At 40.1% G+C, this 285,313-nt stretch overlaps 3 protein-coding genes across 3 annotated transcripts in view; 1 reads left to right on the top strand and 2 right to left on the bottom strand.

The window, feature by feature from the left end:
- Positions 1-1,655, bottom strand: part of SOX21 (SRY-box transcription factor 21) — a 2,378-nt gene extending 723 nt beyond the window's left edge. Inside the window, exon 1 of the mRNA XM_005516442.3 lies at positions 1-1,655. This exon is cut by the window's left edge and continues 723 nt beyond it. Within this exon, the coding sequence (XP_005516499.2) occupies positions 759-1,601 (843 nt within the window). The 5' untranslated portion in view covers positions 1,602-1,655 and the 3' untranslated portion in view covers positions 1-758.
- On the top strand, positions 1,600-74,448 carry LOC148184838 (uncharacterized). The gene is made up of 4 exons (XM_088051283.1): positions 1,600-1,667; positions 1,741-2,088; positions 4,167-4,287; positions 74,312-74,448. The coding sequence occupies exons 1-4, from the start codon at positions 1,600-1,602 to the stop codon at positions 74,369-74,371; spliced, it is 597 nt and encodes a 198-aa protein (XP_087907409.1). The 3' UTR covers positions 74,372-74,448.
- A 68,108-nt stretch (positions 74,449-142,556) lies between these two features.
- ABCC4 (ATP binding cassette subfamily C member 4 (PEL blood group)) lies at positions 142,557-284,791 on the bottom strand. Its single transcript, XM_005516443.3, has 31 exons — positions 284,631-284,791; positions 271,971-272,081; positions 269,703-269,823; positions 268,854-269,072; positions 264,584-264,673; positions 264,087-264,250; positions 259,943-260,068; positions 256,955-257,204; positions 255,236-255,340; positions 250,981-251,070; positions 250,433-250,624; positions 248,822-248,916; positions 248,629-248,715; positions 242,266-242,362; positions 240,935-241,153; positions 238,957-239,097; positions 237,532-237,569; positions 237,127-237,227; positions 233,990-234,136; positions 208,094-208,173; positions 189,721-189,871; positions 188,960-189,079; positions 185,478-185,588; positions 183,914-184,014; positions 181,669-181,860; positions 177,384-177,539; positions 173,392-173,481; positions 172,738-172,910; positions 166,180-166,285; positions 151,729-151,863; positions 142,557-146,906 (listed from the first exon to the last, which is right to left on the bottom strand). Exons 1-31 carry the CDS (start codon positions 284,702-284,704, stop codon positions 146,799-146,801), a joined length of 3,990 nt encoding a protein of 1,329 aa, XP_005516500.2. The 5' UTR covers positions 284,705-284,791; the 3' UTR covers positions 142,557-146,798.
- Between the last annotated feature and the right edge of the window lie 522 nt (positions 284,792-285,313).

Here is a 285,313-nt window from a genome sequence, read left to right as displayed (position 1 = left end):
GACTTAATTAGTGGAGGGGAGGGGGGAGACACACGGGGTCCGAGTCATGCGTCTTATCCTATGGAAATCGTGACCCGCGCTTCTCAGCATCCCGTAGCAGCGGAGGGCAGAAACCCACGCGGGACAGGGCAGGGAGCGGGACGGGCAGCATCCCGCACCGCCGACATCCTTCTTTGCGTGGACTCCACGGGGGGCTACGAACCAAGGACAGAGCTACCCTGTCCTTTCCCGGGGCTGCACCTGGCCCTGCCGTGCCTAGCCGGTGCCTCACTACCCCCCAGCCAGCCCCGTTTCTCCTCTCGATGGCGGGGGTGCTGCAGAGGGACTGTTCTGAGCGAGCACCGCGCGGCTGCGTGAGGAGCCAGGGAGGGGAAAGCCGGAGCCGGTGGACGGGAGTTAACCCCTGTGTCTGTCCCGAGCACACACTTTAGGGGGCAGGACGGATAGGTCCTTTTCTATTATTTTTTTTTCTTCTTTTTTTTTTCTTTTTTTTTTGTTTTTTTCTTTCCTCTTTTTTTTCTCTTCTGTTTCAGCTGGGCTATCTGCACAGACCGCATGCAACACACACAAGCTCTACCCGAGGCAGCGGGCGGGGGACACGCAACAGGTCGGCCACCGCCCCGGCGCTCCCCCATAGCCTGTCCCGGTCACCCTCCGTGGCCCCGGCGGCGGCTCGCCCCGCTCCCCGTCCGCACGAATGTGCCAGCAGCCATCCAAGCGGGCACCGGAGCTCTGCGCGGGCATCCTCCGGCCGCGGGTCATAGGGCCGCGGCGTAGGCTGCGGGATAAGGGTCCAGCTGGGGCTTGCCCATGCCCGGCAGGAGGATGTAGGCCAGGGGCGGCTGCAGCCCCGGGCCGGGCCAGGCGCTGCAGTTGCAGGGGATCATGTAGCCCGGGTTACCGGGCGACGGGTGCGAGTGCGTGTGCCCCCCGGCGGCGGCGGCGGCGGCCGCGGCAGCGGCGGCCCCATGGAAGGCGCCCGCCCCGCCAGCGCCGGGGTAGCCCAACGAGGAGGCGTAGGGCAACCCGGAGCCCGAGGAAGAGGAGGATGATGAGATCTCGGCCATTTTGGAGCCCAGGTCCAGCAGAGAGTAGGGGCTGCTGGGGGCGGCCGCGGCGGCGGCGGCGGCAGCGGCGGCGGCCGACTGGGGGAAGAAGACGCGGGCGGCGGCAGCGGCGGCGGCTGCTGCCGCCTCCTCGGGGTTGGCCAGGAGCGACTCGGGCACCAGCCCGCCGGCCGCTCCGGCATGCAGCCCGCCCGCCTTCAGCCCGTGAGGGTGCTCGTGGTCCGCCACGCCGCCCAGCCCGTAGGGCACGGGGAAGGCGAACTTGTCCTTCTTGAGCAGCGTCTTGGGCTTCCGCCGCGGCCGGTACTTGTAGTCGGGGTGCTCCTTCATGTGCATGGCCCGCAGCCGCTTGGCCTCGTCGATGAAGGGCCGCTTCTCCGACTCGGTCAGCAGCTTCCACTCGGCGCCCAGGCGCTTGCTTATCTCCGAGTTGTGCATCTTGGGGTTCTCCTGGGCCATCTTCCGTCGCTGCGCCCGCGACCACACCATAAAGGCGTTCATCGGCCTCTTGACGTGATCCACCGGCTTGGACATGGTGTCCCCCCGCCGCCCCGGCGAGCCGCCGCCCGCCCCGCACTGGCGGCCGCCTCCTCCGGGATTGTCTCCCGCCTCCTCCTCCTCCTCGCCCCCGCCGCGGTCCGCTCCTCCAAAAGCAATCTCGGCGGGTGCCTAGGCGCGGCGGCACCGACTCCCGCGGGTGCGGGGCGGCGGCACCCGGTGGCCCCGCTCGGGGCGCGGGGCGCTGCCGAGCGGCGGCGGCGCCTCCCCGTCAGGGCGCTGCAGCGGGCGGCTCGGGCGGGACGGCCTCCGTTCCCCGCCTGGGCCTCGGATCCTCTCTCCGCGCCGCCGATGTCCGGGCCAGGGCTCTTCCACGGAACACCCCACTGGAGACAGCGGCCGGAGTCCAGACGGGACCGCAGAGAAGTCTCGACGGCGAGGGCAGGATCCGGCGGCAGGCGAGCTGCGCGGGGTGTGAGGGTCCTCGCTTCGCTGCGGACGCGATGCTGCTCGGCAGTCTCCGGTGCGGCGGCAAGTCCTGGACGGGGCGGCGGTCAGAGCTCGCCCGGTGCCATCGCCGGCCGCGGAGCTCGGAGGGCAGCCCGCCGCGGCGCGTCGCGGGGCCGGGCGGGACGGGGCCCGCGGCGGCTCGGGCGCTGCAGCTCGGGCCCCAGGGGGCGCGGGCCGCCCCGCTCACAGCCGCCCCACTCCGCCCGGGGGGGCGCGGCGAGCAGCCCGCTCCTCGCACATACTCGCCGGGCGCCGTTCGCAAGCGGCCGCTGGGCGCCGCGGGCCTCCTGCTTCGCGCCGCCGGACAAACTTTGCCAAGTTTCGGCGGGATACGGGGCGCTCCGCCTGCCGCGCTGCTCCCCCTTCTCCGGCAGCCGCCAGGTCTCTCTGGGTTTTCTTGGCCGCCGACTCGGAGGGGCGGCGGGGCGGGCGGGAGGGGGGAGGGGGGGGGGGGGGGGGAGGAGGCGGCGGAGGCGGGGAGGGGGGGGGGGGGGAAACACACCTAATTAAAATCCTCGGCGGTCCGCACCCGGCGGGCCGCCGGCGGGGCTGTGAGGCGGGCGGCGGGGGCTCGCAGCCGGCGCGGCCGCCCCCTCCTCTCGCCCCGTCGGCGCGGCCCCAGGCAGCGCGCGCCCCGCGTGCCCCCGCGCCGCGCGCCGCCCTATATGCCCGCACGCGGCCTGCGCGCCGCCGGCGGGGCGGGGGGCGGGGCCCCCGCCGGGAGGGGCGGGACCGCGGGTGACCACGCCCCCGTGGCGGGCCCGGCAGCGCGGGGAGGGGACGGGCGCCGCGCATGCGGAGTGTTTTGGGTTGTTTGGGGTTTTCCCTGCTCGGGGCCGGTGCTGCCGGAGGCGAGAGGCTGCCGCCCGGGAGAGCATCCCTGGGTGCGGGCAGCGGATATCCCCCCCAAAAAATTACGCGTCTTTTCCTGGCCGTTCGGGACGCCGCTTCACAGTGCCCCCAGCCCGAGTTGTCCGACCGTGTTCTTCACCTCCTGTCAGTCAGGGTGAACTTGCTCGCCTTGTTTGTGCTTCGGCGGGTCGGTTTTGACTTACCCCTGTGGTATGTGGAAGCGCCGACTCCAATAAACCATTAACTCTTCCCGTGCTGGCATCAGGCTAGGCTTTGCCCGGACGGCTCCGCCGTCCTTTTAAGGAAAAGTCGGAACCGGGCTTCTCGAGTGCGGTGCACACCTGGGGTCGCAGCCCCTCCGGGAGCAGCACCGCATCCCTGCCGGACGCGCCTCAGGGTCCGGCCTCCGTCTGGGACATCGCGCGGGGTGGCGGGGGGAGTGATGTCCGCCCGCCTCCGGGATTCCTTTGTCACGCCGCCCGCTGCCTTCTCGTCCGGGTTCCTCTCTGCGGAGCCTGTTCCATCCTCCGGCCGGTCTCTGTCCCCCGCTCCAGCCGCGCTCCAGCCGCTGGGCTTTGCACCTTCCTTGCCGCCGCACAGCTCCTCTGCCCGCCACCATCACCCGCAGCTGCTTCGCTGGCGGGATGTTTGGAGAGAGCCCGAGCGCCGACCTTCCACCGGGAGGGTGGTTCCCGGCGCTTTCCCCGACGGTGAGACCGCCCGGTCCCGCGGCAGCCTGTTACGGCCACAGTGCCCTGTAAAATACCGAGAAGGTCCTCTGTAAAATGCGTCTTCTCTCGTTTCGTGTTTTACGACCCATGTACTACTACTTAAACGTAATTCTCTGAATCTCCGAAGCCACCTTGCCAACGCTTGACCTCCTACAATCCAATTAGCCGTGAAAAAAAAAAAAAAAGTACCCGTCGGTTGTCAAAACGGAGAGATTAAGATATCTGCCGGCGCTGGCTGTTGTACAGGGTTGGCGGGGAAATGGGGTTTCTCGAAAGTGGGTCCCCACCAAGAGGGGCTAATCCCGGCGCAGGTAACTCTGCCCTGGAGATCAGGTTATCACCACATCGGCCAGCGCGTTCCCCTTTTGGGATGAACAGACAGTATTTTCAACCGCGTAAACCACCCCCCTCCGTTTGTCTAGGGGAACTCTTTCCTACATCTCTCGATCACATGTAGCGTTGTTGTGTTTGACATTTAAGGACTCATCCCCTGTCTCTCTCCGCACAGATCGGATGCCGGCTTGATCCATTCCCTTCGCACCGTGCCGGCGGGATTGCGCCCGGATAAAGTCAGCTCGGGGGAAGGCAAGAGCACGGTTCATACACTCCCGGCCGCAGCCATGAGCAGGGTGAGAATCAGTAACATCTACTGGAGTGTAATCGGGGAGAGGGAGAGCGGGGAGGGACAAGCAGCAGCGACTCACTGATGCCACCACCAGTGGCACCCCCGGCTCCCGAAGGCTCCCGGCCCCGCTCCCGCCAGCGGCCCTGGGGAGCAGAGGGGGCTCGGTTCCAGCGAGGCTCCTTCCCCGCTCTTCCTTCCCACGCTGCTTTTCTCACGACCGCACTCCCTCTCCCTGTGACCCGAACCCGTCGGTGCGAGAGCAGGGTGCGGTGTAGAGGATGGCGATGGCTCGGTGTCGCGACAGAACCGCGTGAAGCACTCAAGGCGGGCACATGGGTGAACCCCTGTGTGACAGCTCCTACACAGATGACTGTCCCCACCACGACCCCTGGTCACTCCGTGGGTACTGCCGCACCAGGGCTGCTGCTCTGGCTCTGCGAATGGCAAAGCAGGGTGCAGGGAGCGGGCTCCACGGAAACCACGCGGGAAAGGGCCACGGGTGTCGGCACGGGGCTCGGGGAGGTTCCTAGGGTCACCATTTGTCTGAGAACAGCACAACCACCAGCTCGCAGGTTGTCCTAACAGAGTCCTGTACAGGTAAATTTGTCTTAAAAAGAAGCATTTGCATAACTCTCAGCAGAGAAGATGCCTCAACTCATGGACTGCATTCCAAAAATGTCATAATTTGCAAACTCATTACGTCATCTGCACGTGTTTCTGATTGCGTTCAGTCCACCAAATAATGCAAACCGTAATAGAATTTATTGGTCATAAATTATTGTACACGACTCGTTCACAGGCTGAAATCTATGAATGGCGCAGTACTGGCTCAAGCCTGTTTTTCTAATCGCAAATTAAATACTTTATTCGAAGGTCTCCTTTTCAAAAGAGCTTTCCCCCTCCCCTCACCTAAGGTTTGCGGCAACCACTGACTACTAAAACAACCACCCGTGGTTATTTCAGCGATGCTGGTAGTTACAGGGGGCCTGCCTTTCCCTGGTAATCTGCTTTGAAGACAGTTCCAAGTGATGGAAACTCTTATCAGTTCCGCTTGGAGCAAGGTTGGACTGGTGTTAGGAACGACCGGAGGGTCCCAGGTCTGCCCGGGTTCGAGGCGGGCGCGGCGCGGGGGAGGAGGCTGCTCTCCCCGCGGGCATTTCCGCGGCCGCGGTGCGGAGCGGCTGCCTGCACATCCCTCGCACACTCACACACACACAGACACACACAAACGCAGAGGCACAGGCACTCTCTCGGAGAGCCTTCAAATCCCCAAACACAAAAAGGGAAGGCTTTATCGGAGTTTAGTTACTTATCTGGATTTTTGTTAAACGGCTGCTGTGATCTCCGCGTAGTTGTGCGAGTGTGCTAATTGTTCTGATAATGTGTTGTTATCGATACAATAACAATACAGTCGTGTATAATGTGATTTACTTGCTTTTGACCTGTCAATTCCTGACGCATGCAAATTCAAGGGCGCGATCTTTCCTTCTGCTACCGGAGGGAGGTAGAGAGGGGAGGGGTGATTGTGGGGGGAAGCAAAAACCCGAGCAGATGAATTATCATGCGGAGGCCAAACAAGGCTTTCCAGAATGCAGTGCCACGCTCCATCCAACAAGATGAGAGCGCTTTAAAAAATACTAAAGGGGGGGTTAGACTATCTTCTCGATAACTGTGTGTTAATTCTGTCAGCTTGCTTACAGTAACTACACCCCACTCCAAATACTGTCCGATTTTTCATATTCTTACCAAACATCTAATCTCTCGTATTTTTTAAAGCTGAGTTTGAAGTGAGTTTCAAGGAAGCAAGCTCATTTCCTCTTAATTTTTATTTGAGCCTAACAATCAGGTAGCGAATCAAAGAGATAAAAAGAAGTTGAAGAACAGCGGTTATCCCGATAGCGATCTCCGCCTCGCCGTGCCTCCCCATTGAAAAGCTGATTCTCCGGCTCGGCAGCCCCAGCACTCCCCTGCATTAGCAGAGCCACATCGCGTTTTCACGGCTCCCTTTGTGCACCGAAGCGTTTCCATCCAAAAACTTTGAAAGCTGACATTTTTCTTCGTGTAGGGTATCAGTCACAGATTCCACCTCACTCGCAGCTGTCCGAAGTTGCTGGGCTGGCTGGAATCTTAAGCACGCCAACAGGTTGGCAGGCTGATCATTCTGCTTGTATGAAGCTTGGCAGGTTTGTGAGCACTCCTAAGTATTTTTCCTCTTGTGAAATCCAGTACACCTGTAGCAAGAAAGGGAGTTTTACCCCGTGAGCTCTTTATAATACGCTAAACTCATTCATTTGCTTTTACAGAGTGCTTCCAAATGCTCGGTATTATTATTTTTCAATAACATTCGCTTATTATTAGAGCAGCTGGTAGCCCAAGCTCTAGTGAAGTGCCTGGCAAAGGATTCTATCATAAAACACTGGTTTCTAAGTTTATAGTTTCTAATTTGGCTGTGAAAGTGTGATTCTGGATGGAACTTGGCACTCAATTGCTCAGCTGGAGAGTAAACTTTTTATAATAAAAACATCGGTTCATTGGGTTTGCTATTTTAAGTTAGAAGAGAATTAACAAAGTTTTTACTCGTTTGGGAAGCGTAGAGAGGTCCTGTACTTTTTTGAAAACTAAATGTTATGATTTCAGTAAGGGTTGTGACTTAACGTGTATTATTTTAAAAGCAAAGCCCAATCTATGTCTCTGCTTCTGGACACTGGGGTTGCTCTTGCAGAATACCAGACCTAGATCTCACACAACCATTGATAGCAGTTCTGATCAGAAGGTGGTGACGGGATCCTTACTACTCTTAGACATAAAGAAAACTTTAAAATTCAGCCTATCCGAACTTGCTAAGAGACCTACATAATGTTAATCTAATCTGTATGCACTCCATTTGTAAGGCAAGCTATTTTAATGTACTTTAATGAGTCAATTTTTTGCTGTTTCTTAATCCTGTTAGCTGCCTGGGAAGAATGATCAGAACCACAGCCAAGGAAGTCTTGGCTTCCTTCGGAAAAAAAGAAAAAAAGAAAAAAATGAAAAAAGAAAAAAAAGAAAAAAGAAAAAAAGGAAAAAAAAAAAAATGATGTTGTGTGGTTACATGCTAGTCCCTGTCTGGGGAAGTGAAGGTGAGAATTAGTCTCCCAGCAGAGTTCCTGGACAGGCTTAGATGTTCCAGAAAAGGCAGCTAAATACCTTTCCAGCAAGAGGAACTACTGAAAGCTCATCAAGTACTACTGATGTGTAAACTTCCCCTGCTTCATATGATGAAATCAGAGCTCATATGGATAGAAACTGCTGTTCCTAGAGTCCAGGTTTCCATGTTTAGGCAGTTGCCTATAAATTTTCTTCAAAGGCTGAGCAGTGCTCATGCTTTCTTTTTCCAAATAAATGGACCTTATCATTGTGGTGTCACTGCCTTGTATAATTTTATAGCTCCCTTTTAGGAGAGGCAAGCCTTGATTTTTGGTGTTTTCTACTACAAGCTTCTTTACATATATAACCTCTGAATACTTTTACATTTAAATTCCATCAAAATTTTACAGTGACAACAATAATCTTGTTTCACTTCTTAGGGTGTCCAGCAGATTGATTCATAACTGTAAAACACAAAAGGTTGTTTTGCTCGTCATAGGTGCTAGACAGATCACAAAAACATCTATGCAATTTTGAAGACAAGGTCTTGTATGTCACTGGATAAGATTGTTTGGAAACCTTTGATAGGCATTTCAAGATTTGTAAGTGTACCCAAGGAGGCTAGAAAGAAGATCAGAATTTGGTCCATTCCCCTCTGAAGAAGTGTTGAGCATAAATCTTTGCTGTTTGCTTCTGATTATAATGACTTTTTAATTAACTACAAACAACTAGGAGATGGAGGCCCATAATGGAAAGAATCTATATCTCCTTGGGTTTAAACTCATGGCCTTTATTTCTTTATGGTCAGTGTCTTGTTTATTGGTTTGTAAGAATGGGCAGTTTCTGCATTCCATTTGTTAGGAGGGATCAGAATGTCACTCAGGAAAGTCCAAAGTTACTGGTCCCAAGCCAGTTCTAATGATCAGAAAAGTTAAACACAGAGGATGCCTACCCCTACACACCACCTACATTAGTACCTGCACCTGCATTCTTAGCTCAGATCAATGGTGCCACAGCTTTCCAAGCAAATCTCTTCACTGTGTTCACTCATCATGCTTTGGTTTCCATTGAGGAGCAGTTTCGAGTGAGACTTAGTCAACAGGTTCTCTTCATCTGCTCTCATTCATTTGCAGAGTGTGGTCTGCAAAGATTCCAGCTCAACCTAAATCAGCTAGACACCAGTAGCACAAAATAGATTCTGTTTAGTGTTCTTGATTCAGACAGGTGACCATTGACCATTCCACTTTTTGCATCTACTTATTTTAGGTGCTTCAGAATGATTTTTTCTGGTGGAGGATAGAAAAGGCACTTCTGCCTCTGCATGTGTGTTCCACTGGAAAGGAGTAGCTCCACTTTGTGGGTGTTCTGCCACCATAGGCATAGATAGTCAAAACCCAAGGACCAGTGAGTTTGTGGTTGCCTGGCCGGCATCCTTAACACAGCTTTTGGGATTTTGCTAGGCATTACATTGTCCTCACAAAAATGGACATTGAATGGAAACTATTCTAATTTTCCAAAGTCAGTTGAATAGTTGAATCTTATAGTGGTAAACATTGCCTCAATATTTACTTTTTTTATGATTTTCCTCATTGAAGTGTGCAGTTTCAATAATAATAATTGTTAGACTATTTTTTTATCTCCAAATTTAGATTTTTCTCTCATTTTAAAAAGTAATCTATTATTTTTTAATAACTTGTCTCTATAAACACTTGTCAGATGTGTATAATCATCTGCTACTAAGCAAATACACTACTACTGCTACTACTGATCTGAAAGACTCAGATCTCTTATTTTGTCAGCATCATGAAGGCTTCTGATGGAGTATAGTATGCAGTGCTAGACTTAAAAAAAATGTGGAGTCAGTGGACAGAATGCAGCAAGTCTGATAAAGGTCTAAAAATGTGCTACATGCACTGATACACAAGTGAAGATTGAAAGTAACGTTCTTACTTAAGCTGGAGAGGAGAAGGAACTGGTCTTTAAGGGTATAAAAGTTAAATGCAAAAATGAGAGGATTAAATCGTGTTTGTGGAGATAAACAAGAGGTAATGAGCTTAAGATGTGAATTCCAGTTAAATCCTGGAAAAAAAAACAAGCTTCAAATAGTGAGTATAGTATATGCAGAGCCTGTCTCTGCCTGGAGAAGGATGAGGGATGTTAAAACAGGTGAGAATAATTCATCAAGAGTGACAAAGCCCTAAGAAAGGAGTTTTCTTCTGCCTCTCTTTGTATGGATATTTGACATGGGAAGAATCAGTCTTAACTTAGTTCTTCATGTAGTTTTTCCACTCTTCAGAGCCCACACATCCTGCTGGTTCACAGCCTGCAAACTCGCTGTTCCTCTCCTACCCACACGTGTGATGAGCAGCACTGCTCCTCCCCTAAATGAGCATTGCCAAAATGATCATATGTGAGCATGTCTCCCACTGACACACTGAAGAAATGTTCTGTTTTACTATGTGGTTTAGCAGGTTCTGGCCTTCTCTTTCTTAGCACAGTTTTACACTGTCAGTGGGAAGTCCTGTTTCAGCTTTGCTGTTTCCCTCCCCCACTTTATCACCTTTCCATTGTGTTTCAAATCTCCGCTGAAAATAAATTTTCTGCATCATTTCTGTATGAGTTTCCCCTCCAACTGCATTCTCTAGATCCATAATTAGAATATTTTATAATAGTTTTATCATTTATTATCCTTTATATGAAATGTCAATGCAATGTCAATGTCATTTGGATCTCACGAAAAAGGAAAGGTCATCACTGATCGATAGCATTGGCAAAAAGTTGCCAATGGTGTGCCAAATCAGTGACAAATTTGACTCCTGGTGTATAAAACTTGTTTAGAGTATCTTTGCTGATAATATGCAGGGAAGTTTGTAATCCTTTACAGACATTTTAATTTCTTACATAATATTCTCCCATGTGAGGATGCTTATTATCAGTGATATAAAAGAGAAAGGTGGTTTTTGTTAGTGTTGCTGAAGAATCTGACTTTTTTTACTGATTCTGTAGAAAGAATAAGAGAGCAGAACATACAAAAAGCAATGGACTTTAAAAGAGCAAAAAGTTTTGCAGCCTTTCTGGAGTTGCATTTTCATTTCAGTGGGTAAAATAAAATCAAAATTTTCAGAAGAAGTTCTTTCGGTTTTCAATTTTCTTGTCAGCTTTCTCTTACATATTATCAGATGTTGTTTATAGAGTATGAAGAAGGTCATGCCAAAAAGTACTCATTTGCCCAGAAAGTAAATAATTCAGACGCGGAACTTCTAAAAGACACAAGAAGAATTAAGTGCAGATCTTTCTAAGTACAAGAGTGCCTAAGTTCCATTGATTTTAATTCCCTCAAGGAGATTCAATGGGATTTTATGCCCCAAATTCCTTGAAAATATCTGTACACTCTGAATGGAATCAGCCCAAAGCACATTTATTCCTTATGATAGAAACAGATTGTTGTATTGTTTCTTGTTCACCCCCTCCAGTTTCTTAATGCTTCAACTGTTTTCCAAGTAGGATGGTTAAACAATGGTTAGAACAAAGACTATATAAAGTTCAATTTTCTTGGATTCATCTGTGTCTTTACTCCATTTTCCAAACGAAGCCCAGTCCTGCTGCACTAGGAGTTACCTGAACAAGTTCCCGTGAAGTAAGCTGGTGTGTGACCATACTCAGTGCTAACTGCCTATGTTCATGGCAGCCTAGGGATAAAAGAAGGAAAGTAACTGAAAAATGTCCTTCAGGGGAAAAAAATGTATGAACCATGTCAGAAGCACTGTAATAATATGGGATGATTGGCAGTTCCAGTGGCATAGATGATGTGCTGTGGTGTATCCTACCTCGCAAGGACTTGCTCCTGAGATGATGAGACCTAAAATGAGATCTTGTGGATGGCCTTGCCATGGTCTTTTGTTGAATTGCGTCAGGAGTGCCGTATCTTTCTTTTGCCATATCATAGAGACACCAGAAGCGTGTCTTTGGGGCCCTGACCTAGTGGGTGGCATTCTTGCTCATGGCAGTGGAATTAGAACTAGATCTGCTTTAAGCCCCCTTCCAACACAAACCATTCTATAGTTCAATATCTTAACCACAAGATATTCTACCTCTTCTTTTCACCTAAAGAACTTTTCTTAAAGCATGTGTTAAGCCCTTATTTTGCAAAGTAATTTAACAAAGTTGTTAAATGCCAGGAAAAAAAAAAGAATTAATGAATAATCTTCTCTCGCTGTGATCCTATAGAAATGTTGCAGGTGTACCTGTTAGAATTGATAATATTGCTGTCCAACAAAACAATAGCAGTACTTGTATTTGAGCAACAAACACTGTATGCTTTCTCTTGCTTCATTTGAAATAATGACCCTGTTAAAAATATCAATAAAGCTGCTATAGTTCAGAAGAGCCATACTTTAAAACATAGTTCATAAAATCACAAACACAAGGTGTGACCCCAGCCAGCTAAGAAGAAGAGAATTGTTCCTGTTGTCTCATGGAAAAAGAGAAACTGCTCTCCTTTTTTTCTCCTGGTTATCATGGACAGGTAGAACCTAAAACACATTCATACAATCCATCAGTATTAATACTGGGATTTTCTAGAATAAGATTACTGCAATTTTTTCCCCCAAGTGCTATGTGTGTGAGAGGTAGACAGAAAAGAAGAAATAGTTTACTTGTTTGCTGTAAAAAACCCCCAGTGATCTTGGACATAGTAAATACAAAAACTGAAGGCCTGCTCAAGTTCATGGGCCACCCTGAACTGCCTCCCAGGTTCACTGGAGGCAGGCAGTAAATTGCCCAAACTGAGTCTTTCATGACTTCACTGTTAAATTCAAGCCTTCCCAGGTAAAAATCCGGTTCATTAAACTACTTTGTTGCCAGCCCCGTTTCCTCTCTCCCTGCACAATGGCATGACTGCTTACCTTAATGACAAGGAGACTGTTGAACATTCAGTTCCTACCATTGCTGGAAAGACTGAAAATATAATATCCTTTGCCTTCAGAAAAGTGTAACCCTTCCTGCCTCCCTGCCGTATGTATGTTTCCCTCAGACAGAGCTGTGCTTATGGATGTTTTGATCTTATAGGCAGAGATGAGTTTAACAGGAGAGTTTCACCTCAAAGTGTAGGTGCAATGAGTTTATTTTGGCTCACAGCACAGAGTTTAAAACAAAACAATAAATTAAAACTGGGAGGAATCCTTCAGGCACTCTGACATTTTTCTTTTTCTTTTGTTCTTTCTTTTTCTTTTTGTGTTTAACAGGAGGTGGCAGTTGTAGCATTTGCAAAATAATAAGTATGATAATTTGACATTGTGATATGATTACTTATGTAAGTGCTTAGACATACAAATACCTAAGCACTAATGTCATCATTGAGAGTCATGGCAGTTATTTCAGCCAAGTTAATAAAAGATCATTACTATAACTATCTACACAGGACTGAACATGATGGGGAATCTGGGATATGAAAAGTCTAACGATAAAAAACACACTCAAAGTTTATTCTTAGTGTATTTGTACTCATTGTGATTATTCCAACATCAAATCAGAAATAATTCAGTGGGTACTTGATCTTTAGGGTTATTTAGAGATAACATTATACAAGAAAGTTTCACTTTTCTTGTCTGTGTATCTTACTCCCTGTTTTCTCTGGTAAGAAATCTAAGCACAGTTAATTTCAACATGATTTCTCTCTAGTTTACATGCTCCTGGATCCTAACATAGAGATGTAAATAGCTGGGTGTGAACTTGCAGGTATTATATTCAGCTGACACAAACAACCCAACCAGATAGTTCTGTGTAGATAACAAACTCATTTCTACATCAGTTGGGAATCAGAGCTCAGGTGATTGTTGTTCTTTTAATGATTATTTATTTAAATTGGTCTAATTCAAATACAGAGTTGGTCCCAGTCTATGACTGGCTGGACAAAATTCACAGGTTAGACAAAACTTTGGGACAGGAGTTAGTCCCATTTCCCTGTCTCATCTCAAACCTCACAGCCAGGACTTTTCCATGGCACTCTACTATTGCTTCTTCTTTTCATCCAGAAAAAACCTGCAAAAACAAGCCTTGCTGAGTTATGCAGGGGCCAACAAATCTCAGTCCTGGCAGATAGAAGAGGAGGTAAATAACAAAGTGAATTTCAAAGTGATATCAGCAGGAATGCCTCACTGAATGGGCCTGCCTCCAACCTACCTATAGAAATTTTAGACGATATCTCTCCAGGCTCTTGGGTTCAAAGAGAGCAGCTGTCCCTGAGTTAACCAGGAACAATTGCACTCAACACACCTGCTAAAATTAGTATTTCCTACTGAGGCCTAGAACTCATAGAACTCAGTCCAATACTGATCTGAACATAAGCCCTCCAGACAAGCCCCTCACTGAACTTGACAGCAAAACTCTGCACCAGTGAGGTCTCTGATGGAATGTAGGGATAGCTCATACAAGACACACTGCAATGCCATGAAATGTCACTGCCAGTGTTTCCAAGCTCCTTCCAAAGGGAAGGCCAGTGTCTAGACAGAGCAGCGCCAAGACCAAAACTGGACGCCCGTTTTTAAAACAAACACCACTGCTAGAAAAGGATCTAGTACATTCCAGAAGGATATCCATGCTATAGTTTGAAGACACATACTCCTGGAGCCTTCCTTCCAGAACCCCTCTCCTCCACTGCACCAGCACCCAAAGCTGTGGTCTGATGTGGACTGATCCAGCCAAAAAACAACCGTCACAGAAAAAAACCACTAGCTTTCACCAGTCACACAAACACACATCTGATTGCTGACACTGATAAATGAGTGGCAGTGGAAGAGTGAATGCAGAGAGAAACATGGGGTCTTCCATAGCAGCAGCAGCAGAGTCTGAGATCAGCATAACTTACTTGTGAAACCTCATCCTATGTGCCGGTTGCTGAAATTCACACAAGGAAAGCACCACATTTACTCTCTTAGAGAGGGTAATTCTGGTCTGAAATAAAAATTACTATGAAGTTAAGTTCTCCTTTGAGATAGAAACACCATTGCCACCAGCTCTCGAAGCTGCTTGCCACCCTCAGCAGCCCTGGTGATCACAGTTTCAGAGCTGCCACGGTGGGAGGAAGAGAGCCATTCTTCTTTTGCTCTGCAGCCAACAAATTGTATTTAAAAATCAGGACTTGGCATAGATCTGTCTCTACTGGCAGTTTGTTTGTATACTATGTTTACTTATGACAATGAAGAACCGAAGAAAGACGTATGAAGCTGATTTATCAGTAATTATCAATGTCTAAGGCCATTACAGAGCAGCCTCTAACAGGCTTTGTCAGTCAGCGGGATCTGGCCTGGAGCATCAACAAGGTATAAATGGAGCCTAAAGCTTTCCTTTTACCTCTGGAAACAAAGAAGGAAAATCCATTTATGACTTCTTCAGCCATCCCAGTCCTAACCAGAGTTTCTCTCACCCAGCTGACTGTCAGGAGAGGTTCCACTGCAGTAGGATCACTAGCCAGCAGAGGCAGTGGTAGCACAGGTAAAAGGTCCAGGGAGACTCCTTTCCCTCACTGCTCGCACTTGACAACTCATAAGTCTCTGGCTGGTTCGTTTTGACACTAGATATGCAGGAACAGCTGGGAGCATGGGGGGTTGCAGCTCCCCTAATGTGATTCTTCACCTTCCTCACAAACACGTCTCCAAAGCTCCGAGTCACATTGTAGTCACACCCAAACTCGTGACATGCAGCTTACCACACCTCCCTCCCCATGAGCTCCTCAACGCCCTTCAAAGTCATCTGACCCGTGAGCATTTCTGAGCTTCTGGCTCCTTCTGAATCTCTCTCCTAAACACTTTCCAGAATTAAAGAAGCACAGCAGAGAGGAACACACATCCACAGGACTGAAACCTGTTGCAGGAAAATTGCTATAACTTCATATATCTTAATGATTGAGTTTCATTAATAGCCTGTGTGTCCGACGAATTCGACCAGATCCTGGCTGAGCTGGGAAATTTCTGTGGAGAAATCCCTGGCACCACATTTGTTTATCTTTGTCAACAATTTGTCTCATTGTCTCTGTCATTGATGAAACCACAAATAGTGTGCCAAGATCATTTGCCTCAATAAAAATGACAACAATTTTAAGAAGCATAGATACGTAAGCTGCACTACAATCTTTATCAGCGACACCCAAAAACTGAACTGGAACCATTAGCTTTCAAGGACAGACTATTAAAATAAGTTCTCCACCTCAACAAGATAAACCTGTCCATAATGCATATTTGTGTCCATGAAGAAATTGCTTTGATCTTGAATACAATCTTTAAAAGAATTAGAAAAATAGGAAAAACCCTGGTACAAAGGTACAAAGTTGAGGTTTTTGAAACTTGCACACATGTGTTCAAGTGTAATGACTTTATTTCATTGATGTTTAATCCTTCACCTTCAGTGTGAAACTCCACAGGAGTTACTTCTAGAAAATGAAAGAGGGCATGCACATGAGGGGTTAATGCAAAGTAGTTTATGTACATTCATCTTATAGCCTCAAATAATTCAAGATGCTTTTCTCACTTGTCCCCAGTTAGACAAAGCTCAGATATTTACTCCTGATTGAAGTTACAGCTGTCCTTCCTGGCTCTCCCAGGTGTGGCTCAACACAGTAATTGTCCCAGGGCCTCTTTCTTGCACCAGCCATGGAGCAATGGCTGGTGCAAGGGCCTGAGCTAGAGCACCTGATCAGCCACTCCAGAGAGACAGAGCACAGTCAGTAACATTCCCATCAATGATCTCTCCAGAGCTGTTTGCAGATGATGGCCTTCACTTAACACTGAATCATGTTTAGTTCTCCAAATTGTCATATATTATGTCAGTTATGTAAAAATACTTGTAATACATCTCTGATGGCACTCGTCTCTGGCATCTTAGGCTATACCCTATTCTGAGTTACATTCCTTGTGTTGTGGGTTGGGTGAAATGTCATTGAAGCTATGGGCATACCCACTGCCTTCCTTTAATGCAGCTGTAAGGAACAGTTATCTGCTTTATGAAGTAAGAGCAACCTCCTCCCCAAAGAAGAGCATATGTCACCGTTCTAACCCCTGGTACCCACATGGGCTGCTCAGGTTGAAGGGTGTAGCAGAGGGGTTTAGCTGACTGGTGTTTTTCTAATGGAACAGAATGTGTATGCGTGTCTGTGTGTGTGTGGAAGAGGGAAGGAAAAGCACTACAAGAATAAATACAGAAAAATTAGGTAGAGCATATACAAAATATATATATGGACTGTGGCCAATAGAAAAACGAAGAAAGGAAGTCTTTGAGCTGAATGCTTGAATCTTCCTGATCTCAGTGAACTGATTCATAAAGACTTTGTAAATAAATAGTATTTATCAGAGAGATCTGAATAGGAAATTTCTCTTTCTAAAGGAAAAAAAATATCACAAGACGCTGAACTTAAATTAAGTGTTCAGGTCAAAAGATATGAGACGAATCCCTACTGAAATCAGGAGAATTGCACAAGATATAAGCCAGACTGGAATTTGCCTCCCATGTTCAATATTCATTTTTCCCTGCCTCTAACATGAATGCATAAACATACAGAGAAAAAAATAGAAGGGATAAGAAGGGAGGAGAAAGGGAGAGTAGAAAGGGAGCATGTAAATCTTATCATTCCTCATATGTGCTCAGTACAAAATTATAATTTAATAATGCTTATTTCTTGACATAGTCATTAGATTTTTTTCCTTTATTAAAATGAAATAGCAATGATAAGCAATAATTCAAGGTTTTTGATTTGATGACATAGGCTATACAATTTTGGCTATATGGATTTTTGTGCTATTCATAAGCCTGTTTAGCTTTGCACTTGTGTTGCAGAAGGATTGAATTATAGCTTTGCAGTAGATTAGATTTCTTTGTATTATTCTATTTATATCTATCTGGTAGCTCTATTACACATTTTCTTCATACTATCTTATAAACTGATTGGGACATGTCTCCTTTTCTATTGTGTGCGTAAGTGCCCACCACAGTATGGATTTAAAAGCAAAATTAAATACCCAGTATCCCAGGCTTAGAAAATCATTGGTGCTCTGTTGCTGCGTTATGATTCTGCCTACAGTTCTACCTACCTACTTTCAGCTTATACAGAAAATGCAATTAGAGACATGGATTGTTGAGAAATGGGAATTATTTTCCATGAATCATAATGATGAAAATTTGTCCATTTCTGGCCCCATTTGCCATATTTGAGCTTAGCTGAGGAGAGCTTTTGATGGCACTCTTACATTCTTAATACAATATACTGTGTAATATCTAAATATGTTCTCAGCTCAGTTGGCATCTTTGTTTGCTTTGGAGTGCTGTGTCTTTGTGTCCTAAAATATAAGATGTATAATCCTTGCATTTGCTCTGTGACTTGAAATAACTAACATGCTGTTATTTCCTGTGAGAGACCTAATAGTTAGGGAAAATGCTGAGTATTTTACTCAGCAATAAAATGTTCTTCAAGTGATAATACTGAATACTTTAGCATAAAGCAGATTCTAATAACGGTCTTTTCTTACACTGTAGTTGTTGAATTTGGTATTCATGAAAGTAGGACTCAAGAAATGGACTAAATCCAAGTACAGTGTGGGCAGGTGCTGTACAAGCTTTCCCTCTCAGCTTCTCCAAGTCCCCCTTCATCTCAGACTGTTGATGTTTTCACGCTGTACCTCCTTATGGCAGAAATGCAGTGTTTTATTGTGTGGACAAATATTTGCTGGATTCTGAGATGAAACCTCCTCAGTTTTTTTTTCCCTGTGCCAGACCTGAGCTGGGGTTTTTACAGGTGGGAAGCTGGTGTTCTGATATAGCTGCACAGAGGATGAAGAAGCAAAGCTTCAGACCTTGTTGTTGATTTTTACTCTCCTCTGCACCCAGAAAATATACATTTCAGCCCATTTCTAAAAAATCTGGCAAAAGGCATTTGATAATAGTGATAATGTTTAAACAAAGGCTCAGCAGAGATATTGCCTGTTTTCGGGACCTCAGTTAAATGAGGATACCTTTTTGCAGTTATCTAACTGTAAATTAAATGTGGATCCCATGATGTCTGAATTAATGTGCCCCAACTATATTCCTCCAAACAGCCCTTTAAACTCATTTTGCACATTTTCTATATATGTGTGATAAAAATGGAAATTAAAGAATCAAAACCTGGTAGCTTTACTTTATAATACTTCACATGAAGCGTACAGGCAGAGTAAACATTGGAGGAAAAAAAAAGTATTAGTAGCTCTGGGAAGCATAGAGTGTTTAATATCCAGATTAAATATTGGTGGAGCTTGAGCTCCTTTTCTGTCAGTCTATCACCTGCTGTTGTAAAAGACTCCTGTCACATGTCTCCTGACCAATTATGTCTGCAGTAGCTTGGGAAGAATCCCCTATCCGTCTGCTCACGGTGCTGTGGGCTATGAACAGGAGACTGCCCTGAATTATTCTCAGGATAAACCCTTTATGGGTTTTAGAAACAATTAACTTATCTATTTTCTACTAGTCCAAAAGCTTTATGGGTAGCACAAATGTAAATTTATTTTAACCTCAAATCCAATGTATAATTTTTGTGGAACTGGAAGTAGGGAACCAGTGTGATTGGAAGATACATTTCAATTAATTCTTCCTCCGACGCTTTATCTCCTCGGCATCAGAACCTTTTATAGTGTTAAAATTAACAATTATGCAGCTGATGGCTGGCTGAAACCACAGGGGATCTGGAAAGGGCTTCAGATAACACAACATGTATAAATCATTCAGGAGAACAATTCATGAAAGAAAAGTTATCTGTGTTTTGGATGACATTGGAAGAACTAAATAGGAGTCAATTTGAGGAAGAGACATTTTGCTCCATTGTCCAGCCTGGCTTTTTTTTTCTTTTTTTTTTATTGTGTTGTAATATACATTTTCAAAATTAATTAACCATTAACAGCAAGATAAATGTTTCTTCTTGTGTTAGGGAAATGCTGGCCTCGGTGGTGAAAGATTATTTCACATGAGCAGCACTCTTCGGGAAAGCTGTTGCCAGATAAGGTGGCGACCGTACTTTGAAGAGGAACAATGAGAAGTGACAGACAAGACCGTGTTTACCAAACTGAATAGAGGACTCGCAGGTTTCCACTCACTGCTCGGTTACCTAAGCCCAGGGAATCAAGGCTGGAGTGCTGTTTCACCAACCCGGATCAGTAACAAAGTGGTAACTACTTCAGAATATAATAACACGCCGTGAAATCTTACTCCAGGGGGTAACGAATAACATTTTCTTAATTTAATTTTTATGAAATGTTTAAAAAATTACTTTGTTGGAACAGCTCTTGTGTTTATGAATTTGGCAGCTGTGGAGGATTTTTGTCCTATGCCTTTTTTTACAACGTTCAGACTTTTGATTACAGGTCGGGGTGTGAACACAGCACGACTCAAATGTGAAATCCTTTTATTTCAACCAGGCCAGAAATGTAGAAATAAGAAGAAGATGTTCTTGTTCTGCAAGATCTAAAGAAAGATCTAAATTTGGCAGCCACACTGCACACAGAATGGCATGGGACTCACGTGTGTGTAGTGCTCCGAGACACAGTCCTGAAAATAACTAACTCCAGGAGAATCTTACAACCCACCTCATCCAGAAAAGGCCACTGGAAATAGGAATCTTTTCCCATTTTTGTCTCTATCACTGCAGACCTGGCAGAGCTGGTACCTTGAGTATAGGGAAATTGCTTGTGGCCTTTGATAAAGTGCTCCACTTTTATTATTTTTATGCTGTGTTTGTGATTCTACAGTCCTGAACCCAAATATTTGTAGAGCTGAACTCTAGAACAATCTCACTGTGTGTTTACAGCATCTGCAGTTTCTTTGTTGATGTGAACAGTGCAGATCAGCACTGCCAGATGAGTGTCCAAACAAGTTCAGCAGGAAAGAGGAATAGAATTAGAACATGCATTATATATATATATATTTATATATGTGTGTATGTGTGTGTACAATGGGATTGTTTCTTCATTCTGTCACAAATATATCAAGGGGATTTATGTTAGAGGACAACATTAAAGAAAGTTCGTGACGCACAACTGACAAACAGTCAGACTGTATTTACATATGTAAATGTATATATGGAATGCAAACACTGTATGAAAAGGGCTACTAGATACAATGTTTACTTTAACTTAGCTGTCTGAAATTGGGAGTGGCAGTTTTTGGTATGTGCATCATCAGCTGTTATCTACTTATTAATAGTTTTTATAATGTATATGATTTTTATTTTTTTCATCCACAGTTATTTTTACATTTGAGCTCTTAGCATCTTCAGGTTCTGGCTACAGTATTATTGGACAAGGGTACATAACATATTTCTAATTTTTATTACATGGAACTTTGTATCCCTGAATATGTTTTACAAGAACATATAAACATCTTTTTTTCCCATTCAAATTCAAATCCCATTCAAATACAAATTTACTGAACACAGGGGCAGAAAATATTTGATTCAAATCACATTTTTTTTTTACTGTCAAGAAAACTTTCTTTTATTATGTGAGGGGATAAACTTTTCTGCTTAATTTTGAAATACATGTGTTGGCTGCAGAGTATATTTTCTCTTGATGACAATCAGCAGATTAGATTAATCTAGTAGCATTAAAGAAGTAATACAGATCTTTGTTATTTATGTTATCCAGAAGATCTTTAGAGAGGTCTTGGAAAATGGACCTTATAAGTTAAATTAAGTAATGATGTAATTATATTAAGTAATGATAAGTAATAGTGCCAAAATGTTTGGCTAAGTCCCTTTTTCTGCTAGTGGACTACAGAAGTGGAAGGCTGAGATTCTTGTATCTACCTGTGCCAGAAATGTAGTGCAGATCAGGGCCAGCTCACAGAGTTTTGCTTGAGGAAAAATTTCTGTGTTTGGGAAAGTTTTTTGCTACCTGATTTATTTTGCTCTGTTCAGGATATCTGGGTGTAATTTTTTTTTTTTTACCTTTTAAACTTCAGGAAACTGAAATTTGAAAGAGCGTTCCTTGGCTTTGATTGACATCATTACATTTCACAAGTGGTGAAATTAGTTTTGCTTCTTGTTTTGTTTTGTTTTTGTTTGGTTTTTTTGTCTCAGCAGTCCCGGAAAAGGTAATGTAGTGCTTGATCACGTAGAGATAAAGAAGTGGGGTTTGACAGACGAGGGTACTGGCAATAGATTTCTTGCTGAGGCATTTAAACCAGTAACCTTCCAACCTTATGATTTTCCTTCGCTAGGAGGTAGCACATATGGAACAGGGATGGCTGAAGGAAACATGTCAGCTTCTCACCTCTGACAGTTTTAAGACTGCTGTCTTAACATGAAGTCTAACTGGTGGTTATTCATCACACTAGGTCAAGCTGAAGTTGCTATCATTGCTTCCAGTGTCCTTTTGGTAGATGGACACCACAAGCAGAAGTATGGGCTAACTGCTGGCACCATTGCTGGACACCAGACAAACTGTCCATCAAGCCCTAACCTTTCCTGAAGTGCAATCTTTGCCCTAAAACTGTCCTCTCTTCAGCAACAAACACTGCTTAGATCTCTCTGCCTAGTTTCCTTACTCTAAACTGTGATGATAAAGGGTATTCATCTGGGTCTCTAAGGAATGATTAATAAACAGGCGAAAATCCATTCCCCATAAGGCTCATAGCCACAAAACCACAGGGACATACTGTGTTTGGGGTTTCTTTGCATGAATCTTGTCGTGTTCTTGGTGCTGGTTGTGTTCTACACAGGGGAGGGAAAGTGTGAAACTAGCCCACAGTTTTTGCCAACTATCAGAATAAACCATATCTGTAGAGAGTATCTTTAGAAAGCAGAGTACATATCCAGAGCACTCAGAGCAAGAATTGTTAGTCTGCTTGCTAGTATTCCCACCCACTACCGTGACACTTGTATTCCTGCTGGAGAGTGGCCCAGCTTCAGAAGGAAGGACTGCGCTTAAATAATGTGGGGCACGTCACTCTAAATAGCATTGGAGACAAACACATGATGTGTTACTGAGCAACTTAAATTTCTACATGTGTTTTCTTTTGGATTATGTTCACAAAGAAATGGTGAGATTTAATTTAATCAAAATTATTTCTTCCAGCACTTTCAAACACCTGCCCCAAATTCTCAAAGACGCTTCCTTAAAATAGGTTAAATTTTCATGAGCTGGCATTTTCCAGCAAAAGCAAGAAAAATCCTGACCATTTCTGGTGATAAAATTTCCTTTTTTAACACCTATGTGAGGCTCTGTCCTCAGGACACTGCAATGATGAAATGGTGGGCACAAACTGCCTCTGCCTGGTCACACAGAATGTGCCATTCTGCACTTGGTTCACTAATCTGGTGGAGGAGACAGGTGTGTTCACTGGTGTCTGTTCTGTATTAGTTGCACAGTGTTTAAGCTGTAAAATCCTGTAAGAAGAAAAGGCATTTGCACAATGTCTTCTTAGAGATAGCACTGTTATAAATCATCACATAAAGAGAAGAAAAACCTTCTAATTGCATGCTTTATCTTCAAAAGTTATGAATTTCAGAACAATCTGCATATCAGGTACCTTGTTGGTTTTAGTGCTAAAAGGCTTCTGTTGATGTATATCCAGCTTCTATTACCTATCTTTGACACACCACATAGTTATTTTCTTTTTAATCTCTGAAAAGCAGAAATATTGTGAGCTCTTTGCTGGTGCCAGTATGGATAGGAGCCATCCCTAAAGACACATATATTGCAATTGGCAAGATATAAATCACATACTGTATAAATATAGAGGTGTTTGTGTGTCAGGATGTTGGCAAGTGGTTTGTGGGAAAAACTACTCTGTTGGATGCTGAAAGCATCTTTCAGATCTGCTATTTACAACTCCTCTTTTCTTGCTGCTTTTGTGCCAGTCTTGGGATTATCATTAGGGGTATATGTGATTGCTTGTCCAGATGTTGTACAGAAGTGCCTTGAAAGAGAAAGAGGAATTCCTGCCCCATTCCTAGTGAGAATGATGCTGTTAGGAATTTGTTTCAGGGTTTGTTTGCTTTGTTTTTGGGTTTGTGTTTTGTTTTTTTGTTACTATTTTTTCTTTTTTTACAATCACGTCTTCATTCAGTAATGTCAGCACTTGTTTATTTGTATGGGAGCTTTGTTCTCTACCAAAACTGGTGCTTGCAACTGCCTTGCTTTGAAGCATAGTTATTAACCCCTTCCAAACCTCACCTGCAAAGTTTATTTCCTTTCACCTTGTTTCTTTTATTTTTTTTTCTTGCTTTGATGAACTTACTTCAACTCATCTGCAAGTTCACAGGTCTCAAACTGTGTCTTAGTGCAGCTACCTTGCTTTAAATCCTATGGCATGAGTATTGCTCCTGCAGTGCAATCCACATTGGTCCTATGGAAAGCTCCAGACAGCTTTACCTTCTTCAAGAATCCTTCATTTTCCCTTACCTGACAGGGCAGCTTACAGAAGCAGCCAACAGGAACTGCACTTTGGGCACTCCCTTGTGAAGAAGGGTGCAGGAAACAGGACCAGAAATGATGCCTGGCAGTAGTGGTACCTCAGGGCATGGTCCCCAGCACCACCTTGATTTACCAGGGACCTTAACACAGACTGAGCTCCCGAAGGAGGACTCAGCTGCCTGAGTCTGGGGCTGACAGGGTGCCTGGGACTCCTCACTGAGTCCTGGTGGTCATTAAGGGTATTATCTGCCAGCAATAATGACAAAGCAGACCACCAGCATCTTATGCATTATCCTGGCAGGAATTCATCACCAGCAAGTTGAAGGAAGTGATCCTTCCTAAACTCAGCATAGGTGAGACACATCTGCAGTCCTGTGTCCAGCTTTAGGCTCCTCAGTCCAGCAAAGAACCACAAGGATGATTAGGAGCCTGATTAAGAATATGATGAAGCATCCATCCTATGGGCAAAGGTTGAGAGAGCTGGGACTGTTCAGCCTGGAGAAGAAAGGCTCAGGAGAAATCTTGTGAACGTACATAAATACCTGAAGGGAGGGTGCCAGGCGAGAGGACAAGGGTCAATGGGCACATTCTAAAACACAGGAAATGGCATTTCAACATAAGAAAACTTTTGCACCGTGAAGGTGGTCAGATACTGGAACAGGTTTCCCAGAGAGGTTTGTTCTCCAACTTTGGAGATACTTAAGCCCCATTTAAATAGTGAACAAACTGCTGTAAGTGACCCTATATAATCAGTTGAGCTGGATTAGACAGTCTCCAAAGGTGTCTTCCCACCTCAGTTGTACTGTGATTCTCTCATACATCCTCTTGCTCTTCTTTGTTCTTCACACTGGAAAAAAAGGCTGACCAGATAGAAAGTAGAAAGACAAAATGGTGCTTTGATCAAGATCCTGCTCTTTCAGAAAAGAAGTGTTTATATATATATATATATATATAGTGTAGATTTTATGCACAGTACCTGCCCGAATCAACACAAAATTTGAAATAAATAGAGGAGATATCCAGGGGAAGCCATGTGTCTCTCATATCTCAAGCAAGTGATGCCAGTAGCTTTGACAGAGTAGTTAAATATCCAGCCAACACAATCTGCGCTGGTAAATCAATAGCAGTTCTCTGTTTGTGACATAATTTCCTTTTTTTTTTTTTTAAAAAAAGGCAGTATTTTATGACTAGATCTTCACTACATGCAGGGTCAATGGATCTGTTTCCCATAACAGGCAGCTGGGAGTCCCCAGCTGGAGAGGTGAAGACTTCCAGCCTATATCTGCCAGATTTGGGGAGGAAATGACTACAAACACAGTAGGCTGGAGTCAATTGCCAGCCACTGTTGGGATCTGATACCTTGCAAATCCATTGGCAGCTCCACAAGGACTAGACTGTCTTGAGGAACAGCTCAAGGATTAGGGAGGATGAAAGAGCTCATGTGTGTGAGAATCTTGATGCAAGGGACTGTCTGGCCATATATATTTAAAATAATCATGCTAAAGAGTGAGAGACTTTCTAATCACATGTTATCTCAGATCAAATTTTGAGAGAATTGATTTGTTCTGAAGCTACAGCATATACAATAATTCATGATGGTGAAGTATTGAATAAACACTACACTGTCACCTTTTTTATTATTTAAGTGTCTCAAACTGTACTAAAATCAGTCATAATTCATGAAAATGAATTCCTGCTATTAGTTATCTGACCTGGATGAGAATCAGTAACCTACAGCTGCAAAGCCATGCATATAGTTATACCACTTCCCCACCGAACTTGCATTATTATTATAACTGTAACCAGCCTTTGTAGAAAAACTGCTTCTACACTGCATCTATAGCCTGTTCTAAAATAATGACATGTACCATTTCCAGAGAAGAATTACTGATTAAACATATTCCTTTTAATATTTCATCCATTGTCCTCAAAAATATGACAATTTCCACTCTTTAATGTATTTTTTCTACACCATTTGGAGTTTAGGATCCATTCCTTAAGAATGAAAGTACAATGCTATCTTGCAGAACTGAGTTGTCATGACAAAAATTGATATCAGTCTAAATTATCTATGCAACAACATGATAGAAACCCAGAAATAGGATAAAGTAGCAAAGCAGTTCAACTTCCATTAAAAATAAAAGCTCTGTTAATAAGCTGCTGGCATGATGTCATTTGATATAACCATTTTAGGGTTAATGGTGGTTTGCTATCATGAAGGATTTTGCAAGTGTTGAAGTTATCAGTGTCCCCATATATGCCTTAGCTCAGCAAAGCAGTTAAGCATGTTCTTAAGTCTCATTCTGTAATCTCTTTCTCTAACCATAAATCCTGCTTCATTGACTTCTGCACTTTTTATACTTTGCTGAGGGAAATTCATACTACCTGTTTGGCAACATAACAGTGGCATGACAGACTAGTGCATGCTTGCAGCATGTTTAGGATTTTGTTAGAGAACACTTCTGGAAATGTGAGGAAGATGTAATAACAGAGAACATCACTTTGTTCTTTTAATTTTACTTTATGTAGATCTTTTAAGATGCAAATGGTGTGTTGCTAATTGCAGTGTCTATTGAGATACTGATACTAATTCTTCAATTATATTCATTATTATTTAGCCTTTATTTATTGACCCTTCAGGATTCAGAGAGCTACATATGAGCCCTAAATTCTTGCAGTCTAAAATGCAGGTCCAGAAAAATGTGGATGTCCTATGGAATTCAAAGTTAGGGGATAAAAAGAGAGAACAAGAAAAATCCCATATTGATTTGGTGAGCACAGTTGTTCCAGGTTTCTTTCCTTTTTTCTATGTCTATTAACCAGCCCAGTGACTATACATTTTTGTATGTTTCCACCTTTTGTACACTGATGTCCATTGCTTTTGTATTTCAACCATGTGCAAGTAGATAAAGCAAGCACTTTTGTCTGACAGAAAGGTTACTCATTCTTATGTACTTTATACCTCAAAATAATTCACAGCACTCTGCAGGTACTGGTGCTATAAATAGGAGATGCAGGTCCTTATTCCAAGCCCTTTACAAGTTTTCACACCATACAGGCCTGGGTGATTTAAAGATGTTCAAAACCACTGGGCAATGCCCTGAGCAACTCAGTATCCAGCTTTGAAGTTAGCCCTGCATTGAGCAGGCCTAGGTGGACCAGATGACTTTGTAATGATGCTTTAATATAAAACAAAAGGAATAGAGGGTGAATCAGATTCTCCAATAAGACATCACTGGTTGTTTCATTATATCCAGCATAATAATGGTAATTATTAAGTCAATATGCGTACACCAACATGTTAAAAAAATGTAATGAAGAGAGAAAAATAAAAGTCTTCATGGAGGTATTAATGCTATCTTTTAGGGAGGTTAATGAGAAAATCCTGTTAGACAAGAACAGCTGAGATATGGAATATCATTTTTGTAAGAAGTGCTGACATCTGAGAATTTGTTATTGTTTCAATTCAGGGTGAAATCAAATGTTTCTGATATGCCATGCAAATATTGCTTTAGAAAAAAGACTTAATTTCTTCAATATTTAATTTCATAATTCTACCATTGTGTTTCAGACTTCACTCTCTGTTTTCAACCAGAGAATATGTGGGTGCTATGTATTTATGAAGTGCTGGGCTGATTCCTGTGAGAGGGTGTGCAGTGTCCCTTTTCCTTTGCCAGGCAGACCAGAGAACATTTGCCAATACTGCAGGAGAACTGGGCTGCACATCCACTGTACCCAGACTTGTTTTAGAGTGAGCACTTTCAGTATCACAACATAATTTCCAGGGCAGCAGCTGGCAGCAGCATCATTATTAATTACCCTCAAGGACACAGTGTGCAGACTAGACTGGGACTAACTTCTGGGGCTTCACTTAGGATGCAGGTTGACTGAATGAGAGATTTTGAAGAAATTAACCTTAGCAAAGATGCAAAAGGAGAAGAAAGGCGATGGTAAAGTCCGAAGTGGTATTATTCTAGAGACAAAAAGAGACTTCAAAATTTTTGAAGACTGTTTTGAAATAATTTTACCCACTAATGCTATAATAAAGCAGCCAGAGATGCAATGGTACCATAGCTCTAGCTATGGTAATTAACAATACCTGAGCATTCAAAACTAATCTAGAAGTAAATGAGAGGAGAGAGAATATAACCAGAATACGTTCCATCTAAATGCAAGTAAGCATAACAAAAATAAAAGGAAGAGTCCTAAGAAGTCTTTTATTGAGAGAAAACTGCAACAGTAATATTTGAAAGAAATTTCTCTCTATATAAATCAAATACAACAGAGAAAAGAAGGTGCTGTCTGCTGAAAAACCACTTTAGTGCTCTGCTGCAAGTTCTTCTAAAGGATAAAGAACCTGTCTTGGAAGATGATCCAGACAATGTTAAAGAAAGAGAAAGCAATAATCTTAGGTTTGCTGTTGGAGAAGTATGTGTTTTTTCTGAGCAAAGGCTGAGCCAAAGAACCAGACAGAGACCTGCTCCTCTCAATGTCTGAGTTTAGTTTGGTCAACATTACACAATGCGAAGCACCGAAGAACATAACACCCTGCTTCAGCTAGCTCCTACTCTGCCTTCCTGGAGATAAAGTTTACTCATCTTCCTTTCACAGTTAAGCATATGACCATCAAAAACTAACAATAAACATCAGAATCCAAAATACTTATGACAAGTCTATTAAATAGCTCATAATGGGAGTCTTTTGACATTCTTGTGTGGACTACTTGTGTTACAGAGCCCTGGAAAGGTCATATGTCCCAAACCTTTTATGTCTGGGAATCAGAAATCTCAAAATTATGCAACTGTTTTCAGTTTTAGACTTGTCTGAGAAAATGGGTAATTCAGTATCCCAGAATGTCTCTGCATTCTGCCAGCACTGAGGTACCTGATTTGACCTCAGGGCTCAACATACTGTGCTTGGGTATAAATAATTCCACTGTCATTCTAATCAAGAGGCCCAGGACCATGAACTTGACTGACTGTGTTGTTTCATTTTTCCCCCTCTATATAAGCAGTCAGATGTGTATTCTAATGTTGCTCTCTAAACATGCTCATGCTTTATTTTAGGTTTTGTACTAATTTAAGGTGTTTCCAGAAGATAGTGATATCTTTTATTGGAGCTGTCCTGGTGCCTAATAGTTCAAAATGAAGATCAGAGTATGATCAGAGCATGCTTTTAATTCTTTAATGAGATGTGCTGTTGCTAGGTGTTTGTCATGTTTGAGACATGTGGTGCTAGCAGCTGCATGTCTAAACCTGAATTTCTCTGAAAATTACCTGTGCTCATGATCAATAAATTCTGACAGTTCTTAGAGATCATTCTTAAACTGATAAGAAGAGCTGTATCTGTGTGCCTGGTCTTAATGAATGTAATTAATTAGGATTAATTAATTTATTTCCAATTTAAACAAAAAACATTCTGAGCTACCCTCTGTAACTGTTTAAGTTTTCAAGCACTTAATGTAAAATAGACTTCCCTTTCCCACCTTTTTGTCAGATGACAAAGATTATGGCTGAACAATCAAATACTCCTCATTCATATTTAATTTGCAAATGATACACTTGTACCTGGAAAACTAATCCATGCTCTAATGCATGAAAATGGGAAAATTGACAGCTCCTTTTTGGCAATGGCAAGAAGTGGTTTATGGTAATTTAGGCTAACCTTGACCTCCCATATATAAAAACATGAAACTCTTTAACACCCAGAATCTGCCTAGTTCTCCTCCTGCTCTTCTTGAGTAAATTAACACTCATTAGAAAGTGGGATATGTAAAACCCAATCTTGGATGCAATGGTGTAGGAGATCTGTGTCCTGACCTTCCTAAAAGCATCTGGACACTACTTAATTTAAGCTCACCCTCAGAATTCTTTACTCCAGAACATAGATTCATTTAACATTTTTGTTTTTTCTTTATCACAACTTGCATTCTATGTCCTTTGCCCATCTTTTAACACCACTGCTCCTAGGGTGCCAGTCATGCACCCACTCCCAACACCAACAGTCCTGTGAAGGACTCTTCCTTCGGAGTCCAGTCCTTGTGTCCCTCTCTCTCCTGCCAGAGGCAATTGACAGCTTGTACCATAGTCTGACCAGCAGCAGTAGGTAATTTCCCTTCCACAGTGTCAACGTTTTGCTGAAGTTTAGCACAAAAAAACGGATTTTTCTCCAAAGCTTCTCAGAGTACCAAAGCTGTATTCTCTGTTTTTGGTGGGTTGTGGGTTTTTTCTTTTTGGTGATTTTTTTAAAATTTATTTTCATTTGCTTGGTTTTGGTTTTTTGTTTGTTTTGTGTGTGTGTGTGTGGGTTTTTTTTGTTTTTTTTGATTGGTTGGTTTTTTGTTTGGTTTTTTTTGGGGGGTGTGGGGTGGGGGGCTGTACTTCAGGACCTTAAATCGGTAAATCTCAGGGGTTTACCTGTTTTGAAAAAAGTTTTATTTTCTAGTAAAAATGCACCATGTGCTTCACACAGTCTGAGAAAACAGCATTTCCCAAGGGGGTATTGAACATGCTCAGACGAGTGCTCTGTTTTCCTAAGGACACCTGCCAGAACCTTGCTGACTTATCAAGTGATGAAATGTGCTTGGCATCAGCCATCTCTCACAGAGTTTCTCTCTTTGTTGACAGTAGGAAACAGCCGTGTTATGCATATTTCTTTAATTCTCTTGGCTGCCTACATAGCAAAGTGTCTCTTATATTTTCTTCTACAGCCACTGATTCACAAAGAGAAAAGAATATCCAGCTCTTCTTTTGGTCTGGGTTTTAAGGGAGTGGGAACTGACCATGAGCAGTTCAGACTAGGAACTGAACAAAGACAGAATTGTCTTTCTTGCCTTGGCCTCTGATGGAAACTTCTATGTCTGCTGGAAAATACTTTCCACAAAATATTTATTGTCTTGGTCCCTTGTCCCTCCAATCACGTTGTGTTAGTGCCTTCATGATCAGACTGAGGATATCATGTTTTTTTTTAATTTTAGGTTTTGGTATACTTCCTTGAGTGTTTTTCTGACTTCTCTCTTTCCCACTCTGTCCTGTATTCACAGTTTATTTCACATTTTACCTTAAGGAGAAGTTGTTCACACACATAAATTCCCATTTGCCTTCTGATGACCACAGGGTAAAAGCTCCCTAAGGCACAACTGTTTTGCATGAAAATATCAATCTCTGTCAGAGTCTGTCTTTAGTGTCTCCATTCAGTCTCTCATTTTTCTCTTTGTGTTGCATAGGAGAAAAATCCCCCAGTAAGGGAAAAGCTCTTTTTTATTTGGTAGGGAATTAATAGTCAGAGCTCCACATTTCTGTGTGCAAATTTTTCACTCATGTACAATTTTTGCATTTTGACTATTTGTGCCTCAACAAGATCCTCTGGCCAATTGCTTCCTGTAGTAGTCAGACTACCTTCTGCCAAACGAAACATTATGCACAGCTATCAGGCATTATTATCAACACCTATCCTGCAGCAGAACTTTTGTTTGTGATGAGTAATTTAACACTCAACACCCTGAAACCTAAAGCTAATATTGTGAAGTACTCCAAGGAGACAAATTGCATGTATCTTAAACTTTTGATAATCATCTGGTAGTTTGGGGACACTGTTACACTGTGGGTTTTCAGAAAACAAAACAACTAAAAGTTCTGTTCCTCAAGCAGCCAGGGAACTTGCTTTACCTCTGCTGGAGCTGAGTATCAGCAGCTTGTGGTGCCCTCCTGGCACAAGGAGCAGAAGCTGGGGTGTAGGTGCTCCCTCTCCAGCAGGCTTTAGCCTGCTTTGGAGACCATTGATCCAAAATGAAACTTTCTGCATTCATTCAACTTGCAGCTGATGAGCCAGTCCATTCTCTAATCTGCTTAACATCTGATTCCTGGCAGTAGACCAGTATTACAAGGTTTTGTGAACTTATAAATGTTACCACTTTGTTGAATGAGGTTCTCTTATCACAGGGACCTACTGTCTTTGACAGTGGTTTTTTGCTTTCACCATCTTTCACTCTCAATGCTGTAACGTAATTGCTTGCCTACACTGAGCAGTGCAAGAGTAAAATATTGACCTCCTTCTCTGGTTAATGGCTACGTAAGCAGTACGGTACCCATTCTTCAAAGGAACCCCAGTGATCAGTTAAGAAAAATATACTTTGTTGTCAAATATGATATTTCTGTGGTGAACCTCACCTATTTGCCTCAAGTTCTCCTTAAAACTTAGTTTAGAATTATATGAGGGGTGAGTACAGCTCTGACTGGCTGACTGGCATCAGCCACCAATTAAAATAACTTCCCAATGTAAAATACCTTGAGATGGCTGCTACTTTTTGCTTAGTGGATCTTAGGCCTGATACTACAGCAAATTTCCTATCTGAACCATAGGTGGGCTCAGAGATAGATGTAGAATTTTCTGAATTGTGGGAGGTATAAACTCTTTCTCCCTAAGGATTCACTGCTGTAAGCTGAGAACAGTGGGAACCGTCCGTACAGCCAGACTGTTGTCTCTGTTCCCAGCCTCTACTGCTGGCAGTCTTCATGTGTCTACGTTCCCCCTCCTCAGAACACATATAATTCTTCCCTTCAGCATCTCTCATGTCTCCCCTTGCCTGACGGAGACCTCTGCTCCTCAAATGATTCTTCTCTGGCTTGTCAATAGCTTGTTACCCCTAGCTGCCAACTTCTACTTCTGGCATTTTCTCTTTGCTGACTTGTAAGCCTCAGATAATTCAATGCCATATTCACTCTTCCATCTTACTCTTGAATCCTTTCTCTCCTCACTGTCAATTCCAAGCCTGGTTATTGGTTTTATTGCTTTCTTTAAAAAGGCTTATGTCATCTTGAAACTTACTGCTTTCTAACTTAAATGTGTTGGGACCACCTGGACAGACAACAGCTATCTTTGCCTTCTGATGTACACAGCTTGTTCTTCAGGATCATGGTCTGGCACAGACTCAGCTTAGGTGCATGCAGGGGTGTTCCAGCCAGGACAGCTCTTCTCTTGGCCTAGAAACCAGAGGGATGGCAGTAGAAGGGTATTGGTATGTGTGCAGACTCACATGACATAGAGTCAGGGTGTCTCCAGGAGAAACAGCCAAGCCTGAGAAGTGGGGAGCTCTCCACAGAAGAGCTTTTTAGCACCTGGAAATGGCATTAATGATGAAAATCCAAACAACTGTATTGTGTTGTATTGTACTGTATGTATTGAGTGGCAGTGCAGGACAGTGTGGCTCTAAGAAATCCCAAGACAACCTGTAGGAAGACTGCGGAAGCAGAACACTCGGAACAAGAAAGCAAACAGCTCAGGAGAAGGAGCTGCTTCTTTTGCTTTGCCAAACAAAAAAACCCCCAAATAGCTGATAGTAAACTACAAAGTGTGGTATTTGCTGACTAGGAACTCAACAGCCCCTCCCAATGCAATTCTGTGCATGAGGGACACAAGCTGGCTGTACAAACATTCAAGTAATTAATGGGAATAGAAGGGTGGCAGCACTTGCAGATGTTGCTCTGCCAAGACAACAGCTAGGAAAGGGGTTCTGTTTTGGTATTTTTTTAAAAACCATTAAAAACATGGAGAAAGTGCTGAAAAAATGCAGTAAGTGATTTAAGAACTGGAAATGCTCTTTTTTTTCTTTTTTTCTTCTTTTTTTTCTTAAAAGTCTTATCAGAAAGAAAATTGAGAAGGGATTTGATTAGAGTACATAAATCCCTTTCCTGAGAGAAAACATGAGCACTGAAGTGATCTTGAATTTAGTAGAGAATGAAATGGTGGTTGAAATTGGAAGTTAAGTCAATCCAGGACAGAAGTTAGATACCTCTTTTTTTAGGAATGAGTGGGATTAACTATTCAAAATAACTACCATGCAATAGATTTCCTGTCTCCTGCTATTGTGAGATCAAGACTAGATATTCTCTAGAAGTTATGCATTAGTCAAACACGAATTATCCTTTCATCAAACAGAAGTTACTGGGTTGTGTACAGATTTAATTGGGTGATGAAGCAATAGGTCTAACATACTGAAGATCAAATTTTATGATCTAATGGTATGCTTTTGTAGTAGAACATAAATGTGGATGTGTGGATGTGTATCTGAGAGATATAGTTCTTAGGATTACTGAGTATGTTGGTTTCAATTAGAGGGTTCTCCATCACCTCTAAATTCCCATCTCTTATATCAGGTCATATCTGTGCAGATTCTTCCCATGCATCCTCCTAATTAACGGCACAAACACTCTTCAAATTCCTTATACACTATGCTATAAATGTCATAATTTATGTAAATACTATGTGTGTTGTAGCACTTCACCAATTTTTAACCAATCACCAGAACACACCTGGTCCCTCTAAGGAAGTTCTTGATTCTGTTGAATAAAATGGGACGGACACTGAAACATTCAGAGGTTCTGATTTTGAACAAACTGCTCATGCAGGATTATTTGCTCACAAAGCCTGGTGCTGAAGGAGATTTTGCTTCTGTTCATCCATGCAAATTCATGTCTACATATTAATTTCATATTTCAGCTGCTTATCTGTCTCATCTTGCACTCTGCACAGCTCATCTGAAAGCAGTGATGATACAGACGATCTTTTAAAAATGCTTACTATTTATATAAATAAATACATTTATATATCTGGATACTTCTTGCATAGTAACTCTTGGTAAGGTTTTGATGGCTTAAGGTTTATGACTAAGGAGGTTTTGCTTGGGAACATCTACATATTTAAGAGATCAGCTAATGTATTGTAGAACTGTGGACATATCTGACTTCAGTAAAGAGCAAGATGAATACTCAAGCTGCTTTCAAGCTGACCAAGCATATGGTTCAAGACTTCTTTCTCCATCCAGATCTGCATGTGAGAAAGTCTTGGGGATATCTCACTCTACTGACCCCAGCTGGAGCCTATTTACAGATTACTTGTTATGATTACATCTGCAGAAGGAAAAGATGCAATCTGGGCTACTCTGTTCACACAACACATGCACCAGGACCACAGTGATAGGAAATGGAGAAGATAGATGATAGATAGATAGATAGATAGATAGATAGATAGATAGATAGATAGATAGATAGATAGATAGATAGATGATAGATAGATAGATAGATGTGCAATGTATTAATAAAACGTTCCTACTGCAATACATTCACTGCAGAGTGGGGAGGTTCACTTGGCGATGCTGTTGTGAACATGAAACATTTTCAGGTCATAGAGTAGCAGAGGTATTTCTCAGGATAAGCTCATGACAGAGCTGGAAGGTTAATCTACAAGCTGATTGGCAGGTAAATGAACTTTCCCCCAGAGAACACTAACAGAGATTTTCTACTTCGTAATTAGACATGTGATTGAAACACATACTAATATATCTGAATCATATTATTGACTTCAGTAACTGTAGCTGAGGCCCAAGGCTCAGTGCCTGCTGTAAGGAGATGAGTGGCCGATGCCTTTTTCTGCAGTACCTCAAATTTCTCATGCTTTGGGCTTGGAGACCTCTCCAAAGTCAACGTAATAAAGAAACTAAACAACTTAGAAAATTCCTGGTTAATTTACTAATGAGTGTGAGGCAGAGTGTTTGAAACTCTTTCTGAGCTCCCATGGATGGGTGGCCACTAATCTGAGAATACTGAGCAGGCCAATATGGAGCTTGAGAGCAGCTCCTCAGTTTCATCAGTTATATTTGCGTTTGGCCCCCTTGAGTCCAACTTGCACAAGAAATTATAAATACCCACAATGGCAAGGAATCAAGTCTGGAGGCATTTGAATTTTCTTGACAGGGTCCTACAGTGGTTGAATTAATTCCCCAGGAGAAATGTTTAAAAATGGATGGAGTGAAAGGTATCCTGATGTTATAGTCTTTCCTAACTGTCAACTCCTACACAGGGAAATATTTAAATCAAAAGGATTAAATTCAAGTCAGCTGGAGGGGAAAACACAATCAGAGATTCAATAAAATACTTTCAAACTGGTTGCCTTTGTTTTGAGAACAAATTCCTGAGAAAGGAAAAGTAAAATTCAATAGACAGCTAACATGATAAAATAACACAACCAGAAAATTAATACTTTATATCAAATCAATAAATGTATCACTGAAGTGCAGTGTCCTCTTCCTGAAATAATTTAGTTCAGTTAAATTATCTGTGGAATGTTTTCCTGTTCCAGGCCATTTACCATGGGCTGTCACAAATCCCAGTTCCAAAGGACAGTGGGTGATATTCTGATGATCAGAAAGCCTGAAGCATCTTCAAAGCAGCCACCAGAATGAAGGACTGCTTAATACCTTTAAATAAGGAGAAGATTGACTTCTTAAAATGACAGATACCTGACTGAATTTCTTTACAAAACAAGAAAATAGATTAATGGCGGAATTTTTGTTTGGATGTCAGCTAAAAGAACAGCTTTATATTATTGGCAGATTGTGCTATTCTACACAAACACCTTCAATGTGCAATTAATGCAAAGTGGAAAGTGATGGCATTTATTCCTGTTACAGAATGATAGGCTCTAGTTGAGGCCATACTACAGGCACCCCTGTGCATACGTGGAATAGGGAAAAGCCCTCCAAAAGGAGCCTTTGCAGCTGCTCTAGACAAGATGTCACTGCAGACAGGGTGCAGGGCCAGCCCATGTAGTCCACAATCAACCTGTGGAAGTTGCTTCAAGGGGAGGAATTAGCCATCCACAAGAAGCAGACAGGCAGAAGGTTGCTGCCTGTAAAGATCTCATGTCAGGTTTTGTGCGTGGACTTAAACCTGACCCATGAGGTTTTTGGATTGGAAATGTCTTTGGCATTCTCAGAATTGTCAGTGCTCGTGACTGGCGCAGGCTGAAGCTGGGAAGAAGCAAGGCTGATTTTTTTCATCTTGTAGACAGGAAACTGGAGCACATAAAAATCAAGGGTGTAATTCACAAGCCGAAATGTAAGAAGGATCTACTGTCATTGTAAACATCTGATGGTATCCAAAACATCTGCATAGGGCTGGCAGGCAGGAGCTGCGGGAGGTCAGCTGGGGCAGAGGTGGAGGCTGGGCAGTATACCCAGGGCACTAAACATGGCTTTATGTTTAGAAACCTGAATTGCTCTCTGAAGGATTGTTCAGGGACTGAATATCTATTGCAGGACAGGAGTTTGGAAGTAGCTATTTTGAGAGATGGTTCATTTGCTTTCACATTTACAATTCCAAAATATGTATAATTAATGTACCCTTTACATTATCATCTCATGGACACCTCTTTTCCTTTCTGTCCAACACAGAGCAACATTTTGGAGAAAATTAGAATCTGAGTCATTCCTCTGACTTGTACCATAATATAATAATGGAGATCCATTTGTACACAGCAATTACTGAAGCTCAATATATTTGTAATTGTGTGCAATGTATTCATGGCAAAAACAACCAATACTATGTGATTTAAGCTCAAGATTTCAAATCTAGAAAAAAAAAATTGCAAATTTGGTCCTTCTAAAGCCAACTCATTTCCTTTCCATAATGTCCTTTATGTGAGAATTTCTTGAGCTTGAGAAATCTCATCAGCAACAGTTCAGCTTAAATATTTCCTCTCCAACCTATTCAAACTGCTGTCTATTAAATGACTTTGTGGCTTTCTGACACTGTAGGCAGCTCAGTTGAAAATCTGATTAAGCAAAATAATTGCCTGTTGTACAGCAAGAATGTAAGTTTTTATGGGAGAATCGGGGTTTTTTGTCGTTCATCTCTATCAGACCTCTGCATTTTGATGCACATTTGAATTGATGTCACTGCTGACAAATATGTCCCTGCCCATCCTTTGCTATTATCATGTTTTCCATTGACATTTCTGAGAAAATAAAGAAGACCTTAAAGTTTCTTAAGGACAAGATCCACAGTCCCAGTATCAGCTCTGGGTGATCTCTAACTACATATCACTAGTGAGGATTTAGCCAATTGAGTTGTTATAGCTTAACTAAAATAGCTTCAGCAAAGTTGGAGGGTATATCAGCTTTCAAACAAGATAGCAGATATCTCTCAGAGATGTGGAGTGCAGCTCTCCTCCTTGAGTCCTACCCTATCACACAGCATAGCATAACCAGAAGTTTTGGCTCAGGAGAAGCCCTTGAATTCAGTAAGGTGTCAGAGCTGGACACAGAAGGAGGATGGTGGCTTTTGGCTAACTGCTCCATTAGTGCTGTGTGGGACAGAAGCTCTGTAGTGCCATGTAGCTCCAGCACAGGGCTGCATTCTCAACAGGCACATTCGGGCAGATTTTGTTGTCCCCCAAGCCAGACTGCTGTCGAGTTCATGGGCATGAACTCATGTGTTACTGAAGGTAAAACCAAACAGTCCATCAGGGAATAGTAACCCAGAAGGAAATAGGAAGGAGGGAGAAATAAGCAGGAAGTACCCTCTTGCATCAATACATAGAAATGGATCAAAGGAGACCACTGTATTTTGGCACAATGTCAAAGTACAAAACCAAGCACATTTTGTTTTGTTTATAGTGTTTCAGGTGTTTGTGTTTCTAATGAGCATTCTTCTGTCTGGAGTGCAATGTTAGTGTGATTTTCTTGGGTGTAAAAAAGTCATGTCACTCAGTACATGCAATTATTTAAAAGGAAAATATGTCCTTATATTTAAAGTCTGTTAGTTTTAGAGATCCACTGGCTGAAAAAGTACTTCTATAGACTGAAAGGAAGGTTTCAAAATTTGGTGGTATAAATAACCCAGTTGGTCTTATAAGTGTTATAAAATAGGTTTTTCGTATTGACAAACATTTGAAATCCAGAACAATATGCCAGATTTACAAATACAAATGAGACTTTATTAGGAGAATTTGGAATAAGACAGAATGTGATGGACAGTGTTCCAGCCAAAGCCAGCAGATCCCTACCAGAGTCTGCACTAGTGTCAAGCATCAATGGATAACAAGACACAATACTTCTGAGTGATCTGTAGTCTTAGAGGATTAGAATCTTTCAAATCTCTGTCTTGGAAAAACATTGTATTAGAAATACTGAGGTGCACTGATATGGATAGATAAAACATTCAGAATACCTTGGAAGATCACAGGAAAAAGAGGCTGGAAGTGGCTTTGAGAGGTCATCTACTACCTCCACCCCCTCCAGGAAACGTAAACCACAGCTCTGATGTTCCTGACAGACACTTGTCTAACCTGTTCTTGAAAAAACATCAGTGATAGAGATCCTTCATCCTCCCAAGGCAATCTATTCCAAGGTTTAACAAGAAAGTTTTTCCTAATGACTATCCTAAATCCCCTTTGCAGAAATTTAAGCTCATCAATTCTTTCCCTATCTACCAGGGACATGAAGAACAGATTATTCCCTGCCTGTATGAATACACTTAAAAATTGTGAAAATTTTTTACTTCATTTCCCTGATATAGGCCTTGCAATTTCAGGAGGTAAAAGGAGACTGGTAAGAAAAGAAGAAATCAGGAATCGGTAGAGAGCAAGTGTATATGTGTAGGATTTCATGTCTATAAACTGTTATATAATATATAATGAATGTAAATTTTATGGACTAAGGTGCTAGAAATCAATCCCCAAGAGTACAGTCTAAGACTGCAAACAGCCAGGGGAAGACTCCTGATTTTTGAATCAGGACCACCAAGCTAAAGCCTGTTAGTGGGTCTTGGTCATCTTCCTCAAAGGCTGCTTCTGATTTCAGTTTCATTTTGCAAAGAGACAATTGCCTTCTGACTTTATTTTAAGGTCTTGGGTGGAGGGTAAATATGAAACAGAAAGAAATTAGTTTTATCACATTGGATAATATATAGGATGCATCTCCATTGGTAAAGGACTTTGGAGCAGTAGGAGCAGACTGACAGGGTGGTGCTGAGGACCTCATATCCACACCCTGTGCATTTCAGAGAGGGTGAACCTGGACTAGCTGCAGCACAAGCCCAGGGTCTGAATGCCTTTAAGCAGTGGGAGCACTGGATGTGCATTTTGGAGAATGACCTCTTGGTTCTTCTGTAGCAATTTTCTGCTTCCCCCAAACTGAGTAGATCGTGTAAAGAGGGAATAGGGTGAGGAAGACCACCCTAAGGACTGGTTATTCTGGATGGACAGGACAGAATGAGCAGTGTGGGTGATGAGTTGAGAATTACAGGGTGAAGCCTTGATAAGTATTTTAGTTTAGTGTTGACTCAAGAAAAATGGATGACAGAAAGGAAAGGCATATAATGGAGGCTGTCTGGAAGCAGTCTCCATCCCTAATGCAGCTTTTCTGGTATTTCTTTCATTTTTCAAGCATGGTTGTTTGTATGGTCATTTGATCCAGAGCAGGCAACATTTTATTTTTTTCTCCCCTACTCAGTTTCCAGCAAGGTCAGTGTGCTGGCCTGCTTCACTGTGTGACCCCACAAATGATCAGTGGAGGATGGGCTTTAGGAGAAGGAGCAGAGGTCTGCCTGAGCCATCATGGCCACCTGAAAACCTCTGTGTAAGCTCTGCATAGCCAAAGATGAGTTAAATCCAAGTCAGGCTGACTGAGATGAACGACAATAAGGTTATTCACCCCCGCGGTTTGGAAAGCACTTAGCATGATTCAAAATGAAAGAAATGTCCAAATATAGAGACCTGTCTCGATCTCACTGAACACAAATCTCCTTTAAAGGCAGGATGAAATTCATTTTACCTGTCTTCAGTTATCTAGAAGTTAAATGTCTAAGCCAGTCACCCTGAGCTCCCTCTGTATTCCATCAGGAGTAATAGGTATTTCCTGAGGGTAATTGATCCCTCCTTATGTTGGATGTCTGACACAGGACACATAATTTTCTTTCTGAAGGTGCCAGTTTCTCCTCATTGACTGAAAAAAGAAGCAGGGAGGGTAACTCAAACTTCGATGATGAACTTTTGTGTGTGTAAAGGTAGGAGGGTTGAATCCCATCCTAAGGAACCTCACCATTTGGGTACCAGTGAGGAGTCATATGGTCACAGCTGTATTTCACATTTGCGGCCAAAGCTCTAAGTGGCCTGCACATAAGTAAGGCCTCATAGGTCAATGAGTTTTGTCATTACAAAACTCTGTTATTCCAGGAGTCAGTCAATAATGAGAAACTACATTTCCTGGCTGAGATGGCCTAATAATTCTTCACACCATGAACTCCTGATTTGTACTCTGTTTTTGTACCAAGATCTTTATCTTAAATCAGAGGAAGGGTTGGACTTGGTGTGAGTCATCTCAGTGTCCAAATAAACTTAGTAATAATTTGAAATTTTAAAAATTTGATACAGACATTGATTTAATAATATAGTAAAAATAATTGCAATAAGGTATATACATTTAAAACCCTTTTCTTTCATGTATGTGAATTTCCTTGTTTATTCAATTGTGGTATTTAAGCCTATAAACAACCATTCTATTCAACTGTAAGTATTTTATTATATGCCCTTTATTTCTGTGATGCTTAAATGCTTTTGTCATACTCCAGTCAGGTTCTGTCAGGATGAGAACAGGAGCTCTGCTCATTTTTTTCCCCCTAAAACTGAGTATGATTTTCTCAGTTTTACCAACAATCTGCAAGTCTCCCAAATCCAGGCACTAATTAAGATTTCCCTTTTTTCCACTACTGGCCTCACTACTGTTTAAACACCACAGTTTGCTAAACCAAAAAAGTCTCACTTAGAATCTTTCTGCTCCTGAGAGACTCACTCTGCGTCCTGCTAATGTGCTGACAAAACATCATCTTCTGTGTTGTTCCACTGGAGTAATTACTACAATGTATACTTTTTAAATGTAATTAATTTAATTTAATTAAATACATACCATCTGTGGTAATGCAGAGTCCATGTCCTAAGAAGGAAAAAGACATGAACATACATGAATGGTGCACAATACACTTTTTACCTATTTAGCTAAGCTTCTAAAAAAGGGGCAAAACAATTTTTGTCTTATCTTTAGGCGGCAGATATTTTACGTGGAGTTCCCTCATGTATAAATGCACCCACACTATATCACATCCAGTGTAAGTGCCATTTAGGTAGCAGACTCCTAAGTGAAAGAAGTGCCAGGAAACTATTGTCTTACTCAGGGGAATAAAAAAAATTACCAAGAGTTACATAGATAACTGGCAAATTGTGCCAAGCTCACCAGGAACTATAGTAGGTATTATTATCTGTGGGAAAAAAATAAAAAGGAACAAACTGGGATAAGCAGTGACCAGCTCCAAGGTATTTTATTCTCCTGTGGGCTTGTTGTTTTGGAGGTTTTTTTAAGCTACAAAAGCCAATCTTCATCTTAGGAAATAGCGTTTTTTGGTTTCATGAGTTTGTCTTTTGACAGTTTTTCTCTTTAATCAGAGTTTGACTCCATCACAACAAATGACATTTGTGTTCTTCTGAGCAAAGAGCTAGACAAGATATAATTAGAAATACTTTAGCTGACCTTTCATAAAGCATGATCCCCAACAAAACTGTTTGGAATCACATTAAAAAATCGTCTTGCATCTTTTGTGGTTACAGACAAGATTACAGGATACTTTTATTTTAGAATAATTACACAGTGACCTTCAGTGTTATTTGCAAAGGTCATATTCTCTTCACATACCCTTGATTTCCTTTCAGTTTTCCCTTTTGTCCCACCAGACATAAATTTAGCAAAGGAAGAAGAAAGAGAGAGTATTTTTTCTGTGGTTGAAAACTGAGGAAGATAGTTCAAAGTCCCCATAGGCACTCAGAGGGCTCTGGGCTATGATAGGCTATTTTCTACCATTTAGCTCCTGTATTATCACTACTCCTTTTCCTTCATTATTCTCCACTTATCACATGCAGCATCACTACAGAGCCCAAATAGAGAGTTGTAATTACCCAGCTGCCACCTGATAGTACCCCTTCTATCATCTTTATCTCACAAGGCCTTGCTGTTTCATCATTGGATAAAACTTGCCCATGGCAATGCCTGTGATAGCACATCTCAGAGATACATTTAAAGTTTACTCATTTATCGCAGAAAAATGCTGAACCCATGCAATTATTAGATACACTTGCCAATTTATTTGTTCAGTAAGGCTACTTTAACTCCTTTTTCTATCAGCTATTTGTTCTGTTCTTCTTGAAAACACTGAGGTCACCTTTGGGCACTGGGGTGAAATAGGAAATTTCCAAGCCATCCAGGCAGAAGGAAGCCCAGACACTCATTGATAAAAACAGACCTATGTTTTTCCTGGCTATATAGTTTGAAATGTGTGTATTTTGTGCACATTTTTTCCTTATATCACCCCATGAGGCTAACTTGTGGGTCATATGGCTTGTGCATCCCATGCTCCCAAAGCAGATTTCCTGCACTGTGCCACCACTGTCAGGTCCAATCCAGAAATACCACATTTGGGAAATAAGTAATCTGCTGACAAGCGTAAAAACTGAGCTTAAAAATGTGAGGACATAATATTAAATATATCCAGATGCAATTGCTCTATGAGTAGTCAGCATCTGCTCTGGCCTGCATGTCTGACTCTGATATTTTAAATTGCTATTTTGCTCTAGGATCAATGCACACTTCCTGTCCTCCAAAGAGAGAGAAAAAAAAAAAAAAAAAAAGAGAACAGAGAATGAGAGTTAATAATATTTTTTTTCCCCTAAAATTTTCAAATCATATTTACTGTATAGCAGCAGTAACAACAAACTTCCAGTTGAATCCTGTGCCAATGTCCACTATGGGGAGCCCCACAGAACTCTCAGTGTGTGAGATTCTCACCCACTTAACATGGGCTGTGGGACAGATGTCCTGAATTTGGGCTGAGCCACTGAATTGCTCTGCAGCCTTGGTCAAGCCATGCAGGAATTGCAAATGTAGGTGCTGAAGGTGTAGGTGCATGGTGAACAAAATCAGCACAGGCACAACAAAAAGCGCTGAGGTCCCAGCACTCACTCAGTAAATCCTCAGGAATTCTCTTGGGTCAGCCAGCCTCAGAGAAGCTCAGTTCCATGATCCTGAGTCCATGCAGGAGGGTCTGTGTATCTCTCTGGTTGCATCCCCCGTGTCCACAGGGCAGGGAATGCAAAGCAGGGTGAGCCCATCTGGCTCTCTGCAAGTCCAGGTGCCTTAGGCTGGTCTCATCCTGGTACAGAGGTGACTGCTCCTTTCCTGAATCACAGCTGCCCCAAGCAGCAGCTGAGCAACACTACACAGGAGTTAACAAGCTTGGCTGGATCTGAGCTGGCTCTGGATCCCAACATCCATGGTTTAACAGACACCTGGATAAACCACCCACGGGTACTTGGGAGTTGACTGTGTAATACCTAGGGAGAACAAGGAAACTCTGAACAGGAGTCAGAGAAGCCAGAGAACTGAGAAGAGTGCTGCCAGAGCTAGTCAATGGCAAATTTTGGGAAGGAAGGTATGACAAAGCTGCTGCTCTGGTAGGGCACTTCTTCCCAGCCACAAAGGGACCTCTGGCTCCCCCATAGGCTTCTGCTGTGGGATATTATTTTTGAAGCTGAGGACTTCAGAACAATCTTCTCTGGAAGCAAACCTGGTGGGAACTTTCCTCCTCTGTCTCCTGTTCCTGCCATCACCAGCCCTGTGCATAGGAAAGACCCTCCATCACACTGTCACTGCAGATGATTTGGAGAGGTCTGAAAGCAGTCAACCTAACTACTGAATTTTTATTTAATATTTCCATATTTTTTTTAAAAAATGACCTGTCTGTATCTCAGTTCCTGATATATAGATGGCAAAATCACAAAATTTCCTTGTTCTGGGGTAAACTGCTTGGAGAGCAGCTCTCATTTCCAGGATCACTTAGACTAACCACACTGCTCTGGCACTGCCAAGGGAAAGGAGATCTGGGAGACATTCAGGAGGAGCTGATTGCCTGAGATGCCCTCTTGTGAGATAAACATGAGGATCCCACTGGGTCTTCTATTCACCTTCCAAATACTACACACATACCACACCCTTTGGAGAAATTCAGGTAGCTTCAAACGTAGGCTGTTCACCAACATGAGAGAAGCCTGAGAAAGTTTCACAAAGCTCCCACCCACTTGAAAAAAAGAGAATACCAGCTAATTAATGGAAATTGGCATTGAGTATTGGTTCCACAAAGTATATTAGATTTATTTTCTCCCAGCCCCCCCTGAATACCTCTGAACAGTGTTTGTGTGCATCCTGACACAAAATGAGCATACCATGTCATAAATTTTTAACTAATATTTTATTGAGTTTGCATGCATTTCATAGATTTTTATTACTTCTTAGCACTAAGTATTTTAGTACAGAAGTTACTATGGCAGTAACTAACAAAAAAGCAAACCAAAACCTATTGCTCTCCTAAAAGCAGTACTTTTAATTAAGCAGTGAATGTGTAGCTAAAACCACGTGCCAGGCAGTGAATAGCTGGCTTGAATGACTGTGTAAGCGAGAGAGAGACTGAGCAGCTCATAAGCCCTAAAAGCCCTTTATTGCAGGTACAGAAGTCATTTCACCATATACCATAGTTAATATTCAGGAAATAAAATTATTAATATTATTTAAATATTTGGCTCCATTTAAGAAACTTTAACTTTGAAACAGAGCTGAACCAGATGCCGGCTTTCTTCAGCGAGCCAAAACCAGCACATGGCCTTCCAGATCTGGCTGCTCCCCCGACTAGCACCGCATATATTTCTTTTTGAGGAAGGCAGGCCCAAGAGGTAGCATGTTCACCCTCCCAAGGCAAAGCTCTTCAGGTTTTCAGCAGTAGGACATTTGTACTTTTCTGCTTGCTGACTACTGCAAAAGACCATGAGAAGTTTGTCATTCAGGCTGCCAAACTATGTTTATCAGGGCTCACTAATGGTGAGGAAAAAATTGATACTTCCCCCACCTCTTCCCATACATGAAGATCAGGATGGTGATTTTCCAGATGGAAAGATGTCAGATTTGTTCCCTCCTTGCCAAGCACGGATTTGGTTATGTGGGATCAGAAAAGTGCTGTGTGGAAACAGAGAAGCTGGTTTATGCTCAGTCTCCATATCTGTGGAGGAGAGAGGAAGGGATCATCATTTTCTGGTTCCCCCAGACATGCTTTGCAGGTGGGACTTGTATTTTTATGGCTTAACCCTTGCAAAATTAACCCTAGAAGAGCTCTACTTTCCAGCTGCACATCTGCCTCCATCAGCACCCTAAACGCCCTGATGGGACACTTGCAGTTGGGTCCTTTTTCCCCCTTGGACTGAGACTGATGAGAGAGAGGCAGTTTTCTCTTGTTTGGACTTGGTTGTTTATTTTTCTCTTATTTATATTACATGTATACAGGGTACAAGGAGTTATGTGCACTAAGATAGAAAGGTGCAAAATGGCTAACAAAGAACTTTTTCAAGGTCTTTTATATGTCCATTTATCCAATTAAAAAATGCCAAGTAAATTATTTTTCTTAATGACCCAGTGACCCAACACCTGTGTGCTGTACTGCAGCATTTTCTATCCAGTCATTTACTACTACCCAAAAACCTCTAGAAGAAGAACATGAAGAAGAAAGAAGAGGGAAAAGAGACAACACCCTAAATCCTCCATCTTGTCTTCTGTTCTCTAACCTAGTTTAAACTCCAGACTTTAACTTTTTCACCCAGTGACTTAAGAAAAATCTCTAATTTACACACTCACACTCTTAGTTTTTCTATTTAACTTTAACAGTTGTTATAATGGTGTTATATGAAATTCAGTGCTTTCTTGGATGTCAGAGCCAGGTATCAGAGATAAGGGCACACACTCTGTGCCTCTGACTCCAACACCTAAAGACCCACCAAGGACTCACACATGAGGCCTTGGAGGTCAGTCCCTTTCTTGCTGCCAACTGGGGGTGTCACTAACAGTGGAGTCACCAGACCCAGAGCTACTTAAAAGATGTGTAGGTGTGGCACTTAGGGACATGGTGGACTAGTGGTGGACTTGGTATCCTGGGTCAGTGGTTGGACTCAATGATCTTAAAGGTTTTTTTCCAACCAAAAAGGTACTACGATTCCAAGATCAAGTAGTAGGTAAATCATAGCACAAAGCTGGTACTTGCTGTTTGTGCTGCTGCAGCACCAGATTATCCGTTCTCGTACATAGCCAAGTCTGGTGCTACACTACCCCAAATAGTTAAGAGGACAATGTAAGTATGTCCCAAAGAGATGGAGCTGAGATATAAAACAAATAACAAATGCCAACATCCTTCTCCCTGCCTCCCCACTCCCCTCCCCCCAGAAGAAACCCAAAAAACAACAACAAAAAAAACCAAACAAAAAACCCAAACCAAAACCAAAGGAGGCTTTGGAGAAAAGACTGTAGAAATTATGAGTATTCCCAACTGTACTCTTACGGTATGCTCATACTGAGTTGAGGCCAAGTCACAAACATGCTGGTTCCACACTTAGCCAGCTCCATGTATGTGAGTTTTGATCTTATGAGGGCCCAAGACCAGGGAGCAGTGCCCAGGGCAGTGACACTACTGTGTGCTTAGTGCCATGGGCACATGTTACACAGGCTCTCATTAGCTTTGCTTTTTATTATGGTGAAACAGATCTTGTTCTTACCTAGATAGTCATGGCTTTTTTGAGATCTTTGGGAGAAAGGACCAGGGATGAATGTTGATGAACGCCTCCGTTGTTTTTATTGCTTTCATCTGAAGGTTCCACTAAATAGATGGGATCAAGCCCTTGAATCAGGAGTAAGCACGTTCTCAGGCAAAGCCTTATTCAGCAAAGCACTTATATATATATATATATATATATATATATATATATATATATATATATGCTGAAAGTTAAGTACAAACCTTGTATTCACTTCTGGACCTTATATAAGGGACATCCATTTCCATACACCAAGCTGTAAGGTCTTAGAATAATTGAATTGTGTAAGATATGTTCAACCTGGGTCAAGTCCAGAGCAGAGACAGATCAACAGCTGAAGTTTAATATAGATCTTCTTGAACTTTGTTTTTGGCATTATTTCTGAACAGCAGAAGAGAGGAAATCCAGACTGCCTTAAAGTTGCTCCAGAAAGGATAAATCAGTGTCTCCATCTGTGTAATATTCCTTGCATTTCTGAATTCATGGCAGAAAGTGCTCTTTTACATATTCATACAGCATGTCTGTATGTATTGAGATATGTGTAAAATAAATATAAATATATAAAAATATAGAAATATATATGAATATGTATATAAATAAATATATAGAGACATATATGAGCTCTGAAACACCTTTCTTTGTATTGTAGCCAAACTCAGTTTTCAACCCAGTTATTTGAAGCAGATTCATTTAATAATTTCTATTATGAAATTTTACAATGAGAAGTACAGGTGTAGCATCATATACAGAACTAGGTCTTTGTAAACAGGACTGTGATAAAAATCTGCAGTTAAATTTTGCTAAAGCACCACATTTTCCAGGCAGAAACTTGGACAATCAATGTCCAGGAAAGAAGTCTATAGTATTAAATTACCTTATGCCACAGAGACAGCTCTGCCCTGATGATGGGTAGTTAAATTTGTTGGTCCAAAATACATAAAGTATGGGACAGTAATTGCATCTTTTTTCCTAGCAGTGAAAAGTTATCACTATTATTACAAGGATGCCCTAAGAGTGTAGTCCTAAGAACTGAGGGTGTGCTCTAGAAGAGGAGAGTTCTGATTCTACAGTTTATAAAAAGGAGATTAATTATTTTTAGAATATCTAGTGCATTTCTCTCTCCTCAAAATCACATGTCAAAAAACCTACCACAGTTCTCTTTATTATTTGCTGTTGCTGGGAGTATCCAGAGTGGTCTACCCCAGCACCAAGCCCTGTACAACCACAGAGAGATGTAATCAGTGCCCCCATGGCACACATATCCTAGAGAAAGAAAACAGGAGCAACATGAGCAGAGGGCAGAGAAAGATGTACAGACAGACAATGTAATGCTGAGGCTAAATCAGCAATGAAGATCTGTCACCCAGGCAGGTCTCCCACATCTCCTGGGCCTCATACAAGCACCATAAACAAAAGGCTTGGTTTCTTTCCTTGGCCCTCTTAGACCTTCTGCTCATGCTTTGCAGATGCCTGTAGGCTGGTTCAGCAGCTGCTGCACTGATCCAGTTGAAAGCACTCTATGCACCAGTGCAGAGCTTCACCAGCTACACAGGGAAATGGTCGGTGTTCTTCTGCCCACCTCTTTCCCAGGAAAAAAAATCACCCAGACAAACAGAAGAAAATGTCAGCACAGTGTGGAAGACTGAAATAATGGCAGCACTGACACTATACTGGCCTTTGTCATATCTTCATGATGTCTGCTTCATATCAGCCTGAAATGTAGCCTGTGGTGCATCAAAAAGGTGATCCTTCCAACAGGACCATTGCTCTTTTCTAAAGCAGGACATTGAGCTGCTCCTTCCTGGCACTGGGAGGAGAAAGGTTCATGTTACATCAGGGAGGGCCCACTTGGCCAAAGGAAGTTTCTTAAAATTGTGTCTTGAAAGAGGCCGTATTCTGCACTGTGGATTAGGGCCCGAGGCGAGCTCAGCAATCTGGCCAGGAACCAGCTCCTCAGAAAGAAACACAAACACCACCTACACCTGTGGAAGAATAAGCTAGGAAACTTCCCCTCAAATGAGATAACGAAAACCCAGCAGGTTAGTCTCACGTCTCCCATATGAGATAAGAATTGTTTAAAGACACGCTTCACAGCTCTTGGATTTATCAAGGCTAGATACAGAAATGGCCTTTCACATAATATTTTACCTGGAATCAGAAATTACAAGAACTTTATGGATGCCAGACATTCAGGTAGGTATTTTTTTTGGAACTTTGCAGATGTTGGCTTCAGGCACTGGTAGTCTTTCAAGCTAGTTAGAAATTTTATTTACTGGGTATTTACTGGTCTCTATTGATAACCCTAAATCAGTGGGTCATACTATATTCTGGTATAAAGGCCTTTTTTCCTCAATGGCTTCTGATCTGGTTTCTTCCTTCAACATCATGGGAATCACTTTGGTTTATGTATTATTTCAGTTAATTATCGTGTTAGTAATGCTAACTGTTCCATAAATCCCAGGATCATCTGGAGTGGCTAAGGTATTTATAGTGCAGGCTCTCCAGTACAGTATTTGATTTTAACGCTAAATTACAAATTTTTGTAAGCAGCTTTCCCTTCAGCTCTCACCCACTGTAAGGAGTGTTAGATGAATACCATTCAGTTTTGCTTTCAGACAATAAAGCCCGGTCTTACAGGCTCTGCCTTCACTACAATTTTAGCTATGTCAGTCAGAAGCAAATAGTAGGGAAAGATGTAGGGGGAAAATGTTAGCCAGGACTGATCCTATTAACTGCAATATTTCTTGCTTGTTGTGAGTAGTAAACTGCCTATAGACTCTAAGTAAGATATAAGTGAATCTCATCCTTGCCTGCTTATACAATGTTGATTTTTTTTTTTAACTCAGTTTATCCATATATTCACTTAACAGAAACTGTTATTTTCCAGAGAAAACTGTTTTCATGCTTACCCCTTAAAGTAGATAGTGGTGGATGCATTTTTTCTTTCTCTCTATGTTGGACAGACAGATCCCCTTTCAAACTCATGAAACTGTACAGTCTCAAGTTCCTTCCTCAATCACACACCCCTCTAGCAGTCCAAAGGACAGCATTTCAAGGGTTTCACTTGCCTCTCCCCTCAGCCTCAGCAGAAGTTTGCAAAATCATTTTGAAAGCATTTGTCTTTACAACAGTTCTAAAGATGCCCGATGCTTCAGTAATCTGGTAAATAGCAAACAAAACTCTCGGGCATACTCCCTTGATACTTCCACTACTTTGAAAGACAAAGGCAAATTGACTGCCAGATGAGAGTTCTCCAGTACATAAATCCTTGTCTGCAAAGCCACAGAAACTTTGCACAATGCCTTTATCTTTCCTCTCTTTGACTGCGGTGATATAATGGGGACACTGTGTTCAAACAGCTATTTGCTGGAAAAACTGCAAACACTCAAAAAATTAAACCTAGCACAATTGCATTCAGGCTAATGAAAGCTGGGAATGTTACAGAGGTGACGCTCTCCATCTTCGCCATGAGGGTGCATTATGGGACCTGTCATTCCCCAGCACTCCTGGCTGCCAATCTACTGTAGGGAACAGTGCTAACAATACCCAGCGCCTTCCCGGCCGTGGGGTTCGTGTCACCAAAGGGCAGCAGGCTGACTGACGGGGAGGCCGGCCAGGGGAGAGCAAGCGGGAGCACACAATGCCACTTGAGCAGGGCTGATGGCTTGAGGCTCTCTGTCTTGGGGCTACTTTAAGGCATGTCCTCAGGCAGGACAGTTGACACCCAGGGAGGCCCTGTTAAAAGATGAAATGGAACTGGTGTTTTTGTCTGTATTCTTGACTGAAGCCGCAACAAGCTGTTATACAAATCCCTAAATTACCTACTTCTCCCACCTCTAAGAGAGATGGGCCAGAGGCACCAGCTGGCTGCGTTCAGAACTCTTTTTCTATGTATAACCATAAAAACAACCTCTTCTCCGGCATTTATGTGAAAACCAGTAAAAGCAAAGCTAACTGTGACAAATACGCCCAAGAAGTGTTATTATTCACAGAAGATACTTCGAGGGAAATCGCTATCTAGCTGCAATTTGCTTACTTGCTGAGCCCTTGACTCTTACTGAAGGTGTCCAGTGTCAGGTGTCAGAGTTCAAGAGGGTATCAACTACAAGGCATTGTTCAGCACATCATTAATCTCCTGAGGAACTCCATCTGAGGCACACAGCCCTGCACACCGGCTGCAAACAATAGGGCAGAGGAGCTGATAGTCAGCGCTCCCACATGAGACAACTGCAACCCTGGAACAAACAAAATTAAGCAGTGCCTGGACAAGGCTGGGCTGAAACAGCATTCAGCTCTAGGCTAGGTCATGTGGCACAAGCTAATTAGAGCCAGCTTTGGGAGTAGGGAGCGAGACTTCTGTACCAGGGGAGGGACAACTGTCTCAGCCACCAGTGATGGTGGGAAGACTTGCTGATCTTTGAATTTGGCCCTGCATGAGTTATCCAGTTTTACATTTTCAAAGCCCTTCAAAACTGTTTTTGGAAATGATGCAGATACTCAGCAACTGAAGTCATGCAGGAAGTCAGCGTGAGCCCCAGGGAATGACCCCAGAGAATGGGAGTTATCAACCACCGTGACAGACCTGGTATCTTGGAGGGCTCAAGGCTGAGGCAGCGCATGTTTCCAGTGTGGTATGTTAATAACAACCAGCACTTGAGCTCCCCTGTTTTTGATACACTCACCCAAACAAGCTTCTTCCTCCTGCTTTACAAAAAGCCAGGGTCGTAGGGGGGTGATGCATCTGCCTGACAGCTCAAGCATATGGATTTAACAACGTGTGCTAGAGACTCCTGGGACGAGCAGCCCGGAGAGGAGAGTTGTGCACGGCTGCCGGTGTGCATCAGATGGCTTTTGTGGGTGCACTCACAAGGTTGTCTTGCCACAGACACAGCGTGGTCAGCCTACAGAGTAGCAGTCATCCAGAGTCATAGAGGATTAGGAACAATCTCACTTCTTCAGCCCATGAACTTGTTGACTCTTCATAAAATTTGTGGCTATTTCTCTGTGATTCTGCGTAACAGTCTCAAGGCAGGCAGCCTTTTCTGATAAACCTTGTAGTGGAGTGTTTAGCATAGCGCCTGGGCCTCTTACATCATCCTAATTCAAAAGCTAAAGAATAGTGAGGCCTCTGCCAACTAGGCAAAATAAAAACAGCAGCAACAACTCTAGTTACCATTCATTCCCATACATACCACAGCGATGTGCCGAGCATCCCGCGGCTGCTGCTGCCTGCGGCGCCAGTGCCCTGCACAGGCAGCTGTCAGGTAGCGGCAGGGAGGATGCTTTGGTGGACCTCCATTCAGCTTGATGCTAAAGGCAGGACAATGCACCACTGTGCTTGCTGGGTTTGCAGGGTCAGACGAACATAAAATCCAGTGGTAGGCAGTCCTCTACATTCCAGCATTGCAACAAGATCCTAATTAAGTCTGTACAAGTTATTGATTTTTTCATTCCCAGATCCCCACTAATTTATCCGTCATAGAGTCCTCCTTACTCACACACTTGAGGACTGCTTAAGTATTTTTCCAGCTGAGGAACTGTGGTTACTGGACCATGCCCAGAGAGCCTCCTAACTCAAATGAAGACCACCAGGGTTCACATCTTGCCCCATTTGTCATATATTTATTTAAATTATTTTGAAGAAGGAATCCATGGGGTAGAGTAAGAAACCTACTCTGCATTTCATAACTTGAAGTATCATGGTATCTTTGTGAAAGGTGTTTTCTCAAATCTTTAAGCAGGAAAGAAAATTGTATTTGGGTCCTCTAGATCCTGAAAGAGTTAAAAATTATCAGCTACAGACTAAAGCCACCATGGGCCATTCGGCTTACAATTCCTATTTTTCTTGCAAAGAAAGTGGGAAAAACATCTCCCACTCTTCTCAAATAATTTCCTTTAACAGAGTTATTTCCTTGGGTAATTTTCTTGTAATGAAATATTGTACCTTGTTTTGGAAAAGTTATGTATCACTATGCTATCTCCCGCATTTACATTAAGAATAAGGAAATGTATTTGGCTTTCTGCTTCCTCTTATAAGAAAATGGTTAGCTTGTTGACAATTTTTCAAGGAGCAAAATCTTATGGAACAAAATTAAATGGAAATGAAGGCTTCCATTAGTGCTTCCAGAAAGGAAAAAGTGTGTCTTTCCATAATCTATATTACAAGCACATAGTAATACCATAATTTAAAATAATTAAGCAAAACACATATAATCCATCATTGATCACACTGGCAATTACATTTATTTGTAAGTTTGTAGCACAAAAGTTGCTCAATACTGATGGAGGTTATCTGAATTTACCACAGTAGAAACGTTGGAGAGTAGTTATTACGACGATGGCCTTATGTGCAAAGGAAGAAACATCTTCTACCAGAAGGAGGTTACTAATCATAACAAAGCAGACAGCAAGAAACTTAAGGATAATTTGTACCCTTCTTCCTTCCTTACTGGAAAAAGCCATGTTTAGTAACAGCAAGGACTTGTTAGCTTTGTAGCAGTAATCTTTACAGGAGGGACTACATTTGTCTGTGAGGTTAGACTTAGTTTCAAGTATTCAAATGGTGGGCTAACACCTTCATCCTAAATGACGTGTGGTGGACTGCTCCATCTCCTAAGTTGCAGTAGAGGTCAACATCAGAGGAAAAAAAGGAAAAAACCTGTGTAGAAGCATCAGCTTATTACCAAGTCACAAGTTCTGAGGCTCCTGAAACTGTTAATCCACAAGAGTCCTTGCCATTTTGAAGAGGTGAATACTATGAGTCTCTTTCCATTCTCAGATATTCAACTTACTGAGTTTTGCAGTCAGCACCCAGTAGACTTGGGGGACAGCAGATCTTTAAGAAGAAAAGGATGTTGTCCATGAACTGGACAGTATTACATCCAGTAACCATCATGTGACAACATCAATCACCTCATCTTGTGGATTTGGGCAAGCTGTAAACCACAACTGGAGGGAGGAAAAAAAACCAAAAAAACAAAAGGAAGAAAGAAAAGAGAAGGAAAAAGGAAAACATCATATTTGGCAGGCAACCTTTGATGAAGATGGAAACACTTGAATACTAGATTCTCAAAGAAAGCAAGTCAGCAAAGTTGCATTGAGGTGGTACAAAGCCATGTAAGTTCAGTAAGACAGCTCCTCACTGGGTGTAACTTCTTATAAAAATGGCTCAACAAGAGTGTGTTGTTTTTCTAAAGCTCTCTATCTTACCATGATTTGCTCTTGTTTTACTTAATCCCTACAGACATTCCAGATTCTATTTTTTCCTCCTTTGTTATGTTTTTGAAGGAAAGAAAGAAAATATACTGTTTATCTACACAGCTATCAAGACAGATTGCCAGGCAATTATCTGTTGGAATCAATCAGTCTCATTACGAAAGTGCAAGCTTCTACAATAGTTGACACATTCTCCAAAAGAAACACTCATTGTCCGATCACCTTCTAGGTCATCGTTGCTGGGCTCATGGATGGCACCATGTACACAGCAACAAAAGCCAGTCTACACTTTGGCCAAATGTGCAGCCAGCACTTTTGTATGACTGAGTCTTTCCAGTTCCTTCCTGCAGCTCTGGAAAAAAAAGCAGGCATTGTGCAGGCAGGGAGAGAAATCCCTAGTGCCCAGCACCTGTGCAAGAGCTCAGAGTGCATTATACTTATCCAAGTTTGCAAATAAGGGCTGCTACTGTGATTCCTGAACAAAAGGAGCTATTAAGATAAGCAAAACTCTTGCTCCCTTTCCTGCCAACTGAGTAGCATCCTGATCCCCTGGGTACCTCAGGACCCTCCCTGTTCCCAGCTGGCTCTGTCCACTGCTGAGGCAGGGGCAAGCTGCTTGGCAGCCAGAGGTTGGGGTTCAACATTTCCTCCCTTCCTGATCTCATTAGCATGAGACTCAGACAGAGCTGCTCCATTCAGAGCTCTGGCCTCCATTTGGTTTGGGGGTCTCTAATTCTTGTTTCTGGCCACTGTGCAACCAAAGAGAAAGCAGAGGGTGAAATTATCTGACACTGCTCCTTTCTGAGGGGAACAATGATTGCTGGTAATCAAGCAAAATGCCATCAGCTAACAAAGCTCTTATGAAAAGTACACATTGGTATTTCGGTAAAGCTACATCCTGAGAAGTTAGCATTTATCCTTCCAGAACAACTTATGGGGCACTGGAGGTAAATTGCAGCCATCCCAGAGTTTCTGTTTCTTCCTAACAAGTTGCAAATAGGTAGAAATGGAGAGAAGAGTCACATAGTGATTACAGTACTTTAAAATCCAGTCCCTTAAAATGCACAACTGCCTTTTCCACACAGAAATGAAAAATCATATGAGGCATCACATATATTTCAAAAATATATACATTACTATAGTATACATATATTTTTAAAGGGGTTTAAAAGCATCATCTAGTAATATCTCCTGAAGATTAATACATGATAGCTTTTCCCTTTGGAGAAAGAAATGAGGAAATAGAAACCTTTGTGAAGGTGTGACTCCCCTTGCACCCTAGCTGTAAATGAAGTCAGCATCTGGCTTGGATAACCTTACGTTCTTGTTCTACTTCCAAGATAAGAAAATAGGTGATAAAACAGTTATGTGACTGATATGCAATCTCCTACCCATCACTGTTTAGTTCTTGGGAGGTACCTGAGCTAAATGCTGGAAAGCCCAGGTGTTCTGTGCCCAGCAAGACAAGGTGTTTTGCCTGAGTTTGTCTCTCTTGCCTATTTGGACTGCAGGTCTGCTTGGGAACGGACTGAGCACATGCACTGCCTGGCATAAAGGGTGCAACAAGCCCATGCACCATCATTCTCCATTACATCGCACTGTATGCTGTTAACACACAATGTTAATTCACTCTGTGTACTCTGCTAAAAGACTAATGTACCATACTGTGTTATGCAAGACCTAATTTCTGGTTTTACTTAGATATATGTCACTTAATAAGATCAATATCTTGACATGCTCACCAGGACAGATCTCAGCATGACAAGTGATTAACATTGCTCAACCATTTGACCTTTTTCTTCCTAGAGCCATCAGAGATTGATTTATTTTGCTTAGTTGCCCAAACTTTGCCAGAACCAAGGATTTAATGATTTGATGATCCTTAAATCAAATACAATCACCTTTCTTTACCTATGTAGGCACGTCAGTCTTTGCACCTCCTGTAGGTTTCCCTCACTTTTTCAGTCCTGGTCATCTTTGGAATGCTGGGATTGGCTTGGAAAAAAGTTGGCAGCTTCAAATAGAAGCAAATCACTGGCCATCTGACCATGTCCCCTAGATGGAGCATACAAAACTAAAATGCATTTGTTCCTTAAAATCATGCTATCTTTGCTGCTGCCGGTAAACCAACCACCAGTTAGGGCTTTTGACTGCCCTTCTTTGTAGGAAGAATGCTTAAAGGCTCCTTGAGACCACAAAACAGTTAAAAGAAAGTTGCCACACTTTAAAATGTTTGTTTCTATTGGTATAAAGTCCACCCCTTTGCAGAGGAACTGAACCACTCCATTAATAACATCTGCAGGTGTGAGTGACCATACCTCTGCCACAGCCCCTCTTTCCACTCTACTGCTCCTTCTCACATTAAGGTGCAGATTTTTGCTATTTTAATACGCTCCATGAGGAACAAGGCAGCTTTAAACAGAAAAGCAATCTTCAAAGCAGCCCAGAACCTGCTTCAGGTAGGAACGTGAAGAGATGGAATAAAGAGCGTGGGAGGCATGGTATTATTTTGGAAACAGGGAAATCCCAATTTTATTAGCATCTCTGAAGAATCCAAATCTTTCTGCACCTGGGATTTTCCCCTGGTGGGATGGGGAAGTGCATTTTTCCATTTGATAAAAACCTGGATATAGGGCCAAACTGAAAAATTCAGGTAAACCAGAGTATTTCCAGTCCAAAAACTAACTGCTTATGAAATAGCTGTGCTTCCTTTGGGAATTGGTTGCCCTTCATCACTGCAGTTTCAGATTTGCTTTGTCTTTCCTGCGAAAGTGTCACACTTTTTTGTTGCAGGGCTTGCTAACAAAAAATATTACAAAAATAGTTTGTTGCTTGATATTGACTTACACAAAACCCATGAAGTCTGGTGCCTGATGAGGGCCAAAGGAATACCTAAGAGCCTCCCACAGTCGCGGTGGAGAGCTCTGAGTGTGACCTAGAAACTTCTGTCCCTTGTTGGTCCCTTTGCACAACTACGTGTGACAGATGCACCCACACCAGCTGGCATGGAGCTCGCACACGGCCTTAGGTGTGGCCACTGGAAATGGTGGTTCTCTGTTTGGCTGCTGCTCCTCAGCATGCAATGAGAGCTCAGGCAAAAATGATTGTATGTTCACAATATCTAGTAGTGTAGCTCCTTAAAGCCCATCTTTCCTCTCAGGAAAGGGAATGTTGGCTGAATTGCTTGACTTGCCTCGCAGCCTGGGGTAGCCCCACCTGGTCCTTTGTGTAGGATTAAATTAATAAAAAATTCGAGGTCAAAGAGTACAGACTTCCAGGAGCAAAGCTGCAGGAGAGACATGATCTGGTACCCCTGCACTTATACCTCATGCCTATGGGTGTATGAGACACCATGCACTCACATGGCTGGGCAAAAGAAATAAGGCAATAATAACAAATCCATGTATTTCAATTACTAAAATGTTCCCATACACCAGGCCACAAGCTTGAAAACTCCATCTGTTTATTTAATTGCAGTTTACCAGGATCATGGTAATTAGAGATAAAATAGATCTGTTAGATTATCCAGTTTATTTTACTGCAAGAGCGGTAACTTAATAAGACATATTAACATATTAAATTCATCCTGCCCTAGATCTCAGCCAAAATGCAGAAGAGATAAGAGACGTTAATGCAGTTTGCCTTCATAATAAAATGGTTGATATCTGCTTTATTTTGGCTTGCAGTGCTACTGTGAGTCATGCTAAGAAAAGGCTTTTTTTGTCCTTGTTTTACCTGTAATCTGAACCTCGCTGCATTGTTCAGAGCACCTCCTGACCATATTGCTCTGGTTGTAATTAACCACAGCACCGGGCTTTGGATTCCTGATGCAAATAATATCCCAGAAAGTTACTCTGGATCGAAGTGATGTTTCCCAGAGCACTTGCAATAGTATTTCATTCTGAGCTACAGGTTGCAGCTGGTCTGTCTCTCACTGTGTGCTGCTAAGTGCTTAGACTGGCACTTTATTATCAGAATAGAACAAATCTAGGCTAATGTGTGTAGTATAAAGAGTCCCAGGGAGCCAGGGCTCCTCATTCTCCAACCATTCTTTCCAGTTTTTCTGCTGTTGCACTCCGGATAATTGCAGTTTAATTGGGTGACATGAAATGAAAACTGTGTCCACATTATCCAGGATTATCTCTTTTTCCTGAAGCCTGCCACCAATTGAAAGGAGCCCATTTATCAGTCCAAAGAGCTGTGCTCAGTTGCTTTTATGAGCTGGGAAGACTGTGAGAACAGGCTGGAAATGGGAGAAAAGGACTTGACAGCTAAGAAAAATTATTTCAGTTGTTTATCACAAGGAAAGTTTATCTGATTCTTTACAAAATGATATGGAGGCTCAGAGTGTCAAGCCATGAGTAATGAACATTGACCAAGTTTGCTTCCTCAACTTGATGTGCTCAAACACTGCCTCCCTTTTGTGTGGGCACAGATCAACTTTAAAAGCTTCTTTCAGGCAGCATGAATACACTTCATTTTACCAAAAAGAACTTTGTATTGATAGCTAGGAAAAAGGGAGGTTGTTTAAAAAGGAAGGGTAGACAATCAGGACAAAATGAAGAGCTTTCAGTTTCCATTATGAGCATGTCGCTCTATTCTTCTCAGCTGTTTATACATTCCCAGCACAATAATGCCTCTTTGCAGTACTATGTTTCCCCTTTTACACTATTCATATTGAAAAAAGCCCTCACATCATGACCACAGTAATAAATACTATAGAAATGTGGGTATAATGTCAATTTGCATTCTGTGAGAAGATCAAGGTAAACCTAAAGGCCAAAAGAATATTCCACTAATGCTCATTCATCATTCTACAGTCCAGGTAACAGAAGGACCTTGTCACTACACTGCACACCCTTTCAATTGCTAGTGCATCTGTGCGAATATTTTAGCCTAATGCACTGATTGTTAAATAGAAAGAGCAGTCTTTGAAATTGTCTACTGCACTCAAATCCCTTGCTGCACAAGGTCTGGGCAGGAGTGGTTTCTATTCAGAAGGAAATATAATGCATTAGTTCAGTAAGCACACTGTGAAAGTGACTGAAGATATTAGGAGTTATTAAATTAAAGTTTGTGAAGAAAAAAACCTCATGAACTACAAGTGGCTACTGTAAATATATCATAAATACCTCACACAGACGAATGAAAACACCTTCTCCCATAGTTGTCCAAGCACTTTTGATTATAAATCCAACAGAGAGGAGGGATTTGAATATGTACATACTAATAAATTTCCCTTTTCCATCACTTACGGTTCCTTAAATCATTGGTCAGCTGCACTAATGAACATTTACACCACACCTCTGAGGTGTTTCACAGACACACACAGAAGCAGAGCATTGCTGGCACTAAACCCCCCTTGCTTGTGCAGTGTCCTAGGTATGCTTTACATATCCAAAACATTAGTGTCAAACCTGGTCCTGAGCCCATGGACAGCAAATGGAAAGACTTGTGCTTGTATGAGTGGCTCTGGGATCAGCCCACTCCATGTGTCTGTGTGCGGGGTGTTCTACAAGACATAAAAATAATATTCAGAGCTTGCACTTCCACTTTTTGTTTAATACTTAATTGACTTAAATGTCATGCTTTGGGTCTTAAGCCAATCTCTAACTATTAAGGAGGCAACAACACAATGCAAGAGACTTTATTCTGTATTTGCCCACTGGGAACTTTTTGACACATCTCTGGAGTTTTGAATGCCTGCTGCTGTCAGAGATGTTCTGCTGGACAGGGTGAAGCTTGGAGCAGGTCCAGCGTGACAGTTTTGGTTTGCCTGTTGTGCAAACACCATGCTGTGAGATGGTGTTTTAAATATTTGGAAAGGGAGGAATAGGAATAGGAGTACTTTAGGATGCCACAGTCAAGGGTTTGTAAAACTAACAAAAACTGGTGAGATGTCATCTAACCTTAATGTAGTCAATTGTACCATGAAATCTGTGCCTGAATGGTGGCTATTCATTTCATGGAAGTCAAATTGCTCCATATTCATCCATCATCCAGCTGAATTCCTCTATCCCTCTCCTTCTTTCCTCTATCTTAAACCATTATTAGAAATGAAACCTATAGGAAACATAACTTATTCTGGTTTTTGAGAAGTGAGCTGTGTAGACAAACCACAAAGGAGCTGGAATTTCATACAGTATATGGACATGTTGAGATATTTACTAGCAAAGTCTCACAGGGCAAACATTTTGACAATTAGGAACATGAAATGCATACTCCTGGAAGAATGTATTTTTATGATCATGTATTACAGTTTGACAGCTTTTGTCATATAGAATCTATTTCTGTATTCTCTTGTGCAAATTTACCAGAAAGCATTAAAATAAAATACACAGAGAAGCCAAGCACTTGTCATCATAGCATATAGCCAGGTCCAGAGAGATGAAACTTGTCTTAACCCATGAAAATTAACAGCTCCCCATGTAGGAAGAGTGGTGAACACTTATAAAGGCTGGTTAATGTGCATGTCCCAGGTAGCATTCTCCTCTTGTGAACAACAGATTTTAAAAGTTACTCTCTCCTCCTGGTCTATGAATGACAACTTTTTTTGGTTTGTTGTATTGCCAATCCATATATTCGCAAGTGAAGAAATGTTTGTCTGTTGATATAAGGAAAAAAACCCCACCTTAGCATATTTTACCCGGTCTTTAATTTTGAATGATCAATGTCTGTAAGATGTGTTTTATTAGAAAAGGTAGTTGCAGTACCCTCTGTTTTTCTCAGCTATCTATATTTTTTAGATGGCCTATCTCTCCCTTTTAGTTCAAGAGGTTGCTACTGAGAAAGAGGAAAAGACATGACTTGCCTCTTATATAAAGAATTTCTGTAATTTTGCTTTGAATGTTCCTCAAATCAATGGCCTGTCTCTCTCTCTCTATATATATACTCAGGCTTTTCATTAGAGTTTTGTCACCCACTGAGGAGTGGGTCACTCACTGAGGAGGTGTGAAATGACAGGACTGCACTTAAGAAAAGAGACACAATTCTAATTTCTATTTAAATGAAGGGCTGCCTCCATTTTTAAACCAATGAATAAGAATTCATAATTAATGAATAATTAATAACAATAACTAATGAATAATAATTTTTAAACTACTGAATAAGAGGAGTCAAGTGTGGAGTAAGTAAGGCCTATATAAACATATATAGGTCTTTAATAAGACACCAGCTTGTAAGGTATTGTGACTTTCACGTAGTGTAAAGCAGATGGCTCTTCAGCTTCAGAAACATTTGCTGATGATACAGCAGGTGTGACATGTTCCATAACATGTCTCACTTGCCTTCACATGTTGGCTCTTCACTGGAATGAATGCAAACTCCCTTCAGCTAAATTATGGATGTTTCATGGGACCTGATAAGGAGGCATGTCCTGGAGGAAGACAAGGCAAAACAAGGCAAAAAAAGAGCTTGTACAGGACCCATTTTGTTGGAGAACCCCGTACAAGAAAGACTTGCAGATGATTTAAGCTACAGGTTTTCTAGATCTTTAGCTCCAGATTCTGAAACCAGCTTGCCTGCTAGCAGTGTGGAATAAGCCACAGTATTTCCAGAAGTGGGGAAAAAAATGTATTTGTACCACTGTAGAGGACTCTAGTTAAACACCTTATTTTGAATGTACAGTTTTAGGCATAGCAATCATGAAAATTCAATCCTACACATTCAGAGAATCTTTAGGAAAAGTGAGTCTGTTCTCACATAAGAATCTAGAAGCTACTGGCTTCATTTGTTGCTTACAATCAGATGTACTCACATCTGACCACTAATGATGTTTACTCCTCTGACATACTTAGAGACCAGAGATGTTAGTCTAAGAAGTATGTTGGCAAAAGAACCAATAAACATGAACTGGTAATGGATAAACTTTTCCTGGGAAAGGGGGTTCCCTGCTGTCAGAAGGTAGAAGGTATGGATCAACATTTTATTGGGAAAGAGCAAAATGCTAACAGCACTTAAGAGAGAGCTCTGTGATATTACTACATACATCATTTGGCCAGTGTGCTTGTAATAACAGATGACTGAGCTGAATGATAGGTCCCTGCCAGTCCTATGTTCCTGGGGGTATTTTGTCATCTTCCTTGTTCCTGGTTTCCTAGATTTATTTCCTTCTTTCCTTTTTGTTCACTCTTGCTTTTAAGAAAATGAGGGCTTTAGAGGAGAAACAAAGAAATGCTCATAAACGATATATGGTTTGTCAGAGCCCAGGGATCGGTCTAAGCAGACTTCTGACTAAGCGGTGTTCTGCAGGAAGCCATGGCATTGCAAATAGCTAGACACTGTATTTGGTCAGTGGAAGGTACTTTAGGTGCCCCCTTTTTCTGTCACTTGTAAGGGCACAGAGTGTGGAAGATATGTCCCTATCTAGATTCAGTCAGCTTCATTCATTATAGACAGTGAAGGCTCACCTGAGCCAGTTCACCAGGAGAGATAAAACAATCAAGTTGCCACTTAACATTTATGCTCTAGTCACCTCTCAAATAGGAATTGCACCGATATCAACAATCCTCAAATAGCCCCACAAACTGCAAATCCTACAGTATCTCATTTATGTGTACATGCCAGAGTTGTCATACTTGCTTCAAACCGTGAAATTCATAAATCAGGATTTGAAAAGGCATACATTATAGTTGGTTTCAGATAACAATATTATGAGTTAGAGATGAAAGGGAACAGGTTGGCCAAACATCAATCCAATTCCAAACTGGTCTCTGTTTTTCTAAAAAAATAAATAAAAAAATTGAACACACTTATCCTTTTTCATCCAATTTCACATTTTTAAAGAAGATTTTAAAGCAATCATCTTTGCAATTCTACATGAGGAAGGTAGCTTTACTCAATCCATGCATGTCAATTAACTACAACTATGTAAAGTGAAAATCAACTCCAGATTCATGGGCATTCAAATTTAAAAGTGTAGATGCCTAATGTGAGTGTTTCAGGTCTCAGCTGAGGTTGAGGAGATGATGACTGAGATGTCACTGCAGACACATAAATGTCTACTGTTCTTTGAACCTGTCCTAAGGTGTCCAAGATACCTTCATGGTGCTGGCAGATCTGACTAGGATTACTGGGTACTGGAAGAGGAGCTGGATGGAGGCTGCTCTGGTTACCTAATTTTATGCAGCTGAATCCACCACTACTCAGTACAGCCAATGGTATCTACCAGATCCTTTGTTGCATGCCGGACACACCATGCTGAGGAGTGCCTTCCACTTCCATGGATTCAGACACCACTGAGGACACAAGAACCTTGCCTCTTTTCAATCCACTGCTTCCCCACTGCACTGAAACACTAACCCTGCATTGCACAGCAGTTCACAGCTAACAGGACTGGTCCCCACTTGTATTCTTTTTTCCTACTACAGTACTAGCTCCCTTCTTATTGAAAATGCCCCCCTTATGTTTCTTTATTTGGACACAGACCCATGGAGATATCCTTAATTTTCCCTTTCTGCCTCCTGATATACCTGCTCTGTCTCCTTGTTTGATTGTTTTTCATTTTAATAATGCACTTAGGATTGTTTCAAGTAGCCAAGGTATATATACAGTTTTTAAATCCCTCATAATGCCTGCACTGTTCTTTGACACCCACATTATATTTGTTCTATCTGAGCTCTGTTGCTGTAAAAACAAGGACAGATAATTTCATGCCTCTCACCAAATTTTTATTTGATCCAGGCTTCTAACAAAACCAAGTAGAAAATTTTCATGCTGACCCTACTGAATCATTGGCATTTTTTTCCCTACCATGTTCCTCTTTATGCCCTTCACCCCAGCAGTACCAGCCTTGCTAGTCCCTTTATTGTTTTCTCCCACACACATCAGTGTCTTTCTTTCCAGCTAATGTTTGTAGTGCCTTTCTATCCCTCTCCTCTGTCAAGTGTGTCCTGAAAATCCATTCTTATGAAACAGCCACAAGCATTACACCACACTGGAAATGTTAACTGTCCATGTGCTGCATCCTGGACTTTGAAGGATGAGATGAGCTCTTGCCATGCACAAGACTGAGGTGGCCATTAGGAATGAGAGCTCTGATAGGAGTCAGGTTTAGTTTGAGAAAGTAGAGTAATAGTATGGACAACTCCAATGATTTCTGGTGAAGTGTTTGCGTAGAGAAAGCTGATGCAAGATAGTCTTCTGCTGGTACTGGCTTGTTGAAAACCACCTTGGTGCTCAGAGGTCATCCTTTGCTTGGAGTGGGTATGATATTCCATGTCTTTTCCACCTTGAAGCTATTTCAGTGTTCTGATGGGGAAAACATATGATGATGGTTATTGAAACCATTTTAAGAGCACATTAAGAACCATTTAAAACTGGACTTGGGATGGAGTCTTTATGGATTTGCAATGACAATTATCTCTGAGGGCAACAGGTTAGAGATCAAACAATATGCATTAATGCTACTGAGAAATTTGCTTGTTACATTCACAATAATTAACTGTTTTTAACAGCAGTTTCTTAAACTGTAACCTCACCTGAACTGGGACTGCTTTAGTCTCTATAAACTTGCCTGGCTGAGGCTAGAAGATGCTTTTTTTTTTTTTTTTTGAGTGTCAGAGTAAAATGATTTATCTAGCACTTAAAACCTCAAATGGGCTGGGCAATAATTTAGCATTGTAGCTACTACAAATTAATCTTCTGCTCCACCTTTTCTCATTTTTATTATTTATGACAGTACTACCTTTCACTCTGGGCTCATTAACACTGTGTCATCCAGGGAAATGCCTCCAGATTGCTGCCTACCACTTGGAAGCATTGGGAGAACAGGTAGTTCCCAGTCCATACTTCCCCAGTTATGTCCCTGTTCCCCACACATGCTGGGACAGGACTCTGGCAGCTCAGGAGAATGGTGAGGTGATGGACACATCCATAAGGCTGCAGTTTGTGTCTGCCTCAGCTACAAGGTTTTTCTCCAGCACTCTGAAGCATAACTGTTGTTAGTTGTTCCTCTTTAACTTGCAGCATGGAAATCCATATTATTGCACTCTTGAGCCTCCACATGGCAGTTACTGCCTAGAAACCACCTTGCTGAACAACACACGAAGAAAACCAGCCAGGCTGAGAAACCCCATTCTCCTTTAGAGACTTTGCTTCCAGCTGGAGGATACTGAGCCTCGTCTGTCTCCTGCCAGGCATCTGCCTGGGCAATGCTCCTCAGGGGCTTACCAGAGTGTGTTTGGGGTCACACACTGCAAGGAGGGAAAGAAAGGGGCTGCCAAACCCCCAGCTCTGAGTGTCAGGGTCCCTTAGATACACAGAATGGGGATACCTTGGAAAATGAGGGGCACAGGAATTTCCTCTTCCCTAAGCATCACTTAACATATCACAAAACTATTCAGCTCCTTCTTAAGACGGGACTAATTTCCCCATATCTGATTGCTTTTCCAGAACTTCATGACTCAAAATATTTTGACTTTCAGCTGAAACATATCAAGGATAACCTTATCACTTTTAATTATTGTCCTTCCAGTCACTCTTCTCCTGCCCTGCACATTCTCATGCCCTTCTGCGTGCCACCTCAGCTTTGTTTTGCTGAGCCAAGCATCACAAGCACTTGTAATATCTTCTTTTAAAAGAGGATCTCCGTCATCCCAGTCATCTGAGGAGCCCTCCTCTGTACTCATTCCAGAATGTGGTGCTCCCTCCTTCCTAGACCCTCTGATCACTGTGCAGGTAACCAGCAGGCCCACTGCCTGCACATCAATGATGGCAGCAGCTGCAGCCTCATAGGCTTATTTGTCCCAACTTGGCACTTCTTTCCTTACTCTGTAACTGTTCTGGCACTAGTATTTCCCTGCATTTATTTCCAATACCTTGGCTGGTTTTGAGCTTTTTTCTTGGTGTTGTGTTGTTTGGTTTTTGGGGTTTTTTTGTGATTTTTTTTTAAATTTTATTTTATTTTTTCCATGTGTAGCTCTTGGTGGCTTCACAACTGGCAACTCAGACAGGAGCTCTGACCAACAAACATACCCAAGTCTTTCTACTCTGCACTTTCCTCCAAGCAGGCATTTCCAACCTGTCAGCAGAAATTCCTCTGAGCAATCCCTCCAGCTCCCTCCATGGCATTTTGTATTGCATTCTTCATCAGCATTCTATGCCAGGATGCCCATTTTGTTTTGCAGGATATCCCATTCATCTCTGAGTGTTAATGATGTTGTCTAATGAGGCCAACAATTAGCTTCTGATGGTGTTGAGCTGATGTCATCTCTTCAATAATTTATCTCCCTCAAGATTAATATTATCTGTGTTTTGTATTGCTGGCTGCATGTAGCAGTCTGGATCTGCCCTAGAAAGGAGAAAGGTGAGGAAGAAGTATGTCAGCCTTCCTTGAAGGTCTGTCTGCTCCTCAGGGCAGGTGTTTTCTCTTCCTCTAGGTCCCAGGGTTCACAGAGCTGGAAAGCTCAGACCTGGATTTAAAAGAAAGCAAAATCAAGCAACTTGCCAGAACTACTGCTGCATTCCCTCCAATTCCAAAGGAGGGTGGGAGAGGTGGGAGAGAGTACATAAAGCTATGGGCAGATGCAGAGGGCTTGGTTCTCTGTGTTAGCAGTGAATTATAAGGCAGCTTTTCATTCTTTCGATGCTTCTGTTGGATTTTGCAGGGAGACATAACCTCTGCAGATATCTCTGCAATTAACCTATAGCAGGCTACAACTCCAAATACTTTATTAGCAATGATAACCATCTCTCAGCCAGCCCTTGGACTCAAGCTGGCTTGCAGTAATGAAGTGGGCTGCTACAAAACTGCTTGTTTATATGAGTTGAGTGACACAGAGGGATTGCAGCATCTGAGTTCTCAGCAGCTGTGACATTGCCATCACACTGGACTAAAGTGCTTTAATTTTTGTCATGGGATGAGGAGACTACTCATCACCCATGGCCATTTGTAGCCATTATTATCCAAAATGCTGGCTGTGAGAGGGAAGTACAAAAGTTAGAATAGCCAGTGACCTTCTCAGTCAAATGCATTGATCTTAATGCATGTAAGACACAGAGCATGTTTCCACTATAAGTGATGTTAAATTTAATACTATTTTGAAATCTCTGGCCATCGTATTCAAATCTTGGCTTAAACAAGAATCAAAAATTAAATTGGCAGTGCCCTTCTCCTGTTTTCATATCACGAGAACTGCTCTGTGTGTTGTACATGCCAAAGTGTACAGCAAGTTTGGGACTCAATGAGGACTACCTTGGGGAGGCACAGCCAGTTTGAACACATTGGAAAAGCACAGCCAGTTTGGAAAAGCAGGTGTTTTTTTGGCAAGTCTGCACATGTGAGCCAATACTATTTTGTCCTTAGCTGGACTTCCTAACCATCCACAGACACCAAAATCTAACAGAAGATGTGAAATCCTCTTATGGTGGAAGTTTCTGCCAGCAGAAGTGCTGTGTGAGGTGTTGGTGTTGTCGGGGCTCTGAGAGCACCCATGGTTTGGAGGTCCCCTGAGTCACCCACCTACCCACCCATGGGTGCCTGAACACACTGCCAGGACACAGGAGGAGCAGAACTGCCCCACAAAGTGGGGACAAGGTGTAGGGGTGCTGCAGGGACCCCATGTCACCCCTGAGGATGGGGGCTTGGGGATCCTATCAGGGCAAATAAACTTTAGTGGTGCTCATGGTAACCTAACTAGTACTGACTGTTAATTTCTGAAAGTCAAATTTTATTTGATCTGCCAAAACTAGTTTCAAAGTGCCTGATGTGAATAGCTTCACATAGGACCAATTTTTGGAAGATAGAAGGCTAGCATATCACCAGACCAGGTTTAGATCTCTTCAACCTCCAGGTACATGAAAACCCTCACGTGGACATTTGTCTTCATTTATCTGAAGTACTTAAATACCTCATTGTTTGCAGCATGATCCACTGTAAACACAGGAGAGCCTCCTATTAGCTTGGAAAAAGCAGAGGCAATGAAAAAACAGCCACCACAGTCATTAACAATAGCTGGTATACAAATAACCATCCTTTTAAACATACAACTTGGTGTATCCTACTTGCTCCTGAAGAAACAGACTGTGGTTTTATGTGAAATCATTGCAGAAGCTGTTGCACTGTCTCTTCCCTTTCCACCCTTGCTGGCTGCTGGAGTAAGCAAGAGGGTAATGGAAGAGGCAGTTCCCTTTTCCCCTGGGAAAAGCAGTTCCCTCTCCCTGACACAACCTCCAGAGCCTTTCCAGAGCCCTCTCAGAAGTGTAGAAGCCTTTCCTCAGCAGTAACCAGGCCCTGGGGATTGTTGTTGGCACTGCAAAGTCTCTTGCAGGCTTTAAATAAAGACAAAGCACACAGAAAATGACTGCAGGAGTGGGATGTTGGAAGACAGTTGGTACAACATGGGAAAAAACACAATGGGAAAATGCAACATGGCAGTCTGGACTGCCGTGCTACTTAAGCACAAGACCTTTTCCATTTCAAATTTACGGAAAACTAACATTCCTGAAGTTAGCCTGCCTTCTCCTTTTCTTACTTAAAGAAATTAGTTTGCCAGAATCAGGGACAATTTCTGAGATTTATTCTCACCAAAACAGAAGTTCCATTTTCTGTGAGTGAAGGCTGCCAGGTCCAGGTGCTTGGGCTCTTGTCTTCCGTCCCCACATAGACACACAAATACTTAGTGACACCAAACAGCTTTCAGCATGATCATTTTTGAATCTTGTCCAAACTTCCCATCAGTATTGACTCAAAACATTGTGTGCATCATAGTAAAAAAAAAAAAAAAAAGTGATATTGTTTTATTGACCAAAATAAAAGTTCAGAGAAAGAATTACGATAAAGAAACAGCAAGAGCAGAAAATTTATCACCCATGCTTAGGAAGTCACTCAACCTACGAATGACTTCCACAGAAGTCTCTTGAAATACATTTTTTGAATCTACATGGGCTACAAGAACTTGTATGCTACACAGCTCTGCATTGTTGTTGCAGGCACTTACACACCAAGCCATCTTCTGCTTCCTCTGACACTGGACCTACTGTGCTGCTCTGCATAAGAGCCCCATCACCTCAGCCCTGCTTTCCATATGGATAAGCTTTTCTTTCCCTGCCCATTCAGTAAGACTCAAGGAATCAGGATGTCACTGGGTCTCTGGTTTGTCCCTCCAAGACTGCAAAAGTTGTGTCACAAGTTGCTGTGTTGTGGCCAGTTGTTCTTATGACACTCAGCTCTTGCATTCTGCTATAGGTGATTTTCAGAAAACAAGGCGGGAAGAAGCCTGCTCTTGTAGGGTAATGGGCTGATCTGCTGCCCTTTGTGATGAGAAGGATCTGACTTTTTTCCAGTGAGACTGGTGTAAAATTGACAATGAGATCCATCAAGACCCAATTTTCTCTATTTCCAATCAGGGAGTAAAATTAAAGGCATATAAATAAACCCATAACTCACCTGCTGTCATGCAGATGTTAATTTCCTCAACACTTGTTGTACAGGAAGCTTTAAAGTGCTGAAGTTAAACGGGTATTTTTGGCATGACTTAATTCTAATCTTTCAGGTATCATAAAAAGCAGCCAGAAGATATTTATGTCAAAGAAACACGTGCAGCCCTTCTGAGCTGTGCTGGGACAAATGCGGTGCTGCCTCAGCACTGCCCCAGCACGGGAGCTGAGGGGGAGCAAATTGCTGGCTGTCACCAGGCGAGCATATCTCTTTGACAGCAAAAGATTGCATGACAAATTTGGGGATTTCTGGATGGTGCTTGCATGGCTGTACCCAATACATATTGCAAACCATTTCAGGAATCCCCTTCTGAAGGCAGCTGACCAGGACAAAAGCCGTATTTTCCCAGCTTACAGCTCAGGAGACTGGGTGTGAACATGGTGTTCAGTGAAACCTTCAGGACCATGGTCTCTAAAGGGTTACAACTAAAACGTCTGTGGAAAACCAGCTTTAAAATGTTATACAACAAAACATGTTATTGCTGGTATTTGAGTCAGGCTTGATAATGCATTTCAGGCTAAAATATTTCTTTGATTGTCACAGAAATATATGGAGAGCCAAGTGTTTTCTTTCAATGTGCAGAATATATTTGGTTGCATTTCATTACCAGAGGCTAATTGTCTGAGAAACAGTTTTCACATCCAGCATTCCTGATACGGCAAAAAAGAAAAAAAAAAAAAAAAAAAAAAGAAAAGAAAAAAGAAAAAGGCTACTGAGAACCAAGAAGCTTTATGTTGCTGATTCTTTAAGAGTGAAAGGATTAGTAGTGGCAGTGAGTATTTAGGCACTTTTTGAAAGAAATATAGGTTAGTTGTTGGATTGATGTGGGTGCCCAACCATCCTGCCCAACACTGAAGTTAGAGCACCACGTGTGTACTGGCTGTTTATAAATACCTCAATAGCCATTTTCAGTAAAATATGGAAATTCCTTCGTTCTGTAGCTGTTCTCTGTTAGATCATTAAGCATGTCAATACTGCTGAACAATCAAAGAGGGGAAAAATGGTTTAATCTGCTTATGCTGGAGTGCTTATTTATTACAATCATTCATCAAGAAGACCTGAAAAAAAGGAAGTTGATTATATCCATTGGTTAAATACCGCATGGTACACAAATGTGGCAAACACAAGAAAAAGATGGGCATCCTGCCTGATAAAGAATTACACTGAAAGTGAAAGGCTGACCTACAGTCAGCACATGTTAATCATTTTTACACCAAAGTGAGTGTAACGCTTCTATAGGGAAATTACTTCAATCTGGTCAGTGCAAGGAGCAGTTTGTATAATCGGATTGCAAATAAGGTTTGATCACATTCCAGCTTAATCTACTCTCTGAGCACCATTTACAGCACTAAATCAAACACTGGGAAGCTGCAGGTGCTGCTTTACAGTCATTACACCCAAGGGGCAGGGACTTGGTAATAAACAGCAAATAAATTGAAGCACTGACTTGCCTGCTACGGGGCATTTCTAATTATCCTCTAGTTTAGCTGGAAATTGTCATGCTCTCATCACAGACTATTTTAACTACTGCTGAATAAGTGTGACACTTTTAGACTGAATTAACTGAGAATATGAAGAAATGCCTTCCTTCTTTTTTATTTTTTTTTATATATTGCTGGATCAGAATGTAACTTGCTAAGATTCACGGACGACAATCTGTTTTCATGTCCCCATGCTGGAAGTAGAGACATAACAACTGTAAGCCTCATATATATTAATTATGGACTGAAGACCTACCATAATGAACAGCACTTGTCATACATATACTAAACAGTCTGATAAGCAGGGCTGCAGCCTCCTGTGCTGCACTTGAGCCAGGATTGCTGGTGCTGCTGTTTCCTAGAAAAGTTGATCATACGAGTCTATGGTGGTTGACAAACAGCACACTGCTGCTGTGATATATTTAGTGAGTTTAAGGAGAAGGGAGGAAGATAAGACACCTAACATCTTTTTAAAAAAACGTTGTTTGGAAATGCACAGATAATTGCAGTGATTAAAAGCCACAGATATCTTAACCATTTGTGATATCTCCAGATCCTCCCACCCAGGTTTCAACCTAGCAACTTGTCAACACAAGTAATATTCAGAGGAATGCTGATATAAAAAGACACCTCTGCTGGGAAGTGCAGTATCGTAGCAGCAAAGGTATGTAATACACCTTGATGAGAGGTGATGAGGTGATCATTCTCAGTACTTTTAGTAGGATGAGTGATATGCAGGTAGCCTGACAGCTGCAGTTGTGAAGCTTCTGTACAGCTCAAACCCAAAACTAAACAGCTTTTCCTGATAGGAAGATATCAGTTGTAACTAGCTAAGACATATATCTTTCTATTTTATAAAGACATAATTGTGTAAACTTCCAAACCGGATTAAAATCTCAATTTGTGATCATATTTTTACCCAGATGAGATGCTTTTTATTAATATACTGTGAAATAAGATTCATAACCTTTATGTAAATTATTCCCACTAATATCCCTAAAGTACTATTTAACAGGTAGCAGTAATGAATGCAATTGGATCACAGCTCTGCAGATATTCTTTTTCCACTTGCTAATGAACAAGAGACAATGGAGTAATCCTTGGGTTTGCATTTTTTAGGACTTCAAACAATTAATAGCTTAAAGGATTCATTACAGAAGAGATGCGTGACTGCCAGTTTTGCAGCGCTCGGTGGTCCGCCCTCCGAGGAAGACAGTGGAGGGATGGCACTGCACAGTGCAGGGGAGCTGCTGTCATCAGAGCTGCAAATCAGCTCAGCTTGCTGACCTCCCCTGCCAGGCTTCAAGGAGCCAATAAGGGCTGCACATTCACACTATTTATTCCAGCAGGGAGTAAATGGATCTTTTCTGCTGGATAAACTCGGTTGCAGATGGGAATAGCTGTGGAGCAGAGTGCCCACTAAAATACTGTTGAAATTTCTAAACCAAACAGAGGAGCAAGGCTCCACTTCTCTGGAAGTGTCTTCTTAGAGCTGTTGTGGGAAGAAATGAAGAGAATAGAATCAAGCTCAGAAGATTAAAAAAAGTTAAAGGCCAAAAAGACTGAGATCTCTGTTGCACCCAGATCTTTTCCACCTACCAATTAAGTTTCAAAACTGCATTTTTATTTGTAGGTGTTATCACAGGGGCACAAGTATTATTCCTGTACTTGGAAGACTTCCCCCCCCCACAAATAGCTACTCTTAGTTCCAGTGGCCATGACTAGGACCACTCAACATTAGCTGGCAACTTTTTTTTTCTTATGGAAATGCAATGAATGTTCCTTTGTTATATGTTGATTTGGTCTGGTATCTGCATTTAAAGTGCCTCCATGTTGTAGATGAGCTATGCTTTTCACATTATGTTCTTTCTTTTGGTTTTCAGGCAAATTAATTAACATGATACAGAAAAGGGAGAATACAAATGCTGAAGCCCTCACTTTAAGCCCTCATACTCTTTTGTTCTCCATTATTGCACCAAATTATTTAATTGGGTCTCTCTGATTGTGCACAGACACAGAAAAGAACACAGTCTATTGTGAGAAGCCCTACAACCATAATGCAGTATCAAATTCAATTCCCATCAAAAGTGCTTGCTGCTAAAAGCCTGTACTGTGGCTGCAGATTAATGAAGATCTGCATTGAGCAAAGTGGTGGTCGTAGAGACATTATTTTTCTCCAATAGAAGGCCTATTCTTGAAGAACAATAAAAGCATAGAAAAGCGTTAGTCTGCTTATGGATGGAAATAAATCAAAATGAATAAGAGGGTTGATGGAAATAGTCTGAAAGCAGTAGAGTGGAATTCTGAAAATACTGTTTTTGTTTTGTAAGGATTTTTTTTCCCATAGTCTCTCAAAAATGCTGCTTGATGGAGGCTCAAAAGCCTTGGAGTGAAGGACAAATCTGAAAAATCAGAAACTAATTGCAGAAAATCAGCATTCTACAAATGCATTTTTTTTCTGTGCAGAGATGCTGCACAGAATTCAGAGTCAAGAAGAAAATGTAAAGAAAAAGGAAAATGAGTCATTAACCAACACACAAGTTTGATCCAAAGAACAACCAACAGCCCTGAAATAGCATTCAGTCACCTTCAGATGAACTTTTCTTCTGTTTGCCTTTCTCTTGCCATGACTTTGTACATAGTCATCCTTTCTTTCTTTCTTTCTTTCAGTGTCAAGATCAACTTTGTGCCTATTTGTGTCAATGATTAGGGCCAAATCCCAAAGTACTTACCAGCAATGAGAACACCACAGCATTGACTGCAGCTGGACAAGCATGTGACATTAATACAAAGAAATTTCTTTTTAGAGCCATGTGTTTTCTCTGTTTGTACTTGCAGGTGGCATCCCCCTGGCACTGCTCAGTGCTGGATGTGTTTGAACACCGAGCTGAGGACTGATAGAGCCAACAGGCCACGCTGTGGTCAGTGACAGACTGTCAGTCACTGTCAGGCTCTGAAGAGAGGAGGGAATCCACACTCACATCACCTAAGGCCACCCCCCAGATGGAGACAGCCAGGCCAGAATGCTGAACAGGTTGAACCTCCTCTCTGGAAGTGTCTCCTCCTGTCCTTTGGGTATGTTAAAATGCCACCACATTTGGAATACTGATTTGGGTGAACTGTTGGGTGGCCTAAAATCAGGCCAGGTGAATCTGAAAGAGACGTATCCATTTTAAATGTTTAATCTCAGTCCTTCCTTGCAATCCCAGCATCTCAACTGAGTGTACAATCATAAGTGATACAAACACTGAGTGCCCAATTCACATGCTCAGGAAGTGTTTCCATCTCTGCACTGAGGATGCACATTTAGAAATAAGAAGTGCAGTAAGTCTAAAACAACAGATGCTTTATTATCAGTGTGCAAGGCTACTTTTCAAGTCTTCAATGTCTTTTAGGCCTAAGTCCCCCACACCTGAAACATGAAACTCTTTATTGAGAAGAACATTAACACAGAATCATTTAAGAAGTCACTGCTGTGAAAGCCAGAGAAGTAACAAAACTTCTTTCCAGAGCTGGAGCAGCTCATGGATGATTCTTTGCATTATCATGATTCAGAGGTCTACAGTGGCTTATCATATTGGATGATACAGGCCTGCTATTCAGCTCAATAATCTATACAGGATAAAATAGAGTTCATCATAGCCAGTGAGCAAGAAGGGATGCAGGTTCTTCTTAATTGATATTCAAAACTATGTTCTGAACCCACCTTACAGGCTTAGAGTTTCAACATTCACCCAGGATTTACATTGATTGCTAAGAATGTACTGACAGTGGAAACAAAGTGGAGGTGCCTTCTTGGTTTGTTTTACCCTGGATGAAGTCACACAGAGAAGCTCTGAATCACACTTTACAATAAATTTACATTAGACTGAGTTCTGCTCTCTGTCATTATTAACTCTCAGTCTGAGATCTATGTCGGTGTGAAAATCTCTCAGAACATCTTCAAGGACCTGTGTTCCTCTGGTGACACATATAATGCAGGTAAACTTTAAAAATTACTCCTTTTTGGAAGGTAAGCAGCCTATACTCTCTTATAAAAGCTGCCCCTGAGCATCCAGACCTGGCTGCTCTGATTTCTGGGGTTCTGTGAAGAGGAATATAGCCTGGAGACACTGTAGATGTTGAGTGTGTCCAAAAGATAGGAGTACAGAAGTGGATGTCAGAAGGAGGGGAGCAGACTAGGTACAGCAGCTGTAGCACAAGCACGGACCTGTGCAGGATGTGAACAGTAACTCGATGGCTAAAAATGACGCATCTCATTTACAGGGGCCTTATTCTGTTTTGTGGAGTCTTTGCACAGCTTGAAGAGCTCCTAAGTATTTATGTTGAATAAATAGACCTGAAAATATAAGAGGGTTTGAAACAGTACACACGTGTTTTTCAATGAAGGATTAAGTGCTTGTGAAATACACTGGGTATCCCACAGCTCTGCAGGGGCTGGAGGAGATAGCACAGGCCTAGACACTCACACATTTCAGGTGAAAGGCTGAAGATCAGCTGGGACACTTCATGGTGCCCAAAGTGACTCCATTGCTGCTACACACCTGAGTGCCAGCTCCTTTTCAGTGCTGTATCATGGGCCTGTCCTATATCAGACAAAGGGAGACTTCCTGGGAGGTTGGAACAGTTAAAATTGCATGTTTTTCAGCACAAATGATGTAAATATTTGATTTATTGTTTCTGTCTTAGGTCCCTCTTACTACTTCTTTTTTTGCTGTTGTTTTTTTGTTTTTGTGGTTGATGATAGCTATCTAGGCTAGAAATCTAGGTTTTGAGCAGCATCAATGCTCACCATGCTCTCCATCACAGCCCTCTCCTTACCATCCTGTCTGCAGATAGCTGTGGTGAGTCTTACCTGAGTTCCATGAGGCAAACCCTGCTGTTGGGAGGGAGATGTGCTGCACAGGTAGCGCTGATGCAGGCATTCACCAGCACATGCCACATGGACTCAGCAGTGCAAACCTGCTGGGGGCTGAGATGGTCTCAGGTGCTCAGAGTCTGGTTTATTCTACCAACTCCAAGGAAGGAGTATTGTTTTCCTGCACCCAAGAGCTGCCTGGAAATTATCTTGAACAACCTGAAATTGGAAAAGAAAGATAGGAGCCATTTACTGTGTTCCTTTCTGAGATCACTGGGTGCAGACTGCAAAAACCTTAGTTTTAGTTTGATCTCTCTTCTCATTTTTCAGATCAGCTGTCAGGTAAAAACATCACTGTCAGGTAAAAAACAACTCGAACAGTTGTACTCCTCAGCCTTTGAAGCTGCTTGGCTGCTTTTTGGTTTTTAAATTTTACAGATGGTAAAACACCGGAAAGGAGACCATAAACTGCCACCCAGCTTGTGCCAGCAGAAAGGAGATGTAGGAGAGGGATGGATGGTGCAAGGACAAGACTCTATGGCACTGCCATGGGTTGAGTCCCTGGTCTGAGCCCTGCCTCCTCTGGTAATTACTAACCACCTGCAGGTTGGTCTTTCTTGTAGGGATGTGAGCAGCCACAAGGGCTGACTATTGCTCCTCATGGCTGTGCTTCTGTTTGCATTAAGTCACATGGAGTTTATAATCCCTACAAGCCAAGTCAAACAAATTATTTTGGACAACACTGTACATTTTGTAACTGATTCTGTGTCTGACATTTAGATGCTTCTGCTGAATCCTAACCCAAGACTGATATTAGAGGAAATGTAAGTTCTTCACTCAGCTTGTTTGATCAGACAAGAGAGCAAACTAAACAAAATCAGGGAGTATATTGAGCTCATACATTGTGCTCTTATTAAAATAACATTTGCTAGGAACAGTGGTGTCAAACAACACTCATGGATTTATACACCTGCTTTTGTTCTAGCAAAATCAAGGTATGAGTGAAATCCACTCCTTGTTGTGAGAAAACCTCTAACCTTTGCTGCAGCCTACCTAGTGTTTCCACACTGAGTACTTGAACAATGCATTTCTGCTCTCAGATTATCTTGGCATGAATCCTTCAGTGGGTCTTCTAAGCTGTGGGATTTGAGGGTTGGCGACTAAACTTCCTCATTGGGTGATTCCTTTCCCAAGAAAAACTTCCCTCAATAAATACTGCAAGCAGCTTGTGCCTACACTGTCTTTGAAACGTCTGTCTGTTTGGCAACAAAGGCACTTAAGACATAGTGAGCTTTGCACTGTGTTATAACTTTCATATTACCCTTTGCACAGCCATTTTACTTCAGCTGCATGCTGTGTATCATTCATTGCAAGTTTACTTCATTCTCTGAATTCATAGCTGATGCTCTCTGGACCATAAAATTTCAGCTGCAAAACCAGAACATCTCATTATTTCTGAAATATCGAGCTTGTATCTTCTTGATAAATAATTCCTACTAGTATAATGTATCAGACTAAAACATATTTTCTGAGGCCAGTGAGGTTAAAGCAGCAATCTCACCTTTTTTAATTTTTTTGCCCTGAAGACAGTGATTTCCATATATAGAGTGACCCCGGTTTGTGTTGAACATGGGGAATGAGGATGAAGCATGAAACGACACATATTGCTGTCAGAGATTTGAAATGAGGCCTGCTAACCTGTAGGCAGCCTTACAGGACTAATCAGTCCCTCACATTACCAATGTATTCAGATTTGCTGCATGCAGCAGCCAGCAATGGCCAGGGAAGTTTTCTTTTTTTATCACTGCCATTGACAAACATTACATTTTAATGCAATTCTCCCCTTCCATCTACTGTCTAAAAAAAAAAAACTCACACCAAATCCTTTGACACCATATCTCTGAGACACTGGTCTCATCTGGTTTCCTTGATGCTTGAAGAGTGGGTTTGACTGTGTTGATTTGCTTTTGAATATACATTAGTCAGCAGTGCTTAAGCAGCTGATAACATTTTTTTACTCTTGTAGCTGACAACACAAACTCTTTTGAATTCATCTTGCTTCCTAAACTTTGTCTCTGAAGTTTACAGTAGCCCAAGACACCTGAGCTGACTTTGTTCGGAGATGTTGGAAAATGTGTTAGCAGGAATGAAAGCCAAAGCCTGTCTTTTGCTCACAAGATTTTTCTTTTATTATTGTCTAAGCATTGGTCAAAGCATTACCAAAAGTGCCACTTGAATCCATAAACTGACTTTTCCATTCAGAGCACACACCCAGTGAAGACTGCTTTCTCCCATTTGTAAGACAGAAATTTCAATGCTGGTAAAATGTAATATATGCTCATTCAGATCACTGTTGTACTAAGTGCTACTTCATCCACAGACAATAACATTTCTTGTGTTCTTGGTATATGTGATGACTCTCCATTTCACACAGGGAAATAAAACAGAAAAGTATAGAAAAAACCCACTAAAAGTCCTAGTGAGTAGTAGCAACCCAGTATGAAAATCCCTTTAAGTGAGGATTCCATTACCAGCTTTTCATGTGGAATAAGGCATAGCATGAAGAGCTGGGTCAAGGGCACAGACCATATACATCCCTACATCCCTCTAGTGCCAGTCTAGTGCCAGTCCAAGCAGAAATCCACCTGGAAATGTACTTTATCACCAGAGGGCATGCAAATCCCTCTCCTTGGATGCTTCTGCACCTTCTTCAGGATTTGTGGTATGCCTGGAATCCTTAAATATTGCTCACTAATGCAGTTTGGGAGCTAATGTCAACACAGTGAGACATGCAGCAAGGAGGAAGAGCAGGCACTGGTGCTGAGGCTCAGCACATCAGCTGCATGTTTAGCATCTCCAGAATTAGTCCTCCTGTCTTCCAGTGCATCCTGAGGACATGGATTTTGCTCCTATTCAGCCACTAGTTCTCTTCCCAAAGGAATAAAGGAATGGTGCTCTCTGCCCTTATGTCCCAGCAGGTTTTCTAGTCACTTTTTCCCTCTTTGGATCCTTCGTAGGAGAGGAAGAGTGGAGCTTGCATCACAGCTTGCTTTGTTTGGTAGGAGGATCAGTGCTGTAAAACAAAATTAACAGTAAGAAGAAAAATCCATGTTTTTAGTCCTGAGTATTGATAATGCTAAAAAATTTCTGGAGGATGTTTTGTACCTCTCACCCTCAGAAGGTGCTGCTGCAGGGTGATTTAGGCCACTTTCTGTTGCCACTCTGGGCCACACATTTCTTTACTCTCTTCTTGCACCAGTGTTCATGCAAACCTCTAACAAGCCAGCTCCAGGCATGCAACTAGCAAAAAACTAATTTGAGAATAAAAAAAAAAAATTAAAAAAAAAATTACTGAAAGCTTAAAAGTTTTGCAGATTCTGATCCTAAATGTGCTAAGCAGTTCTTCAAGATGATAGGCATCCCACAAATTTAGACCCAACCTTATCTCATTCTGGAAGAAATGGAGATGAGAAGGAGATATGCTGGCTTGGAACTGTGTTTCCCCTGTTCAGTGAGTCCTTAGTGCATCCTTCAGCATGATGCAGGGGCACTCAAGCCAGGTCCAGGATAGCAGCTCTGGAAATGACAGCGCTTCGGTCACACCAGCGCAGTGCCCCAGCCTGGTGGGCCCTGCAGAGGGGAGGTCACATCTGTAACTCCAAACTGCACCAGCTGCCAGCCAGGGCTATGCACAGGGGTCCCTGAGGTGCCGTGCAGCTGCCAGCCCTGAGAGGACCTGCTGGGCCTGCTGGACACTTGGGACAGCACCCCTCATCTCTGTGTGGGCAACTGCGCCGGGCAATTGACCTCCACCGGCATTAGCAGCCACCCAGAGGCGGTCACCACGTGGATGCTCCATCGGATCTGCCTCCAGCTCACTGCATGGACATGGAGAACAACCCCCAGCTTGTCACTGAGTGCCATTTCCCAGCGCTTCACTCCCACTCCGAAGGATTTACCTGGAGGCTCGGTTTACCACGAAACTCGAAAGCAGCTCTGGGGAAATGTCTTTTCCTCACAGAACAGAAGAAGGGAAAGTTCCCACCGAGGTTTTACGTAAGTGTTATTTTTCCCCTTGTGTAATGTATGCAGTTGAACTCGGGGTTTTTTTTCCGCTTGAAATAAAAGAGCTTCAAAGGCAGTTTAAATAAATAAGTAAGTTTGATGAAGTGATAGAATATTTCTGGAGGAGAGATCATTGGCAAATTCATTTTAGAATTTTTTTTACAAACCATGGCATCTTGTTTTTAAAAAGATGATTGAAGTCTTTGAATTTGCCCCTTGGACCCATTTAAATCTGGTTTCTAATCCCTTAGTCTCTGTAATCATATGAAACCTCTATTTTGGTATTATCATATGAGTCCTAAGTATCTGCCAAATGCATACTATATCATCAAATATTTGTCATACAGTTGTGATTAAGATGTAGAGCCCTCAAAAGAGTTGATAACAGCTTAAGCAACTTTGGAGTAAATGAAGGGATTTAAAGGATTAGAAAAGCGATAACAGATGTTAAATGTGTTCAGATTTTTCTGAAACTTTTGTTAGTTTTTAAATATATGCCACAAATAATGAAATACAGAAGGTTTTCCTTCATGTTATATTCACAATTTCCACTCTCCTACATGTTAAAACAACTAAAAATCAGGTGTCCCTGTCACCATTTATCAGGGCATTATACATCCAAATGCCATCATTCAAGCACTTTATGAGGATGACTCCTCTTCAGTGAGGCAGAAAAGAAGCCCACATGCTCCCAGACCTCACAAGCCAGGCTAGTGAGCCAAAAATGGCCTTTGTGCTCCTTCTCCTTTAAATAAAGGCTCCAGGCATTGACTCACCCCAGCTGTGTTGGTCTTTTGCTGCAGTGTGTGTCACAGAGGCCCTTCCCTGGAGCCAGAGACAAGGAAAGGAGGAGGGTAAATGGGGAGAAATGGCCAGGTCTCACCTGGGGTGGCACAAGACCAAGACCTGGACACATTGCTGTACCTGGAGCAGCACCTGGGGGATCCCAGGCACTGAGGAAGCCATTAAAAACTAGATGGGGTTTAATTCCATGATTTTCAAACACCAAGAGAACTTCTCTCAGCCAAGCAAGTCAGCTCTTCTAGTTCAGGCACTCAACAGACTAACAGTTCTTATTATATTTTATGACACCAGACATAGTGGGACAGATCTCACTGCAGAGAGGCCAGGTGAATAGTTCTTATCCCAACATGCCTTGAGTCTGTAAGGGGAAACAGAAATAATTGTGTGCCAAGAGCACCTCATTGTAAATGGTGACCGAGCATTTTTGCATAGACAAGATGATTTTTCTTGGATGACCAGGATGAAGATCTCAGTGGAGTTGTTGCACTCTTGAGCATGATCCAAGACAAGAACTAAGCAGTTTTGAACTTGGAAATGAAGTTCTTTCCTGGCAGCAGATGGAAAAGTGTAAAACCACACCTGAAATGGTGTGTTTATTCCAGGTGCTGCTTTATAAGATGGGCATTGGAGCAGTAGAAAGAGCAACAGAGGTGCTTAGGTGTTTCAGCAGGGAAGGGAGTTTAAGAAAACAGACTCTTCATTTGTTGCAAAAGAGGAGGCAGAGAAAAAGGAACATGCAATGCATGAGATGCTGAGGAGTGGTGAAAAGCTGGATGCCAAGGATCTGAGAGTGGAACAAAAAGCTGGAGGAAGAGAAGACAAGGTTTTCACAATGTTTCTGCACACTATCTCCCTGTAGAGGGTAATTAGTATGAGGAGCACAATAACCCACAATCGTCAGGCAGCCCTGGATGTGTTTACAACACAATGGTTTGCTGCATTGGCAGGAGAAGCTGCAAAGTTTCTTGGAAACCCCCTTGTTAAAATTCTTCCACCAAACTGAGGGTTATATGACAGAGATAAAATCAAAAAAGCTAAGACATGAAATGCTTTTCAATTAGCAAGGGACAACCAAAAGAAGTTCTTCAACAAAACAGAAATGAAAGAAGAATAAAGGGAAGTATAACACTCATTAGTAAAAGGCAAAAGAGAACAAATAAGCAATGAGGGAGATCAGACTCAAGTGTCCAAAATCTCATTTACTATGGCCTTCCCTCCTTTCACTCTTAAAGAAAAAAAACAATAATAAAAAAAAAATATCAGTTGTGTCCAATTATTTATAAAAATCAAATTTTGGGAAGAAACAGAAACTCCACACAGGATAACAAGACCAGTTTGCATTAAAAAATAATTCTTTTGGGTAAACAGTTAAGCTAAAGGGGACACAGTTCACACTACAACACAGAAAAAATGATTTGTAGTCTCCCACAAGGCAATACTGAGCTACAAAAAAGCCAAGCCCTGGTACTTGCTTTGGATGCTATGGTGACACTGAGCTGAGATTTTGGACTCCTAAGTCTCTGTGGTCTCAGCACAGGACAGGCAGCTAGGCATGGAAATTCTGAATATGGAGGTTCTGCTATATCACCATAGCTCACTACCTCTACTCTTAGAGGCAAAATTAATTTTATAGGTTTATGGGATAGCCATACAAACAAGTTACTGGGGGAGGAGAAGGTGTGAACTTAGTGTAAGTCAGCTGCCCTGCAGTAGCAGCCATTGCACCAGCCCTGATCATGGGATACGTGAAGGAGTTTCCTCCTCAGTAAGTAAATGAAGGGCAACAGCCAGCCTGGAGAAAGAGAACTTATTGTGGGGAGAGGAGCAATTAAACAGAGCAGTAATTAGTTCCCATATCCATATCCTGAGTACGAGGACACAGGAATATTTCTGAAGGACATATACTTCCAATTTGTGTCCAAAAGGCTGTACTTTAGGATATGATCTGTCAAAATAACCATGTGGATTAATTGGTCTCCCAAGGCTGTTTGCCTTCATTCAATGATCATTGTTACAAGTGTGCATTTAACTGGTAACTTGTGAGTTACTTGACTGGGGGCATCACAGCACATGTGTTTTCTGGCAGAGGGGGGTAGAAAGTGTGAGACTACACATGAAATATTTTGGAGAGTCTTGAGTAAAATACCAGAACCAATATGAAAAAGAGAAAAATAAGCACTGAGAACAATTTCCAAGCCTTGGAAGCCAAGTCAAGACCAATAGACTTTGGACTGCATCCCAAGGAAGATGTGTACAGCAGTGTGTTGGAGTACTTTTGCTCTGCATGCTTTAGGCATATTAACCTTATTAAACTCATATTCAAACAGCTCTTTCAGACTTGGCAATATTTTTTCCCCAGATCACTGTGATATTATTTCTGAAAATTAAGTAGAAGTCTTCTACTTCTGTTGTGATGCATCCTTGTCAACCTGCTGTCAAAATCGGCCTCAAAGAGCTTTTCCCAGTGTTAAATGATGGAGTCATGAAGATCTTTTGGAACGCATCTGCAGGAGCAGGGCTTTTTTTCCTGCATTGTTTCTAGTCAGAAGCAGGTGGCTAGAGACTGCAGCATCTTCTAGAACAGGAGGCAAGAGATGCACAGTAGAGACTGGAAAGCAGAAAGCTGGTACTGCCACCCAGGATTGTCAGGTTCAGGCAAATGAGCATGCAGGAGCCTTGGGTGAGCTGAGTGCTGAGGCTCCCATGGAACAGCTGCTGGAGATCTGGTCAGAGGGATTGGGGGACCTCAGAGAGGGGCAAGCACCTCTGCCAACAGAAGCACCCAGACTTGCTGGGCAGACACTGGGTAAACACCTTTTTGAGGAGATAAATCCCATTCCCTCAGCTGTGGTGACCTGTGCCTTATCGCAGGTGATGCTCATACCAGCACAGCCCCTCCCTGCCTCTCTCGCAGTGAGTATTTCCCTCTTCTCACTTTTATAGTGAAATAGAAAGGGAGTCTTTCTATTGATTTCAGTGGATGAGGAGACAGGACTTGAAAGAACAAATCTACCATCAAAGCCCCCATGCTAGCTGGCATGGAGCAATTTGGGAGGATGCCGTTTTCTAGAGCAATGCCCCCCAGGGTGAGCAGCGCTCCACAGGCTTTCTACAGCTCCAACCAAATCTTGTCATGCTTCCCTAATATTACACCCTGTACTGATTAGATTGGTTGATTACTGCTCTTTTATTTAGTTATAAAGCAGTGATGCCCCTATATTTAGCTGGAGGCAGCAACAACAACCTTCTGCATAATGTAGAGAAAAAAACTTGCACCAGCCCTTGGTGATCTGCCTGGGTAACTTGTTTTATTGGATTTTGTGATATTGAGATGGTTTGGCAACTGTTGGCCTGTCAGATTGAGAGGTCACTCACCAGCCTCCATTAGAGATTTAAAGGCACTGCAAGGAAACTCCTTGTGTCAATTTGACTCCATTTGCAAACTAATGAGTTAAGCCCTCCCAATGTGTTTAGGGTCAGCTCAGATCTATTTGGGAAATGTTTGACTATTAGCATTTAAAGCTTCAGATGTGCCATTTCCCCCTTCTGCTCCCCAGCCCTCCCCAGGTTGCTACCTCCTTTAATTTCCCTGCAGGTTTTAGAAAGGATGCATTAAATTAAAATCACTAGCTGTTTTGTGAGCAGTCTTTTGTGACCAGTAATGAATGTAATGAGTGAAAAAGGAGAGGGAAAACAGGATGATTAAATGATGCTGGGCTGTTTTTCACCCAGCAGTTTGCAATGTGACACAAATGGACAATTGGGGCTTTTCTTTTGCCATTAATTTGTATCTCTGTTTGCACTTGTCACATAAAAAACAGACTATTTACTAAAACATGAGGTAGGTAACAGATGCCACCTCCTTTGGAGCTGAACCTGATTGACCCTATGCCTGATAGTACAGTTGTGCAATGTTATTTTGGATTTTCTCAGTGTTGGACACAGCCCCAAGTACTTTGAAGCCTAGGTTTTACTATCATGTGTTTTTAGAAGTGTTGGTACTTTGCCTTGTGTGGTTATTGTGTTTTGTAAAAATACAGCACTTATTCTGAAACATTTGTCCAATCAGAATTGAGAAGCAGTCAGGAGTCAAATTTTTTTCAAACTACAGGCAGAAAGAAAAGCACTCCTTCCAACAAAAGTTGGGGTTTTTCCATGATCTGTATTAATCAAAAGCTTTAGTAATTAATCAATTTTCTGAGCCAGCATGTGTTCTGTGTGTGTGCATGTGCGTGTTGATTAAACCAAGCATCTGGATTTGAAATCTTTAGATATCTTATGTTCATTAGACTATTTCAGGACTATCCTGAAAAACATTTTCTGCCTACTACAAATATACCAGATTCTTTCTTATTGTTTGCTCATTCCTATGAATCCCACAAAACAGCCCCCAGCATGGGAACAGCCCAGATTTAGTACCCTAACTAAAGCAAAGCCCATGCAGCTCTGCGCACACCATCTGAAAGCGAGGCTGTTGAATCATGGTAGGATTCACATCAAGGCTTTAACCAGGAGTGGATCTGGATATTTTGGAAAGCACCCTGTGAGACTGTCCAGCCCAAGCTCTGGGAAATTAACATCTGGCTAAAAGAAAATTGTATAAAACTGAGTATGGGAGCAAGGACATTCTCCATCTGATGTTTCACTAAATGTGTGTTTAAAATGGGTGCACTTGTCACTCCTAAGGACCTCACAGGAGGCTGAATTCAAGGTCTGGTTGAAGCAATCCATGGTTAAGGTCAAAATCCATACAGAGCACCTTTGCAATAATTCTCCCGGGACAGGGAAGAGTAGTACTTAATTCAGAATTAGCAGAAATGAGCTGAAGCTGGCCAGGGTGTAATTGATTTTAAAAATGAACTTGGATTCACAAAGAAATCAGGTATTTTTAACATGACTTTTTTCACAGCTGATGGACTGTGTGAAATGATAGGTCCTGTAGCTCTGACAGGGCTCCAAGGAAAAGCATCACTGCCAGAGACAAGTGACATATGCAGTCAGCCACAATACTTCAGCAACAGGCAGCCTTATCCTACTATTAAGTAAACACTTCATCCAATTTCCATTTCAATTTTATCGTTGCTGCTGACACAAGTCATTAAAATGCACAAGCTAGCTTCGCAATTATTCATTCAAATAACACTTTAAACTGTAAGGGGTACTCTTGCTCCTGAACTTGCGGAGCTGCCATCCACACCTCACCGAAACACTCCTTGAAAAACACAGCGATGAGAAAGTGGCCTTTCCATCCTGATTCGCCTCCGCTTAAAGATCTGCTTCTGTTCACAGGAGGAAAATGAACTCTCATGCAAATAAGGCAACAACGGTAAATACTTTTTGTTTTGTTTTTATTGAATGAGAAAACAAACTTTAATTTGAATACTAAACCATCCAGAATATCTAGCTGAAAACATGTTTTTATTATTTACATTCCTAGGTTTGGCTTGTTATGCTTCTGGCATATCTATTCATATCTCTTGCAATATTTTTTCATTTCATATATTAATATTTAATATTCTTTATACATTGTTCAACCTTAATGGTTGTCTAATTTCTGTTTTTCATCCACAGAGAAGCTATTAATTTATGAGCATATAGGGCAGTAAGTAATAATTTGCATGAATGCCTTGAGCAGATATGCTTCCATAGGCCTCCCATAGCATAGACTTTGGAAAGGGTGATACCATCTATTGGCCAAGCTTCAATGAACACTCTTTACAAGAAGAAGAAGAAAAAAGTTTTTTAATCCATAAAGAAGTCTACTAAGTGAAAAATCAAGAGAGATGACAGGAACTGGATTGTTCCTAGGGTTTGTTTGGCTTTTTTTCCTTTTTATTAATGTGTTAAATATATTCCTGTGGTTTAGAAAGCATCACAGAAACTGAAGTTTTCTGTACATCTTCAGGATTTACAATGAGCATTAAAAAGATTCTCAAAGACTGGCTGGCCTGCAGGGACATCCCCACTCCTGGTGTTCCCAGCCACAGTCTGGGACTTTCTTTCCAGAGGGTCAGTGATAATTTACACCCTGTGGTAAGACTAACTTCTGAGTCCTTCCACAGACAGATGTCAATGTAAAGCACTAATAATGTTTACAATATATTACTGTCCTCAAAAGACGCAAATGAAGCAAATAATGGAATTTATTTTGCATTCGGTTGAGTATGGGGTGGAGAAAACATTGTTTGTTGGTTAAGTGCATGTCTACTGTCTTCACATACAGCTCATTAGAGCATGTGAAACTGCTTGTTCTGAGAAAATCCATGAATACAAAACATTTCTGGTGGAAGACCTTTCTACTGGACAGCAGACTTGAGGAATTTGCAAATTTTTTGCAGACACACAACTTTGACAGAGTTTTCCATGTGAAAGGGTTGAAACCTCTTGTTTACACCACCAAGCCCTCATTTCATTCCTTCTGTGAATCCCTGTATTAAAATTTATAGAATAGAACATTAGAAAATATTAGAATAAATAGTTAAATAGTGGTAATATGTTTTTAAAGTTGTTGAGGGCTTTTTGGTTGGTTGGGGTTTTTTTTTATTTATTTATTTTGACACAAGTATAATAATAGCTCCCTGACTTGACACTGGGGTGTGATCAAAGCACATTTAAAAAAGATGGACTTCCTTGTGAAAGGGAAATCTTGTGTTCTGTCAAAGTTTTTTACGGAAAGCTTAAGCTCTCCATTTAGTGTAGGTACCTTGAGTAGAGCCCTGCAACCACCAAAGACCACCCAAAACCTTGAAGGGATAAGAAATGAAGGAAATACCTGGTGGCTGACAGATACCTTTCTGTGCTTTCTCCCCTAGCATCTATTTAAGCAGGGGAGTTGATGTGTGAGTTTTTCCTTCCATTTTAAGAGTAGAACAAGAATCCTATCCACCAAGCAAGAAGTTACTGCAGAATGTCCTGCAAAACATCTCCTTTCCCAAAAGACATTTCCAAAGCCTTCATTTAAAGACATTTTCTCCATATTTCATGTGCAGTTCACAAAAATAGAGCAGCAGTGCCTGTACATGTAATATTGGCTTGCTTTGCTGCAAGAGTACATTCAGGCAGAAATATGTGTGACTTTTTCTTCAGTCATCTCCTTTTTACGTGTAGTGATAACTCCAGTTAAATTAGACTCAGTAGCCTGAATAAGCTGATCATGCACAGGGGGTAACAGAGTCAGAGCCTGGCCTTGGGATCACTCACACACAGCATGGTGGTCACAGCTCTCCTGTCCAAACAAGGGTCTGTGTGTGAGGTGTAGATCTACAGGGAATAGTCACAGGGGGATAAGATGCTGCTTTTAGGGTACTGGTTGCCTGACCCGTCCCAGACAGCTTCTAGGTGCTCTCCTCTTCAGGCAAAAGTGTGAAGAGAACAAGACTCATGCTTTCATTCTCTCTTTCTCTCCCTGAAGAGATGATGTTCCCTAACTTACTTTCATGAATCTTAACCTCATTTCTCTGGCATTTTGCATTGGGAGAGCGTAGAAGTCCATAACTAAAGGTCTGATTTAGTTGCTTCTGCCTGGTCTTTCAGCTGAGTTGAGAGAAGATTCGCTGCTTTCAAAAGTATGGCACTGCTGATTTGGACATTTTTCCTAACTGGACATCCATTAACTAAATGATACCTAGTTTTTTAAAAAAAATAAATTAAAAAAGTAGTCCTCCATGTTAAAGACATATTTAATTTTTGTTTTCTTATTGTGTGAATTGTGAAAAAGGAGTACATGGTAGAAAGTGTGGCTGAAAAAAATATCAAATGAAAATTTATCTTCATAGTAATTTTATACTCAATTTCCATGGTTGAAGAACTAAAACTCTAATATTAAAGTTCAAAATTAAGCTGTGTGTATGAATGTACTAATAGTACTTGGTAACATGTAAAATAATCTGTCATATTGCTTTTCCAACTAATCATTAATGAATTAATGAAAGTGTTTCACTGGTTTTGTACTATGTAGCCTAATGAGATATACAGTATTTAAGGCTCTCAAAGATTTAGGACTCTATTAATGAAAAATAATTATTATCTTACAATACTAATTAAGTATAATTTGCACGGAACTAACATTTTCTAATCCCTAAACATTAGTAATGACAACAGTTCCTCTTGAAGCTGTTAACTGCTCTGCAACACTTTTTAAAGGAAGATGAATGGAAAAATGTGCTGGCAGAGAGAGATGCTGGTAACAGCATCCAGGCGGAGAGCCTCCAGGCAGATGAGGAGAGGCACATCAGCACCTGCAGGTGCCTATCTACAGCTTTATACCCCCTGTTTTTGGATTTAGCAGAAATGTAAGAAGAAGACACCAGGACTGGTTTGCAAGGTGAGAAGTGAAGCTGCCTTTTGTACTCGCTATCCTATGGATCCTGAGGACTTGGTGGAGACTTTTCTTTTGCCATAAAGGACTGTCTGAGGGCAGGTGCTGGAATGGGATTGGCTCACTGGATTTAACAATCTGCTTGCTAAGCAGTCTCCTTTTGTGTAGGTTTTCCCAGGAGCACCGCATCTTGTCCCTGCTGCAGGCTGAGGGTATGTCCAAGGTCATTTATGCTGGTTTGCTCGAGAAGCAGCAAATGGTTAAACTGCAATAATTGGTGATGGTGTCCATGAAATAGTGGACATCAGTTTACAAGGAATTGAAGTTACACATCCAAGACCCAACTGCTCCATATCACTGCTTTTCACTGCAGGCATGCCAAATGAACGTCATTTCTGCCTGTTGTCCTCTGAGCTCTGTGACACCCGCAGAGTCACAAGTAGCACCCACAGGTCGTATTTGCAGGGCTCCTCCATGGTCTAGGTAGTAGATGGCAGATACTAGCAGCTGGAGTTTTTCATTCTTTCTTCACATATGGGTGATAAAGAAGAGCAATCTTACTTCTGCCACTTACTTTCCAGTTAAAATATTAATGGTCTCTTTTGTGGATAGGATAGTCTGTGCACAGTAAGGTACACAGATCTTAGAAATCAGAGAAAGGTTTGGGCTGAAAGGGACTTTTAAAGGTCGTCTAGTCCAGTCCCCTTGCAATGAGCACAGGCATCCTCAACCGGATTAGGTTGCTCAGAGCACCATTCAACCTGACCTTGAATATTGCCAGGGATATTGCATCTACTACCTCTTTGAGCAACCTGTCCCAGTGTTTCACCACCCTTACTGTAAAAACCTTCTATCTAATCTAAATCTACTCTCTTTTAGTTTAAAACCATTATCCATTCTCCTATCACAACAGACCCAGCCAGAAAGTTTATCCCCATCTTTCCTATAGGTCCCCTTCAGGTGCTGGAAGGCTGCTGTAAGATGTCCCTGGAACCTTATCTTCTCCAGGCTGAACAACCCCATCTCTCTCAGCCCGTCTTCATAGCAATGGTGGTTCAGCCCTCTAATCATCTCTGTGATCCTCCTTTTGTCACTCTCCAACAGATTTGCTATGCCTCAGAATATATCACCTATCCCTTTGTTCGACTTGACTAAAACTTACAAATGCTACCCTAAGATTGACGTTATAATCAGGAATGAAAGAAAATGTGGTGACAAGTAGCAAGAAGATAGAAGTGTCTCTCAAGCTGGGGAACATCTGGATCATATAAACTGCGTCCTGCTCCAGCTGCACTCCATGCTTGCCATGCAATCTTCTGCAAAATTCTACTCTCGTAGCCTGTGGAGACCAGTAGACTTTTAATTGCATTATCAGCATCTGAATGTTTAGCTTTGCACTATGAAGCTACTTTAGTATTTTGGAGATTTGACTGCAGTTTTGAAGGCTTTGCTGATTTGTAACCATGTGACGTACTGCAAAGAATATTTGCAGAGGTCAAATTAGTAACTGACAGGAAGGAAAATGGAACAGAAGACTGAACAGAATTTGTGATTTTATTATTTTGTGATATGTTAATTTTATGACTTTTATCTATATGCATTTTATTAACAAACAATAGTATGTTTGCCACGCCACTTCCTCAGTGAGAAGTGCATTTTGAGGAAAGAGAAATCTATAGGAGTTTTGAAGGATCATTTAATTTCTTATAATTAAGGTCTATTAGAAAATAGCATGTGAATAGATTTTCCCTGAATATTCAAAATAAGTTTTGCAGCCTCAGAATGAAGACTGAAAATATTGAATAAGGAGAAAGAGCAGGAATATATTAACAAATTTAAAGAGCTTTAACAATACTAGTGCTAAATGATGCTGGACTTAAACATTCTTCTGGGGGTTCGTGGAGTTCATACGTCAGAGAGAGAGACAAGAGCTTCTTCAGTCATGGAGTTACCAAGTTGATAAAAAGGGAAAAATAATGTTGCTGAGGGAGGGAAACCCAATCCATTACACTCCTGCCAGTTTGATGACAGGGCCAGCAGTAGATGCCCAGAGTCCAGTGAGTGATCACAGGTCAGCAGGAGAGCACCTGGAGAGCAGCACAAAAGAATCTCAGATACTCCAACCAGTAAATCAGCTACATCAGGACCCATCTTAAATGTGTCTTTGCTCACAGCACAGGGAACAAACAAGAGGAGTTAGAGATGAGCACGTACCTGCAGGGCTAGGATCTTACTGGCATCACAGAGACATGGTGGGAAGGCTATGATGCCTGGAGTATTGGAATGCATGGATGCAGGCTCTTTAGGAAGGACAGGCAGGGGAGCTGAGCAGATGGTGTTGCCCTCTGTATCAGCCACCAGCTGGAGTACATGGAGCTCCACGTGGGGATGGGTGAGGAGCCAGGCCAGAGTTTATGGGTCAGGATTAAAGGGAGGGCAGAAAGAGGTGACATTATAGTGGGTGGTCTGCTACAGGCCACCTGACCAGGAAGTGTCAAGGAGACCTTCTACAGACAGATAGGAACGACATCGCGTTCGCAGTCTCTGGTCCTTCAACAACCCTCCATCTTTTGGAGGAACAACACAGCAGGACATAAGCAGTCCTGGAGGTTGCTGGAATGCATCAACGTTAATTTCCTTCTCCAAGTGACAGAGGAGCCAATGAGATGTGCTATGCTGGACTGTGTTCTCACTAACAAGATGAGACTGGTGGGGACTGGACAGCTGCAGGGAAGCCTGGGCTACAGTGACCATGAAGTGGTCACTGCTTAGGGCAGGGAGGAAATCACACAGCAAGTTCACTACCCTGGACTTTACAGAGAGCAGACTTTGTCCTTTTTAAGGCTGTGCATAGAGAATCATGAGATAAAGCCCTGGAGGGAAGAGCAGCCCAAGAAAAGTGGTTAAGGTCAAGGATTGCCTCCTCTAAGCTCAAGAACAATGCATTCCAAAAAAAATGGAGTTGGGAAAAAATGGCAGGAAACCTGGAAAGATAAACATGGAGCTCCTGGACCATCTCTAACACAAAAAAAGAAGCCTACAGCGGTTGGAATCAAGGACTGCTAACCTGTGAGGAATACTGAGAAATTTCTCACTATAAAAAGGACATATGGAGATCTGTTGGAGTGAGTCCAGAGCAGGGACAAGAAGATTATCAGAGGACTGGATGGGACTTTGAGCAACCTGGTCTAGTGGAAGGTGTCCCTGCCCATGGTAGGGAGGTTGAACTATATAACCTTTAAAGGTCCCTTCCAACACAAGCTGTTCTATGGTTCTGTGATACAATCTCTCTTCCTCAGACTCCTGGGCTTATTAGATGATTCACCTCCCATTTTTAGTCAGTAGTTCTTTTTTTGTCTGTATTGCATCTTCTTATCCTCATTCCTCACATGCATCAGGGGCTCTCACACAAGCTGCACACAGGAAAGGATATCAGCATGCTGACCTCCACTCCCTTCCTGCATTGTTCTGACAACCTGGGACCCTTCCAGCACCTTTTGTCTTTATTCCTAGGTTGCTGTTCTTTCCTTTCTGTTCATCTACCTCCTGCCCTCCTTATCAAGTCAATTTGTGCAAATAAACTGATAAAGTAAAAAGGTTCCTGTTATTTTTTTGAAACTTTATTTTCATACATTTTATTCAATGTCTACGTTGATTAATCCTCTTAAAAATTATCTGCTATTCTGGATAAGTGGAATTAAACAAAACAGAAAAAAAATCTTTAATGGTTAAATCTTTTATATCTATATATGTTATTGATCAGACCATAAAGACCTTTTGAAAGACCATCTGAAATTTCAAAGCATCAAGAATAAAAATGTGATATCCCTGAAGTGTTGTGTTGCATTTAATCTTCTATCTCCAAATGGTCTTTAGAACTTTCCAGAAAGAAATTCATAACAATTCTTTTGTGAGTAGGTGCAACATAAAGCAATTAAAGGCCTTTATTCCAGAGTGTCCAAGAAGGAAAGTCTAGATGCAACCAGTGAATGAGTCTTGACTGTAGCATTTACTGTACTGTAGCTGTGGGCCCTGTTAAACATTCAGTCATCATCTGATAAATAGGAACTACTTCCATATTATAGACATTCTTCTGAGAAATTTTGTGTCATAAAAATGAATTGCAGAACACAGATTTGCTGATATGCATTTTAGAACATAAACTTAAATTTTAAACTTACTCATCAATGTTAACTGACACTGTTGTTTTCATTTTCCGCTTTCTACTTGCATTTAAAAGGGAGCACTGAAGCAAATTAAGGGGAAATGGCCTTCACATCTCATCCATCACCCAGCCTCTACTTCCACTTATTCACATCAGCATGAGCCCAGAGGAACTGTGAGACCAGCAGCAGGGCTGGTACCATTTTGCACAGCTGGAAAAGCCAGCACAGTCTGCCCACTCAGGGCCACAGTTTGGCTTCCTAAGATGGAGAGGCTTGGATGCAGATGGAAGCACACACATCTGTAATGATGAGCAGGATCGATGAGAGCATTAATTCCATCAGTTGTTTAATGCAGTGGTTGTGTTTCTCTGGAGAGTTGAGTTCAAATTCAATTTAGATGGGAAGTCACAATGATGCTGGCCATTATTTTCCTCCCAAGGAGATATCCATCTGCCTCAGCTACCATGACATAATTGGCAATATCTACTCAGGACAAGTCAAGTCTAAGATTGATAAGGACTGTTGGGCAATGAACCTTGAACCAGGGCTGCCTGCACCATTCCTTACTCTGACTAGTATTGGGATGTCTAGACCCAATAATTGCTATATTTAAGGAACAAGTTTTCAAATGCAACTTTTAAGGTCTCTGCATTTCACCTGCTGGAACATGTAAGGGCATGTTCCTGACTGTGGCTCACCAGTCATCTGCACTAGGGATTTGAGGACACATTTGAACTTAGACTTGCTCACAGTTTGAGCCTACAGCTTGCCTTTTGGTGGGCCCTGAGCCAGAGGAAAGGGAAGAAGTGAGGGGGTGTGTGGCTCCTCATGTGAACAGGACTTCTCCAGGATGTACACCCAGATCCAAACCCAGGACCACTTCCCTTCTCTAAGGCCACCTTGCTGTTTCAATCTGGGGATGACTGTGGCACTAACACTCTTAAAAATATCAGCCATGATGTTGAAGACCTTTGTATCAAGACACTGAACATTTCCAGAGCCAAGAAACATGTTAAAGATGAGTAATTCTCCTCCTTACACTCAGGCCTTTTTCCAGCTACAGTTGTGGCTTTGTTTATTATTACTGTACCAACATTCAATGTCAACCTCTGCATGGACAGAGCTAAGCAGGGAGGGAAGATAATTTACTTCCTTGAGTTTCACACTTTAAGCAATGCCTCTTATAAAACATGTTTTATTCACTATTCACATGTGATGAGACTTTCAGAGGAGTCTTAGCATATGCTGGCAACAAAATTTAGTCTTCAACATTCAGATTCCTCTCCAAATAAAGGACTATGTCATCTCTGGGATCAGGAATACTAAAAAATGTGAATGCTTAGCTCTAGCTAAAAAGGACATTTCCCACTGCTTCAGTGTACAAGGGTTGTGCTTAGTGATTCAGTAAGACCACCTTGACATTTAAACATATGTCACTCACTTCAAAAATGTTTCTAGCCCTCCACCCTCCTCAACCCCCTGGCCTCTATGAAAAGGAAACCGAGCCTTTTAAGGGCATCTGTCAAATGTCAGGCAAGCATGCATAATCTGCAGTGTGCTCCCAGGGTAACTGCTGAATAGTTGCTGCTAAACCCTTCTGAAATTAAGGAAAGACCCAGACCTGTTGAAATGAAGTACAAAACAGGAGGAACTTTTAAAAATAATTTGTTGGTACAAATGAAGAGACTTCCACTTTGAAACACGTGAGTCTGTCACTAGTGGTAGCAGACTACCATGGCACACATTTGTGACACTGGCTGTCATAATTAATTCCTTGGCAATTGTTGCTAGGAAAAGAAAGTTACAGAGAATGAAGCTAGCACAAGGTACCCAGCACCAGAAGAGGGAAAAAATTGTTTAGTGAAGCCTTTGGGAAAATTTGACAAATTAAGCTTGACTTTTAAGGTTCTGGAGCTTATTAACCTTAAACTGTGAAATTCTTGAGAAAATGAGGATAGAGTGTGAACACAACAATTGCAAATGTTTCCCCTGTATTGAAATGAAGTGATAATGTGCATCGCTACAGCATATAAATGGCAGAGATGTTGAGAAACTCAGCATTTCCAAGATAATAAAATAAATGGTCAGAGGAAGTTTTCCTTAGCTCATTATGATTTATAAGGCAAACTAGAAGCCTTCTAATCTATTACTCTTGGTAACAGTTACCTTCACACCCAGAGATGTATTTATATATGCAATATATCCAGTAATATCCAGTCAGAAGCTGAATGATTTATCTTGTGGTCTGCAAATTACATTAACAACATAATTAATAACTTAGATATAAAAACTGTGTATGTCAGAGCAGTATGTCATGTAATCAATGGCAACAAATCATTTTCTCTGGTGTTTAATGACTCTTTCAAGAGGGTGAATCTATAAAAACAGAAGAGTCAATCAATGAGGAGGTTGCATACATTGTCTGTCCTATTTGCAGATTTGAAAAGTGAAGCTGTCTTTATTGTTTAAATTTAAACCATTGGAAATCAATCTGGGAACATAAACAGAAAGGAAAAAAAGGGTATTAATGGTAAAAAAAGGTTGGTATCTGTAAAATCTAGTCAGAATTGCCAACTTCCCAGGTATAGCTAAACCCCGATCACATAAAACATTTATGAAACCATTATTGCTTGCACAAAAGCATAAACACGGGCAGTACATTGAAAAATTATCTTTTGAAAAGGGAGTGCTTTCTCCAAACTATAACGCATAATTTGGAAGGGTCCTGCAAAATCAATGATCTTTCCTGACAACCCTAGTTCATTCCCAATGCCTGCTGCTGAAAGCGTTAGTCAAAGCCCACCTCATTCATTTTCAGGAGAAGAATAAGGTACTGCATTTCTTCAGGATACAGACTCTCTTTCATTTACTGACTCTGGGTGAGCATTTGCTCAACTTATTTCCATAGGAAGGTGATCTGAATACAGGGAGAAGCTCTTATCTAGCAACTGCTCTAGACTGTCAGGTTCCTCCCTGTTTTTTTGCAACAGACTTTGCACTTGTACTGACTCATTTCAGGTGAATACACTCATTCAGCAGTCAGGGTTGTAATTCAGGAAATGCTTTCATGTTGTTATGACAGATTTTTGTATTTATTTTTTCACTTTAAGATAGAAAGAATGACTGCCTTCTGTGTAGCTTGGAGGCACTTAGAAGCCCCAAAAAATTTTTTTAAAAATAAAAGAGATAATTAATAAGGACATCATGCCTTTTCTATGCTATCTGTCTGGAAAAAGCAGCTTTTAGTCTGAAGGCAGCAGAAACTGGACTGAAGTGCATTTGAGTAGGACACATCTACTCTCTGTAGACTTTACATGCCTACAGCATCCATTTCTGTGCTGGTTTCCCCACTCTCTACTAGTAGCAGCAAGAAAAGGCTGTGTTCTTCAACAGAACAATGTCAGAGGTCAGCACAAGGATGAAGTAAGTAGTCTCTTCCAATTAACTCAAAAGAGTGTCCACTTCAGGTGGAGAAGTCTACCTTCAGGCTGTTTGTGGGTATTCACCCCAGTGCCCCTTGTTTGCCAGGAGCTCCACAGTCCTGAATGCCTTTGTGCATGTGGCCCACAACACCGCTGAGAAGTGCAGGTATGGTTATGCTGATCAGAAGGGCAATCTGACTGCTCTCCTGTGATGTACAGAGAACAAAGCTCAGCCTCCACCTACTTCCAGCCCCACCCAGTCCCCTGCCTCCCTGCTTGCTTCTGGCCATGGAGGGTATTATAGCTTGAGCAGCTACAGAGCAATAATTACTATTTGTGTGCATTCTTTTCATTGCCATATTTTTTAGAAGCCACTCTTGATCTTGTTCAAAGTGTGACGCACGGAGGATAACGACTCCTGGGACAAACAAATGGCACTATTTAGGAGTGTAAGCCTCACTTTCCAGCTGCATTTGTATGTATTTGTGCGCTTCCCAAGGCAAAGCTGGAAACCAACTTCAGCTGTACAGGGACAAGGTTGGTGGGAGGGACTGAGAGGAGAGAGGGAAGGAGAACAATAAGATTTTAGATACCTAGAACAGGGAGCATACAGTTAGATAAGAATAACCCATATACGGCAAAAGCCAGAGACAGCCAAGGATCAGTTACACACTGAGCCTTTAATGATCTGCTTACATCAAAAGCCCTTTCAAGGCACAGCAACATACCTGCCCTGCCAAGGCTCCTGAGCTACAGGATAATGTAATGATCCCTACAATATCCCTTCTCTTCTGTGAGTAGTTTAAGCAAAGAAAAGCAGCTGCTTTGACTCCAGTATTAAGCCTCATCTCAACTAGGAACAGTAATGCCACCCTATACGCTAAAATGTGACGTGTTTGTGTGCAGAATGACTCTACCTGGGGAATTTGGGTATTCCCTGCTCAGATTCAGTATTTTTTTTTTTTTAATTTTTGATTTCTGGTGCTCATTGTGTGGTTGTGTGGGAGCTGGGAAGTAATTCTCAAATCAGTTGAACTTATCTTATTTGTTTCATGAGCAGGTATTTAGATGAGCTTTGTCTCCCTAAACCTCTTAATATAAAGAGTAAACTAGATTGCCTGTGAGTGTATTGACTGTGTTAAGAATGCTGGATTGTATTGCAAAGGAGTTGAGACCTGTAATGTTATCACTCAGCAGGAATGGATCCCATCAGAAGGCACATGGCGTGCCATGACGTAGCCAGCCTTAGACCACAAAAGCAGACTTTTCTCTGTGAATTAGACAAACCACACAAAAGGCAACAATAGCTAGCATAAACACTATTTAATACTATTCACAGGCTATTGAAGAGATGGGCGTTGACTAAGAATTGCAGCAAAGCCAGTACATTGTTGTCAGATGAAAGGACGCCTAATGAACAGGAAGCATCATTTGAGCAGGCTGACAGTAACCATATAACTGCAGGATTGTGGGACTGGCATTTACCCCATGGGTCTTTACAGTCAAAAAAAATAAAGAGAAATTAAAGCATAAGGAATCCTTTTTTGTAGGCACTTAAAGCCCATAAAGCAACACAAGAAAGTGTACAATTGTCTTTTCATGATTTGTCTGTGCTTCAGCTAATCATAAAAAAAAGAACTTTTGGGGTGCAGTAACTATAGGTTCTCTGTCACAAAATAAACCCTTCAAACAATAGAAGATTTGGGTATTTGCAAATTGCCCCAATTGAAATAAGAGCTACATTTTTTTTTCTTCAGCTATTTCAAGCTATATTCTAACAACGGCTGCCTCGGTGATGTCAAGATGATAAACCCTTCTGTACTTGCCCCGACAACCAGGCTAAATCAATGCTTTTGCAGTGGTCCTACTTTATTTGCTTATGTGTTAGGGTGGAATGAACATAATTAAAAAGGTTCCCTTCTGATACAATTATTCCAACTATGTTCTCCCATCCCTATGATCATAGGGATCTTTCGCAGAAGAAAGCTTCCAATTGTTCCTGCTTTGTGTAGCCAACCTTTTAAATTACGCACTAAAGATGCAAGCAAGATGCTAAAACTCCTTTCTGAGAAGGGACTCAGGTTCTTAGAGAACAAAGATCCAAGAGCAGAATTTAGTTAGTGAGAGTTTTTCTGAGTAAGACTGAAAATATTTTAGGGCTGGTATGTTTCAAAATACTCTTTGGGAGACTGAATCTGGAACAGTGTCCACAGAAAGACCTCCAGGCCACTTAGGCCTGTTATTTGGCAAAAGGCTGTGATGAATAGCATTGTGGCTAGGAAGAAGATATTATGTTCTGAAACCAAAGAACAGGCTCTGTGCTGTTTGCCACTGTCTGGGCAGGGACAGTGGAACCAGATATATCTGTGCATGTCTGTGTATATATATATATATATATATATATATATATATATGTGCACTGGAAGATCAGCTCCTGAATTCCTGATTTCTCTGCACCCTGCCTCTACAGCAAGCAGGACACACAAGGGGCTGCAGGGAGGATGGCTCTCTTTACTCCCACTTTCGGACACTTCAACCACTGAAAGCCCCAAACCAAATTTTTTGGCACTGACACTATGAGTAGGAGGCAAAGCAAGTTTTGAGTAACAAAGAAGTATATTCCATATCATGATTCAACCTCTTTCTCCACTAAATCCTAACAGTTCATTCACTAGGTGCACTGTGATACACTTTCAGAAAAGAAAGAGTAAGCAGGTGTTGAAGGACTGAAAACCTAAGATCCTTTACCACACAAAACAGCTGTGAAAAGGCAATCCGTGTTGAACTGTGTTTCACAGGATTTTAGCTGAATTGCCTCCTTATGGATTTAATTTTCCTTGCAAAAATTCAACTACTTGAAAATTAGTTCTACATTAAAAATGCTCTGAATGAACAAATGCTGGATCTGGCCAGCTCCTGACTCACTATCAGCCCAGTTTACCTCACCCACGCAAACCTTTTGATATGTTCTGAATTAGAGCATTGGTTATGCAGTTGACTTTACATGCTGCTTATTAACTGGCAGAGGGAGACCAAAAGAAACTCAGATTACAGCATGCTGTGCCATTACACTGTTTTTAAACATCTCCTTTATGTTTATATAAATATATTTAAATATACATTATAATATATTTTCACCAATAGAGTTTGAGTGACTGCTGTATCTAGTTGTAGAAGTACATAAAATGCAATTATAAAATTTCATTGAACTTGAGCTGGTGAGTTGGGTAGTTAATGTTTACGGGGGCACAGCTAAGATTTTCTGGGCAGAATAAACAGAGTAGGATGTGAATGATCAAATGAATAGCTGATTTAGCTTTAGCCACTGTGTGACTTAGTGTAGTTTATCATATATGTAAGGCTGGAAAAGGAAAACAAAAAGAAAGAAAGAAGAGAAATAGAAGTTTAATTAAATGCCATGGATGCAGTATAATGCAAATCTCACAAATAGAGCATAATTGGTTTAGCAGAGGGATCCAATGCCATAAATAACCATTCATAATCATATACAATTAACATATCAATAGTTCCTTTTTTGAGTTATAGTCCATAAGCTAAGTTAGTTCTTCACTAGAAAAGTCTGGCAAAACCAAGCTGTTAATTAAACACTTTTCAGAATTCAGTGTCACATTTTTACTCCTCCACAAAAAAAAAGTCTGAACCTATTAAAGTGTCCTTCTTTTCATAAGCAGAAGGACACATTTCTTTCCTATTTAATACCATATAAATCTTCAAAGAGGAAAAAAACAGTAATCTCAAGCCTTTCCATTACAGCTGGCTGTGCCTTAGTACAGTATTGGGACAAGGCAGTAGAGCAGAGACATTGGCTTTTTTCACTGAGTGGAGTTTGTGCCTGATTGAAAAAGACTTCATGATGATCTGAAACAGCCTTTAAAGAACCTAGTCCTAGATGAGAGTTTATGTACTTTAGGTAATAATTATAAAAATAGGCTAAAAATCATCTTTTCCCTGGAATGAATTAATATCTCTCTTCCATGTATATTACGATAATTCAAACCTGGTGTCTCAGTAAAATGAAAAAAAAAAGCTCAATAAGGAATGGCAAAGAGCCTGCCAGCTCTCTCTCTAACCTGCAGAAGTGCTGAGAGCTTTCTGAGTACTCCCAAATCAAAGGGGAATTAGAAAAGCTTTAATTCTTTGCACAAAGGCCTCAGATTTTCACCTCCAAATTGCTTCAAAGAAAGGTGACTCTCCAAGCAGTTCAAGTTCCTGCTCTGCTTTGAACAGAAGAAGAGATGCAGACAGGCTTGCTTTCCAACTTTCCTGGGATTTGTCTTCATTACTAACTTCACAAAACATAAGTCCACACTACAATCAGCAGGCCCTTCTTGACTGACTGATCCCTGGGCCTTCCTCCACTCCAGCTCCACTCTCTTTCTGCCTCCAAAGGCCTCTCCTTATTGCCCATTCAGTTCCCACTTAGGCAGAAGATCTCTGTGTCTGTCCTGAGGCTTCAGCTGATGGAGAAGAAGGTGACAAAATGGTCCAGGTCCCTGCCATGACTCTCACTTCCTCCTTGTTCAGCCCCCTATTATGACAGTGTGCAACAGTGCTGGGTTTGTTTTTAATTTACTGGTGTGTTATCTTTTAATGAGGACTCCACTGGAAGGCCTGAGAGCAGCTCTCTGGTCCTACATATAGCAATGTTTTATCCTCATATCCACACATTTTCACCCTCACCTACAAATCAGTCAGACAAACACACATGTAATAACATTCACATTTGTCTCCACCAAAATTACTACTTTTGAGCTGACATCCATCTCACCATGAGGACCACAAGGATACAAAGACCTACCAGGACTCCCTCTCAAAGGAACCATGTCAAGCTCCAGCATCAGGTATGTTTTAAAGGATATGATGACTTTTTTTCTCCATTTAATGTTATATTATATAATCAGCTTAAACACAAATACTAGTTAGGACAGATATCTTAGGAGTTATAAAACATTTTCCGAGCCAATGTGCCTTCTGGATTCCTTGTTGAAATGAAATGGGACTCCATGACAAAAAAAAAAAAACAAAAACAAAAACAAACTTGAGTAATGAAATGTCACCTTTCACCCCTTAACTCTAATGCCATAGTCTGGTCTGTTGGTTTTCTTACCAACATTTCATTAACAATGCTGTGGGAGGAACAGGGATTTTGATTGATGGGACCAATGTTACACTAAGCTAGTTGATTATTTCATATTGAATGTCATACAAAGATATCTAATAGCACTTAAATCATTAGCTAATGTAAAACAGAGAACATTTAAATCATGAGATAATGGGTACAGATGCTGTACTGGTGCTTCCTGATCTCTGAATCAGCTGAACTTTCAAAGCCAAACTCTAAATCCGGGGTTTCCAAATTCTGCAATGCCAGTTCAAAACTCGCAGGCATGGATAAACAACACCCTGCTAGTCAGCACCACAGCCTTCCAGCCACAGATCTCTGAGCTTAATCACTTGCTAGGACTTGACGACATTCCTCATTAATTCAATGTGGTTTTTATCTTCAGAAGTAAAATGGCACACTTAGTGGAATTTATTCCACACACCTGTATTGTGTGTACTCTGTGTATGAATGAAGCCTCATGGCAGACATTAGTGGCACTGAAAACAGCAAGTGCCAATGTAAACAGTATCTCTGCCTCATTTTGGGCACAGGTCTAAGTCCTCCACCCACTGGAGATTATGAGCACAAGCCTTTCTTCAGGTGACAGTCTGACCAATTCTCTGGAAAGCACTACAAGGGAATTCTGGATCCAAAAGGGGAATGAATATGCCAAGCACAGGTCTACCAAGAAAGAGAATGATGTAGATCATCACTTGAGGGGCTGATGGGACACGTGGAGGCAGCTGGGTCTGTCATGCTCAATTTGGTCCTCTGGAAAGCCTAGCTGTTTCTTTGCCTCCCATTGACACAGTTTATAATCATCACCTGATCAAGGAGACCTTTCTCAACAAGTCCTGATGCTTGCTAGATAAAGTGAACCAGTCAGGCTGAAGTTTAGGCTGAAGACCACGGTGAGCACCACAAAGAGCTGCAGGTGAGTGATGTATCAAAGGATGAGTGTGGGAGGGTTTTACAAGAGCAGTGACAGGTTTGGAGCAGTGGGTGAGAAATACGGCTTTGCCCATGGTGGCCACTTGCCCAGGCTTGCCAGAGGAAAATCTGCTCTGTATGAGGAAGGGAGGGAGAGGAAAGTGTCAGGAGTAACACAGCTGTGGAGCAGACTGAAGGACAGGGGAGAAGGCAGCTAATACCAGAGAAATCTCAACAGGAACTTCTGAATTTAAAATTACTGAAGCTGAAAGAATTTCTGCATCCCAAAAGAAGGGAAGGGAAAAGGCTTTCTGAAATAGTGTTTCATTGCTAACCATGCAGTGTTTACTGCTAGCTGCAGCTACCCATGCACTGATTTTATACTTGGGTAAGAGTTTCCTCCACTCCTGGGCTGGGGTCATACTCAGAGCCTTTATTTCATTGCAGCTGGTATGTGGGCAACACAAGAAAGCACTGCTTCTGCTGTCCCTAACAAGAAGGGCTATTCAGCAAGAGCCCTTCGACATCCTAACCCTCGCTCTGGGACGGGCCATTTTGAGCACTTCTGTTCAGACCTTCCTTTTGTCATAACTTCCTTTCCTTCTTAGGACACTTTTTTCTTTTTTTTTTTCCCCCCCAAAAGACACTGCACAGTCCAGAAATTCTCTGCTCCTTGTGTTGCATGTCTGGAATCCTAACAAGTAAAACCACAGGAGTTAAGCCAAAAATCTGAATGGAGACAATTAAATTCTTCAACACTTGCAAAAATTAAGGAGTCATATTTTATACTGACTTTAAAATCCACCCCATCTGTTAGTACATTTCTAACAATGTGATTTGTCACACTAAAAAGTAATTAAATGAAATGTATAAAAACGAGTCTCATACTGGTTTATGCATAAAATATATTTTATTATAATTAGTCACCTGAACAAAAGATGATGAAGCAATTATAACTGGCAGCACTTTCAGACTTTAAACACACAGCAAATGTAGTGCAGGCAAAATATTTTCTCCATAAAGAATTGACTCACACAGAATATTTAACAGGGAAACCAAGTTTTATTTAGGTAATCCAATTGTATTCAAGAAACAGAAAGTTTTGTGAAAGGACAGCAGTTATGTGCAGTGTTAGGACCTGATTCAGAGTCAATTAAAAAGCTCCTGCTGATTTCAGTGGCTTTCAACCAGCTTCCTCAGTGTGCCACTGTGCTGAAGAGCTCCCTCACTGAGCCAATAGAAGGAATCAATGGTCTTTTACATTAGGAGAAGAATAACCCACCCGGATTAAATTGATCTCACTGGCTCAACTACATAAAAAGTTCACATTAAAGCTGCCCATTATCATACGAATAATCAAACCCTTCTAATGCTGCTACTGTTTTTACCATTTCCATGTTGTCTTGTTGTGTTGGTTTTGGGTTTTTTTTTCTTCACTTTGACACTTGCAGACACACCTGTAGTATTTTATTTCTGAGCTAGAAAACAGAATGCTCTTTGATTCAGTGTAATACCTTCAGCTGTGAGGTGTTACTGTGTTCGCAGACTAAACAAGAAACTTTGATAGAAAAAAAAAGAAACTTTAAAAATATAGTACTAAACCCATATGTAATGAAAAACTTGCAGGGGAGAGAGATGGGATTCATGCCATAAGCAGAAACAGCACTAAAAGCAGAGAAACAAAAAGAATGTCCAGAGAGGGAATGATAGGGAGGTCTATTTCTAACCTGACTCAACCAGAGGGAGACTGTTCTTGTGAGTAATTTAGGAAGAGGCACTGGTAGTTGCTAAACAGCCTCCTCCAAGGGAGTAGCTCTCTGCACCATCACAAAAGAAACAAACAATCAGACAAAGCCATTTAGGGTCAGAACCGATAAAAATGTCTGTCCTTCTGATCTTAGAATGAATTTCTAATATGTCTCAGAAACTTAAATCTCCTTCTTCCCTTTCCTGCAGCTATAGTCTTTTAAGTTTTTTCTGCTTTTGGGCAATGAGGATTTTGTTTATAATGTGGAAAATACAAAATCCAAAGAAGTTTTGTTTGAATTCCTGGAGGGAATTTCTTTCCTTATTTATGTCTCTTAAACTAAGAATTTAAGTTATGCAAATCTAAGTTGCCAACTTTATACTATGCTTGTGCATGTTCTTTGTTTCTTTAATCAACTCTTACTCCTGTCATGTTGAAAAAGGACAAAGTACAATAAACAAGAATCAAGTTTTCCAGAAAGTAGCACACAATCCAGCATTAGTGCTCCTTGCCATCCTTCTTTTCTACCTATTTATGCCCCAAACCTAGCTAACCAATATTGCCCACAGCTAAGAGCACTGTAGCCCAGAACACTGCTATAATATTGACTCTGAAGCCGTAAAAGAATAAGTGACATTGTTCATAACTCAAACATCACTACCATATTTCACTTCCAACATTTAAAAATAAAAACCAGAACCCCAAAGCCTTCATTATTTAAGTTAAACAATGAAACTGTTACTGTGTCGCTTGAAGCCCTGCTTTGCTCCCAGTGTCCTAGGACAACTTTTCTTTCCTGATGAAGAAAACATTTTATAAGACACAGATACATGCAAAACATGGCCTCTTTAGATCAGTTGCAGGATTACAGGTCGCCATGAAATGAAGGATAAAAGAGGGAAAGGATTATGCCAGGAAAACATGAGAAAAAGCAGTTTCATCTCTCTGTCAAAGTAAGTTACAAGGAGGCACTTTTAAAAGGTGATAATTTTCTTCACCTTCCTTGTTACCTGGGAAATGCTTAGACTAAAGAAGAATAAAATGTGAAAATGCCTCAGCCTGCACAAGCAAGCCAGAACAGTGTTGACAGGATTACAGAAGTTGCCTAATTAGTTCCTTCTTTGCTAATATCCACCCTAAGAACTTCACTTTAACTGGTAAACAATCAACAATTCAGGGAGAGAAGCTCAGGAGCTAAATGTCAAATCTGAATGCTCCTCTTTCCTAGTAAGGGTCACTTGCCACCAGAGCTGCTCCCATGGGCAGCAGGGACATGTTTGGGAGTGGGGCAGCTCCCCCTGCCACAGAGGTGGCAGTCCAGGAGCAATGTCAATCAGTCCTTCAGCCTCCCCAGGGTGACCCTCCTCCTGCCTCTCTTCCACCATCACTTGGAAAGGGGAGAGGCAAAACTTAGCCTTGATTTTTTGATTTCTTTTTCTTAAAGGGAACAGGAGTTGCTCATCAGGTGTGTATGTCCCCTTGTGGGATGTTTGCTTTCCGCACAGCCCCACGAGAAGAGGGGTGGATGCTGCTGCTGTGCTACTCCTGTGAGACTCACACTAAAACCAGATGTGACAGTGATCAGCTGTCTTATGGTCCTATGTGTTTTGAATGTATATGCACATGACTTGAAAATTATGGCTCATTTCTTAGCATATTGTAATTGATAAAATCCTAGTCTAGAGTTTATACATCCAAAGAAACAGAAATTACTATGATTTACCTTTTTCCTTTTCCTCTAGTTAAACAAAACAAAAAATTAGAAATTTTTCATAAACCCACTTTTCTAAAACAGAAATGAATTCCAGACCCCTAGAATGTTGCAGTGACTTGATAGCAACCATCATGCATGTTTTTCTCTTCCTTAGAGGAATAACAAAAAAAGTCATACAAGTCACAAAGCTGCCACAATTCATTGCTATACTCATTTCAATGTACATTTTATTCCCATTATTCTACTTTTAAATTGTGTCCCCTAGATGGTTAACTCCACAGGGAAGGGATTATATCTTTTCTTTCTTATGTAGTTCTATTCATAATGGTCCCCTACTGGTTCTTTTGGACACCACCATAATATAAATACAAATATTTACTACCACTGCTAACACCTAGAGGAATTATCCCTTATATCTGTGCAGCCATAGTCAGTAAAATTTTACAGATCCTGGTCCAGTAAATGCATGTGAATTGCTGTTACATATTGATCCAAATGTGAGGGTACCTGTAAGACCTGTAGCCATCCAGGTTAGTTGTTCTAACTCCTCATTTGCCATAATCATCAGGGCTCTGTATCACTGCTAACCTATACGTGCAGTAGGTTACGTGTCCCACACTGGGTGAATAATTTTTTGTTTTCACAGGACTCACCATTAACAGGGAGAGAAATTATAACCTGTGTCAAGCAAGCTCGCTGCCTGGCAATCCTCCTCCCTTTCATTTGCAGAGTGGTACACTAAAAGCTGGCAAGACAGACTTTATGTAAAGCACTTCTGCAATAAATGTAAGACACAAGGGACTACTTGTAAATGACTGATTTTCTCCTTTCTGCTCAGTTCCCAGCTATATATTATATATTATGGTCTGGTGTTACAGGGAGATTATATATTTGTCACATGGTAAAAGTTTTCATGACTGCTGACTCCACTTTCCACACTTAAATCTATGGTTTTTCTAAAACACCCAGGCACACATGTCTTTTTAAAGTCAAGCTCAAATGAAATACAGTATCAAATGAAAATAATATTATGGCAGGTGTCCCTGTTCCAGATTGTTTTTCTTATATTGATAGCAAGATTTTACTCCAGCATATAAAAAGTCTGTTTTACCAGTAAATACTGTATTATACACGGTTTAGGTATATACAAGGTTTAGGTGGAACAGCTATATGAACAGCAAGGGAATCTGCTTTCTCCTTTCAAGTCTAAAATAGGTCCATTTCTGAAGTAGAGCTACTCCTCAGTTCTGGAAACTGGGAGACAGTTCTTAGAGACAGACACTTTCTTGCCAACCCCAAAACAGAGGCAGATGGGTTGTGCTTGAAGTGTCTTGAGATGGTGCGGCTGATTTGGTCTTCTCTGGAAGCTGCCCTGCAAAGCCCCAGGCTGATGTTATCACACCACTGACCACAAAAGACTGACTGGACACCCTTTTGTCTATGCTATCTCAGTGGTTTTCCCAGCACGTGTCAGGCTCTGTTCCTCAAAACAAACACAGGGTCTGGATCTGCTGCCACGACAAAAGTGTCGGGTGCAGTGCTGCTGTTTGGATATCCTCAGGAAGCAGAGCTCGGTGTAGCACCTGGCTTTTGCACTCTGCATAGACCTGAATGTGAGGAGAAGAGGGAGAAGATTGTGGGCAGTTTCCTTCTGCTTGGCAACAAATATTTGCACCAGCTTTCTCTTTCTTGACCTGTAGATGGCTGCACATGTGACAGCTGCTCTGAAACCTCTTCTCAGTCAAGGGAGAAAAATGCACACTTTTCAGAGAAATGTTCATTTAGATGTATGTTTTGTGATCAGATAAATCTCTTAAACAATTCTTCCTGTTTTTCATTGGTGTCTGGGTAAATGCCACCTCTAGCTGGCACATAAGTTTCAGAGAGAAAAGTGACTCTGGCCTTATATGCAGGGTTTATCATCCACTTCTAAATTGAGACCTATAAACCAGCCTGGCAAAAGTGCTGTGATATGAGCTGATTTACTCAAGCAGCACAAGATTTTTGCTTTTTGCCGGTTGCTCTGTCCTTGTCCTTAAACTGCCATCAAATCCTGCTACCAGTTCTTATAGTTCCTGTTGCTTCCCTGACAAGGTTTCCTTCCTCTTTCTCACAGTTTTCTTGTATTACATACACTTGTATTCACATACAGTGAAGTATGCCATGAAGTTATCTAGAGCGTACCTCAGATGTTGTTACCACCCCAGGAGATATCCTTATTGATCCAAAACAAAACTGAAAATATGATTTTTGTACCAAGTTAGATCTGCAGCTTGAGTGAGCAAATGAACACTGTTGACTTTTAAGCAGTGAATCAACCACTTTGTTCTGCCTAAGGAGAAGCCCATGAATTTGATTGCTTGATCTATATCTTTGGTTCAGCATACAGGGTAACAACTTTTGGCTTTTTCTTCTGCTAATAAGGAAAAATTCAGATAATTGGTGTCTGTCCAAAATCACTAAATATCACTTAATTTTATCATAGGCTAAATTCAGCTGCCTGCTTAATTCCCCAAAGCTAGTGGGACTTGACTGCATTATTTTATTAGCATTTCATTAGCATGACTAGAAGACTGTTTTTCAACATTTTCAACCTAGCACTTGAGGGGATTTTATTTGGAAAATAAATTTATTTCTATTTGACAGAGGCCGTGTCCTCAATAACCTTTGGCTGTGTGTTGCAAGGCTCCCAGAGGTGGTCAGGGACACCTGAATTCAGTGGTGCTGAGCGTGTTCTGGGGCTCCTGGTGGGGCCGGGCGCTGTGGGCAGCAAACACGGGCATCACACACATCATCCTGGCTGGAGCCAGGATGCAGCAGGGTGGGTACACGCCGTGCACGGGCGCTTGGCAGCACGCCCAGGTCCTCTCGTCTAGACACAGCCAGCGGCTTAATTAAGAGCTAAATAAAAGTTAGGCTGAAACTTTAATGTTCCTCGAGTACTTTCGTTGTTTGCTGGCAGCTTTCCTGGCCTGTGTGGAGGGTTTCCTATGCAGAGACAACCTCCAGCCTGACACGGCTGCCTAGCACAGCTCACCGACAGTCCTCTGCTGGGCTTCACAAGCTGAGAGGTGCACAGGATCACGTTACCTGCTCTGGGGCATCTTACCTGGCCTCTGTGGCCTCTCCTGCAGGTCCTGTGTCCTCCTAGCCCACTTGGATATATTTCACCAACTAAGACACCTGAAATCACTGTAGATTCACTTGAGTCGAGTCACTAGGTGATTTTGTCCATCTCCCTGCACATAGGGACAGTAAAAGAGAGTTCCTGACCTTCAGAGTCTCAGCAGTGAAGACTGCTACATGCAATAGGGTCTAAGTGATGTGCAAATATTCAGCTGTTCACGCTCTAGGTGTTACTGAATCGGTACTATGGGACCAACCAGGAGCCTCAGCCTTGGGTTAGTACTTGGTTATGACCAGTATTGTGCAGACTAGCACAGAGACTAGCAATGTCTTTGCTCAAGGAAAAGGCAGAACTTGGAGAAATAAAAGAAATCAGTGTTGATTGATAATCTCGAGATCGCAACACTTTAAGACACTGCAAGAAGTCTGGGAAATTGTTTATGCAAGTCCATGCAAATTTAGCATGGAAAAGACAATGTTTTTCCCAGTCAAAACCAGTGGGGAGCTACTTAAAATAAAGATGAAAGGTTGGGTGACAACAGGTTGTGAAAGCCCTTACCAGTGAAAGCATACATTTTTTGTGCAGTAAAAAAGGAGAGAGAGTGAGTCAAAGAGACAAAAATGCCTGCAGATCTGCCTAGATGGGAGCAGGGCAAAAAAGCATTTCTCAAGTTCAGAGAAAAGCATTTTACAGGATCTACCTGGAAAAGCTGTGCCTCCTGGGATACAATATTTTGGCCAAAAGTTGTCTTTTCTCTTAAAAACATGAAAGTGTTTTTCCTTTTTCTTCACCCCCTTCTCTCTGTGTTTCTCTCTCAGGAAAGTTCTCTGCAGAGAAACGTTGGATTAAAAAACTTTCCTGGCCCAAGTGGTAGGTCACAGATTTTGCTCCCGTTCTCTGAGGTGGGCCAGCAACTTCTGGTCCTCTTACCAGCTGTCATGCCTATAAGCATTTGTGCTTTCAAGTAAAAATAGTATTAAAATGAAATCTTCCTATGCTTCCTATGTTGCTGGTCTTAAAAGTAGACAGGTACCACAAGGCTGATAGAAAAAGAGTGATTTTTCAATCAGTTTCCATCCCTGCTCCCACCACACTGACGAAGAGATTTCTCCCAGGGTATTCCAACAACAAAAAAAAATGTTAATCACTGACATCCTTAAAAATCTTAAACTTTACTGATCTCAATGTATTTCATGAACGTTTCCTAAAAATAGAAACCTCTACTATTGTAGCTCCCTTCCACCTTTACCAACACATAGACAACCAGGCATTAACTGTTAACCCACTGGCATTAACCAGTCACCCACTCCAACAGCCACTATCACACAGTGTGTGACTTTCCTGAATACATTCCTGTTTGGATTGGAGAAGGTTTTTAAAACAAATAAACTGTGAACCTCACACACATGACTTTTAACTTAGGATTGTGGAAACCATTATATGTAGAGGATATTGCTGTCTATGTGAAAAGCAATGGCTCCTCTGCTTTTGTCTGAAAAAATCAGACAGTTTTGTCAGAAATGAGACAGAAAAATAGGTCTATTTTTAAAGAAAATACATCAATGAGGTGTACTTCAGTCAGGGAAAAAAAAAAGAGCAGCCGATTCCATGAATAAAGCTCATTCTAGGCCTGTAGTGAAGACTTCCTAGTTTGCCAGACAGTTGGTGGAGTCAGCCATGCCAAACTTGGCACATATTTAAGAGATATACGAACACAATGGATTAGCGGTATTTATATTTCACCCTTCACCTCTCACGGGGGTCACGTTCTCAGAAGAAGGTGACATCATTGTGAAACTTTACCCTGCTTAAGCCCCAAGCAACATGTCTCCTTATTTAAAGATCAGATTATCCCTCCTTCATTGTTTTGCATTTGATTTTGTTCCTTTTCTCCATTTTGGGGAAGGGCAGCTCACTATTTTGAAGAGGTGATGGAGCATGTCAGGATTTAAGGAGTGAAAGGGAAGAGATTGGTTTGGATTTTCTGCCTGTCTTTTGTGTGCTCTGAAGCTCAATATACTTAGAGTGGTGACTGCAGGTACATGGGCAGAAGAAAGCTTTTGTGCTCTTATAAACCCCAGCATTTGCTGGGGCTATACCTCTATAGTCAGACAACAGGAAAGAAGTTCAAACAGTTTTTTAGCCACTTTCCATTTCAATGGGTGTTTATTAGCAATATCACTGAGTCCCAGAGACAGCATTTTAAAGTGTTGATAAGGAGTTTGATGCACACACAGATAACACATTGCAAAGTGCAGTAATGACTATGCATGTCCCTGTTTAAAAGAAAGCTGGAGTACTAAGTCTTGCTCACATCTGAGTTTATAATTTTCCATAAATGGTAGCTGGGTGTTAATATATGGGAAACAACAGGAACACTATTGCTTCTACCTCCTCTAGACAGTTTCTTACTCCACTATGCTCAAGCAAACTCCTCAACTTCAGCATGTTTGTAAATCTGAATAACTGTGGAAAACACCTACCTTTCTATCATCTTTATCTAAAGTAGTTTGCAGAATAAGGAGAACAAATCTCAACCCCATGTCATGAATCAAAGGAGTTTCTCATGTCAGGATTTTTTAGCAATTTTAAAAAATATTGCTAATATAAATTCATTGTATTTTATATTAATGGATGTGACAAACAGAGCAGATATAGCAATTTCAGGAGAAAACACTTTCAAAGAAATATGGCAAAGCAAGTGACTCAGTGAGATATTGGCAATTCTGAGGGGAACTCACGTCATTGACCATATGGAAGTGACAAAGTATCACCTCAATGCACTGTTCAAAGATTAATATGAGAATAATGTCATCTTGAATGTCTGCTGAAGGCATGGGCTGTAATTATGTGAATATTTTGGTTACTGTCTTCTTACTAAAGGTGGGTGAATACTGTCATGAATGCTTGATCAGACATTTAACTGGATTTGCTTCTGCCTCACTCACACCTCTTTACTCTCACTTTCCAAGCACTGTAGTGCATTTCAGTTTTACTGGTATTTGCAAAACAAAACAAAACAAAACAAAGCACAAACAAACAAGCAAACAAACAATAAACAATAAACAATAAACAAAACCAACCAACCAACCAAACCAAAAAAAGCAGCAAATTTCAAGGTCATATATTTAAGTATTTCTTTTAGAAGGCATTATAATTTAGCAATCATGACACTTTGTGCTAGAGTGCCCTTAAAAAACTAACCTGTTTCATGGTTCTGTCCCATCTTCTCATTGGGTTAGTCACAAACAGGGAATTAAGACTGGGGAAACCTCCATGTGCATTTTGATCCTGGTCTCACTCACACAGATGTCAGTGATAAAACCCACAGATTTTAATGGTGCTGCATCAGAATCTTCATCCTCCTGAAAATTAAGTAAAGGAGAAGGAATAGCACCATGCAAGATACATGGCCAGTTATGATTTACTGAGAGAAAATTATTAACAGGGATTAACAAATACCTGCAGATATCTTACTTAACATGCATTTTACTACTTTATATTTCTTTTTACCAACCTCTAAATTCCTATCACATGCAGAAATTACATGGATTACATTCCAGATCTGCACCTTTGGGCATTGCACACGGTGTAATTCATCACCTATACAGGGGACACACACATGTGCCAAAGTATTTTTCTCAGTTACCTTCCTTTTTCATTTCCCTTTGAAGTCCTTTTTACTATGGGTTTATATGGAGTAGGAACAGGTTTCCTAAAGAATTAAGTACTTTTTTAAGGAAGGCAATGGAGGAAATTTCATGACTTTGCTATGTATCAGTTTCTGATAATGGGGTGGTATTTCTGTGGCAATTTCCACTTTATATATTAATCCTTGGAGTAGCAGCTGTTTTACTATTTCTGCTCCCTATGAGTAAAACAGGGCTTTCTCTGAGCCTTCAGGGATTTGATATTACAGAGTTCCCAAGATTTGGTTTCTCTAAAGAAGCTCTTTTGCATTGTTTCCACCTGAGCATCCAAACTGTGTTCAAAGAGAGGGGAAGGTAAAATTAGAATGACTCAACACATTATGACATCTCTTTGAATTAGTTGTAAGGGAGAGGACAAAGACAGCCCTGTCTGGTGAAGAACACCTGACCAGGAAGCAGCTATATTTTAGCTCATGGACCATGTCCCTGCTGCAGCCTGTAGAAATTACTATAGAGGGACAAAGTTGGAGGATGCTTGTGGACTACATCTTTCATCCATGGAAATCAATCTCAGACATGCATGTTAACATCCATACGTGCAAGGAAAGACAGATCTGACTTTTGGGCATTCCTGAAGTACCTGCTGTGAGGTGTATCCTCCTTACCCTCTGTCAAAGCAGATCTCAAGAAATGTGACCCCCTTGAAGACACAGGAACTCATGGACAGTGAGGGTCTTGTTCTTATGGCTCGGAGGTGCACTCAGGAGTCCTTCAGCTCTTCATACTTCACCTCATTCTCAGGAGGAGTGAAATCTTGCAGGCAGTAATGTCTGCAACAGTAGCTGTGAGAATCTAACACTTGTGAAAACTTTGCTTTCTACCTTGCATTGTAGTAAAAGATAAAAAAGAGTGCAAAACCTAAAAATACCTGAAAATGGCTAGATTTCTAATGACTGGTTGAAATAATAACCTCCCTTAGACCAAAGTAATCTTTGATACAAAGGTCTGGGAAGATGCACAAGGAGAGTCTCCCAGTGGCGATGTTAAAAAGTGAGAAGTTCAATTCAGACTGTAATCAAACATGGAAATTGTATTCTAAAGAGATGCTAATTCTCCAGAGAACATGATAGCTGTCGCCAATAAATACACTGCCAAGGCCTGACATACTCAGGTTCAAGTAACCCACCCATCCATCACACATACGCACACACTTCAAGGCTTCCTAAATTCTGTTTCCAGGGCCTGATCCCTGAAAGACTGAGGAACACAAACAACCTTGCTACATGCCAGTAATCCCATTATCAGGCAGGATCAGGCCCTGATACTGAACATACTATCTCGCTGGTTCTAATCAAAATGCAAATGGCTTACACTGCATTTGGGTTAAGCAACAAACACCAGGAATATTTTGAGATTTCATACTCATAGAATTGAGAAATCTTCAAGGTTGTTTGTCAAAAAGGGGTTGCATCATTATATTTTTCTGCATTTCATTTGTGTTAGCTATGTTAATGTATTACAATTTTTAAATCATGTTTTGTTCCCAAGTCCTTCTATGTTTTTTACAAAAACATCTCTATCATTACATTTGCATTTTAAAAGACTGCGGATGTTATACTTACAATGGGTATTATTTACATTTCAGATTTCCATATATCTGCACCAACTGGCTTTGCTGGATCTCTGGTACAATCACGCTTTCCATTATCCGTCTTCTTCTGCTACAAAGATAATTCACTTTACCTCCAAACTTTGCTAGTCATGCTTTGTGTAATAACTCATGTCTTACTATCCCTCACAAGTTTGGCGGCTCCTTAATATAGCACTTACAGAGAGGGTGCACTACATATTGATCTAATTAAACGTTTCTGAATCAGGACAACAATAGTAATGGGATTAATTATTGTAATTTGTGCAGCAGAAGTATATACATAAAGAGGCAATTTCCCCTCTCCCCGTATAGCCAGCAGAAAATGAATTTCAGACATTAGGACCTGAGAGACCAGAGAGCTACAGCTGCTGAGCTAGTGTCCCTCCCATAGTCCTGGCCAGCAGCTCTGACATCCTTGCACAAAGTAATCACAGATCACAGCATTTAATCACTGAAAACAAGCACTCCAGAGGACAGCAGTGTCAATATCCCACTCTCTCATTATCTGTTTGGATTGCACATCCACACTGTCAGATAAACAGAGTGGAAAATTAAGATTAAAAATATGGTAATTTCATTTCAGGCAGCAGGCACCACTCACTGCCCCTATTATGCTATTGATTACCTCTGAATTCAATTTTTCTTTCAATGCAAACTTTAATCTGTTTGCTACCCAGCAATTCAACTCCCCAAGGGCTATTTGAGAGTAAGTAACCATTTAATCTGATGCTAACTGAAAAATCACCGTCCTTAATGAATTGTGTAAATCATTCAGCTCTAAAGCACCTTTGACTTCTATTTCATTTTTTATTTTCTACTCAATATAGGAAGGGATCGGCGTGTGAATAATTACAAAGTAGCAAGTATTTTTAAATAGAGCAAATATGATAAAAACCCTATTATAGTGGGGCATGTGTAATGAACAGTACTTTTTAATTTCAAAATAGCTATTCATTAAAAAAGAATGGGAGATTAAAAAGAGAGGCTCAAAGCTCAAGGTAAAAGTTGATAGACATTGTAATTACATGGTTAATTTCAAAGATTTATATGCTGTTATGATTTAAAAGGAATTTTTATGACCTGACATTTTCATTTGAGAAGATTTTTTATTTAAAATTAATCTTCTAGCTCCTATTCTTAATTATTTCTTGGCAAGCGATAAATGGGAATACAAAAAATGCCCTATATCAAATTTTCAGCAGAATAAATGCATGTGAATTTGTGAACAGCAATAAAGTGGTCCTACTTTCCGTACTTGAATCACTTTACATTGAAATCCAAGGCTAAAATAAATTCTTTGTATATGGAAATTATTGACACTTTTAGGAAGGCTCTTAAGCTGCAGATTCACACTCTGCTTTTTCTTTTCCCGACTAAGAAATTCAAGACTCTTTGACTAAGTCGAAATTGCCTTTCTACTTTGCAATTCAGTTTTCGGTGCACCTTTCCTCCTCCTCAACTTTGACGGGTTTTCTTCCCTGCTCCCAACAAAGAGCCTGACAGTCCTGGGAGGGACTTTGCTGCCCAAATTTCCTGCAGCCTTGGCGGCAGTGAGGGAAGCCAGGGGCTGACTCAGGCCAGACACACACTCAGGCGCCTGTTTACAGCCTGGCTTGTGAAGGAGGCACATCCCAGTCCTGGGCTCGTTGGGCCAGGCAGGATGCACTCCTGGATGCTGCCCCCTCCACCCACTCAGGATTTTTCCTCAGAGCTGGCACAAAACTGGGAGCTCAGCTGCAGGTAGTGCCACCACAGAGTCCTTCTCTTGACACTGGTGACCATGCCTTTTGTTGTAACTTTATTGATCACACAAGGCAGCCTGATATTAAAGCACCTTGGGACCACTCAAAGTTTCCCAGCACCATGGGAGTGCACCCAAGTGATAACAGGCAGTGGTCCCAGTCCTCTCTCCTCTGGGTCTCAATGGGATGTGGGATGCAGAGTGCAGGTGTGAGATGCAAGACACAGGACACAGGATGAGGGATGGCAGTTGCAGGATATGGGGTGTGGGGTACAGGACATGGATGTAGGATGCTGTCTCCCTCAAAGTGCAGCCAGGGGAGGCGAAAAGCAGCACACTCCAAAATGCATTTCCTACCAAGACAGCTGTGTGGACAGCCACAACAACAGGCTTGAAGGCAGCCCCTACTATCAGTCCTGGTTTAGATTCCAAATAGATTGGGCGAAAACATGTGGGGACTAAGGGCTTTTTGCATGTCACCTGCCAGAAGGTGCCAGTTTGCTCTGCCATCCCTCCACAGACACCCCCAAATCCACAAGGCCCCACTGCTTTCAGATTGAGCTTCAGAGATGCCAAGGGAGCCCTGCCAGGTCGGAGGGGTTGGCAACATCCCTTTTCTCTACAGCAGCAGCAGCACACTGAGTAAGGGGAAGGACAGGTTCTGCCTCCCCAGTGCTGCTCAGAGGGAGCTGGATGCAGTGAGCTAGGTTCTGGGGGTGGCTTGCTCCCACAGCGCCTGCACCCCACCGAGTGGGAAAAGACAGCGCCCCCTGCACTGCTGTGCTGGGGAGAGCAAAGCCAGCTGGCGGGCACATGGGAAAACACACTGCTCCTGTCACTGTGCTGGTAAAACCTCTTGGAACATCTGGCTGCTTGCAGCCCCAAAGAGATGGTGGTGAGGGTGGTGACAGTGGTGGCACTCAGGGTACCACAGCAGGTTCCCTGGGGTCCCACTGTGTGCTCATGGGTTTGCGTGTATGCACATGCCCTCAGCACTCTTCCACCTTTGCACACACTCCTCACAACACATGCGGGGGGATCGGTATGTGATAAATCACAAAGGTGCATACTAAATTACCCTTTTATGCCTTCCAGACATAATCTCCTGCATTTTCCGTCCCCTCTTATACCCTCCTGTTGGCTTTGCTCTCCTTATTCCCAAGCACAAAACAGCTAAAACTAGCTACCGTTTATTTTTCTTTTTTGATTCAAACCTCTAGGTAAAAATTCCCTCCTTTCTCACAAAATCCCTAATTCTGTAGGTGGTTATAGGGCTGCAGTACTTTAGGGCCTCATCTAGCCCAAGAGGCAACCACTACCAACACCACCACCATGACTCCTGCCACCAGACGACATCCACCTCCTGACTGCAGCAGGCACTAGACTGGGAATCCCGTACAGAAAGCTCCTGAAACTTCACTGGAACTTGCCCATCCTTGCATTAGTCCTACTGACTTCCATAGGACTGCAATAGCCAAGGCTCAGTGTAGGTCTTGCTTGGGACCAGCTTGAGCACCTCCTGTGAGGTGAACTGAGATTGGAGATGTTTCCACCAAGTGAGGGGAGAATTCTTCCTTTCCTGTGAGATGCTTGCTCATCATCCTGGAAATTCCTGAGCTTCCCTATAATATAAAATTATGACAACATGATGTATGGTGAAAAGTTTTAAAGGGGAGAAAAAAACCCTATTCATGTGGTTGAGGTGCACTCTCGGTTTTGCTACAGGTACTGTACAGAGTTGAAGTCATTAAGGCTACTGACATGAAGGAAGTGTTGCCAGTGTTTACAGAGCCCCAAGTCATCTGGCTTTAGAGGCAGAAGGCTGGAGTGCCAACAATGTAATTAAAAACCCTCTACGATTGTTCCAAAATACTTATTTAATAAAAGGTAGCATTTACAGAATAGCCCATGTCGGGGCAGAGTAGAAAGGTTTTGCTGGCACTTGTTTGGGAAAGGATGCATTAACCCATGTCTTATGACCCAAAGCATGACTGAAAAGCATGATACCACACAGAAAGTATTTCATGGAAACACAGAAGTACTGGAAGCCCGTGTGTACTGCAGGTCAGCCTGACAACACACAGGCCTTGAAGAGCCTTATTGTTCCATCACAAACACTTTCACAAAATCATAGGTACATGACACTTAAGATTTAATCTGAATTCTGTACAGTTGCCAAGCATGTCTTTTTAAAAACTTTTTCTAACAGTGGGACTACGGTCCCACTAGAGCTGTTATCTGTGTGTCTCAAAAATTCAAATCATTACATTCAGACAGAAAGAGACCATATATAAGCATTTTGTCATACTTAAATACTTATATATATAAAATCAAGTTCCGTTCAGAAAAGCCAGTAAAAAGTTCATTTACATGATGGAGAGAGACTTTCTTCTGAAATTACTTCTGAATATGAGACTTAGGCTCCTCAGGCTCTAAGCAATTTACATTTTTCTAATTTAATCCCCAAAACTATAAAATTATCAAAACAGTCATCTGACCTGTACTTACTATACAATTTATCCATGTTGTAGAATTTTAAAAATCAGTCTTCTTTCTACAGAGAAATATAAATATGTAAGTATGTAAGCATGCATGAACATGGTAAATGTACAGATAATATACTATACAGATAATATAGTATCCATGAGAGAGAAACACTGAACTGTGCAACATATATTACAAATATGCTGTATGTGTCTATTTTCTCTCACAGGTGTCACAGTAACTTCTGATCATACATTAAACAGGTGCTACATACATTGAACACATTTTGTACACATACCCTGGGTATTTATTGAAAGCTGAAATAATTACTGTAAATGGAAAATTATGTTCTCCCTCCCCTTCATTTTACATTATACAGAAATGATCCCCACGCAGACAAGGAGGGGGCTGTCTGCAGCTTTTGCCAGCTGAGAAGAGGACCTGATTTCTGGCAGGAAGAGGAATGTTGCTAAACCATCCCCTCAAGCTACCATATCTCTTCATGATTCTTTGTGCTTATGCACAGCAGAAGACAGATCCTCCTTGAAGAAGGGCTTGCCTTTTTGTCACTTGGATTTTGTGCCTCCTCAGGACCCCTTTCCTCACCACTCCAACTTCCATATTTCATAATCTGAAAAACAAATTTAAATCCAAGTGATTAGATTTGTGCTTTTCAGGTGTATCTGTTCCTCATCTGGCTTGCCAAAGCTTATCTAGTCAAGAAGCAGCTTAGATCCTCTGGGCAAAGCCCCCTTTAAACTGTGAGCTCTTTCCAGCAGCAGCAGCCTGCAGTTTTGCATGTGCTTTTTTGGTCTCCAATTCCCTCATGCACCAACACACATGCAGTCACCCTCTCAATCCTACATGCACACTTGCCATAAAAACAGACACAGGAAAGGGGGCTGCCTGCCACCCCTCACGTGTCTCTTCCAGACATGATCCTGTAATTTTTACAGTATTTGGCAGCCATGACTTTTAGCAGCTTGGCTAAAAGTGTAGCCCCAGAGAGCAGATTGTGATGAGGTTTTTTGTGTTTTAAGTGGTTCTTTTACACTCTGCACACACATGCAGGATAATTCCAGGGAACTCAGCACTACTGGGTAGTTGGAATGTCCATGCAAGAGCTTACTGTGCTGGCACATTTGCACTGTGGCCAAAGACTTCTGTCTGGCCATAAGGGTTTGCCCCTCATGGAAACAGAGCGAGAAAGCTTCAGCCCCTTCCTCAGACTTCTCTGAATTTCCATCTATCGCTGGCGTGGTATGTAAAGATCATCTGCTAGCCAGAGACCCCTGATGGAAGTTTCTACTATCTGCAGTACCTAGGTGCAGATGTGGTGAATAAGGGCACGCTCACAAAAACCCTCTGGCTCTGCCTCTCACAGCCTGAAATGGGGCTGATGGAGATTATGGCATACAGCAACAGTTTGGGCTCAAGCTCCCACACTTCAACCTCTTAGCCTGAAAGAGGTACCAGGTTACCTAATTCCTGTCCTATTTCAGCTCAAGCCTATCAGCACAATAGGAAAATTTGTTTGTGTGAGCACACAGTTCCCTTCATTTGTCCTTCATGATTTCTCCTCCGGGAACAAATGAGAGTCCATAATGGACCCCCTTCATTACAGTGGTCAGTACTGATGGTCTGTCAAAGATGCAGAAAAATGCACATATGCAGAGTAATTTTAAATTAATATCTTTTAACATGTTGGTGCTGAAAAACTGCCTCTAAAGCTGTTATGATCCATCATGGCAATGAGCACTTACGGACTTTTAAATCCACAAATTAGATGTTGTGCACAGGAACTAGAGGCAATTACATTCAGCTCAGTGCATAGATCCTCAGCCACACAAATCCAGTTTCAGTCCACGCCTTTCAGCATGCCAAACCCCAGCATTTGCTTGTTTATGTATCTATTTATTTACAGCTAGGGGTGAAGCTATTAAAACCATACATATAAATAAGATTGATACAGAGAGATAAAGAAAAAAATTCAGTGTGAACTTTGGTCTATAAAACGGTTATGCTTTCTCAATATTATAGTTTTTGAAATAGCAGAGACCACAGATGCATGTGCACACACACAAACACACAAACATATGTACACACACAGAGTCACAGACTCAAACTTCTCAGCACAAAGAAAACCCAGGAAAAAAAATCCTGCACTGAAAGTTAAGTAAAATTTCACTTTTAAAAATTCCATCTCGATCAGAACATCAGAGCTTCAGTATCTGCAGACTTAGCACATTTTTGTGGCTGTCTTAACTCTGCAAAATTGATTTATTTGGAAACACCTACAGACATTTAAAGGCAAAAGAATGAAAATCATACCACAGAAGAAAACATTGTCAGACTGTATTTTTTGCAAGGGTTTATACAGGTAGCTAAATTCCTGGGTGTGCCACATTGTCAGCCAAGCACATGCAGCATGGATGAGAATTTTACCATAAGTGCAGTACAGAAACTCTTCTAAACCTAAAAAATTCATCAGTACCTCTCACTGCTTACCACATAATTGATAATAAAGTTTTCTGTCTCTGAATAAGAGTGCAGCGTGGGAAATGGGGAAAATTCCTTGTACCTCCCCTAGGAAGAAAAAGTGACAAGCATGTGTTTTTTGTCTTTCAAAATTTGTCTTTTTAAATTTTGTTTTTGTCTTTTAAAAAGTTTTTTCCAATAATGAAATGAAACAGAAATTTTGAAACTCTCCATCATTACATAAACTCCAAAGCTTGGAAAGTGGGATGAAATCATTGCTCAATAAACCCCTTCAAATCTTTGAGAAGGTTATGCTTATTTCATCCCTTTTCCAGAGAAATTTCTGATTTTCCTGTCAATTCCTCCAAAAATGGGCAAGAGTATGTGAGTCAAATAGAATTGTCATTTTTTAAAGTAATTGGAGCAGCCTCAGAAGACAAAAAATTCTAGACTTTCTGCATGATAATTGGCATAGGATACCTCTGAGGAATGGGGAGAGGAAGGTCCATGGCTGACCTGAGAGGGATGGAGAACAGGAGCACCAGGAGCCCAGGAAATTCTGAAGCAACTCAAGGTTAACTTGTTTCAAAACTATTTAAGAAGTAATGTTGAAATTATGACATAAAGCACCCACTGAAAGGGATGTGGTGCTGAGGGATGTTCTCTGACTTCAAAATGGTTAAGGGAAAGCACTTGACAAGGAAAGAGATGCTTGACAAGAAAATTGGGATGCCAGTTTTGAGAGTAAATTAATAATAGGAAACACAGGCAAGGTAGATGAAATGCTACCTAGTAGACATTTTCTGCTGTATAAATTAAGGAGCTGCTAAGGAAATGCTTTATTACACAACATGTAATTAATGTGTGAATCCTTAAGCCACAGACACTGCTGAGGTTAGAAAGAGAGGATTTTAAAATGGACCAGTGTTTATATAGAAATTGAGAATTGTGATACATTAGCTGGAATAAAACCGAGGACACATTCCAACACAAGGAGACTAGCTGCACAAAGAAACTGTCTACAAAATTATTTTACATTATGTCCATGTCCTGTGGTTGCAGAAAGACATGATGAACTGACATCTTGGTGCAGAAGAGAGAAAACGAAAAGGTCATGGCCACACTGTCAGTCACATATAACCCATACCATTTTTCTAACTCAACAATAAGAATTAAGGGGCAAATTTCCCTTACCAATAAAAACTGCAATTCTCCACAATGCAATTTCTTACCTACTTCACCATATGCAGTGCTGCTTAGGACTTGAGACAGTGGGTAAGATTACCTGCAGCTGCTCTTTCTGGTTTTTTTTTTCACTACAAATATACATTAGAAATGTCAGTTTTGCGACATTTCTTTGCTGCTTTTCCTCCTCCTCCTCTTCTTGCATGCATTCTGTTAATGCTGTCTAGCTGGACTTTGTTTTCTTGATCTACTGGAAGCCTCAAACATGTTTATTATTATACAGGCAATAAATAAGTATTAAATGTCCTACAAATAACCAAATATATTTAATTTACAAGACCATACTTTTGGAAATCTGAGCAAAATGGTTCACAGGTGGAACACCTCTGCCATGAAGGTGGCTTGCTCTTGAAATTAAACGCATGGATGAACAGGAAAGGAATCTATATGGCCAAGAAATGCACTCCAGAGGACTGTCACTGAAAAAGACATTCAAAAACAAATTAAAACATTAGTTTGGATGATAAGAAATTATATCAGCATGCACCCTGGTACAAAGATAAATTCCCTAGGGACACTTCTAGGAATGTGTAAGCTTTGAACTGAAGTACAGTGGGAAGATCTTTATGTAAGCAAAAAATAAAGTAGTAGTGGAGCTCAGAGTGGCATAGCTCTGTCAGCAGGGCTGGGCTGAGAGGAGAAGCTGAGCTGCTGAAGCACAGCTTTGCATTGATTTAACTGTGCTGCTCCTGGTTTCAGCCCTCAGTGTCCAGCACACTCAATGTGTCCAGCAGCTGCAACACGTGATGCAGCCAAGGCGAGCCCTGGCACCAGCAGAGGAAAGCCATCACAGCTAAGGGTCCACACATAACAAAAGCAGGATTCCAACCCCTGACAAAACCAATGACTTGCACACTGCATATACTCCCTTTAGCACTTGCCCACCACCTCCCTGGTCTCACTTAACCGGGCAGCTTCTCTGCACAGTAACTCACCTTACCCAAGAAGGTCAGAAGGTGCTCCAGTCCAAGGTGCACCCAGCACCTTGCAAATAACTACTCTCTAGGCAGCAGAAATAGCTCCCTAGGAATTCACCCAGACCCCTTATGGCTCTGCTGGATGTCTGAACTCTCACACTGTGGGCTGCAGCTGAAGTGCTCACACAGCACAATGCCAAGATGCCCCAGTAACATCTTCAGAGATGGCTTATAACATCAGGTTAATTGTCCAGCTGGAACAACATCTCAACGCACCTCGGTAGAGCTCATCCAGCAGTGTTCCTGTGCTGGTTTACATTACAGTGTGCCTTTCCCTGACTGCTTGCTTTCAGTTGCTCTCTCCCAACACTCAAAAAGAGAACCCCAGCAGCTGGATGTGCCTTCCCACACACCAGAGGTGGTACCTACACTCCACCTTATTGCTCTCCATTTCTGGGGACTTGCTTACACAGCTCTCAATGCATCATACAACTTTCTGTGGATTATATCTCCTCCCCCAGCACTGGGACAGGGAGTCTGGGACTTTGGAAAAAGTGGAGCAAGAGCATGTCTCCATCCCCAGACCTAACCCTACCACAAAACTATATACAGGTCACTGTCACAGATATATTAAAGTCCCAAAGATGGAGTTGCTGAAGAGTTTTAAATAGCACTTTGAGACTAATGGATAGCTTCACAGGCTGAAATGTGCCAGCCTGGAGTAGATCCTCAGCATATGAAGAATCAATGACTGTAAACGAGGAGCTGAAATTGGAAGAGGCAAAGCGCAGTGCAGAACTAAAAAGAAATCACTGCACAACTAATGTGATAGGAGAGGAATTGAAATGGAGAAAAGCATCCTATTTCTGTGCCCAAAACAGGTGGAAATGTGAGGAGGAGTTTTTCTTTTTAAAAAAATAATATTTTAAAGTAGTAAAAGACTTTCCATTAAAAAAAAAATGAGGAAAACTTTCATACAGCTATGGGGGAAAAGAAAAAGTGACCTATGATCATGCTGCAAAGGAACTTACCTCCAAATCCGAAACACGTCACAATGATAAATGGAAAGAAGTTAAACCTCCAAATGCTATGACTATCCTCAGTTCTGTTCTGGACAGATGTTTGATGTATTGTATCTCTCTGTGACAGAGACCTGAGGGTTCAGAGGGGTTTTTTTTATTATTTAATATTTTAGTGAAACTTGTATAGCTTGTCATGCCAGCAAGGTATTTTTTAATTAAAATGAAATGTATGTGTGTGTGGGGTGAGCCAGAGTTTATGAGGAGCTTCTTCAGGGGGAAAATGAATCAGTCCAGGATTTTCAAGAAGGATTCAAGGCTAGGCTCGAGCTTACTAACTCAGGAGGAATGTAAATTAGAGTGTACTTACCAGACAGGGAAACCTGGGCCGGGAGTCAGGTTCTCCAGCTGGGGAGTGTGTCTGACCTTGCTGCTCTGCATGGCAAGCAAAGTGGGCATCTTCCAGCAACAGGGGCAATAGGAATGTGAATAAGTCTTAATGCAATCCTATGCAGTGGGTTCTAAGAATACTCTACTTGAGCAGGGAGGCTGGATCAGATGGCAACACTCTGGTCCCTTCTAGCCTGACCCATTCTGTGCTTCTGTCATAAAGGTACATCAGGAGCTGTAAAAAGAGCCTCAAGTTCAGCTTTCCAGCAGCAATACCCCTATATCTTACTGGGACTAAAGTGGAAGTTTTCCCATTGCCTTAATTCCTGGAGTTTGTCAATAAACTTGTCTCTGGGGAGGGATTCTAATCACTGAGAAATCTGACTGAGAAATGCCATTACATCTGAACACAGGACTAGTATTAGAGGCTAAAATATCAATGAGATGACCCTTTTTTAAAGGCAATTGTGTATACTCTTACACCAGGACACAAAAGAAACAATTGATAGTAAGAGGAGAAGATGAGAGGCATAAATTCATTTCTTCTTACAACACTTAGTGAATGCTATGTCTGTAGTTTATTTTCATATTATTCATATTAATTTTCTGAGCATACAGTGGGATCTGTTTTGTCTTTTCCTGGGAGATGAATGGTGTCCCTCAGGTTTTTTTATTACTTTCTGAGGGTTTTTTTATTTTTTTCTTCTTCTATTGATTTCATAATGTGATATACTTGTAATAAGTACTTGTCTTCTCTGAAATCATTCTTGATAAACAATACATATGAATCATCATTTTTCAACCTTGTTCTGAACCATTTCAAAATTAATAGACTAATTAGTAACCTGGTAAACTATTATCATAACCATTTTTAAAAAACCAACCACTTTGGTGTGGTCAGAAATCACTATTGAGATAATATCCATGACACTCTTTTGCAACACCCTGCCACATCCCAAGACTTGAAAGTTTCTCTGCTATGTGCTGAAGCATGCTCTTGTGGTGGGACCTAGAGTGCCAAATATGAAAGGGTGACTCACGTTCCTCGGGATCCAGTGATCCTGTCCTTGAATATTTCACATAGTTGAATCCCTAGTCAACCTGCCTAACTTGAGGTGCCTGGCTCTCTCCCCACCAAAGGTACCTGGGGTGGAAAAACTCCTTCAAGAAGTGTCCTATTAAAGGAATGCACCTGACCTGAACTGGGCCATACACTCAGGTGCTGGGCAGAGGCTGGGCAGCGCTACTCCAACTTCAATCTAGTTAAATTTCACTGGCTTTTTCTGCTCTTGCAGCGCTTGATATCTTCCTCATATATATATATATATATGTATATATATATATATATATATATATATAGGTACCCATATACTACTATACAGGTACCCAGCCCTATCCTAGCTTTTCCAATCTGTCTGGAATTCTAAATTTTCAGCAGCACTGGTGTCTGCATTAGCGCAGCGTCATGGAAGGATTTTTTAATACTGCCAAAGCCAGATGACAACCACTGTGCTATGATCCTACATGCAGCTTCATCTTCAGTCTCTCCCCACTATGCAGGGTGTTAACCAGATTATATTTCTATCCATCTTGCGCAAGATGAATATTTCTAAACTGGCTATCCCAGTCTTACAGTCTGCAGCACTATCTGGGTCCGCAGCATGAATATTTTTATTAAGTCTCCCATCTTTCAAGAGTAACTTTTCTTTACCCTCCCCTAAGCAGCAACCTCTCTGAAGGTACTCTTCCCCACTATGCCTTCTCAAATATTGACCTTTAAATCCATGTGCAGGTGGACAAGGAGGAGCTCCCCTTTGTTGGTGCCTGCTTACAAATCTTCTGTGCATCTCTTGATCACACAATTATTTTATGCACACACCTTCTGCCTAAGCATGGAGAAAAAGTCCTACCACCAACCCCATCGTCTTTTCACAGGAACAGCAGCATCAGGGGCTTGACGAAACACGAGTTCTGCCGCCATCCTGTCCTGCTCAAGCCATCACAAAACCAGCAGCTTTCTGAACATGTCCTGCACGTTGCCATGGTGCAGGAGAGGAACCAGTTTCACCCTCCTGTTGCTGAAAGCCTAGAGTGCCTCAGTAGTGACATTGCATGTGCCACAGGAAGTCCTTCTGTGGAGTTTTTTAGGTTTTGCCACTATTTTGCCAGCTGGCTTCTTGGTAGCAAATTGAGCAGGAAATTGCATTTTTCCCCCTCTAATATATTTAACCATTTAATCAGGCTGCAACACTTTTCTTGGTATTTTCTGTGGGTTTTAAAGAAAAATTCTACCTGTTGTGCCTACAAAATAAAAAAAATCATCTCAATATACCAGCTGGGTTTTGTCATGTAATCCATCTTTCTCCTGATGTAACCAACCATTTTCTACTATTTATATTGAAAAGCCATGCACTTAAACCAACCTTCCTTCCTTCCTTCCTTCCTTCCTTCCTTCCTTCCTTCCTTCCTTCCTTCCTTCCTTCCTTCCTTCCTTCCTTCCTTCCTTCCTTCCTTCCTTCCTTCCTTCCTTCCTTCCTTCCTTCCTTCCTTCCTTCCTTCCTTCCTTCCTTCCTTCCTTCCTTCCTTCCTTCCTTCCTTCCTTCCTTCCTTCCTTCCTTCCTTTCCTTCCTTCCTTCCTTCCTCCTCCTCCCTCCCTCCCTCCCTCCCTCCCTCCCTCCCTCCCTCCCTGCCTTCCTGCCTTCCTGCCTTCCTTCCTGCCTTCCTTCTTGCCTTCCTTCCTGCCTTCCTTCTTGCCTTCCTTCCTGCCTTCCTTCCTTCCTGCCTTCCTGCCTTCCTTCCTGCCTTCCTGCCTGCCTGCCTGCCTGCCTGCCTTCCTGCCTTCCTTCTTGCCTTCCTTCTTGCCTTCCTTCTTGCCTGCCTTCCTGCCTGCCTTCCTGCCTGCCTTCCTGCCTTCCAGCCTGCCTGCCTTCCTGCCTGCCTGCCTGCCCCCCTCCCTCCCTTCATCAATCTCCAAAGCAGAGAGCATGCACTTCTCCTTTGGAAATAAGGCTGTCTTGTCACAATTTCTATCCTGAGTACTTCCTTTCATAGCACTTGGTGAAGAAACCCATGTCTTACTGACTTTTCCACAGCCAAAGTTTAGCAACATAACTGTCACTCTGGTTTCAATATGTTTACAAAAGATGATGTATATTCCTCTGGAAATGGATTACCAGGTCTGTACAGGCATACTTGTATCTTTGTGTGCCTCCATCAGCATCACCTAAGGAGTCAAAGACAGCTGGAGTCACTCCATGACTGAAGTGTTTGCTCTCAGCTTCACTTATCTTGTGGAGCAGGCTGTCATGGCATGACCTGGAAATCTTCAATTGGAGTTCAGGAGAGAAAGCAAAAGAGAGAGAGAGAAAAGTTTATCTGGCACATAGCATCCTCCACGTTCCCTAGAAAGCTTGTGTTGCTAACAGCAGGCCTGCCATAGAGAAGAAGACATTTACAAAATTCCCCTCTGGACCTGTGGTGGGTCTCCCTGGAGTCTGGAAGGTCCTGAAAAAAGGAAGACAGATGAGAAGATGTTTTCTTTTTGAATTAGACAGTGGATATTTCAGTTTAAAGGGATTTATGTGTAAGTTTAATTCCTTCTCACAACAGAATATAAACTATGGTGTGAGTAAAGGGTTTTTGCATGATGTCTGCATCTCCTTCTTCCCTCTCTTTAGGTAGATAAATCTTTCTCTCCCCACACCCCTGATGTTGAACACCAGGATAAATCTGCATGTGGCCAACAGCATTTGGACACTCACATCAACATAAGAAGAGATTATGGTGAGCATTATGGCCTTCTGGTATTGAATACAGAGAAAATAAGGATCAACAGGAGGGCACAATGCATATTGGCTGCAGGCTGGCCAAAAGAATCTCAATATCAAGGGCTGTGGAGGTGTTGAGGTGCCACCTGGGCTACCAGCTCAATTACTCAGCTCAGCTGGAGAGAAAAGGCATAACAGAGAACATGTCATCTGTGTTTTTGAGTCCTCAAAGGCTATCTGTGGAGAAGGTAAACTCATTTAGGACCTACTTTAAAACCTGCACATTGTATACCCATTGTTGACCAGAGGAAATATAAATGGTGTTGGTACACCATGGGGCACTTCAAAGTGAGCTTAACTAACACATAAATATATCCAGGGCATACCTGGTGAAACATTTTACTTTTTAAGACTTTGTAGGTTTATGTTGTGTTTGCAAAACCATCTATTTGTTTGTTGAAGTGTTATTGTGATACCAATATCACCAGGCCCCATGACTACAGCACAAATGTAGATGTATATATGGATTTTCTCTCCAACAACTGAGACCTTAAGCTCAACATCTGAGAGCAGTAGGTCATTTGACACGTTTAACACCAAAGAAATGTCCCTCATGGTGTTACAACATTGGTTTTAAAGCTCTTAATTACAGACCCATCAGACCTAGGAACAAGGGTTTCATATCTTTCAATCAGCTGAAGGAGTCTTCCTGACAGCAGCAGTGTCTTCAAGAAAGATATCTGAGCTGAGTGTGGTTGCTGGGAGAGCAGCACTGTATTATTCATAGGAATATGGCAGGTATGCAAACTCCTGTTGAGTTTTCAAATTGCATTCAGCTTTTCCAAGAAATAGTCCTGGCATTTTGCTCATTCATAGAGGAAAGGTACTCCCATAAAGCAGATCAAAGGGAAATGGGAGCTTAGCACTCAGAGAAAAGATCCTTTCCTCCTTGTGCCCCTTTAGCATAGGAAAAAGTGACAAACAAGTTCCCTCATTTCCCACAGCAAGGTAGGCAAAGCACAGCACCTGACAGACACCATATCAAAGGGACAAGCCACGAGGTTAGCATGAGGCATCACTCTGTCACAAGCACTGCTCAGCCACCTCTGCCCCAGCGGCACTTGCTCACCAGGTATTATCTTCCAACAATTTGCCTCCATGGGTTTCAATGGGAAGCACTAAGACACTCTCTTTCAGGAGGAAGAAAAGGGGATCAAGTAAATAAAGAGGCCAAATTACCTGAATGCACCAAGAAGAAATATGAGAGGATGAATTTAAAAGAGACTGCTTGGCATGCTGCTTTCTGTCATCAGACAGCACTGCTGCTGGCAGTGGGAGGCCAAAGCAGCACCTTTAAGCTCAGAGAAGCTGCTGGAAAGAAGCCTGGGAGAATGTGACCCTCTGTGGAGCCAAGAGAATTTTGATGAGTGTCAAGATCAAAATCACCATATTTTAATGCTGGTACTTTTTGTCTCCTAATTTTGAAGACAAAGCCATAATAAAAAATGTATTTTCAGCACTTATTCTGTTTAGATTAAAAAATTGAAATGGAGAAGAAAAGGTGAAGCAAAAGAAAGAATTTTTGACACCAGAAGCAGACAGGGTAACATATTTTCCTCTTCATCTTTTCCTGCAAGCATAGGCAGCTCCAGCCAGGACAGGTCACCAAGAAACATTGCAAGACGTAGCTGGTAAAAGAGGCCCATATCCGTCAGAAGTCTTTACGGGACTGAGTCTCTATGCCCCATGCTAGGTCAATTACAGTGGCCATGGCCAAGCCTGCAGCTCCCTTGGGAGAACACATCCCACTGTGAAGCTAATGTTTGTAAAGTGGTCCCATATAAACAGCTGCCTCACAGTAGGCAGATAGGACCTGGCACCAGGGAGCCAGGAAAGCAGGGCAACAGATGAGTTGGAACATATCAAAGACAATTATGTGCAAGTAGGTTTTTCCCTGGGTTTTCTCTTCCTCAACCTGCAATGGAAAAAAGCCTGAGAGGTCATGTATGGAGAATAAAAAAATGGATAAAGGAGAGGACTTAATTTGTAGGTGAGTTTGAATTTTCAATACTGTGCCCCAAAGAAACCACTGCCTAAGTAGCCAAATACTATCTGGAGTGACTAATAAAGGAAGGAATTATGGCAGAGACCCCCATAGCCATCCCATCTATCTAAGCTAGTGAACAAGCAGATGCTTTAGTTTTCTCCGCCCAGGAGGCTGAAATTCCCCTCATGAAGAGCCTTCTAACATTAATTGCAGAGACACAACCTGCCTTTCTATAAGACAAATTAATAATTTCCTTAATCCATCATCGGGAAATGGAAGGCTTTGATGCTTTAATTCCTTTCCTGTGACCATGGCAACAACAAAAAGGAGGGGGGTGGGGAATGTTAATTTTCTCATCCATGAGAATTTCGGCAAATAACATGTTAGCATTCTTTGCCTGTAATTGAGTCTTGGCTGTAGAGGAGTCCAGAGAATTACACAAAAGGCAGGTAACCTCAGACATAATGGTACAACGATGGGAGGGAAGCTGGAGCTAGACTTCAGCAACATCACTCACGACAGAAAATGCAGAGGGGCTGTAGCACTATGACTATTCAACCCAGTTCTGTCACTCTTCAGGGATAAAAACCAGCTCACCACAGTGTTGTGCTGGGGGCATTGAAGCCCACTGATGCTCAGAAAGGGAGACCTGTTAAAATTAGCATGGTTTGACCTTCTCCAAAAAAAAGAAACAGTACAAGAGGACATGATTCTTAGTCTGCAGTACAGGTAATTAAAGCATTAAACTTGGTTATTGCATAAAAGTGCAGTGTATGTGTGTGCATGTATATAAATACATGTCTATGTATATACATGCACATGTATCTCACAAGCTCATACCTCACAGTCCAGTGTATGTTTGCACATACACTACCAGCTGTGAAAGAAGTCTCTAGTACCCAGACAGCAAATTGTTTTTATGTCATGCACAACTTGCAGATGCATGAGTAAACACACCTTCCCATCCAAAACACTTGACCTCATCCATGTGGCCTATGAAGATCAGTCTGATGTGTGCCACACCCTGCAGTACCTCAGAGGATGTTAGCCCTCATGGGCCAAAGCCATGCTGGGGAACACACACCAAAATGTGTAGCTGGTTACAGCACAGAACTCACACCCTCTAGCTTAACAGGTATGGACAAGACCTCCACTTCTTTTCCTTAGGAGCACAAGCCCACCCTCCATGCTCAAAGCCTTACTTCTACAAATCCAGTCAGTTGAAACTATCCAGGGCACACTCACAACAGCTAGAGTTCAAAAAAACCCCTGAGGTGTGCAGACAAAAATGCCCACAGAGCTGATACTAAATGCAGCTCCACTGCTGGAGCTTCCACTGATTACCCTGCAGCAAGGAGAGGCTGGATTCATAGTATGTGAATCAGGTTGCATGGTTTGAGGGAGGCTGATTCACCCAAGTTTGACTATGCTGGAACTGATAGAGCCAAGGCTTTGCGTAAGTGAAGCTATCAAAGCAAGGATCTAACATATATAATCCTCAAACAGAGTGCACGTCCGCTTGAGAGGAGCCTGCGCTCAGCTTCTCTGAGGAGCTTGTGTCTTGAGGTTCTCGGACATGGCCCATGGGCTGCCTGGTCTGCTTGGAGGAGATGCTGCCCCTGCACCTGCACTCTTTTGTAGCTTAGATTTGTAGGCTGTATTTTCTAACACACACTTCTGGCACCCACTTGTCTTTCCAGATGCTCAGGTACTGGAAGCATAGTAAATGCTGAATAACATCTGCTTCATCGGTATTAAATAAAAAAATGTTTTGACTTTATGGCTGCTGGGGGAATACAGTGTGATTTCAGGTAGGTACAGAAATACAGTGCAAAGCTTTGAATGGGCCAAGAAGTGTCTAAAGGGCACATTTGTATTCAACTCCGAGCACTTGGACAAACTCTGTAAACGTCAGGTTCAGCTGGTGACAAAGGTTAGGACACTTCCCTTCTCTGAAAAGCAAACCTCATTTACTCAGTCTTTGTTCGTGGCGAGACTTGGCCAGTAGGCATCGTGAAGCTAAATTTTACTAGCTTCACGAAGCAGCCTTCCTGAAGTAAGAGCCTGTGCAATCAAAGGAGAAGAGTGCCTTTCAAAGGCACTGAGCTTGCTCAGCTTCTTCTCAGAGTTTCTTTACCAGTGGGACACCTCCCCAAGGATCATGTCCTACACAAATCTATGGTTTCTCCAGACAACTGCTGTCTGTTGCATTTTTCTGGATTATTGAAACCCAAGGCAGCACTTTGCCAATAGCACTGAGAAACAGAAACAGCAAACGGTTGCTGCAATGCTGTGTTTCATATAATGGGTGTGAAATTTCCAAATAAAATTCTTCACCAGTCCTGAACTAATGTGAGTTTTTACATTCAAACAGTGAGAAAAGTTGATCAAAAAAGCTTTGCAGCTCTCAGGGAACCAGAGATACAGAATGCCCCTAAAATCATATAGTTCATAGGTAGCACTCTCAGCCAGTAGTTCAACTTGAAGAGGTTTTTCCCTCTGAAATACAAACATCTATGTGGTATTAAGATACCTGAAAGTGATTTAGTGATTCTGACATTGTGAGCTGAACTTCCCACAATAGAATTATAATTAAATACATTTAACTTTCACTCTGTGCTTAATCTGCATTTCTTGAAATTCATATGGACCTATTTAACCTTCAGGGAACATTTATTCACTGAAGATGGCTAGTCACTAACCGATCCCACTTCAGCTTAGTACCTTACCTTTTGTGATACCTTCCAAAAACAAAATCCAGATGTAAAAGAGTATGCAGGTACTCTTCTAGCAGCACAAATCCTAAATGAAAAAGAGTTTGAGCATCTCTATCACCTATAATTTAACCAAGATGCCTGTTTCAAAATTCAGGATGCCTACAGAAGATGGACAAGCAGTCCTTGGGCACTCAAAATGCATTGGGAGAGTCAACTAGTGTTATGCACTAGAAATGCCCCTTGAATGCCTGTAATGCAGAGTGTAGGTCCGTTTAAGGCAGGGTTGTTTACAGTGCACTGCACTGCATTGTCATGGTTTTGTGAAGTGCAAACAGGGAATAAGGGTACCTACAGGAGCCAGTGGCAGTCTATTTGCTTAGCTGCATAGGTAGAACTGATGTATCTTGTAGTTTAAGGAAAACAAATGTTCTCAGGAGGACAGAGAGAGACACAGATGTATATTTTGTTTACTGTTAGGGATATTAGTTTTAGCACATGCGTGTGTGTTTGTGTGTGTGTGGGCTTAGAGGATTAAGCATGATTGTGCATTGACAGTCAATATTATTTGCATTTTATCATGTGCAAATGATATTAACACAGAAGTTATGATGCAATGTGTGGCAAGTTTCATTATCCCTCATTAAAGCAGCTCTCTCTTGCAAGTGCAAATGGACTGGAAGGCTGACCTAAATGTAGAAGAAGCTGAATGCTGATCCTTATCTTAATGAACAAATACAATTAGCCAAGTGTAAGAGTGTCAGGTATTGAAATGATCCTCTATAGTATCTTCTTTCTTTTATTTCTCTGCCATGAGCATCTCCTGATGATATCATAGAAGCATCTCATCACAGCACCTGGCAAAAACTACCCAAGGGTCCATGGAGCATCATATCTGGACAGTCAGTCCAGGCACAGGGTAACCAGCCATTTCTCCTGTGGCTGGACTTCCTCAGACATATGCTTAGACTTCCAGGACATCCTGGGGAAGGTTTCTGTTTCATGCCTTTCAGCTTTCTTGACTGTCTCAAAGAGTGGACAAAGCATCAATCCCCTTTACCAGAGCTGGTGTCCCTTGCAATGGTTGTTCCACTGGCAATTTATGATAATGAAGATGTGAATGAGGGGTCTGCAGAGAACCTTTGCCATCCTTTGGGGAATTCTCTTGATAAAAGTGTGGTAACGACAGTGACATCCCTTCTTCATTTTGGTTGCTGATCTCCTTTGATTTGTAGTATCTACCACAAACAAAAGATTTTCATCTTTCATGAAGACCCACTGATGAGCTGGCTTTCATCCCTCTGGAGTGAGATTTCTGCCAAGAAAAAGAGGGGAAATAATGGAGCTTCATAGATGGAATACTTCAAAACAAGGTTACACACAATCATAGAACAGTTTGAGTAGTAAGTTACCATTAAAGCCTATCTAGTTCAACATCCCTGCAAGAAGTAGGGACATCTTCAACCTGATCAGGTTACTCAGAGCCCCATCCAACCTGGCCTTGAATGTTTCCATGGATGGGGTACTCACCACTACCCTCTCTGGGCAACCTGTTCCAGTGTTTCACCACTCTCATTGTAAAAAATTTATTCCTTCTGTCAAGTGTAAATCTACCCTGTTTCAGTTTAAAACCATTACATCTTGTCACATCTCAATAGACCCTACCAAAATGTTTATCCCCATCTTTCTTATAAACCTTGCTGAAGTACCAAAAGATCACAGGAAGATCTCCCTGGGGCCTTCTCTTCTCCAAGTGTAAGAACCCAAACTTCTTCACAGAAGAAGTCCTCCAGACCACTGATCATCTTCATGGCCTTCTTCTGGACTGACTTCAGCAGGTCCACGATCTTCTTATATTGGAGGCCCCAGAGATGAACACTGTACTCCAGGTGGGATCTCACCAAAGAGGACTAGAGGGAGACAATCTCTTCCTTCACCCTGCTGTCCATGCACCTTTGGATACAGCCCAGGCCTTCATGGCTGTGAGCACACATTGCCAGGACATGTTCAGCCTCTAACCCACCAGCACCCGCAAGTCCTTCTTGGCAGGGCTGCTCTCTATTTCTTCACCTTCCAAAATGCATTTATTCTGGGGGTTGCTGTCCTAAATCATCTCCCTGTTCTCCATGTGCCTTAGCACATCTAGGAGGATCTAGGGACATGACTTTCCCAGGCACAGAGGCTGAGAGGTTGGTACTTCCCGGGCTGTTCCTTTCTACCCTTTTTAAAAATGAGTGCAGTATTTCCCTACTTCCAGTCCCAGGGACTTCACCCAACTACCATCATTTTTCAAATATCATGGAAAGATATATGGATATATGAAGAAACACATGGATTTGTGTAATCTTACCACTGAGTACAAGTTATAAGAGTTGATGCTGCTCCAGACTTGACTCCATTGATTAATAGGCACCATGTGCAACACATTTTAATTTTGGGACACAGGGACTTCTTCCTCCTTAGTTAGGGCAAGGGACATCTTGCTTCATCAGAGCAATGGAAACTTGAATCTTTGTGTGTTCCTGCATCAAAGAGACATCTGGGACTGTCTGGGCTTTTCCAGTCAAAGAGCTACATCAGAATTGATTGCCAAGACTATTTCAAATGAGTATTCACAGAGTGCAATGATTAAGACTACTTGTGGACATTTATTTCTAGTCTGAAGTCCTCTAAAATTTTCAAAGCAACTAAAATATTTTTACCTGCTTATGAAATTATATTGCAAGATTGTCCCTCTCGATCTAGCTTCTATCCCCAGTATTTTTTCAAAGAGGCAAGTAATTTCATCTGGATTTGACAAGCTGATTTAAGTAGAGAATTTAAGGTTAAATTTAGGAGAGGTTTGGGCACAGACTTTTAGATGACCTGGCCTCCGGCATCTCATGAGCCACACTCAGAATCCCTGCGTGGTTGACAGAATTTGGGTGCTTCAAGATTTGAACACAACAGAGCTGGCAGGACACAGTGGGACCTTCTTGAAGGGAGTATGCAGCTGCTTACATTGAGGCAACAGGAAAAGTGGAGGACAAGGGTGTATCTGCAATTCTCTCTTGCACTAAAAGCCCCTTGAGGCTGGAGTGAGGCAACCCTGTCTGCCTGGGATCCATTGTCTGGAATCTTCTCCTGGAGATTGGTACCTACGCCCTTTCTTTCAAAAGACTCCACACAGATCAGTCTTTTAAAACACAAAGCAGGAAGAAGAAAAGGTGGTGATAGCTTTTATTATATAATGCCTCGGTATTCAAAGTATATGCTGAGGAAGTGGAAGGCCCGGGTTCCTCTCCCGCCTCAGCCCGAGGGGCCCAAACCCACATCTCCCACATCCCATGAGAGTGCCCCAACAACCCGGCTGGAGGCTACCTTGGGCGGAGGAGCCTCCTCCACCCCTGCTTTGAAACAACCACACTCTGCAGCCAGGAATTTCACACTCGGGAGGGCGGAGGGGGGCTGCGAGGGAGAGCAAGGAGGGAGAGTGTGCTTAAAGCCGAAACCTCGCTCTGAGGCCGCCACCAGGGAGCGGGGAGCCCCGGGCTGCCTCCTCACTGCCCTGGCAGCTGCCATCCCGGGAGGTTTACACTGACTGCACCCAAAGGTTCTGGCACCCAAAGTCCGCCTCTCTCCTCGCCATCATGATTCTAGGAAAGGCTTTTAGCAAGGGGGCACTGCATCCTTGCCCCTGAGGGCACTTCCCTGGGAGGCAGCAGGCAGGGGTCTCCTTTGGCCCTGTCCTGCTTGCTCTAAGGGTTCTCACACCCCTTCTGGAAAAAGTGGTTCGGAGCTGGAGCTGCCACAGCACTGCGTGGGGAGGTGCCAGGTGCAGCTACCAGGGCCCACCGAGCCCCTTCACAGGTAAAATCCTTGTTTTCTCCATGCCAGGGAGGCTCCAGCGGGCATGAGGCACTAAGCTGCAAGTTTTGGCAGCTCTGAGGACTCCAGGGAGGGTGGCTCTGGGCCCCTGGGTGAGCTTCAAGGTAAAGAATCAGGTGTTTCAAGGGTTTCCAGGCAACTACAGGGTTAAGTAGCAGTAGAGTTGTGTTTTCCAGACAAGCTGCCTAAACACATGGATTTCAACCCAGTTTATACCCTTTGGTTTTGATCTTACCTACAGCAGAGGAGGTTTGTTTCTTTCCAAGCAGGCACACTGGGTGGCAGATGGAATTAATGTCCCATCCCTGATGCTAGACAATAAATCAGCTCCTCACTAAAATTTGGGATTAGGAGTTGTCCAGAGAAATCAAAGTGGGAAATCAAGCGCTTTCCTCAACTGCAAGGCAATGGATGAGAGAAGAGGGACACACTCATCTCACTCAGATATGATGATTTCATGTTAAAACTCTAGCATTGCTGATACTTCTTCCAGTCTAAGATCGACTTTCCCAGTTAAAAAATAGAAAGAAAAAAAAAAAAAAAGTAAAAAAGGAATTATGCAAACAATTCAACAGCAGGGACCAGTCTTTCTTATGCTTCCCTCAGGATGGGCAAATGGGAGTCCTGAACAGCTACAAACAACAGTAGCCAGATTCAGTAAAAGGGCCAAAATATCCTGAGAGCTTGGCAGCCATCATGAGCCAAGAAGTCATGAAAAGGCAAATTCCACTTGGCAATATCTGATAGAAGTTTGCCTCAATATCAGTTGCAGGGAAAGGTTGAACTGATAATCACTTCTTTAGGAAAAAAAAAAAAAATGCAGCTGGAAGGAAAAGCAGATTTTCTGGTAAATCTGTGACAACAGCATGAGCAGCTCCAACTGGTTTGTTGCCCATTCCCAGTCATCTCCCAAAGATCTACATGTCTCTATTAAGTAATCCATTTGACTGCAGCAAAGGGATCCCCATTAGCCACTTAACCAGCCCATTAAGACGTCCTCCTAAGCACTGTGGGCTGTTACAACTTCTTTGCAGAGCACCCATGAGCTTTGTAGGGTCCAGCACATGTCCTGAAAATCAGAAAAGAATTTTTTCCTGCAAGATGGAGACCTCTGAGGGAAACCTCACTGTTGCTTCCTTCATGCTCTAGGAAGCCCTCCCTAAAAATGCCTCTTTTCTGGGGGGCTTCTCCTCCAAAACAAGCTAAATCACTCCCATGGGGCAGTCAGCCAGTGCACTTGTAAGGACAACACCTGCAGGGAACAGGCTTTGGCCATGCCTGGCACAGGATAAACACCTGCTCTTGCTTACCAGCAGCACTTGGCCTTTCACTTTCTGCTTTCAGCAACTTGAACTGGTTCTGCACAGGGTCTGTTGCAATTTCTCACATGCACAGAAACACACAAAGGACAAAGGCAGGTAAAACCTGTGCAGGGGGACTCCTGCCAGCCCTGCTCGATCCCAGCAGACTGCAAGCATCTTGCTGTTCTTTACATTCTTTTGGCATGTGCAGAGGCATCTTCCTCTTCCTCCAAGCCCTTGATGGTCTCTATCACTTGCTGCTAGAAAAAACAGCAGAGACTTTTCCATAAAACTATTTGAAAAATGCAGATTCCCTTCCCTTCTGTGTTGATGTATATGCATAATATGACACACCATTCAAGTAAATCTAGTTTTATTGACAGGGATACAAACAGAAATGAACAGGCACATGCTCACCTGCAACTAGATGAAAACAAATTTTTTATTTGCAGGTACAGATATTTATTCCAAATGATACAGAGAAAACACAATGTATTTTCTCTGATGTATTAGGAATATGACTCAAAAAAATCAACAAATATTAACCACGTACATAAATGTGTGATCTACACAGAATGCTTAAAAGTAATTGCAAAAGGATTTGTTGAGTAATTCCAGAAAAAAAAAAAAAAAAAGATTGTCAGAAGACGACCTGGTTGTGGGAAGAGGCACTTAATTCACTGCATGAATGACTCAGGGTGAATTACTTGCATAACTCCACTCAAGGAAATCACTACTCTGCAAAAGTGCATACATGTTAAATCAACCAAAACACAGTGCGGTCCATACTCTTGGTACAATGCTGCCTTCCTGCTGGTACAGAATGAGGAAAAATCCTCTCAGCTGGGCAGGGAGGGAGAGAAATCCTCTCTTTTGGTATCCTGGCAATGTTTTCAAGAGACAGTTCAACAGCGCTCACTTTTCCTATTCATGCTTGGCACTTGTGTTGGAAAGAAAATCCAGGCCTGTAATACTGAAGAACAAGCTCTTGTTGACAGTGAAACTTTGACTAATAAATCTGAGGCTGTATTTCCCACCAACTCAATTTAGTGCCATAAGATAATTATGGTCTTTTCCTGGAAAACAGAAAAGACCATGAAGAAGGTCCGCTGGCATGAACACTAGTAAGATTTACTTTCTTCAGAATATACAGGATAAATAACTCCTTCCTTTATTTTCTATCTGTGCTTGAACTGTGAGGTACAAAGCTTACTGGAATCAAATAAAGGGAACTATTTTTCATTGTTTCACCTCACTTTAATTCCCTATAGCAAATATCCAGAACTGAAAAATAGAAAGAAAAAGAGAGGAAAAAAAATAAAAAAAGCACCATAGCTCATTTTAAGTCTCATGTACCTGACCAGCGTGACCACAATCCACCAGCCATACTTCAGGCACCACATTCAGATGTTACCGTGAGCAGGTGATACACATCCCGTCGGCTGCAACACAAAGATTTAAACTGCATAAACTGGGAGCTTTTTCTCTGGGTATAGTGAATGCAGAAACTTCAGCTAGCATTCCAGAGCCCTTCTGTTAGGAGCATTATTGATTCTAAGAACAGCTTGGTCTATAAGGTCTGTAAGAAGACTCACTGCCCATATAGCGGAGGAGCAGCAGCTGCAGCAGGAACAGCTGGGCACAGAGAGCATCACATCCAGAGCAGAGCTCCACATGGTTACAATGGCACTCAGGGCAACAGCATCCTTGGGGAGGCAGAAGAACCAAGTCTGCTTTGGTAGAGCTGCCCAACAGCTGAAGCACTGACTGCAAAGAGCAGACCTGTCAGACCTGTGTGGTGGCAGCTGCAGCCTGGGCCACCACCGCCCCACTGGGGCCAGAGAGCAGGAGTGAACACAAGGAAATGGATCCTGCTGCCCAAGATCATCTCAGCTATGCTGACAGAATGGAGTAGAAGCCCCAGCTCCTCCTGGTGTTTCTACAGACAATTGAATAAAATGCATAAATACTCCCTGGAACTTGGACTTGAATCTAGGTTTTTCCTTTGTCCTGGTGTAAACAATCCCCCATGTCATTCACTCATGGTGAACATTCCCATCAAAAAGTCCTCAGTATTATGTTTTGGTCATGCACTAGATGGGAAGATCCAAATAGGTCAGCCTAAGGAAAATCTGCAACACCCAAAAGTATGCTCTAAAAAAACAGGGTATCCCATGCAGGAAAGCATGGTGCAGCTTTTAACTCACATGGTTGAAGAAGGCAGGTATAATCCCAGTATCCATGTTGAGCCCAGCAACTTAAAAGCAGGATGTGCCCTGGCTCCTGAATGGCAGTGGGACTACCTCCAGTTTCTCCTCAAGGATATTGTACTTTTCAGCTTGTTTCAAACTTTTCAGATCCATGGCTAAGATCCATAGGGAGTTTTGTATCTCAAAACAGATGAAGCTATTGATTCCAGGCCAGTTTGGGAGTCAAGTGGTGCCAAGGTGCAGACAGTGGAAGCCCGTTTTCATACATCAGAGTATGGCCCTGATTTTCTGTACATTAATATTGCTCCAAATCTATGAAGCAGCTTTAAACACCAAGTTTATGAAATTCATGCTTGTTTTGTGAGCAGATTCCTAAAAAGCATCTTTGGCTTTGCTACTTATCAGCAGCTCTCTTTCAGGCAAGGGAACAAATCTCCCTCTTCCACTTCTAAAACTGCTGTATTAACATAGGAGCACACACATTTGGCAAGTGCTTGCTCTGGGAGGATATAGCTCCAGGTAAATATTGCACATCCCACAGGCGACTTGTGCTGTGACAACCCAAGCCAAATTTGCTTAGAGGCAACTAAGACAGCTGCATGGTGGTTGTGAGGTAGACTTTTGGTAAAAATATGAGAAATTCTTAACACATATTCCATGGTAGAAAAGGAGAGATGACAATTCGTGTTGTTACTAGGTCCTGCAACATGCTGCACTGGGGGATTATTGGCAAATGCACATAATTAATCCTGTACTAAAAATCCTGCATCAAAATAGCAGAGCGAAGTACTTGAGACAGTTGGAAGACATAGGGAGGAATTTTGCATGGTTTTCAGAAAAAAGCAGTTTTTGAGTGTCTTCCTAAATTAAGCAACAAACTCCTCAGACAGAAGCATAGGACTGAGAGGTAACAACAGTTTTTGGAATTATGCTCCTAACCCGCCTCACTTCTGTCCACTGACCTTCCACATTTCCACTGTCCAGCCCAGTGAGCTTTCCAGTTACTTCAGAGACCACACTGCATCTGCACTGGTGCAGCTTCAGTAGTTCTCCCATCACATTTTTTTAAAATCTATTTGCAATACCTTTTAGCAATTAAAGCAAAAATCTTGGTAATGTGATCTGAGAGATCTCGGACTAGAGAAAACTGGTAAAACCAAGCTGGCATGTATTATTGTGTTTTGTACCTCCAAGTGGATTTTCAGGTCTTGGGGCTACTGATGCCACTGAGAGATGTTTGGAGATGTCAGACATGTCCTGACTTAGCTCAGCCCATAACTTTTGCCTTCAGACACACATTTGCAATGACAACAGACTTAAGACAGGCTTCTGAGAAATGCCTTTTATTGTATGACAGCAGCTGTCACATGAACGTCCACAAAAGAAATCAGTCCATAGCAATACCAAAATCAAATTATTACAACAAATGCAAGAACCAAACCAAACAAAAACCAGAGTTAAAATTATGAAAAAGCAGCAAGCTGTTACACAATGTAAAACATACACAGAAAGCCACATCTTCTGCAAAACTGTTATGCTTATCACCATCGCAGGAAAGCAGTGATTTCAACTCTTTCTTCTCCTCTCCAAAAAAAAGAGGCAAATTTTGAAGTGAGATATTTCAAAGGGTCAGTTTAACAAAAAAAAAAAGCAGCATTTCTTCTGATTCTTTTTGTAATCTTATTTCACACATTTATTGTGAAGGCTGAAAAAAACCATCAACATTACTTAAGTAACCAGCATTATTGAGGCTGGTCAAAAAGTCCTCCCTCTTCCAAAGGGCAGTACTAATGGTTATCGCAGAAGATTATGACCATCTGGCAAATGGTGCAGTTCACTAAAGAGAATTTTTGTCCTTAAAACAAGCAAATAAGTAAAACATGAAATAGCCTATCCTGGTGAACTGTGGCTTTGGAAATGCCAACATGCTCTGTTGGCTCACAGTGGTCTTTTGAGAAGGGGTGGAGCAAAGACATACCAAAACAAATGTGCGAAAAACAATTCTCAAGATCAGAAGTAGAGGCTGTTCCTAGATTTCTACACCTAAGAAACAACAGTTCTGTAACTGATGATTTTCAGTATTACTATAAAAAATTATATTTATTAGAAATAAGACTCTGGAATACTTTAAGGCACCTCATGGCAAAGAAATATTTTAAAGGCTTGAATAACTCAGGAGACTGAGTTCTTTTTCCAAGATCCCCAGTAAGGTATGAAACTCAGAGTAACCTGCTTTACTATTTCCAAATAAAGCACAATTTTTTTCAAAACAACCATTTTTCAAAATGGAAGTTTAAAACTATTTACATTTTTCTTTATAAGGAAACATAAAACACTTGTTGGAAAGTCAATGCATTCATTTAACAGACCAAGACTTGCATCACATGTAGGTCTTTTTCTTCCCCTGATTTGAGTTCTGCCATTCAGGTACCATTTTTACCTAACTAAAATGAAAGGGGTCAGTTGGTCTTAATCAACATTTGAACAAAACAGCTATCAACAATACCAGCTAAACCAGTTTCCTGAATAAAATATTTTTATTGCTTTAAACCAAAAAGATGAAATAATGCCAATGACAGACATGAACGGCTTGCTTTTAGTTTTTCTACTCAATTTAGTTTTTCTACTCCCCAATTTATGGGTTTCAAGTGTGATTTTGTAATAAATTTGTTTTGTCTGATATTGATATTTGATACCTACAGCGAGTAGTGTCCTGCAAAAACACATGAAGAAGCAGAATCATAATTTTCAGAGATACCTAGCATTTTTGTGCGCATTCAAAAAGCTACAGGATCAAATTAATTCTAGCTTACAGACTGATAGCTAGATCTCTCAAGGTCTCATACCAGTGAGTCTGCAGCAGCCAGCGTTTTGGAGTTCTGCTCTGAAATATAACTTACCATAGATTGATTTCAGAGTTGAAATGAACTAAAACTGTAATTATACCCTTGGTTTACGCATGCAGATATCCTTGGATCTGGTAAAAAAATATAAACTCGAGGTATGTATGGCCAGGAGAACTTACTATTCTCTTAGAGTACATAAAAGTCCCTGTATTATTCATCACACCTCCTCTTCTATAAGAACTGTTTAGAAATAATAAGGATTCCATATTATAGAACACAGACCCTGAATATATTCACACTGCTCAAAAAAAGAAGATAAACAAAGCATCTCCAACTCCCAACTTGACAAAGTGCACTGCCTTACTGGTCAGCTCACCCTAGCTGTGTTTTGCACCACTCCAACCAGGACTTTCCATACCAAAGCTTGAGCAGAGTTTGGGCATGGATCCGTAGATCCTTGCCAAAAAGGCAGTCGTGGACAAGGCCATGAGGTTGAACTTTATGCTACACAGTCCCCCAGCATTATCTAACATGACTTTATACCTTCACATACTTGTGCAATGCAACCACTGTTCTCACTCAGTGGCATTACAGCCCAATCCTTATTTCAGACAACTTGAAAGGAAAACAGCCACCAAACACACAGGATGATAACTGGTGTGCTCTCAGAAGGATCTGCCATTAGCACTGCTTACATGAGCACACCTGTGCCATGTGGCTTGGTGGCTGGTAGCTGCCCCTGGCTGGCTGGTATTTTATCATCAGATGTAGCACAAGCCTCCTGCTGCACATCACTGTGTCACGCTCAGTTCCACTGATCTCAGTGGAACTTGTTACAGTGTAAGATGCTACACACTGCAGGAGAAGTGTTAGGACTTGACAAAAAAAGGGTAGGGGCAAAGGCGTCTCATTTTGTAACTCTCCCCTAATGATTTCAAAGCATGTAAGAGGAGGTTACCAGCAAGCACAGATACCTGATGTTTGTTCCACAAGCTCCAAAAGCCCCTCAGAAAGCTGGCTGGTGGCACTGCAGACACAATTCCCCCTCTCCTGGGATTTCACAGCAGGACAACAAGCCCCAGTGCAGGGAGGATGCTGTGACAGGAGAACAAGGATTCTCACCATTGGTCTGTCTCCCAGAAGAAAAATGTCCAAGATGAGCGGTTGAGGCTTTGGCCTCAATTTACTTCTCAGTAAGGAGTAACTTTGTATCTGACTAAATTAAACACCGGTTGAACTGCTTGAAATGAGACACATTCGTGTTTGCCTTACTTTTAGGCCACTGGATGAACACTGGAGTAAATAACACTTGTTTGGCATTACACAGGTAATAGCAAGCATCTTCAGTATTTTTTAAAAAGCACAATATTTTTCATGTCCTGAAGAAATCTGTTGCATTTTAGTCTCTCCTGTGTCCTTTAAACAGCAAGATGAATAGATGTATTTTCTACTGGACCTCAAAGAATAGCTCACTAAATTTGAAAAAATCTCAAGCAGCATAGCACTTGCTTGATTTATTTTTTAAACATGGGAATAGTGCCTTTGTGTTAAAGTGCTTTGCTGAATCAGGACATAACTTATGAATATTGAACCCCTCTCTCACTGCATTCCTCTCTATCAGCAACAGCCATTTGAAACTACAGCTTGTATTTTCTTACTTATTCTGGCAGGATGGTAACTTCAAACAGCTGAAGTTCAACAGAACCCCTGATGCAAAACTTTAAACATACTAAAGTTACATATTTTTAACATATATCCAATGAATTTGTTGTGTACCCTGCAGTTACAGCTTTGGCTTGAAGGCACAAATATTAAGGCACAATAAATGCAAATAATGTATACATTTCAATGTGTTGTGTTGAAGATAACTTTGTACTACACAGTATTTAGGTATAATGACATGTCATTCAAACATTTCCTGAAGTTATTTTAATACCTTTTTTTCTTTGATAACCTGGGTAAAAAGAGGAATGTATGTTAAATTATTTAAATATTTCTTCAGTGCAAATGTGGTAATTTTCTTCTGAAGTACAGAAGATTGAGATAGATTTTTCAGCATTTGGATTTTAGCAAAATAAAGCTAATATTTACATTCATCTTGAACAGCATTATTTGAACTGTTTATATATATATATATAAAAAAGTATATAGTACTTTTCTATCAAAAAGAAAAAGTGATTTTGGCTTCTTCAAGTTTTTTTCCTACCAGCCTGCATAGGTACTTGTGACAGGCAAAAAGACAGTTGCTCTAGACAAGTAAGTTGCACACTACCAAATCTGCTGTTCTGACAGAGCTGTCATGCTAAAGTGACACCGAAAATAATTTGGTTTTGCTTGCTCTCAAAATATTTCTAAAAGAAAAAAAAGGACACATTCCAATTATTTTACTAAGCTCCAAATATGCACACTAGACCTGTTAGGTGTCCTGCACCTGTTTAAATAAAAGAGATCTCTACCACATAACTCTCAAATAAAAACTCAATCCGCCTAATTTCCTTAGCAATACAAACACAATTAGTTGGAAAGAAAAACATATTGCACTGAAATGCAAGAAACAGGGACAGTAAAAATTTTCTTCTCAGTATTAAATAGGAAGGATGTCCAGTGCAAAGAATCGCCCCCCTCCCTCCCTTTCCTCGCCTGTTGACACTTGCAAATGTTGTCGCTGAGTTTAGATGGTCTCAGGTTTACATTCTAAGGAGAACAGTTAAGGCAATGAGGAATCACAGTGCAGTTTCAGTTATGCATAATCCTGAGGAAGGATCCAAGGAGGAGTCTGTGGTAAGCTGACCATTCTGAACAACTTCCGGGTAATTCTTACTGAAGTATACCTAGGAAAAATATTAGATTCCATGAGTAATTAGGCACCAAAAGTCCATTTAGCTTCAAACAATATTTCTGGAGATAAATACAGGAGAGATACATATCCTTAAGGAATCCCAACAGGAACTTCAGGTTAGTGGTATTCAGTAAATGTATGTCACTGAAAAATTAGTAAAATTACTATATGAACTTACATTAGAACAAAATGTGAGAAAAATCCCACACAACCTGTCAATTCCCTCAAATTTTGTTAATTCAGATGAATAGATATGTTTTATCACTTTACATTAAACTGATAAGTAAAATCATTTTACTAGCTCAAAACATGGAGATAAATTAAAAACAGGATGACAAAGAAGCTGTGAAATCTTGCGTCTGCACAAGGGTTTCTCATTTTCACACATAAAATGAACACAATGGATTTGGATGTTAAAATCAGGTTGTAATCCCTATATTTTACAAACTATGATTGACAACCATTGAAACTTCGAAGTATATGTATGAAATATCCCAGCCTTTAATTTGTGCTGCAGAGCAGTTATAGGGCCTATAGAAATGTGATCGCAGGATAGTGAACCACAATAATGAAAGAAGAAGCAAAAGCTTTAACAATGACTCAACCAAGCAACTTCTCTAAAACGTAAGATGATACCAAATAATAGGACAGTTCTTTGCCCAGCCTTTGAGTTCCTGAATTCTACCAATTTCTAGCTCAACTAGAAGAGATACAGGTTTCCTGATAAATGTATAATCAGAACATAAAGGAAATGAAATGCTGTCAAGTTTCACTGTTCCACAATCATCAGTTTTTAGCAGCTGTATCATATCTCTGTTCCTTGACAGATGCGCATAACAAAATGAAATAATGTCAAGACTTGTGTGCTCTTATCTAAAAATGTGTTGGGTGAAAAAGGACTTCAAATGCAATTTTTTTTTCAAAGAAGAATGTGAAAAGTTTTGTTTGAGTCTTTAAAAACAGAAAATACACTATCTTTCTGAAGCTGACACGTGTCACGAGTTAGGTCTCCTAGTCAGACTGCTTTGAGTACAGCTTATGAAACATTTCTGCAATTTATATTTAAGAGTGTTGTCAACAAAGTTCAGTTTGTTTGATAATAATATCCTTTTCACATACATGAATACATATATAAGACACATGGGATAAAAAAGAAATAGTCATTCTACAAAAATATTCCTGTAAGTACCACTGTCATCTTTTGTGCACTCACTAATGCAGGGTATATGCATTTTTACAAGTTTCAAAGAATATTCAAGTCTGATTTGAATCAACAGAAGAATTGGGAGTCCTATGAAGAGGCATTCCTCAGTAACCAGTCACAATCGGATGCAACGGAGGAAAGTTAATGAGGCTGCTGACTGCACACAGGCTGCAGACAGCAGCCTCAGTATTCCCATCCCGTTCCTGGTTTAAAACATAAAACTTTGGCATACTTTTAATTCAGCTTTTGAATGTGATTTTTTTTTTTAATGGAAAGCTAATAGAAAACCTTGGCACATTACTAGAGATGTAATGAAATGGCAGCTGCTTTTCAACTGTCTCATTGCAATTCTTCCCCTGAGCCCAATCCCTCAAGATATTAAATGCCCAAGTCTTTATACAAGTTTCTTCCACTGCCAACAGAGCTGCAACCATTTTAAAAGTAACCACTGAGGTGAGATAACACCTAGTATTTTAATATTTACACATCTGTCATAGCTTAAAAGTAAAATAAAACAATCCTTATTTTTTCCCTCAAAGTACTCAAACCTGACTGACAGAAACCCATCCCTATCCTGATGCCACCAAAGCCCGCAGAAAAGCCTCTCTCAACACTGCCAAGAGCAGGGAGAACACACCAACTTCTGCTTATCTGAATAATTGAGAATTTTTATTTTTTTTCTTCTTTTCACTGCTTGATGACTATTTCTCTCTTTCCCATAGGATTTTCTCCTAGCAGCTTCTTGTAAATCGAGCAAAGATAAAAACAGCCTCAAGATGTCAAGCATAACTCAGTTGCCATCAGGCTCACGGGCTATTTAATACATACTCAGCAGTTGCCAATTTGAGTTGTGCCTGTGTTGCTTTCTTTGACATTTACACAAAAAAATGGGGATACTGAGTGACCAAGTGAGCCATACAACAGCAACTGGATCAATTTGGAAGCCTGAGCTAAGGTTCCAGCAACAGCTCAGTATTGCAATGCTTCGCTAAGAAGCCCATGAGATTTTCTTTTTAAAATTATGTTTCTTAAATATGTCCAAGTTAGTCTTCCCAATTTAAGATGTGAAGTACCTCTTAATTTGCACTTAAAGGATATATGCAGAATCAATACTTTTCCAGAAAATGCATTTAAAGTTTCACTTTATTGAAAGAAGATATTCCTACAAGTTTGTGTTGTACAGGTCCAAAATGAAATAAATCAAGATCCAGGTTCAAAATATAACAAATCAAATAATCATTGCCAAAGCATAACCACATTCCAAACCATTTTACTTAGCAACCCACTGCAATGCTTTTTGAAAAGTATGTATGTATGTCATATTACCATTTCTTTTTATGTGCAGCATGCTGTTTTCCAAAAACAGAAAGCAAGCTGTTCTTCATAAAAACAGTTCTTAGTAACCACAGTAGGAATGTGGGAAGCCAACAGCAATACATGCAGCAGACTCAGTAGCGTAGAAAGAAAAACCATTGGAATCAGCTCTTCTGACTAAGCGACTTCTCTGAAAGTATGCATGAAGCACAAGGGACAGCAACAACAAAACCCCTGAATTGTCCAAGTCCTTCAAACAGAAAGAACTATAACTCTGCTTCTGGGTAGCTGCTGACTAGAGATACAGTCTCTTGATTCCCATATTTTTGGTCCAAGTGTGGAAAAGCACCATGCTTTGCATTCTTGGCAGATGCCAATGCTTGTATCTGCCTTCTAGCCTGGGAGTTAGGAAACTTTTTCATCAAACCACATTTCAGCAGAGACCGGTTCCTGGATCTCTTCCCTTCCTGTACAAAATCACATAACATTGATGTGGTAACTGCAGATGACTATATGGGCAAGTAACATCAGGCAATTATTTTTATACATTTTGAATCATCTTTGAATGCAATTGTGCAACTGGGGAGGGCTCTGGGGAAGGAAGGAAGGAATGACAGCATGACATAGCTAAATTTCTATAGATGACAGCTGGACAGCCTCACCTCTTGCCTTTCCAAGGAGAAAGCCTTAGGAAGCTGGCCTTCACTTTACAGACAATGGTCACATGAATCTGAAGCTTTTAAATACCATTTATATAAGCTCCAGATTGTCATACACATACCACAGAGAACATGGCTAAGCCATTCCTTCCTAATAAGAAAATAAATGAAGCAGTGGAAGTGGACAGAACTCATAACACTGCTTAGTTCAAGATAAAATTGTTTCCTCTTGCATGTCTGCAATTTGTGCTACACAAGAATTTACAGGGTATGCTCTCAGCTACAGTGCTTTACTTGAAAAACTCCTTAAAAAATAAAATCTGAGAATACGAACAGACACAGAAATCTCTTCCCTACTCTCCAAAAAGTCCAGTGAAACAGCATCCAGACATGAGCACACAGCCTCCATGACAGCACAACTTTTCATTTTTTTCCAGCTTGCTGGAAATTCATCTATTTTTTTACTGGAAAATAGTCAAGCACCTGCTATTTTGTTTCCTGTCTTTGTGTGTTGTTCCCTGTCTATTGGTCTTTTGTTTCCCTGTGGTAACAGTTTAGACTTTGTGCTCCTCTAGCCCTGCTCCACACATCCAGGAACTTGAGGAAAGGAAAGCAGCAAGGCTAAAGAGCTTTGCCTCTGGCCTGTAAAAGGCTCTCTTAGGTTGTTACCAGCTTAATACCAGTGCCTTTCTCGGCTGTTGAAAGCACAGTTACATGAGCTCCAAGCAAGCTGCTGCCAAACTGAGCACTGCCAGTCTCAGCTGAAGCAATGCTAAAACTTTGTTGGCACTGAGAGAATCAAAATCTTGCTCTGGACAGCCTGCATGGTAAATTATCAAGAAAAAAGAAAGCTAGCCAAAGCTAGTCAAAGAGATCCTCAATCACAGGTCATTCTTTTTTATCTTTTTATCTCTGTTTCAGCTTTCCATCTGAGAAGTGGAGATGATACAGCCTCACTTCACAGGCATATTATGAAAATGAATCCATTGATGTCTCTTAAACACTTTGATTGCCAGAGGAACGCCCACAATTACATTAATAATTTTGTACTCCAAGTAGGATTTGAACAGTTCACAGTGAATCGGGGACAGAGCCTTGCAGGGAACAAGAAGGCAAGAAAACACTCAACAGTTGCTTCTTAGCTGAGCCCTGCTCATCTTTGGTGCAGAACAGAGAGCCAGGGTACAAGAACGAAGTAAAGGAATGAATATGCAACAGAAGGAATGTGATCAAACCCTCAGGAACCACAGCATGGTCACAGGTACTGAGCCCCACCTAAAATCTGATGGACCCTTTAAAAAATATAGGCATAACAGATAAATGTTTGATTCTGCAGCCCTAACATGTTTTTTACAGCAAGTTAAGATCAATGCCCAGCACAAGTGAGTATGTCCTATATTATTTACACTTACTGTTTAGTGTACACACAAAAGGATGCAAGAAATCCAGTCTTTCAACTCAGGGTATATAAATACATGTATCATTTGGAAGTCTGTGTATATCCCACTGAAAATTATGGCTTTGCCTTGCAAAACTGACAGATCCTTTAGTGGAAGGCTTACTGCAACACTGAATATGCTAACTTGAGATAAACAAACTGCAGAGACAAACTTAATTATCTCTTCTTCTAAAATTACCCGTTTTGCTGTTTCAATCAGAGAAGCCGCTTCAGTCTTGCCCACTTGTTGCACCATTTTGTAAAACAAGCTGTCTTGTTCTTGCAGCAAAATGTAAGGCTCACCATATTCTTTCAGTCTTCCCGCATCTAAAACCTGTTAAATCAGCAGAAACCAATGTATTAACATAAGAAAATGAAAAACTAAATGTTAGAGACTAGAAACCAAATGTAGGCAACTACAGGCAAGGGAGAAATGTATGCATTTTTAGTGCTAAGACAAATTTTATACCCTGAAAATGAATTCTGTCCTCTTCAAACTAGTATAGCGCTTTCTCAGTTTACAGACCTGTTGTACAATTTTGAAGTGCCCTCTAGCCATTCCACCTATAGGACTCCAACATGAAGTTATGCAGAATATGGAAATACAATGTTTGTGCAGTCGACAAAGCAGATTATAAGATTCATTGTGTAAGAAGGAAACAAAGAGGTCCAAAATGGGCTCTGAAGTAAACAGCTGTGGGTAAAAACCACGCAATAACCACCAAGACGGTTAAGGGAGAATAAGTAGGTCTTTTGAATTACAGGTGAAGATGTAATTAAAGAAAATGAGGGTGTTGCTGAAAAGATAAACAATTTCTTGCATCAGTTTTTGCCAACTATGTATTAGAAAGATATTTAAACCTCACCCTATTCTTTCCACATAAAGAAAAGATCAGATGCCACCATGGACACAGGTACCCAAAAAGAGGGGAAGGGAAAAAGAACGAACAACAGAGAAATTAAATAAGCATTAAAGTCAATAATCCACAGAGAATATACACAGTCAAAAATATAGGAAGAAATTAAGAATAAGCTGACTGAACCTCCAGGAAACTGTTCTCAGAAATAGTGACTTCATTTAAGGACAGCATGGCAGCAAACACTGAACTTACATTTTTAAAAGTCTTTACAGGATCAATTCAAGGAAATTTTAGACTAGCATATATATTTTGATATAAGATTAATATTAATCAAATTAATTGAAACAGTCATTAAAACAAAAGAAGACACACAGATCACAGGTAGAATTTGTTCTCCACAGTTTTAGCAATCACAAATCTGATACAATTTTTAATGCACCAGAAGAAAACGAAAGGAAAAATGGTTTACATGGATTTTCAGAAAGATATCTGGTGTAACTAAATAACCATGCTAAAAGAACAAAGCTTTTCAGAAACCTGGACAGAAAACAAGATATTTGAATTAAACAGTACAGCTTTCTTTGTAGAAAGCTGAACAGGTAAGAACTGGTAGGAACCATATTGTTCTGGCATAGGTGGTAACTACTTGTGTTAGTCATCAGAAAAAGGAGGTGTCAGAGAAGTGACAAACCTTTGAATGACACAAAAATGTGCAGGTGAGTCTAGACCAGAGGTTCAGATACACCTAACTAACCTAAGAGAATGAGAAACACAATAGCAGGGAAAAGCCAATATTGACAAATGCAATGCACTCAAATACTTAACTGGCTTATAAATTAATGGTGTTGACTCAAGAAGGAGATTTGGGTTTTAGTTTGCAAGTTCAGTACTTTACGCCATGAGTAGGAGTAATGGAGTTTAAAAAAAAGGAAAAGAATTTATGTGAGAAAATAATTCAGAAAATATTTTTGTTCTTATATAAATAAAACAACTGAATACACAGGCCTGCAATTGACAACGATATTGCCACAACAAAAGGACTTCAAGGACTCAACTCAAGCCATAATTGTGGTGTACACACTTGTGAGAAAAAAAGAAAGATCAAAAAAAATTGAGCTGTTGATTTCAGGAAAGAAATGAATAAAAGATATTGTGAGGACAACTTCCAAAGTAACAAAATAGCGTGCAAACTTCTGTTCGAAAGAAGAATCTCCAACAAGCTTGTAGATTAATTCAGAGTCCTGTGAGGAAACTTTCAAATGTGTCATTTGCCTGTGCAGCTCCATAAAACCTGACGGCCAAGGGCTGGCAGATCTCCAAGCAGTCTGAACCCCAGTAAATGACAAAACACACAGGGAAGGGGCACAGCTGAGCTGACCCCTTTGCCTGCACTGGTGTGAAAACACCACACTGCCAAGATCACTATCGACTTGTTTGACACCAGAGACCCAGCACCAGGGAAAAGGGACCCAATTCCTTCCCTTCCAGTTAAATTAAGTACATGGCATTTGAATGGAAAATAACTCAGACAACAAACAGCAGCATAATTACATCTAATTTTATGAACTGTATTCACAGCAACCTACAAGAAGATATTTGCTATTTTCAAAAGCTCTTAGAGAACCCAGCCTGTATTATGAATTTCCTTTGCAAGTAATTTCCAGCATCATTCGGAATTGCAGCTGAAGAAAGTGCTCATAGAAAAATCTTAAATATTAGTAATATTTCACAGCCCAATATAGTCATTTAATAGATGCAGTATTTTAACTGCATAAGTATACTTGCACACATGCTGACTTTTCAGTGTACTTAGTCCTATCTGATTTACTCTGAATATTTAATGAGTTAATGATTTAATTATTAATTATAAATATGTCTTTCATCACAATCTTTTTTAAGCCACTGTATGTCACAGTTAAGGACCTTGCTTCCTTAAAAATGCAATAAATTATCGTATACAATTCAACACTTAAATCACGGTGCCATAGCATAGAACATCTCTGTTGCCTTTAAGTAAAGCTTTTTCCAGCATAGCACTAGATTAAGGGAGCACTCCCAAAGAAAGGAAACAAAAAGCATCTTCATTAAATGTGTCTCTTACAAGTAAAGAACTGCAACAGACAAGTAGAGGGTTTAAAAAAATTATATTACTGCAGTACTGCAATTATAGCATTCATTTTGCAAATATCTGAAACAATCACAAACAGAGACAATCTTTCCCCTCCAGAGAACCTGGGGAAAGGAAAAATCATTCTTCCAAGTTTTAAATAGTCAAGTCCAGAAGACAAATGGATAGAGTGAGCAATTTCTGTCTGGAGAAACTCCATCCACATTTTAAACAAATCATTAACCTATTCATAGCCTTTCTATGGGAATAAAACCCAAACTTGTGTTATAAAGACAGACAGAACAGCTATAGGAAAAAAAAGCTGTGTTACTTTTTAAAAAAATCTGAAATGAAAAATGAAGAATGAAACTGAACAGACAATATCATTCCTACAAATCAGGAACACTATAAACCCTGTTCACCAAGGAAAACCACTTTCTACTAACTGCTGTCATCTATGAGACAATGGAGAAAATTTAAGCTGGTTTACTTGGTACTTATGCATTTATGTATTTATATATTTATTAAAAAGCGCTTAGACAAAGAGATAGGTACTCTTCTTTGAAGAAATGTGTGCTGATAAGATTTACATAAATAAATAGGTACTTTGGCTAAGGCTTTGCATACTCTCACTCACTGACTCCAAGCCAAATTAAAATCATTAGGACTTCAAAAAGCCAGCTAATCATTCAGGAAAGGTGGAATCTGGTGTTTACCAGCCACATATTTTCTGATCAACTTGCAACGCTTATCACTGCACAATACAAGAGAATCGAACCCAGATATGTTCCAAGGCAGTTGTACCAGTGGAACTTGATACAGAAGAGCCAGAGAAGCTTGTAGCTGGCAAAATCAGATCGTCAGGGAGATTGTGGAGGACACACAGGAGCACTTGACTCTGAATCAGACTTGAATTTCATCACAGACTTCAGTGCAGATATTGAGAGAGGGGTTTTGTGCAAATCACTCGACTTTTCAGCTCCTCGCTCTGACTCTTTGTAAAATACATGAAATAAAAACTTGATCATTCTGTGGGAGCTAACTGCCTGTGAAATGCTTAGACAGCCCAGAGTGAAATAAAAACAAACACAAAAGAGTTATATAAATCCAAAGTGGTCATATGTAAACCACGGCCAGATTCTCAACCCTCTTGCACTGGCGGCTTTTTTTACCTTGCCTGCACTGTTCTTGCCTTTGTAGTACCACCTTTATGACTACAACAGGATTTTCTCATATGAAAGAGTAATTCCAACAGCACAAAATTTACAAAATTGGCTGCTGGCAATCATACAAAAGAAAACATGCAGGAAAATTGCTGCTCAATGGAATTTGCTCACCTCCCCAAGTATGGTGAAAACATCTTTACTTACAGCTATTCAAATTAGCATTGCTCAAGCAGCAATATAGAGACATGTTAAGTTCTAAAAAGGCTCAAATGATGTATTATTCTTGTGTAAAATCCTCTCATGCCATCTAAAATTCTATTCCACCTAACGTTTCAGCCTGGTTGAATAGTCTGAGCCAGTGACTGCTCATCTGAGTTGTGATCTTTCCAGAACCATAAGAACCATAATGGTAGAAGACAACAAAGTTTTGAACAGCACTTTGTTTGATATTTGGGGCACATAATTAACACAAAAAGGGGATGATTAAAATATGACAGGGAAGGACAGAGAAACAGAAAAGAAGTATTTGATCTTGACCTGCAATATCAAAAACGAGAAGATTATTAGCCATTTAAATATGTTTACGTTAACTCTAACTAGCACAGGACTATTTGTCTATGCCACAAAAATGTTGCTGAACTAAATATGGGTAAGATTTGAGCACTACATTTTGCCTCAGCTGTAACCTACCAGGGTATCTATCCCCGCTTTGCCTAAGTCCCTCCCTAAACCACCCAGCTTTGCAGTATTTCCATGTTTCCCATGGATTCACAACTTAATGTATTAACCAAGACAAAAAAGCAGGGGAAGGAAGACAAAAAGTAAAACATAAAATGGTGAGAAAGGAGTCAGGAAATTCATTTCACCATGAAAAGAGAGAAACAAAACAACAAGCAACAAGGATAGCTGAGCATCAAGATAGTTGAGTTTGCAACAGAAACTTAGGCAGTAGAGCCAGAACACCTTTTCTGCTTGATGATTCCTCAAATAATCTATATTGTTCTGTTGCACAGGACTTTGGAGAAGCCAACACTAATTTTCTAAGTGAATTTTACAATCCTCTTTGTGGATCAATATGTATATATAATTAATATATATATACAATTGTAATATATATGTATGTAAAAGAAGTGTCATTAGCCACAGAGAGAGAAAGAAAAAGGGCCTTTTAAAATGCTGTAACAAACACCATGTACTTACAGCTATCCATAGTCACAAAAAACAAAGTTCCAAATCCTGTGTTTTCTAACTTTCAGCAACAAAAGCAGACAAACCAAGAGAACAATAGTTATAAAACATTCTGAGAAAAAAAACAATCCAAGGTTGGAAGTGTTCAGCAACAGAGGAGGGGGGCATGGGAATTTATTTCAATTATTATTGAGGAATGACTAGTATTCTTATTCACGTTCATATTCACCATTAAGCCAGAGGGGAAATGGGACATTTAAGAGTTGATCATAAATGTTTTTATTTCCTATTCAAAAGAAAAATAATTCAAGGAAATTATCTCCTTGGGAATACATCTGATTTAATTTAGACTTGGAGAAGACATCACCAAACAACAAAATCATTATTAAAGTTCAAAACTCTGCTAGGAGTACAACTTTGAACAATGTTTTCCTCAGAGAGCATACATCAAGATGATCTTCAATAAAGTCCTGGGAAGAGAAGAATATTCAGGAGATGCTTCTGGTTACATCATATTATAAGAAATATATTCACCCAAGACAATACATAGCTTCGTGGGAAAGAGTCAACAGCCTGTACTCCAGCTGGCATTAAGTTCAGATGCAAGCATGTTCTGTCTCTTCTGTCTCATCATGGTTTGTCAAAACAGATCAGAAACATGTACATACTTCTCTGAAGAATCATTTATAAATATCAATCTATCTAAACATGTTTATGAACATCGAAGCACATTGAGAAGGCTGTAAATATAACTTAGAAACAATTTTAAAGGTTTCTTTTATTTTGAAAGTTTCCTCTTTTTTTTTTTTTAATTTTTGGTGGTGAAGCTTTGGTTGGTTATTTTTGGGGTTTTTTTTTGTTTTTATTTTTCCTAAGCCTTCATGTTTATTCAAATAATTCCCCATGCTCCTTCAGGGTTCCTACACGAATTATTCTACCAGTGACTCCAGACACATTTGGTGTCAAATAATGTATATGAACAGAGCAGAGCAAACATGGGAATTTACCTTCTTATAATCTGAATTATTAATTTCTGATTTTCCAAATAACTTACCTCAGCAGAGTTTAACTTTGCTGTAACAATGCCGGACTTGTCACTGGTCATTGGGATTTGAAACATACTTCCTTATCCCCTGCTTCACAGAAAAGTCAACTTTAGACATCTTGTTCTGTAATCAATTTCTTTAAACTGAAATTACTCTTTGGCTGTAACTTTGGGGAAATTGAGCATGCAGCACCGCCTGGTAAATTGGTTCACACAGGTTTTCTTTAGGCTTCTTGCAGAGATTAATAAATCTACCTTCTTTTCCTCCATCTGATGGCATGCCACCTTAAGCTGGATGTAATGTCGTGGGGAAAAAATACCAATGACATATGTAGTAATGAGACTTACTCTACTGATAATCACTCGATATGAACTCCTTCTGTGTGTCGCTGAAGAAGTCTGTTAACCACACACTGCAAATGTCTCTTGTATCGCACAGTTTGCTCACCTCCAAACATCTGATATTCCAGTGTAAGTTCAACCCTTGCTTCAGAGGGTATGAAGGGGCCTCGTGCCAGTGCTTACCAACAGCTGACATGAACATGTACGTGCTGACAAAACTCTCCCTTGGTCAATCAGTAATGACTGCTTCCATCACTGTAAAGCCACATTTCTCAACTGGGATTGCAGAATGACTTAAATGTGGCCTGAAGTGATATGAGATATACTTCAGTTTAAAAAATCCCACTCTTTAATAAGGCTTTTGAGGGTCTTAGAAAGGTAGATAAGCTACAAGGATATTATACTTTTAAAGAGGTTAAGGAATATTGTTGCAGATGACTGAGCATGTCTCCTGGTTTTATCAGTTTCTGATGACAACAAACTTGTGGCTCAGCTGCCATGCACAGTTTCACCTTATCAGAAACTTTGCTCAGGGCATCAGCCACCAACATGACCTGTGCTAATTTGCTTTTAAACAGTAATACAGTATTTCTGAGCAAGCAAAAATCATTCTCTAAAGATGTATTTCTAGTACAGTCTAGATTTCATACCACTGTCTTTAAAGAAACATGATATGACCCTTCTGTTCTTACACTGATGAAACACTTTCACATACAAATGCCTGACAGAACGAGAGACCAACGTTCATCAAACATTGGCTTCACTTCCTGCAGAAATTCAAATTCAACTTCTTTGTTTGAATGCTTCCAGCTGAAGTACTGCCTCAATAATTAGTTGTTTTCTTTAGGCAAAAGAAGAATCTTGCTGGGCAGCCCTCTTGAAATGGGAGCAGCTTTTAAGAACTAAAGATACCGATATCTTAGAGAAGTGTAGCTTAAAACTGAGAATCAAGAACTCCAGCATATTTTCAAGTTCTTTGGGATTTTGACTTGATTTTAGAGGCAGATAGGTATGACATTTACAACTGTCACAGACACTCCATGTCAAATGAGAAGTCTTGCTCTGATACAAGGCCATGGCACACAGTTCAGTATCTTATGCAAAACCTGGCCTAAACACCTATATAGAATCTTCTCTTAATGGTAAAGATGCATATATTACTTGGCTTTGAAAGCAATGTTTTCACTGCTAATATTTGTGGAATTCAATAAATTCCAAGAAAGAAATGGAAGGATCTTGTTTTCTCTCCTGGTTTGGTGAACATCAACCCAGTTTCAGAAGATCTGGGAACAGTGGAATCTGCCTTTGTTCAGAACCAAAATAAAACTGACCATTTCTGAAAAATCATTTGCCAAATGCTCAGCTCTTGCAGAAGCTCCAGAAGTCTTGAGTTAACAAAAGAAAGGATAAACCATAAAGGATTATGGTTTCCAGACCCTCTGCTCTCCATGCAGGTCCCCTTCTATGAGTATCCTTTGTATTTCTGTCTTCACATTTCCTTACTCAAGAGACTTTGGTCCCAGAACTCAGTGGGGATCTTTCTTAAGCTGAATAAAAACAAGAATTAATTTAGTTCTAATATTCCTTATTCCATATTTTCAAGACAGAGGCTGAGCCAAAAAAAGGGGTTTTGTTAGTGTTTGTTCCTTTTGAATAATGACAGCAGGTGCACCAGTATTAACCTAGCAATTTTACTGCGGATTACTAGGTTCAGATCCACAAGGTACTTCAAGGTTTTTATGAAGAATTAGATGCTTAGTTACAAAAATTCGGCATCCATTCTAGCTACTATAATCCATTAAGCTCCTTTTACATTCTTTAACAGAACAGACTTCAATAGTTCAAGCATAACATCCAATAATATTTCACCACACTCCAGATACTGGGCTAATGAAAGGTCAAATCCTCTTCCACCTTTCTGTTACAGAACAAAAATAAATACCCATCTTATACCCATCCAGTTGTCCTGCTTCAGAATTTTGAAGTCATAATTAATTCTTATTTTAATAAATTTTCATATTCTATCATCCCAGGGTCCTGAAGTATTTATGGTCTCATCAATTGACCTCTCTTAGACATCTCAAGCACTTGAGGGCCAGTGTCTGACAGTGGGCAGCTCTCCACCAAAGTGTGTCCAAAGGAAACACTTTGACATGGACACACTGAAGACCAGAGAGTCAACACCAATGGTGGGACACAGCTTTCACAAGAACTGTCCTAAAGCAAGGACTGCATGTTCTGTGTCTTGTGACTTAATGTAATACTTCCTAAACAGAATGCTGAGATTTGCTGTAAAACACATTCCTTTTCCAGCAGTGGTATTAAGTGGAAAAGAAAGCCATGTAAAGAAGAGTTGACAGACCATAGCTTTTCTAATTTTAACTCAGTATTACTAATTCAAGTGTACCATCACTACTTTCCTGCATTCTCCACATCTCCATCTGAAGCTGGGAACTGCAGTGAAAGCTCACATGAAGGTATCAGTAGGACAGATGGGGCTTCCCCACTGCTACAGGAGCTCTGCCTCTCACTGGGCTGCAGATTCAGACTCCCTTATGTTATCCTCTGATGACTCTGGCACTTCTGGCAATGCAATTTTTCAAAAGGAAGGCCTTAACCTGACTGCCCTGGGTACACAGAGAACACAACATTTTCCTGGGAATGGGGAGCACTGCATCCAGACCTCTTCAGACAGCACAGATTACTGCACTTCCAGGAAAAACGCTGTGATTGATCCCCATGGTAAGGAAGGGCAGTATGGCCATCACTATCATATTCACTTAGATGTCTATCACCACTGTCTCATCTCCACCTGGATTGATGAAGGATATGAATGGGTCAGATACGGGAATTCCAGAGAGAGACTCACACCGTGTCTGCCGCATAGCATTTTCTATCTAGCTGTAGGTGACACCCTTTTCACCACACACCACACTGCCTGGATCTCTCTCTCTCTTTGATTCCAAGATGTTTATACTTACTCTTGGTGGACTGATTGCTCTGCTGAAGTTAGATATCTACAGTGCAAGAAACACAGTTCCTGACTTATGAGGCCCAGATGCTCCATCATGGCAAACACAACATCAGAAAAATGAGAATAATTGAATGAGGGAGGCGTACCGGAAAGATGTGGGAAGTAGGGAGGCTTATCAGAAAGACGTGGGAAGTAATTTTCTATTGACCAAAAAAAACAACTCAGGTCTGGCTGTGAAGTGCATTGTATTGTTACTCTGAATATTAGTCATTTCAGAATGTAACCACAACAGATTTTCACATAAATAAATCAAATCTCTTCCCATGATTCTCTCATCAAAAACTTCCTATTTGAATGACAGTTTTTAATTACTAGATCAAGTTCTGCTTGCATAAAGAGTTTCCATTTCAAAGAAGTATTGCACTGATATGAAAACTCTCTGGAGAAACATTCTTGTCATTGAAAAAAGCACAAGTTTTGACTGTGACTTTCCTCTGAAGAGGCCACAGCATAGTATAGACAGCAAACAACTCCATCAGGTTCTTACCAGATGCACATACTTTATTTGCTACTGAACCACTATGTCCCTGGGTGAGCCTCAATTTCTATATGCTTCTGTTTGCCCCTCTGTAAAAACAGAGTTTCTAAAAGTAATTTCTCAACCTGAAGAAGGAAGCAGAGAGAAAGAGAAGAAATGGGTAATGGGGATTTTATACGATCCCCCTGGAAGTCTTGTGAGTGGTGCCCATTGGCTGCCACAAGCTGCAGATGCAATTTACATAAAAGGTCTTTGCCCTTTGTGATGAGGATGGGACAAGGAAGAAGCTGTTGAGGTGGTGGGGAAGCTACAGGGAATGAGGGACCAGTGAAGCAAGCTTGAGCTGAGCTTCTGCCAGGATTTGCCGTGACAGAAGAGGTAACTGCAGCTTTCATCCTACCCCCACCTTCTACCACACAGCAGAGTGCCTACCTGTGCCAAAGAGCCAAAATGGGTACCGCTAGCACCTGATGGGAAGAGTTACAACTTGGCTTCTCAAAGCAATGAAGGAAAGGAATGAGAAAGTGTCCTAGTAGATGCTGGAGTAGCACACAGGGAAGAAAAAAAAAAGGAGCTTGAAAACCACTGGATTATAATTTTATGGTAGTATTATTCGATGGGCTGACTTTACAAGTCTTTCCAACTTTGGTTCCAAAGATTGTATGGATACTTCCCTATCTCACCCAGGTGTTTGAAGTTTAATTAATTAATGTTTATAAAGAGCGTTACAATTTCCAGATGAAAGGTCCTATGCAAGCGCAATGTAGCATTACTCATTGAGGCGATTGGGTTAGAGAGTATCACGTTACACAATACAGCTCTTCCCTCAATGATTTTAAGCGTTTGAAGTTCTGATAAAACGTGTTTATCACTAAGACAGATATAATGGAAATACTCTTAAGGCGTGACCTGGATTATGAAAGCAGAGGTATGGTTTTGGGAATGGAACAAACGAGAATTAAAACAACTCCTGAGGCCAGATTTGTCTGCAGTTGTATAAAATGTATTCTGTTCTTCCTTTTTTCCCTCCTTGAGTAGGCTTTTCTTCTCTTCTAAAATAGAACCGGTTATTACGACGGGTGTGAGCAGACATGCAACAGTTCACGTTCAGTTCCTATTTCCATACTCATCCAACTTGACATTTTCTCATGACTTTCTCAAAATTATTTTCTGTTCTAATTTTTTTTTTTTTAATGTTTGGATTAACCCTAAAGGTGAACTTCAGGGTTCTTTTTTCTTTCTTTTTGGAAAGTTCTGCTTTAACCAGTAATTAAACAGAATTAAATCAAAAACTCATGGACAATGCCAAGCTGGAGACTGCAGCCAACACACTCAACATGATCACCAGTTTTGACCCCCTAGTACAAGAAAAAGCAAGGTAAATCTGAGCAAGCTCGAAATAGGGTTACAAGGGTGGTCAGTGAACTGGAGCACCTATGAGGAGAGGCTGATGGAGCAGTGCATGTTCACTCTGGAGAACTGATGGCTTCAGGGGACTTAACAGCAACCTTCCCATATCTACAGAGAAGTTACTGAAAGACAGAAGGCTCTTAATGAGATACACAGTGGGAAAACAAGAAACAATTGCCATAAAAGGAATAAAGGCTTTCACTGGACATAAGGAGAAAAAAGACTTAATAGCAGGTAATTAAACATTGGAGCAGGTAGCCCAGAGACTGTGGAATCTCCATCTCAGAGTTTTCAAGACTCAAATAGAAAAAGTCTTGAGCAACCTGATGTGAATTTAGTGCTGACCCTGCTTTGAGCAGGATGTTCCTTTCAACCTGACTCAATGGGAAGGGTGGAAAGTCCTCAGTGATATCCACTTGTTCAGGAATGGGCTTGAACATTTGTGATTGATTTAAGAGAGCTGAACAAGTTTGCCCAAAATTTGTTTGAAAAATAACTTATTATTTGTCAAAAGACAATTGTTAATATATTGACTATCAGGTTGTATCTTTGTTCTTCTTCCTTCATTTTCTAAAAAAACTTATCAGGATAGCAAACAAGAGAGATTTGGGATAGCTTATAAATAAGGCATTATTGCACCTAGAGGTCCCAATTAAAGGAGAAACAAAACAAGGGCTTTTAATAATACTGGGTAAATGAATAACAATGCACTTTCTTTGTTGTATTTCTGACTCTTGAAAAACAATCTTCATCAAGTTAAATTTGTGAATTACTAAAACACACCATTAACTAACCAAATTATAGAACACACTAAAAGCTTTCTTTAGCTAAGTCTTCTCAAGTTTTGTGATATTGAAGTAAATAGTTAATTTTCCATGAATTCTAATTTTATTAATAACCCTTATTAATTAATAGTCTTCTAGAAGAATATTCTTATTCTTGGAATTTTTAACATGTTTTTCTTCCAAAATTCTGCTTTAGTCCCTCTAGGAGTTACATGCCTGAGTAAACCAAGTAATTAAAGTGTAACAGAAGCACACCTGCCATAACTCTGATCATTCTAAATATAAGATGATAATTCTAATTTACCCCTAAACAGAATCAATAACTGAGTAAGGATGCTGAGAAAATAGGCATCCTTAAAAAGAGGCATTGTTACAAAGTTACATTTCAGTTTTCTCCTTTTTCTAATCAGGCTTCTCGCCTTCCTCTCTCCCCCAGTTTACAGAAATCTGTAAGATCAAAATGGAGCAATGCAAAAAGATGAAAAATATTTAAAAGTTACTACTGACTGCAGACTCAAAGAGACATCTTCTTGCAAGTCTCTTTTTTAATACTCCAAAGAGGCCAAAAGCATTAAAGACTATTAGACAATTAGGAAACTAGAAATCTTAATAGTGACTAAACTGAAACAACATAAGAGTAAGAATAATGTACAGACACTTAAAATGCAATAGAGTAGCTATGTAGTTGGCAATTATTCTGAGTAGTTTGAGGAAAAGGGAAATTTTTATGCTTTGCTCCAACAATTTTTGGCAAAAAAAAGTAAAAACATTTAGTTTTCATTGCAACTTCATGACATTAAAGGTAAAACTAGGAAAACATCTTTGTGGAGAGAGAATTCTGCACCTACCATGTTAATGGTAGCTAAAGAACCAAAACCCACAGAAATCCCTTTGGACAGCTAACAAACACACACAGCTATTAACTAGGTCACAGTTGTTTCCTCACAAATCTTTTGTTCATTTCAGTTGTAGAAAACACCAACATATCCATTAGACCTGTGGGGAGGTATTCACCAGAGAAGAAAATATTTATTTATTATATGTTAAATGCTTACAATTACATGACTACTTGTGGCAGTTCTGCTGGTTTCTCTCTTTGGAAGTAAACTATAATCACTGAGCTCACAATCCATTCTACTCCTTAGAACATCACTCACCTCAGCAGATGGAATTGTTTAATTTTGTGTACTTCAGGCAACCACTGTAACTCAATCAAAGATTTTTAAATGTTTTGAGCATCCAGTAAAATAAAACAAAACAAAAAACTATGGAAAGAACGATCATGTTTCACTTTCGTAAGACAAAAGTTGAGAGGTATTTTTTAAGGTTACCACCAAGAGGTGAAGATTAATTTCTGCTCAAAGCCCAGTTAAGTTTGAGTTCCACTTATGAACACAGTTTTTCCCCTATGCCAGTTATTTCATTAATTGGCTGTGAAGATGTTTGCAAAGGGCTCATGCTTTTATTGCAGAAAATTGTAAAACTGCAGGCTGCACATCATGTCAAGGACACAAACCAGACAGATTTCCTGAGAGCCCAGGGAACATTACTGCCTTTATGAAAATCATCATAATTTCTATGTATCTGCAATGCACTGTGGGGCAGACTAGGTGGCAGATAGGGTATAACATTCCTCTACTGGGAGCGAAGATGGCAGAGGCTGCTGCATTGGTAGTGCTTCATCTTCTCAGTTTGAACCTTGCTTTGGAAAGCTGGCCACGTTCATCACCTCACCAGTCTTGTCCTACTTCTCCCATCACTACCTTTGCCCCAGGGCAGCTGCTGTCTCCTGACCTCCATGCTTCCTGCCCCAGAACCTCCACCACTTCCTCCTCACACATCCCACACCAACTATTGCCACTGCCTCCCTTGGCCCACCAAGACTGCACCCAGCTGACTCTTTCCAGAACCTCACGGGTATGACTTCACAGGCTCCCAGTACTGGCAGAGTTTATTTGCTCAGGTCTCCTGCTGCACCTCACTTGCAGTGGGTTTGTGCCTTGAGGGATGGAAAGCACAAGGCAAGAGAAAGCAAGAATTCTTTCCAGGTCATTACAGCTACAGTTTTATGAGCTGTGAGTCACAGTAGCTAGGATAATGAGGTTAACTTGGACAAGCCTAACATATGACTTACACTCCTACCCACTTCTGGATCAAAATTAAGCAGAGTCAGTAAAATTATTTTTCTTCAGGAAAGAAAAAAAAAAAAAAAAGTGAAGCAGTTAACTGTCTTACCATAATTCTATCACTGTCAATAATGGTGTTCAAGCGGTGTGCAATGGTCAGCACTGTGCAGTGAGCAAAGGTTTCACGGATCGTCTTTTGAATGAACTCATCTGTTCTGAAACACAGCAAGAGCAATGCAGACAAAAATAAGAAGTTAGCATGGATAACTGAATGGCAGGCAGGTTTTATGACTTCATCAAACATGACTGGATAGAAGGAAATATGCTTATGAAGTTATTACCGTGCTTCTTCCTCTTGTTATACCAGATGACTTGGAAGCATATCATGAAACATACTCCAAAATTTATACCTGACAAGGAAAGTGTTTCTTCTTGTAAGTAGAGCAATAGGCTTCATTTCAGGAGACTAATTTCTCAGACTTTGATTACAGAAAAGGGAAAATTCTATAAATACAGATCATTCTACTGACTTCTACACCAAGAAAACATTGTTATTCTCTTTCAAGATTTAGTTTGTGCAAGCAGTGAAGAAAAATCGGTGGAAGTAAATATCCTTCACTGCAAATCATCTGAAGAACAGATGCAAGACAGCCTAGAACCAAGGTTCTTGATTTCAAATGCAAACACAGATTAATTAGAGGAAATGGTTGGTAAACTAAAACAGTACTGGAATAGCTCAAGAACTTGAATACTGAAAAAACCCAAAATTTGGCATTCTGTGTAAATCAAAAGCATTAACTGGAATGCACAACCCAAGGAAAGAGATAGAAGATTTCAAGTTAAGAGTAAGCCCTACTGTATGAACAAAGCACCTAAGAAAAGGACAGCAGAAAGAAACGTAAGACTTGTAAAGAATGAAAACTACGCTAGAGCACAGACACCGAATAAGAGGATTAAAGTTAAAACTGTCACAAATGAAGTTGAAAACTGAAAAGGAAATAAAATTACACTGATACATAGGTAACTCTAGAACTCTAGAATGTTCTTTAGCCCTACAAATGAGCATTAAGGCAAAAGATGGGCAATACTCATAGAAATGGATCTTATTGGAGTAACTAACTGTACAAGAGAAGCATTGACACCACCTCACTTAGAGGACACCAGTCAGGCTTACACATGGAGATCTCTACAGTCCTCTCTTGAATCAGTGAAAGGGAAGAGGCATGGCTGGAAGGTGAATCTGAAAACCTGGATTAGGCAGCTATATGGCAATGAATGCCCTCTAGAGGCACCTGACAGCCCACACTGCACAGGTAGCCTTGCGTCCTACCAGCCAGGCATTGTGAATACTCACCAGCCTACAAAAACACCCCAAAAGACAAATGGCAAAAATGGAGAAAAAGGAACAGAAACCAAATTTCTCATCCAAGACAGAAGGATGACACAAAGAACTCAAAATATACTGGTGTTAGTTCAACCAAGGAAGCTCCAGCCTAAAAGTCAGTCACCTGAAGTCAGGGGCCTCATTTCCAGAATTTCTATTAATACATGAATTTGTTCTTTTGTATGTATGATGACTGGAGAATAATAAAATGCTGCAGATTAGGTTAAAAAGAGACAAAGGAGCTATCTGAGTAAACTAGGCTATTTAGGCAGGCATGTTGGCTGCAATCAGTTGCTTGCAAAGCCTTAATTCTTCAAATTTTTCAAAGTAATGAGAAAAAAAATAAAATACATAAAAGATTCATAAAACATATCTTCCTCTGATTAAACAGTATTTTTTTAGACAGTAGTACTCCATACTGAAATCACGTTTGCAAACGATGAATATCTGGTATCACTTCATGAATTACGCAAAGAGAATTGTTCTGACGCCATCATGCCAGGAGGCACCAGCAATAAAAAGTGGACAGACAACTTTGGAAGAACTGGATCACTTAGAGGAATGAAGTAACTATTAAATTTCTACAGTAGAAAGTAGGAGCTCATGTGCTCTGAAGGACAAACACAGCTTCTGTTACAAGCTAAGTTGAAGCAATCAGCATGACAGATCCTTGCTGATGACAGGAAGAATCATCAAAGAGAAGGAAGACATAAACAGTTAAGTAAGAATTCCATGCATTCTAACTTTTAACTTCATCTGGGGACTGAAAATTTAAATTCTGTCATGAGCTTAAGAGAACTGTGTTCTGGACCACAGTCTGAGAGGCTTGGTCCCTCTGCTCCTACTTACTAAAAGAAGCCCAAAAACAAAGTAAGAAGCAAGTGTTCCTCAACTCCTTTTGAACAAAGGCCAGTAAGCAATCAGGGAAAGAGACAGGAAGAGAAGTCAGGACAGGGCCAGGTTCTTTAGTTCTGTGTTATCTCCTTAAGAAAAGGAAGTTGTTAATCATATTCCACATCACAGCAATACCAGTCCTTTCACCCCAGTGTTAATGCATGTATCTTTTTTTCGCTCTCTCCTCAGCAACGCCTCAATAACCTGACTACTCTTACCTCCAGAAGGAAAAATAAAAGCAGAGATATCCATGAAAACACTAACTATGGAAGAGCCTCATAGAGACAGCTGGATGTGTTCTCTACACTGGTTGAAATAGCAAAACAGAAAAAAAAATTCAGTATTCAATACTCCCTAGAACTGTGTAAAGAAAGCCTTTTTCAGGCTTTTACAGTCAAGCTCAAAGTTTTCTGCAAAGCTAGTACAGAACACCAGAATCATAGCTAGCTCAGGAACTTTGATAACAACTTTATAAAGGCTTACAATTATTTGTAACTCAAGTTATTCCTACTGTTTTCTAAGAATGTCTCAGCCTTGAGCATCCCTGTCCTCTACATTAGTTTTATATTTTATTATATGTCTTCTTTATAGCACTACCTCTTCTTACATTTACAAGGAAAAAAACTCTCATTCTTAGAGAGATAGTATCAAACTATTATCTTAAACAGGTATTTCTTGAACACAAACTTATCACTAACAAGAAACTGCTGTCCATATTGTGGGTGTGACAAATGTTATAAAATGAGACTACAGAGTAATCAGGAACAGACTTAATAGCTCCATCTTCAATATCACGGAACAAGATCTCATGCTGATGTGTCCGCTGACTGACACTTGGCTAGATTCTCTCCAAGGTTCATGGTAGATCTTGAAGCATAGTTTTTGGGACAGTGGGCAGAAGCACCAGCAGTAACGTCCAGGAGAATCTCAGGAAGAAGCTAGGCAAAGCAAGAAAATCTAAAAATACCAAGAAAAGCACCTGTACACAGAATTATGTGCTGACAGAGTGTAGAGACTGTATCACATGCCAGTTAGAACTAGAAAAGTACCAAAGAAAGCATAATTTCTGTCCCTTTTTCAGGACATAAATGCACTCTTAGTAGTGCCTACCCACATTGAACAAGTGTCTAGGCAAGTGCCAAGTGATTTTATCACCCACTTCAGTAGATCAGACCTCTTCATCTTTCAGGCACATTAAAAACCAAAGATGCAACCTGAATACCAAAACCAGGGCTGCTGGATGACAAAAACTCCATCCTAATCTGATTATATAAAAATGGGAACCACAATACTCCCTACTGCAAGGAACAATACAACAAGAAAGCACAAAATAGTGGTAGAGTTGTCCCACAGGCACCACAGGTTGAGGATCTAACACCAAGTTTCCCAGCAACCCAAGATCTGGTGTAACCTGTATTAGCTGACTGTGTAAAAAGAAAACTATCTAAAGAGGAAGAATAAATATGATCTGAATGAGAAGCAACCAAGCTGCTGAAAGGAAAACTGGCTAAGTCATTATCTTCTGTCTAATGTCCTCCTGGGATTGTCCTGAAAGCATATCTCACACTACACAATTCCTGAGAGGCTTAGATAATTTCTCCAAAAGAGAAAGAGTTACAGATAGCAGTTAGATGTAATAAAAGGTTAAAACTTACAAGGTTAAGACAGCTAATGAACTGAACTACATGCAATGGCTGTTTTTACCAGACTCAATGAACAACCAGTATAAAAAGGTGGCAGTGGTTTGCTTGCCAAAAGTTCTGTTCTCTATAAGCCAAAATATCAGTTAACACAATTAAAACAAATTCAGTATTTTTAAAAAGTCTCAGTAAGGAATGATTTTGTTTCTGTGTATCACCAAAGCAACCACGTGAAGATTTTCAGCTCTTCTGCTCCAGATTTCACAAAAGTTTCCAGAACAATTCAACTGCTTTAAAACCAGACTCTATTCTTCAGAGTAAGAATGGCCCAAGAAGATAAAATCAAATTAAATGTCTGTCAGTCATCACCTAAATCATGCAGGTAGTCTGACTTAGGGCAACCTTCTTTATGGCAAGCTCCTTTCCCCTGCCCCACAAAAGCATGCACAGAAGTCACACTGTGGAGTCACCTCAGTCCTCTGGGGAAGGTACAACGCCCATCTCTCACCCTGCATCCACTGCCTCGCAACACCTCACCCTTCCTTCTCTTCCTGCCACCCCTAACCCCTGCCTTCTCACATGCGGGAGCTCAGGACCTCTGACCAACGAGCCAATATGATCTCGCAGATCCCATTTATTGTTGACATTACACACTTATTCATACATTCTAAAACTACTGACCACACGATCACACATCTTTTCATTGGTGCCCCTATCTTGTCCATGTGCCCTGCACACACCCCTCGGGGCACAGGATTGGTTACAGTCCAGGTGTCCAACCACCCTCTCTTATCTGGCTCCTGTGGTCCTGTTTTCTTGGTTTTCGGCCTCTTCTTTCTTATTTTTAGAACAGCTTATGTCTCAGCAACCTTGAGAAATTCCAGAGGGTCTGATAAGAAACTCTACAGACAGTTTGGCTGGTGCACACTATGGCCCAAGCTGTTCAGATGCATTGTTACGCTCACACCCGCTTCCAGGTTGAACTGCAGAAGGGACGGTGGCAGCAGCAGTTGAGGCTGCTGAGGGAGAGAGATCAAGAGCCAAAGAGCCAAAAAAACAAAAAAAGAGAAAAGTATCTCCAGAGCCTACGGCAGCTCGCCATGGTCTCCCATCTCAGGTGCTCGATATGATGTGTGCTCGCTGCCAGGTGAGAGACAAGGGTGCCAGGTATGGGGGCTGTGCATCAGAAGAGGAGGAGGAGGTTTTCCTTACGCGCCAAAAATGCCTCCCTAACTGCTCAGTTAAGCAACCCACATCAGCATTTCCTGATGATCATCCTATCAGATTGCACAGCTAAAAAACACTTGGCTCTAGTTATACCAACACATTAAGGAAAAGGTAATAATGACTGTAATGCAAACTGAATTCAAAGAAGTTCCAAGTTATTATTTGTATTGTTATGCTTAGAGTTGATACAAACAAACATCTACCTTATTATAATATATATTGCAGCATACATTAATCAAGATCAATTAAATGGATAGTGCAAGTTGAGAACACACATGTGAGATGCCAAAATAGGGAGGATGAGTAAGATGGTATTAAATTTCCACACCTATGATTAATCACAGTTAATCTACCAGAGCCCAGCCAAAAATAAACTAAGAGTGAAAAAAGAAAAAAAAGAAAAAGAGAACCTCTGGGAAGGGAACGCACTTTTCTAAAGATTTTAGAAATATACTGACAGCTGAACTGTAAAGCTACCCCAGTGGCACCACTTCTCCCCCAAGAAGATGTTAGAAAAATGAGTCACACCCAGATGACATACAAAATCCTTAATGCATCTGTTTGAGGGACTTGCTGTGTTATTGTCCTCTTTGGACTTTGAGTTCTCCCTCAAGCCATAGTTTGTTGGAACTATATATTCAGCTCAGACTAATTGATGCAGTACGTTTGCAGTATTGTTTCCAAAATATTTCCACCAGTGCTTCAAATGTTTCAAAAATTAACAGTGGGGGTACTTAGCTATTGGAACAATTAACAAGGGTTGTCATTGAATTTTTTTTGCTATTGAGGTTGGATGTTCTTCTAGAAGTACACTCTAGTTCAAACAGGAATGAATTCAGGAAAGTTCTGCTGGCCTGAGTTATGGCCTGAGTTATTCAAGACAGAATAATGAATAAGTGAGTCCATCCTGTAGACTTAAACATCTCCAACTCTGTTTTGCAACTCCTCTGGTGTTTCGGACAGCTTACCTTCTGCCCCTGCCCCCACTATATCTCTAACTTACCACACCAGCATCTGAGCCATCTGAAAGGACAGCATCTCATAATCAGAAGTATCTGGTTTTGCTTATAGCCTTTTTTCCCCTTTCTAGTTTTAGGGGGTTTTGGGAATGAGATGAATTAAATCTTTTGTATTTATTTATTTCCAACAAACATTTCTTCCAGAAGTCAACAGAACTCAACTTGTTTCACGGCTATTCTGATGTTACAGAGATGCATTTTCAAGAACATTCTTGTCTTCTAATCTATGGCTGCAGGACAAATAGACTTTGAATATTAATTTCCCTGCTCTATGGAATGCACTGAAATTAGGGATCTTTTGAGTGCTTAGCTTATATCCTCTGCTCCATAGCCAAAGCTCAATCGCCCCATTTTGCATAGACAAAAATGATGGTATCATCAAAAACGTAAAACAGCAATACAAACTACATGAAATATAAAGCATTTAAGTTCATCTCTAAAGCAGGGATGAACATACTAGAAGAGAAACCAGCTCATTTTAATATGACAGATTTTGTTTTTACCTTGGGTCCACATTTGCTGTTGCTTCATCAATGATAAGAATACGGTTTTTTTTTAGAACTGCTCTGGCGAGACACACCAGCTGTCTCTGACCAACACTAAAATTAGATCCAGATTCTGCCAGCTGTGTCTCCAATTTGTTGGGTAGATCTTCCACAACCTCCTTCAGTTGCACCTGTTGACATGTCAACATACTGTAGGATGAGTAACTCTCTTTTAAATCAGCTATTGTGTGTCTGATGACACAACAATAAGTATGCAAGGTTTGCCTTTTATATTCTGACACAAAATGAGTAAGTGCCAAGTTGGATTACAGAGTGTGTCAGTTATTAGAATTCTAAAAACATTAAAGCACATTGTTAAGAATCTATTAATGTTCATTAAAACCAAGATATGAATCAAAATATAACCAAGGCATCATCCCAAAGGATAATTCTTTCATAAAAGACATATAACAATATATATGTCTGCACACACATGCACACACGCATACATAAATGCACACGCATGCATAAATTATAGTCTTTTTCCATCAACAGCTACACCTTTATCAAACCTGATGAAAACATCTAAAACCGAACACACACAAGCACTGTAATGTTATTGCTATGTGGATTTTAAATACCAGGTGTATATTATTAGATTTAGTAAGTCACCTCTTCTAAGGCATTCCACAGCTCTTCATCGGTGTATTCATTGAAAGGATCTAAGTTTTTCCTCATAGTTCCAGTGAATAAAACAGGCTCCTGAAATGCAAGTTTTATAATGCAATAGGTAACTTAATGATAATCACAGCTAACCTAAATCAACAATAGCACAGAAATAGCCAACAAGAAGCTCTCTTTTTTGAAATGCAAAGGTGTTTATTACAACTGCATGCTTTAGAGGGAGATGTCGGGGGGTGGGAGAAGCAAGTGTTCAACTACTCTGTATGAAGATAATTTACCAAACAGGACAGGTCTGTTTGAAAACTGTTGTACACAGTTATGTTGGTACTTGAATGGGCATTTACATGCCACTGTTCTGATGCCACAAGCTATATATATATACTTATATGAAATCATTGCTATCCTCATGGTATTGTTAATGAAAACCAACAACTAGCACTGTCAATGAGCTCGCACTCCTAAATTACTTTTGGGCAGTTTTGAAAACCTGTTTTTTAAGTACATAAACCAGAGAGGAATCAAAGAGCTCACAATGCCTTTCCGGTTTTCCTTCTGTGTTTGGCTGTGGGTTTGTTTTTTTTTTCATTTTGTACCATAAAAGCCCTTCCATTTTACCATCAGGGCTAAGCAGAAACAGCTTTCACCATTTAAAACCTAAACACATCAAAGTTTATCTAACCTGCCACAGCCCCAAAGCAAACTGACTTAGAACTGGAGCACTGCTGGGCAAAGCTCTCACTCAAAATACACCAGGGAGTCAAATCAGTACCTTCTCCCATTCAGGTACCAATGTGGGTTTACCTGTGGTCAAAGCAAGTTTTGTTCTACTTCAGCTCCCAGTCAGAGCAATAATAGATAATTAATCAAACGGGCACAAATCAAATCACACTGAAACTTGTAGTATTTAAGAAGTGGGGAAACTACTTTGGTTCAGAACTCCTTAAGGAACAGATCAGTATTCAGAAATGTGATTTGCCAGACCTGTGAGTCATGCACTGACACGACTTAAGGGCTAAACTCATCTTCATACCACACATAAAGACAAAAACAAGTCAAAAGCTGTAACGGTGCTCATCATAAATGGAGACCATTCATCATGTTGTCAGTCTTCTTTAAACTGGGGAAATTTTAGACAAAATGTGTTCTTTTTTTTTTTTTCCTTTCTCCCCTGGGAAATAAAATCTAACTTACACTAGGTAACTTCAGCTTATTCTGAGATTAACCTGTCATTACTTTCTCCCCATCTAACCCTAGTGATGCCCAGCTTCAAAGAGCTGCAGCAAACCAGAAGAGAATTCAGACCTTAACTCTTTTATTGTCTTTTAATTTCTAAACCATCTGAGTGCTATAAAACAATTTAAAAAGACAGAATATGCCATAAGCAATATAAGAGAAAATACACACTTCTTGATTGAACATGCCAGTTATTTGAAAGTATCTGCTGCAATAGCAATGTCACTAAAAACCTGTTGAATGAGCAAAAGGATTTAACACAAAACATTTCCAGGCCTAAAAACAGTCTTCTTCAAAAACACCTAGAAACTAAATTGTTTAACAATACACATTTTAATACAACATTTGACGTATTTTGAAAGTATTGTTAAATTTATTTTCCTTTTCAATCCATTTTTATAGGTTGACAAAAGAAGAGGCTGAACCTATAAAGTGTTCATAACTATTATAAAGGTCCTAACAACAGACATGCACTGCAACAGAAGATAAGAATATTTTTTAATTACCATTTCTGACACAGATTATTTTTTAAAACAGTCTGGTTTATGAGAGGAAAGTAATAAGAATAACCTGTAAATAATTGTTGTAAAAATGCTTGCAGTCAGAGAGGCAGACAACATTCGCATAGAAAAGATTTACAAACACAACCTTTACACAGCTCCATCCAAGCAAGCAATTAGAAGCCTAAGCACATTTTTATTTCTACAGGTAGGTATTTAAACTCACACACAAGGGAACTTCACTCTTGCCTCATCACTCTCTAGGAATGGTTCTGTTTAGCATGTTTTATGTTGCAATTCTAATAAGCATCTCTCTCTCTGGTTTTTCAGCTGCCCACATAATTATGAAGATATTTGCTGCAAAATAACTACCTGATGTTACACTGCTGTTCCCATTATTGACACTACTATTAGCACAGTACAAGACAATGCCTATCATACAGTTTACCACAGCAGAAACTTGATCCCAAACCCTCCTTCCTCCTCTTCTTCGTACCACCACTTGACAGTTTCTCATTTTTTAGTAGAAACAGCCTTCCCTTACATAAAAACAAAATTACAAAACGCTACCTGCTAGCCTTTGGACACTCAAAACTTTTGGGACTATGATGCAAACCTTATATAAACTTGACAAAAATCAGGGAGTTCCACTGGATTAAAACAGTATTAAAACTATGTCAAAAGACCAGTGTATGAAAAAACCTCACATGTGTAATTGAATGCAGTGAACTTTGAGCATCTCTATCATTCAACATGTAGAAACTGTATTTGACCTGCAGTTTTCCTGTCTCAGCATCCTATTTTGTTCAGCTGGGCTGAATTCTTCAAAATGTAAAAATCACCCACAATAGCTATGGGCAAGGCTTTCAAAGAGCTGTAGACCTTGAATGAACTGATGATCATCTGCTTTCACAAGAAAGGAACACTACACACAAACAAAAAACCTGAATTTAAATCCATATAAAGTTCTCTTTACATACAAAAGATGACTAGCTCCAGTGAGTACTGCAATAACAAAGCCTGCAGCATGCAGAAACAAAAGACATCCTGCATTAGGCAACAATCCAATTGCTGGGGAAGTACCTATTTTTTATTTTTTCAATAGCATACCTGTTTCTTTTTGACTCCTATTCTTTGAGAAAAAAAAAAGCCTCATTACCATTTGTATTAGATTCTCAGCTTAAAGAAAGTAATACGCTCTGCCACCCTGCTAACAGACTACCACACATTCAGACATAACTCTAAATACCAATTCTGTTATAAAATAAAGAGATCTGAGAAATAACGCTAAACATGGCAAAAAAAATCCTCTGGTTTACAGTCTACTCTTCACTCTACTGCTAGAACAGTGCAGATGAACTACTTTCCAAAATATGACTTCGCATTTGCAGCATATGAGCTTTTCAATTTACCTCCCTCTTCATTGGAGAGCTAACGCCCACAGAAGAGACCAGAGCACTGGTGAAACAAGCACAGACTTCGCCTTTTAAGTTTTAAGGTTATACATAATCATTCTCTGATACAATGTCTCATGAAAGTAAGACTCTGAGAGAGATCTGTGTGACCTACTGGATTTCTTTCAACAGCCTATCTTCTACTCCAGCATGAGATATAAGGCTATTTCCAGCACTGCCTTACTGGGTTTTTTCCCTGTACTGCAGCCTTTCTTGCATTCAGCTTCTAAAATTCATCAAGTTTTATTTATTATAGGTCATAATGGTCTACTCCTTAGTTTGTTCCCCTGGTCTTCTCTGTCCAACCTCCTCCAAGTAACACAAAAGCTGATAGCTCACTTCTAGGCGGCACATTTGCTCTTTCTAAATCTAGCACCAGTCAGTTTGTACAGAGGTGACCACAGAGGTGAAAGTGGTTCTTCAAAGTCCCTTACTAAGGAAGCTTCAGGCAGGAATTGCTGCCAAAGGATCAAGTGACTTCAATGGACTGCTGAAGATTGGTTCATATACTTACCAGATTTTCTCTGCTTTTCCCCAGACTATGGGAGGACAGCATACAGCTAGCACAGATATTCCAAAGGAACAGACAGGGTACAAAACTAGGAAAAAAATGCTCCAGTCCCCAAAATTGATTCTGCTTATCTTAAAATAATCAAGACCTCACTCAAGCAAGAATAACGCCTTGCTGCAGTTCCTGTGCCTACTGCGTAGAGAGGTGCAGGGGGAACACATCCCAGCAAAGCACTTTAAACACTATGGTATCATATTCAAAACAACCAAGTCACTCTCTTACTTGAGGTATAATTGAAATTTTCTTCCGCAAGTCATGGAGTCCCAGCTCTGATGTCAAGTACTTATCAATCCAAATCCTTCCTTCAGGTTCCGCCAAGCGAAAGAGGGCTGCTATCAGAGAGCTTTTCCCAGCTCCGGTTCTTCCCACTATTCCAACCTACAGAGCAAGCCAGGCCTGTACAATTAAACTGAGAGCTTTTCAGGATAAATTAATATGTCGAGCAACATTTTTACAGCATCATAGGATTTACAGTAGAACAAGCACCAAATAAAACTTCTCTGTAATTAACATTCTTCCAAGGGGAAAAATCCTCTCCCCTTAAATCAGTTTGGATTCAGGTTACATTTGTATACACGACAATTTCTTGGATCATATTCAAAGGTGAATGATTCTCCCTTAATGTGTGGTGTCTTACTGTGTAAACAAGATGAAGTGGCTCAATGCATACAGTAATGTGATTCATCAACTGCTAATTTTTATACTAAACCTGGTTTGTTGGGTGATGTTAGGCAAATAATTTCAAGCATGCATCTACTACTCAACCCCAAGAAGCACTCCCATAAAGCACTCTGGGAGCAATGTATACCCAAGTTAAATAATTGAGACTGATTTTGGTTAGTTATGGTTAAGGTGAAGTACTTTAAAGTAGCACGATTATAAACTGTATCCATACTTCAGACACCTTCAACAAGTATTGAAACTATAAGGCCATGACATCAAGCTGAAATTCCTTTTCAAATAGAAGAAACAGCAAATAATAAAATCACAGAGATTCATGGTTCTCTTTGTTCCCAGAGAAAAACTGGAAGATATATGCAGTGTGAAAAAAAATTAAAGCTTTCAGAAAAAAGAGACAATGAAAAATATGGGATTGGTAACTTTAATGACAAGGAGCTAAGACCTACAAATATTTCTTCTCTTTTAAATTTTTTTTAACGTTGCATTCAGAAAAAGGATTCTTAGAGAAAAACAGTGTAGAGTAATCAACTGCATCAGAGAAGATAATGGGTGTAGCCCTCTATACAGATCTGATCTGGCAGAATTTGTTATTTCCTGCATTCTGTTCTAATCCCCACATTGAAAAAAAAATAAAAATCAGCACACTGGAGAAAGTTCAGAGCAGTGCAAAACAAAATTAATATGGGTTGGAGATACTGGTTTGATGTGAAGGATTTATGATGATTAAGCATGTATAATATGGCTTGGTGAAGTGATTGGGGTGCAGAAAGGAGGAAGAAAGATGAAAACCTTCATGAGCATACGTACAGACACCAGAGGGCAATTACCCACTGCCTGAGACTCACGTGTATACAGCAATGACTGCTGAAATGAAATTCAGCGCAGGAAACTGCATCAAAGTGCAAGGAGAAACTTTCAGTCAGAGACACTAAGTTCAAACAAAACAGCAGTGCCCACATTTGATAAAAAATACACACCAGAATAAAAAAGTACACTTCAAGGAGCAACTTATGCTGCATAATCTGAAAGGTATTTTCTACATTCTGATTCAACAATTTCATCCAACCATTCATTATTGTACTACTGTATATAAACTAATTAACATTTCTACAGTTCCTATTATTAAACAGACTAATTTAAGCAAATCTGTTACAAGAAATGATAAAATGTCTAATACTCTAAATTATACCAGTGAAACAATGGAAAAATAGTTCTGAATAAACTACAGCTCAGAAAGAAAATGCTGAATAGAGAACACAGACAACTAGAGTTGTGAAAACGAAAGTTCAATTGTTCCTCAATTGTTATATGTCAATATAAAGTATTGTATCAAGGATATAAAGAAAAAAACATTAAAAAATTACATTGATACTTAAAATAAAAATGCAGCTGCTCTGCATATTGTCAAAATCCCACTTTCAGTTTGGCATCAAATGAAAGGACTATGCTCTTCAACATTTAGAAAAATCTATTTGCATCTCTGGTCCAATTGACTACAGGCTGTTGAAAATTGACAGGAATTTGAAATAGCTCTCAGTATTACTAGTAGTAATGATATTATGATACTATCATTTCAGTATATTATCCATTTTTTTAATACATTTTTTTCTTCAGAGGCCCACAACCCATGCAAATACAGCACCTGTCTGCAAATGGAAGTGGCACCTGCCAGGAATCACAGGGCCAGGATTGTGCTGCCTGATGCGAGCCATGTGCACACACAGGAGTACACCTGCTACGCTGGATTCGTCATTACTCAAGTGTCACTTGTACTTGTGCAGAGCTGCACAAAAAATGTGAGATTTACAGCATGTCAGCTACTCCACTGAAACTGCCCATGTCTTTGTTATCCCTCAGGCGACCTCCCTTGCATGGTACGTTGTGGGAGCACAGCTGCCATGCCGTAAATCTACACGTGCACCTTCCTAACCTTTTCACTTAGCCCACAGATCCAGGAGCTGTCAGGAGAAAGCACATTTAACAACATGTTGGCCAATAAGCATTCATGAGCTCCCTTGAAACAAAGATAGAGGTGTGCAAAATCCAATGCTACACATGCTAATCTCTCCCTGCTGCAGTTATAGTAGCAGAGGAGGTTAATCACTGCCAGCTACAGGCACAGCAGGTTGTGTCTCCCTGGTCTGTCTCTGTCAGACCACACTACTTGAGCAAAGATGTTTAAAACACAGGGTCCTTCCAAGCCTCCTTTGACTACAGGGAAATATTGAATGCCGAGACAGATCAAAAGAGACCTTAACCTCTGAGTGATTTGCTAGCAATCACCTCTTTCATTCTCACTGTACCCACAGCTTCCCAAACTGGGTGGCTACAAGAAAAACTACAAGTACAGCAGAAGCTTAAACTCACTCCTGCTGCCAGGGGTACTGCAGCCACCAAAAGTCTCTCTAAGCCAGAGGCCTGAGTCGTAAGAGCTCTCAATGACAGCAGTCTGGGCAGAATCTCCAGCACATCTGGAAACCTGGTTCTGGAAAAGATGCATCTCCATAATTAAAAGCAATATAAGGAGGAGAGATGCTTGGGAGATTTATTTTACACAGAATACAGCTTACTGCAGTATTGTGCAAAACATCATAGAAAACAAACACAGTTCCTTGCAAGTTTCAAGCTGGGCAAATACAGGATGACGAAACCACAGCATAACTGCTCAGCAAAAAGAAATACCTCCAGTCATCCCTCTCTCTCCTGTCCCCACCAAGGACTGAGACATGCATTGCTAGTATGTCTTGCTTCAGTTTTTAATTTTATTTCTGTCTCTCACTGAGAAATATAGAACTTCTAGTCTATATTGGAGGGACATAAAACAGCTAACAAGACAGCCCACATGGCTCTTCTCAAGAGACCATTTTTAACTCATTCACAGCTAATTCCAGAAAATCACCTCAATGTAGCAAAGTCCGGTTGAATTTTTGTAACATGCATGTTATTAACAGGCCCACTTGAGGAAATGAATGGGTTTGGAACTGAATACAAAAGCATGTTAAAAAGGAGGCAAGGGCAAGGATTGTAGAGTTGAACCAGCCTCCTAGGGAAGACCTCCTAATCAAAAAGGTACACCTGCATTTGAAATGTAGCAAAGCACAAATTAACACTTCAGGGCTCCAATTTAATTTTGTCTGTGGGGGAGACCTTCCCTGCAGCACTCTTTCAACAGGGATAGCGTCAAAATTGGGGAGGAGGAGTCAAATTTGCAGATGAGGAAGAGTTTTATTTCTGTGTTTCTTTTGGCTACCAATCTAATTAATGACAAGAGTTAATTGGATTGGTAGCCAAAAGGAACTGAAATAAAATCCCAAATTCTGAAGTTATGAAACTGATTTGTATTTCTATCTTCCATTTCGGGCTCAGTGCAAGGGCATGTACATTCCTTATTTTCCATTGGTTTTGCTCACCTTGCCTGTTGACATACCTGATTCCAATTATGCTCCCTGTGTTGAATCCCCAGTTTCCTAATGCAGCAAATCCATTTGCTTTGGATTTGAACAAACATTCTGGGCTTGGCTGGTATTTTCAATGTCTGCCACTCTGAAGAATCTTAGATATTTTTAAGGAAATTATCGGGTATGTTTAATCCTTTGTTTTGACAGACTGAAATATCATGTTCCCAGACAAATTTATGCTACACTTGCCAGAAATAAATAGGCTGCAACTTTTGTTACTAAATATAACTAAAGCTTAATTTTTTAAAAGAACGCTTACTATTATCCTAACATCCACATATTTTATACTGCATTTCCAGCATGCAGCTTTTTGTCAAGTCATCATCTTTGCTTAATTTCTGTGAATATCCAAAGAGTTGTATACCTACCTTTTCTTTTGGTTCAATTACAACAGACAAATGTCTTAAAACCAATGGTCCGTCTAGACTGTAAGTGAAGTTAACATTCTCAAATGCTATCATTCCTTGGTTAGGCCATTCTGGTGGTGGATGTTTGTTGGTCTCCCAAGGAGCTTCTTTTTCAAGTTCTGTGTACTCCATTACTCTCTCTACTGATATCATCTAAGGGAAGGAAAGAAGACATACATACATGAACTTCATCCTATGGCATACACTGCAAATACTGCATGCATATAAGTATGTGTGTGTATTTTTACCATAGAGATTCAATGCAAATTACTCCATGGTTTTTCTTTTAAACACAGGTAAGAGTATCTGGTGCCATTCTAGGCCTTCTTTATATAACTAAAAAAGTGGAAAGAATACATCTCATGTCCTACCACAGATTCAGATATATCATGATACATAAAGCCATTCAAAAGCATTTCTCATCAGTAGGATTAATTACAAACCTAAATACATACATTTTAAGAAAATTAAGCCAAGAGAGTTGTTTGTCAGTCTTGACTAAGATGACACCAATCCATTGTGTGTTGGAAAGACAAATCTAGGAATGAAACTACCAAATGAACTACATGGATGAGTTTGACTCCTTGCCCTGCACAGGATAACCCCCCCAAAAAAAATCACACCATGTGCCTGAGAGCATTGTCCAAATACTTCTTGAACTCTGGCCAACTTGATGCCACATCCACTTCCCTGGGGAGCCAGTTCCAGCGCCCAACCTGGGTGAAGAATCTTTTTCTAGTATCCAGCCTAAACCCCCCCTGACATCACTTTAGGCCCCTCAGGTCCTGTCACTGGTCACCAGAGAGAAGAGGTCAGAGTCTGTCCCTCTCCTTCCCTTCACAAGGAAGTTGTAGACCACAACGGGGTCTCCCTTCAGTCTCCTCTTATCCCAAGTGACCTCAGCCACTCCTCATAAGGCTTTCCCTCCAGATGCTTCATCATCCTCACGACCCTCCTTTGGATGCTCTCCAACAGCTTCATTTTATATTGTGCTGCCCAAAACTGCACACAGGACTGAAAACAAGGGTGCACCACCACTAAGCAGAGTGTGACAATCACTTCCCTTAACCAGGTAGCAACAGAATGGAGATGAAATGCTCTTGCCTTCCCCAGGTGTAGTCACCCTTTAATAACAAGGGATTTTTGGTGGACGTCCACCTATCAAAGAAGTTGATGCTAATCATAGCTCCATAAAATGATCAGCATTTCATATCAAAGCCAGGTTAGTGAATGGACTTTCAATGTATTTCTGAGTCACAGTCTCCAAGAAAGCAACTCAGTACATGTGACACTCCCACAGGCACCTCCAAAATGTCCCAAATGGGATGAAAAAACCTGAAAGCTTTCTTCCCATTTCTCAAAAAATCTGTCACCACCAGTCTACTGGTGTGTGAAAAATGCACTGAAAAAGCAATTTGACAGAAAAAAAAAATTCTACCTTCGTTATTTTCATTATTATTAATTAAGCTTGGCTTTGTAACTTCTACAAAAAGACTACACATTTCCTAGACTACATACAGCAAACTGTAATTTTAAGTAACTTCACTTGTCAACACAACAAAAAAAAATCCCATTTTTATGTTTAGCACTTTTTTTAAAATCTAATTTTCTTATGTATCATCTTAAGAAAGTAGACAGGCAAATTAGAACATGCTAGTAAATATTATGAATCGGTCAAAGGTGTTCTGTATTATATATTTTGGAAAACACACAACCTTCTCAGCTGAATATAAACAAATACTTTCACATTTGTGTTACATTAGAATGAATTAAAAAGTTATAAGCCTTTGCAGTGGAGTAACAGGACTCTAAAATGCCTTGAGGGATATAAATATTTTTTAAAAATGTAGTAATAAATAACAATACATTATAAATACCAAATAGAAACACGTAATTTAAAATCTTCCTTATAGAAAGGGATTAATTTTAACTTTAATAAGTTGCAATACAATCATCTACACTGTAACTGGACAGTCCCCATCCAGAGGACAATCCCTGGACACAGTTCACCTCAACAAACATCCAAAACCAGTCAGACAAATTATAACCTAAAAGAAGTTATTTTTCTTTATGACAGCAGAGTAGTGCCTCAATTCCTTGCTAAGGTATTAATATCCTAAGTTAATTAAGAAGAATATCATCCTTAAGGATTCATGTAACAAGCATGAAAGAAACCAGGAGGGGAAAAGGAAGAAATAAACGTTACCAGGTTTTCAACTTCAGCACTTTGTCTAACACCCCACTGGAATGATCCCATGAGGGTGATTGCATAGGAGAGTGCCAAACCAACCTGCCCCGCACTCAGAGCTGCAGAAGAAAGGAAAATGAGACTCGAATAGGTAAATTGTAATTAGGCAAAATCTCAGTTAAGCTCTCTTTCATGAGGTTATGTACATGATGGAAGCATCACAGCCAGAATTTTATTTGGTTATGTGCTACTTGCTATCTGTGCAATGAGTAGCTCCAGGCAGAACAGCTAGCTACTCGCTGCATTTTTGGGATACATTCTGGAAACATTTTAACAAGACAATCCAAATTCTCCTTGGCCTGGGGTTTATCTAAAAACTGAGGTTCAGTCTCAAGATCATACTTATATGGATTGTTAGGGTCATCCCTGTCTGGCTGAGCATTAGCTAACTCCTCCCTATTTTTCTACAGAAATTTGATAAGGCCCTAAACCTAAGCAAAAATTTTGCATAAAATAATTTCAAAATTAGTTATGAACATTTACATCAACTTTGTACTCCTATAAGCAGTCAGATAAAGTAACAGGACAGAACATTTCTTCTCTGTGTTCAGTGGGTCTACTCTCACAAAATAAATGCATTCTGTCTGCCCCAATATTAAGCATGATTGTCCTCTGACATATCTGAACTTTATCCTAATATAGTTCTATTGACTTCAAGAGAACTATTCTTTATCCAGAGGCAAGGAAAGATTCAGGACCGTTGTTTTGACTTGTCTTTTTGCATTCTACTAACATCAAACCTAGCTCAAAATTTGCAGACTTGTGCAGCATCGAGCATTCAAATTTTAAAACACACGTGCACATACAAAACTTATCCAAAGAAAAAAGAAAAGAAACAAAACCAGCAAATTAGCACTAATTTTCATGTCCAAGATAATTACATCTTCCTTCATGTTTTAGATGACTATCTCATTCTAGTACATCTAACCCAATTACATCCTGGATGATGCATACACTAATGACAGTTCATGAGTGACAGTGAACATAAAATCTATTATTATAAGGCAATTTTCTTTCTGGAACTGGACTATCCCACTGATCCAAGATATGAGAAGAGTATCCCTAGGAAGTTTAGTTTGCCATTTGACCTACTGTGCCATGTGCAAAAGAAAAACATTGTTAAGAGGCAGCTCCGTGGGTGTTTCAGTATGAAAAGCAAAGCCCTGTAGGCCCAAAAGAGAAAGACAAAGGCAGGGAAACAGAGTAAGATTTATTTCTTGTTATTGCTCTGAAAGCCAGAATCTCAAAAGTGAAGACTACAGAAGTGCACGTCTGTTTGCACACTTGGGGATGATGACAGATGTATGCCTCAGCCCGGAAGATGTCTGAACTGCCTCCAGTATTTGCAGGAAAGCAGATGCAGCCCCAATGCCATAGACTAAGAAAGAGATCATGATCTAGAAAGAAACATTTAACTTAATTACAGCCTTTAAACAACTAGAAACAGCAACATATGAAAAAGAATTAGGCATTACTATACATGGTAATTACTGGGTGAACTTTTTCTAACATCTGTACTTACTCTTGGCGAGAAGCAGGGAACCAAACGCAACCACTATAACAAAAATGGCACAGATGGCATCCAGACGCACAGCAAACCATCTTGAGGTTGTCAAGAAGAGAAACCAGGCCTCTAAAATGTATTTTATAAAGACACAAAACCAGTGGATTATTAGAAAACAAAGTTGTATAATTATTACTAAATTAATTAATGTTAATAATACGAGTTGTCAAAAAAAAAAAAACAACACTGCCATCTTCAAATGCATGTCTGCATGGACTGATGATGATCAGGATACTGACCAGTTCTCCTGAAATTGTCTAATTTACTTTTCACACCAGTAGCAACCACAATAGGAAGAGAAAGAAAAACAGTGAAGTCTCGACGCATGGTCCACTTATTCAAAATGGAAGCCTCTTCTCAACTCTAGTGGACTCAAGAGTCTTATACAAAAAGCAAAAGTACAACTGCATTTACTGTAGCTGAACTAGAGTCTACAGGATTTTAGCTGGAACATATCACAACACAACTGTCAGAGCCAAGTTTTTAGAAGGCAGCTGGAGCTGGTTAAGCTCCTGTAGGAGATACTCAATACAGCCACTGCAGCTATACAGAGCTATTCAGATGATTAAATGTGTATTTTTACTTTTGGGGAAGCTCACAGGTGAACATCTCCATTCTGCACTCAAATAGCAATTTGGTGCTAAGTTCCATGCCAGGTAGATATGCTAGATACAGCACAAAAAGGCACTGCAATACAGAAGGCAAAGTGTTTGAATCCAGGGCCAAAATCAGAAGCAAAGTATCCATAATAAAGCGTGGCATTAATTATTGTTGTTTAGGCTGCACTCAGAGGAATTGTTCCAACTACTACCAAGTCACAGCAAAAGGTTACCATTCCAACCCCTTCTGCCTTGCTTGCCATAACTCCCTGCTAAAGATCACTGCAGTTTCAACTGTTCAGTGTTCCTTAGCCCAGTGCTGGGAAAAATTCAGACTAAAAAATTCTCCCTTTTGTAAGACAGAGAGGAGGTAAGTATGGTTATTAGTCTGATCATCTTGGATAGCCAGATTATGGAACTTTTGTTCCACTGATCCTAATTGTCCAGGGAGGTGCATTAAACTGCCAGCTTGAGATGGGTCATTTTGCAACCTCCCAATGCAACAGGGGTCACTGTGCATAAAGAAAGGGATCTGACTGTCACAGGAACTGATAAAGACTTATCATGGTCTGACGACTCACGGGCTTGCTTATAGAGATGGGCACTGGCAGGAAAGAAACTTGGGTTTGGTCAAATGTCAGCCTGCCTTTTAGATGTTTCTGATTTAAAATTTGTTTAATACTCCATTCATAGCCATCCCTCAAAGAGGTTCAAATCAAGTGTCCTGAGTCCTAGGCTCAGGCCTAAATAGAGAGGAAGGTACTATTCCAGCCAATAGTGATAAACAAAACCATAGCTAGTTAGGAGAGCCTTCTGCAATGCAGAAAAGAATTTAAAACTCTTTAGGAGACTTTAAAACCCAGGACTCCAGCTTTGTGAGCCGGTATGAAAGGTGCTCTCTTACGTCAGCTACTGCTTGCTCACATTTACTATCAAAGAACTATTCACAGTGAAAACAACTTCAGGAAATCACTAGTTCAGCCTCCTGCTAAAGCAGAGTCAGGTCAGAGGTCAGACCACGTTGCTCCTTGCTTTATGCAGTTTGAGCCTTGAAAACTGACACAGTTGAAGCCTGCCCCTCTGGGCAATCTTTGCCTCTGCTTGATTGTGCTCACAGTGAAATAGTTTTCCCTTGAATTCAAGTTAAACATCTCTTGTTACAGCTTACAGCCATGTCATTGCTTCTACCACTATGTACCATGGTGAGGAACCTGTATTTATGGCAACATCCTTGCAGGTAGCAGAAGGCAGCTATTAAATCCTCTGTATTCTGTGAACTGAACAAACCCAGTTACCTCCAAGGAAATATCTCTTGTTAATACCCTATCTATCTTACCATCCCCTCCAGGGAGCTCACTCCAGTTTGTCAGAATGTTTCCCAGATCTCGGGGTCCACAACAGGATGCAGTAGTCCCAGTGTGGGCTGACAAGTTCAGAGGGTGACAATCACTCCCCTCCTTTCCCTGGCTATTCTCCTGTTAATACAGCCCAGATGGTGTTGGCCTGCTTTGCTGTCCATGCACACATTCCCAGTGAGAACCAAAACCAAAACACACTTTAAACCAGCTGGTGTACCCCAAAGGCTTGGGTGGGAAAGACACCAAGACAAAGTGTGTAGGTATACAGAAGAGTGTGACTGCAAGCACTGAGGCTTGACCTCAAAAACAGGTTTATGATCTGCCCAGGAGGGGGATTATTGACAGTTTTGTTAGGGAGATGCACAAACTGACTGAAAAATTAAAGTGTTTTTATGTTCCCTGGATCTGACTTTAAAATACAGAAAAATACTCTCTTAAATGTCAAGGTCCTCTTTGTCTAGTGAAACTTTATATATAGAGTTTATTGCCTAAAGATGTCTTTTAATATAAAATTAAACCACAACTTTATCTTCCCTCGCTATCAGGTACTGCAATGTTGATTTGGTCAGAGAACTAGCAACTATAAAATATTAAGAAATGGGAAATTCAAAGCTAGAGGTGCCTCCCTGGAAGATATACTACACCAGTCACAAGTCACTGAGCTCAACATGGTCAGGGTGTATGATGCTACAACTTGTGATAAACTGTACTTCAAAAAGGCTCAGCTGGTCTTGTCTGAAATCACGTAAATCTACAAATTACAAAACAGCCATCAAATATATTTGTATGTCTTACAACAGGAAATTCACAATCTTACCTAACAAACACAGAACTGAAAACTTGCATTCTGCTATATCTTGAAGAACATTGTAATAGAGAACATTTAAATAACAGAAGTCAAAGAATCACAGCGCAAACCTGAATTATATTACTTATGCTTGCAGAATACCAATATTTCAAACCTTCCAATTATGTTCCATAATTCCATATTTTAGATTTAAGCCCTGAAAGCTGCTCAAAGTAAAAAATAAGCTAGATTTATGAAACTTTTTCAAGATTATTTATACTAATAATATCTGCCCATTCCTAGCACACTACTTAGTATCAAATCCTTCATAATATAGCTTGTTTCCTCCACATCTCTCTCTGCCCTCCCCCCACCTTTCCTTTTCTTAAAAATGGAATCCAGGAAAATGTTAAAAATTATTATTTAAGTATTCTTATCAGGCATACTTTCAAATGTTTATCTTATACATTGTTAAAACATATGCATGGGTATTCTAAATTATATTACTGCCCAAAGTAAGCTCTCTAAATCTAGACAGATAATGTTTTTGTTCTAACACAGGAATTTTACCCTAAAGAGACAAATGCACAGCTCCTACTGATTTTAATGCACATTATATACATGTCGCTGAGGGCATAAGATATTTCCCTCCTACAGTGCAAAGTATTTGATTTTTCACATCAATTCATCACAAACCTGAGTGGAGGTCTTGGTGTGCATCAAATAATTTTTGAAATCTTTCCTCTGCTTTCAAAGCCCGAATAGTCCAAAGACCCTGGAGGGATGATGACAAGTGGGAGAACACTGGACTTCGAGCTACAAAGGGAAATGAGAGTTAACTTAACAATAGCTGAAGGACAACATTTAATTCTTTTTGTACCACACTAATCTTTAATCCTACCACTTTATATTTAACCATACAAACTACTCTACTGCATCTTTTTAGAATAAATATGCAGTATCTTTAACTAATGTTCTCTTACTCTATTAGAATCAGTCAGACAGCCAGGCAGATTAATTTATACAAAAATGTCTTACATTTCTAACAATGGCTGTCACTGAAGTAATTCTTTGAGCTTTATTAATGACATTAGGCATCCATGTTTGTTATGCATAATGCTTAATATTCCATATCATAGTCAAGCTAAAGTCAGGCACAGGAGTCAGATAAGGTCAGAAATACCATTAGTATATGCATGCAAGGTCCCAAAGACCAGCAGCTTAGCATGTTCATAACTAGCTTTATTTACAGATAGTTAACTGACATACCCTAGGTTTATCATTATGCAAAACAGGAGTTAAGCATGTAATTCACTAGTTGAGAACCAAGGCAATAAGGAAGCTATTTGCATAGCAAAAGAAAAAAAAACCTTTGATGGACTGTCTATAAAATACTACCATTTCACATAATAATAAGTAGGGTTCAAACTAACATTAAGTCCCGCCAAACTACATACTTGTGGATTCTAGACGTTTAATATCTCTTGAAGTGTCTAAGAAATATCGTCGAAGAAAAATGAAAATAATAAATAGTGGAATTAAGGGGATGAGTATCCAAGGAATCACTGCCACAGCCACAGCCACCACACCAAAAATCTGTAGGAGAGTCTGGAGCACAACAGAAACAAAATAAAAAACTCTTTGCCAGAAGCATTTAATTTAAAACAAGTATAAAACTATTTAACACTATTGAAACACTTAAATATTTAAACGTAACTACCACATTTAAGAGCAGATGCATTGTATAACATATGAGCAACATCTATTTTTAAGCTTACAGTAATACCTAAATTGACTATTTTTGTAGTTTATGGTTTTCTTCCACATTATTTGCTCTTTAAAATATGTCTTTACAAAGCTGGTTGACTGAAAGTTAGTGTATTTCTTTGTAGACTATTTTGTGACTGCTGAAATAAAGTAATAAATGATCAATGTAATGAACAACTAATCTTTAATGGACCCTAGTTATTTGGTGAATCAGGGATATGTTTTTGCACTCCTGCTAAGAAGAAACTGGTGAAAAACTGGATTTTAACTTGAGTTGAAATACTTGACACTTGGAAGAGAGATTTTCAACACAGGCTTGCAATGCTTTCCTAAACATGGCATCGTCCCATTTAGAAATAACCCAGGAGAGGAGAAAGTGGGCTTTCTCTTCTCAAAAGATTGCATTCTACAAATAAGAAGAAAATGTTACACACCACAAAAAGTGTCATAAAAGGCTTGTTTCACCAGCTTTACTAGAGTGTCATGTAACAGGTGACGTAAACCTGACTTCACTCTTAGAAAACTAGATATAATGAGGGAAACTCTGTTGCCTAGGACAACAGAGGATCCTGGCCCAACTTTCTGAATTAAATCCTCCATTTTCTTCAGACCTTTTTGCATCTTTCATCAAACTTTCAGTTTGAATACAGTCAAGTACATCATCTGCACACAAACTTCTTTCAGCTGTGCATGCATGAATGTATGGTTGGAGACCTGGTATACTATAATGAGGATGTGTCCATTTGTTCCCTAAAAGGGGGGAAAAAACCCCAACCCATACAAAAATAAACCCGTACAGTACCAAAACCAGCTAACTGAAATCCTAGCTCAAGATTAAATTACTGTATTATTCTCATTACCATATTCCTTAGAAACGACAATATTTTCTAAAGATTTTTCATTTTATGGACTGTACAGCAACCAACTTCTTCATCACCCCACACAACACAGAAATGGATTCCAGCTAAATTTTGTGGCTGTCTGACTTTTACATTCCAAAAATGCGTTAGTGACCACTGGGTGCCACAAATGCATGTCTTGCAGCAAAAATGCTTCCATCCCTTTAACTTCAACAGAGAGCTACCAGGGTTTTCAAACATTTTCAGTGGAAATGTCTATGAAACATTGCATTTCTTGCTGCACTTCTGATAGCACACTAAGGCCAAAACCAAGTACAACCTTTACCCCTAAATTTTCTTTTTTTTCCTTCAGGCTTCTCTGACTTTACCCTAATTTGACCTGACCAAAGAGCAAACCCATACACCTTACACATTAAGACTGCATGAGTCAGCTCTAGGCTTAAAGGTCTTAGCTCATGAAAGAAGATTTATCAGTATAATAGCTCCCCATCTCATACATCCTGAAAGCACACTTTAGGGTCTCATAACTCTATTAAAAAAAATTGCTATAAGGGAAAGGAGCTCTGGAGGAAGTTGCATTACCACTACACTGCTCATCTGTGGGTTAAGGTGTTGACAGCACCATGTTGTTTGACCTTCTAGAAACACACAGCAGATCACAAACATTTTACCTAGATTTCATCAGAAGGAGGTATGGTGGCAATGAAGGTGCACAGCGTTTCACCTGGATCAATTATGCACATGGCTGTGTCAGCACAAAGCAAAACAAATCACTCTGGGATCCTCACTCACTGCCCTCAGCCCTTCTCCACCTTCTGCTTCTCTGGCATTCTTTAGAAACCTGTAAACATATTTCCTTTTTATCATTGGATGAGGAGAAAGGACATAAAGATTCCTGACCTCCTACAAATGTTCTCCTGTCTAGATCTCTACTTTCCTCAGTAATGCTCATTATCTCTGCCAAGCCTGCCAGCCATCCACATGCTGGCTAGTTTCTAGAGGTTCCCACACCTCCATCCTTATCAGCAGAGACTGAAGTCCATTCCTTCTTTCCTGTTCCAAACTCACTCCTGAATGTGCTTTATACACCTGCTGCCTTCCCCCTCTGTCACTTCCCAGACAGTCAAAAAAAAGTTGTTTCTGAAGTACAGTCTCCTCACAACATCAACCACAAATCCAAAGTCAAATGTTGCGGAGAGCTGTTTCAAGGAAAAGAATTCTGAGGAAAACAAATACTTCTGAATAAAAAATAAAGAAGCCAAACTAAAGTTTTAGAGATGATAATCTACAATATGTTGCAAAGTGCCAGTGGGGGTGGGAGTGGGAGTAAAACTATTAAGATCCAGCTCATGTAAACAAAGCCTTGCTATGGCAGAAATACAGGGAAGGAAAAGATGGTTAGGATGACTAAAGTAAAAATCTGACACCGCCTTTGGAAGGAATTTTAGATGAGCCTGCACCACCTTATCATTATAAAAATTTATGATAGGGTGGATCAGTCATGTGTGTTGTCTTTTTTGAAAACCAAACTTGCATATAAATTAACTCTTAATGAAGTAGTCTGAAAGCCAGACACAACCATTTGCAGACTGTAATCATGTAGTCACTGTGTGAGGTAAGGCAAAGGTTCTAGCTCCTGAATTTCACAAGAGACAACCAACTTTTGCAGCTGGAGACTGCCCCAACGTCTACCAGGTTCACTGCGTGCAAGCTGCAGGACGCAAGGTAATCAACAGGCTGGCAACAGTGGTAACACGAGTGTCTGGTGTCTCTCCTCTCTGGAAACAAACAGCAAGAAATGCTCAGGACTGGGTGTCTAGACTTCCCATGCCAGAATCAGCTTACAATGGAAAGTTGTATCAAAAGTCCAAAATTTTCCTACATAGAAGAAATATGATCTACAAAACCATCACCTTCTAATGTATTTCTTAATTTTAGCATTCAATATGTAATGACTGTGTAGAAAGCAGCAAACAAACTGAAAAAAAAAAAAGAAAAGCAACCAAAACAAAAACACAGGAGCTGATGAATTACATTTTACAGCTATCTGCACAGTATTTGAAACAAGGCCACCTTGCACAAAAGACAACAGATGACCAAACAGACAAGACCAAAAAGACCTGGATAGTTTCAGGAAAAGACCATTGCTTCCAAATGGAGCCACAGTGTCCAATGTCCACCTTCAAACTTCAATTTCCCTGGAGAAAGATGAATCTCCCACACACAGCCGGTACACAGTCTATCCCTAGAGTACAGAAAAGCACGTTGTTTCTGTTGGGAGTTACCCTCTTGCTTACAAGAGTGCTGAGAGATCCCCCCATGATCTGGTCACTCACTCCATTTACTGTGGCTTTTTTTCCCTTAAAAATCTCCTCTTTTACTGCAGCAGGCATACCCAACTATAACCCTCTGGGGAAATGAATGCTCTGACCAGCACGTTCGCTTGTAACATGCTTTCCCTTCATCATCTGATGACCTACTTCTCCATTATTCTTACAGGTGTGGAGAGCGGTATTCTGGAGTTTCTATCTCAAACAGGTCTGTCTCAAACAGATCTAGGACTAACAGGTATTTCTGTACCACAACCACAGAACAGAAAAACATGGTATAGGACCTACTACCATAGGAACCACACCATCCTGGACTTGCAGTTTTTGACCTGGTAGGATCTCTAATCAATGAGAGGAGCACAGGGGATGGGATTTGAGACTTGGAGACCTCACTGTGGGAGTCTAGATGTGGTCTACATAGTAAAACTCCTGTCCTAATTTAGAAGCTTAAAAAGTGATGAATAGCATAGTAAAATTGTTTAGACTGGAAAAGACACTAAGATAATAGAGTCTGCAGCACTGTCAAGTCCACCACTACACCATGTCCTTAAGGATGGTATATGCATCTTTTAAACATGTCCAAGGATGGTAACTTCATCCAAACTTTAAGTGCATATCTGATGACCCTATGGTTGAGTATTTTGGTACAATCCACTAACTGTATTTACTTGACACCCTCTGACTACAGCAAAGTAAACATCTAAAGCCCATCAAGCCTATACTTTGATGACTGAATCTACAGTCAAATCTCATGCAAGAACTGCAGCATTCCAGGATTGGTTTTACCAATACCTAAGCAGAAGCCAAGTACACCTACTCAGCCCCAATTCCTAAATGCTACTTCCTAGGCCCCAATACACACTCACAAGGATTACATTAGCCCATGGAACTGCCAGAAAGCCATGCTAATTTAATAACAGCAAAGGCACATGTCCTTGATTTCAGTTTGAACCTTCACTGCATTAACTCTGGGTACTCTCAGTCAGGTTGTGCTGTCTGAAGTAAAGCCAGGTCAAAAAACGACAAACCCCCATTCTGTTAATACTTGCTTGGCATCACCCTTCCTCCTCCTTCTCCTCTACCCCTGACTGAAATTATTTCCTTGTTAACTCTGCCAAATAACTGCATGAACAATCAATCCCTAATCCAGTTCTGATATTATCTTTGAACGCTTTTTTTTTCTTCAAACAGACTTTTTTGAACCAGACTGTCTGGACTGACTGACCTGCATCTCTGTTAAAGAACAACTGCACAGGTGGCTGGTTACACTGGGACACCAGAAGACAAGTTTTGCTGGGAAGATGACATTGCAATAAGATCAGAGTGATAAACACTTTACTTGGGCCAGCTCCACCCAGAACCACAGTGTAGATTTTCTGCATTTTTCCCCTTTATTACAAAAAGCCACAGGAAACATCCAAAGAGAAACTAGCACCTAAACAATTCTACTTCATTTTATTCACTTAAAGCAGTTGAGGTGAGCAGTCTTGTCTTCAAACTACCTTTAAAATAAAATGTATGGGTTTTCTTTTGGAGCAGGTGAAAAATAAGTATATATTGTTGTTTATACTACTGCTTGCATCAAACTGTCAAGAACACATTTGTCTTCAGCAAAAATGCAATGAAGATTTATGAGTACAGGAGAGCATATGGGACACTTAAACAGCATCTCTAACAATGTCCTTTTCTGAAGCAACCAGGGACAGCAATCTTTGACAGGAATGACAGCTCTCAATCAGTGTTAATTCAACTTTAGGAAAATGTGCATCCACAAGAAAATTTGGAATTTGAAGACCACGACAACCAATGCATTGAAAGGGGGAAAAAACCGACACAACTGGAGGAGAAATGAAAATTATCATTTCAGATAAACTGAATGAAGAAAGTAAGAACTAAAAACTGCCAGCTCTAAAAGCTTCAAAAAGAGCAAGTTCATCTTATCTCCTGTGAGATGCAGGATTCTTCTCCTCTGAATCCTGCTATTTGCAATTAGTGGACAAGGGGTTACCTAACTAAATCAATATGTCACTGCAAATGGGCTGAACACATCTGCCAGATACACCACAGAAATGTATTCAAAATTTCCAATCACATCCTTAATGCTAGCACCTCCTATTTGTTCTCGTCTCTACAAGACAGTCCTTCTGGATCACTGTTTTTCCAAGTGAACAAGCATATACTGAGCTCCTCAGGGCAAATGTTTTCTGTGCCACCAACATGCTCACTCATTTAACTTGGCATGCATTCTGTCATTAAGTGAGAAGCCTTAATGTTTGTTTGACGCCATGCTGAATGAACTGTGTGCCATTGTTCTTTAACAAGTGACCTTATAATAAAAAGGGTGTTTTCTTCAATACATTGGCACTGCCACCACTCTCATATTCAAACAGCATTCTATCATCAGTAATCTCTTACCTATCAGTAATCTCTTACCCTGCAAGAAGGGATAGAAATAGATTCTCTGGACACCCTGGGCCAGGAGGCTTAACTGTCTCATGCAGAACTTGACTGTAACAGCAATTTTCAAAAATCACAGTCTGGGTCTGAGACTTCCAGATATGATGCTTTAGAAACAGACACATAACCAAGCTCTGGACTTCGTGATTCTTACAAACACTTGAAATACTCATCCCTTAAAACTCTGCACTACATTCCTACAATATACAGAGGTTATCTTCTTTCTAATAATAAACTATCTTCACTCATGTAAGAAGCTTTTTGCCAGGGCTCTTCAGCCATGGTAGTAAGTTATTCCTGCTAATACAGGTTTTCCACGGAAAAACAAGCTTTTATCAGAGCCAAAGCTACTGCTCTACTTAGGCATGCAGCTCCTGCTCTTACCCACTGTACATGGAAACCAATACTGTCATACACAAAAGGACAGTGCCAATAGCCAATCTTGTAAATGGCTGTGGACAATATATCCTTGTATTAATAAGCAGTAAAACCTTGAGCAGGATCTTTGGTTTTCTGAAGTGCTCTTTGTTTATTGCATCTTGTGCCCCCTAAGCACATCTGCACAGAAGTGCTCTCAGTGATTTGGGCAGCAAGTCACAAATTTGCAATGAGGATCTACAGAAAAGTGAGAAGTCTTCTTCCTGACATCACAGGAGTTAGTTTTTAACTTTACTGTCATCTCCCTGTATGAATAATATAAAGAGTTAATATGTTTTTGCTGTTCAACAACAATGTGTTCTGTTGTTTGTCGCTTCTCCTGTGAACCGACCTTGGCTATATCCTTATATTGTTCTTTTCCCAAGGAAAAAGAGGTGCACACACAAGAACTGTTCACATAAACTACAGTGGTCTTTGTACCATGAAAAATATGTTTTATCTTGTAAAACACCTCTGATGTCCAGCACAACTTCCATGGTAGCTTGAAGAAAACAGCATTAATCAGCAAGTGTAGAATATGCACGGACACACACACACACACACACTTTGCTTTCCTAACAGTTCTTGTCAGAACCTGCCTGAAACACTATAGAAAAATGTCTGGCATCACCTAACACTCCCAGAGTTACTCCTCAGGTAGCAGAAAGCACCCCTTTTCCATCATATTAATTTAGAGGGGCTGTGGGTCCAATATCCACCACCATTGCCAAGTGTGGTTGCTTTGTTGGCTGTGACACTTGCTCCAAGATTCCCAGAAAAATGCATTTTTGTATCTCCTCTATCAGTCCTTGCTGTTGAGTAACTGATATTTTTAAAGGAAAATAAAGAATGGCTTGACAATTTTTGCTCCTCCTGCCTCTTAGAAGGCATTTCTATGATGTTTCCCCAGCTATACAAGCCCAAGACAGCCCAACTGAGCACAGAGCCTTATGAAACCAAAAGAGTTGATTCAACAGTGGGTATTTTACTCTTTAGTAGTGTTAAAAGTAGCGTATTTCTCACTGTATTCTTTATTCATATGTTTACCATTTTATCATCAGAGGCTGATTCACTGATCTTTGTTTCCATTTTATCCCACATAAAAAACCTTTTTGAAAGCTGATTTTATTTCAGTGATAATTATGGAGAACATATACACAGAATGAGAACAAAAAACCCCAAACTCTTTTCAGGTGATTAGGATGCAGGAGGCAGGTCCTACAGGCCAATACAAAATGATGCAAAAAATGGACAGTAAAAGGACTGGGAAGAGTAAGGCTGGGAAAAGTTAGACCTTCTGACACCTCCAGTACAAAACTGTGAGTGCTGGGGTACTAAAGAGGGGAAGTATCACAGAAAGTAGCTCATGCCCTCCACAAACAGCATCTCTTATTGCACTGCTGGAGAAAAACCACTGACCTAGACAGACCATCGATGGCATTCATTCATGTTCTTATGGTCTAGTCCATTAATTTACTTGCTGAAATACTGTCCACTCTTCCTGTGAGGAATTCCTCTGTGCTAATGATGATGTTATCACTTTTTCACACATGCTGTGCACATTTTTTTTTTTTTTGCAGTTCTTTAAAATGTTTAGCAAAACTGTGCTTACCACAAACACTGCCGACCCACATGTCACAGTTTTACAAACTCTGTCCCTGAGCCCTGTACTTTCCTGCCTCAGGTCTCCTGTCCTTCATGGCCATAATACCAGAGCAGCTGTGCACCCTCCTCAAGAATACCTCATTTTCAACTGCATGACCTTTTCTGCTCAGCCAAGTCTAACTTTTACCAGAAGTCAATTCTGGGTCTTTCAAGAACTTTAAAAGCATTGTGCTACATTCAAACTGTGGGCTCTTCTGTTAAAGATCTGAGTATCAATTCCTCAGTAACACAGCTCTTCAGCCTTACAGCAACTACAAAGCTTTTAAGAATTTTATTTTTGTTCTTGCTATTTAGAAACACACTATTCATGTATTGATTTTTAGATGGAATGAAGAACTACTCGTATTTCTGTAAACACCACAACAGCCTCTCTGCCCCAGTTAAATGAAAACTATGAAAAATATTAAGGACCACAGCATTAGCTATCCTAAGAAATAAAAACTACCTTCTGTTTCCTTCAGGTCACACTCCTTCACAGCAGATATGCAAAAAATGCTTTCTACCCTTACCCTGACATTTCTTTAACTTCCTCAGAGCTTTGATAATTTGACATGGCTATAAAACACTACTTTCCTATTCAAAATAAACTCCTGACTCATAATTTTTCAGTACTACATGATGTCTAGTGATCACTCAGCTCCAAAAAGTTCAATAGTGGTCTGATCTTTCAGCATAATTAAACTAATCAGCACCAGCAGGTTTCATCCAGTTCAGCTGTTCTGTGCATGTCCAGAACCCAGTGAGTAAAGAGAAAATTCCTTGGCAGAGAATAAACATTATTTACTGTCATAAGTGTGTGCTCATTCTTTATGTGTTACAAATATGTAGCAAACTGACAGGAAGACTTTTCAGAAGTTTTATTTATCACAAACCACCAATAAAGGCACACTTACTAAAGTAAATAACTGATACCAGGTCTGATTCCAAAATCCAAACTTTCTATAAATGAGAAGACTGAAAAATTATTTTTCTAAGTGTTATGTTGTGTTTGACAAAAGGATGGACAATTGAATCAAGCACCCACCAGTTTTACAAGACCTAAACCCGTTATTTTAGCATAAAAGTGACGTTCATAGCAAGAGAGTTCTGCTTATTGAAACATTAGATGGATTTCAAAAACCATTAAGAAAATGATTTAGGGATGTGGCTGTGGAAGAAAATGAAATCACTCAGCATCCTGTTCTTCCACTGTGCAGGAATAGATACTATTAAGTGCTTGAAAGAGGGCCTTTCTAAATACACAGATTTTTGTATTTCAGAAGTACAATCCAAATGAATCAATTTTTTTAAATAATACAAAAATGTCTTGTAATGTAGATGTATGATGTAACAGAAAGACATATGACATTCAGTTACCACCTGAACTCCCATCTTTTCTCATACAGAACTGCCCACACTGCAGTCTCCTCTACCTTTTGACAAACTCATCTGGAATTTTCAAATCAGAGTTCACCAAGTAGCCACAGTATCAGCTTCAGCAAGAAAAAAGTTCCTACATTGTGTAGATGCACACATAACCATGGCAGAACATTTCTGTGAGATGAAGTCTTTATTTTTGCTAAGGATAACTCCTTGTCCCACATGTTTATTTTGGGCATAAATACACGTAATGATTTAACACACACACACACACGCACATCAGCTACATGGCTTAGTAATTCAAATTACCTCCAAGTTTTTCATTCCTTCTTGAATCAAAAGTGAAATCTCCAATCCTTTTGCTGAACAGTGAAATCCTAATTTGTTTGTAAGCAGACATTGTCCTATCTATAGTGTATCAGTAGTTTAAGGCAATCTAGAAGATTTGTCCTTATCACCATTTGGAATAGGATTGTTACACTCTCTGACTGACAGCAGAATTAAAGTATTTCTAGCTACTGTAAAGTGTTAGAAATGTTAATGATTTTCAGAAGTCTTAAAACTAATCATCAATCTGAGACAGATATAACAGGTTGCAATAATGCTTACCAAGTCAGGGAAATACCTATAAACAATAATAATAAAAATTCCCACTCTGGCACTAAAAACAGCAGTAGTATATACACAAAGAAAGACCAAAAAGAAAAGGAGAAAACTACAGAATATAACTTCACTTGCATACATAAATACTCTTACAAAATATTTCTTTGCCTTCTTTCACACAAAAGAAAAGCAAGTGAGAAAATAACTTCCAACAGATATGAACAGCCCCAAACAAATAGAATCTCTTTCTGGAACTTTTACAAATTCCACCTTAACCAAAGTGGGGGAAATTTCCAGACCACATAGAACAGGGGGGAACATCACTGGACTTCCATACAACTATCCTGCTTTACATCATCTGAAAATAGATTGAAAGTAATCTGATAAACAAAACAGAGAAGCCCATTCAGAGAAGGGATGATTTAAACCTGACTGTAATTTTGTATCTACGGTTTCCAGCTTTCAAAATACTACAAGAACAACTACAAATAAACCTCAATATGCTCAAATGTTACAGAAATTAGGATAAAGACTACACCTCACAATGCTCATATGCTCTGGAAAAAGACAGAATTCCACTAATTGAAAACTTTATTTTTCAGAGCACTATATTCACACCACCTGTTTTCCACATTTCAATGAGAAAATACAAGGAGCCCAGTACAAAACTATGACCTACTTTTACCACATAAACGGAGAAGTGCAAAAACTAAAAGGAAACGAGTTAAGAAAAACAAGAAAAGCAGTAAAGGAGGCAAGAGAACAAGAAGGTAATGACACCATATTTTCAGTATTATTTTACCTTCTTTCCCATGTTAGATAAAGAGTTGCATCTTCAAACTTTATTAATACCAAGTAAATAAACACCCTAAATTATTAAAGCAGTTACATTATATTCATACACAAATTAGTTTTGTTACAGTAGTGATCTCTGCAGCCTTGACACAAATGTGTGGAGAATTGCATGCATAACTATTCTTATAAAAATTCTAAAAATGAACATAAATAGTAAAAAAATAAAAAAAAAAATAAATAAAAAGGTGGGGGTGAGGCAAAGGCTTAGGCTGGGGATACATAGTTACTATAGTGAGAACAGACCCTTAACCTTCCCTGGAAAACCAAGGTTATATAAAAACAGGAATTCACCAATTAGCAGTGACTCCAGACTTCACACATTTTATCCTGTACACACACCACCAAGCTGAGTAAATATGCAGCCTGTACGATGCAAGATACTCACCCTTCCGTTCAAAGGAATGTGATGACAGGTACAAAATAAAGAACAACAATAGCTTTGGCACAGATTAGCTCCCACTGCTGGTCACCATCAACAAGACTAATTGGCTACTGAGATGTAACAATCAAGACATTCAAGGACAGAGGAAGAAAAGGTCAATAAAAAACTGCGCAATTTAGACAAGTGTGTGTGCTAAACTCACAGCTTCTGCATGTTGGTCTTGGAGACACAAATGCAACCAACGCTTCCTCTTCCTCCAATACCTCCCACTCCTTTTATTTGTTTGTTTGTTTGTTTTTAACAAGACAGTGGGGTTTATTAAAAAAAAAAATACTAAAACTGAATGCACATGCAAATACTACATGACCACAGCAAACATTAGGATCTTACTGCAATGATCATATTCACCTTTTCTGAAATTAGAGTTTAAAAGTTGCCAATGAAGTATTGTACACCCCTATTATTTTTCTTTAGGTTTTAACTGGTCTTTCATTCTGCAATAGCCAGATGCCCTGTAATATCTTGGGAAGGTACAGCAAGAAAAAAGTCCTGTAAGGTTTCAGTTTTCAAGTGTTACCAGGCAACTGTTTGTATTTCTTTATTTATTTTTCATTTAAACCTCAGCACAGCAAAACTACCATGATTCAGCAGAAGGGAAGCTAAAAGGCATCCAAGCCACAGGCCTGCACGATGTACCAGGCTCAACAGAGTATGTTGACATTTAACACAGATCTCACTACTGTTTACTTTCTTACAACACACTTAGGATCATATTTTGAATACACACAGAAAGAATTACTCTTTAATGAATAAAAATATCTCTTAAAATGCACACATGCATATCGACTAAACTCAGTTAAACTGGAAAAAAAAACGCAACAAACTCCTCAGGAATCCCACCTCTCACAGAAAGCACAAAATAACAACGTCATTGTTAAGCTAAAAGGTCCTGGAATTCTTTCTACACACTTTCCCTGACATCCTCACACAATAAAATGCAGGGGTCAGTGGTACTGAAACAAGGAACGGCAGTTCCACTCTTGTGCACATACGAAAGCAAGTGACCCAAGCTATTATTCCAGTCTGAGGCACTTTTTGTTCCTAATATCCAGATGCAGCAGCTTCTTTTTTCCCCTTTCTCTTTTTTTTATTTTTAAGAAATGACTGTGGACACCTCCTTAACATTTTCCTTTTCTTCAGTATTTTCACTTCATAAAGCTGCAGTCAATGTGTTTTGTGTGTAGTGAGAAGGGAATGGCACATTCAGTGGTGGTCTCAGCCACAGCCTACATTGGTGGCTCAAGTAGTCTCAGGATTAGGTCTTTGTGTGTGATGAAAGGATATGAAAAGTCAGTTATTTAAACTCAGTCAAGCTGTTGATTTTGGGGAGGAAAAAGGTTTTGCAATTCAGTTTTCCTCAATAAATCACTGCCCTTTTTCAAGGGCAGCTGCAGATAGTTCACATGTTCACAGTGCTCTCCAGAAACAAAACAGATCATGATTTTTTTACCCCTCCCCTCAATCTAACATAGGGTAAGAAATCAAAATGAAGGGGCCATCACATTAATTACTCAAATTCACTTGAAATTAAAGCAGAAAAACAACTCTGTTAACAAGTTATAAGATCACTGAAAAATTACAAGGGCAAGAAACTACAGAGAAAACCATCCCTTTAAAATTTACCAGAATAACTTACAAAACTGTCCTGGGGTGACTTTATGATACTGGTATCCCCAATCGTCTGGTTTATGTTATATATTAAGTTCTGCACCTTTAAGACTGGCTTTGAGAGCAAGAGAGGGGGAAGAAGAAGCGCGCAGTTTGTGTTAAGGAAAAACATCACTCCCACACATCCCGCTCCTGGACTGTGGTGTCTGCAGCACGGACAGACAGCGGGACAGAGCTTCTCTCTGGCTTTTAGTTAGTTTTAGCTAGCTGAGGCAGAGGAGTTCCCTGGACCTTTGTTTGGTTTTTTTTCCCAATTTTCTTGGATCTGTGCAAGCCTGCTCTGGACTGAACACCCAGCCAAACCCCGGGAGCTCACGCCTGTGGCCCACCGGGGCCTGGGCCTCGGCACTTTCCAGCGCCGGAGGGACTGATAAGAACCTGAGCGAGCCGAGCTACACCACATGAAAAGGACTTTTTTTTTTTCTTTTCCCGGACCAGTTAGTGGGGAGGGGCATTTCCCTGGGGAAATCCCCATTTGGAGTTTTCCTTCCTAATTTGCCCTAAACTAAGACAAAAACCAAAAGGAAGTCTGAAATATATTTCACCGTCCTATGTACTCAATCAGTTTACAGACATAATTTCCAAACAGCAGTTTATCAGTTTGGGTACTCATCTGGCAAAGTCTGAGATAAGAGTTTAAAGATGTTAAGCCTCTGCAAATCTATCTTGAGTCAAAATTTGATTCAGTCTTTGTTGAGCTCTCAAAAATAAAGCATCCAAAATACTGGCCACATAGGAGTATCTGAGCACACGTGCATAAACCACTATTAAATATTTTGGATTATTAATTCCTAATACTCCCCCATTAATTTTAATTCCTAATTTCTAATACTCCCTCAAAATCTTATTTCTTGGCTGGCCTTTTCCCCAATTAGTGCACTGAGTTTTTTTAGTGCTGCATGGAGCTAAACATTGCCCAGGGAAGCTGTGGATGCCCCATTCTTGGAGTGTTCAAGGACAGGTTGGATGAGGCTTTGAGCAGCCTGGTGTAGTAAAAGGTGTCCTGTCCCTGGCAGAGGGTTTGGAACTAGATGGTCTTTGAGGTCCTTTCCAAGCCAAAGCATCCTGTGAGCCTATGATTTTAAAGTACAGACGCCACACCTACCAGTGAAGTCCACATCGACAGAACCTTATACTCCCACAGAGGTTAAGGCAGGACATTTATATCTAAATAAAGCAAACCCCTCATAGAAAGTTTTAAAGGACTATAATGGCCTTCACACATGTTGTCCTCTACTGAGGAGACTGTAACTTAACTGGAGAACAGCGGCCAAAACCATGTAATTCCAGTTAAGAAAGAGATGCAGACTGAGGTTAAGGAAGCTAACAATAATTAAAAATATATAAGCTCACCAAAAAAAAAAAAGCCAAAACCCCACCATCTTCACCAAACAAGTTCATTCAGCTTTTCGACTATCTTAATCAACCTACAGCATTGATCACTACCTGATTTTACAAACAAATTTAATGGCATATTTGGTAGAAATAGTAAGTATCACAGTGAACATTAAATTGCTTTCTATTTTACATTTTTAGGAGAACTAGTATGTAACCTTATGGTCAGCCAGAATTCATTACAGAAGATAAGACCCAGGCTTAGACTGAAGATTTTAAAGTTTGGTTTTTTTTCACTTAAATGAGCTTTGAACTGGACTCTAAACATACCATTAAAGATATCTTAGCTGTAACAACTAACTTAACCTTTGGTTTCTTCTCAATTTTTCTACTTCACATCTACCCACGGGGTTCTGTTCCAACCATGTAGTCAAACATAGCCATAAACATGTACCCATAAAAGAGACTTATTTTTAATTCATAAACCTTGTGGATACAGCAGTAATTTTCACAAAACACAGTCAGCTGCACTAACATGAGATGTCTCACATGCTGTTAAAATTCTTAAGAAGAAAAAATTACTGCCTTCTAATGAGGACTGCTTCTCTTGCCCTCAGTCTCTCAAGACAGGTGTCTTATATTTTGGTGCACTTCAAACCAAAGAATTAAAAGATAGCAGAAAACTTTAAAAGCAATGCGAGTTGCTACTTTGGGAGACACTGCAAAGCAATGATTTTGAAAAATCTAATCAGATTTTCAGAAGAATACACAAGGTTCATGATGCATTTTTGTGCTTGCCACATACCTTTCATCTTTGCTTTAACAAGAAAGTGTACAGAGACTATCCACTGTCTTGAAGAGAGTCTTTATTCTCTTTAACTCAATCAAAGATGTAAAAATTAAACTCTCTCTGTTCAAATAATTAATTTTTATCTGGTATAGCTGTCTAGACTATTAATGCTCATTATGTACTGCAGTGTATAAATCTTATTACATACTCCAAAAAGAGTATTACCAATTTTTAGCATTGCTTAAAAATCTGTATTTTGTATAATTATAAAATTCTTGAAAGTAGTAGGTAGCATTTAATTATTTATTTATCGGTATTTAAATTGGCTCATCCTGTAGTTTTTGAGTGTCCAATCACATTGTATTTATTTGTGCTGAAATTCTACACTCACTTGCCAATACAGTAAAAGGGTGTAAAAGGGTGGAATGCTTCACAATGATCCTAGCAATAACTCTGAAAAACAACCACTTCTTCAATGCAAATCCACTCAAGAAAAGCTTCTACACACAAAGTACGACGAAGCAGTTACTGCATTGTTTACTAAGTTTCACTTGATTCCTCCTGACAACCATTTAAACAATGAATGTTGGGAAATGTCTCTCAAAGAATCAACAATAATGGCAGGGATCAGAGCTTTTATATCCAGCTAATACTGTTTTTTAGAAAGGAGAAAATATTTCTTCCTGAAGGGATTATAAGGAGTGTTACAAAAGACACCTGCAAACAAAACAAGTGACAAAAGATCTCTATCATAACTGATAACAGTTATCCTTTGTAAAAATCTCTGCTTCATCAGATGTAAATATATCCTTGCTCTTGAATTTCAAAAGCATCCACTAAGCAAGAAGACTGCCAATCAAGGAGAGCAAATTTTAGAAAACCTGCCAAGAAGAAAGTATTTTTTCTTATGGATAGCAGTGCATTATTAATCAACAGTAAGATCTTAAATTTTCTTTTCTGATGCCAAATAGAGCAGACAAGCTTTGAAACATAGTGTATTTTTAATAATGTACTGGACTTGTAAAATTTACTTTGTTTTTTGGAAAGCAGAAACTTTTCACTTAAAAAACAAACTCCAGAATTTGACAAATAATTCAATAGCCGATTTTAAAAAAACAACATAAATTAATCAAGATGAAGGAAGATGTTTATCAAACGTGGTTTACAGTAGGAGCTTAAAAGAAGGAAATAATCACATCTAGAGAAGCAGCCTTCACTCTTTCATTCCAGACCAGTTCCGTTTCGGAAAGCACACACTGCCTAAAGGATCTATATACTGGTCAATAACTGGGTTTTCCAGTGTGGTGGTAGATGATTCAGTCCTCTGTACCATGTGCCATGCACACAGGGTAGACACTCTCAGCTTTCTTTTGAAGCAGATCAGTGTGCTCTGTCAAAAGTAAGACAGTGCAGTTCTCAAGATAGTTTGCTTCAGGGTCTGCTCCCAAAAGGAAGTATGGACAAGATCATACCAATTGTGGCTCCCTCTGCTTTTGCAGACTTCTGTAACATATTCCCAGCAAATTTTGCATCCTCAGACCACCTTACATGCCTTTAAACCACACTGCAGGGCATGCAAAACACCCACTCAGTTTCTTGCTATAAAACCACCACGCAAGTGGTCTTGCAACACAACTCTCACATTACTATTGTAAATGCACAGAACCAGAGAAAAGGGTTAATGATTTTATCTCAGGACCACAGGACCCAGAGGATGCTCTGGCCATGAGCAGTACACAGTACGAAGACACAGAGTGCAGTTTGCTGTAAAGGGGACACACATTTACATATAAACCCCTCTGGCCCAATGGACAAGCGCACTGTGCAGGACAGGTGGGTTTGACTTTGTGCATGCAAACTATGTGTATGCTAAGAGAAGAGGATAAGGCCTGCAGGACAAACTGAACTTCCAGTCAAAAAAAAAAGGCACACATGATAGTCTCGAGACAGCTGAAATAAAGTAAGATATTCTGTCTAATACGACAGTTAACGAGACTGAAGTAGACTTGGAATCTGTACAAACAGTAAAAAATGAATTTTTTTATAGAAAGACCATATTGCACTTTGAAGAGGAATTTAAATTAATTTAAATTAAATTAAATGGCCATGAATTAAAAATCCTAATATTCACTGTAAGCAACTCCCTAACTCACAAAAAAAAAAACCCAACTGCTGTAATTGATAGGTAAAATACACCACGTTCCCTTCTTCCCCAAAACAATACTTTAAAGTGGCACTGTAAAAATCTGAAAAATAAAACACACACTTTAATTTCAGCTATTTCACTAAACTATAAAAACCACTTTATCTTAATAGGCGTTTTTACTTGTTAGAATAATTTATTTTCCTGTTTTCAAGAGTTCAGCAAGAACAACATGATTAAACTGCTCAACCTGAAATGTCTTTGGTTTATTTTTAAATAAGTCAAAACAGGGTTTAGATCCTGAGTAAGTTATCTTTAAGAGTCAAAGCAAAGCTAGCAATAGCACTTTAAGAAAAATTTCTGACCTCAGCATGACAGGTGTGATCCCCTAAGTGGATCCAGATAATCCACTAAGTCTTTTTTTATCTAGCCTCCACAATTCTGTGTATTCTATGAATCATGTTATTTTCATACAGTACGATCACTCCTTTTCAGATTTATCCTCCTACAATTTTTTATGAGAAAGATTAATAGCAACTGCAACAGAAAAATTACCTTGATGTCATATACAATCCTTTATCATTTCATCATCATCAAAATCTCAATGCTTTGTCCATCTTTCTTTTCTGCAGCAACTTATTTCACTTGTTCCTATTAAGGCTATTATATTCACCCTATTACTACTAATCTTTTCTTTGTAAATAGCCACACCTATTTTAATCCAAAATGGTGTGGTAAGCATTTGATTCTTTGTGGAAGTAGACATGTAATTAGGTTAATCTGCACTATCTTTTCATGTGAGTTGATTGTTTCTTTACTATGGACATATTTCTTATAACAGCAATAAGCTTGCCAGATTGCTTGGAGGCAAATCAGGAGCAATTTACCAAGCATGTAGCTACTATGAGCTGAAATCTTGACATAATAGCAAGCTGTGTATAGCCACTCCTACCTGCCAGTTATTACTCATGTTAGCTTTTTACTGACATGTTAAATTTCAACCGCACCTTTCTTTCATAAACAAGTACTTGCATTCAACTCAGCTACATCTGTGACAAATAGCTGATCTTCAGCAAAGCATACAGGAATCTAAATGCAGAATGCAGTGCAGAAGTCTTTGACAGCAGCAACTGAATTACCTGTACAAAGTCCAAGAACGTCAATGGAAGCAAGTCATCCAAGTGGCCAATATCTTTGGAGAAACGATTTAAGATTCTTCCTATAGAAACAGGGATAAGAAGAAAAACACAAAGGAAGTAAATATAATTCCTGCAAAGATCCATGTTTTACCATTTCAAAAACAATTAAAAGGAAACAGCAGGACTCAAAAAATAGAAAGATAGTTTTGGAAACCCCCATGAAGGGACTCTTCTACAACCACTGCAATATATTTTGAAGAATTTCTTCTACAAATACCTTCTACCAAAATATAAAACCTTTTCTTAAATGGGCTCTGAAGATAATATTTCAACAGAATTTAACAGGTGAAACACACATGCTTTATATGCTTAACATGTGCAGGTAAAGGTTTACAGTTCAGACAACTTAATGCAAGTTTCATCAAGCAACATCAGCCAGAATCTGCTCCTATCCTTGACTGAAACTCACTAGTGCATGCATGTCTCAGATAAATCATAGCTGATCTAACTGATCTTTTTTTAGCATTTCTGTTCTCACCCCTCAACATTACACATGGACTCAAATTGCAGGCATTTCTAAAATAAAATCTGAAACAGATTTGCATTCATGCAGCCCTACATTTATACTTATTCAAAACCTTGACAATACTGATCTTTATTAAAGCTAATAAAATGATTTTTAGTCTGCTGTCAGTGAAGCATTTACATTTCTCTATTTTCCCAGGTTCTACTTGAGTGAAAAAAATCAGTTATATCAAGACTTCTTCAATAATTAAAGTCACAGCACTGCCACCCATAAGTGGATTAGTATCTTTCTCTATTAATCAGTATCTCTACTCACCAGGAAAGAAACGAAACCAGGGTTGGGAATCTGGCCATTTCTAAGGTGTGTGATGCCCATACATGCATTCACATTGCTTTGTTATCTGCATATATCTTGATTCAATTATACTTTTAACTGGTACAAACATATTCACTGCACTGGCAACAAAAGACTTTTTTTATTTCTTTTCAAAAGAGCTCATTAAACTGAAAGCGAGTTTAAAGTTTCCACAGAGTGCGCTGCAGACGTAATTTAGAGATAAGAGACACTGAAGTAACTTCTGTAGCAACCATCATGCTAGTTTTCTGCTCACAGCTTTTTTTCTTTTTCTTTTTTTTTTTTTTTTTTTTTTTTTTTTTTTAAAAGGGAATTTCTGTTCTACACTAAACAATACAGAAAACAACCTCTCCTTAGGTCTGGAACATGACTCTTAAGAGAGATACTGGTGGCAAAGAGCTCGCTCTGCAATACTTCACTACCCAAAGCAGTTACTTCAGGCAGCCAAGAGAAGAATTCATCCTTTTTAGACTTTGCACACAGAGAGGAAGGGTATACAGCAACACAAGACTCAGAACAATCTCTTTCATCTTTTTCTACTGGGATTAGCATGTGGGGATGTTCCCTTTTACTTATATCAGGGTAGATACATCAGAAGGAAGTCCAAGGCAATTTTTTAAAAAACTTTCTTTTTCCCATGATTTTCTTACATAGAGACTGGTCACAGAAGAGTGATCAAGTACATGCTGCTTCCTAATATTCTAAAATATCACATTCTAGGTTATTTTCACTGGCAAAAAGAAAATAATTTAAAGAGGTTAAATGCTTCCTATTGATAGAGCTTTCCTCAGCAGCGTGTCCAGGGAGGGGAGATAAGGGAAACTAGGTGGAATAACAGACTGGGCTCAGGGTATTAGAAATCTGTTCACAGATTTGTCACCTGTCTTCTTGATGCCTTAAGTTTTAGCTTTCATATTTTCCAGATTCTGTACTGCATTAGTATGTAAGTCTGAACTTCATATAGAGTATTAGCAAGTTCTCCTCACAGTTTAGTTAGACAACACAGTCCTTTTCCAGCCCTAGAACCAGGGGCACCATTGCAGCTTCAGGACCCAAAAAGTATAAATAACAGTGAATTGAGGAGAGCAAATCGGGAGGATGGGACTTCATAACCTCAAGCTGTAATTAGACAATTAACCCCAGTATGTAAATGGACCAAAACTTACAAAAGTGTGAAAACTGGTGACCAGGTGTCCATCTTGGTTCTGTCTTGGACAGAGCCATGGCTGGGCTCTTGTACTGCTCTAGGTGTATCCTTTTAAGGCCTTTTAATATATAACCCATTTTATTCCTTCAACTCTGTCCAGCCTCTGTTCTAGGCAGGCTCTCAAGGCATCCTTCTGAGGAACTTCACTTTATCTTACAGAGCAAGGAGCACAGCAAGGAGAGGTGACAGTGCTAAGCCCCTCCATGAAAAGCTGTGAGACCCACCAATGACGAGCTGTACATAAGGGCAAAGGATTATTCCCATAGCAAGCAAACCCCACCTTAACTCAGCCTAAGAATCACCCTTTGCCTTTTAACCCCAAGTAAGTTTTATTTGTAGTGGTTTCAGACTTACATAAGGAATCGTTGCGCAAAGGCCATCCCACGTGACACTGCCAGGAGGCAGCAAGATCACTGGGGCTGGCTATTTTTCCACGGCCACAGCAAGGTCAGCCCAATGCTGGCACCTCCAGCAACCCAGCACTACCTGCACATCAGGAGTGACTGTGGCTCTCCTCCTCTTCCAGTGAAGTGTTCTGAGCAATGTGGTCATGACAGGAAACTTAGCTTGCCCAGGCCCTCTCAAGCAATCCCTGGTTTCACTTCACGTTACCACCAACAGCTCCAGTTCCCAGAGGTGATCACGACACTAATTAATTGCCAAAACTGTATTTTTTTTGCAACTGCCTTATGAAATTGTTAAGTATAACAATGTTTCTACAGCCTCTGTTTTGACAGTTCTGTGAGCTGCCACTAGGGAAGTGGAAATTAATCTGATGTTATCAATAAAACATGAAAACATCTTTTAATCTGCCTAATCCTCTTTAAAATGTAAATACAGTAATTCTGTAAAATGACATTGACTAAAATTTGAGTGAGCAAAAGAAATGGTATATGAAAAAGACAAATCTTGAAAACCGGAACCTTCCACAGTCCACCTAATATAATTAAACAGTGGCAACATGAATCAGTTGTTTCCCAAATAAACATTGAAGTGAATCTCTGATAGCAGAGCTTCACTGATTTTGAATTTTCAAATTACTGAAAAATTAGTCTATTTAGTGTTTGCATATAGAAATTCTGGAAAATGACACCTGAAGTCATTAAGACGACGAAAATCTTTTGCTTATTGCTAAGAGGTCTGTATTTCCCTCCTGTACTATTTATCTGGTGACCATTAATGCTTTTCAACAGCTAAAGGCAAGCAACAAACCCACAAGCCTTAGCCTTATTTTTGTCATTGCTGTTTTTCAATCCTATTACCTCAGAGACAGTAGAAGAGAAAATACAAGTCTGGAGATGTATTTCAGATCCTGTTCACATGGATGCAACTGAACTGGCATTTTATACAGCGCACCCTACACAGAAGGAAGCTACAGTAACCCACTAAAGCAAGTTCCTTCACCATGTAGCAGGGACAGCAATGCACCTCTGAGCAGGAGTGTTATGCTTTGGAAATATCCACAAGATGCCCCACAGTATTGCATATTCAATTACAGTATTGCATTCAAAGCAATTGCTTCATTTATAAGGATATCTACAAGTACAAGAGGTCTATTTCACAAGGTATGAAGAAACAACTGTTTCCACTTACTGGAAGCACAGTAAATCAGTGACTTACTTATGCCTTATTAAGCATGCAAGAGGAAACATTCCAGATTTAAAAGTTAAAGTACCTATTTGAAGTCAGGTCTCAAAATGCTTACAGTTATGACTACAGCTCCTACCAGAATTTGCAAACCTAACTTTTGAGAATGATTCTTCTTTTGAGAATGGAAACTGTTGCACCTGCTATTCAAGAAGGGCAGGAGCTGAACCACTTACCTGCCCTCTCACCCTGAAAATTATGATTTCTCTTCCAAACCTTAAAATTCCTCTCTCCTAAACTAACAGACTATCAACATTACCGTGCCACCATAGTTCATATTTCCAAAAACCCCAAACTCCTAGAGTAAGCATCTCTGAGATACATATACATGCCTAGCGTCCCATCTATAACAATAATTTTTAGATCAGTCCAGTATATCCAATTCACAAAAATTTTTAAGCTTTCTTAATACCTACATCCTTTACTTACCCCAGTGAGGGGCTACAAAAGCAAAAGGAAAATACTACACTTAAAACTTATAAGTCAAATTTCACCAAACCACTAACGAAAAAAAGTCTGTTAAGAAATCAAGGATTAAGTATGCCAGTGTTACAACAGCATCCAAACTGGTGAATAGTATCTGCTAATTCAATCACTCAGGCTTCCACGTGGTGTGTACTGTTAGTAGCAAGCTGCAAAAGGGGACGTGTTCTCTTCAGCAGTCTTATGTTTGTTTTTACATCAAATAACTTAATCAGAACACACACTGTTGTTAGATTTCTTCCGAAGTAATTAAATAACTATTCAATGCCAATTAATCACTGTTAAATAAGGGTCTGTCACCAAAGTGCTATGTACACATTTCAGACTATTTAATGGTCAAATACTTGGCAGTATCAAAGTTAAACAATGATTCATTAAACCTCCTCCCCTACACAATAGTTAGGCTAAACTTGAAGTGAAAGAATCAAAACTCTTTTGTCCTCTGTGAAAAAGACATCAAACCTCAGTATGTGATATTCTTTTCTTCCTTGCTCTGTAAACTGCTTTAATTGCACAAATTGGAATGTGTTCAGGTGCTACAAACCCACTTTGCTTCTGCAGGTGCCTACTGATACTCTGGAATAGATGTTCAAACCTATCATACAAATAATGAAAACACTCAACTGTGCCACACCTTTTTAAAATGTTTATACATACTTTATCATGAAAGAAATATAATCCAAACTGAATCAACACTCAAGATGTAAACACCAGAAAAGGATTTTTTTTTTTTTAAACAAGAAACTAGGATCCTCCACTGGAATAGCCAAATGCCATCCACAGTAATCAGTGTTGTGCAACCTAAATTCCAACGACCATAAGAGCAAGAGTACATTATTTCTAAATGTATTTGGCACTTCTAGTATACTTTGCTGGCCAGGGCATTCACTGAAATACTTCTGTGTAACACAATAGAGTAGGCACACTGATTTTCTATACCTTGCAATGAGCTTACAAAACCTTTATACCCACTTGCTTCATCACACATTGCAGAAATACTTTGTTGCTACTTCTCTACTTCATTGATTCACCTCTTTGGAAAAGTAAAAGGGTTTAAGAAAAGGGCCTTCTACAGATAGAAGGGTTTTGCCACTTGTGTGTGTATGTTTGTGTACAAGTGCACACTCTTGGAATGTTTTTCCCCTCAGAGATCAGGCTAATCCTCAGTGCAGGCAATTTTAATTGCATCACACTTTTTATTTCAATATGCAAATATTATTAATAAATACTGCTTTGCATGGTAACCTAAACTCCTCCATAGCAATTGGCCTAAATATCCCTATCCACGTACTGCATTTACCAGGGGAAAAAATCAAACTCTCTTAAGCTGCTCTGAAACAGTGAAGCCGGAACACCCTCACTGCCCAGCCTCCATGGAGAAAAAGTTACATTCTCTTCCACTCCTTGCTGCAAACTTACAGAAACCTGTCTAAAGGCAACCTGTAGTGTTAAGAATAGATTCAAAAAGGTACTTAATCATTTATGTGTAACTAAAGATAAACAACCAACTAGGATTGCACACTTGCTTGAAGGTATGTCATGCCAAGGAGATGCTCGCCTGGGCTAGGACAGACAACCTTTGGATGGATCCATGTCAGACAACCCCAAAGCACACACTGTGCAGCCACTGACTTAGCTGAGCAAGCAGAAGCCCCTCATGTCCCCCACCCCCGTGGCACCATGGCTGGGTGCCACCGCTGCCTGCAACAGCCATGGCACAGCGTGGGCTTCCTGACCCCAAAGAAAGGAATCGTGCACTCCAACAGTCCCAATTACAGCTTGGAACACCAAAGCCCTTTTAAATGGACACCTGGTAGCAAAATAATGCTCTCAAGTGCATGTATGGCAATAAAGGCACACTCAAAAAGTAGGAATAGAAGGAATAGCTGTACAGAACCAGGTACATTTAAATGCCCATCCAGTGAACTGCATTGAACACACTTCCAGTTCTGTCTGTGGTACAAACTGGCAGCTCCCCACATATCTTGCTGTTAAGCTGTGGCATTCAGCAACTGATAAGCCTTTACCCATGCTCAGTTCACACACACAGAAACACACACACCCCAAAAAAAGAAAAAAAAAAAAAAGTACTGTAACTACAAGCAGCCTGCCGTTTCATCAAAGCAATGACAAAGTGGATTGTCCATATCAAATGTTGGCAGGAAGCAGACATTACATCAACCTTGTAAAATACAACTATGAAATCAACAAAATAATTAAAGATGGATTACTGACTTTGAAAGGAATTGTAAGTTTGTGAAATATTTCTTCAGAAAGAAATCTGGAAATGTATCTCCTGCATAGCTGTCAATTACTGATCTACCCTGGCTTTTCTTCCATATTTCTACAAAGAAATGTCAAAAGGTCTGTTATCTTTTTTAATATATGTTTAGCACCACATGTCCACACAAACTGCCATATACAGCATTGCTGTCTTCCCCACAGGCATCCTATAAATATAAATAAGAAATTCTACCCCATTTTTTTCTTTAGCAGTCTGAAACTGATAGGAATATCTCTTTCTTAGACATTTGCAAATAGGCTCAGTGGTGCTGGGCCGAAATATGCTGAGATCATAATATCCATTTATCTAAACTGCCAGCATGTAATGAATTCAGGTGGGAAGCCTTCTATCCAAATTAATTTACTACTTGAAAAGGACTTTTTACACAAATGCTGTCAAACAAGAAAACAGTTAAGAAACGAGAAGAAAACATGAACACTGTGTTTGATCCTATTTTTAAGTGTAGGATTTAAAGGAAGAAGAATAACTATGATAAAGATAAGAATGGAAAACAGACTTCTTTGGAAATGAATTTTTATTTTCATGGCTGATGGAGACATCTACATTACATAGTATGAATACATTGATTCTAACCATACAGTTGTTTCTGGAGCTTTCTAGTCCATACACACCACTGATTGGAATTATCCTGCTGTGGCAAACCAAAATAGGTTGATGCTCTATATAGCTCTTTTTAACTCTTTGGTAATTTATGTGGTACGGCTCATTTGTCCTTTTTCCTGGGTTTACTCAGAAGAGCATCTGAATGATAACATCTGTTATCACCAGCCAAAGTCTCCTCAAATAAGATACAATGCAGAAATTTTATATGAGGTCTCCATTAAAAACAGAAGCACACAAAGGAAAAACCTCTTGATTGCGTGGAGGAAGGGAGGGAAGTGTAACTTTCTTTCTTTCTGAAACTGTTTTCTTGGCAAATCTCAAAATACCTTCTGCATCCTAACTGCCTTTCCAATTGTGTCTCATAACCCATTAACTAAGCTGGTTACAATTCCAGATGTACCAGCATTTACAAAACAGAATTTGACCTTGGTGCTGTATTATACTGGCTAATAAAGTGATTCCTTTTAAAAATGTATGCTAGAGCTGGGGTAATATATTCATCAGCAATTTTCTAATTATTGATCCCTGCAATCACACCCTGTAATTGATTGTGAAAGGAATATTCAAAATCATTTAGAAGTACAAACTCCTAGCAATACATAAAAATTTTATGCTAGAACCTAAGTAGAAAACTATATCTCTGCTTCATAATTAGAGTAACAATGGAAGCAGGCACCTGCAACCCCCCCAGTCCCTGGAGTACTATCAAACTTCTAATACATAATCCTGTGATGAAGATTGCCAGAATAAAGTTCTAACCATTCTAGAAGTTAAGCTCTGGATATCCTCTCTGTTTCATTTTAAACTCATCCAATGAAGCTGTTCTAAATTATCCTCAGTTCAATGAAAAAAATTCTCTATTTAAACATACTGAAACAAAAAAACTCACAACTTAAAATGATGGCACCAAATCTAATGTACTGCCAAAATACAGCAGAACTCAATTTCTGCTGTATGCTTCAACATAAGCAACATGACTTTTCAGTCCCATTTTTAAGGGACACAGCCCAACTGAACAAAAACAAACAAACAAAAAAAAAGGTTTTTGTATAGACGAGGAGGGTACAGGAGACCTTCAACTGGCTTCCTTACCCTTCCAGAAAGGGGGAAAAAACTTGAAAATGGTAACCATTTGCAACTTCTTATCAACCTGCCTTTAAAAAGATGTCAAGTTATACACTACTGACAAAATTCTCCATTGATTTACACCACCTTCTTTTTCTTTTTCATATATAAAGTTACCTACTTCAACTTCTCACTGCAATGCAAAGCATCTGTACAACAGACCCGAAACATTATCTACAAAACGTAGTCTTATACTGACTTCCTACTAGCAAGATTATTAATTTAATTCTTCACTAAAATATTTAACCACAAAAGCACCCACTTCTGAAAGAGCACTTGTGTCGTCTAGTTCTTTCTGCTACAAATCCAATTTGGGTTGAAATTATGTCCCAAGTGCTTTTTAGCTGGAGGAGAGACTTACAAAAAATTAAACAGAATACTACAAATCAGGAGGGACTGAAATATCTGAAGAGTATTTTGTTACTGGAACACTTACATGAGAGGAGAGAAACAGCTATTAAAGCTATTTTCATATTTGTGAGCTAAATATACATCAATGCAAGAATTAAAAATGTAGATATATGTCACCTTCCTGGTAAGGTTTTTCCAACAACAAAAAGGAATTTTCCTATGCTATTTATACTATCAAGACTTGATTCAGAATAGGCTTGAAATACTGCATTTCAAAAAATATTAGGGTGGATCTCACATAGCTCTTGCAAATCTGCTCATATTTGTTGCTTTGCTTACCATTCTATCTCCTAAAAAAAAATCTCATAATAAGAATCATAATTTCCAATGTTTCAATGTTTTTCTCTTCCTCCCTCCCTTTTTTTTAAACTGGTGTTGAAAACAGAGAGGCTCAATCTTCACTGCATTCTAAAATGACAATGAAGAAACAGAACATTACTGAATATAAAGCATTTGACTCCTGACATCTTAGTTGAAACTGCTATCTGGTTGTAATTCCAAAAACAAATAATATGCCACATTTTACTAGTCTTATATATTCAGATCCCCTTTCATCTTCTTCCTTTTTTTGGAACCATGAAAGACAATTCTATAGGGACTGTTTCTTCTGTTTAGAAGCCTATAGGGGCTGAATTCTATAGGGGCTGTCTTGGGACAGCCAAGACTTCTGGCTTCTACCTAGCCCACCCATGAGGACAGGCCAAACAGCAGAGGCACTTCACAGCTTCATGTGACTCTGTAAACCCTTCTCTTTTGCTTGGCATGTTCCTTCAGTTTGATAATTCATTTTAATTTTGCTTCAGCTTAATTTTCTTTCTCTCTTCTTCTGGGATATGTGACTGTTTGGAAAGGAGGGATTCTCTCTCAAGTTCATTCATTAGATACCCATGTAATGATTCCTGAAATACATTTTCCCTTTTAACTACTCTTACTATAAAAAAGCCACTGGTAAAAAATTTATAAAAAAAAACCACATGGGTTTGGCTATCCAGAATATGCAATGGATGACACTGGATAATTTTCAATGGATTTTTTCCTCCCTCACATGGAATATCATTACTACAGAACTCCAGAGATATTCTGGTACAGCTATCAGAAAGCTCACTTAGTCTGCTGTGCAAATAACCAAAGCATTCTCTTGGAAAATTTGGTCTGTGTTAAAGAAGACCCACACCACACCCTAATGTCCCATGAAAATAAATATTTTGCTTCAATTTGGGACTTTTATAAACCACATGTTGGGGAAAAGTCACATAACATTTGGAAACAACTACATTCACAACTTACGTACCATTCACAAAATAAGATACTGGGAAACCTGTCATCCTTTTTATAAAGGCACAGCCAAGCCCAGGGGCCAGGACTTACAAGAGAGGCAAAGGTGGGGCAGAGATCCACAGGAATGTGTTATTTTCAGCAGTCACAGAGAATACACTGAAGGTGGGCTGCCCACCTCTCCAGCAGGCATGCTAATTCTCTACTACAGGCACTTCTGCTGTAGGTCTCCTTCAGTCCCTGCTCGTGAAGCTTTGGAAATCTCAGTAGAAAGTACGGCACCAGAAGAAGGCAAATGGGCGCATGCCTGAAGGCTACAGCAATCAGCATGGGAGGGACTACAGCTGGAATGAAATCCTTTGGGTTTTTTGAGGGGCCTCATTTAGGGCACGGAATGGATCCTTTCCAGTGGAGCCAGCTCCGGGGTGTATGGAGGGATGACTTCACCTACTCTTCTGTTTTGTGACTGGCACCAAATTCCACTTGCAAATCTTGCCTCACAACCAACCAAAAATCTTCTTCTCAGAAAAGCTGAAGGCAACCACAACCCAAGAGTTTTATTCCAGAAGTGGTGTCCAAGAGAATATACATATAGTCTGATAATGCATTTCCTTGGGCCATTGGCTTCTGGGGAAAAAAATGTCACTATAAAGTAAACTTCTTTACAGCCTAAACTATAATTAACAACATTTAAATGAAATCAAATGAGAAAAAAACCCCAAATGTGACCTCTTCTCTACTGTATATTTTGTTCATTATATTACAGACATTTTAATAATTACATTATTAAATGCTAAGCATCTTGAAATGCGGCCATTGCCTTTGACTCTACTGTACTCCTCTACTGCACAACTATTAGAAAGCTTCATCTCAGAAACAAAAAAGAAAAATATACTAGAAATAAGCAGCTACAAATGAGAAGTAGCTGCTGACCACACTAAAACATTAGTCGTGCATATATCAAAACCCAAGAACCTTTAATGTTTATGTATAAATACACCTTAAATAAATCCCCATAGATTTTTTTGACAGCTGAATGCTAGAGGTCAAATTAAAACCGTATGTTTGCATATACGTTGTTTGAAATTGAAGAGAAAGTCCTATCATTTCCTCTTTTTCATGGCTTTCAAATAATAAGAAACTTACAATGATAAATAAGTTAACAGCAACATTTCTTCACTTCTCTATGAGCACAGAAAAAAATTCACACACATCAAGGAGGAGAAAAATTATTTGACTGAACGAACTGTCATTCAAGCAGAAGTGAATACAATTTATAAACACTTCTGGTTTTGTTCAGTTCAAAGACAGACTTCACTGTGAAGCTCTGATTTACAGCTGTCCAGCAGTATGAACTCCTAAATAAATAAACAGGCTAAAACAGAAGAGTGCTGCTCACAACAAGGGACTCGTTGCCATTTGTTGTCTGCACGTCAGAAACACCCAGAAGAGGAATTACGTATCCGAAGCGGGAGGCAGAGCCTGGCTAGGACACAGGCTGCACCACCACGTAGCCAGCAGTGTGCCCTGCCCTGAAGAGTTTGTGTCAGTCAAGAGAAACCAACACAACTGACTACAGAAGGAATAACGAGCTAGGGGAAGATGGAGCAGTAAGCTGGAACAGAAAGTTGCAGGACAAGATGTGTTTTCAAGTGCAGGAACACAAAGGGGTCACAGAATTAATGAGTTTCCCCACCCATACGTTTAACTGCTGTCAGTGTATTGCGGTTACAACACTACTAGTACATCTCAAGAGATGATTTTAAGATGAAAAAATTGCCAGTTTGTGGATGAACTTCAGTGCACAGTGAGCAGGAAGTTACAAAGATGTAAGCATGAAAGATAAACAAGCAAAATGATGAGGGAGGGAGTTAAAAACACTGGAATGTGCCAACTGCTCCAATTACCAGATGCAGAAATAGTAAAAGCTTTGCATGGGGAGAAGGCTAATGCACAAGCCAAGTCATACTCCTCTCTACAATTCCTGTTAGACTCCCTCACAGTATATTGGGGTTTCAAGATTAAGAAAAGCTCTTCCCTCCATCTGGCCCTGGGGAGCAGCTGCGATGCAGAATTGTCAAGAGACAAACTGGCAGTCACAGCCACAGACTTCACCAAACCTGGGTGTTTGGATATTGAGAGAGCTTTTGTGGACATATTTACTTGAATTTTTGCCCTGCTTGCATGTGTCCTCTCCTTCTCCCTCAGCTTCATTCACTGCATATCCATTCCCCATTTCCTCTTCTCTCTCTTCCTTCAGCACTGGTTCTTCCATTCTCCTTCACCATGGCATGGCACAAGCTCTAGGTACAAATGTCATCCCACACACAACCAGGGCAAAAAGCCCAACACAGCGAGACACAGGCCAGGAAGTGTGGAAGAGTTGGGGACAAAGCAACTGAGAACTGAGAAGGTGAACACAAGGTGATTGCAACACTTAAAACCAGAAAAGTGCCTGAACTGATGTTTTGGAAATGCAGGGTGACAAAAAGAGCCAGACAGGAGAATAACACATGAGCCATAAAGGCAACAGAAAGGGTGTTTTACATTGAAAAACATGGGAAATACAGCAAGCAAGAGATCAGGTTCTGAAACAGTTCCCAAACTAGAACTGTGGAAGTAAAAAAGCCAGCGTCATCTGAAGGAAGGTGGCAAAGTGCATCCAGTACATACTGCATAACCATAGGCACTGGACACATAGAGCCTATTCACAAGGTTATAATCTGACAGCAAGGGAAGACTGATATCTATTGAAACAGATGTCTTTAGAAACAATTCAGAGGATTTTAGTTACTTCTTACAGAAGCATATTTCACTCTGCTAACTACAGTACTGCAGGGGAAACAGAAGGTTGTGTCTCATTAGTCTTTAGAGTACACTCTGATTAGTTTGCTTAATTTCGTTCACTCATGGTCTTAAGACTTCACAAGGCCAATTAAGATTTCAGGTAAAGGAATTATCAGTAAGAGTTTTCTTTCTTCCTTCAAAACGTGCGTGTCATTGGATTTTTAATAGTTCACTTACTTAAGCATTGATTTTGTTTTCCTAACACCCATTTTTACACAATTTGGTTTTGTTGCTTTTTTAAACCAGCAGCTTTTCTGCTGAAAATACATCAGACACATTAGGATGAAACAAGTTCCAGGACTGTAACAAACAGGACAACTAGAGGAGTCATGTAACAACTATGACAAAAATACCTATCACTCAATACATAAACCACTATTAAACCCCCTCATGGAACTGAAGCACAAGTTATATTTTGTAATATGCATTAAAATTTTTGCAAATAATCACAGATCATAATCTGACCCCAAACATTTTTGGAAAGGTTCTTTCCAAATAACAGCTTTGCCATTATTCTGCTTTGAAAAAGACACCAAATTTCTGATAAGGCATGAATAAAATGGAGAAATACACATATAATAATGAAAGAAAACGACAGAAAAATACCTCATGTTTTTGTTTCCCTCTTCCCAAAACAGCATGAGCACAGAATTTGATTCTGTATCAATTTGCAGATACATCATTAAAACATATGAAACAAAACTATACCTCCAAGCAAAAGAACCACAAAAGGCAAAACTGCATTAATAAACCAACCACTATTAAAATTAGAGAGTATTAATTAGTAACAACTTAGCATAGTAGTTTATTTAATTAGAATATTTGGAGAACCAATGTTGGCTCTGATAGTTTTCAAAATGTATCTTAACTTTAGAATGCATATGGAAAGCATTCAATAAACTTTTCAGCACAGCTGAATGGTATTTACAACACCTCTTAATTTTCTGAATGTTTATTTTCTCCTTGCCTGACTCTAGAGAAGTCCTCCTCAAATAGCAGTTCACATTCCTAACATGAACATTCAATTCTTAAAAGTTTTTAGTGGTCAACTATGCAGTGTTCATGCCTCCAGGAAGGGGTCACAAACAAGTTTAAGTCTCTGGATCACTCTAAAACCTTCTAAGACCTCCTGGACAACTGGGGGTTTGGTTCTTTGTTTCTTTTGGTTTTCTGAGAATGGAAATTGAAAATGCCTTTTGACATCAAGGTTTCATAACCTTTCATAATTCAGTGTTTTTCTGGAAAACTGTCACATTACAGATAGACAAAATGCTGGGCTTATGAAACAAAAGTCTCTAGCACAGCACAGAGTCTATTCTACCTTCCAGAAAGTTCATACTTCTACAGGTACCACGCTCATACCTGCACAATTTTATCCACAATAGACCAATCACTTGGCATGATTAGGACCTAAATTAAGTCACGACATCACAAGTTACCTGAACTAGAAATCCAAATAAATTTGAAAAAAAAATCTGAAGTGTGTTGTAAAACTGTATTTCTCGAGTGTTAACACTTGCATGAGTTACATTCTTTCCTCCTCAGTGCATTCAATCACCCAAAGGACCATTATGTATAGAAAAGAGATCCTAGAAGAACTGAAAAGTTCTGACATCAGACAATTTAAACTAGCTGTGAATCCCCTTGAGGAGGTATGAATCATCTCTGAGGTTTAAATTAGATTAGCAACCAAGTGAAGCAGCACGGTAAATCTACAATAAAAGATGAATGCCTACAGGAAAATAATTTTTGCCCCTAGTGGCAGATGCTTGAACTTTAAAGGATCTGAGACTAAGCTCTTTGTCTAAGCCTTCCTAACAGAAAACAACTGAAATAATGTTTTTGGTTGGTCTAACTTTGCTCCACATGCCACATGAAAACAGTATATAACCCCTGTAAATGAAAGTATATTGTCACTTCTAAACCAATTGAGGATCAAACAATTTACAGAAACCAAAACTTATTTTGCTGACAATTAAGCTCTATCACCAAGACTCGAGATTCAATGAAATTTGACAATTGTGAAGAAAAAGGCTTTTGTCTGACTAAGTCTGAAGCATTTGGAAGAATCAACAGAAAATCAGAAAACCGAATTAGATTGAAAAGCCTTTGAGGATAAAATACACTAATTAAAGTAACTGCCTTCCTTGCTCTGTTTCCTCTCTGAATTGCCTTGGTATCACAGTAGAAAGGCATACAGCAAGAGGGAAAATTGGTCTGAGGAGCAAATTCACACTTCCTCTTACACCAACAGCATTCTCTGTCCATCCTGCTGGTAAAGTTCCATTATGAGAACCATCACCACTTTAAGGATGAAAGTATAACTCTCTGCACCAAATCTGAGAGGCATGAAAGGTCTTTAAAGCCTTCTTCTTCCATGCTGAACCTCTTTTTTCATCACATTTACTTCTTAGTAATTCAGATACAACCCAAAGCTACCAAAGTGCTGTAGGTCACTAGCTTGAAGAGTATTTTTCCATCTCCTCCTCAGGGGGGGTCAAAGAATGAATGTGTCCTGTTCCTCCAAGACCCATACAAGTAAAGCAACTTAGAATGGGGCCTGGGTTGGAAGGGACCTTAAAGACTACCTAGCTCCAACTCCCCTTCAGTAGGCAGGGGCACCTTCCACAAGACCAGCTTGCTCAGAGCCCCATCCAACATGGCTTGAACACTTCCAAGGATAAGGCATCGACAGGCTTGTCTGGACAACCCGTCAGCAAACCTCACAGCAAAGAAGTTTTTCTTAATATCTAATATAAATGTACTATCTTTCAGTTGTATTAACTTGTCCTCTTTATGCCCATTTAAATTGAACAATGTGTAAGATTTCTATTCTAAACACTTCCATGCCCATTTTAAAATTAGAAACAAGTACTCAACAAGCATTTTAGCATCCTGTATCTCCTAAGAAGTACAAATAACAGAGGCAGAGAAGGAAGGTATTAACAAATTAAGCAGTGCTCACAGCACTCCATTTTAAGCTAAAAACAGATCATTTCAGAAACCTGGGATTTTGCATTCCACTACACATGTGTTTCTCTATTAAAAGTACGAAACAATATTGCTTTCGTAGGTGGCTAAGATGGGACAAAATTAATTAAATCCTATTTTTCCACAGGAATGTTTCTATTTTTTCTAGCAAACAAACACTTCTGGAAAGCGTCAGATTGGACATTTCCACTCTTGAACACTCAGCAGGTGAACAAAACCATCTGTATAAGCCCTCATAATCTTAGAGAAACACTTATTTCTGAACAATCACTTCTAAACACTGTCCTTAAGCCTTTGGTAGTAGCTGAGCAACATTGGTTATTAAATTGAGGTGCAGCAGAGTTTATTTTTTCTTATCTGAATTAAAAAAAATATGTCGGGATTGTTTTTTCCATTTTTTCTCTTGGGGATTTTTGGGCATTTAAATATAAGCAGCATTCAGTGAATGCCTTTGAATTCAATATTAAATCATACTTGTAGCTTAATTATGAAAAAAGATCATTGTCACTATGTATTTGGAATATTAAAACTTGTCAGCTTTATAAAAACCTCAAGGCACTTTTTTCTCTCAAATTTGGCTTTATTTTGAAAGCACTCCTTAGATAAGATTTCTTAATATTAGAGTAAGTCTAGCATAACTAGTTTTATGTTGAAAATACTGATGAAAAAAATTCTCTCTATATTGTTAGTTTAGTAGAAAAAAAAAAAGATGACACTTCTAAAGCTAAAACCGTCTGTATTTCACAGTTCTGAGGCTTTAGATTTGCAGAGGTTTCTGCAGGTATCTTTTGTCTCAAAGGAGCATCAAAATATTATTTTTTTTCTCCAATGGTAATGGAACATTAGCTGACTAAAGGTAAGAACTACCAACTCTTCCTTAAACCATTTCAACATTTCTTTAGTCAGGAAATACCAGAAATATTCTGGAAAGCTAACTGTAATTGTTTACTTTTGGCTGGTTGTTGAGACAGGAGAGAGGAGAGAGGAGGAGTGTTCTTCTAAAAGAAGACTGGGGAATTAATGAAGGGAGAAAGGTATTATAACAAAGTATTACACCAAGTATAATACCAAACTCAAGGAAAGCACATGGAGCTTTACATATACATATATATATATATTTAAAAAAAAAATTAAAAATATGGTTCATTTTTTTCTCTTCTTCTAAGAGGCACTTTCCAAATTTTAGACACCCATCCTTAAGCACAGGGGCTTAACTCTCTAAGTGAAGACAGACACTACCTCTTCTCTAAAGATCACCGTGACAAGATTCTAAACAAAAAAATTAGTGCTCTAGAAGAAGAGAGGAACAAGACAGTGTAAAGTTTACAGTTTTTAAGCATTCACATTGAAAAGAAGAGAGCGGGGAAAAACCCAACACTGAGCAAATGCCCCTGGCATCTAATCACTTATCGTCCTCCTGGCATGTCCTAGAAAAGATGGGACAGGGACAGTATTCCTGTATGAGAAATTAATTATGACATCTTAAGAACAGATGTAGGAATTTTGCCTAAAATGTAGACTAAACTACTTGTTTTGGGTTGTGAACATTCAAAGCCATGAACATGAAATTACACTGAGAAATGAATACACGTGGGGACAAAGAAACATGTATTCCCAGTGAAGGGAAGCTTACCACAAAGCAGAGTGGTTTTTCTTGCCTACACACGAATTAGCAATATTCTGCATTGCATCATTTACATATTAAACAGACAGTAACTTCATTGAGAAAAAAGAGGTTTACCACACACACACAGAAATCTCATCACATCTGATAAAAAGAGAACTGAGGAAGAGCTAGACCATCTCTCTTCCATCTATTATTACTTATAATTGCTAGCAAGAATGTCCAAGTCCCCAGTCTTCACCTTCTCAGATTTCCAAGCACCTTCAGATTATTCTGCATTCTCTGCCCCAACACTAACTCAAGCTAGTGAAGACTTATGCTTGAAAGAGGGCAGAAAAAGTACCATTCCTGGACTCAGAAAGCAGAGGATGAATTCAGTACACAAAAATTAAACAAAATGTGGATAAAAGCTGACCAGAACCATGTCAGTGGACAGAAAAAACATGACCTTATGAAAAGCTGAACTCTTAAACTTCCTTTGAATTTTCAAATAAAAGCTCAAGTTTGAGAAATATCAGTGATCTTTATGCTCTTTTTTTTAACTGGTAAATGAGGAAGGATGAGGGGATCCTACAACTAGAAGACAAACACGTCAAAAGTCATTTGTAAGTCTTTTATAACAGTGCAAAGATGAACACAAAACCAAAACCACCTCCTGAGCACAAAAGGCACTCTGTTCTGAACCAAACAGCTGAGAATGAAGACTCTGCCACCTTTCTGCCATACAGCAGCTTGCTTTGCCTGCTGGCTCTGTGAATACAACTTCCTACCCAGCATTAGGTGAGTAACAGCTAAGGCAGCTCCAGCCTATCCAGACTTTTCAGAAACCTCCTCACTCTGCAACCTCCCTTTGGGACCATCACAACTAAATATTCTGCTCAAGCCAAAATCAAAAGCTGTGGAAATTAAGTATGCAAATAAGAATCAGGAAAATGTTCAACAAGAGCCCAAATTTAAATGAACATTAAAACAAACGCCAAACAAAAATGAACGTGCAGTTTTCAGTCTCAAGCTACCTGCCTCAAGGTCAGTATAGCCACAAGCAATAATTAATGTCCATTACATACTACCATCCTAATTACAGGACTATTGTCCAGTAACTAATAAAACAAACAAACAAAAATGTTCTTCATATGCCTGTTGATATTTTAGAACGCTTTGAAAAGCTCTCTTAAAGCTGGTAGATATCAACATACACAGCACAGCTTATAATAATGTTACCCTCTCCAAATGTAACATTATCTCCCATAAAATTACATCAAAAATCAAAACCTGAAGGAGGTTCTGCATATGTATTCACCTGAAAAAAGCCCCAAAGTACCTAATGATTTTGATGAAGGAAAAAAAATTATCTTGGGAAGACAGGGTGGAAGACAGCAAGCAATGCTGTATTGTACCATCCGTAAATAACTTAAAGTTTGTATTTTTTAAACTGAACAACACACTAAAGTCAAGTTCAATTCAATACCTCTGCTTCTGCTGTTATTTCTATTCTTCAGGGTTTAGTCTGGATTGCCAAAACAGGCAGATTCACATACAACAGCCATTCTTTTCTACACTAAAATTTTAATTTTGGATCGAGAAGTGCCTTTTGTTTCCAAACACTCTACAAGATCACCACAGGCACAAACTAATCTTCACTTGTTGCATAATCTGCAAGATGCTGGCAATCTGAAAAAAAAAAAAAAAAACAAGAAAAGAAAAAAGAAACCTCAACTAATTAATTCACCCAGATGCTGCAGTGCAGATTACCTAGGATCATCTGGGAGAAAGAATTCTGTGCAGTATAAAGCAGAACAGTGTTAATGAAATGAGTCTGCACTGTGATAGTGTTTGTTCATTTTAATTTCCAGCTACTCAGATTAAACAAAAAAAACCCAAAAACCCCAAACACCCCATCAAGGCGGGCTGGTTTTTCTGCAAACACCACAGCAGTCTAACTGTGTCTGTGTGTCCATAAGGGACAGCAGTGAAAAGTTATGGCACAGCCAGGAGCCCAGGACAGCCAAGAGTCTGATGTCACCCAGGGTGGGGAAGCCACATGTTCAAGGCTCACATTCAACCAGAGGGGGAGAAGAGCTGGACTGCCTTTCCCACGCTCCATACATGTGGTCTCACCACCTGGCTGTTCATCATCCCTGCCCAGCTCTTCCCCAAAGTAATTTATTTTTGGAAATGCTTATGCCTTGTTTCAAGGTTGAATGAAGTGAGTTTTGATAAGTTTTTCCTCATCTCTCAGAAATGTTGATTTCCCATCCAAAACAGGCATCCATGAACAGCAAAAGGACATTCTATCCACATGGCACCTCCAGTCCCCAGTATCCCCAGCAGTCCACAATTTATAAACAGATTAAAAATAGCAAAAAAAAAAGGTACATATTTTAAATAGTTATTATCAAAACAAACAAACAAATCCTCTATTTTGGATTATCTCTAAAAGCTTATTTGTAGCTGCATCACCTCAGTTGGGCCCTCTTTTTAAGCCCCCTTACAGTTTTCCATCAACATTACAGCAGACTCTCCCTTGGTTTTCAAGTGCCTCCAACCAACATTCAGTTCCTCATTGCCACAAATCTCCCCAAAACAGCATGCCATCCATGCAAGACTAAAACAAAATTTCATTTTTATTTTCCAGCTAAACTTGCAGGAAAGGGAGGTCTCTGAACAGCTTCTGTGCAGTCCTCTAAAGCCAGTATTTTTAATTAGACTTCCCTGTCTTGCTCGACATCCCATGCCTCCTTTTTGCTCGGCTGAGGTGGGGCGAGAGCAGCTCTCTCTTGTAGCTGCTTCAGTAAATGAAAACACTAGACTCTGCAGTATCTGGGCAGGTCAGCATATGGTCAGAAATGAGTTTCACAGCAGGCTGTTTTCCCCACCAGGGGATCTTAATGTGAAGAAGATAGAAAATCCCTACGAAGGGACGTGGAATCTTGTGCTGGGGAAGCAGGAGGCTGCACTTGGAAGGGGCTGTCAGTACAAGCTTCACGCTATTTCCCTATCAAATAATGTCTCATCCCCTCCTACAAACAGCTTTCCCGTAAAGCTTTTAATTTTATCTCCCATATTAGGCATAAATGGGGTGAGCTCTGACTCGGTGAACTGAAAATGTAATGGGCTTGTCTCATCGGTTTATGGCCAAGTTTCATTCAATTACTATTGCTGAAAAGAACAGGATAGAGTTGAATCGAGTTACGCTAATAGATAATAAATGTAAACATAACTCCAGAGTGCCATTTACTGACTTTAAAGACTACTCCTACAGCAATCAACTTTGTAAGGCTTTTGACAGAATCATAATGGTGATAAAACACATGGAAGCATAAGACTATTTAAACTCTTAACAAAGCCATGATAATACTAACAGTAAATGAGCAACTCCCATAAAATATCATTTAATAATCACACCCTGATAAGATTTAAAGTACATATCGCCATTGTTATATGAAAAAAACATTAAAGAGTTTTTTTCTTTAACACATGTAGCAACCTAACAGGTTTTAATTACCACACCTACTTCAGTGACGAGCTGTTCCACTCAAACACCCAAACATAATATTTACAACGTTGTGTGGTTGTTAAGGATCTTGATGATTGATGGAACCCATTGTGTTGCCATCTTAATAACAACAAATGCAAGTGATTACCAACACAGAAGAGAGAATCTGTGTTTTTATTTTACAACAAAAGGCTGTCCTATAGGGACTTCTTTTCAACGTAAACTAACAAACCTGTGCACATGTGAATGCGCTTTAGAGCCTGGCATGGAGTCGAAAACAAAGCCTCTGCTGCTTTAAGGACAATGTATTTTTTTGTATTAGCTTAAGAGAACATGAAAGCTGTCAAAAGAGCTAGTACAGTTTTTTGCAACCCTGCAGAATTCATCTTGACCACAAGGATATATGTGAAAACTGCATCAGAAAGATAGGACAGATCTTGTTTCAAAAAAAAAAAAAGAAAAGAAAGCAATTGAGTCATTGAGTCAAATAGGAATACAATACATTTCCTGGCATTGCTACTGAATATTTATATCACTGACGAATGAGACTACAAACAAAGTATCTTAACATGAAGCTTTGCCTGGTTAACTGCATGATATGCCAAAACACCACCTACTGTAAATCACACAGTTTAAGACCAGTATTTCTTGTTTAAACACGCTACTTGTTCAGCAGAATCACTTGTGTGAACAAGCATACATTAATGTACACTAACTAGAGCAGTTTCACTATCCATCTGATAAAGTATAATTTAACAACCTCATTATCAGCATTGTAATTTTCAGACTGCTGAAATACCATATTCGTTGCAAATATTATATGGTTGAAACACTTTAACAACATTGCCCATTTGACACTTCTGTCAGATAAAACGCAGATAGTCACTTGTGCATTGATGAACATGCTTTTAATCCTATAAAGAAACTTTCTCTGTCAAATTATAAGCGTTTCAGCACTCAATTTATGAATACCGTAATTAAAATCCTTATGCCTTAAAGAAAAACAAACTCTTCATTATAACAACAGCTTTCTTTCACATTTTAATCTTTTATATTTGGAGTTTGCTTTCATGTGCTGCTATTAGCTATCAGTTCAGCATGTCATTTCTGGCTGCCAAAACCAAAAAAGAGTATTTCTCTCTGTAACTTGGTCAAATCTCAAAGTCTATGTAAGCACCTAAAGGGATCAATGTTTATTTAATGCTTCCACAAAGCATTTGTGGGGGGAAAACAAATCAGCTAATTTAACAGGTCGAGGATAACCATCATACAGTTCAGTGGTTCCCATTTCTAAGAAGGCCAGAAATGCTGTAAAGTCTGCCAAAATATTTCTTTTCCTCCTATAAGTGTCAGAACCAAGAGTTTGGGGAGATGCAACTCTGGGGAAAAAAAAAAAAAACAAAACAAAACAAAACTGTGCTTGTGTAGTGATTCTCGTTTAATTTAAATTTCACACAGATTCTCTAGAAGGGGAAGCAATTTCTATTTTATCTGAAGAAATTAATGCATATCATCCATTCCTTCTTATAGCACCCATCAGCAGAGCAGCAGGAGGTTTCAGCTTCCTAAACTCAATGCAATTCAAAATTACACAGAATTTGCACTAAAACTACCATAACTGAAAATGATGCAGATACACATTAGCATCACTTATCTAATCTCTGTCCCTAAATCCCAGAAAAGAATAATTCATTTACAAGCTAAGCAAGTAATCTTGAATCAAATCCTGAAGTTTGTCAAAAGTAGGATCCTCTGAACTATTCAATAGGAAACTAATTTCAGAAGAGGCAAGTCCCAAATCAAGTCTTCGCTGCTGAAGTCCAGGCCCCTTCCACCTAGCTTTATAACAAATTAGTTTTGAAGTGCTACAAACATCTTGAAAAAGAAATTAAAAGGAAAAATGGCTGAGGAAGGTCTCCCTGGTGGGACTCTTCTGACTCTAGAGGGTTATCTGACTTTTTGGCCACTATTTCCAAAAGCAAAAAAGGTCCTGAACTCAGCACTACATGAAGCTGAAAAGCTTACTGTGCAAAAGATCAGGAGAAAATACTACTCTTAAAGATAATGAAGACAACTGAATGGAACCACACTACTGCTCAGCAGAAAGGCTGAAAATTCACTCCTCGAATATCATCTCTAAAAACATAACAGATGAATTTGGTTACCCTTCTAAGAGGCCGCTGTAATGCTCAACTGGGATAAAACAGATCATGCTGCCCTCTTGTGCTAGACATGCACAGAAACCAACCCCTTTTTATTCCTGCAAGTGACATGTGAAGAGCAATACATAATGCATTCACCAGGAAATAGGAATCGTCCACATCTTCCTACTTTACAGATACTTTGACATTCATGTCATTCCCTTACTGGGATATGGGTAGAAGAGCAAAGGAAGTTTCCAGAGAGCCAAATTCTATATTCAAAAAAATAAGTTTTGTGAACAAATGCAGACAACTCAAACCCAAAATACTAACACTTCAACAACTCATCAAGCTTTCACAACAGCGGTGTAAGTGATGCAGTAGAGATATCTGCTGATAAATTTGTACTTCAGTCATAAATAAATGGCAAATTTTTCTGAATGCTGGGTAAGACAATATACTTTGGTCACTTAGGATTATCAGCTCAGTAGGGTTAGGCTAAATACTTAAGAAGGAAAAAGAAAGAGAGACAGTCAATTATTAATAAGGTTCTTCCAATGCGAAATATGCAGTAATGTTTAACTATTTTTAGACCTATGCCAAATTACAGAAAGGTGAAATCTGTGTATATACAAATTTTTTTGTCTGGGAAGGGAGACAGGAGAGTGGTCCTTTTATTCCTTTCCTCTCTCTGCTGTGTAATCCAGCTTCCAAAAATACATTGACAGTCTTCTATCATCTGGGTAAAATGCTAGTTACTATTCCCTTTACAACCTTTCCCTCCCTATATATTGCTAGTGCAATCTGTAAAGAGAGATCTTGGGCTCATGCCTAAACTGATTCACAAAGTATAATTTTTTTAGAAATAAGTCATCTCATTTATTCACCAAGACTGATTGGATCTACACTGTTGGGAGCTGACAGACATGTCATGATTCACCACGCATTTCCATTTCCTAATGTTGACTCTCTGATGCTCCTCGTTACTCTGCTTCCCCAGTAAGAACTTCCAAGAGCTTGGGATGTCTATTTATTTAAGTTTCCTTCCTCAACTCTGGAACACAGATCACCATGTGTTCAAAATACTAGCCGTGGCATTTTTTAATTACTGATTATTTTCTGATAAATAAAACAGCAAAATTCAGTTCAGCAATTGCTTCTGCTGAAGAGACCTCACATTAATACTGAGAACATGCTGGATGCTTAAATGACAGATCTGACATTGCAGTATTAGCTTTGCTAATACAGAATATGGTAACTAATAGTTTGGCTTAGCTATTACAATCATAACCCTAGAAAAAGGCACATTTAATAATTTCAATTTCTTTTTAGTATGTCTTTCATAGGCGTATCGAAAAAACAATTGGGGAAAAAAAAATACATCCCACCTCAATACAAGAAATAGCATGTGAAGTTCTAAAAGATAAATAAACAGTAAAAAACCCACATAAATCAGACAATGAAATACAGATATTACAAACAGATTTCAGAACTGCTAAATGCTGCAATTCTGAACAAGCACATTGTCTCATGTGTCATCTTTTCTCTTCCCATTTTTTCCTTTTTCAAATAACGCAGAGATCAGAACAGCAGTACTTTTGCATGCCACCTTGACCAAAAGAAAGGTGAAGGTAAGGAAATATATGCATCCTGAAGTTAACTTTCTATTATAAAGTATCAGTTGCTTAACAGAAACACATATCTAAGTCACAACAGTGTGTGAATACCAGCGACAGGCAGGTTTTATGAATGCCAGTTTTACAATGCACTGCTAATTAGAGCTTCACAGTGTTACAAAGCAAGCTGGTGTTACTCTGCATTGCTGCTGATGTTTTTCTCTCTAGTTCTTAAATTTGTTATTATGAGCCAGATTTAGGGGCATTCTTACAAGATCATTACATATTTTCTCAAAAATAAAATTACTGCACTTGCTGTGCACACATACACAAGAGAGACTAGAGGAAAATCCCCGACACATCAGCACTAGGATTTCTCCTCATGTATGTGCTCTCAGAAGCTCACCACTAACCCATTTCCTGGACTTCCCTTCTAATCCTTTGCAGTGTCCTTAGATTTACATTTCCACACACTCACATTACAAGCAGGCCATGTAACACAGATCTAAACATCTGCAGTTATAGGGGTATTCGTTAAGATTAAATTGTACACATTTCATTCATCATATCATGGACATGAACCTTTTCTCCACATGGGTATCTATTTCCTGAAAATATTACTACTTTCACTGAAGCAATAAAGCCATCCCTATATATTCTTTAATTAAATGCCTTCTGGTGCTATGAGAACAAGCCCATGTCCATTTTTTCCCCAAGGGAGTGAAGGCCATCAGGCTTCTGCTCCTCATGTAAAAGAGAAACCTTTGGCTAGTCAATCAGTACCATCCACTTCCCCCTCTCTTCACTCTGCTCCAGCTTCTCTCTCCCTTCTTTTGAAGAACATAAGGATCTGGATCACAGTTTTACAAAATGCACTCATATTCATTCAGCATATGGGAGACACCCTGTGAAACTGCATCAAAACAGCAGTGCAAATACAAGTCAATGTACAACACCAAAGCTGCAGCTAATTCATTGTTCTGTAAGCTGCATTTAAAGACAGTAAGATGAAACATCAATAAGCAGTCGGAGTTTGAAATTGAAAAGGACTACACTGTTAAATTTCAAGTGTTTAAGTAAAATTTAGATTTAGAGAGTCTCAGTAAAAGAAGCAAAAGAACCCAACAGAAGTGCAAAAATACCATCAAATTGTAATTGTCCAGAAATGGTACAATTTCTGCAATCAAGAAGATACATTAAATACCGAGGTTTGTTGTTTTGTTTTTTTTTTACTAATAAACTTACCTATAGGATTTCTGTCAAAAAACAAGACAGGAGCTTTCAGAATGGATTGAAACATTTTGTTGTGCAAATTCTGACCAGAATTAACAAGAACTTGAAACACCAGAAGACTTCTTATTATGCCAAATAGTATTGTAGCCACTGTTAAACCTGAAAGGAAAAAAAAACAAACAAAAACAAACCATGAATAGAGCTTCCAAAAAGATATGGCTCTTTCAGAAGAAGAAAAGAAGTTAAAAATAAAACTGCACTAAAAACAAATTCTCTGGACTTCTGCATATAGCAAGAATCCAAGCCTAGGGGGACTCAAACTGAGTGCAGAGCACAGATACATTTGTCACTAGCTTCAGTTATTATCACAGAAGCCATTTAATCAATGTCTCTTTTTCTGTTTTGAAAGAATTGGTACTTCACAGAAATGTAAGAAATAGCTGTTAACCCAAGAGATAAATGTGTATTAAAACTTTCTGCATAACAGCGTTACTAAAAAATTAATTTCACAGTGCCATGTACAATTGTGGCTTGCAGAGGTCACTGTGAAGATTAAACAAGTAATATATACATGGCTATTTAGAGACAACCAACTCCAAATCAGCCCAAACCACTCATGCCATCCTTCCCCTTGTAAGACACACCAAATCATTTAAACTGCATATCTTTCACACTTTGTAAGATGCATTCCTTATGTCACGTGAAAGTCCTTCTAGGGAACTGGTCCGCAGACTTTTTGTCTCTCTTCTGGGCACAACTCTGCTGGCAAGACAAGGGCGCTACAGGGCAAAAAACTGAAACAAATAATGAGATTGCTGCTGCTCTGTTTGCTGTGCATAATCTCCAATGGGGCTGCCCACATTCCCTGTCAATAAGGGTGAACAGTGAAGGTCTAAACCTTGCATTTAGCAGAGCTTCCAGGCTCCACATGATCTGCTTCAGAAAATCAGCAAAGCTACCTCAGGTCTTGAGGACACACTGAAGTTAGACCCCAACTATCAGCAGAAAACCTTGCCTATTCTAAGGGCAGGTTAATATCATGCACAATTCAGGAACAGTGAGAAACAGGGAGGTTTTAAATTATATATATATATATATATATATATATATATAATTTATATATATAGCAACAGTGAGAAAGAGGGAGGTTTTAAATTATGTGACATGGTTAAGCTATGCCATCCTGTTTCCTTCGCTGTTCTCGCAGGGAGCAAAAAAAGGTATCATCACCATTTAATTTGTCTGCTTGCAGTTAATTACTTACATTCTGTGAGGTGCTGCTTTCAAGAAAAAAGATGGTGGCTGGGACGAGAGTCTGTTTGCCTTGTCCCAGCTGCTGTATTCCAGACCAGGTAGGAGAAGACAATTTTTCCAAGAGTAACTGCATATACCCAAACAGGAAAGCTGGGTCATGCAAGAAGGGAGCAGGAGAGGCACAAAGCAGGAGGCCATGGCACAGCCCACTCCTAGTAGCAGTCTGTGGGAGTGACATGAGGAAAGGGACCACATCCTGGGAACCCCACTTTTCTGTACAACTTTACTCAGGCCTGGAGGCAGCTGTTGGTATGACCCACCCAGAACAAAACTCCTGAAAAGACCTAACAGCTGGAGAGAAGGAGGAACAAGACATGCTTCTGAGTCCTTCACTCATTTCTTTCCTGCTCATGAGCTCAGAAGCTCCATATGAGAGAGACAAGAGCCCTTTGAATGTTTTCCTTACAGGTGTAGAATTGGTACCTCAGTTCTGGCCAACAATAGTGTTCCCTATTAACAGCAATTTTACTCTTCAAAACCTTTGTTTCACAGAAGCAACAAGGACTAAGAAGGAAATACTACAGTGGGGTTTTTTTGTTTTATCAAACACTCAAAATCAGAAGTAAAAATGTTAAATTGTTTTATACTGTTTAAGAGATTACAGAAAAAGATCAGTTGGATTATTACATATTTCACATAAAATACTATCTTTTTATAACTTTGTCAACTTCACTTACAATTTTGTGTAGGTAAGTCAATGCTGTCTGTTCAACCATAGCAAATATCTCACTAAGTCATCTAAACACTTCAATATAAAGATAGATTTTGTTGTTCTGCTATCTAGAGCAAAATATTCCTTAAAGGATAAAATTTTCACTAATGTGGTTTAGGCTATCTGGTCAGAGAAAGTGAAATTTTCCACATTTAATCATACTGTGCAGTCCACTGGAACAGTTCACGAAATAAGACATTACACAGAGAAAATAAGAGCCAAATTTATCTGGCTCCTAAATTGCTGCTTTCCAGGCCAAACACAATGTTTTCTGTCAGCCACTAAGGTCATGTGGATTCCAGAAAACAAACTAAACTAAAAATCCTGCACCTATTCTCTCACCCATGGAGATGTTTCTGAATGCATTCAATGCATATTCTTCTGGCATTCCACCTGTTTTCTCACACCAGTCATTTACATCTCCATGAAGAAATTACCATGCCATACAAAACCGTACATCACTAGGAGTGTTAAATAGCAGAATCTGAGAGCATGCACATGATTTTTCTGTGGCAATTTTTACTACATCTCAGAGCAGTTTTTCAAGATGTTTGGATGCCTGAATGCAAGGATCAACGCCCTTTTCTGAATATTCAGAAGCATAATGCTACCGATTGAAATATATTGAAATGTTTTTTAACAACCTGCTTTGCATACCCATCTAGTATGGCTTTTAAAAACTTGTTCTTTTGCTATGGCACTTCAGAAGAAACATAGCCATGCCAAGTTTTAGAACAGCACAGAACAAACATCAATTTCTAATCCCTCTTGCCATCCATATAATGACTGAAGACTTAGCTCAATGACTTACTAATATATAGACAATAAGCACAACCTTAATGTGACTGACTTTAAAAATACTCTGTTCCTGATTTACTCTCCAAAATCCAGGCAAAGCAATTAAAGACTCTGCATTCAACCTATTTCTTCTGTCAGATGTATTTTATAATAAATATATTATAACCTATTTAATCAGAAAGCAAGACTCAGGCTTCTAAGCTGTTAGAAGACATTGCTCAGTTACTGCTAGAAATCACATTTTGCCACACATTGCTTTGCACCTCTCAAAACTCTATCAGATAATAAATAGTTCTTAGACACACACAGGTGCATGTGCAATTACCTGCATAAATTCCCAAATAAAAGTTAAGGTCTAGAGGTCCGGTCGCATTCGTTCCATTATTTCCATTTGTTGAGAGATTCAACTTTTTTTGATTATTTGCCCTGTGGAAATGCACACAGAAGGTAACCATCATCAAATAAGTATGTTTAGCTGTTTCTAGATTCAATTCTGTTGAAATCTTTAGTCCAAAAGATCTCATGCACTGATGCTGTCCTGCATCACAGCATGAATAGATGCAATTAGAGTCCACACTCAGCATAAAGTTTAAATTTTTTTCCCCCACAAAAGAAGTGGAAATCAGAGGAAGATCTGAACTATTGTAGAACAGGTTCCATTCCTTTTCAATTAAACAAACAGCACTTAACTGAAAAGGCAGAAACCATCAGCCAGTTGTTAGCAACTTACCAGTAAGAAAGCCACCAGTCCTGGAGCACATAGGCCACCTTGAGCAAAAGAGGCAAATACAAGAATCATCTTACAAAATTAAAAAAAAATTAGAAAATTAAATTTCCTTGCTATTCTTTCAAGCTCTCTGGGAAAACATCACATATTCAGAAAAGTATGCCATCCAGTCTTTCAAGACCAGCAGCAATTTGCCAAGCACATTAGAAGGTGCTCTACAAAGAAAGAAGTTACCTTAAATTACCTTACATGTTAGCAAACTAAAGGAAAGAAATACACTTTAGCAAACAAAATATAGTAGCTCTTCCTAATGTATGTTAATTGAACATTAAAGAACTCATTTTCTCAGTTCCTAAATTTGCTACAAGAGATAATCCAAAATTCTTTTTGATTAACAAACTTTCTGATGTTACCAGTCCAGAAATTTGTGTTTACACGAGATAATTACCAGAAACAGGGTTGAAGGAGGATGAGAAAGGAGAGGGAGGGAAAAATTCCTTCTGCCACCTTCCTTCTGTGACAAGAGGTGACTACAAACATGTAACAGGGTTATTATCTCAAAATACACTTCTGTTCATGTGAATTTGAAGTTGTGGGCAGTCTACTACAGAGATTTGATCTTGCTTAGCTACCTTTCCAAGAAACTCAATGCAAGGACAAGCAAGATGTTAAAATATATGGATTATTTTTTTACAGCAAAGAAAAATAATTTCCACAAAACTAATCTGAATTCTCAGCAAGAAACAGAGAAAAAGGCAATAAGGTATTTTCACTCAGCTTCCTCAGCTCACCATTGCTTTCAGTAAGTTTGTAAATAACTTTCCTTGTTTAAAAAATCTTTTATATACCTGCTACAGTCTGCATCACACAAGGTATTTGCCTGTACTCCTCCTCACTTTCTCACTCTGCTAAACAGTGATCCTCCATCTAAACTTTCCTCATAATCTGCACTTATCAAGAGGCGAGCTGTTCTTCGAACACTTCTGTCAGACTCTGTCCTTCCACACCCAGTAAATCTCTTTACCCTCCTCAACTGGAAACATTCTGACTGTTCAGGCTTGTTAAACTTTTATAATGCTTTTATACACTTTATGATTTTCTTCTCTTTCTAAACAAAGTACTCTGTCTTATCATTTTTGTGCCATGTTGTCATCAAAGTAATTATTTTAGTGAGGTATTAAAATTGCTGAAATAAGTGCAAGACCTCTCAATGCTGTACCAACAACTCCATGCTGACACTTGGGTACACTACAAAATTATTAAAGAACACCCAAACATTTTAGATGAAACATTACAGCAACAAGTATGCACTATATTAAAAAAAAAAAAAAAAGAAGAAAAAAAAAGAAGAAAAAAAAGGCATGGGAGGGGGGAATCCTCACAAACCCAAAATACTTTCAGTATTATTTGCGGCTTCCAACGACTTACCTGTGCCAAAATATTAAGTACTAAGAGTATAAAAATCACAAAGTAGTTTGCTCCTGCAGTGAAATATTTTCTGTAAACTTTAAAGCCTATTTTTCCCTCATGGCGACTCTCTTCTGGCACTGCAGCCAGTGCATTTTCACCCTGAAAGAAAAAATCCACAGAATAAACCCCATCAACCTTGTAAGTGATTATGCATATAAAAATTTTATATTTTAAATATAGAACTACAGCTATGACAAAAAAAATTAGTCTCAGTGCACTAGTACTGAAAAATCTACTCTGCAAAGCAACACTTCAAGGATTTTATTTGGCATTGCATCACCAAATATAACACAACTTCATATACAGCCAGGAATATTTACTCTGACCACTATCCAGGTTCTTCTTTTCTTATATACCACCTTTACTTGTAACAGCTCCAGAAATTAAGGCCTTTATTTGGGGAAGATTCTGTTTTCAGAATACAAATGTGGGCAACCTTTCCCTTCCAGAAAAGCATTTAAGGTAAATACTCTTCTATGAGTATGTACCAAAATGAACCAACATACACCCAAGACTTAAAAATTATCCATAAAGTTCTAATAATCTCCTTGTAAATACCAACAAAGCATCTGTTAATAGGGAAGAGAAGTAAAATGACAAACGAGAAGCCATACTAAGGAAACAATGGATGGGGAACACTGAAAAACAGAGAAGGAAAAAATTATACAGGCATAAAGAAGGTGAAAGAACTATACAAATTAATAAACTCAGGATTTTTTCTTTTAAATTTTTACAGTGTACTCAATATAAAAACTAGTGTCAGTTCAGTGGACATGTAACAGTTGATTTTGTTGCCACAAGACATGCCTGTACAAGAGCAGTGGAATCAAGACACCTGACAGACGTGAAAAGAGAAATCCAACCTACTCATCCATAAAAGGTGAGAAGCCTATCTCAGCTTTTTGCTCCTCCAGCCACCCCACCTTCCCACTTCTCCCCATCCAACAGTCTTAATGCTGCTAAGAAGTTTGGTACACATCCACAAATTTAAGAGAATTTAAGACTGGAGTTGCCATTGGGACATTAATAATTTAAGTTTACTGCACTTTGGAGAAAAAAAAAACATAGTGTTTTTTTTTTTTCTTTCTTTTTATAATCTCACTGCTTTTCAACATAGAGAAGGAACAGAAATAATAGATACCCACAGCAAAGGTGTCAGTCATCAGGGACATACAGGGATTGCTTGTTCCATGGATGCAGTGCTAGCACAAGCCTAGCAGGGTTACAGGGAGCCTGCACTGTTCAATGTGAACGCAAACACACCAGCAGAAGGCAACCTCTGGTAGAGAAACTTTAGGGTTGCTTTTGCACTGGGCAGGCCAAGAGATAAGGAGGCACCTGGAAGTCACACTGGCACCATATAAAGCCTTCTGTTTTCACCAACAAAAGGGCTAGAGAGAGCAAGGCAGTGGTGTCCCAGGATTACCCCCGCAGGGCCAGCTCAAGATCATGTGGGTATGTTTATGGGTATGTTGATGCCAGCCATGCAAACACAGACTTTGCATAAAGCCACAGCTTCTACGTGCACTTCTCAGAGCTCAGGATTTCAGGGGAAGTGTTCATTTCAGTTCAACAATCCACAAACACAGTGAACCCCCCCCAGTACAGTGGGACTTTAAAGTACTGCTGTCAGAGGACAGACTGAAAGAAGCATAGTGTGGTGGCTCTGGACACAGCCAAGGAATGCTCCCAGCACCCAGCAGAGCTGATGTTGAACTGCACAGACTGACACTGCAGGGTTTGAACGCACCACGCTGAGCTGTGAGCTGCCAGCCAAGCCCAGCTGGGCAGCTCCTCCAGAGGTGAGCTGATCTCACCTGATAACGCAATTCAGTAATCCCCGAAATCCCAATGCTGCAGGGAAAGCCCACATCGAAACTTAAGTTCTAAACCAGCCAGACAAGTACCAAGACACTTCTATCCTTTGAGCACTCACAGGTGGTTGTTCGACAGCTCCATCTTTCTGTGAGTGGACAGACGAATCCTGGGACAAGACAGAGGACTCCGAGAAGGTTCGGTTCCGGGCAGCCTTCAGGTTGGGTGTTCCTGGAACTGATGGCTGTTCTACCACCTCCTCATCTTTTTTCAAAAGGGAAGCAAAGTCGATGCCAGATCTCAGGAACTCTGCATAGGTACCTTTCCCCACCATTTTACCCTACAATCAATATAAACTTTTAGTACTTTCATTATATAATTTCCATAAAGGACAATTTTTCTGACCTGTTCTTACTACCTCTGGGGTGCTGCAGTTGCTGGGCACACATCCCACTGCAGTAACTGAGCTGAAGCCTCTGTGAGGCTCACTTAGAGGAGCAGGAAAAAAAATTCTTTAGGCTCTGACCAGTCACCTTGGAGCAGCTAACAGGGCCAACAAACAAACAGGATGAGAACAGCCCAAGTTACAGCCAGGGGAGAACCACCTCCCTCGAGAAGTTGTGGGAGACAGCCAAGCCATTCAGCTTTAGGACAGCCTGTTAAACCACATACACAACCATCAGTCTTTTCATATTGCTCCATCCCAGGGGTAAACACCATTTTCTGATCCTTACAGAACCTTACAAGAAGCAACACAGACCATGTCCACATTCCTTTCAGCTCCACCACAAACTCATTTCTCAAGAGCTACTGTAACTTCTAAAGCAATCTGAATGGAAAGAAAAAGAGGGACAGTGTCCTTTTTTGCACCATCACAGTGCATCAAAATAATTTCAAATATTTCACTACCCAGCCTTAAAAAAAAAAAAACAAGAAAAAAGGCCCCAGTTGTAGGCCTTGCACTTCCCCTCTGCCTCTGGTACAACGAAGATGGGAAGGAACCAGCTGCACTGAAGGCATGCTCATTCTCAAAGGATCTGAGACTATTTCTCAGCCTCAATTTAAAAATGGATTTGTTGCAAAATTAACACAGTTCTTAATTCACACAGAAGTGTAAGAAACAAGAACAAAAGCAAAACATTTACACAGTCTTACAGTATATTAAATTTGAAGCAAGGGAAGGCTAAAACTTTATTTCAAAGCCAGACAAAGTGTTTGAAGAAATAAGTATTATTAATTCAAGATTATTTATATGCATGATAGAAAAAGTTTTTTCAGGAAAGGTATTCCAAAAAAAATCAACCTACTAATAACTTAAAAACCATATGTAGTCATAAGTAGACAGAAAATACATTTACAAACTAAAAATTGAAATCTGATTGTTATTTTTTTCCTTTCTTAGATTAAAAAGGATAATTACAAAGTATAAGTATAGACATTGGAATCACTTACATCCTTTAAAATTAGAATCTGATTTGCAGCACGGAGATATTGCAACTGGTGAGTGACCAAAACAGAAATCTTCTGATGTAAGGCCTGACAAATACATCTGCAAAGAGATGGAAAGATTAATTAAAATTCAATGTCCTAAAAGATTTTAATTATTTCTGTAAAAGCTATTCAATTACTCAGTTTTTAAAATCAGAAGATGACCATGTTTACTAGATTTACAAAAAAGACATAAAACCTTAACAAGTATGTTCCTTATTTAACTTTTTAAGTTTTCAAGGTAGGGAAAAGAAATAGAATTATTTCTGGTCTGAGAAAAAAGAGGAGGCAATAAGACATTTCACTAAAATTGTCCTAAACGTTCTTGTAACAAATGTACATATCATAAGCTGAACTGCAAAGAGAGTATTTTTAAAAAATTATACTAAAGGGAAGAGAAAGAAGGGCAAGATACTGTGGAAAATTATGGAGAAATGGAGAAATACAGACAGTAAAAATAACTTTTTGAGAGAAGCTTTCAGACCAGCTGTAACACTGAGCCACAGAGACTTCCGGAGAATTAAATAGTACTACTGATTAAAGAAAAAAAAACCCAAAACATTCCAAAATAGTCCATAAGTGTTTATTTTTCCAACTGGCTCACTGAGACTTAAGGTATCATCATCCATCTGTTTTTAGAAGTACTGCTCTGTATAACTGAAGAAGAACTAGGGGAAAAGCCCAGTTCTAAGTGAATCATGCCCTTTCTCACTGATGGTACAGAGAACCCAGGGAAAGCCTTCTCAGCAGGGGATGTAGCTGGTCCAAGAGCTCAGACATCTGCTGGAGCCTGCCCAGCACTGCCATGACCTTTTTACCTGCCTTTTAAAGCCCCACAGAGCTCACCTTCCCTGAGATTGTCCAGCACTCTCGAGAGGCACACTTAATGCATGACAACAGGACAAACTGCTGCACAAACTCCAGTCACCACTGTCACATTTATTAAGTACATAAGCACACAGTCACACAAGATCCAGACAGAAAACACCCAAAGGTTCTTCAGCTTTCTTGAGTACAAGAAAAAGTGAGATGAAGAGGCTGTGAAAGCTGCATCCTCTTCCCCAACTAAGAATCAATTTAAACGTAAAAATGTTCCTGGCAGAAGTTAAATGGGTTCTTCTTCATGTTTAAGCTAAACAGAAATTTCAACATCCTTGAAAATGTATTCCAGGGACAAGCTACCCTCACCATTACAAAATCTTTCTCTGAAGTTCAAGTTTACGTCCTTTGGTGCAATTTCAATCCATTAAATGCCCAAAGGCCCCTAGACCAGTTAACTCCTGTGTACAAAGTCCCTTCATACTTGAAGTCCTTCTCCAGACATGAAAGAAAAACAAATAAAGTAATAAAGAAGACTCCCAAACAGACTTTTAAGTTGCAGATAGGCTTCTTTCTTTTATGCCTCCCTGCCGTGGACACCTGAACGTTCCTGACCACCTACACTGGAGTATGAAGCTGGTCTATACATTTTCTGAAGGGCACAAAATGAAAACATTATTTCAGCTGAGACCTTACCTGTACAAATCATAATAGGAGTATTATTTTACTATATGTATGTACTATCTCTATGTACTATATTATGTACAAAACAAAACAGGAATATGATTTGCCACATATAGTACTGGTCATAAATCCCAGGGTGCCATTTCCTTAAAAAGAATATGACATTGCTGAGTCATACTTGGTTTATGACCTACCTACACTCTACACCTCCTTTTCTATGTAACTACCACACTATTGATCCCTGCTATTGTACATTCATGGACTCAACACTTTGCACTTTTCCCTGCTGCATGCACCTACTAATTCACATCCCATAACCAAAACTTGACAAATACCTGTTTCCAGAAGTGCCTTTAGAGTTGCCTGGTTTTCTATCACCTGAGTATGTACCATCAATGACCTTCCTACATCATCAGAAATACCAAAACCAGGACAGACCTCTCCAGAAATTACACCCTTCCAATTCAACACAAATAAGCAAAGAGTATTTTAAGCTAACAAACTTATGTAACAGGATACTTTAATCCATTTGAAAAACCCACTGCACTTTGACTGTAGCAAACTGCTACATTATTAAAAAATAATTAGCTTGTGCTTTGATAGTGCAGAGCATGAAGCAGGAGACACTGAGAAGGGGGCCTACAACAACACAGTGCTCCCCTGCACAAAGGCAGAGTCTTCGCACCTCGTGCATACAAATCCTCTTTTGTTCTTCCTTCCCTATCAGGTCTGCTTTTCTTTGAGATGAGTTTTTCCTTCAATCTTTTTTAAGTTTTTATCTCCAAGAACCAGCTTTCTTTCACCTCTGCAAAATGTCTCTTCTTTAATGATTCTACTTTCTTCCTTACCACTCTTTCTCCTTCTCCTTTTTGGAAGTTCACATGCAAGTTTAACTTTACTCTAGTTAATACTTACATTCATTTCAATGAAAATAACCACTGAAATGAAATTAAAACACATGCAGAAGTGCTCACAGGCATAAAGCCTTTGTTATATTCATTTACTTCCTATATTTGTTTTCCTCTCCCTTCCGTTTAAATTTAAGTAGTTTGAGAACAATCCCCCAGTTAGTTTTGCACATTTCAAAGTTTACAAAATTTTTTTAAAAACTGTGCTATGCTTGCCAGAGACAAAAAACCCACACATCCAACACATTCTACTCTGCTGTCTCTAGTTCTACTCCGCTGCTTCTGTTTCTATATCTACCTTGGTAATCATTTATCTCCATCTCATGACAAGTCCCAGCCACACATAAGTATGACTGGTCCACAAAATTAATTGACCTAAGCACTAATTGTTCTAGGCACCAGGTAGCACTGGATGGCTGGAGAAAGTATATAAGCAAACACAGGGACAATGCCTCCTCTGGCACACATTTACAGCTTCCAGAGTCCTTATATTAGGAACTTTTTTGAGCCAGAGATCCTGGTGTTCAAGTAGGTCTTTGTGAACTTTTTCTATGTGAATTCTGTCAGACACTAGGAATAATGTGCATACCACTCCCAAGAACCATCACAACTTTAGGTCTGATTTTAAAAGATTCCTAACCTGACCTGCAACTCTGACTACACTCACAAGTGGAGAAAGAGAAAGAAATCAGGCTGATCATCAGCCTGCTACACAGCTCCTGTCACTGGAAAAGATACATGAGAAGGAACAATACCTACAGAAAGGCATGCCCAAATAGACTGATGAAATACAAATCTCACTCTTAAAAACATGATTTTTGAGTCAATACCACTGGTGAAACACAATTTAATTTCTACCTAAAGGTGATCTGAAACTATATAATTTATAGCAATACATAGATAAACAGGGAGAGCAGGAAATTGCTTGGGATCCAAATGCAATTGCATGATTTTCTTAGAAATCTCAGTTTGCTCCAAACTTCAGCATAGAAAGAAATGTGGTACTGGATCTGTGATGGCCATTCCCCATTTTGAAACTAGAGGCCTCAAAATACTGTATTTCTTAGAAGTTAATTAAAATTAAAAGCCACTTTTTAAAAAATAAATAAAAAATAAAGGCATCTTTTCATATCCACATACAAATATGTAAAAAAAACATATAACTATACTAGTAACCCCCCACTGGAGAAAGGCTGAAGCATGCTTACTATTAACTATCAAAAGAACTCACACGAAAAAAGGCAACAAATAACACAAAAATAGGAAAGCTTCAGTTTATACTTTCCTAGGTACCAAGGAATCTGAACAAGAAAGAGGAACTAATTGAAAATCTGGCTTTATCTACTCCATCATCCACAGTACAACTTGTCTGTATCACAAAGAAATTCTTAAGAGCCACAGTCCCTTATTAATAATATCATGGTCTGTTTTCCCACTGGAGCTGTGCTACTTGCATTCTTGCTCATTTGAAAATTATTTATATATTTTAAACTGCTTACTGCAGTAGCTGAATAGAACACAAAAAAGCAGCAAATGTAATGAACCAGCTATCCACATGTCATAGCTTTGGGGAATTACTAGGAACATAACCTATCTTTGATGTAAATACATGGACTAGACACTTGTAAAAAAAAATAAACTTTAACATAAAATTACAAGAAAAGAAAGAGTGAGCGAACTGAACAATATCCACTTCAGATTCTCATTAAAAAAATCCCCTGTTTCTTCCATCTCATCCATTGTTTTAAGCCTCGTGGTTTGGACTCCTGGGGGAGAAGCCTGCATGAAGTGGTGTTTCGGACATTCCTCAGCACCATGTTCTAAGAAATCATTCTTGCCCAAGTGCTCTCTGTCTTCTCCACATTTTTAGTACTATTCAGGAAAGTACATGCTTTGCCTTGTTTTTCAAAGCAGCTTCCTTAACATAACACTCTTCCCACTACCCCCAGTACCTTTACAGATTCCATTAAGGCCTCAGAAGACAACTTTGTTTGTAAAAAACCCTCTCTTAACATCTTGTGCAGGGAGGCATTGCTCGGTTTTCCTTCCCACTACTGCTCCACCCAGTCCATTTTCTTAAAAATGCTTTCATTCTACTTGTTTGTGTTTTGCTCACTCTGAAGTTGCAGAGAAAAAAATGAAAGTACAGAAACAACCCCAGTTACTTGTCTGAGTTTCAAATTCTCTGAGATAACCTCCTTATACCTCCTCATCATCACACACTTATCAGCAAAACACATGCTGTGCTCACAGTGCAATGGCTTCTATCTCCTTTATGGTTTTGCACATGCAAAAATCCACACTTCCCAGGCTTGCAGTAGAATGTAGATGCTGCCAATGTCACAGCTCATATGAAAAGCAGAGTAAGCTGAAGAGGCAGCCTGACCTCCTTCACAAGGCACCACGTTACTTTCCTGTCTCCCTCTTCATTAAGAGACCTTAAGGCTTCAGGTAAAGACAGGTTAGCAGCTCAGGTGGGCGCACTTTCAGAACTCAGGCACTGATACAGTCAGATGCTGGAGTTGCAGGGAGATCTTGTGCCAAAACAGAAAAGCCGCAGCTGAAGCCTAGAAAGCTTAAGCAGGCATTAAAGGAATTTGATAGTGTATGTGAACTAGAGAGGTGATGAACTCCATCTCTCAGCTGTGGCAGCTAAAAAATGAACATAAAGCCTATGCATCATAAAACTCTTACTCCATACTAGCTGACAGAAACAAACAATAGCCTTTTAAAAACATCAATAAAATAAAGCAAAATGTTAATGGGGTTTCAGAGGATCCAGATTTGAAACTGCAAACATCATCAGGATGTACAATTTACAAATGTACAATTTACAAATTCAATACTGAATTTCAATACTGAAAGCTTCCCTGTATGGGGAAAAAAAGAATCTGCATGCCACTGCTACTCAGTGCAGTTTCTAAGACCACTTCTGCAAGATTTCTGCAAGTTTTTATGATCATCTATGAGTGGACAGGAGAGAACAATAGTAAAACCAAATTAATTAATGTATTTGGAATTCAAAGGATGCAAATATACTAAACAAAATGCATTTATTTAAGGCCTCAACCAAAAACCACTGAATTCAACAGAAGCTTTTCCTTCTAGTAAATTCTAGGTTAAGCCTTTTAACATATAGAGTTGCAAGCTGTGAAGAAGTAAGGACAAAACACTGGCTGGGACTAACCAAATTATTGTGATACTCACCTCTTTGCCTTAGACTAGACAGTTTCAGGGGGATGGGGAAGAAGAAACTCACTGAAAAGGGAGCCTGACTTTTAATGGACACTCTCCTGTTTCTTTTGAAATGGGGTAAGGTCCAGTATCCCTCTCTTACATAGCAAACTTGTACCTTCTCTTGCCCTCTATTTCTGCCCTCTGCAGGCCACATGCCCTGCTTCACCCAGCCAAGAGAAATTTCAAGAACCAAAATGAAAAGTTATTCAAGAATCTAAGACAGTTCTGTCCTCTCCTTTAGCCAGTTGAATTAAGTGCTTATTACTAGCAAGTAAAGATGAAGCATACTAAGAAGTGACTTGAAATCCCACTCCGTTTTATTCTTCACTCAGTACTAATATTCATAAACCCCATTATTTATAAACCCCAACATTCATGTATGAAACTCGACATTCCTAATGAAAATGGCATCTATTCCCTTAAGAATATTTCTATTTATAATATCATCAAAACAGATTTTTACAGGGCTTTTAAAAACAAAATCAACAAAACACTGAGGGGAAGGAAAAAACCCTGTATCTTCCAATTACATAAAGTAGGGGAAAAACCAACCATACAACAATGAATGTACTAAGTTTCATGAAGAAATCCATCTCCCCAGAAATGCTTTCTCAAGTTTTTCAATAAGGAATTACAATACTACAGTTGCATTTTACATTAAAATAAAGCAGTAACATACTTTTCAAACAAATGTCTTCCAACTTCAGCATCTACTGCACTCAGTGGATCATCCAAAAGATAGATGTCTGCATCTTGATACACGGCTCTAAAAGGTTTAAAGAAATGTCAGTATCACAAAGTCTTACATTAGTTTACTTCAGTCATTGGAGTCTGACAATTTATAAATTTTAGAAACAGCAAGAAACACTAGCCTGGCCAGATTTACACGGGCCTTCTGTCCCCCACTCAGAGTGGCTCCACGATCTCCTATTACTGTTAGGTCACCATTCGCCAGTAATTCCAAGTCCTGCGAATGTGAAAAAACAGATAATTATTTTTTTTTTAAAAGTCATTTTAACTTCAGAGACTGGCAAAGCTGTTTCACTTCTTATTTGAAAAGTATTAATCTAACACATTAAAATACAAGGTTTTATACTAAACGTAATATCTGTTGTTACTTTTTGACTCTATACTTTCAGCAAAAGGTAATTGAGAAAGCAGAAAATATAGATGAGATCCTAAAGTTCACTTTCTCTACAGCTGTGCCAGAGGAAAGTGCACTACTATCCTTAGTCTTACAAGGAATATTTATTGTTGATTCAGAAAATTCAATAAAATACTAAAAAGTCTAACAGTAAATTTGTTTGTTTTTATTAGAACAAAATTAGCTGTCACAAAAAATAAAAACTGAAGTAACTATTATCAGTAAATTATCTTGCCAATGTCCTTAAAAACTGCATTGTTTTTATTCTTACTTCAATGTATTCAGGAAAAATAACTACAACATTCATCACACTGATTTGGTTAATTTGAGACCTCAGGACTGTGGATAACAACAAAATTATAGTGTTCCATGTCATATTACTGTATTTTCTACTCAGGAAATACAGAAGTCTCTACATTAAGCTACAAAATATATTCTTAAAGCTTATTCACAGCTTTTATAAGACACATAAGTTTGCAAGAAAACTATGAAAGCAAATCTACCATCAATATGAAGTGGGGATTTTTTTTAATGCTGTTTTCTGTCTTTTAAAGTCATTAAAACCTTAAGTTTAGACAACAACATGACTGAATATCAGCAGGAGATACTAAAACTCTATCTGCCAAGTGTAAAAATCTTGCAAAAAGATGTTCATTACAGTAACCATCTGCTTTTCACCTGTGTCACTGCTGACAGAAATATCATAACATGCTGCACGAAACCTTTTTAGCTGCCAAGCAAAATGTCTGTTTCTTGACAAATCTGGCTTAATCCTCTTCTCTATCTCATGTCACAAACTCCTTTGCACACAAACCTTTCAAATATATTTCTTCATATAACTACTTGGGTTCAGCAAGTTCTCCAGTACATAGCCCTAAGGTTCTTTTGATAGCTGTTGGCAATGCATAACACACAGCAAACATGACATTTATTTCAAAGGAAAGCATATAGGATATTTACAAAATGAAAGTCACAGAGAGTGCTAGCTTGATCATTTGTGTTCTGCCTCTTACTGCATTTGCACACACCCCTACCACAACACACATGAAAAGGGCTAAAATGTAATTATGAAACAAAATAATAGGGAACAGCTTTTCCCAAATGTGTTAGCGCTCCACACATGCTGTATCTCCCCCTAGTGAAAGTTTTGGGAATCAGAAGAGGATGCCTTACACAAGGATGGCAAAAATAACTGCAAATTTCTGATAAGTAACAGGAGTTATTTCACAAGCTACTTACATCATTCCGTCATACATTGCATCATGCACCACAGGTCTGAAAGAACACTAAAATAAAAATAAACTTCATGGAAAGAAAATACACTAAGAGAAAGCCTTACCTTTTTAAGAGCACAGACTTTTAAAACATTCTCATATTTTTCTTTCTCATATTCCTTGTCAAACAGTATATTACTTCTCACAGTGCCAGAAAACACCCAAGGCTGCTGCGAAACGTAGGCAATTCTTCCAGTAACATTTATCAAACCTTTGTCTTTAGGCAGTTCACCAAGCACGGCACTTAAGAGCGAAGACTGGAAAAGATTTAAAAGAAAATAAATTAAAAAGTTTGGTTGCATAAAAGACATCACAGAGACTGAGCAGTGTTTACTGGCACGATGGTCTATTTCACCTTGTGTCTCAAACTACTGCTAACGGTAGAAAAGCACTAGTACCCTTTTCATGCAGTCTTGAAGCAACACAAAAAATACTGTTTAGTTCCACATCACCTCCTCCCAACCCTGAAGGACATTGGCCTATCTTGAATGCCAGTATCCTGATGTGGAATGTGTGATTACATACATAAAGGAACTGTGTATTTTCAGGTTTCTAGTTTTCACATTTAATGGACTCAAAAGCCTCATGAAATGGTGTAAATATTAAGACTTACTTTTCCAGCTCCTACAGGACCAATCACAGCCAGTAATTCCCCTCGTCTGACAGTAAATGAAATTTGTTGAAGTGCTGGGGTTTCTAAACTCTGGGAATTGAGAAAAAGTCAGGATTTCTCAGTAATGAAACACAAACCATCAAAATAAATACTTAGAAACAGAAAACAATGTGCATACATCATTATAAACTACCAGCCCATATGCCCACTGTATCTTCAGGCATATGGTTTTTGCCTCTTCAGTAATTCACAAACACTTTTGAAAGACCGTCATCCTTCACCACGAACATGCAACACAGCTAAAATAGCACTCAAGGAAGAAGGAGGCCAAAGGCAGCAGAAGCAGGGCTTCCTCATCTGAGTGGCAGCCTTGGAAACACGAGCTGGGCGCTGGCCACCACACCAGCATTCCCAGCCCCAGCACAAGACTCAGCGACTCCAAGCACACAGACAAATGGAGGGCTGAGGCTCTCAGAGCCTCAGGAAAGCCAGGGCTGTGTTTGCTCTAGTCAAGGCTCTATCCAAAGTAAAACCAGAAACATGCCGTTTGATTTCACACAACTTCATCTTGCACACTGGATATTCATTCATACTGCCCTTGGACTGTCTGTTTAACATTCCTTTCCAGTATGCCTATCCTTCAAGTTATGGATGAGCTTATTTCCCAACATATTTTGCACCTCTTCTATCAAGGTTGCAAAAATGCCTACTAGTGGAAAGAAAGGATGCTCATGTCTTTAACAGCTATGCTAAACAGCAACTTCTAAGGACCTGGTGCAGCTCCCTCTCATTAAAGCAAAACACCTTTGTAACAGAATCTGCCTTTACATGCAACTTCACCCACACTAAGCATGACTGACATGAACATGCAAGCAGTAAAACATAAGCATTAAAAAAACCCCAAACAAGTACTTCGATTAAAGAGCCAGCCAAAAGCACAGCCTTAAGCTCCAGAAACAGAAGAGCAAGGTTAAGAATACCTCAATATCTCCAGCCACTTTTTGAAGTTCAAGTAGCTGAAAAGGCCATCGGCTTAACTCCATACAAAAGAACAAGAAAAATGTTCTGGGACTACATAAGGAGGAAGCCTGCAATTCATTTGAAATTTTTTGGGAAGAAACAAACCCACATCTATGATGGCTGGGATAGCACACACGTGCTCACTCGTGCCAGGAGAAATCCCCGGCAGGCAGCCCCGCTGCCAGAGCTCTCGGACTCACTGCACTGTTCACATGAGATGCTCACGCTGCCAGAAGCTGAACTCCGGCTCCTTGGGCAGCTCTGCTAAACCACTTTTGCTGCCACTGGAAACTTCCACGAGGTGGCACCAACGGGACTTTTTTCCTTTTCTCTGCACAACCCCACCCCACCCACCCCAAGCAGCATCTGACCCCGAAGTTGATTCCTCTGTCCAGAGCACACAGCTCAGGTGCTCACCTAATGCTAAGGTCAGGAGAACCCTACGAATTTATGGCAGCCAAAGATTTTCTATTTTTTTTTAACACGGAGTTTGTAGGAAGAGAAAATATCTCTTATTAAATCAACGTCTAGATGGAAAGAAAAATAAGCTCTCAGACACACAGGCTCCTCTTCAGACCTCTTGAGGCAGTGCTTCTGTATTCACAGAAGTGCAAAGACATTTCCACCCACATCAAAAATTTAAAAAAACCATAACGTAAGAGCCAAAAAAACATTACAGAAAGATTTTTAACAAGTTCCTACATTATTACTGCCACACTAAAGCAATACTGGAAGCTATCATAGAGCCTACACAAAACTAGTAATTCAAGCAAACAGCACAGCAACACGTACCTAAGGGGCAATGACATTTTTGCAAAATAGTATTCCTTATAATTAAAGACAATTTGTCCTGAATTTATCACATCTATTTTTAGCACTAAACTGAGGCACTTAAATTAGTGCACAGACTAATACTGCAGTTAAGTTCACCTGACAGCTCATTATCACAAATGTCCCAGCTCCCCTGTGCCCTGTCAGTTTGCTGTGTCTCCAGCTTTCCTCCTTCTGCCTAACCTTGCATGTGCTGTTCATGGGACTCAGCTACCAGAAAGCTAATCTCATTAAAAGTGATTCATTTTCTATTGCTTCATCCCTCCAAACTGCTTCACCACAAGGTCATACAAACCAGCATTAACAACCAGAATAAGTGAGGCAACAGACAGAGTTGCAAGGGCAAGAGGACACAAGAATGATCCCTTCAGGGGCAGCAACTCCTTAAGTGAGCTTGGGCAGACCTTACACGCCCTACAGACAAGAAAACGAAATAGTCCTGCTCACCTAAGGGATACAGAAATCATATATTGCATAGAAGTACTATGCTGCTTAGGTTTCTAAGTATGTAAGGACTAAAATTGCAGGGGATAAATTTGGCTTCTGTTCAAATGCTGACTGTAAATCTGAAGTTGCTCAGTTGAGCAGACAGACTGTTCTGTGAATTCAAGGAACAACAGTAAAAAGCTGTACTGAAGAATCCCTAGTTCCATGCTGGCATCAGACTAGCCTGTGGTACTCAAAGTAATACTTGCCTAAGTAAAACAGAAGTGTGACCAGGAATTAATTGGTTTTGTTTATCTTTTGAGAAACTGTAATACACCATGTTAGGCTGTTTTCCTAAAAGTGTAGCTAATAATCCCTTTTCTGCTTCAAGTGATTTTGGATTCATGGGTTGCTACTTGGTTCTTTTTTTTTAGTACCACTTTTGGGAAACAATCTCTAAAAAATAATAATAAAAAAATTATTATCCTGCTGTAGAGTATCTGTACAGACATCCAAAGTGTCTTGAGAAACCTAGTCAGGGTAGCAAGCTAAGCCTGCTACTTGACAAAGGATAACATATTTATATTACTCCTTTCATAACTCATCTCCATCAGAACTTATCCCTTTTTTCAGTGAGCAAATCTATAAAATTATCTTGCATCATTTTAAGAGTATATAATAGAAACTTTCTGAGCACATCTTAACAGTTCTGAGAGAACTGTTCTTCTCCTATGCACACTGCAATTAAATATCAAAATGAAAGTTACATTAACAGTTTTGTGGATGGCTTGTTGGTTTGGGTTTTGGGGTTTTTTTAACTGAAAGAAACCAGTAATTCCAGTTATGCCACCCTGCTTTATGCAATATAAACAACTCAAAAAAAAAAAAAAAGTGTTTTATGGGCACTTTATGCAAACATTTCCTATAAATTGTTAATGGCAGTACTGAAGTCAGCTTTAGAAGAAAACAAAGACTAAGCAATACACTACATTTTGCATTTGAATGTATTCACAATCAAGTCTTTCGTATCAATTAATTGTTAAAAACTTGATCAATGCCTCAGAAATATTGATGTCACAGAGAAGTCTGAGAAAGTAAAGCAGAATAAAATAGCTATTTTCTTTTGCAGCTGAGTAGCTGCAAGTAGACCCTCAAATATGTTTTCACACCTGATCCTCCTTGGGACACAGCACAGGTAGGGGAACAAGGTTTAGAAAGGGAAATACTTGATGTCTTACTTGTATTACATTTATGTGCAAAAGTCATTTTTAGAGCTTCCAGCACCTGTAATGGAGACTGAAATCTCTCTTGTGTGAGGATACTGGCAGGTTGCAATAGTGCAATTCATCACAAATTGCTGGCTTACCATAGCAATTAAAGTTAAAGAGAAACAGTCAACCTTTGCCTTTCTTCCATAAAAGAGACATACAATAAATTTATCACATGTTTATTGTCCTTTTTTCTAGCCATTTTGGCGAGTTTGGTGCATTTTAAGCAGAAAAAATGTGCAGCTGAACAGTCCCAAAATACAGAGCTAAAAATATGTGCTGACTTGTCTCTAAAGCTTTCTAATCTGTTGTGAGAAGCATAATATTGTACTGGTTCTAGACTAATAGACTGATCAAGCATTCAGTTCACAAAAAAAACCCCACATGATCAGGCCCACCTTGCTGTGTGGTGTGTCCTTAATTCCAAATTAAGTACCTCAGCCACAATACAGTCCTGCTTAATAAAAAGAGATATTTTCCCAGAGAAACGCAAGGTTTTTCATTTAGTATAGTATTAAGAAATAGCTGCTTTTAAGATGCACTTGATAGTATTTTCAGTACTATTCTACAGAGTTAGCTTAACATACTGAAAAGATTCTCAAGCTCAAAGGATGGAGCATAACATATCAGCACACTATACATACACACACTGCATTTTAAGATTTCAAATGCCAGTAGCACCAATATACCTAACATGTAAGTAAATTTACCTTATCCCAATAGCAAGTCAAATCTTGAACATGAAGAATGATATTTTCATTATTGCCATGCAGTTGTGGCTTGAAGTGTGAGACTTCATCAAGCATCAGAAAGTTCTGCAATAAAAGAGAAGCAGAGGATCTTGCTTAAAGTGAGACTGAGAATGGGAAAGGAACCCAAACACAGTTTTTTAAAGCAGCATACAGAGCATTAATCATGGGACTGGGAAAAACAACTACAAACTGATCAAAGAATTACATTTCCAAAGCAATGCACAACTACAACAGTGTACCTCTAACTAGCTAATGCTCGCTCCCAAAAAACATCCAGAAGTGCAGATTTAATAGGAAAGGACTCTAACAATCACCTGCTCAATAAAGAATTCCAGAAAGAAATGGATCTTGAGAACCTGTCCTGTCCTTTCCTTGAATCACTGACAACTTTTGAAATTGTTTAACACCCTCTTTCCATGCAGAAGAGGTGAAACCCTCACTGCCACACCTTCTCATTCCACTGCTTTGATGGCAAAGACTTATGTTGTTTCATTGGAAGAGTAACAAGGTCACAGTAAACAGCTGTCCTCTGTCTCTATTAAGTATTCTTCAAGTGACCAATAGAAGACAGAACACTATCTGAATGTTTCCTTATTTCAAAGCCCAGGATATTAACAAAAAAAGAAACCTGCTTACATCTGCATAACTGGCTCACTGCACTTTCACTACTGCACTTCTACATTACATCCCAGTCAGCAAATTATTCCTTCAATTTGCATAAGCGTGCACTTTGTACCATAGCCACACTTCTACCACACCTTGCCTGATGCTAGATTATAAATATCCCAAACACATTTAGAAAGGAAAGGCGCTATTTCCACAGAAAACTTTCAAGGATAACAGCTACCACAGTTTTATGACAAAACACAAGGAATTATTTTATCCTTTGACTCACAGAGTCTAAGGACCTTAAACAGGCAGCAGCAGACAATATTTTGGGAAGAGAAGGAATGTCTTGATCATAAAAGCCAACACTAGTTAACAAGTAATTAGCTAAGAGTTTGCAGATGTGAGATAGCTGCTGAACACTCACAGAAAGCAGTAACTAAGAGGAAGCAGGAGGAGGATGTCAGGAGCTGTATGAGGGCAGGGAGATTACTGCTAGGCTTTTACAGGCACAGAGGTACTGCTCAGACTCCAGCTGGTGCACATTGTTACAGAGGGCAGTGAAAAGCCAAGCATTTTAACACGGCGGTCCACAGCGTACAACACACTCTTGCTCTGTTAGCACCAGGCACTACCAATGCTCATTCTTACTGAATTTGAGTCTTCACTCCAGCACTGAAAGCAGCCACAAGACAGAAGCTGGGGCTCGTATCTGTCCTCCATGGGTGACAGGGTACTGCAGTGTGAATTATGAATCCTATAGCTCCCATCTGCCTGCTTTGTTCTTCAAACCCCAATCCCAGCATGCCTGCCTATCTGTACACATGTTCCTCTTACTTCAGAAACATTTGCAACACCTCTTTGCCATGCACACTTTTCTCCTACATCTCAGCCTACCCTACAGCGCATGTCACACTTTTTGTACTCACACCACGTCCTGTTTCCAAAACAGGTTATTTCATTACAAATCCCAAACTGCAAAACCATAGTAAGGCTGCATTTGTCAGTGACGTTAAAACAAAGGCAGAGTAAGACAAGGAATCCACACCCCCTCCTAGTCAGTAAGGCTACCTTGATTCTTCGGATGCTGATCACTGACTCGGACACTCTCTCTACAGCTGAAGGGAAGAACAGGGTCACTGTGAGTCTCACTGCTCCGTAGAGGGACACTGCCACAAACACCTTGCTTGCAGAGATTAATTCACCAAGTAGTACATATGCCATGAAAGTCATGAACACTGTTATTTTGCTTGCCACAAAGAACGAGGCTAAGTTCAGTCCTCGGAGGTAGGAGCTTTTCATAACCATGGCAATCTCCTTCCTAAAAATGCAAAACATAAACAAATCGCGTCAATCTCTCTCATTACTGCTACCCTCAACAATACGATGAGGGAAACCCCCTCTCAGGATTTTACTTTCATATCCTTGCTCCTCCCCTTGCACCACCCCAACTCCTATGCAAACAACTCTGAATAAGACATGTTATATGGTAAATAACAAAAACAAACAAACAAAAAAACCAACACAAAACAAAACAAAAAAAACCAACCAGAATTTAAGAGGCTTGGAAATTCAGAGGAGAAATTCATTATATTTAATATCTTAATAGCTATAGAAAACAACTATTTCTCAGAGTCAGAAAACTAACGCACTATTTTTTTCTTCTCTAGTCAATCTAGTTTTTTAATTCAGATTCTAATCTGCTTCAAATATTTTTGGGCTGCATGCAAAGAGGGGAAAAAAACCTGTATAAAGGCCAAGCACCCACCAACTCCTTATCCTTCCAATATCAAAACCCAGTAGAGTTCAGTCACAAAACTTATGACAAGACCAACACATACTCTGCAGTCGAAAAAAAACAGCAATTTCCAGAAGATCAAGAGTTTGCCCATGGCCAAAGTATCTGTCATTATTCAGCTGCTGCTCCTCAAACTATATCACAGGATTTAGAGTACTTCTTTTCATCTCAGTCTAAATCCTTCCCAGTTTGGACCCTGCTCCTGGCTTCTTTTGCTCTAGGAATTCTGGTTCATAAATTAAGAAAATACTGATCTGTGAGGTCAATTGTTCTGCCCAAACTGAATAGTGATTGAAGTACTGCGCAGACACTGAAGTCTCCCTCCAGCAACTGAAAAGCTGCTGATGCGTTTGTTCTCAATTTCCATTTCAGTTAAACTGCAGTTTCCACTTCTAAATGACTCAACAAGTCCAATCCTCAAAATGTTACTGCACTATCATCTACTATGATGTGGATGCTATCAGGCGTATCTCCTTACTAATATAATCATTCTTCTTTATCAAGAGAACCACAACTTACTCCTTCGCCATATTGTCTACTTTTTGTCTGCTTAACTCTATCAAATATAAAATCCCAAAACAATTCCTGATTTCTCTTTCAACATATTCTGGCAATTCTTAGGGAAAATCTTAATAATTTTGATCACTTTCCACTTGGAACTATACATTAACATTAGAAACTCAGGTTGTGATTATACAATTTGAAGTAAATTAAGCAATCACTAAATGAAGAAAAGGATGCAGGATGCACTACTGGAAAACTAGTTAAGCAACTTTCCCACTACACTTGCCAAATTGGCTGAAGTGACAGACTTTTAAAGAGTTTCAAAGACTTATTTTTTCAGCTTAAGGGTTCACAATCTCTGATCTCCTCCAGAGTACAGAGAAGGAACATTTGTATGTAAACTATTTGAATTTGGTCTAATTCAATTACTTCTACAAGCCTGGATGAAACTCTTTTCCCACTCTTTAATAATCCTTAATAATCCGCTCATTATCTGTGTCTCATCGGCAAGTTTTTTGTGCTGCTCTCCATAAATACCAGATAAATTACAGCCTACCTGCAGGCTGCATATAATATATTACATTGTCTTGAGGCGCAAACTTACATAAAAGGAAACTAATACGGACAGACACGAGAAAAAAGAGCAACGGAGGAGTTCAGATGGCATCTTAGCCACTGTCAAGAGGCAATGTGGAAATAGTGGACAATAAAGCATCTGGCTAAATTTAGGAGTTTTAAGTAGTTTTCCACAACACAGTTCAGGAAAGGAAAGAGGGTTCAAGATGTGTTCTGGAAGATCTTACTTCTTCCCAACATTAAAAAGGAAGCCTCTAATCCTAATGAGGTGTTGAAGATGGAAATCTAAAATTTAGTGATGTGAATACATCCACTGAGGAAGCTCTCAATGAACAAATATCCTCTCTGGCTCCATGCAAGACACTAAAGCTTCCCATCAGTCATGAACATTCAAAGAGCACATTATCCTATAATCCAACAGATAATAGAATCCAACAATTATCTGCGTGTGAAGAAACATCTCAGTGAACATTTGCAATTTTTCAAGCCTGCACATGGATGAAAAGGAAGAAAACTCCTTTTAAGAAAAGGATTTTCAAAATAAAACATTAAAAACAAAAGAGTCAGATAATCTGCAGCAGGATAACAATTTTCTATTTGTATGTTGGAGAGGGACATGACATGAAAATCAGTTTATAAGAAATATGCACCCTACAGTTACCCTTTAGTACTGAATGCTGTTAGTGTCAAGTAAAAGGGAAAATACTGACTGAAAATCAAACATATTAATATGTTTTAATCTGATGTCAAAGAATCGCTGAAATGAATGTCTTAGGATACCAAACTCAGCTGGCCTTGCCAGTTGAATAACAAGGGAATTTCTGATCTACTGTCTCCCTCCCTTCTACCTTTCCCAGGTGGCTTGAGTAATAAAATGCATAAAAGGAGGATGAAACTGCTGCATTACAACTGCTACAGATTATTAGTTGCTTGTTTTGAACACAAATGTTAAAGGAAGCATAAAAAAGCCTGAATTATTCAAGTTTTTGAGGATTTTTTGAATTTTTTATTCCCTTAGAATGTATCTTCATTCCTCCACTCCTGCCATATAAAATTTAAAAAAAACAACCCAAAAAGTGCAAGGAAACTGCATTTTAAAGCACAAAATAAAGCACTTGTTCACATGTAAAAAATGGAAAATTACACTGGTCATACATTAAGATGTCTCTTTCCAAGATTACCTTCTTAAACCATTCACAAGTTCCGCAAATGATTTTTCCCAAGCGTACATCTTTATTATCTTCATACCGCTTATCACTTCATTCATGGTCCTAATCCTGACATCTGTTAAGGCAGCTGTCTTGCTTCTGAAAATAGGACAAAGGAAAAATTCTCAGATTCCCTAAAAAAGACCATCTATGATCGCATAACATATTTACAAAGTTTTTGCTTTTATTTGCAAAGACGATTCACAAAACTGTAACTGCATTGAAGGGTTTTCCTGAAGATCTTAAAGCTGACACACAGCAGGCAGACTTGATATGTTTGCATTCTTAGTTCTCAGGGAACTGTATTAAATACACACAGTATTAAACAACATATCTGTTGTTTATTGCATTTAGAACTAAACAAAAATCAGAAAATCACTTTAAAAATATTTCAAAATGCAAAAACAACCACCCTTGTCATAAAGTTCGTTTGATGTTGTCAAAGAAATTGGCCTCATTTGTGACTTTTTAGGATTAACTGCAGTTGAAAGAGAGATTACACAGCACATGAGCTATAATTCATTAGATAATCTAGATATGGTTTCTTAAAAAAAAAAAAATATTATTTAAGCATTAATTATAATTAACACTAATTTAAGTATATCTATTTTAGACCCACACTATGTTTGCACTGATGGAAAAAATGGAAAATATGTATTATTAAATAATAAAGTCACAGTTTTAATTAGGGAAAAAACATTGAAATTTAGAAGCCACAAAATGAATGCATAAATCATGCTAATAGATCCCACTGTAATTCTGAATTCATTCATGTAGACAAACAGTTTGCACATGGAGAGCTATGACCTTACTTTTGTTAAAACATACCTGTACCTGCCAAATTACTTATTTTTGCATACACTAATGAAAGTTAAGTTTCAGAGCTCATTAAAAAAAAATTCAAATCTTTTTAGAAGGGGTGACTGGGCTTTCTCAGCTTAACCTGTCCCCTGTAAGATTTCTCTCACACACTGGAAGAAATCACCGTAATTATACAACGCAAGTTGAAAGAATTTCAAGTACCTACTCGTGATTTTAAAAAAACTTCTCAGCACCAGCGTTCCATAAATGCTAGGATGGCTGAAGCAGGGTATTAAAAAATATTTATTCAAGGGAACTGACAAAAGGCATTTAGAAACTTGGCCCTAATGCAATCACGGATTCTTAATAACACTGAGGAAAATAACGTAGTCTAAACTAACCACACCAATGTGGAATGAGATTACCTTTGCTACTTCATCTTTTCCTTTTTCAAACAGAAACAGTAACAGAAAAACAATTTCTTAAAGAATGTAATAACTCATTTCTTCCCCGTACACACACCACCACTAGAAAAGGCAAAATTAGTACGTGTTGCTCCTGTCTCTGCAGCAGCAAACAATTCTCGCCTACAATCCTGGAAGTCACCTAACTTCCAGGCTTGGTCTCCACATAATAGAAAGTTGACAATGACAGAAAATAACAAAGTTAACAGAGGTTTCTTTTTTTAAAATGGTGTGAATCAAAAAAGGCTGCAGTTCTCACAAACAAATTTTTCAGCTTTCCTGTTGAAATGTCATCATAGTAACCATCCTATTTCAAATTGCTTTAAAATGCTCAAGAGGTTGGGGGAGTGGTCTTTTTTGTAATTTAAGTTACACTCCCCTTCTTTGCAAAAAGCATATTTTGTACGTACATACCAGAAGCCACAGACACAGTGATATCAAATCAAGTATAGAGATATCCAGTGCATTGATGGTAAATTACCACAGAGAAAAACATGTCCCTGGTATTAAAAATACTAACTTCAGAGTACAAACAGATCAGTCCAATACATGCTCCCATAGCATGTCAAGAGAGCAATAAGAAAGGACCTGAAAATCTTTTGTCTGAGAAGACTCCTCTATGATACTAAAAACCATTCTAAATTAAGCATGCTACAAAATTCCTTTTTGCTTTCACAAGGCATATTTGGTGGGTTTTAATTATGTCTGACACAGCAGTTAGACACAGTTTTTATCTTTTAGAAAAAGGACTTGAAATAAAAATACCCCAGTTGCATGACTAAGCAATGGAAGCATCCAGCTCTTGTGAATAAAATACATATAAATGGTCTTGAGCCCAATAACTGAACTGTTTTCCAAATAATATATTAGGTCATGTATTTTCCAAAACTTCTTGTACTTGTGCAAGTAAAAGCAATCCTGCAAAGTACAGTGGATGCCATTCCACAGGATACTGAATCCACATCTGCAGACTCCCAGAGCACTGAGGCCAATGGCTGCATCATGAACTGGTGTGAATGCGTGTTTATGCGACTGAGTCACAAGAATAATGCTGAATAATAGCACAAATTAACTGCCACACCGAGCATGCTTGGATTTTAGCAAAAGCTTTAATCCTTAAATTACTTCTTCATAGGCTGCTCTCTTTAAATCCATGAAGATTCCCAGCAACTGCCATGTGAACACACTCATCATTACAGAGCTAAAATCTATTCCAGTTTTACCATTAACTCCTGTTCACTGCACGTTTCTGTTCACAAAGAAAATGATCTGTGCACATGGACACAAGCAGAAGCTTGTCTAGTTAACAAATTCTTTCCCTTGCACTGCATCCAAACAAATGGCTGCAACTGAATGGATAAAAAACCTCAAGCACTGTTACACTGCCACTGATTTATTTTTAAAATATGTACCTTCAAGAAAGAGATTTTTGTCACCCTACTGTCTGACCCTGGACAAGTCCACTTATCTCTGCCTCAGTTTCCCATCTGTAAAACTGGGATATTAAAGCCTGCCCCCACAGATAAAGCACCAGCTGAGCACTAGGTATTTTAATTATTGACTCAAACCTCAAAAACTTAGAACTAATGAAAAACAACAATCAGGTAACTAGATACTTATGTATGCATATTTCACATGCAGTGAAAATACGCACCTAAGAACCTATAGTAAGTGTTCTACAAACAGGCTATATCATAAAAAGAAAAGCCCTTAGAATTTGACAGAAAACTCTGAATGGATCATTTGAGAAACAGCCCTTGAACATTATTTGAGAAACAGCACACAAATGTAATGACTTAAGACTACTACACTGGTTACAAATGAAGAGGTCTGTGAGTTGTTTTCATGTCGTAATTCTCATCTTTCTCTTCATACTTGGCCATACAACAGCAATGCCAGGCTTAGTATGCCTAGAAATTTTTTCTTGAAATAAAACTTGAAAAAAACCAAACAGTAACTCACTTAAAGAAATTTTACTTATCCAAAGACCTAAGAGGAACTCATTCAGCAAAAGATGCAAAGAAAGATGCCCAACGCTCCTAAGCAAATGTGTACAGAGTAAAAGAACATCAAAATATTTCCAATTAGATGTAAGAGCCTTTTATAAAGTCATAATGTAAGTTAAGCATGGCTAATTACACATGAAACAGAAAACTGGGATGCAAGAACTTGCCTCAACAATCCCATCAGAAGCAAGTCTTGCTGGGTTTTTTTAGGACAAAGTTATAGAAAAACAAATTAAATTTGTCTGATAATGAAAAATTACTTCAAACTCTTATCTCCACAGCCTAGAACCTTGCAGCTGGAAACCTCATAGCTGGTATCAAAACCACCATGATCAATTTTTTTTCCCTTGTCTCTCAGTTCCTTCCCCTTTTTTCTCTCTGAATCTTAGTCAAGCAGGAGAGAGAGCAAGATCTTTGAACAAGAAACTTCCAGAGCTTTCTGCTGCTACTCCTGTATCACCCCAGTAAGCCACACAGAGAAGGGCTGATTACATGCCCTGTGGAGTAACCACCCCCCAAGAATCACTGCAGGAAGGCAAAGCTTAAGTTTCACAATTCTGTGCCACAATCTACAGCAAGGTAGCTACACAAATAATCAGACTCTTTCAATGTACTAGACAGCTAATGAGTAGCAGATATTTCCAGCATGTTTGGAAGACAGACCACTTCAAGTCCATAATCTGGAATTCAGACATCTCATATTAGCAACTATAAAAAACATTAGCAAAGATAAAAGACACTGCAAAAAATATCCCCAGACACAAGCTGATACTCTGCCTCCACCCAATATGCACATTTTAAAACCCAGCACAGAAAACAGCTACAACTCAAAACATGCAGCCTTACCTGAGGGAAGAAAAAAGCCTCCCAATGCAGGTCTGCACAGGGAGAAGAATAATCAGAACTGCCATTCCTGCGAGACATGATGGGCCTATTTGTGTCCAGAGAAGTACTGTTACTGCTACAGCCTGAAGTGGTCCAGCCCACAAGAAGTGCAAGAAAATTGTTACCTAAACAAATAGTTAAGAATCAAAAATTAGCTTTTGACCTTACCTAACAAATTAAACCTCTAGTAACACTTAGGAAGTATTTCTGCCTGTGGCAAGGCCAGGTTGGATGGGGCTATCAGCAACCTGCTAGTGGAAGGTGTCCCTGTTTGTGGCAGGGGGCTGAAATTAGATGGTCTTTAAGGTCCCTTCCAACACAAAATATTCTATGTTTAAGAAACATCTAGAAGAAATGTTCATTATAAACATTTAATCACCAATTTTAAACAAAACTTTCTTAATTCCAACCCCACAATTTCTCCAGCCCCTTGAAAAGATCTGTAAAATGCTTCTTACTTGATCAAATTTGTTCACATCATTTGACAGCAGGTTTACTATTTGACCAGTGGTAGTTTTCGCCATAGCTACATTACTGAGACGAAGTGCCTAAAAAATTCAGAACAACCTCAAATTATCACAGCTTATAAAGCACAGTACACCTGTACACACAAGATTCAATACATAAATACAGTACCAGGCCTAAAGCTGAAGGCACATCTCAGCTTTTGCCTGAGAGCACTGGGGGCTTAGATAAAATAAGGGTTAGACTAAATATCCTAAACAAAGTCCCAAAGAAAAGAGTATTAAAAAAAAAAGGTCAAGGGAAGGACTGTGAGAATAAAAACTCCCTATCTTCATGTCTGAAGTGATTAAAAATATGAAAATACCAACACAGCAAGTCACTAAGCAAAAGAGCTGTAAATTTCCATGTGCACTGTTCTCCCCCTCACTGTGAGCATCTGTACAAAACAGGAACAGAAAATTCCACCTGAAGGCCAGATTAAAGTCAGAACAGGCCAATTGCAAGCATTCTGTTTTGAACGTGTTATCTGACAGAAGGCAAAAACCCCTCAAGTTATTAATAAAATTATTAATCTTTGTCAATCAGAGTGTCCCTTTACAATTCACTAACTCTTGAAAAATCGTATATGAATTATATAAAATTAAGTTTAGCACATGCTATGAAAAACAGCAAGATTAAATATCAAGTATTTTTATACATTAATAAAGAAGTTAGTCAGTAGAAAATAATATGTTTACAAAATATCCCCACCCAAAAAATCACATATGGAAATATGCAGTCTGAACCTTACTGTAAAGATCCAAACTGAAATTCCTCAAAAATACTGATAACACACCCAGCTTTCTTCGACACCTACTAGAAGGAAAACATAGGTTTGCAGCACAAGTTAAAAAAAATATATATAAAGCATGTTAGATGTTTTTCTGTACAGAAATGGTTCACTCCTCAAAAACATTTCACATTTTTAGGCAGTGCACATCTACTTCTCCCTCTCCAAACATTATTAGGGCTCCTTTCTAACCAATAATCAAACCTGAAGAGCACTCATTGTTTCAAAAATTGCTCCAGCATTTTGAAACAAATACAAGAACATCAGCCATCAAAGTACTATTCAAAGCATCATTTCAAACAAGGTTCCTTATATTTTTTGCACCTCACTTTTGTGTTAGAAAGGTATTGTTAATCACAGAGAAAACCCCAACTCTAACTTCATTGAAACCAGCAGGCAGAAATTAAAACTCCACTAATTCCTCCGACACTCCAAAAAAATAAATGTAGGATACTGGGTTTATGAAAGATCAGATTTAGTTATTTGAGAAAATTATTGCTTCATTCCCTGTCTTCAGCCACGTGTCTCTCATCCACCTGACATCCCCCAGGTAGCTGCCTGCTGCTGTCATATTTGCTCCACACCACACGTTGAGGTTGGTAAGCTCTGAGAAAAGCTGCTAGAAATCCACAGATCATAAGAACAGGAGTTCACATGATTCATGTTTGGAGACATTTCCCATCAGGATGTGTTTACAGCACCTCTTGTACAATGTATTTGCTGCCTGAGGTTGACCTGAACAATCAGAAGACCACGCCAGTGTCTTGCTCGTGGCCTATAGCCTGGGTCTGTCTTGGACCTGCCACACAATCAGCTTCCAGACTTCTTCCTAGCTATTTCTACATAAGCAGCAAAAACAGTTTTAATATGATTCTATGAGTCCACGTCATTTTGACCAAGACAGTTTCAGGAGGAACCACACAAACATTTGAGCCAAAAGAGCATGCTCATCTGTGACCGATTTGTCTTCTCAGGGAAGAGGCAGCCATTCCCATTGTCAGTGGCAATGCAGTTTTAGTATTTCCTTGCTTCCTTCTTGGTTTTGATTGTTTTTCTTTTGTTTTTAAGTGAAATAAGCCTTGCATTTTCCTGGCTGAATGGATCTGCCTTGACTGCAAAGTAGCAGTTTTACTTTCATAACCAATTTCTACCAAAAAGTCCTGGTTTGGTACCTTCCTCTTTTTACTACATCTATACACAGCCCCATATGAGCTGAGGAAAACTAACTCCATCCCAGCTAAAGTCAGAACACTGACCTCAAAGAATTTCTAAAAGCTAAGTCTTAAAAAAAATACAACAAAAACCAGTTTCCCGAAAGTAGCCTTTGATTTAAAAACTAAGTTCCAAGTCCACACGAGACAGATTACATTTTCATTTTTGTTACAAGTTTTCTATGTGCATCACTAATACTTCTTACTGGTAACAAAACTTCTTAAAAGTTTGAATACAGGGTCTTTGCAAATTAGATTTGAACTTTCCAGTAAATGAAAAAGGGTCTAAAATTTAATTATGAACACTTGAAGTTCTGTGTTAAGAATGCTCTCATATCCAATCTATTTATCCTTACAAATCCAAGATTTTATTTTCTACAGCAATTAACAAACTCTGCTAAAGTGCTGGTAAATAAACACCCAGGTTTCTTTTGAAAGCCTGTATGAGGTTAAAGAGAAAATATGACCTATTTATAAGTAGCACATAATGAAGATAAATTATTAGAAAGGTTTGTCAATGTTCTGCTGTTACCTCAACTCTCACTCTCAGAAGTAAACACGAGGGCAGATTAATTTTCCATTTAATCCCATCTCTAGAAACAAGCGTGCATATTACAAATATTTGTTTTCCAAGCTCCTAAGCCACTATCAACCCAGCAACAAACACCATCACTATATACGTCTTGCATTAATTTAGTTTTGATAATCTGTTAGGTAAATTAATACCTTAGAGAGATGATTATGTACAAGAAAACATTGTGCCATGTTAGAGCCAAGTTCCCAGAGGATCCTTTCCGAAGTATCAAAAGAGGAAGAGAAGAAATGTGTGTATGAAAAGTAATCACCACTTAAAATGAGGACGTTTTTACTCCCCTCAATTTACTGCTTTGTCCAAAAACTTCACATGACCTACGCCAGTAGCACAAGTGCTGGTGTTAAGTTAATGGAACCTATGTTTAATGGTTAAAATAATGTGGACTTCTTAACGTTCCAAAGAAACTGTGGTCTTGATTCTTCAATTAAACTTCTTTGCTGAGGTCTGAAATTGAGGGTCACTATTCCAGCAGCACTGAAGATAGAAAGATGGGGCATTTTTCCTTTCAGCATTCTCAGCAGAGATTTCCTGCTCGGAAGCAGACAGACTCACAGTTTGGGTATTGGCAACAGCTTCAGAAGAGTGAACTAGGGCTCACTGCTCAGTTGTTTGCTGCCCAGAGCAGATCAAAGAGAGCATTTCATCCCTCCTACAGCTAAAACTCAACTCCTGTTGCTCCACTTTCCCTCTGACAGCAGCCTCAACTCCATCTGTAGTTCAGGACAGCTATTTCTTGATCAGGACAGGGACAGCATAGAAGCCACAGCTCACCCCTTCTCACATTTCACTGGATTTAGTGGAGGGCTTCAGTACTCCCACAGTAAAATCAGTAAATGGTAATACAAAACTCTATCTCCCTGCCTTTAGGATTCCACTTGATTCTGAACTTTTGATTCTCCTCTGTCTGCTCCTCTCTCTCTTCCCCCTCAAACATGAGAGATACTAAAGGTGAAGACGCCAAGCGTCCCTGCCTGCCTGGAGGGTGAAGTAGCACTTCCACAGACCTGCTGCCACTCCCTGAGGGAACCTGATGGATGCCGCAAGGGAGGGGAGCAGCCTCTGATCTGCAAAGGAGACAACCTACTACTAGTTCTACAGCACTGATGGAATAAAATATAAATAACTCCTGCCATTAACCACAGCAGGGGTGGGAAGAAACCTGGACAACAAAGCAGTTCCCAGGAGACTGAGAGTGCTGCAGCATATGGTGACATCCAAGCACCACGTCCTCCCCCGAGATCAAACTGCAAGGCTGAGTAGCTGCCAGCATTTCCTGGGAGCTCTCTCCTGCTCTATGCTGCACACAACACGTCCAAGAGAAATGGGGGGGCTCCTCCCCAACAGCAGCAGGAGGCAAAAAAAGCAGCTTCTCCAACACTTTAGGGCTATTTGACTCACCACCTTCACTAGGCAGGCCTGAAGGTGTCATCCAGACACCTCAGCAAAAAGAGAAAGCAAAGCCACATGCGTACATCTAAGGCCTGACATATTCCGCATGCATTAGGTCTCTACAAATGAGTAACTTCAATGGAATTGCAGGCACGAGCATAATAAATAACTGCATTTTTAAACTCCCCTAACAGAACAGCTGCCAAATACAAAATATAGCTGTGAACAGGTCTGCTTACCTTCCGATAAATCATGTGGCACATAGCTACCCTCAGCTTCATGCCAGCCCGCTGTACATGATAGAAGTATAAGTGGTGCATTATAGCCAGAATAAGCGTGCACACAGACAGAGCACCTGCGCAGTAATATGCGTAACTCAAATCTTCCTCTTTTTGAGAATTTTCAAAAAATTCAATAATTTTTCCCAAAATAATTGGTTGAACTATTTTGAGGGTTTCCTGAAAGAGAAGGAAAAGGGGAAAGTATTAGTAACTTCATATCATACCATGCTAACAAAGTCTGTAAACAGGCAAAGAAGAGCCAAGTACTGCCTCAAGTCATATCCCTTATTATTTTGTCTTTATTGCGCTCTAAAGTGTCAAGCCAATTTTTATCAACACATAATCCAAAAGAAACATGTTCCACATTAAAATGTAGCTGGAACTTCAAAGAGAACTCTCTCAATTACCAAAAAACCCTTTGATGTTATAAAAATTGCACGAGTATGTATTACACTTCCATTTTTTAAAATGCCATGTGTCCTTTAGAGCCACTTAGAGAGAGAGCAGAAAGTCCTCTACTGGGCACCCCACTCAGACACATAAAATACAGATAAGCCTTACAAAGCAAGTCAATTGTTTGTGATGTCTCAAAAATAATGCACTCAAATGAGCTCTCTGTTCCATAATCCTGCAGTTATGACTCAGTTTTTTCAGTCTCTGCAGGGCTATAGCTCTTTTACCTTTCTGAGAACACTACCAGGTTCTCTGAGCAGTCAAGTTACCAGTACGTTTCCTGCAATCTAAGAGGAGAAGTTTCACATTGCTGTTAGCCAAGAAGTAGGTCCTGTGACATTTTACACCACTTACCTCAATCACTGTGAAAATTCCAAAAACTAAATAGGATTTCCAGTAACACAGAATAATGGCTTTTGTTAAATGTGGTGTTTTTCCTCTCTTTTTTGCTTTTTGCACCTCTTTATCCCAGTACCTGACAAACAAAGTGCAAATATGTTGGAGGACAAAAGTAAAATCAAAAGGCAATTACCTAAAACAAAACACTTTCAGACTAACAGCCAGATTGTCCTGATCACCTTAATAAAATCTAATAAAACAAAAGGAATTAAAGATAATAATGTCTTCTCATTCACATAAACACTTGGCACTTAGTATTATAGGCCTATTTGCTCTTGGTCAATCACAAACAACTCACCACTCTTGACTATTATCGACCTTGACACATTTGCTGATGAGGAACCCTCCCTTTATTTCTTCTCCTCTCAGTTCAGACAGTCACCACTCACCTTACTTATGAGCCCACTATCATACAATCTCCTGACCACGGAGTAAACTGAGGCAGCAGTGACTTTAGCCATATGCTCTGTGCTTCCCCAGAGAGGTTTTGATGCCCAACCCTTTCCCATGTCTGGCCCTATTTTTTTTTTCTGCCACATCAGAGGATGAGGATTTTGTCACCCAACCCTCTGCACACCTCTCTGAAGGTAAGGATTCCTCAGCAGAGCAGCAAAGACCTTTCCATTACCACGTCTGCCCACAAGTAGGACACAATCTGTTCACATAAAAACCAAAGACAGTAATAGCCAGTATGATTTTAACAAAAAATTATCACAATTTAAGCAGACTCCTTAAAACACACTGCTGTCAGACAGGATCCTCCCCCTTTCTTCTGAAGGCTAAGTGTTTTCTGCCAAACCTCTGACCTTGATAGTTTGAGGGGTGAAATGAGTCTAAGGCATGAAAGCCAACTATTTTGCAACAAGGCACAAAAGTTCAAAGCATACAGATAAGAACATTTTTTTTAAACCATCTTTTTTATTGTTACAAGAATTACAGAGTTATTGTCTACATGCTTTGAAAACACAAACTGTGTAGGTTCCATGGGATTTCTTGGCTCAAGAGAAAAGCCTGCTTCCAGAGGCAGCTACTTATGAATTATATTCTCTGCTTCTTGGTCAAGTACACTAAAGAATTAAAAAACACTCATTTTTTTCTTCTATAATTTCCTGACTCCTGCAAGTGTGTGCTTTTACTATAAAAATCATTGTAAAAAGTCCATCCTCCCCTACAGCCAAGTCCCTGAACTGCTTCAAGACACAACCATGGAATTTGGCAAAGCTCTCCAGCTACAAAGACATCAAAAGCAGCAACTCCTACAAGCTTATCACCAACCCTCTTTCTTCAGTTAACTTATCCAGAGCAGGGTGATGTCAGATTTAGCCATAACCTTTCGCTTCTGGATTTTTTTTGCTTCTTGAGGAGTCACTAATCCCAATCAAACTACTGGGAAAGTCCATCTGCTCTACCTGCAGTGTAAAGGCAAGAAACAGTAAGTCCACCTTTCACTAGGAGGCATCTTTTCCTCTAACTATATTTAGCAGAGGATTATTTGAAGACAAAAATCCTGTTGCAAGGTTCACAACAATTTATATAAATAGTAATTATTTAGAGATATTTTCCTACTAAAAGATAGATTCCCCCCGGTAGATCTGTAACACTACAAACCAGTACCCAGTCCATGAAAAGGTACTTGAAACCAAGTAAAAACACCTCCTAGATACATGCTTTTAGCTGTCCAAGGCATCTTTCCCACTTTACCAGTGAGTGGCAGATTTTCAATATACATATAGTTATATATACCCATATATTTGAAGGGTCACTTAATTCAACTGGCACAAAACAAACAAACAATCAAAAAGAAATTAAGTATAAAACTTTTTTCTCCGCTTTTACACAAAGCAATTTGAAGTTTCCACAGCTATTTTACCACAGGACAGAAGATTCACACATTTATTAAGGATTACTACCCTTACAGTTGATCAGAAGTTGTCTTTCGCAAGAGTTCTGCAAAATGTCAAGTTAATTCTAAATGACATAAGGGAAATACTCTAACGCAGTTCCATTATGTGTTGAAAAAAACTAAAAAAGCTTCTACGGTAAACAAATTATCTTAGTTCTTTTTACCACAAATTCTTCAGTATTTTTAACCTTGTTAAACTTTACAATAACATCTTTTAATTTTAGAATAGAAATAAGATTTTTACCTTCTCCAGCATTAATGCAATAAAAGAAAACAACTGTACCTTCCAACACAAAGTAATTTGCAATTTTTCTCCTTACCACTGCAACTCCTCTCCAAGCTTCTCCGAGGAATCTTCTGGCATCACTTTATACATATCATCTTCTTCAAGCTTCCGTTTATGGCCGATAATAAATAAGGGATTCAACCACCTAGTTAAATACAAATTATTAGTTAAGTGATCGGTGGACCAAAAAGTAATTTCTTTACAGAATAATTTAAGTCTTTTACCTGGTTCCTTCCTTCTCCTGAATCATTCAACATCTACGCATTTCACTGCACTTTTATCTAAGAACTAAGCCAACCATTATCTCGCAAATGGTAAAGCACTTCTCACTTCCTAAATCTCTTTATGCCCTTAGCACCTTACCCCCAGGCATCCAGACAGCCACCATAACCATTCTTGGCCCTAAGAGAATTGTTTTCTTTACGGTGTTTCCTTACACTCAAGGAAAAATAGCATTCCTTTAAATATTAAGGAAAAAACCAGAACTTAACCCAACAGTTAAAATATTGACAGCAGTAAATAAAATTGTAGTGCACACTAAAAGGCCTTTTTTGGTAACATTTACTTGAGGATAAAAGTAGCTGCTGTTCAACTGACAAGTATTAAAGGTAGTAATTTAAACATAAGCCATGAAATGTAAAAATGGGAAAATAATGGATATTACAGTTGTCCATCAGATGGAGAAAAAGGGAATGACACATGCAAAACAGGCATGGCTTATTGGGAACAATGGAGTTAGGGAACTTGCAGTTTTCCATTTAGTTTGTCTCTCTACTGAATTTGTGGTATTTTGTTTCCAGGAGACATGGATTTTCGCTCTAAGGCTTTTCCTACAAGTACTTTCTCAACTGGTTAACACCATCAAAATCAAGAAGTCAGGGATGGATCTGTTTTGGAAAAAATACTCTTGCACTCAAGGCAAGCTATCTATCTGATCTCAATTGCCTGTGAAAGTTCTTAACTGCTCCTTCATTTCTGATACTTAATTATTCTCCCAACTTCACCAACACAGTTCTTAGAAGAATGTGTGGTGTGCTAGGTGAAATGTATTATTTTCTGGAAGACCTACATGTGAGATTTCAAAACTGAGTTGGTTTACAATGAGGGTATTTATTTACTCACAACCACAACGGTGGTTATGAATCCTCATCAACTTGCTCTACATTTCTTGCTAGGGCATGTTCCAGTTAAAATGTGTATACACTGGCTTACAAGAAGGTTGTTGGCTAGTTTTATAGAGGGTGGGTGGGCAGGCAGAACCTTAGAGGAGGCTCAAAAAGTTTCTTCGAAGATAGCACTGTTGTAAAAACCTTTTTCCCAGGCTCCATGGCACAACTGCAAGTAACAAATGGGATTATAGAGTGTTTTTCCTTCACTACTTAGCATGTTAGCACAGTGTTTTCATGACTCACTCAAAAAAAGTAAGTCTCTATCCCTAGAGTAGCACCTTTGATGCCTAACAGCCCTTTTTAAACTCTTGGAGTGAGTACTGAAGATTTGTTTATGTGAGCTGTTAACTTCTTAAAGTATGTTAAAGGTACAATTAGAAACAGAAAGTACTTGTCAGACAACTCTGCTGCTTGTACTTTATGGTTAAATAGCATCAAGGCCCAAATCATTATCACAATTTCCCCACAAAAGGTCCTGATAAAAGGTCTCATATACCAACTGCTCCAACCAGCAGCAGAACTTCTGCCTGGTTTGACACAAGGAACCTGTTCCATTGAAACACATCTTCTTTGGCCGCAGTTCTTGCAGCTGACCACAGGTGAAAAGCAGGTATGAGGCAAATAACCTCAAAGCCATTCAAATAATTTCTGCCTGCTGGACGAGATAGCCTCTGTTTGCTCCAGGACGAGCAGCTATGGGAATGATCTGCAGACTTCAGTCCACTCCTGAGGCCAACTGATACCCAGCGTTCCTTCTCTTGCAACATCAGTATTAGCCTATGATGGATCCATAAACAAGTCACAGGTCTCCTTTCAGACAGAGGCTGAAGTTACCTTTCTCCTAGCATGAGAATCAGGATGAGGCAGCCCTTTCAGGAAAATAATATAAGGGATAAATCCTTCTCTCATCTGTGGAAATCATCATGAGATTTCACTGGCTACTGCTGCCAAGGTGGTGAAAACAAAACCGGTTCTGACGTTTAACAAGGAACGTAAATAGGATATTTATTACAGAATCACAGAAAGGCTGGGGCTATGTCAGAAGGGACACCCAGAGGTCAGCTGGGCCTCAAGCAGAGGGCCACCTAGAACTGGTTGTCCAGGACAACATCCAGACAGCTTTTGAAGATCTCCACAAAGAATTCATATCCTCTTCCAAGCAACCTCAGACAGTGCTCAATCACCTTTACAGCAAAGAAGTGTTTCCTGATGTTCAGAGGAACCTCTTGTTACTCAGTTTATGGCCCCACTGCCTCTGCTCCTACTCCTGGGCACTACTGAGAAGAGCCTGGCTCTGCTCACCTTGCACCCTCCTCTCAAGAATCCATCTACATTGATGATATCCCCCGATCTTCTCACCAGGATAGAGTTCCAGTTCTCTCAGCCTTTTCTCCCAGAGGAGATGCTCCAAACCCTTAATCATTCTTGTGACCCTTCGCTGCGCTCTTTCAAGTATGTCCATGTCTCTCTTGTACTGGGGACCCCAGAACTGGATTCAGGGCCCCAGCTGTGGCCTCAGCAGTGCTGAACAGTACTGCATGCAGCAGGGGAAAATAAAAGACACTTTAGAATCAGACTTAAATATACAGTCTTAAAAAATAAAAACAGTGCTATTAATTTTACTCAGTGGAACACACTTTTCAAAAAAGCAGGCAGGCAACAGAAAGAATAAGGGAACAACACTTCTGAAGGCAACTCCTGATGGTATTTGATTCCACACTACAGCCAAGAGCAGCAAGTGCTGACCACAGATGTACAGTCCACTGAAAAGTAACCAACTGAAAGACAACACTCTCAAGTGTACAGGACTGTAAGAGCCATCTAGTTTAGCCTTTGTCCTTAAACTCTCAGAACAACTCAAAACAACTTACTGATGCCCACCACCACTGAGGAGTTCTTACAGTTTGCAGTAAATCCCTTGTCCCCCCATCTCCACACTGTACCTACAGTGGGAGTGAATTTGAAAAACATTTAAGGAGCGAATGAGAGATGACAGTGCAAGGTTAAAAACTGCCAGAAGTCTCAAGGCTGTCAGACTATTAGTTCCAGTGAGACCTGGTGCAACTTCAGGGCTTCTCCCATTCTTCCATTAGCTAAAACCATAACATTTAAAATAGTAATATATTGCACTACAACCTCTATTTTGACATTAAAGAAGGCAAGGAAAACCCATCCAGAGTAAGCAGAAAACGGTAGTATTTCATTTTGTGACTCATTTATTATAATGGACAACATGGCAAAGACTCAGCACAAGTCCACATTTCTGTAAGGTGAGGGAAAAAATTGTATAAAAAACTCCAAAAATTTAAAAAATCACCCATTGTTGACCTTTCTGATTAGTGTCCTCCCAAAATACCCATCTTCAAGAGCTACTGCTACAGAGTTCTCAAGAGTAAAAAAGCTTTTAACATTATGTTAACGACCTTTAAAAGAAGGTTAAACATTTTTCTTTTCAAACGATGCTTAGTACTTGAAGGGCTTTTATCCCAAGAAGGAGGTCTTCTGCAAACTCTAAGTACAGCAAGAAGAGTTTGAGCATCACCATTTCACTGACGCATCCAGAACTTTATGCTGGAAGGTCTACTTCCTGACAGAAGACTTAGCATATGTTCACATTCAGTTATTAAAGTAAAAGTTTCCACCTGAATGCCCCATGCAGATGATGCCCTGTGGAATTCTCTGCACTCACAGCAGAACTGAGACCAACCTATTTCACACAGCCTGCTGTTACTCAAGTCACACACTTGTAACATGCAAACCAACCAAGCCTTCTCTTGCCTGAAGGCTCAGTTAAATTACAGTGCTGTCAGAGGACTGTTAGAGGAGGCTGACAAATACAGCAAAGGCCTACATAAATAAAGAACATCCCTGAAACCCCAACGTAGCCCTAAAGGAAGACTACTCATTAGAGTGGTATGTCTTTTGTCAGAACAGAGATCAGCTACCACAGATCTCTTCAAGAAGTACTTAAAACAAACAAACAAAAAAAAATTAGCATTTGTTGTGAAAACAGAACTTGTGCAAATTGCATTATTCTTTAATAAAAAAGCTAAAATAATTAACCAAAATTAAAGAGACTGAGGATAAATATAGACAGTCATCTGAGCCCCTTCTCCCACCCCAATGATGGGCTCAATACCAATCTATTTTACCACAAGAAAGAAAGGAACAATGTGCTGGGGAGATAAGACTCACACTCCCTTTCTGTATTTCCTTCTGAAGAAGCTGTTCAACTTAAATAAAAAGAGGACTGCTTAGTAACTGTCTTTATTTTTCCCAGGTACTTTCCTGTTTACTAAGAATTTTGAATTTTTTTTTTTTTTTCTTACATATTGCCTCATTTTAGTTACTTTTTCAGAACACAGGGTTCACATGATGCCTTTCAAAGAGCTTAGCCCAAACTTTTCCTAGCATGACCTACACATGAGTATCTGTAAGAATCCTGAGTACCTTGTGCTCTGCTGGGAATGTCTCTGTTCTATCAAACCGATTAGCTGATCAAAGACGTCAGTCTGGAAACATGCCCTGTTACTGCCAGAATACTGATGTCACTTGGAATAAAGATTAAAAAAACAAATTTAAAAAATCACTCTATAACCTGCTGCAAACCCAGAGATAGCCAACTGCAAAGCAGTAAATCAGTGTTCTGACCCCAAAAAGGCTTTTCACCTCTGCATCAGTATCCTGGGCAATGATAAAAAAAGAAAGTGATTCATTTCTGAACTAGCAGATACACAACGACCACAATATAAACATTCACTTCCTGCATTTCCCTACTCCTGGGCCCTGACGTTACACACCCTTTAAGATTACAACACAGTCAACCAACCACAATTTACTTGGTTGCTCAGGAAAGTTCCATTTTTTCCAATTGTTCTAACAGCAACTCCACCAATATACTGGAAAGCCTCTATGATCTGCAGAAAAAGCTAAGACAGTATTTGCTTACCCTCCTAAGAGAAGTCAATCCCTTCTTCAAAGACAGCATGAAAGAGAAACAGACCCTGCTATCCAAAAGGCAGCATCATTAAGGCTAGTCATGCTATTCTGCTTCATACATGAAATAACATTTCCTAAACAAGAAAGCTTGTAAATTAGATTTCCTATCATTCCAAAATCAGCAAAAGAAGAAATACATTACAGATAGGTATATGAAACTAATAGCAGTGTCCAGCTCAAATGGTTCATTAACCCAGGGATGGGACCTGCTGTACCTCTGGATTTGTATCATGTCCTGCTTGCAAATACTCAGAGGTACCATTCCCACACTGCAGAGCAGGCTTGCAGAGCTTTCTAGAAACGCAAGCATATATTGTAAGTTCTTCATGAACTGATAAAGTCTAAAAAAACATCAGCCAAGAAGCATTTGCAATTACATTACAAAGTCAACACAAATAAAAAAATGTCATAAGATCAAAGGATGTGTCTGTAAGGGCCTTGGGTGCACCCACAAGTCTCCACAACTATCATCCCACAGTCAGCCACTTGCATATAGCAGTACCTTCCTCTGCACAAGTGCAAAATTTCTCTTACCAGTTTCACAAGAGCTCCTGCTTTATCCCAGGACAAATCAGAAAAATCAGGCTACACAAGACTGCTTGCCTGGTTAGGAAAATATTTTCTTTATTTGTAATAATAAGCAGAAGTTTAATTTCTGGATAATTTATAGCACCCAGTCAAAGCTACATCTGGTACACCCTCATCAACTAATTCCTTAAAGAGGTGGTTTACAAACTGCATTTTCCCTGTTCCTCTTAAGCTTATTTGTGCACTACATTACAACCATCACCTGTTTACACTCAATGTCCAGTTATTTTTCAACAGTTGCACAGGAGAGTCTTTGTTTACTCAAATTCTTCCGTAACACTAGGATTTTGTCTCCCTTGAGCAGCTTGGAAGCACTACTTCAACAACTAAGCTGCAAAGTAACACATGTTTCTTTCTCTTTAATCACCTACTTTGGAGATGGCTTTTTTGACAAAATAAATGGGGTTTCCTCGTAGGCCCTTTGGATAATCATGCACATTGCTTATTCTTCCTGCTTCCAGACCTCAGGAGCCTGCTTGCCTCACTGTACCTTTGCATTACCTACCTTTGCAATCTGACACTCTACACCAGCACTGCAATTCAGCACTGCTGTGTGCTTGCTCTCAGTCCAGGGGATCACTGGTGGCATGGGATGTACAGAAAGAAGGACACAACCACACTGACAGTCCCCAGAGTTATTCTGCAAGAATTCATAAATACTCTAGCAACAGTTTGTAGTCAACATGTGATTTTCTTTTAAACCCCTCCATTTCACATGTTCATCCATTTTCATTAGCAAGCTGCCTTACGAAGGCAGTCGTCCACAAGAATAAACAGAGTAAGCGTGGTATTTCTTCAGATGCTTTTCAACTGGTGTTTTGGTTGCAACTTCCCTCCCCAGCTTAATGTGGCTTTAAGAGCAGCTTTTCTCATTGCTTACCAGAAGGAAAAAATAGGAATACAATGAAATTACTTCAAAGCTATATTAACTCAAAAACGCCCTTCAGGCTTCCAGTTTCAATACGAACTGTATTAACCTTTGATACCCAGCTCCATCTCATCTTCCCAGCTGCTGCTTTTTCACAGCACAGTGTGAGCAGCTAAGCTGCTGAACACCCACTTTCTGATACTGACAGTAACACAACTGGTACTTGACTACTTTTATTGCAGGCTGTTTTCACGCTGTTCATCAGCCAGGTACAAAATTACCTTATTCATCTAGCATTCTCCTAGTATTTCAGACAACAAGAAGAAGCACAGTTATGGCAAGAAGAATGGGGGGAGCATACTGCAAACTAACACATTCTGCAGGACCAGAAGCAGGGAAGAGAGGGCTGGCATCACCTGTACCTATGGCATGTCAAAGACTATCATTAAAATATCAATTCCAAATGCAACAACCACAGGCCAAGAAAAATATCAAGGTACCAAAGATTTGATGTAAAGGTCTGAAGATTGTAACTTATAAAAATAAACTTCAGTAATTCCTCACTAAAGAAGGACCTAATGGTGGGAATTTCTGTATTAACATCCTTTCTGACAAGCAATGGAAATAGGGAGAATTAAAGTGCCCTGTGAGTTCCCACTGTTATTACAAGTGGTACGGTGCCAGGGATACTAAACAAATTACATAAAATAGATGACTGGTCTTTTTAACCTTCCACTCCCAAAATCTAATTGGGTTATCTCCCTCCTCTACCCTACATATTGCCTAGTTTTCTAGAAGCAGGATAGGAAACTATTTTTGGAAAAGAAAAAAAAAAAACAACACCATGAAAATAATCTTAATTTTGAGGTTCTGCAGGAATTAGAAGCCATTTTTTTCTCATCAATGATACAGTAGGCTTTACATAAGCATTCCAAAGGCAAAAGTCTGTGTTTCATTATACTCTTAACAATTCATCTAACTGCATATCTAAGCACAGATATTTACAGTAGATAGCAAATGCTAACATTTCAACAGTTTATACACACTTGTTGTAACCCATACAATATATTTAGCACTCTTTATCCACATATTTTAACTTCACTAGCTCATAAACAATAATTTTCAAATATTTTCTTTTGCACAATACAGACATATTGCAAATAAGCACGCAAAACTTAAAAATTAATGCAACAGTTCCACAGAACAAATTATTTAAATTTGACAGCAGGACATTAAATATCTGATAAATGAACAAACAAGGCACTGTCTTTCAAAAAAAAGTTGTATGTATGATCCTCAGTCCTCTTTCATCCAGGAGAAAAAAAGAAGCAAATGTGATTTCAACCTCTGGGTGCACAAAATGAATTTTCTGTTAATCTATAGTGAAAACACTTTCATTTTCTTCAAAGTTTCTTATAGTACCACAACTGTCCCGCATCAGTAAGTCAATAATTAAACTTACCTACCTCAGAGATCTTTATAAAGTGGCATTACCACAATCAATTTCAGGCATTGACCATAGGAATTCACTAAACATCAAACAAGATCCCAGGCAAGTCATAAAGCCTGATATTTTCATGGTAAGTAAATGTAAAATCCTCACAGTCTAATCTGTTCACTGTCACCTTAAAGAACACAAACCAATTTTATTGGTGGCACCACTGAAGTCCAGTTCAAATATCCAAGAACAACAATGAATTCTTTCCAACTTCTTTCAATACAAGGCAAGAAACACTTGAAGACAGACAAGAAGGCAATACTTAGGCTGCCTGAGAAATCCAGTGAAATCAGTCAGTGGCCTTTCCAATTCTAAGCCACAGGGAAGAGAGAGGAGGAAATTAAGTAAGGTGTGTAACTATTTACACTGCTACAAGAGAAATCTGTGACTTGACTACATTTGGCCAGACAAGCAGCTACATATTGCACAGTCCACACTCAAAATGCTGGGACTTACATATATATGTTTACTCCATTCAATTCACACTTAAACCCAAAAATGAAGATTATTTTTTACTCTTCTCTCCCACTGCACTTCACATCACATCCATGAAGATTAAGTGGTTTTGTCATTCTCCCCAAAGCACACGTGTAGCAAGTCAAAAACAATGCTGCCAGACACTAAAAGGTAATGATAAATCAATCATTGACTTATTCCTTGGAGAAACAACTCTGTAGATGCCTTGGCGCAAATTTTCAGATGACGTTTTAATGCTGTTAATGTAATCGCAATTGCCACATATCAAGTCATGATGTGAAAAGGCATCCAGCCCGAGGATGATGACGGTGTTCACTACTCCAAAAAAAACAAATACTTGTCATAATCATGGTAAGTCTGTGACAGATAAGTAATTACTATTATTATTAAAATGAAGTTACACATTTGTATGAAATCTAGAAGAACTTTAACTTCTTTTACTTCTCTGCATAACAACTCTGGATACTCTTTCCAGGGTGTTCCAGCTTGCCCTCCTCGTATTGTTAACAGCATAAAATTACCCAGTCTTTCAAAAATTTAATCACAGTCTATGTTTTGCAACTTTCCACTGAAGTGGATTTGATGTCCAAATAGCAGAATGCATAAAAATTCAACTACTATATAGAAAAGCATCTTTATTAACTCAAGGGAACAAGTGCTCTGAGCAAATAAAGACACAATTACTACTTAATGAACATGCAAGCTCAAAGATGGTTAATAGCTAGAAACGATAAATATTCTTATTCTCTAATGTTACTAATTTAATAATCCCCACCATCCACATCAGAAAAGAAAAATATGCAAAAAGTGCAGTTCTCAACTGCATGGGGGGCTATAAGGCTTTTTCAATTCCTAAACTTGCTACAGCTGAATAGCTGTTTAAACATGAAAACCACAATTGAATCCTCTCTTCCTTGGACAAACCTTAAAAAGAAAGCAAACCCTCCTACCCATCCTTCAAAGTCCTCATTCTCACCAGCAAACTGAGCCAGCAATAAAAAAAACAACAACCTAAAAACAGAGATGAAGTGAATCAGAAATTCAAGCATTCCAAATTATAACTGAAATACCAGCCAGGGCTTCAAAAAGTTTGGTGGGCATGGAAATTGTGACTCTTGAAAGTCAGGATATATCCAAATAATATCTGAAACATCCAGAAGACCAATTTGGGCTTTGATAAACTTCTGTTAATACAGGTAATTCAGTGAGAGACACGGAAAAACAAGAATATTTTGCAACTTCCCTGATCTTCACACTTCTGTCATAAATAGCTTTCATTCTTGCAACATTACACAAGGGACACATTATAAAAGTAACAATATTAACACACAATCCAGATGCTCCTCTTTCCCATGAATGCTGGAGTGTTTAATGTTCATCAAGCTCATACTTGCCAAAGTCACAACCCAAAAGTAAGAAGACAAGCTTTGAACAATGGTAGAAGAATGTCTCTTCAGCCTACACACTCATTACCTGAGTTTTATAACTCAATGAAAACATGACTTTTTTTCCTCCCATGAGTTTGATCCTATTTGCACCAGGCAATAATTTAAGCTTTTATTCTGTACCACTGGCATCAAGTGGGAGAGAGGGTTCCTTACAATGACAACATTGCACTTTTGGAGAAAAATAAAAACAAAATAGAAACAAGAATGACCTTTTGCCAGCTGCTTGCAATGCCATACTTTTTACCCTCGTTGACAATAAGCAGACAACACCTGGAATATGGAGAGCAGAGCAGGCACAGAACTACAGGGTTCTGCTACTACTCACAGGATGGCCTTACTCAAGCACTGTTTTCCCAGTTCTCCAGATGACAACATCTCAGAATGTTCTGTGTGAGACAGCAGCTAAAATGAAGCAGTACTCACACAGCTGGAGATGCTACATTCCTTGTAGAAAGGGAGAGTAATTCTTAGTTACCCTTAAAATTAGCTTTATAGCTAAATGAGAGGGTGTTTTAACACTTCCTGAATTTTATGCAAAATGCTATTAACTTGCAGAAAGCTGATAGCCTCTGCTTATTCAATTTTACCCACTGAAGGTATTATTTCAGCTGAAATTTTCACCCAGAAAATACTACTGCTTGTTGGCCGATGCTACTAGTGATCACACACACCATTTAGAAGGCTGTTTTCACTGCTGTGAATTACACTGCTATAAAAGCCTGAGAAACAGGACATTGGGAAAATTCTAAAGCTTTCCAGGCTCCGCTAAACCCTTTTCCAAAGCAGAAGCACTATGGTTGTACACAGCATTTACCGTGAAGTCTCAAGTCCCACTTGATCTCTGGACTTTTAGCAGACCTGTCATCCCCTAAGCACAGCCTTCCACCTATTTTTCCCTTTGCAAAGTAAGAACCTAAAAACACATGTAAGGTAAAAGAAGCCTTTCAGGTGCTTGCCTAAAGCTAGGGAAATTTAAGGTACTTCACTGTTGCTAGTGAACACTTCTCTGCAATACTTGCAGAGTGATACAGAAGGCCTAAAAAAAGGTACGATACAAGCAGTCAGAAAGCTGGCTACGAGCACTGCATGCTTCTTTCTCACATCTAGCTGGATTGGATTTGGCAGAACTACCAGGAACACCACAAGGTCCCAGCAAGTGTAAGGGAACAGTCCAGAAGCAGTCCTGGAATGCAACATGGCCAACTTAGGTTCATCCCATTCTGCCTGGACTTCACAACAAAGCTGTTTCCAACTCAGGCATCCCTGGTGTCAGAGTAAAAGTCAAAATGCTGGACACAGGGAGTTCTTCACAAGTATACAACCTGCCTTTTTTATTATTACTTATTTATTTTCTTTCTTTTTGCACACAGTACCTCTGAGGACATATCCTTGACTGAAAAATATGTTTAGTTAAAATTTGTCAGGGTTTTTAAAATTCCCCTATCTTCCAAAGGGGACTTCTGCACCTGCTCAGAGCTGCTTACAGAATCAAAGAGTTTTTTATTTGTGTTTCAGAGGCTTCCAAAAAAAGAGCTTCACCTGCCATGCCCTCCCTTCCTTCCCCCTCCTCCACCACACAACATGTGCACCCTGGTTCAGGCTGGTGAAGTAGGAGAAGGACTGTCTCCGTACGTGCTCTTCCAAATGGGATCGGCTAGGACAAACAAGCTTGGCGCTCTCCTGTTTTACTTTGCATGTGTTTTCCTACTACATTTGAAAGCAGCTAAAATGTTGAGCTGCAGTTCCTCACCTCTTCGAGTACAGATGTCTACCCACGCCGAGATCCCCACTAATAAGAGACCAAGCACTAACTCCGGACTTGTAGCCATGTGGCCCCATAAAGTTTGTGGCAACACCGCCAGCCTTCGCTCTGTGACACCCCAAACCTCTCCAGAGCGGAGGCAGCAGATGCGTGGGTGAGAGCAGCCAGGATGCTGCCCAGCCATTCCTTAAGCCAGGAAGTTCCCACCTAGCCATGCGGGTCAGAAACCACCTCACTGCTGGAGGGGAAAGCCCAGCACGCCTCGCCGGGATGAGCAATCCCTGCCCGCGACCCGTTATTCAAACGGGGAAGCAGAACAATGCCTGGGAGCAGCCCTGCAGCCAGTCCCGGGCAGGGGTACCCGGGCCAGGAAGCAGAACACGGTCCCGACCTCCCCGCAGCTACCGAGGGAACCGAACACGTGCTCGGAGGGGGCGACGGGGCCGCGCCCGCCCGGCTGAGCGCTGCCGTGCCCGAGATAGGCAGGCCCCCAGCTGCGCCGCCCCCGGAGCGCAGCCGGAGATTATCGCGGGCTGCCGGGTTCACCTCAGGAGACCTCAGCCCACCTGCGAGCCGGGGCTGCCCCGGCGGGGAGCGCTGACAGCCGGGCCCGCGGGGGCGGGCAGGTCGCGCCCGAGCCGCGGCTGTACAATCACTGCCAGCGGGGCAGCGCCGGCCGCCGCTTCCCTTCCCCGCCCGCCGCCGGGGCGCTCCGGGAGCCGTGCTCAAGTGCGAGCCGGACACCCTTAGCCGGAGCTCGGCATTCCTGAGCGGCCAGGAGAGGTAAAGCCAGCGGCGCTAAGCCCGGCGCCTTCCTCGCCGGCGGGCACCCCGGCGCCGCACCTCCGGCGCTGCCCTTCCCCCTGCCCTCACCCGGGCGCTCACCAGAAAAAGAGCCGGGAGCAGAGGTTGGCATCCTGCAGCGGGTTAGGCTTCTCCTCGCGGGGCACCCGCTCCATGCCGCCCGCCACGCCGCCCCGAGCCGCCCAGCGTGCGGCGAGGGCGCAGGACCAGGAGCGACTTCCCACCACTGGCAGCCGCCGCCGCTCTGCCGCCGGCCGGCGCTGTTTCCGGGAGAGCCGGCACCCCCGCCTCGGCCCTCCTCCTCCTCCTCTTCCTCCTCCTCCTCCTGCCAGCCGCCGCAGGACGCCTCCTGCCGGCCCGGCTTCCCCGCGGAGCCTGCGGAGGTGCCGGCTGTCGCCGGGAGCAGCTCCGCTGCGGCTGGCTCGGTGCGGGCCGAGCCTCCGGCCGGGGTACTCTGCTCCGCTCTCCCGGTTTCGCGCCTGTACGTGCCCCTTGCTGATGGAAAGCATCTCCTCGGTGCACGCAGCGCCAAGCGACAGAAAAATCCAATTTTTTGGACAGAAAAATCCGTCGCGAGTCGGGCAAGTCAGGCTTAGCGGGAGCAAACGCCATCAGAAACGCTTGCTGTTAGCTCTGCTTCCCTGATGTTGCGTGCTCTTCTTGTCGAAAACGAAAACCAAACCAAAAGAACGGTGTTTAGGAGAGGTTGGCGATACAAACTAAAGGAGCTAATTAATTTCAGAACACGGTGCAGAACCGAAATT

This window comes from Pseudopodoces humilis, chromosome 2 (genome assembly GCF_049639895.1).
Source record: "Pseudopodoces humilis isolate 2021_Gansu_Grassland_sample_001 chromosome 2, ASM4963989v1, whole genome shotgun sequence".
In the NCBI taxonomy this organism is placed as follows: Eukaryota; Metazoa; Chordata; class Aves; order Passeriformes; family Paridae; genus Pseudopodoces; species Pseudopodoces humilis.
The sequence above is the reverse complement of the archived record's forward strand: the minus strand, read 5'-3'. Positions and strand labels throughout refer to the sequence as shown.

What these genes read in the sequence shown, in the direction of transcription:
- LOC148184838 (XM_088051283.1), top strand. Translation starts at nt 1,600, where the DNA reads ATGGTGTCCCCCCGCCGCCCCGGCGAGCCGCCGCCCGCCCCGCACTGG. An exon ending in CGGCCGCCTCCTCCGGGATT is followed by an intron (nt 1,668 to 1,740) that starts GTCTCCCGCCTC and finishes GCGGGTGCCTAG; the next exon opens with GCGCGGCGGCACCGACTCCC. An exon ending in ATGCTGCTCGGCAGTCTCCG is followed by an intron (nt 2,089 to 4,166) that starts GTGCGGCGGCAA and finishes CTCTCCGCACAG; the next exon opens with ATCGGATGCCGGCTTGATCC.
- ABCC4 (XM_005516443.3), bottom strand. Translation starts at nt 284,704, where the DNA reads ATGGAGCGGGTGCCCCGCGAGGAGAAGCCTAACCCGCTGCAGGATGCC. An exon ending in AGATTCTAATTTTAAAGGAT is followed by an intron (nt 241,154 to 242,265) that starts GTAAGTGATTCC and finishes TATTGATTGTAG; the next exon opens with GGTAAAATGGTGGGGAAAGG. An exon ending in TACTTAATATTTTGGCACAG is followed by an intron (nt 237,570 to 238,956) that starts GTAAGTCGTTGG and finishes CTTTTGCTCAAG; the next exon opens with GTGGCCTATGTGCTCCAGGA.